This window comes from Protopterus annectens, chromosome 2.part2 (genome assembly GCF_019279795.1).
Source record: "Protopterus annectens isolate FY-2018-M chromosome 2.part2, PAN1.0, whole genome shotgun sequence".
Classification (NCBI taxonomy): Eukaryota; Metazoa; Chordata; order Ceratodontiformes; family Protopteridae; genus Protopterus; species Protopterus annectens.
In genome coordinates, this window is record NC_056730.1 from 1,140,453,973 (window position 1) to 1,140,742,330 (window position 288,358).

At 39.8% G+C, this 288,358-nt stretch overlaps 1 protein-coding gene across 1 annotated transcript; it reads left to right on the plus strand.

The window, feature by feature from the left end:
- The first annotated feature begins 9,840 nt into the window (after positions 1-9,840).
- Positions 9,841-190,610, plus strand: LOC122796056 (TBC1 domain family member 17-like). The gene is made up of 5 exons (XM_044064520.1): positions 9,841-9,975; positions 47,137-47,227; positions 105,082-105,230; positions 144,244-144,385; positions 189,336-190,610. Exons 1-5 carry the CDS (start codon positions 9,849-9,851, stop codon positions 189,511-189,513), a joined length of 687 nt encoding a protein of 228 aa, XP_043920455.1. The 5' UTR covers positions 9,841-9,848; the 3' UTR covers positions 189,514-190,610.
- The last annotated feature ends 97,748 nt before the right edge of the window (positions 190,611-288,358 follow it).

The following is a 288,358-nucleotide window of genomic DNA, read 5'->3' on the forward strand; positions in this document are numbered from 1 at the left end:
TGCCTGATTTTTATCTACTTCTGGTTTGATTTCCATTCCTGCTTGACACCAATATACTTCTGCTAAACTAAGCAGAGAAGACATCTTAGACTTATTCTCCTCATGTTTTAAAACTTTCACTACATTTGGGTCTTGTGAGGTCAGCAGATACATATGCAGATCTATACATGTAATCAATTTCAAGGAAGACCATACCTCCTTCAGAATGGGGAATATACAGTTTTGGTATACACTGATTTTTATAAATCAATTGATAAACATGAAGCATCCTTTTTGTTTTCCTCTCCAGCAGATCCAAAACCTTTTGGGGCCAGTCAGTCACTCCAAAAACTAGAAGTTAGGACAGGAAGAGCAAACTGGATTATAGACTGGGCTTTGTTCCTAGATGTTAGTGCTGTTTTCGGTATTAATTTTAGTCTTCTCAAATATTCCTAAGTTTTATTTACATTTGTTTATGTTTTATTGTTGATCCTTCATCAGTTCACAAATATATATACTCCCTTTTGCTCAAGTTCTTTTATACAACATTCCTGTCCAAGGCTGATGTTTTCTTGGTGCTGCAGCTTTCCTGCGTTAAAGGTTGCTTCTGCACATTTATCAAGAACAAATTACATTCTTATAACATCTAAAAACGTTTTGACCACTTGCAGTTGTGCTTTCAGTTCCTCATCTGATGAACTATACAGTTTTAAATCATCTACAAAACGAAAATGAGAAGCATTTATACTTTGTTGATTTCTGGGAGCCAAACTGTAGCCATGACCTAATCTGTTAAGTAGAAAGATTAGTGGGGTAAGGGCAAGACAAAAGAGCAGCGGTGGCAAAGAGTCACCCTGGAATATTCTCCTTTGAATTTTTATTCCTGGAATAATAATTTGTCTTTTATCATGGCTTAGCTGCAAAGTGGTTTACCACTGTTTCATGGTTACTGTAATGTAACTGATCACTGTAGGGTGTATCTTATACATTTTAAGCACTCTTTTATCTTTAAGGTGAGATACTGTCAAAAGCTTTTTTATAGTCTATCCATGCCATACTTAGATTCTTCCCCTTTTTACAGTTCTCCATTATAACTTTAACAACAAATTATCTTTTGTTCCATATGACTTTCTTTTGTTGCCCTTTTGTTCTATTACCATGATTGAGTTTTCTTTTAAATGACTATAAACTGTCAGCATCAATTCCAGTGTATAGCTAATATGTTATCGGGAGGCAAGTTATTGGTGTATAGTTTTTAGAATAGCTTGCTGGTTCACTCTTGAGTAGGAGTATTGTTTTTTGTGTTGTTAACCAGGTTGGTGTCTGTGGCGTATAAATAGTTCCTACTACAGCTAAATCTTTATATAAAGATGTTAATTCTTTTAGCCAGTCATTAGGTACTACATCTGGGCCTGGGGTTTTCCAGTTAGGAGCTTTTCTTAACTTTGTTTCAATCTCTCTCTGGCTGTTGCTTCATCCCATTTCATATCCTGTACATTTTAACTTCTTATTCTTACTTTCTTTTACTTATTCTGTGCATTAAGCATATTTATGCTCCACAGGATCTTCAAAGATATTTCCCCAAAATGCATTTATTTCTTCTTTTTTTTTTTTTTGGTAGTGTTCCAATTTCTTTTGCCTTGTCTCCCAGTTCTCTATAAAACTTTTTAGGATCATCAATAAATTGCTTATTTTGTACTTTTCCTTTATATGTATCTGCATATTGTCTAAGTTTTACTGACTGTGCTGATATTTTTAGTTTATTATTTACAATAATGCATGACAGATCCTGATCTGTTCTGATATTGCACATTGCTTTTATCACATCTATCCTTCTGAATGTTTTTCATAGGTTCATAAGTTCATAGGTAGGTACTAGGCTATCGGCCCTAGGGCCTATACAAGCCTAGCCAAAAAGGTACCCTGGCTTTCGCCACTCAAGAAAATTATTTTCCTGTGCCCCTGTTGATCAGAGCCACAGAGGTGATACTACACAGTTTATTGATGATTTGAATAAATATGGAGAGAATGCTGGTACAGTGGATATACTGATGGTGACCATGGATGTACAAAGTTTATTTACTTCCATACCGAATGAGTATGGCATGGAAGCCATAAGAGCACTTTTAAGTATGCATAGTATGTTTGACAGGAATGAGGTTATTTTGATATGTACTTTGCTTGAGCTGATTCTTTCGAATAATGTATTGATGTATGAAGAACAAATTTATTTGCAGCGATGGGGTGTCGCTATGGGCACCCCTTGCGCTAATTCCTATGCAAACTTGGTGGTACACTTTTGGGAGACACAGTGTTTGTTTACTAGTGATTTTTGTACCCACATAAAATTTTATAGAAGTTTCGTGGATGATATTTTTATGCTGTGGGATGGGGGGATACCCCTCCTTAATGAATTTATTACGTATTTGCAAAATACAACAGATTTTTTTAAGTTTGTAGCTACGTATTCATTTGAAACCCTGGATTTTTTGGATGTGAAATTGTATAAGGATAACCTGGGGAAAATAGCTACAGGCTTGTTCCGTAAGGAATGCTGGCATAATAGTTTGTTGGATCATAGCAGCATGCATCCTAAGCACATTTTCCCCTAACATTATGAAGGGTCAGTTGAATAGGGTGAAGAGGCTTTGTGGAGATAGATCTGTTCTGCAACAGGAAGTAAATACTTTGGAACAGTTATTTTTAGATAGAGGCTACAGAGGGTCTGATTTTTCTAGGTTAAGGGATTAGATTATCAGTGAGAGGGTGAGTTCCCATAACAGTGATATTTTACTACATAGAGGTACCACACGATGTGAAGGAAAATGTGGAACTCGTTTGGTAACTAGATATAATACAGATAATAAGAGGGTACATGAAATTATTAATAGAAACTGGCATTTTCTTATGGGGGATAGGGATACTATGAAATTGGTTGGAGAACAGCCTAAGTTTATATATAAGAACAACCGGAATATGAAACATATATAATGTGGTAATAGAACTTGCACTTTAACTCAAGAGGGAGAACTTGGTACTTTCCCCTGTAAGAAGTGTAAGATGTGTAGTAGTTAGACATGAGTTCAAAAGTTTAAGCATCCAACTCTATGTTATGAATTTGAACTGAGATTTCATGCCTCCTGCAATACTGCTAACCTCATTTACCTGGCTACATGTGATGGGTGCAGCTGTTTTTATGTTGGCAAAACCACGAGACGTCTTAGGGATAGAGTGTACCACCATTTATATGATATTAAGCATAGCAATTTATGCAATGCTTTAGTCAAGCACATAGTAGAATTTTCACTTTATAAATTTAGTTTTAGAGTTTTACAAACTGTTGCATTGAATAAGAGAGGTGGTGATAATAATAATTTTATTGAACGCATGGAACTGAAATGGATTTTTAAGCTACAAGCACACATCTATCCTGGTTTGAACAGTAGCATTTGTATTAAACCAGAGTTGGATGCACGGCGCCTTAAGTAAATGGTTTTAGCTTTTTATATGGAAGGTAATTAATGTCAGTTGTTCTGTTATTTAATTGTTTAATTATTTAATTGATACTTGGACTGTGATTTTGCTGCTATAAAATGTTTTGTATTGGGGTATTGTTTTAAGGATCTGAAAAAGCGTAGAGTGTCTACGTGAAAGTGCTTGTCTTATGCAATAAATTGGATTTTTTATCACACTGGAAGCTGTGGTGGTTTTGTTAAGTCTTTGTTCATTTACAATTTGTCTTTTTCAACAAGACCTTTGGGTGGTTGTGGTGTTATTTTTTGCATTTATTATTTACAATAGTGCATGACAGATCCTGATCTGTTCTGATATTGCGCATTGCTTTTATCACATCTATCTTTCTGAGTGTTTTTCATAGGTTCATAAGTTCATAGGTAGGTACTAGGCTATCAGCCCTATATACAAGCCTAGCCAAAAAGGTACCCTGGCTTTCGCCACCCAAGAAAATTATTTTCCTGTGCCCCTGTTGAGCAGAGCCACAGAGGTGATCCCAGGAGTGAATTTCCTATTTCCCATCCAATCATCAAGATTTTTCTTGAAGAGTGCTAATGAGGAGCTTTGGTTGATATAGATAGGTAGTTTGTTTCAGAGTATGGGAAGTCTCTGGGACAGGAATCTGTCCCTCCAGCATATTCTGTTTATTGTGGTGACAAGGTTTAGGTCCCTAGAGCATGTAACTCAGAGGGATTGGGATTTCTTTAAGTGGAGCATGTCCAACAGCTCTGGGTTTGACATAGCTTTGTATATAAGGCAGAGATTGCCTCTGAGTAGGCGATATGCAACAGAGTAAAGCTGGAGTTTTTTGGGATGGTCTGCATAGGGCATCTGTTTGAGGCCGGTAATCCTCTTTGTGAGGTATTTCTGTGGCCTTTCCAGTTGTTGTAGATCTCTTGTGAGGTACATACCAAAAGAAGTGTTATACTCTATAATGGGTCTAATGAGTGATGAGTAGAGGGGAACAATGACCTCTTTTTTCCTGGATGAGAAACCTTTTGTGATGACATGTGCCATGTAGAAGAATTTCCTGAATACTGTGCCAATGTGATTATCAAATGAGAGGCTACTGTCCACCTGTGTCCCAAGGTCTCTTATCACACTTTCAGTGTTAAGTAGACTACCACCTATGTGGTAGCTCATGGGTACAGAGTTTTTACCAAAGAGGATGACAATGCACTTTTTGGCATTGAGCTTGAGGCCATGACTTTGACACCAGGAATTTGTCTCCGTGAGGCCCTTTTGTAGGATGTCCACCATCGTTAGAAGTTTTGATTATGGCTCTGAGTTTGCAGTCATCTGCGAACTTCATTATCCAAAGACCTTTTGTGCTAGCCTGTATTTTAGAAAAGTAGATACCAAACAGGAGAGGACCCAGGAATAAACCCTGTGGTACTCCACTTGTCACTCGTCTGAAGTTGGATTTGGAGTCTGCTACTTTCACAGTGTGGGTTCTGTCAGTGAGCTAGTTGGCAGCCCATCTTGTGACATAGGGATTTATACCTAGTTTAGTGAGTGTATCTATAATTCCAGAGTTGGGGATGGTGTCAAAAGCCTTGGCAAGATCTAGATAGGCTGTGTGAACCACCTTACCCTCGTCTACAGCTTTGGTGACTGCTTCAAAGAAGTCAATCAGGTTTAGGAGACATGATCTGCCTTTTACAAACCTGAATTGCGTGGGGTCCAGAGTTTAGATATTACCAATGTCTTTGTTTATAAGTTCCATGATGATACGTTCCATGGCCTTGCAGACCAGGCTCATTAGGCTAATGGGGCGGTAGTTCCCGGGGTCCATGGTGGCTCCCCATTTGTGGAGTGGGATAACCATTGCTGTGCGCCATTCAGTGGGCACAAAGCCTGAGGTGAGGCTATGACTGAACATGGTGCTTAGGTGCAGTGCCAGTTCATTCTGTAGTTCATGTAGAATGCAGCCTTGGATGTTGTCAGGTCCCATGGATGCTGTGTTCTTGGCTTTGGAGAGTGTGGCTTTTACCTGTGCAGCCATGATTACAGGAACTTTGCATTCTTCCGGTATAGAGATGGGCCCTTTAGGAGGTGGGGGGGGGGGGGGGTAAAGTTAGCAGTGAACCTATCTGCTAGGATGTTGGCAATATCAGTTGGTTCTGTATATTTAGTGTCATTGTGCTATATCTCAGAGCAGATCTGAGTGTTGCCATTGAGATTCTTGACATGGCTATAGAATGCTTTGTGGTTGTCTTTTGAATCAGTGGCGATTTTGTTTTCATAACTAACTTTGGAGGATTTTATGAGGGATCTCAGCTTCTTACTGAGGCTGACCAGGGAGTTCTTCCAGTTATGGGATTTTACTCTTTTTTTTGCAACAGTTTCTTTCTTCTGTTGTAGAGTTTGTTTATGGCAGGGAACCACCAGATTGGCTTCCTTTTTTTGCATCTTGGTTCTGTTAGGGATAGAGCGATCCACGCACTCGTGTAAGTGCTTGTAAAGTGCATTTGTGTAGGATTCAGCAGTCGTACCTCTATTGTCCATCTGCATGGGTGTCATGAAGTTTGCCACTTCTGTCTTAAGAAGCATGAAGTTGGCTTTGGAGAAATCTTTTACGGTGATTTCCCTAATGGGGGTTGGGGGTGGGATGTGGATGTCTAAGCTGATTAGCTTGTGGTCAGATCTGACAAATGAAGAATTGACCTCTGGGTTGGAACACCAGTCGCCCATGTTGGTAATGACCAGGTCTAGGATATTGCTGCCCCTGGTGGGGGGGGGGGGTGTGGATAAGTTGATATAAGGTGTTGGAATTTATGAATTCCAGAAAACGTTGAGCAAAAGAGTAGGCACATGAGTAGTTTTCCCACTTAATGTTGGGGTAGTTGAAATCACCCATTATTAGGGTGTTGAGTTGTACCCTAATATTTTCCAGTGTATCAAGAAATGAGGAGTGGGAATCCTGGGGCATGGTGGGGGGATCTGTTGCAAGTTACAATTTGGATTGCGGTCTTGCCCAGAGTTAGTTGCACTTGGATAATTTCAGATTCATTATGCTGAGCAACAAGCCTGGAGGTGTGGATATCCTTAATGAATATGGACACACCTCCACCTTTAGTGTTTCGGTCCAGGTTAGGTGGCCGAATGGTGTGGTATGAATTATAGCCTGGCCTTGAACCAGGTCTCTGTCACTGCACAGATGTTAATGTTCTCCATTTTAAGGAGTACCTCGAGTAAATACATTTTGAGGTTTAGACTTCTAGCACTGAATAGCATTACCCTCAGATTTTGCTTGCTTGCACCTGTTACGGTGGTGAATTTGTCATTTTAACCTTGCCTAAAAAAGGCAATATAAGGGGTGGCAAGAGCCTTAGCCAGTATCCGGAATCCCAAGGGCGACATGTGCAGGCCATCTCTGACAAAGCATCGTGGTCTGTTGATCATGTCATTTCAGGCAGACAGATACTGGATCCCCTTAGAATGACACCAGAAGCTTAGCCAATTGTTGAAGTCAATCATTTTGTCCTTGTACTGTGGTATCATTCTGGGTGATGGCAGGATGCTACTCAGGGCTAGGGTCATACCTGCATGGGCTGTTACCTCTTCTATACTCTTCTAACAGTGACATGTCTTGTCTTAATTGTTTTATAGTTTCCTCTATTCAATATTTCCATGATGGCATTTGATTTCTCCCCTTCCTGTCCCTTACCGCCCAGTATTTTTGTGGTAAGACTTTATCTGTTATTAGTTTAGCTGCACAGTAATATATCCTATGTACTTCTATTATATTGCATTAATTTCTATGAAAAGTCCTAATTACTGTGTTCATTTGTTTTATCAGACTTCTAACTTTTTGGGTTTTATTGACTTTCTGTAGTCAATTTCTTTCATTGATCTTAATATGTCTGTCCATTTCTATTAAACCAAGCAACTCTTCTCGTAGATCATTCTATTCTAAACTGAAGGCACATTCTTCGATCTCCATTTCCTGCAGGCATTCTACAGAAAGTTCAAGAGCATCTTTCTGTGCCACAATCCCTTCAGTTTCATCCTGTGTCATCCATTGCTCTTTCATATGGGAACTCACTGGCCTATCACTCCACTACATTGATTGCATCAGAGTTGCCACAGTTTCCTGTTCCTTCCCTTGCTGTGCAACTCCAACTGAACTTTTGTACTGGTTTCCAAAGTATCTTCATATGACAACTGATCAGATCTTTCCCTCTCCACTGGTTTCTCCTTAATTTGGGGATCCATTGCTTTATCCTACTGTGATGTTGTTATCAGAGTTTAATTTTCTATACTAAATCATTCACTTCACAGGTAATCTATAACAACCTCTCCATTACTAATCCTCTCGTCTAATTTTCCTTTTTTTTTTGCATTGTAAACTTTTCCATGTCCAGATGCCTTGGCCTATATTTCACTTCAAATATCTTTGGTGCTGCTCTTTTTATATTGATTAGTTTTGCTTTCTCCTTTGTATAAATACTACACCATATTCAATCTCTTTTTCTTTCCCATGTCTATATTTCCTCTTCAGGTGTCTCCTGCTCCTCCCGTTTCTCCTTACTTGGGGAACTCATTGTTCCATCATGCTGTGATATAACCTATGTTAGACTTTCTACACTAAATCCTTCACTTTGCAGGTATACCATAACTTCAGCTTCTATTTTGTTAACTTCTACTTTATTAATCTTCTGTTGTATGTTCCCTCATTGTGAACTTATTTTTTGTATTGTGAAATTTTACATATCTGGATGCTTTTGCCTGTACTTCTCTTTGAATATCTTTGGGGCTGAGTTCAATTCCAGCAATACTACTCATCTTTGCTTGCTGATTTATGACATCTCCATTCAGACCCAATCATCTCTCCATTTGGACCCGATCATCTCCCATTCAGACCCCATCATCTCTCCATTCAGACCCCTTCATCTCTCCATTCGTACCTTGTCATCTCTCCATTCAGACCACCTGCTACTCTGTGCAGTTATTTCCATAATCCCAGAGATTTGCTCTTTGTTCTTCCCAAACATAGCATCAGATGAACACCTTGTCTCACTATCCCTCCTCTCCCAGTAATCTTCCCCAGTACAAATGGAATCCGCTAACAGAATCTCATTTCTTCTCTTATTGGTTATCATGCTATCTTCCTGTGGGGTTCTACTCTGCAAAATGCCAGCATTTCTTTAGTGTCATTTTTTTAAGGACAATACAAGAATTAGGGCAACACAGTTGCAGAGTGTTTAGCTTGACTGCCTCTCAGACCCTGATTCTCCAAATTGGTCTAATGTCTTCTCTAACCAAGATGTTACCTCTTCCATTGTCCATCCAGCCTTTTGTTGGCCAGTGTGATTCCACTTGCCATCATACCTCTCAACCTATTAGCACAAAAAATCTGGACAAAGACAAAAATAATGGGGAAACAAAGACCCTAAATTGGGACAGATTTTAAGTATTGCCCTAACTTACAAAGATACTAGAGTAAAAGGACTCATGTTACCATGCATTTTCTGAAGGATATGAAGTCTGAAACTCAAATGCTTGTCATTATTGTGAATTCAATCCTCACTGATTTCTTACAAAAATCTAGAAAATCAGAAATTTCACGAGGAACAAAAAATAAGAGGCAAAAATCAGGACAATTGAGAGTATGCTTCACATCCAGAATTAGTTTTTCTACCTTTAATCCAGTGAGTGCCAGAATAAGTTGAAGCAACCTCATAACCATGAAATGGATTAAGAGGGTAATTGGATAATTAAGTAATGAATGAAATGAGTGAAATATAAGGATTGCAGATAGAAACTTCTTTATTGATGCCTCTCAGGTTTAACTTACAGAAATTTGTAAAATCCTTTTTCATTGTTTTATATTCCCAGTTAGATTTGTATTACAAATCCATGGACCCAGATTTAATTGGTACTACTGACACTTTGAAACAGTAGAAAATCCAACAGCTGTCTTTATAGGCCATAGTTTGTGCCATAAAAATGTTACTCAAAAGCTAAAAATGTAATTAAAACAAAAAATAAATGTGTTTACCAATTGTCTATGGAAGCCATTGAAAAGGCTCGTCTGTGTTTCCATGTTCATTACTGCTCCAAAAATAATGAAAAACTAACCTCCATCTCTTGATACCAGTATATGGTATGCCATGCTGTTAGGGCACATTCTTTGTGTAAATATACTAATATGGCTTTGGATGTCCCTAGGAAGTGTAACGCTTGTTATAGTTAGATATAGTTTATAAGGAATGACTTGTGAAACTGTTCTGGTACGACTAGGAATATCTATAGGAGTATAAGCATAATGAATTAACAGACTTAAAAATAAAAATAACATACAATATTAAATATTTCTGTCTTTTCTTTTAGATGTGGGCTATACTCAGGGGATGAATGATATCGTAAGTCGATTTCTAGAGGTACTGGATTCAGAAGAGAATGCTTATTGGTCATTTTGTGCCTTTATGAGTAAGGTTTCTTTAACTTTCAGTGAAGAAGGACTTCGACAGAAAATTGGTAAGATATGCAAGCAAAGACTGTTAATGCCATAAGTTACTCATTTTTCTTTGTTATACAGCAGTTCATAAAGACAAATTCAGACTATACTGTAGTCTGCACATGTAAATTATAGATGTAGAGATCATATTAAAATAAGAAATGGTCTGTCTGTCATACCAGTCTCAGTATTATTTAAAGGATTAATGATCTGGTTTGTTTACTGTTGTTAATAACATCATATGTGATAGGATAATGAGCTAGACAGTTTTGGAATATACAGTGATGATCATTGTAATTTAAAAGCAATTCATGTTGGCCTGGACTTCAGAGAAGTAGATAACAAACAGGAGAGGACCCAGGACTGAACCCTGTGGGACTCCACTGATGTCATGACTGGTCTGCAGTCTGACTTGAGTCAGCTACTTTCACACTGTGGGTTCTATCTCTGAGCCATTTTGCAACCCACCTAGTGATATAGGGGTTGATGCCTAGCTTAGTGAGTTTTTCTAGGATTCCTGTGTGGGGAATGATATCAAAGGCCTTGGCCAGATCAAGATAGGCTGTATGAACCACCTTTGTTGAGGCTGATAAGGGAGTTTTTCCAGTCTTGGGACTTCACCTTATTCCACATCAGTTTCCTCCTTCTGTAGCAGAGTTTGTTTATGGCAGGGGACCACCAGATTGGCTTCCTTTTTTGCAGGAGAGTGTTTTGGTTCTATTGGGTATGGGGAGGTCCACACATTTGTGTATGCGTTCATACAGTGCATTGGTGTATGATTAGGCAGTCATGCAACTATTCTCCATTTGCATGAGTGCTGTGAAGTTAGCCACCTCTGTTTTTAGGAGCACAAAGTTAGCTTTGGAGAAGTTTTTCATGGTGGTTACCTTTGGGGAGGGGGGTGGATGTGGATTTCCAAGGTGATTAGTTTCTGGTCGGATCTAACCAGGAGGAGTTGACTAATGGTGTAGAGCAATGGTTGCCCATGTTAGTAACGACCAGGTCAAGGATGTTGCTACCTCTAGTGGGGGTAAGAATGAGCTGGTCCAGGGCATTGGAATTAATGAATTCCAGGAAATGTTGGGTAAGTGTATTGGTACATGAGTAGTTTTGAAAACACACCAGGGGCCAGCAAAGATAGTTCCAAATCGCTTTATTAGGGATACAATAACCAATGAAAAATGTGGTACCTTCCAGATAATGCATATAAGTGAGAACTTATGTTGTAACAGAGGCGCTGAAAAGCAGCATGTTGCTAAGTTTATCCTGTACATCATAAACAAATGGTGACCTGTAAAAAATGCTCATAAGCAATAGCTACATAATAAAGATAATGAATAACCCTTGTTTGACTCATCATTACCAATCCTAAACATGACCTGAACAAACACAGCCATCTATCACAATTGTGATAGATACGTAATATATAGTACAATAAATAAAGGACTGTATTAGACTGTGCAATGATGATACCTTGTATTGCATGTCAAAAAATGTACTATCCAGTATTTTGTTATGTCTGTTTCCCTGAATCTTATCAATAATCATGAACATGAATTTGGCTGATTTGTGTTTAGGAATGTGGAGTGTGAGTCTTGGGAGATGGTTGGGGACATATAGCAGGCTATGACCTGAATCACTGTCTTACCCAATGTTAGCTGCACCTGAAGCATCTCTGATGCATTATGTTGGGCTACCAGTCTGGAGGTGTGCACATCCTTTATGAATATGGAAACACCACCGCCTTTGGAGCTTCTGTCCAAGTTCTGGGGCCGAAAGGTGTGGAATGATTTATAGCCTGGTAGTGCAGGGGTGCTTTCTGCTGTCTTGGACCAGGTCTCTGTTACAGCACAAATGTTGATGTTCTCCATTTTAAGGAGTGCTTCAAGAGAGTGCATTTTGAGATTTAGACTTGTAGCATTGAGCAGCATGACCCTCAGCTTGCAATTGTTTATAGCTGTTATGGTGGTAATTTGGTCTTTGGAACACCACCTAAAAAAGGCACTATAGGGGTGGCAAGAGCCTTGACCAGTATCTTGAAGCCCAGGGTGACAGATGCAGGCCATATCTGTCAAATCATCGATGTGTGTCAATCATGTCATCCCAGGCAAACAGATACTGGATCCCCTTAGAATTACACCAGAAACTTAGTCAATTGTTGAAATAAATAATTTTCTGCTTGTATTGTGGTATCATTCTGGGTGATGGTAGGATGCTGCTCAGGGCTAGGGTCATACCCGCCTGGGCTACATAATCCAAGAGCTCCTCCATGTCTCTTTTCATGTAGTCCAGGGAGGTATGTCTCAGGTCATTTACACCCACATGTACAATGACAGAGTCATATTTGTACCTGTTGTTGAGGGACCTGAGTGCATGTGTTATGTGGACATCCAGCTGACTGTTACTTTCTCCTTATTAGTGGGACATCAATGTGCCTCACTATCGAGTCACCTATGACTAGTGTGTTGGGCATGCTGTTTTGCTTTAGGGGCTTTGGTTGAGTGGAACACTGTTTAGGAGAGTTATGTGCCTAGTGATTAGTCTTGTGTTGTGGTGGTCAAGTGCGTTTCTGCCATGGAGGTCTCTGCTATTTGGGTAGATTTTTATTGAGAGCCTCCACGAAGGTGGGTGTGTGGTTTGTGTTTTTATGTGAAGGCAGTGCTGGTGTGTGTTCTGGAGGACTATGTGTTCCATGTGGTGTGGTGCAAGTGTTGACCTTCTCCTCTTGACCAGCTATTCCGGTCTTGGCTGGAGTGGAGAGCGCGTGGCTTCCAATTTGGATATATAAATGCATCTCACGCAAGTCTAAGTGTTGTGAGGTAAGAGGAGAGGGTTGTTGGTGTACATGAGGCACTTGCTACATTGCCTCAGGATGCCTAAGTTTACCAGATTAATAGGACAAAGCACATGGAACTGACCTTTAGACATGCCTGGAGGGGTGGGCATTAATAATAAGTACTGGAGCTGTTTCCTTGTAGAATGTTTAGTGCTGGTAGCACTTTTATGTGTTACAATAATTGCTACAAGAAGTCTGGTAAAGTGCTAGACTAATAATCTAGCAAAGGTGCAGGAGAGGAGAGAACTAGCAGATCGAAGGGAAAAATTGAAGAGCAGACTTTGGCACCACTCAGAAGCTTACAAACAGTCCTGGATACAGCAAGTCTGTATCTGGACTAGACTAGTTACAGGAAAGGTGGGAAGCAAGCAGAAATGCGGGCTTTTAAACCAGAAAGTTGAAAGAGATGGAAAAGCTGCTCAAATGGCCAATAAACTACAATTTCTGGGCCAGAAACCACTCCTGTGTTATAGCCCTAAGCCAGTTTGCTATCCATCTAGCCAAGTATGAGTCAGTTAGCGTGTTTATTATGTTTGCATGTGGTATGATGTCAAATGCCTTGACGAGGTCTAGATACATTATATGGACTGCTTGCCACTGTCCATAGCTTGGGTCATTCTTTCAAAGACGTTTACCAGTTTCATCAGACAAGATCTACCTCTGACGGGGGGTCAAGTCTGATAAGATTTTTTTTTTTATATTATAGTATTTTTTTATATTATAGTATATTAGGTCAGTTATGACACATTCCATGGTTTTGCTTATACAACTCATTAGACTGATGGGTCTGTAATTTACAAGTCAGTGATGCAGCCACCCTTGTGAAGTAACATCAAAGCTGCTGTGTACCACAACTGTGACCTGTGACACAAAGCTCGTTTCCAGGCTCAGGCTGAAGAGATTAATGAATGGATCTCCCAGCACTTGCTTAGTGCCATTTATTAGGTCATGGGGTATGTTATCAGTCCTTATTTTCCAGACGTAACTGAAGAAGGACTTGCAGTTGTCTTTGGCTTCTGTTTCTAGACTGAATTCATGGGATATCTTTGCTTTCTATGGCCTTTTTTTTAGATTCTTAACTAACTGTTTGTTGTCATCCATCACATGAGAGCCTTATGTTTTACTGTATAGGTTAAGCAGTTTCAATTTATATTTATTTATAGTTTATTTATGCTAGTGGGCCACCTTGTTGGTTTGCTTTTAAACTTCCCCAATTGTTTGTATCTAGTTGGGGCTGCTACCTTAATAAACTTCTCCAGGTATGAGTAGAATTTGTTTGCATACTTCTTAGCTATACCAGCATTGGGGGGTAATACAGTTATATCGGATTTAGAGACCTCATCATAGTATTGTAAGAGATGCGTACATTTTACGTCATTGGATTCTGTGATATTTTCATATGTTGATTTTGAGATTTTGATATAAAAGTTTACTTGCTTGTGGTCAGACTTGGCCAGAGAGGCAATTGTGATATTACTGGAATAGGGCATGCAGATGTTAGATTTGTAAGGACTAGGTCAAGTATATTCTGTCATCTTGTAGATTCCTTAACTGTCTGGTCCAGTGAATTCTTGTTTAGATTATGTTTATTTATTTATTTAATGACCTTTTTTACAAGAAAACTTCAACTGGGCAAGAACCCATTTTCAGTGGTGGCCCAGGGAGAAAAACACCAGAGAATACAAATTAAAACAGTAGATCAATAACACTCACAATAAAGTATACAACGGTAAGAGAATAATATATTGATCAAATAAATGCATAGAAAATGTACAAGATAAATTTATTTCAGATAAGTATGAAAGAAAAAGAAAAAAGATATACTGGATAAATGCAAAATAGCTTAAAAAAGAAAAAGGAAAAACAAAATCAGTATTATTGGTGAAAGAAGGTAAATGGCTCCCTTTGCAGAGTCACACAAGAGAGGAAATCTTGAGTTGAGTGTGTTGAGCGGTAATATAAAGTAGCAGATAGTTGTAGGCCAATAAGGATACTGAAATATCAGTTTGAAACATATTAAATAAGGAAGTTAACAGAAAGAATATGAGGACATATTGAAAAAAGTGAAACTTTGGTATTAGATTGGTGTAGTACAGGAAAAGAGCCAAGAGGTGGAATCTCTGTCTAATGAAATTTTTTTTTCCTGTATATATAGTATAATAGTGAAATGTTTTATTATTGATATTAGATATCTAAAAGTCTCATAGGATTTCTGCATTTATGTGTTCATCAGTTATTCAGAAATGTTTATTTATCTTATATTGGGCAGGGGGTTTTCCCACGGGAAACTTTATTTTGAATCTATTTAGTTTGATTTGAATGTCATTACTTCTGCTTATACTGGATTTCTCTTTCCTCTAGAGGTAAGGTAATCTCATCATGTCTCCAGGGAGTTTTAGTCCAAGTAAAATGGGTGAAGACGTGGGAATGCAGGCTCTCTGAGGTCTCTGGGTCTCTGTGACCACACACACACACACACACACACACACACACACACACACACACACGCACGCACGCACACACACACGCACACACACACACACACACACACACACACACACACACACACACACAGATGTCCTTCAAATGTAAGAGGGCCTTAATGTCTGGCAGTGTGTTGCTTAGCCTTCTAGTATTAAGTAGAGCCACCTTGATGTGGTTCAGTTGTTGATTTGGTATGGAAGTTAGGTCAGGAGGTTCATTAGCTGGACCCTGCCTAACAATAGGCACAATGAGGCAAACAGAAGTTTTTGCCAGCCCACAGAAGCCTTGGAATGAGAGGTGCAAACTGTCCTTGGCGTAGCAACATCCCTTCTCATGCTGACACCAGATATTCAGCCAATTGTTAAAGACAATCATCATTTCTTTTTACTTGGGCATCTTTCTTGATGATGGAAGAATGCCACTCAATTCCAAGGTCTCCCCTGTATTTGTAAAATTCATGAAGACCTCTGTCAAGTCTCTCTTCATATCCCTCAGGGTTCTGGATGCCAGGTAATTTACTCTAGTATGGACCACCACCATGTCATAATTAGATTTGTCTGGTTTAATGGTCCTCATGGCCCTTGAGACATCTGTAATCTTGGCTCCTGACAGACAACTCGCTGTCACCTAGCTCTTGTCCAGTAACATGAGTGCTGAATCACTGTGTCTTATTATGGATTCACCGATCACCAGTACATTTCTATTTGTGTTTATAAGTTGCTTTGTTGAACTGGATTTGGGATATCCTGTTTCCTGGTGATTTCCTGCTTTATTTACACCAATTGGAGTAGCTGTGCTTGATTTATGCTGGGTCATGCTCTGAATAGACCATTAAGGTATGGGTAAGGTTATTTTGACTGCCACAGCATGGGATCATTTAGTATGGGTAATATGGGCATGTGTGGGTTGTGGTGGAATTGAGTGTGGCTCACAGGATGTGTTTGGTTAAGAGAATGATGTCTCCAGTTTGGCCAAGTACTTGTAACTGTCAAAAGTCGATAGTGCCGAGCTAAGTAAGAGATCATTGTCTGTGAGTACGAGCTAATTGCTACATTGTCTGAGTATGTCGAGTGTTATGAGGCTGGCCACAGGGGGAAGACTAACTGGATAAACTTAGTGGACTGAAGATCATAGGGTGATAAGGTAATGGATTAGTAAAAACTTTGATATGCTCGCAGGATTTGACAGGTCTGGTTTAGAGGGATTGCTTGACAAATAGTGCAATAAGTGCTGGGACCTAAGGAAGTATTGAGATGTAATAAAAATTAGAAGAATTTAAGTGGAGCCAGATGGTACTGTTAAGAACTAGTTAGTAACTTTTGTTGTCAAAGCAGTAACATTAACTTTCTATGGCATGTTTTTAAGAGTTAAGAAAGTTATGTAGACTGACAGAGGTGTGCACATCTGGGGGTATTTCATTCCAGTTTAACTCCGCTTGTTTAAGAAAAGATTTCTCTGCTAAGGCAAGTATATAGGATTGGCAGGTTAGTAAACTGGATTCAGAGTTTTTTTGGGTATACATAGTGTTCCTATAGTGGACTGGGGGCAGTAATGGTAATTTAAGAGTTAAGCATGTTAAGATACAGAGAAGGAAGGAAGCTGTTTCCTCCATTGGGAGCAAGTTACATTTCTTAATTGTCACACAGTGGTTCTGAGAATTTTGTTTTCAGCTTTTCATAGTATGCTTAGACTGTGTGAAGATTATAGTGTAGTCAGAGATGGGAAGTGAATATTGAAGTAAATGTAAAAGGACATTGATAGCAATCACCCACTTTGCATCCCTAGTAATATTGTGAGCTATCTGATATGCAACCCTAATCTGGGAAAGGATTTTTTTAGATTGTCAGTCATTATGAAATTTGAATGATAATGTTTGGTCAGGAATTAGTCCAAGGTATCTTTATTATGTGATAAAATAAACCAAACTGAAGATATTGGTGAGTAAAGGTCGATAAAATCCAAAAAAAAACATACATTATTAAAAACAAATTCTCAGCCACCACGACTGTATTAAAAACTATTTATTCAACCAAAGACATGGGTGCCAGAACCATAGAGCATGGGGGGAGGGGAGTCCCCCACTTTTGCAGATCATCCATACCTCTGTCCCTTTTATTTTCCGCACCTCCCAACTGCCGCAATGACATCAGCGCACATATTTCCAGCTATTTTTTGCGAGCAGGGTATTCAGAAGCTGCTGCAGTCCTGCAGAAACAGAAGGGTTTAGAAGCCTGTAATGGAGCAGATATACTGCGTCTGGACTGTAGGAGAGGAACGACAGGAGTTAATTCCAGAGCGGGGGAATGGAAAATGCTACCGGAGGAGCTATATATATATATATATATATATATATATATATATATATATATATATATATATATGTGTGTGTGTGTGTGTGTGTGTGTGTGTGACAATGCCCCCAGCAGGATACATCTGGTGGCTAAAGGTGCTCAGGCTCAAACCCTGTACCTTGGGTACAGATAAAAAGATCCTAAAGTCCCTAACCACCATCACTTGTGAATTTATGCCTTATATTTTTGTTCTGTTCTTTCTGGTTTGCAGGAGTGGTAAAACAAACCTTTTATTCTAGCAATTTTCTAAGGTTATAAAATCAGTATTTGAAATGTGTCCCTATTTTGGGGCTGTATTCCCCCATTACTGGCTTTGTTCTGTATTTTTGTGCTAAGAGGTTGAGAGCTATGGTGACAAGTGAGAAGTGAGAACTGAATTCACTAAATGATATGATAGCCATTTAAGTTTGTCTTCCTGTTTTTCAAGAAACTGCTGGTTTAGCTTAGTGGTATGTTGCTCTGACTGTAGTGCACAGTGTTCTGGATCCAAGACTTGGCAGTGAAATGCAGGGTGGTAACAACATTTTATGCAAGCAACTTTCCAAAATTATACACGCAATGTTTAAAATGTGTCCTTGTTTTTTGGCCTTTTGCCCCACCCCCTCCCAATTGAAAATAAGTTCAAGAAGCTGTGCAACATGCCTATGGTTTACAGTCTACTGTGCTTCTGTATTTATATATTGTGTGTAGAAGTAGACTGTTATCATGAAAATGTTCTGAATAGGGCAGTTTTGTCATTATTGGTGCATGCATTTTGCTTCATTGCCTACTGGAAAAATGTTCAAACAATAAATTTAAAATGCAGTTGTGTGTGGAAGTAGACTGTTATCATGGAAATGTTCTGAATAGGGCAGTTTTGTCATTACTGTTGCATGCATTTTGCTTCATTTCCTACTGGAAAAATGTTCAAACAATAAATTTAAAATGCAGTTGTGTGTGGAAGTAGACCTTTATGATGGAAGTGTTCTGTATAGGGCAGTTTTGTCATCATCGGTTAATGCATTTTTGTTTCATTGCCTACTGGAAAAATGTTTAACAATAAATATAAAATGAGCTCTAACTTAAGTCTAACAAGTGTGCTGTATTATACAAGGAATGTAATTTAATAAATCAGGAAGGTGAATCAAGGAATGCATACATGTATGCATGGCCCTAAAATGTGTTTGAAAACAGCCCAGAGGAAAGTGTGAAAGGCTCAAAATCATGGGCAAATTTTAAGCTTTACTCTTGTTACCAAAGCAATGGATGAAGGTAAAACAGTTCACACCACATTACCTTGACCTTGCCAAGCCTTTTGACACAATCCCGTACTCAGGTGTAATACAAAAGATGAATAATGTAGGAGCAAACACTTACATCACCAGCTGCATTGCCAACTTGGCTCACAGGATGCAGGAGATCAAAACAGGGGAAGAGACCAGTCACCAGTGGAGTCCCCCAGGGTTCGGTGCTGAGACTTTTTCTGCTTGGCATATACACCTCAAAAGTAAAAGGAAATGCCAAAGAGCTTTGGCCAGCTAATTTTGAGATGACTGCAAGCTAGGAGAAGTTATTGAATCCCCAAATGACTTAACCATCATGCAGGAAGGTTTGTCCCAAATAATAACTGGTGTCAAAATCATGACAATGCCCTCTGGGAACTGATCCGATTGTTTGGCATTTGGGAACTTGTGTGTACAGTGACCTAACTTTTGACCAACATATGCCCAGAGTAATAATAAAGCCTTTCTATATCACACAGCTTTTAAACAAATTGATTGTGACTAGATCTAGAGATGTTGCTGTTCCCCTTTACAAAGCTCTCATTATGTCAATCATTTTGTATAATGCCCACTTTGGCATGTATCTGTCCAGCCCCATGCAACAATTGGAATACCTTCAGAGATACCTTATTAAAAGGATACAACTCCTAAACAATAGGTCTTGCGTGGACCACCTCAAATATTTATTACTATACTCAGTATCCTACAGAGTGCTTAGAGGTGACATGTATGGCATACAAGGTATCCTCCGACATAATACAGATGGACCTACTGAACATCAGCAAGTCAAACAGCATCAAAAATACTCAGTCCAGGTATCTAAACTGAATGTTGTGGAGAGATGTATATATATCACAGAGGCTACCACTGTTCTAGTACAGACTATCCATAAAAATAAAGCAAAGCTCATCTATCCATATTCAAATGCAACTTGGATCTAAGGATGGGTAATAGAAAATGTACTCCAGGATTTCCCCTAATGCCACTAATGCTACATCCGTTCCATGTCCCCCTCAAATTATCTATGGTATGATCACAGTTGTCCTCACTAGAGCTAATATCCAATTAAAGCCATGGGGATAGCTAGGACCAATCAGAAAATGTTAATTCAAGCACCAAAAGGGAATTGGCAAAGCTTGAAATATCCTCCAAGTGAACCTATGTTGTGGTAGCAAAGAGTTATAAAAAAATTACCCTTTTTAGTTCACTAAGTGCCCCTGTCACCCCCCCCCCCCAGTCTTTAACAGCTTCCGGCGCCTATGACCAAAGAACACAAAGTAAGCACTTTCACGGCTTGAGCTGCTTCTTCAGATCAAAAGCAAACTACATTACTAACAAATAGTTTAAAAAACACTGAGAAACACAAACAGACAAATGGGATCAATAAAGCAAATCATGTGATCTGAGCACAGGTTTAAAGAACATATTCTCATTCAGCCCTGTGCTCTTATCAGCTTGTAAAGTTAAGATCCACCTTAATTCACTCTGCCCTGTTTAATTACTGATGTCACTTCATCTTTCATTCATAGAAATTGATTCTAAAAAAAGGAGTTGAAAGTTATGGAGAGGCGGTTCGAGTCGTGAAAGTGCTTACCTTTTGCTCTTTGGTTGAATAAATAGTTTTTAATACAGCTGTGGTGGTCATGAATTAATTTTTAATGCCTTTATTATGTGACCATTGGCAAAGGCTGGTGATCTAGCATTAGTATAGTAACTGATGTAAAGGAAGAAAGTCTCCAAAGACCATGATCATAGACTTCTTAGAGTTAAAGAATAGGTTGTTGTGGTGAAGACAGTTAAAGAGACATATGAAATCATTTTATAGTAAGGGGTTTCTTTGTAAGTATTAGCAGATGTGAAGATGACTATATCATCAACATAAAATATGCAATTAAGTGTGGGGATATCCCACAAGAGATCATTGATAAACAGACAGAATAAGAGGAGACCTAGTATTGAGCCTTGTGGTACAGCAGAGTTAGTAAAGGAGGGTAGTGGTTGCAGGTTGGTGGTTGATATGATAAAGATTCCGTAGAGAAGATCATTTTTGCACCATCCACAGACTTTGTCAGAGAATTTGCGTTTTAAGATTTGTCATCAAGATATTATGCTCAAAGCATTCAAAGACTCCTCCATGATCAATAAATATTGCACCTGTCATTTTCTCCTCTTCCATGTTAGCGTAAATCTCATTACTAAGAGAAAGGATGGCAATATTGGTATTATATTTTGGTCTGAACCCATGTTGCATGACTGAAAGGATGACATTTTGAGTAATTAAGTGCATGATTTTGTCATGTATAAGCGTCTCTAGTATTCTGAACAGAGGATTCAAGCTGGGAATGGGGCAGTGCTCTTCAGTTGATCTTGGGTTGGGTACCCTGAGGAAAGTTACTATAGTGACACACTTAAGTAAATATGGAATGTTTTGGTTGTAAGATGAAAAAGAGAGGTTATACATCTGTGTTAGTGGGCAGCTAAGAATTGTTAACCAGCTTTGAGAAGGAGACATTGAATAGTGTAGATAGTACTAACTTTGTTTTCATGAATGCCATTGAGCATGCACGGATAACCTAGATAGGAAATAGTAGTTCTGTTGGAGATTAACACTGGGCTGTGATTGATAAACATTTTATACAGTAGCCTCTGTACTGTACTGTATAACTGTATAGTGGGTAAGTGTTTTCAGTATTTGCTAGAATTGCATACTTTGCTATTTGCCAGAAAACTGATATGCCAATATTTGAGGGGGGGGGGGTGGCCTAATGCTGCTGTTTGTCTAGACCTAAAATAATCAGCCTTGGCTTTGTTTTTGTTTTTCCTGAGGTTTTTATAGTGATTTGTGTTGACTGTTTTTACTGGGTTCTTTTTTTCCATTCACCCAAGCTTGGTTCCATAGGTTTCAAGAGCTGGGCAGTTTAAGGTATTAGTTAAAATACGTTGTGTGCTTCAAGCCTTCTAGTTTTTGATAGGTATAGTTTATTTTGAATGGGATTTAGGATGTTCAGGAACAGTGCATAAACCTCATCAGGGCAAGGAGAATTAAAAAGTGGTAACAAGTCTACTGAACAAAGTTCTTCAGCTAGGGTACCTTGTGAACTTTCTACAATGGTCCTACTTGTTATATAAATTTATGTCATATATACCTACAAAACATTCCTTATGAACATTTGGCATCACCAATATTATGTCCTGCGGACAACAGAGCATAATCTTAATATGTTCTATATATAGCCACCAAGCATGTTGCAATTGCCAGTGTCTTATTACAGCTTTGTGTAACATACCCTCTGTTCATCCATAATGCATTCCCAGTGAATATGCGGTGCTATAGGTGCTGTAAACTTGTGACAGCAGTGCTTAATGTGTGCTACATGTAGCCACAGAAAATTCCAAAACACATTTGAGATGATTCAAATGACATATTAATCATACCTCTCAACTGTATAGATTTTTGCAGAATATCCAGATTTTTGCCTCATATTTTTGGTCTTTTTTTAAAAAAAATGTGGTTTCTAGCAAATTAGTGACAAATCATTAAAGACTGAAGTTAGAAATAATGATAGAGATCTGAGTTGCAGACTTTATACCCTTCAGAAAATCCATGCTAATGCAAAACCTGTTATTCTATCAACTTTCTAAGTTTGTAAGAGCGATATTTAAAGATTGTCCCTATTTTTGGGCCTTTGTCCCACTTTTATTTATGCCTTTGTCCAGATTTCTTCCTCTAAGAGCTTGAGAGGTATGCATATTCTTGATTAAAGGTGTATTTCCCCAATTTATCACTGTGTATTTGCTTGCTTGTTTTTTTTTTTTTTTTCTTTGTTAAATATTATAATCCAGTTGTGTAATGGTCTTTTTCAGTGAAGGCCTAACTGGAAAAACTCTACAACTGCAATTCAAATAAGGTGTTAAATTGCTAGATAAAGTAATTAATTTCTAATTATACAAATATAATCTTAGTATTATGTTGATAGCCATATATGTTTATATGCCTTTAGATATGTAATCAAGCTAAGGTTGTAAAAATTACTTATGGTTGTGAAAGGCAAACAGTCCTGTTTTTCCCATGCCAGTCTTTTTTTTTTTTTAGCAGGGGTACTAACACTGTACATAGCCATGTCCAAGTAATGTCCCACAGGGCTCGGTCTTTGGCCCCCTATTGTTCGGCATCTACTTCTCAGAAGTACAGGCCAACATGGGAGGACTTTGGCTGACAAAGTTTGCAGACGACTGCAAACTGGGCGCCATAGTGGAAAGTGCATCGGACACGGATATCCTTCAGAAAGGACTCACGGAAACAGATAGCTGGTGCCAGAGCCATGGCCTGAAGTTAAACGCCAAAAAATGTATAGTCATACCCTTCGGGAAAAACAAGGTAACCCCAAGCTACCATATAGGTGGCAATACACTAAGCACAGAAGAGGTTATCAGGGACCTGGGGACCCAGGTTGACAGTGGCCTTTCTTTTGACACTCACATTGCTAAAGTGGTTAGAAAGACCTTCTACATTGCCCACCTGATCATGAAGGGATTCACATCCAGATCTAGTGAGGTCATTGTTCCCCTGTACTCTTCACTTATCAGACCAATGATCGAGTACAATGCCCCATTCGGGATGTATCGCACCAGACATCTGCAGCAATTGGAGAGACCCCAAAAGTTCCTCACCAAAAGGATAAAGGGACTCCAAAATCTGTCATATGCTGCCAGATTGAAGAAACTCCAGCTCTATTCAGTTTCATACCATCTGCTCAGAGGTGACATGTGCCTGACATACAAGGCCATGTCCAACCCGGAATTAATGGACATGCTCCACCTCAAAAAATCCAAATCCACCAAAACCACTAGAGCAAGCGACTTAAACCTTAGCACGGATATAAATAGGACGTGCTGGAGGGATAGATTTATCACTCAGAGACTCACTATGCTGTGGAATAAAATCCCGGTCCATGTGAGGCAGAGCACCTCGCTGGCTCTGTTCAAGAGAAATCTTGACCTGTGGATGGGCGATCGTAGGTTTATCCCGGGAATCATCTCTGTGTCACTGCTGGACAGAGGCACAACAAACTAATGGGCACAGTATTTTTTCATATAAGGGGTGGCGTAAGCCACAAAAATTTGGGCTAGGCTTATAAATGCCTTAGGGCAGATAGCCTAGTATAAACCTATGAACCTATGAACCTATGAACCTATGAACCTATGATTCTAGGCATCATATGATGTAGCTATATCCACTGCAATATATATGGCAGCATTCATGTACAACCTGCCTCTAACAGATGCTGCCATATGCATGTGTTCATTTCTCTATGCCAAACACAAACACAAAACTGTTAAAATCCCAAAGGCAATCAGGAACACAATAAGAGAGAGCTCGTTTTATAAAAGATTTAATATTACCACATAATAGCCTGTGTGGATACTTTTGTATATTCATCATCTATATTTGCTAACACTTTTTTGAGCTGGTACCCTACTGATGTGTGCCTGTCTGTGATCACTGTTTCTCAGAATATTTTCCTTTCTCTAAGGTATGCCAGTCTTAACATTGGTATATATAAAATGCAGGGGTATGGCGTATTTTCTTTTTTATTTCTAGAACTTGGAATTACTGGTCTCGGGATTGCAATTAAGAGTGAGGACTTCCAAGATGTCTGCACACTCATCAATAGATTTATTAGAGCTCTTTCAGTCTGAAAAAATGAAGCAAAGAAAAAATCCAGTAAAACTTTTCAAGTTTGTTTTATATAGATGTATGATTGCCTATGTCATAAATGATAATTTAATAAAGATATTTCTTGTTTAAAAAGAATCAGTTGCTGGTAAGTAATTATGCTTCCTGAATTATCGCAAAGGAGATATTTGGAGAAAGTAATAGAAAATTGACCAGAAAAGGAAAAGAAAAAAATTCTGGCTATGAGAATCTCATAGCTATTCAGCAAGAAAAGCAATTCAAGTTTCATCTTTGGTTCAGGAGATGGCTTTCACTAATTTAGAGGAAAAAATAAATCAAATGCACTCAGCAATTTTTAAAATAAATAAAACACTGAAAGACTATATAAATTCAACTATCAAAAGGATGGAAAATAAGGAAGCCTTAACTGGCAATTCAGATGACTTGGCAAAACTGCAAATATCAGAAGATGAAATGAAAAAAAAAGAATGACTGAGAGTGAGACTTCCAAGTTGAATTGTTTCAAAAATAATGGAGTTAGAAGGCAGAACTCACAGGAAAAAAAATCTGCTCTCCCACAGAAACTGCATGGAACAAACAACATTAATTTTATGAAAATACAAATAAACAACTGGACTGGTGTTCCAAAGCAGGATTTGTTAATTGAGAGGACACATCATGCATATGCCTCAAGTCTGGCCATGAGGAAGCAGCCAAGACTTATATTAGCAAAGATACCATCATAACAGCAAGAGTGGTTCCTATCAAAATAGTGGCAGAAGGGAACGTTATTAAAAACTGGGGACATCAGGATGTTTGAGGAAAATGATTATTCAGTGTATAGCAGGCAGAGGAGAAGCAAGTTTATCCCAACAATCACTGAATGTCGAGAGACAGGTGCGAAATTCAAGCTGTCGTATCCAGCTTTCTTTAGAATATTTTTTCCCTCAAACTCAAAGACATTTTTGGATGCAGAACAGGCTAAGGAGGAAATAAAAATGTTTAGACAACAAAGGGTGAGCCAACAATTTCAAGGGGACTCTGCGTCCCATTCTTCTGAAAATAACAAAACCTACAGAGAGACTTTGCCAGTGAAATATTTTCTATTGTTGCAAAGGAAAATGCTTGAGGGACAGAAAAAAGCACAGAATTAGGATTTTAATGCATTTAATATAACAGTACACATTTGTACTTACTTATTTAATGATAACTAGTGCACTTGCACTTTTGTCTAAAAAATAATGTTTACTAAAAGCAAGCTGATTTTCACATCTGATGGGATAATAGATATACAAAAAACATAACAATTAGTGTAAGTGGAAACACAGCTGCAACATGCATTTAAATATGGCTAACCTCAATTTTAGATTAGATAATGCCTGATGGTGCAAATATTCCTATATGAAGGGTTAAACATCATTTGTTGAAAATGTATATGGCTTTGTATGTTTGTTCTAAGTTAAAATGGTATGGGAGTTCTGAAAATGTATTTATTTTGAAGGTTTTCATTGAAGAAAAAAGACTTAAACAATGTGCATAGGTTCAAATGGACATGAGAAGAAGCAACTACATAGGTTATCAGCCCACCAAACATTAATATGTACATGTAAGCTAAACAGTGAACATATATAGAACATATATATTCAAAAGAACTGTCATATACAATAGGTGGGGGAAATAGCTTTCTATCATAAAACCACACTGCCCATATTACCATGGAATGTAAATGGCTTTACTGGTACAGACAAAAAGCAATGAGTACTGACATATTAAGAAATGTAGTATACAAAAGCAGCATTAAAGAAACCTTTCTTTTGTTTATAAATGAACATGTGAATTTGACAAATAAAGGATTTCAGGGAGGATATTCAGCATAATGCAGGGGACATAGGAAAATGGGAATAATAATATGGACTGCTGGAGTGGCTCCAATAGTGACATAAGAGAAAAAAAGACATATGGTAGTAAGGAGTTATTGACAGTAAAGGAGGATTATGCTGGCATGAGTTTATATTCGATGTAAATCAGTTCCTATAGGACTAAAGAGAAAATCCTTTATTGCAGCTCAACAGAATTATTTACTTGGTTACAACCATTTACTCTCCCACTTCTGACAAAGTACTTTGTAGACATTTTTAAAATCATACAACTCATTACAATCTCAAAAAACACATTCCCAATCACCTATCTCTCTTTCAGTCCCAGCACACTTCCAGCATTTACTAACTACATTAGGAAAAAAATATCTGAAGTCTGCTTGGGGTATAAAGTATTTATGCAGCCACTTCCTAGCAAAAATTCTAAACATTATGGATGTGCTCCGTTTGTTTTTATCTACAGTATATTGTCTTTCCATTCTCTGTTCCCAATAGTTTCTGACCTCCTCTGAATGATTCTTTAACTATCATGCAATAAGTTATATAACTTGCTAATTATTTCTTTTTTAACAGCAACTTCTGCAATATACTCAATTAGAAACTCTACCAGAGCTGGTCTTTCCTTTAGCACTCCCCTACCTCTCATTGTTTTCCTATACTCTATCAGTCCCTAATAGGGAAGGTAGTTTCTAGCCTGCAGCACAAAGCTCTGTTTGGCCTTACCCCACTCTGTTACCTTTCCCAGTCTTTGACTGTCTTGAATTTGTGCAGACCAAAATGGAAGAGTTGAATGATTTCTCCAAATGAGCTTTGCTAATAGCGAAAGGTGTACAGTTAATTGTCAGAACAACTGTATGGACATCTGAATGGTATCACCGTTGACCTGGTGGGTAGCTACAAGTTTGGTCACAGTTGTTGAGACCAGGAAAGCAGATTATTGTGGAAGTTAGACTGGTAAAGGTGGATCACAAAGTCTCAAAGTCTACTCTACAGAAAAAGTCAGAGTTTCTTGCTCCAGTTTAAGAAATGCCATTGACATAAAATTAAGTGTAATGTTTCATATCCAGCAATCCAGAAGGTGTTTCCCCCATATAGATGCAAATGTTTGCATCAACCCAATTGGCAATAGATATGTTTCAGGAAGGCCTCTGATACTAGATTATGTGAGTGAGGAATCAATAATAGATGTCTCTGGCAAAAACAACAAATGTCTATAAACTGTTGAAGTAGAAGAAGAACGGGGACAAGAGGAAGACCATGATATGTATGGTACTGTGCCTATATACCTATGTGGGGAGCACACTGACAAGTGAAACTGTGTGGGCCACAAGTGGTCATATAGAATGATGGCTTGTAATATCTGTGAGGTTCCTCCAAAATTTGAAAAGTGAGTGATAATGAAAATGTTTGTGAAGCTTTTACCTGCTACAAGGTAATGACAGACGAGTGCTGCACTCGGCAATTTGTTTAAATGATCCTATTTAGAGACATGGTATTTTGTATTGATTGTGGACTAATTGAGTGAAATACTGCTAGGGCTACCTGTAAAGTATTTGACTATAATAAACATTATAAAAACATGTTCTAACATCATATGATGTTTAAGAGATTAATATGATTGTGCATGGTCATATGTGACTAGAGTTATGATGTACAAAAGCAGGCTGTTAATGTTATATAAATGATGTGAATATGTCTTGAAATGTTTGGATAATATACAAGCAAAAGAGCAGACTTATACTTATACATGTCTGTGATTTCAGGACATTTTATTTATTTTTGTAACTTGACATATGATTAATGTTATTGTAATTAGAAATGTTGTGGGATGAAGTGATATGATTTTAAAAACTTGGCCTGATACAGGTAATGAGATATCCTTTGTTGGCAGATAATAGCAGTGTTAGTATTACTCTGAAATAATTTGAAGTAAAAGTCCCTTAGTAATAAGAGGTGCTAATGAAGGCAAGTATGATGAGTAGGGGTGGAGTGAAGGTGGGTCATTATGTAGAATGGCCAGTGCCATTGCATTAAGGTAAATTGATCATATGACATTAAGTACGACATGCTATGGTGGGGAGTTGTGCAGTACTGGAATGGATAATAGGAAACAAGATAAAATATGCCACAAGGATAAGATGCAGTAATGTGCACTTAAAGTGGACATTCTGATACACACACACACACACACACACACACACACACATATATATATATATATATATATATATATATATATATACATAATGTAAGTGGAATTGTCACAATACTGTCTGAATAGATGGTTTACATGTATGTTAGACTCATTTTAAAGTTTATATTTAATTGTCTTGTCTTTTTGGCTTTTCCCGGTTAGGGGTCGCAACAGTGCAACTCCAGTCCGCTAATGATTGGCAGTCGATTTTTATGGTGCCGAGTTGCCAGCCTGACGCCCAACCTTCAGCGAAGGCATGCCCATTCACGCATGTCTTTCGGGGCCACTCGACTGCGGGGAGGACATGCAGACTCCACACAGAAGGCACTCCAGCCAAGAATCGAACAAGAGAACGTCTTGCTGTGAGGTAACAACGCTACCGCTGTACCACCGCGGATTAAAAAGTTCAATTTGCGTTTGTTCTGGTGAACAACAAACAGAAGCTTGTTTATAAAAAAGATTGTATTTACTCTTCAGCTTGTTATATCATTGCATTCTCATTGTTCTACATGTGCAATGAATAAAGAACAGATTAAACCCAACAGTCTAGTTATGAAAAGTCCTTTCAAGAGCCATAATACATAATTTTGAGTCAGAGCATACTATTCTCAATGTGTGCCATACAAATTATTACCAAAAGCATATTAAGACTCTGTCATCATCATTTTCCAAACTGTAAAATATTTTACAGCCCTTCTTCCCTGCCTGAGCACATGAGAGAGCAAGAAAAAATGCATGTCAGGGTGATATTGGCAGAGTGCATTGAAACAGCAGTCTGAGCATGGCGTCTCTTGTATATCTTAATTTTATTACATCTACTAGCTGTCTAGAATATATACTACCATTTAAATATGGATTTCTGCTTCACCTGAAATTTTGGAAGTAACCATGTCTGAACACTTTATTTAGGTGTTGATGCATGGTTTAGACACTGGGTCAAAATATGTGCTAAAGAGAGAGAGAGCTTAATACAATAGATAAGTGTAGTCCAACAGCATCTGTTGTATTATGACTAAAGAACAGTACAACCAGAATTCATCACATTAGTTTTTTTATTATAATGCTGTTCTTGGATGTTGGTTTGTAAACATAAAGGAAAGGTAAAGTGATACAGCACTTATGTTGTCATTGACCTGGTGAACCTAGGCAAAACTACATTGACTGCTCAGGTCTGTCTAAAAATAACTGATGAAAGAAAAAATAATAAATGGGCAAGTTAAAAAATTGTCTTGTTCTGGCAATCCATTATAAGTACCTATGCACAAACTTAGGATTTTCTTTTTGTTAGATGTGGTGGGCATGCATGCGTATATTAACACTGCATAGCCTTTTGATTTGACTTGATAAAATACATACTGCAATAAAAGCCGGGACAAGAACTAGAATCACCGGGTTTAGACCTCTTTTCTCTAACCATTTGCTATTATGCAGCATAATAGATGGGGTTTACAATATGGTGTTAAGGGGGAAGGGGGACTTGGTTAAAGGAATGAGTTTAATGCTTTTATTGTTTTTATTGCCCTTAACAGAACCACGCTCTGCAACCACTCCCTTGCTCCACATTACCTGATTATATATAAATAATGAATGTCTTTAATGCTTTTCATTACACTCAACTAGGATAGCTTGTTTGTGTGTTTCAATAAATATATTCCATTTTAACTCAACTGTGGACAACCTACTATTTTCTCTTTTATTATTTTGTAGTAGTGACTAGGTGCATAACATAATTCAAGGAGTGAACTTCACACTGTCCACACTGCAAAGTTTCTTCTTGGTTTCACTTGCACTACTCCCACACAGCATGCATATATTAGGAATAATGTGGTCCCGCCTCCTAACAAGACGAGTCTGTATTTGTCAAATCAAAAGAAAGAAAGGGCGTGTAACTAGAGCAGAATCTGGGCGTTGCTGTACTCTGCTGTTATAGATAAGGTTGAGATACGGAGTATAGCAACTGACTTCTTACTTAAGGTTCTTATCCATTTCCTTCACATTTGTTTTCAACACCTGCTAATGTACAATCCTTTATCACCAGAAACAAATAATTTCCCATTTGATTGTTGATTCTTTTTAAAAATGATTGGGGCACACTTTTGTATAGCCAGCTTTAACTCCATAAATCTGAGGAAATTCCATTATTTTTATTGCAATGACAAAATATAATCTTTGTGAGATTTGGCCATCTTTCACAGTGGTCACATTCATTAATAAAACATGAAGTTAAACATAGGTTTTAAGTAAAAAAAAATGTTGTTACACTTAAACTTTGACTTTAATAAGTTTGCAGAAGACATTGGTCACTGTTGTAAGAAGTGTTTAAATAATATTGTGTAAAAACAGGAGGATACAGCACTATTCCAGATTTTCATATTTTGACCTTTGTTATTTCACGCTCATTAGGATTATAAAGTTATTCAGTCTGTAAGGATATTTTTACTATGTACATGCCCTGCATTCTTTCCCTGCCCTGGGCCATAAGTTTATTGAGCCTTTGGGATTTCATAGCTCCTTAACTTTGCACTCTAAATGTAGTGAAAGCATTGAGTGTAATTTTGCTAATTACCTGATTTTTTTACAAGCTTGAAACTACAACACTCCAACTGACTAAAGGAAGGAAGGTTTAAAAAGGACAGGACCTGAGACTTACAAAATTCCACTTTTTAAAAATATTATTTCAGCAATTTTGCATTTTAGCAAGCACACTTTACAGACTGCGTGACATATAGGCAGCAAATATTAAGTGCCACTACAAACAAGTCACTAACACGTCTGCTAAGGATTATCCAGCTTGACATTTTTTCTCACTGTTTCCATTCGAAATTAAGGGAAATGTAATCTGACAGGAGAGGTTTGGATGAATTAAACAAATCACCTTTACTCTCATGCTACATTATGGGCAAAAAGTAACTTTTCAAGAAAAAAAACATTCCGTCACGATGTCTGCCCTGTGAGACAGCATTCAGGGTTAGAAAAATGAATTAATAATAAGTACATTTTGTGCTGTTGGCAGGTTCAGATTGAATATAACTTCATGAAAGATTAATATTTTTCAATTTCTACCCATAGTGGTCTTTTAACGAAAGAAGTATGAAAACAGAGGATACAGCACTGCTCCATGTTTTCTGATTTACAGTTTTCCTACCTTTGCTGAAAACAGATTACAGAGCTGTACTTAGATATGAATTATTAAATAATTTAACAAGTATGAAAGTCCACAGGACTTAAACATTCCTGGAGCCATGACTAAAAGCAAGTTATACTTAAAGAGATCACTCAGTATGTCTCTGCTTAAACTACAGTCAGATTCTAAATGTCAGTTTAACAATACGGAACTTGTTGAAATGATTTATAGGTTCATAGGTTCATAGGTTCATAGGTTTATACTAGGCTATCTGCCCTAAGGCATTTATAAGCCTAGCCCAAATTATTGTGGCTTACGCCACCCCTTATATGAAAAAATACTGTGCCCATTAGTTTGTTGTGCCTCTGTCCAGCAGTGACACAGAGATGATTCCTGGGGTAAACCTACGATCTCCCATCCACAGGTCTAGATTTCTCTTGAACAGAGTCAGCGAGGTGCTCTGCCTCACATGGACCGGGATTTTATTCCACAGCATAGGGAGTCTCTGAGTGATAAATCTATCCCTCCAGCACGTCCTATTTATATCCATGCTAAGGTTTAAGTCGCTTGCTCTAGTGGTTTTGGTGGATTTGGATTTTTGAGGTGGAGCATGTCCATTAATTCCGGGTTGGACATGGCCTTGTATGTCAGGCACATGTCACCTCTGAGCAGACGGTATGCGACTGAATAGAGCTGGAGTTTCTTCAATCTGGCAGCATATGACAGATTTTGGAGTCCTTTATCCTTTTGGTGAGGAACTTTTGGGGTCTCTCCAATTGCTGCAGATGTCGGGTGAGATACATCCCGAATGGGGCATTGTACTCGATCATTGGTCTGATAAGTGAAGAGTACAGGGGAACAATGACCTCACTAGATCTGGATGTGAATCCCTTCATGATCAGGTGGGCAATGTAGAAGGTCTTTCTAACCACTTTAGCAATGTGAGTGTCAAAGAAAGGCCACTGTCAACCTGGGTCCCCAGGTCCCTGATAACCTCTTCTGTGCTTAGTGGATTGCCACTTATATGGTAGCTTGGGGTTACCTTGTTTTTCCCGAAGGGTATGACTATACATTTTTGGCGTTTAACTTCAGGCCATGGCTCTGGCACCAGCTATCTGTTTCCGTGAGTCCCTTCTGAAGGATATCCGTGTCCGATGCACTTTCCACTATGGCCCAGTTTGCAGTCGTCTGCAAACTTTGTCAGCCAAAGTCCTCCCATGTTGGCCTGTACTTCTGAGAAGTAGATGCCAAACAATAGGGGCCAAGGACCGAGCCCTGTGGGACACCACTTGTGACCGGCTTGGAGTCTGACACAGCGCCAGCAACTCTAACCCTGTGGGTTCTGTCCTTAAGCCAGTTTGCAACCCATCTTGTGACATATGGGTTTACATTTAAGCTGGTAAGTTTTTCTACAATACCGAGTGGGGTATTGTGTCGAAAGCCTTTGCAAGGTCAAGGTAGGCTGTATGGACTGCCTTTCCCTCATCAATGGCCTTGGTGACTGTTTGAAGAAGTCAACCAAGTACAAAAGGCATGATCTTCCCTTGACAACGCCAAACTGGGTCGGGTCCAATGTCTGCAAGTCCCTAATATTTTTGTTTATGAGCTCCATTATGATCCTCTCCATAGCTTTGCAGACTAGACTTGTTAAGCTTATGGGCGGTAATTACCAGGGTCCGTGAGGCACCGCCTTTGTGGAGTGGGACCACAGTTGCCGTCGCCACTCATTGGGCACGTATCCTGTGGTAAGGCTGAGATTAAACAGCTGCCTTATGTGCGGGTTTAATTCCTCATTTAGCTCGTGTAGCACACAGCTGGGGACACCATCCGGTCCCATTGATGCTGTGTTTTTAGCTTTAGAGAGCAGCTTTCACCTGCGCATTTGAGATGTCCGGGAGGCTACACTCGGCTGGGATAGTTATCTCTCCTTTAGAGGGAGAGGGGTGAACTTTGCACTGAACCTGTCTGCCAGTATGTTGGCAATGTCTGTGGGTTCAGTGATTTTTGTATCATTTTGGACTAATTCTGAGCATATCTGGGAGTTTCCACCCAGGTTCCTAACATAGCTGAAAAGGCCTTATGATTGTCCTTTGAATCCATGGCAATTTTTCTCTCAAAATTGGCCTTAGTTGATTTTATGAGTGCTCGTATTTTTTACTAATAATGATCAGGGGTGACTTCCCTTTTATGGATTTTGTTCTATCATGTAATAGCTTTCTCCTCTTATTGTAAAGTTTGTTAATAGCTGGGGTCCACCAGACTGGACGTTTGCCCTTTGTGGAAAGAGTCTTGGTTTTATTTGGGATTGCCTGATCCATGCAGTCCTGGAGGTGTTCATAGAAGGCATTTGTAAGGGCTTCCAGCTTGGGTTGTGGTTTCCTCTGGCTCAGGGGCCTTGAAGGATACCACACCAGTCTTGAGTAGTGTGAAGTTTGCTTTAGAGAAGTTCTTCACTATGGTCTTTTTTGCTTGGGGTGGGGGCGGGATGTGGATTTCCAGTGAGATTAGTTTATGATCAGATCTCACCAATGAGGGATATACTTCTGGTGTGGAGCATTTTGTCCCCATGTTTGTGACAATGAGATCTAGTATATTTTCTCCTCTCGTGGGAAGAGTGACTAGCTGTTCCATGGCATTTGAATTTATGAACTCCAGGAACCATTGGGCTAGAAAGTTAGGGCTTGAGTAATGTTCCCAGTCTATATTCGGGTAGTTGAAGTCACCCAATATGATGGTGTTTGGAGATACATTTATACCCTCCAGTGTCTTCAGGAAGGCTGTGTGGGGTTCCTGAGTTTGAGAGGGTGGCCTGTAGCATGCTACAATTTGTAGAGCAGTTTTGCCTATGGTTAGTTGCACCTGGATGGTTTCCGAGCTTGATGCGTTGCCACCAACCTGGAGGTGTGAGTATCCTTTATGAATATGGATACACCCCTCCTTTTGTGGTGTGGTCCGGGTTTTGGGGCGGACGCATGATATGAGGTAAAACCTAATAGTGCCGGGTGCTCTCAGGAGCCTTGAACCAGGTTTCAGTTACAGCACAGACATCGATGTTCTCCATACTGAGAAGGGCCTCGAGTGCGTGCATTTTGAGATTTAGACTTCTGGCATTGAGCAGCATTACCCTCAGTTTCTTCCCATTTTGTTTTCTAGGGTGGTAGGTTTAGAATTTGAGCCTTGCCTAAAAAGGCACTATGGGGTGGCAAGAGCCTTAGCCAATATCCGGAATCAGGGGTGACAGGTGCAAGCCGTCCCTTAAGCAGCGTGGCTTGTCAAGCATGTCATCCCAGGCAGACAGACACTGGATCCCCTTTGAATGACACCAGACATTAAGCCAATTGTTAAAGCTGATCATCTTGTCTCTATATTGTGGCATCATTCTTGGTGAAGGAAGGATACTGCTCAGGGTTAGGGTCATACCTGCCTGGGCTACATAATCAGAGAGCTCCTCTATGTCTCTTTTCATGTAGTCCAGGGAGGTACGTCTCAGGTCGTTCACACCAGCATGGACAATGACTGTGTCATATTTGTACTTGCCATGGAGTGACCAGTGCTTGTGTTATGTGGCGGATTCTAGCGCCCGATAGGCAGCTTACTGTGACCCTCTCCTTGTTCAGCCTGGTGAGTGGGACGTCAGTGTGTCTGACTATGGAGTCACCTATGACAAGTATGTTTGGTGTTGTATTTGGCCTTAAGGGCTGTGACTGCTTTGCACACTGCTTTTGTGGTTTATGTGTTGCTTGTGGGGTGTCTTGAGGTAGCAGTTGTTTGGGTGTCTGCTTTGGAGGCCTCTGCTGTTTAGGTAAATTTTACTCAGAGCCTCAGTATGTCTTTGTGTGTTTATGTGTTTGATTCAGTGGAGTGGTAGCATTATGTGAGGCTGGTTTTGTGGTGTGTGTAGTTGCCTTCTCCTCCTGTCTGGTCTTGCCAGTCCTGAGTTGAGAGAGCTCAGCCTCCAGTTTGGCTAAATAGCTGCATCTCTCAAGTATTTGTGTTATGTGGGAGGAGGAGAGGGTTGTCTGTGTACATGAGGCAGTTATAACATTGCCTCAAGATTCCCAGATTCACCAGCTGGACCGGAGAGGAGATTGACAACTGACCTTTGGACATGCTAGAATAATATTGGGAAATCCTTAATTGAAAACAAGGGCCAGTGGGGAGTGAGGGTGTAGTGCTTTTAATTTTTAGTGCTGACTTATATAATTGCTTTAGTGAGCAAGTGCCAGGTAACTTGAGTGCAATGTGTTACAAGTAACTAAATGCAAAAACGACAACAGTAACTTTCTTTCAAGTGAAACAAGGAAATAAGTACAGTAAGCAATGCAGATATCACTAGTGATCCACAGAAGCGCTGAGAAGTTGCGTATTAGGTGGAATTAGCTTCCAGGGAAATAACAAGCAAACAAACAACAAGCATATAAACAAAGCTAGATTCAGTAGGCCTGGATCTAGTCTATGCTAGAGCAAACAAGGTGAACCAATTTCAGTAAGATACAGTTCAAATATTCAGGCACTATAAACCTTTAACCAGAAAATTCCCAGCTCAGAAGGGCAGAGTCCAGCCTCTTCTCCCACAAGAGTGCAGACCACGAACCTTCTTAATGTAAAATAACTGGCCTGAAGCCCAAGTGCCTAAACCAGAACTAATACACTTGGACACTGGGCTCTCAATCAGCAGTTCCCAACTTAGAAGGATGAAAGCTACCTGTCCTGCCACCACAGTGCTTGCCACAAACCTTCCTAATGTAAAACAACTGTTCTGAAGCCCAAGTGCTTAATCCAAAAGACTTGAATGATAGCTACACTTTAATCAAGTTACAACCAAGCAGTAATAAATACCATTGAATACTTTAGAGAATGTCTGGATTAGTGCTCAAGTTACACAAACAAAGCTAGATCCAGCAGGCCCGAATCCAGTCTATGCCACAGCAAACAAGGCACCAACTTCAGTAAGGAACAGTTCAGATATGCATGCACTATAAGCCTTTAACCAGAAATTCCCAGCTCAGAAGGGCAGAGTCCAGCCTCTCCTCCCACAAGAGTGCAGACCACGAACCCTCTTAATGTAAAATAACTGGCTTGAAAGCCCAAGTGCTTAAACCAGAATTAATACACTTTTAGAATAACAGACACTGAGCCCTCAATCAGCAGTTCTCAACCTAGAAGGATGTAAGCTACCTGTTCTGCCACAACAGTGCAGACTACAAACCCTCTCAGTGCAAAACAACTAACTGGTCCGAAGCCCAAGTGTTTAAACCAAAAGGCTTAGAATGAGTTACACCAAGCAGTAATAAATACAATTGAGTATTTTAAGATGATGCAAAAGTAAAAAGAAGTAGGTAAAAACACAAGTACAGTAAAAGCAGATGAAATTTTTTCTGAACAAGTGCTGAGATCAAAGAAACAGATTTGAGTGCTGAAACTAGAAAACTGGCTAGTTATAAGAAATAAACAAGCTAGAAGGCTTCCCTCAAACACATAAAAATATGTTTATTTCACATGTCATAAAAAGTAGCACAGTAAATTATGCCAGTAATATTTTCTGAATTAAGATTGAATTTATTGTAAATTCACAGCTCTGCATAGATTTTGATCCATCAGACAGTGTCCAGGATAGCACATGCATCTGTCCTGTAATCATACTCGATAACAGTTGCAACAAATTGCATCTACAGTTGCTGAGACTGCAGGCTTAGAACATGCTTAGAAGACCTCACCCACTTCTAAGCATTATTCCATACACAGTGCAACATATAGTAAGGCGATGCATTGCTGCACATGTGGGAATCAAGTCAAAAAGAAACCGACTGATCAAAAGGCAAAACATAGTCACAAGAGATCACAAAACATAGTACGTTAACTCAGAAAGCCCTTAGTTATGCTAATCCATGCCTATATCTCTTCACTTCTGAGTATAAATTCAGAGTCCATCAATTTCTAAAATAGAAAGTCTCCAGAGAGTGGTATATTTTGGAGACAAAGTCATCAGTAAAAACAAGGTGATAAAGAGAGGCAGTAATGATTATTTATTTTATTATTTATTTTATTTTACATTTGTTGACCGGGCTAGTCCAGCTGGATACATATCCATTTTCAGCAGAGGCCCGGGGAGAAAAGCTCCTCGAGAGTACAAAACAATGTTTGACGTTAATCAAATAAAAACAGTAAATAAATTCACAGTTTAAGGAATAGAAGTACTATATACAATTTAGCTATTTTATGCAAAAAAGAACATATTGAAATAAATAGTTGGGAAAAAATAAGTAAATAAGTACAGTACAGGAACATGCTAGAAAGAGGTGTGTTAACATAAGATACTAGAGTGACAAAGAGAGATATTAAGATATAAGAGATAGTCCAAATTAGTTGAAAGACAAGTTCAGCTTCTGGATTCCAGTATGCAGGTAGATTATACAGACATTAAGATTTAGAAATTTAGTGAGAAGACAAGAGTTGTTAGTCTGGGTTAAGACAGGTGCATAGCCAATGTGTTTTAAGGTAGGATTTAAGCCTGATTTTGAATTGTGTAAGTGATGGTAGTGAGGTTAGGTCGCTGGGAAGAGAGTTCCAGGTTTTTCCAATGGTGTTAGAAAAAAGAGAGTCCCCTGCCTTGTTGTTGGCTATGTGTGTTAGTACTAGCAGTTTAGTAGCTGAGCGCAGGGTATTAAGGTTACTGTAGGGAGTGATAAGGTTGGTAAGAATTGGTGTGTTACTAGGCTGATACAGGATTTTATAGGCAATTATTAATTGATTAAGTAGAAGTAGGTTGGGTAACTCTAGCCATCCAAGATTTTTATAATTAATACAGTGGTGGGTCCTAAATGTAGAGCCAGTTGCAAATCTTGCAATATTGTTGTAGGAGACTACTAGTTTGTTCATATTGGTTTTTGAGAGGTTAGTATAAATAGGGGAGGCATAGAGGAGGGTAGAGATGAAGTGGGTCTGGGCAATAGTAGATCTAGCTAGTGGGGTAAGAAAGGATTTGATTCTATATAGTGAGCCTAGTTTTTTGTTAACTGTTTTTATGGTATTGTTTATGTGGGCCTCAAAGTTAAGGTTATTGTCAATTAGTACTCCTAGGAGTTTTGTGTTAGAGTCAGGGGATATAATAGTTCCATTGTTAGAAGTGACAGTAAAGTTTAGAGGTGTGTGTCTATGGGTGGGAGTAAAAAGTAGAAGTTTGGTTTTTTTAGGATTTAGGATAAGACATTGATGTTGTAGCCAATCCTCAACTGTGTTAAACACTTTTTGGGTAAGAGATTGTAGGTCTGCTGGATTTGGGGCTGTGCAGATTAATGTGGAGTCATCAGCATATTTGGTGGAGGATTTGGTCATTAATTTAGTAGGCTATATATTGGATAGTACACATTGCAACTGGGGTCATGCAGAGTCAGACCATCAACTAGTAGTGAAACCTATTTAATCAGGGAAGAAAGCAGGAAGTAGTGAGTAAAACTGAACTTGTGGTCAGGGTATAATGATTAGATCAGATTGTGCACCCCAAATAGTCCATGGAAGGGTCACATATGATTTGCAGCAGTATGATTGCACTGAGTCATTTTATATGTTAAATAATATACATTTTGTATTTCTCATTGCTTATATATTTAAATGTATTCATGTTCCATGCAGTCTGACCTTTTCAGTCATTCTCATTCAGAAACTAAGACTTGTGTACTTTAGAATGCAATCTGTATAAGAACATGTGGCTCAGTCCTATGTGTATAGTTTGTTTGTTTTACTGCTGCATGAATGCTGCTTCAAACCCTTTATTTGTAATTGGTTTATTTTCTTTTAGTTTTATTTATTTATCCTTTGTTGACCAGGTTAGTCCCAGTAAGCTAGTAGCTTGATTTCAAGGGAGATCTGAGATGGTATTTATATTTCCTGTTGGGAATTTGGTCAGGCTATGAGGGATCTTTCCCTACTCTTTTTGATAAGTACCTTGGGATCTTTTACATCCATCTGTTCTGCCATGCAACTCAAGCAGATGGGAACTTTGACAATTCACCTAGAGGACTGCATGTAAGTAGGCTGTACCTTAGCACTGCTTCTATAGTTTTATACTGCCTTATTTTTTATAGGTTCATAGGTTTGTACTAGGCAAGCAGCCCTTCTGGGACATTTTAAGCTTAGCCAGTTTCCCTTTTTGTGCTTCAATTAATCTACCTCATTTGATTTTCGATTGGCCTTACCCATCCCATAATCAATGATTATATATTAACCCTAGTAAGTGTAACTGGGATCATACCATAGATAATGTGATGAGACCCATGTGTGGAATAAAACGTTTAGGTGCAGCCTCTGTTTATTAGGAATACATGTGGAAATCCTGGGGTAAATTTTCTGTTTCTAATCCATAATTCCAAGCTGTGCTTGAATATGGACAGGGATAAGCTTTGTTTTATATGGATGGGGAGTTTGTTCCATATCAGTAGTATCATCTGTGAGATAAACGTACCCCTCCAAACCATTCTGTTGATGTTGTAGAAGAAGTCGGTAAACTGCGAAAACTGCACTCTAAAACCACCAACAAAAGTCAAAAGAAGTTTACATCCCTAGACTGAGTATTTCTGATGCCATTTAACTTACTTCTTCTTCTGGCTTTTTCCCGGTTAGGGGTCACCACAATGGATCACCTGTCCCTCACGATTGGCAGTGGAGTTTTATGGTGTCGAGTTGCCAGCCCGGTGCCCAACATTCCACAGAAGGCACACACATGCATGCACTCATGCCTAGGGCCAATTTAGAGTGTCCAATCCACCTACAGCATGTCTTTGGGAATGTGGGAGGAAACCGGATCACCCAGCGGAAACCCACGAGACCACAGGGAGGACATGCAGACTCCACACAGAAGGCACCCCAACTGAGGATCAAACCAGAAAACCTCTTGCTGTGAGGCAGCAACCCTAACTGCTGCACCATCATGGCCTCCCATGCCATTTGACTTGTTGATGCACAGTAATTCCATCAGTTTGGGATTGGAGGATGCCTTGTATGCCAGACTCAGGTCATCTCTTAGCAATCTGTAGGATATCAAGTATAGTGATAGGGCTTTGAGTTAGCCCAATTTTTGCTATTGTTTAGGTCCTGCATCCTTTTAGAAAGGTATCTCCATGGGCATTCCAGTTGTTGCATGTGTCTGGACAGAAGCATGGCAAAGGGGGCATTATATTCAATGATTGGCTTAATGATAAAAGTAGTACAATGATATCCCTAAATCTAGACACAATCCCTTTGTTTATAAGCTGTGCCCTAAATAAGCACTTTCTTACAACAATGGACACATGTTGGTCAAAAGTTAAGTCACTATCCACATGTTTTAAAATCCCAAACAATTGGGTCCAAATGTTAGGGGTGCATTGTCATTTTGGTAGTTCCTGAGGTAGATAACTTCCAAAGGATATATATGTAATGCATTTTTGGACATTTAGTTTCAGTCTATTATATGGCACCAGTTATTTATTTGCACCAAACCTTCTTGCAGGATGAACAGCTGCCATATTAAATATTTACTGGAATTTGATCATTTCCCCATAACAGAACTTATTTACTGTTACTTGAGCATTTGTGAGGCAAACTAGTTAAAAGAAGATTTCATTGTAAAAATGCCCCTTTTGCTTGGTGTCTGCAGCAGACTATAGAGAGTATGCTCTTCTTAGATCAGGTACTGCACAACAAAATATCTGGTAGTGAAAATATGATAAACTGAGGCTACATATATTAGTGAACCATAAAATTATAGGTTCATTTATCAAACTTACAACCTACTGATCTTCATGAAGCTTGATTGCTACATCCCCATGCATACCTCTCACCTGTTCAGATTTTCCCAGAATGTCCAGATTTTTGGCTCATATTTTTGACCTCTTCCTTATAAAATTTGTGGTTTTCTGGCAAATCATTGGGATGATCTGAGGATTGAAGTAATTAAATAATGACATACATTTGAGTTTCAGACTTCAAATCCTTCAGAAAATGTATGTTAAAACAAACCATGCTACTCTAGCAACTTTCTAAGTTTATAAGAGCAGTATTTAAAATGTGTCCCTATTTTGAGGCTTTTGTCTCCCCATTTTGTTTGGCTTTTTCCAGCTTTCTTGACTAAGAAGTTGAGAGGTATGACCCCATGTAATGTTCTACAAAATATCAAAATTATTCTTAAAGATAGTCAGTGATGGACTTCGTGTGACTGTAAGTAGAAACGTATTCCATATTTGTGGATGGCACAATGTACTGTTTCTAATTTTGAATATTTTTTCTAGTATTAGGCTCCCAAATTTTTATATTTTTTTCTAGTATTAGGCTCCCACACTGCTGTGAGCTCCCCAGTGGTGTTCTCCAGGCTTAGACCTACTATGCTTTTCATACCAGTCAAAGGTCACTTCTATATAAGGTATAAGAAACACAACATAATGACAATTCCTAAAGCCTCTCTGAATTGTTTAGGTTCACTAACCCCTATAGCTTTTTAGCACAGATTGTTGAATCTTTTCAACTTGCTTCAGGTGGCTTGTTTGAAGGCTAAACACAACTCTTTATTCAATAATTGGTTAGATCCATGTAGTACAAATTAGTACAGTTACCTCCTTGGAGTGATGAAGCATACCATTTGAATTAGCTGGGCTGCAGAATATTTTCTAGCTTTGGTAGAAACACACTACCTGTAGTTTAAATTATGGTCTGTCACTGTCCCTAGAGCTTTAATGATGTGTCATTTTGTGGTATGTTATTAATTCAAAACTCAAGAATTCTAAATGCATGGCATACTAAAGTTGTCTAACATTTTGTAAAAATTAAACTCACAGAAATATGGCTCTGACATCCATACACAAATACAAAGTCCCCCTTTAGGCACTGAGAATTATAGAACTGAAAGGATAACATTAGCTGTCCTGTGGGATCGAATCCAAGACCTCCAACATGTCATGCTGGTGTCAGTGCTGCTGGATGAACAAATGCCTCTGATAATCTGGGTTTGAGTATTAACTTCAGAGCCTTATTCCTTTAGCTAGGTACCCCCCCAGCAGGGTGACCAGAGTCAAATTACAAACACCCATGCTCAAATACAGAGAAAGCCCTCTGCTCAGGTACTCTTATACTCATATAAGTGAAAGGATAATATTACCTCTTGTTTGAGCTCTTAACGGAAAATGCATGTTGGATCGGCAGCAGTGACACCAGCACAGTGTTTTGCAGGTCCTGGGTTTGAGTCCTAAATGACAGCTAATATTATCCTTTCACTTAAATGTTCCTACACTGGCACAGCCCCCTCAAGCTCCTTATGTAAGTACAGGTTCACCACTGCCATTGCAGAAAGGGCAAGGTGACAAAGTTAATCAGTCACCTGCAGAAATTCAAAATGTCAGACTCTACACAGCTGAGGAGGTGACACCCAAATTCAAACACATATAATTCAATAGAAAATGAAAACTAGTGCATATCACATTTTTCACATTGAAATGGTCATCACGAAGGTGACGATTTTAAGTAATAGCATTATCAAAAGTGTCAAAAGGATTTTCTTCCTTGGAGTTAAACTTACAAATGTGGTTCTTCTCTGGAAGGTCATTGATTTCATATGAGTAATTCCTTCAGGGCATCATGTTGCCTAAAACATAATTCAGTGTGTTATGCTTGTAAAAATTACCCTACCTCCTACTTTGTGAACCACATGCACTAGTTTTGGCATCAGGTTTTCCCTCAAAATGCATGTCACCAAACTAATGGGTACAGCTTCAACTGCTGATACAGACCAAGAGCCACCCCAGGTCTCAGAAAGGAAATAACAGCTTCACCTATGAGGGCTGTTTATGATTTTGTTTCTGCCTGCTGGTAGGTCACATTTTTCAAAGTAAATTGTTTGTATGCACTAATTCCAGCCTCACAAGCTGATGTCCTCTTCCAATATCCATCTGAGACAACAAGATTGCCTTGTAGATGACTTATGCCACCTCGAATAGACAACAAATTCAAGCGAGCAAGATCAATTTTAGGGCATCTGTGCTATATGTTATTGCACTCTGTCACAAGAAATTCAAATTATTTTTTTGCACCCGTTGACCCTCCTACCTGTCAGCTGAGAGGGACCATCATTTAGGCAGCCATCAGAGAAGGTTCAAGAGCTTTCCATTTTCCACTGTATCTTAAATACATACCCACTGATAGCCCAGTATGCAATGGGCATCAATATCAGTGTTGCACCACCTCTCAGTTAAGCAAGAGGCTGACATGAGCAGGCCTGACCTGCACACCCACAGGCAGCATCATATGGGTGTTTCCCTAGTTATCACAACACCCATCTGCATGTGCCCCAATTTTTTACACCCCCTCTGTTCCCTAGGATGGGTGCACTCATCCTTCCTGGCTGCACTGTTAAGCACCCAAGCTGTTATTCAAATTCAGGTCATTTGGGACATAGTGAAGCACCAAGGACCTTTATACTTCTACACCCCCAGTGCAAGCATAGGTAATAAGTTTGTTATGTAATCCATGGTCCTGTTTTAGTCCTTTTGATAATGTCAGCTGAATAGTGTCCAGTATGGTCCTCACTCTTCAGTGTTTATGTTGTTCAGTGAGTTATTTTGCAGAGCATGTTAGAAAAACATATTTATTCTATTTCATTCATTTGTTAACTGGGTGAATGCTGTAGGCATATGTCTGTTTTCAGGGGCAACCAAAGACCACTTTCTGGTTAAGTGATTTGCTCTGAGGGCATTTATAACACAGAGGTTTAATTCATAGGTAAGTAAGTCAGCTGAAGGGGTCAACCCTAACATTCCTTATTTTTAAATCAGGTGATGAAGAAAAGATTCTCAATTTAAATACACTTATAAAAGGAATACTTTTTCCCCACATTGATATTTAGTATTTTGAACTAGTGTTTGTGTTGAACGTCTTGATAAGACTGCCTTTGACCTTACTTCTGACCAACTTGTGACTGTACTAACCCACTGCTGGATTCACTGCCAAAGAGCTTCCAGTTTGGAACATTTTTTTCAGTCAGCCCTTGCCACAATGCAACCATTGATGTGTTTTTGCCACAGAGCACTAATTGCTAATACCGCAGAGTAAAGGAACATGTAATATTCCCTTTCTCCCAGTGTGTGCAACCAGTGTTAGCATATTTAATAATTGGGAATATTGGGATTATGCCCCCTCAAAGAAAAGTTATATTTATAAATGGCAGAATTTTGTTATATTGCTCAATAGTGGCTCAGGTATTGGAATATTGTGGTCAGCAAGTTAATTGGTTTTATGATCATTTCTGGGATCTCAAAGTCAGTCCTTAACTCCAACCATCTACCACCTTCAGCTACGTGCAAGCAATTCTAGCATAACGTATAGTAACTGCCACAACCTTGCAACTGAAGGGCATCCTAGTATAATGTGACATAATGTTTGGCGCATTCTGCTGTTGCAGTGTCTTCAGACCAGAGAATATCCTCAATATCTCTGCTCTGTCCTGTACCTGCAGCTAGATATCCATTATATTATGTAGTGTGTTATATATACTACTGTCCTGTACCAATAGTATTCTGCAGCTAGATATCCATTATATTATATAGGTGTTATATATACTACTGTCCTGTACCAATAGTATCCTGCAGCTAGATATCCATTATATTATATAATGTGTTATACATACTGCTTTCCTGTACCAATAGTATCCTGCAGCTAGATATTCATAATATTATATAGTGTGTTATATATACTACTGTCCTGTACCAATAGTATCCTGCAGCTAGATATCCATTATATTATATAGTGTGTTATATATACTGCTGTCCTCTACTAATAGTGTCCTGCAGCGAGATATCCATTAGGTTATATAATGTGTTATACATAATGCTGTCCTGTACCAATGGTATCTTACAGCTAGATATCCATTATATTATATAATGTGTTATACATACTGCTGTCCTGTACCAATAGTATCCTGCAGCTAGATATCCATTATATTATATAATGTGTTATATATACTGCTGTCCTCTACCAATAGTATCTTACAGCAAGATATCCATTATGTTATATAATGTGTTATACATACTGCTGTCCTGTACCAATGGTATCCTGCAGCTAGATATCCATAATATTATATAATGTGTTATATATACTACTGTCCTGTACCAATAGTATCCTGCAGCTAGATATCCATTATATTATATAATTTGTTATATATACTGCTGTCCTCTACCAATAGTATCTTGCAGCGAGATATCCATTATGTTATATAATATGTTATACATACTGCTGTCCTGTACCAATGGTATCCTGAAGCTAGATATCCATTATATTATATAATGTGTTGTATATACTACTGTCCTCTACCAATAGTATCCTGCAGCTAGATATCCATTATATTATATAGTGTGTTATATATACTACTGTCCTGTACCAATAGTATCCTGCAGCTAGATATCCATTATATTATATAATATGTTATATATACTACTGTCCTGTACCAACGGTATCCTGCAGCTAGATATCCATTATATTATATTATATAATGTGTTATACATACTGCTGTCCTGTACCAATGGTATCCTGCAGCTAGATATCCATTATATTATATAATGTGTTATACATACTACTGTCTTGTACCAATCGTATCCTGCAGCTAGATATCCATTATGTTATATAATGTGTTATACATACTGTTGTCCTGTACCAACGGTATCCTGCAGCTAGATATCCATTATATTATATAATGTGTTATACATACTACGGTCCTGCAGCTAGATATCCATTATATTATATAATGTGTTATACATACTACTGTCCTGCAGCTAGATATCCATTATATTATATAATGTATTATATATTCTACTTCTACAGCTCATCTGTTTATACTGAGTGCATTTTTTTTTTTACTCTTCTCAAGGTAATACCAGAAGACAGGAGAATATGAAGGCCTCCTTAAAACTGAATTATATCACAGTCTGGGAGTGCTGACAGCATAACACTAAACACTGTCTGATTGTTTTATATGTGAATATTCAGAGTATGGTTACATGCTTACTGACAGTTTAGGAATGTGTACTGTCTTTTTTGATGTGACCTTGTAAGATAAACAAACTGAAAATTTGGCGTAATAACTGTGAGCTGAAAACAAGAATATGGGATAAGTAAGTAAAGACTTTTAGCTTTGGAAATTTTCATTCTTATAATCCAGTACTTTAAGAGTATCACTTCTTCAAGTGAAACATAAATGTGACAGGAGTAGTTATATTGTTGATGATCAAACTGCACTAAAAATCATGACAGTTGACATCCATTAAACATATGCCATGCAATGAAATATTCATCTCTTGCAAAAAACTTGAATTTTATGAAACAGTACCAAAGACAATTCATCTGTTTTTATATTTACCAGATTTAGAGGAACAGTTGTTAAAGAAGTTGGATCCCGAACTACATGCTCACGTTACAAAGATCGATGTGGATCGCCTGACATTCTGCCATAGGTATGTTACTGTATGGGCTCAAGAAAATACTGTGCCATTTCTGCCTGTATGCTATATTACTGTGGCAATCAAATTTCAGACAAAAAGGATACCTATCTGGGCAACTCCTCTGTAAAATGGTGTGTACAATCACCTGTACTTGTAACTTTAAATTAGATTGCAGAAGCAGCCATACTCTCATACTGCCTCTATGCAGCCCAAAGAAAGGGAGTGGCTGCTCGTTAAAGAACAAGTAGAGTGTGCCTCAAGCTTTTCTGTTGTTATCGCTACACTCTGAACTCAACACCAACAAGGATATCTACATAGGAAATTCTAGACAAGATGATTCCAATTAGTTTAATATGAGAGGTTAATAAAGGTGGTTAAGTTCCACCTGTATTTTCTCAACCCAACAGGATGCAGGTTTCACTTGAAATCCTTAAATATAGATTTAGAGTATTACACAAACTGCATTGTGAACCTTGAATAAATGAATGAGTAATCCCCGAATCCCTTAATAACAACGAGTACCACCAAGAAGTTAATGTATTTTTTCCACCATCACTGCCTAGGGAAGCACACGAAGAAAAGCTCCAATGCATTTCTTTACCACATATATGTAGCTCTACTATACAAGTCCCTTTCATCCTTTGTGACTGTTTCTTCAGATCCCCTAATATTTTTTAAGCAATGAGTCTGGGTTATGTGTAGTTGCAGTAAGATTTTCTAATGAGGAGCATTGTTTGCCAAATTGGGTTTCACACTTAGAAGTAAATAATGGAGTCATCATCATCATCATCATCATCATCATCATGCCTTTTCCTGTTTTTTTAAGAGTTCATGGTGTTGTGTAAACTGTTGCCACATCTTTCATTTCAAAGTTGTTGTTCTACCTCCTCTGTCAGTTATGCCTGACTGTAACAGATCTTCTCTGACACAATCTATGCATCTCTTAGATTGAACGTCTTCATCTCCTCTTGCCTTCTGATTCTCCCAAACCTTCTTTACTAAATTATCTTCTGCTTTCCTGCTCATCTGACCAAACAACCACAATCTGTTGTCACTGGCTTTCTCTGTATCGCATATGGGCTATTTTGGTTTCTACTCTGATGTCCTCATTTCTTCAGCTGTCCCACAATTTGTGTCTTACTACTAATTCAGGAATTTCATCACTATCACCTCAAGTGTCCTCAATTGCTCTGTCGTCACTGACCAACCTGTTGTGCCATACAGTAACACCGACCTTACCCCTGCTTTGTACACCTTACTCTTCAGCTTCTTTGTCATTCTTCTGTTAAAAACTACCCCTGGCACTTTGTGCCTGTTGACTGCAGCATCCCTGATTCTAGCTTTGATGTCCTTATTCATACTTCCCTTTTCCTCATCCTCACCTTCGTAGATATTTGAAGCTGTCAACCTATTCCACTATTCCCCCTTCTATCTCAGGTTTCACTTAAGTAACAGTGGAGTTCCCACATGTAATCATTAGTGGACCGGAGTTCCGCTGTGGTGACTCCTAACTGGGAAAACCCAAAAACAGTTTACTGTATGGTGGATTTATTTTAAAACTAGTTTAAGTGACACGTCCATTTCAGAAAGTGACTTATAACAGGCACACACACACACACACACACACACACACACACACACACACACACACACACACACACACACACACACACACACACACATTAGTGAGTGCAGCATACAGTTAACTTTTTTGGGTGGCAGTTTGTATCATAGGATGAATTGTGACAAGGATGTTGTTCTAGACAGCGCCTGGTTGCTAAAGAAGGGGTATATGTAGTTTTTGCCTAGTTTTTCTGTGTATGTATTGTGAAAAGAGACATGCAGAGTGCAATGGTGGCAAGTTCAAACTGTATGCGACAGTCAGAACAATTTAGCCTTTCCTCATTCAGCCAGTTCTTAGGCATGCCTTCCTGTCAGATAGTGCAAAATACTGTTAAACAGATGTGTTGTAGAAATGGCTGATGTCTGCCATACCGTGAATATTCTGCAACAGCTTGCCCTTCCCTTCTAACCTAAGCATGTGCTCTATGTTACAACTTTCTACATGCAGCCTTCTTGTGAATATCATCTCATCTATATACCAAGCATGGTAGGTGATTATTATAATATTGTTATATAATCTATGCATGTATTTATGCATCTATAAACTCCTTATCTGTGCATACATGCAATGATGAAAGTAGAAATCACCAAGCATGATTCATGCAGGTTGATTCTGTAATGTTTCTCATAAACAGTGTAATGAAGAGTGAGAGGCTTGAGAGAGAATACTGCACAAAATGGTAAATGTATGAATCAATTTTCTCACATTATCATACATTAGGTGGCATAAAGTAATTTGTATATTGTGAAAAGAGATAATATTAGATGAGTCAAAGGACATTTCTACACATGAAAGCTGAAAATTTACCATAGTGTGGCCTTACTAAGGGCCTGTATAAGGAATGCCAAAAGACAGGATATATATCTTTATTCCTGAGACTTTCTGTTTAAAAACATCACTGCAGATATGCCAAAATGCAGTTTATATAAGCTGAGCATTTATTAAAAAAAAAAAATCATGGCGCATAAAGTGTCTGCCCAGCAGGAAATCAAAAGTAGTTACTTCTGCATTGCTGGGCCCTGACTTGGAGAAAGAGCATGATTGTTACCAAAGAAGCATGATGATTAGATTAGAACAAAATACCGGGCCCCATCATTTCTGGACTGAAGTGTTCACTAGAGAGCTAATTTGAGGTGATGTAAAGTTAGGACAGGAACCTCAGTGTGGGAAATAATGACTGCAGTGCTAAAATGGTCCTGCTGAGACAGAACTGCTTCAAAGGTAAAATGTATTGCAGTATTTCTCTGTTAAGAGTACAAGCACATACCAAATCTTGCTGGTACAAAAGTAGCTCAGAGGGCTGATTTCATATTGTAGGATTTTGTTTGTCCCTTGGCAGTGTTGTTTTGCTGAGTTTAACAACTTAAGCTGAATTGTTTGTGCTGTTGTTATTTGTGTGTACTGAATTTGAGCTTTCAGAACTTGGGTTGTATGTTTGTTATACGTGTGGATTTATTCAGAACTTAGGTTTTATTTCTATTATAATTATCAAATGTGTTTGTTTGTTTGTTTGTTTGTTTGTTTGTTTAACGAAGTACAAGATGATTCTGTGTGTCTCAGAATCAATGGTCTAGTTAATTTGTTTAAAGTGATACTAGTTATAAGTGAATGCTGCACGAATTGACATGGTCTGCAGGTCATAACGTATTTATAACTAATTATTCAACATGAATCACTGTACCAACAGCCCAAGTTGTTTGCTTTTATTCAGCTGTAGACATCGCCATATGTCTTTCAGCAGTAAATTTTTTTCCCAAGCTCACCCACTCACTATGTGAATAATGCAATTAACATGCTATGCCTTTTTCAGGGGAAGGGGATGTGTTTTTCAGCTAGGTATATACCTCACAGTACAATCCAGTGTCCCAGACTTTGCCATGCCTGCTGAATGCACCAGCAATTACTCTGTTGTGTAGGTATGTGTGGTCTTACACAGACACACACACACACAACACATGCATTGATACCACTGCATACTGGCCCTGGATGGAGGACTGTGAGTTAAGAAAAATAATACAAAAATGATGAACACCTGCAGAAGTCTGCTCACCTCTGCTCACCTGTTGGCCTAGTTAGCAATGTGGTTACAGCCAGACAATGGGGAATGAATTCAGTTAAAAGGGTGAAAAAGGAGCATGATTGTCTTGCTAGGGAGGACAAGAAATTGATGGTTTAGAGAACTCTGCATTCAAATGTGTTTCTTAAAGTAATCAGGCATCACACACACTGTTGTGTGAGTTCACTTCCTGGCAGTTGCTTATTTAATTGTACAAGTTCTTCTGCACTGGTAATTTTTCATCTCTGCAATTTCCCCTGCATTAGTAGTGCTGCTCCAGAATAAGGGCATGTGCATGGTTGTAGCAGTGACCCAAAGAAAACATTTATGGCATATATTGCCTTTTTAGAATTACTTGCAACAACAAAGAGAACCTTACCTCTTCTGCACACGGCCTACCATTAGTCCACATTTATCCTACTTCTGTTCTTCACACTTACATTCATCCTTTCATACTATGACTGGAAGTTTCATATTATAGAAATGCAAACTTTACCAACCAGGTGCTGTCTTGAATGTCTTACATCTTTAAGCAGCATAGCACCATAACTTATATTTATTTTTTATTTACATGTATTTAATGGGAAAGTCTGACTGGGTCATAAAAAAAAAAAAACATTTTCAGCAGAGGTCTGGGGAAAAGAGTTGTAACAGGTTAACATACATTCACAGCAGAAGCTGTCAAAGTACATAATAATGAGTGCAATTTTTAATAGTAGAGACCAAAGCAAAACATTGACTACTACAGCAGAAAATGAAGAACAGAAGGATGAAACGTTTATAATATTCTGAAAGACTGCAGCAGCATTGTTTTGAACTAAAATGTGAGCAATCCCAGGCTGCTTTGCTATTTTATTTATTTATTTATTTATTTATTTATATTTGTTGACCGGGAGTGTCCGACTGGACATAGGTCCATTTTCAGCGGAGGCCCGGAGAGAAAAGTTCCACAGTTAAAATAAACAGACAGTAGTTACATTGGATTACATAGCGATTAACAATTTACATAGCAATTACTTACAACATATTTACAGATGAAGAACATAGTACATCAGTAGACAACTAGAATCTTTATCTGTGAAGTATATAACAGACATTAACAAATGTTAAAATAAGAAGTTCCTGCTGTATAAGTACTAGGCTTATGAGCATCTGAGCTTGCTATAATCAAGGTAGTTAGTGGAGTGGAAAGAAAGGTAGTGGTTGGATGGGGTGGGTGATATTAGAGTGGGAGTTGCAAGGGCATAGCCAGCATGTTTTTAGGTGTGCTTTTAGTAAAGTTTTGAAGTGGGTGCATTATGGTACAGAGGTAATTGTGGGTGGGAGGGAGTTCCATAATTTGGCTATGGTGCAAGAGAATAGTGCTTCACCAGCAGAGTTATTGGCTTTAATGATCTGCAAGTGATTTTTGTTGCTGGATCTTAGTGGTCTGGTGGTGCGATAGGGTTAGAGTAGATTCTGGAGGGATGGGACATTTAGTGGGTGGTTTACTAGTTTGTGGGCGAGTGAGAGTTGATACCATTGAAGGAGGTGAGGGAGTTCAAGCCAGCCCAGTTCAGCAAGTGAGAGACAGTGGTGACTACGGTAGGATGGCCCTGTGGCGAATTTGACAATTTTGTTGTAGCAGGTCTCTAGCTTGTTTAGATCGGATTGCCTTAGGTTGGTATATATTGGAGAGGCATAAAGTAGGGTGGAGATAAGGTGGGAATTTGCTATTGAAATCTTTGCTGCTTTGGTGAGAAGATGCTTATTTCTGTATAACGCTCCTAGTTTTTTGTGGACTTTTTTATGGTCATGGATATGTGAATGTCAAATTTTAGTTTATTGTCTATTTCCACTCCTAGCAATTTGGTGTGTTCAGTTGGGTATATAGTGGTGTTGTCTTTTGCTGTGATGTTAAAGTGAGAGTTGTTTTGAGTATGTTTGGTGGGTTGGAAGATGAGTAGTTTAGTTTTGTTTGGGTTGAGCATTAATTGGGCATCGGATAACCAAGTTTCAACAGAGGAAAAGGCTTCCTGTGTGACTTTTACAGTTTCTGTAGGGACTGGGCTGAGCAGATGATGGTCGAGTCATCTGCGTATTGTATGAGTGTGCCATATGTGGTGGCAGAGGCTAGATTATTTGTGAAAACAGGGAAGAGTAGGGGTCCAAGGATGGATCCTTGGGGAACCCCTATGGAGACAGGCAGTTGGGGAGATATGTCATTTTGCCATACAACGGATTGTTGGCAGTCAGACAGGTAACTCTGAAACCAGTTGGTGACTGATTGTGAGAAGGATAGGTTACTGAGGACAGAGATAAGTTGTTTGTGTGGGACCATGTCAAATGCTTTAGATAGGTCTAGGAAAGTAGCAGAGGAGAGATAGCCATTGTTTTTATGCTGAAGGATAGTGTTAGTAAAGGAGAGTAAGGCAGTGGTGGTGCTATGGTTTGGTCGGAAACCATGCTGAGTATTGGAAAGGAGGTTGTTAGTAAGGAGGTAGTCTGAGACCTGAGAGTGTATGCATCTCTCTAGTATTTTGGAGAGTGGAGAGAGAATAGCTATGGGGTGGTAATTAGTTAGTTCTGTGGTGGGTCCGCCTTTGTGGAGGGGAATTATATGTGATACTTTCCACAGTGTGAGAACATAACTTTCTGACAGAGATCGGTTAATCAAGATGGATACTGGGCAGGCCAGAGCATCAGCTGCGATTTGTAGGTATTCACTTGGGAGGTTGTCTGCTGCTAATTTGGTGGGCTTAAGTTTAGTTAAGAGTTATTTTATGTTGGAGGTAGGTACAGGAGAAAAAGTGAAGGCAGTGGGGAGATTAGTAGTTGAAGGTGTGGGTTGGAGGGGAGGGGAGTTGTGTTGTTTAGCTAGTGATAGTATGGTTTGTGTGAAGTGTGTGTTGAATGAGGTAGCAATATTTTCTAAGGAGTGAGGGATGTTAGGAGGAGGGGTACTGCCTTTACCTGGGTGGAGGATGGAGTTTATGGAGGACCAGAATTGTTTGGGGCTGTGTTCGGAGGAGTTTAGGGCAGACTGGTAGTATTGGAATTTGTCCTGTTTTATTAGCTTTTTGACTCTATTGCGTAGTTCTAGGAATTTCTGTCTAGTTGAGGGGGTCTTGGTTTTGCGCCAGTGCTCCCAGGCTTTATCCCTGTTTTTCATTTCTGACTTAGTGGTTTTCTGTAGCCATGGGGAGGGTTGTGCTTTGATTCTTGAAAGTCTTATGGGGGCATGGTAATTAAGGATGCTCAGGAAGGTAGTATTAAAAAATTCAACTGCGTCATCAAGACTGAGGTACTTTAGGGGATGCCAGTTACATTCTTTGAGGGATGAGATGAATGTGAATGGGTTAAAGTTTATTTTTTTATGTATCTGACGGTAGACGACAGGTTTAGCTTGGTATAGGTATTTTTTCAGTAGAAATGTTGGGGAGTGATCACTGAGGCTATCTGATAAGCAGCCTGTTATATATGACTGGGGGCTCTTACTGACTAGTATCCAATCCAGGGTAGTGTTCTTGCTGGAGTTTTTATTTATCCTGGTTGGCGACTGGACTAGTTGGGTGAAGCCATGAAGTTTTACATGATGGGTTGGATGGTTGCCAGAACAGGATTGCCAGTCAATATTGAAATCACCTAAAATGATAGTTTCTTGGGGGAGATGGTGGGTAGACCAGCTAAGGAGGTTTTCTAGTGGAGGGATGTTTTGGCCAGGTGGGAAGTAGCATCCAATTATGTTGATGGTTTTGTTTTGGTTTATTTTGAGGTTGGTATATATTATTTCTAAATTGCCTATTTGTGGAGCTGATGATTTTAAGATCTGGATGTTTAGATGCTGTTTAAATATTATAGCTAAACCGCCTCCTTTCTTGTTTAGCCGGTCTAATCTTAGTATGCCATAACCTGTAGGGAGTATTTGCTCACTGGTAATGTGAGGTTTTAGCCTGGTTTCTGTCAGGATGACTATATCTGGGGAGTACAAGTCTATGATGGCATGGAGTTCATGGACTTTGTTGGATATACTTCTAATATTTAGGCTTAGTAGAAGGAAGTCATTTGGCTTTCTATTGTCTGTAATATGGGAGAAGTTGTGGTTTCTAGTCTGATTATGAGGATTGGGGTTGGAGACAGTAGGGCCAGGGTTGGGGTGGATATCTCCACTTAGGGCTAGTTTTGATATGCATGAGGTTATTAGTTTTCTCAGTTTTTGAATGTGTTTGTTTATAAGGGAAACTTTATGATTGTGCTCTTTGGGTAATAGGTATGGCGGGAGGGTTACTATGTTAAGTTGTAGGGATGCTTTATGTTTGAGTAATATAGTTGGTAGAATATGTGGGGGTGCATAGGGATGGTTGTTGAGTTGGTGGGAGGGGAGCTGAGTGAGGGTGAGATATGAGTGGTGGTGTGAGTAGTAGTACAGTGGTAGTGGTTGAGTGCAGGAATGATAGAGCTTTGGTAGGATGTAAGATATGCAAGGAGAGTGCATGCAGTGAGCATAGGTAAGGTATGCTTGTACATGTTAGTTGAGGATGTGTGATAGTAGTGGGAAGATGGAGGAGGTAGTGTTGGGTTAGTGCTGTGGTTGGCTACTGGAAAGATGGGAGGGGTTTGTGAGTGTAATAAAGGTGGGACCACTGGGGGCGGGAGGGAATAGGGGGCAGGGTGTGGAGCGAAGCGAGTAGAGACCCTGTTAGTTGCTCTTATGAGGGGGCTGGAAACAATCAGGTAACAGAGTTAATTGATGAATGAACATATGATAGTGACAAGGATGATTGTAGTTTTAAAAAATGATGCCTGCCACAGGTAATATTTATTAACTTTGGGATTGTCTTAAGGTAATAAACAGGGAAGGGGGAGTGGAGAACAAGGGTGTGAGCAGGCAGTTCTTTGTACTGCTGCTAATGAGCCAAAGTAAAGACAAGTTAGTGTTTGAGAAACAATCACAACTGACCAAGGACTGCTCTGAAACTGTAAGTCATTTCTTAACCATTTTCAGGTGGAAAAACAGGATAACCTTGTATCAGTAGGCCACTGTGGTCTCAGTTTAAATTAATAGACACACAGTATTGATCAGATTATGGATACTATCTGCTAACAGAAGGGAATAAGAGAGAAAGTGGAAGAAGAGTGTGTATGTGGGGGGGGGGAGGGGCTGCTTACATGCCAAAGCAGAGTGCTCTCCAGGTGAAAATGAATATTGGCTCAAACAGGTAGACACATACTCAAAGTTAACTTTAGTTGTTTGCAGACAGTTCAGACCCGGACTGCACTTTTCTTATAAGAATGATAAAGGTGGTACTGCAGTTGAATACTTAAGAGTGGTGTTAGGTTCAAAGTTAACTTTAGCTGTTTGCAGACAGTTCAGACCCGGACTGCACTTTTCTTATAAGAATGATAAAGGTGGCACCGCAGTTGAATACTTAAGAGTGGTGTTAGGTCTAGAAAAGAGAGTACAGAGAGGAGTAAGCACTTTGAGATGGTAAAGATATATTATAAAGATTACAAAAAACAAACTGAGCAAATAGCTACTGTATGCAGGAAAAATGTCTTTGTTTTTGTGAGAGTAGATCAAGGACAGCAATGTTTGGAATCCCATACTCCAGTCCTATATTGATTAGCTGTGATGCTCCTCAGGTTCCTTTCTGTAACCCTGTTACCTTTTAATGTGTAGGCCACTGCCACATGACTGTCACTGTTAAAGTGACAGCCCAACCCAGACCGTATATACAAATGAGAAAAAAGGGCTGTGGATGGATGGATGCATTATCATAAGGAATACCACTGTGAGATACAGGCTGAATTTTGATTTTTTTTATGCTTCTGGCACTCAGCTCTAATTCTTCTTTACCCCATCATTAGATGACCCTGGCTCTGAGGTGAATAAAATGCCTCACTCAAAAATTTGATTGGATAGCAGTCAAGAATTATGGCTCAGTCCTGAAAGACAGAGGTATTAGTAGGTTATCTTTTTTCTCAACTAGGATTAACAGTAAATACATGGCAAGTGAGCTATAAACAAATGTAGTGCAGATGATGTTGGATAAATCAGATACATGGCATATGTAGGTGTTATTTTCAGCAGAGGTCAAATACTATTTTCTGTTCTTGCTTAAACATTTTTTACATCCAATAATTCTCACCTGGATAAATGTCTTCTTCTGCCAGGAAATTTACCAGCACTTGTTGACTGTCATCCATTTTGATTAGTATAATACCATATGCCTTGGTCTTTCTCACTGATATGCACCACAACAAAACTGGAAGGCTTGTTGACTGGGACCATTGAAATTGGTCTCTATAATGTTTGTCTTGTTGAATCTACACTGATTACCATGATAAGTGGCATTGATCCTCAAGGTAGGTGCCCTAATATACAATGCCATACACATCCAAAGCCCTAAGATTCTAAAGCATAGACTAGAGCAGATGCTTATCCCTCATTTCGTAAGTGGTAATTATCTGTGTGAATTTTCTGCCTTACCAAGGCAGAAACTGTTGAAGTACCATACTTTTCAAAACAAAAGCTTTGAAAAATGTTTGTTTTGTTCAGATTTTGAATTTTGAATTTATATGCTTCTTTAAATAATTTAATTTATATTGCCAGTCTTAAAAACATTTATTTCCATGACCACTATTTGTTGTTTGGTTTGTTTGCTTGTTTTTTTCCCTTTACAGAAATTATGACTTGTGAAAGACACCTTGTAAAATAGTTTTCATTCATTAATTGCCTTGTACAAACAAAACACATATAGTGTGAAAGCAGTATAAGTGTGTGTGTGTGTGCGTGTGTGTGTGTGTGTGTGTGTGTGTGTGTGTGTGTGTGTGTGTGTGTGTGTGTGTGTGTGTATGTATATATATATATATATATATATATATATATATATATAAAATTCTTCTTTTTTAACTGGATAACCAACCAGACAAAATGTCTGTTCTGCTTTCAGGGGTGATACAGGAGTACTGTCTGGGTAAGTAATTTATCACACATTAAATAAACATGAATTCAGGGACTCAAACCTAGAATACCTGAATTATGCTCATTAACAGGTCAATTCTCCTTGCTGTTTTGTGCTAGAATGCCAAACTCAGCATAACCTGCAATGCAGTGCTGATTTGTACACAATTAGAAGACATCATTGTTACAAAGACATGCATCTGGAGCCTTTCTCCCCAGGCCTCTGCTGAAAATTGGCTTTGTTCCAAGTCGGACTTTCCCGGTTAACAAATGTTAAATAAATAAATAATCATTGAATACAATTTTTGGTCATTATAGAAGCTCAGTGAACACATCAGTGCTGAGGGAGCCTCAGTGTAGCTGCAGGACATATTAAGTTTCCCAGAGGTAGAAGGCATAAAAACATTATCAGCATGGCTTGCACATTGAAGAGGAGGCTTTCTGAACTCACCAGTGATTTACAACACACACAAAGTCCACAAGGCAACATGCACTTAATGCAGAGACTATGGGCACATCCTGCTTCCCTGCTGTGGCTGCAGGTAATAACAGGGAGATGTGGCAGGTGTACTGCAGCCATCAAACAACCAGCACCCCATTTATTTTACTGGTGTACTTTGAGACACATTAATGAGTATATGTAGTTCCTCAATACAGTAATATGAGTGAACCCAGGAACTTTGTAATATATAAGACATGCTAGATGTACTGAGAACAGTGCACATTATCATTAAATCATGCCCTGCCACTGAGAAGGATGCACACTGTAGAGAAACAGGAAGGTGATCACTCCTTAAAATGCTGCATTATACATAATGCAGTAACTTGTATCAACAATACCAGTGTCATGTCGTTAGCAATGTACACAACACATGCATCTTGTGACACCTTTACCTACACACACACACACACACACACACACACACACACACACACACACACACACACACACACACACACACACACACAATGAATGCTGACAAACATAAATAAACAATAGAACAAGAAATATTGATCACTATGCATGTCCATGTATGGTAATGCCTACTCATTATCTCAGTGGATGCTAACTGCACAAACTGTCACAAGACATCATACAGCATTCCACCAGTGCCCTAACTACACATCCCTGATGCATATAGCTAAATGCAGCTTTGTTATGAGACAAACAAAATCAACTGCAACCCTTCCTAATGGTTGCATAGCATTGCAATCATCTGATGAGGAAGTTAATAACTCAGTGGGAGCTGCTGAAGAGTATGTTGCATGCTAGTTGTGGTACATTAGTGTATGTAGGGTGGGGCAGGGTGACTTGCCTATGGTTATCTCTGGCACAGATGTGAGTGTTGGCTGCAACATGGCTGTAAAAGATACACTGCTTTATTGCTAAAGCCCATTGCAAAAGTTTGACTTGTTATTAAGGGCTGTTCTGGAACATCAGTAGTAGCACTTGAGAGTTGAAACTGGTTGGGTTAAGTGTCAGTTGTACTGGTTGTCACACTGTATCCCAGGCTTATGCAGGAAGTAGACCTCTCATAAGAGGATAAAACTTCCTTTGAAGAAGAATGAAAACTGAACAGATGTAAGACTGAGCATTTTGTGTAAAAGCTGCAGTAAACTGATTTCAGTGAAGCTGATGTTCAGACTATCATTTCTCTTTAGCCACTGCAACTGATTAGTACATTTGCAAATAATTCAGGTTTTTGGTTTGTGTGACAGATAAAAAGAGAGAGAGTAAAAATCTCCATAGACATAACAAGTGAGGAAGTAAAAATGTTGAGTAACTTAATTTAAATTTCAATAAACTGCTGTGCACCTTATTTTCATCATACAGCAATGTTAATGTGACTCTCCTAAATAATCATGTGGCTCTGTAAATGCATCTTGTGTAACATGAGGCAAACGTATTTACTGAATTGTATCAATGCTGACAAAATCAGGAGTGTGCTAAATTAAATGTATAATGGCATACCTTACATGCTCAGAGGGCCAGCTGCCTTTGATTCTTGAGAATATTGCCTTCAGGAATTATTTTATCATCTGCCACCTGTTTTTTTAATGTAACAACACTCATTAAGTTTTTTTATTTTTCCTGTGGATACAGTCACTAGAATCGAGAAAGTATTTGTTCAGAAATTAAATAATAACCAAGGGATGTAGTACATCTAATTTGTCACAAGAAAATGAATACTAACAAAAGAAACCCTAAAATGTCAGCATTTAAAAGGAACCTCAAATGTAGGGGAAAGTATCAAAAAGAGAAATTTAACTATAATCAGGGATACTTAAACTACAATTGCCTGTTTTGTTATAATACACAGTCAGGTCCAAAGAGAAAAAAAAAAGATTTGGTGTATGTGCGTACACATGTGTTTGTGTGTCTCTGCATCTGTTTAAGTGAATTGTCTGAGGGTTTCCCATTGTAAGTTCGATGACTAGAAGCACAATACTTTTAACTGTGAAAAATCTTAGCATAATTAGGAGAAAATGTATATTAAATCCAAAACTGATGTGTGTTGGATAATTGTCTTTTCCCCAGTAAACAGTGATCTCAGTGTTACTGTAAGTATTGAGAATGTGGTAGGTGCAGTCCCACCTTGTTTAATCCCTTGACCTTTTTCCCAGTCTTCTAACTCGTCCTTGACTAGTCCATAGCACAGCACAAGCCACTCTTATAAAATTCCACACCACTCTCTTAACTTTTTACTTTTATCTTTCCCTCCACTCTGAAATGCAGATGGGCATAATCGGTGTTGGCTGACATTGCCTTAACTTGATATCCTTGATACCTTCTACAATGGTTAACATCCAGAATTCTGTCTTGTTCAGTGCAGTCCTGCACCAGTTGGTAGATCCCCTCATAGTCCAAGACCCCAGTCAACTCCCTCCCTCTCTACCCTGAAGTTTAAAACTGCCAGTCTGTTTCTACAGATTTAGATGTTTCAAGAGTATCACTCTCTTCCTTCTGCTGTATGCCTTTATTCTCTCCTCCCACCTATTTCTCATTTATCTCTTTTGTTTTGTCGGATGGATGATGCACTATATCGGTTTTCCATCTCTACCCTCATTTACTTTAACTTAACTGTCAGGGCACTTAGCCGGCCTCTAACCATGGCTATACCCTTTGCCCATTCCTAGTCTGGTTTTCCTTCTCATCTCTCTCTCTCTTCTCTGTCATTCTTGAGCACCTATCATCATTTTCTCCCATATCCCCCCATTAGCCCATAATTCTATGATACCAGCAATGCCCGCCAGTATTATCATTTAATGCTACGTGCTGTTCTTATTTAACTCAACATGTAATGCAAGTGAAAATAGTACAGTTTTTACCAGATCATAAACAGTATTTGATAAATAAACCTGCTAATTCTGGGTCATTTGTTTGTTCATAGGTTCATAAGTGTGTACTAGGCCAATGGCCCTGGAGCCTTTACATGCCTAGCCTATAGAAGTGCCCTGGCATCATGCCGCCCAACATTAGTTCCCAATGCCTCTATCAAGTAGAGCCAATGGAGTAATCCTAGGGGTGAACTTTCTATTTCCCATCCACTCATCAAGATTTCTCTTGAAGAGGGCCAGTGAGGTGCTCTGCTTGACATGTATGGGAAGTCTGTTCCAGAGCATGGGCAGTCTCTGGTTTATGAACCTGTCCCTCCAGCATGTTCTGTTGATTGTGGTAATGAAGTTGAGATCTCTGTAGTGTGTGGTGCAGAGGGATTTGGAATTCTTTATATGTAGCATTTCTAACAGAGCTGGGTCAGACATGGCTGTGTAGGTCAAGCAGAGATCACCTCTTAGTAGCTGATATGAGACAGAGAATAGCTGGAGTTTTTTTTTTAGTCTGTCTATGTAGGACAAGTGTTTAAGGCCTAGGATCTTCTTTGTGAGATACTTTTGTGGCTTTTCCAGCTGTTGCATGTGTCTAGTGAGGTACATGCCAAATGGGGCATTATACTCGATGATTGGCCTAATGAGGGAAGAGTAGATAGAGGTGATGACCTCTTTCTTCCTGGATGCAAAACCCTTGGTAATGAGATGTCCACACAGAAGGACTTTCTGACCAAAGTGGTAATGTGGTGGTTGAAGAAGAGGTTGCTGTTAACCTGTGTCCCCAGATCTCTTATAATACCTTTAGTGCTCAGTGGGCTCCCATTGATGTGGTAATTAGTGGGAATTGAGTTTTTCCGAAAGGGGGTGATGACACATTTTTTGGCATTAAGCTTAAGGCTATGGTTTTTGACACCAATCATTGGTCTCAGTGAGGCCTTTCTGTAGGATGTCTACATCACTTGGGGAGTTAATAATGGCTCCCAGCTTGCAGTCATCTGTGAACATGGTCAGCCAGATTCCCTTCGTGTTGGCCTGGAATTCTGAGAAGTAGATGCCAAACAGGAGAGGACCCAAGACTGATCTCTGTGGGACTCCACTCGTGACTGGTTATGGGTCTGTAGTCACTCCCCCTTTATGGAGAGGGATGACTGTAGCAGTACACCATTCAGTAGAAGCAAAGCCTGATGTGAGGCTGTGATTGAACAGGGCACACAGATGTGGTGCCAGTTCACTTTGTAGTTCATGTAGAACACATCCAGGGATATTGTCAGGTCCCATGGAAGCTGTATTCTTGGCCTTGGACAATGCAGCTTTAACCTGTGCTGCAATAATGCTGGGTGGCTGGCATTCCTCCAGTATTGTGATTTGTCCCCTTGGGGGAGAGGTAAAGTTGGCACTGAATCTGTCGGCCAGTATGTTGGCAATATCTGTTGGCTCAGTATAGGAGGTACCATTGTGCAGAAACTCAGAGCAAACCTAGGTATTGCAGTGGAAATTCTTGATATAACTATAGAAGGCTTTGTGGTTGTTTTTAGTGTCTGTCACAATTCTGCCTTCATAACTGGCTTTAGAGGTTTTGCTGAGGGATCTCAACTTTTTGTTGAGGCTAATAAGAGAGTTTTTCCAGTTTTGGGACTTCACCTTTTCTGCAACAATTTCTTCCTTCTGTTGTAGAGTTTATTAATGGCAGGGGACCACCAGATTGGATTCCTTTTTTTGGAGGAGAGCATCTTGGCTCTGTTGAGTATGACTAGTTCCATGCTTTTATGTACGTGTTTGTGCAGTGCATTCGTGTATGATTTGGCAGTCATGCATCTATTTTCCATTGACATGGGTGCCATGAAGTTAGCCACCTCTGTTTTTAGGAGACAAAAGTCAGCTTTTGAGAAGTTTTTTATGGTGGTTCACTTTGCCGGGATGTGGATGAGATATGGATTTCCATAATGATTAATTTGTGGTCAGATCTAACCAGGGAGAAACTGACTATTGGTGTAGAGCAAAAGTTGCCCATGTTAGTAATAACCAGGTCAAGGATGTTGCTTCCTCTAATGGGGGTAAGAATGAGCTGGTCCAGGGCATTGTAATTGATGAATTCCAGGAAGAGTTGGGCCAGTGTATTGGTGCATGAGTAGTTTTCCCAGTTGATGGAGGGGTAGTTGAAGTCACCTAGTAAGAGAGTGTTCCGCTGGACCTTAATAGTTTCCAGGGTGTTTAGAAATGTGGAGTGAGAGTCTTGGGGTATGGTTGGGGACCTATAGAAGGCTACAACCTGAATTGCCATCTTACCCAATGTTAGTTGTACCTGAAGTATCTCAGATGCGTTATGCTGGTCTACTAGTCTGGAGGTGTGCACATCCTTTATGAATATGGAGACACCACCGCCTTTGGAGCTTCAGTCCACATTCTGGGTCCAAAAGGTGTGGAATAATTTATAGCCTGGTAGTGCAGAGGTGCTTTCTGCTGCTTTAAACCAGGTCTCCGTTACAGCACAAATGTCGATATTCTTCATTTAGAGGAGTGCTTCGAGCAAGTGCATCTTGAGGTTTAGACTTTTAGCATTGAGCAGCATGACCCTCAGATTGCATTTATTTATAGCTGTTATGGTGGTAATTTGGTCTTTGGAACATCACCTAAAAATGCACTATAGGGGTGGCAAGAGTCTTAGCCAGTATCTGGAAACCCAGGGCTGACAAATGCAGGCCATCTCTGGCAAAGCATCGAGGTCTGTCAGTCATGTCATCCCAAGCAGACAGATACTGGATCCCCTTATAATGGCACCAGAAACAGCCAATTGTTGAAGTCAATCATTTCTGCTTGTACTGCAATATCATTCTGGGCGATGGTAGGATGCTGCTCAGGGCTAGGGTCATACCTGCCTTCGCCACATAATCCAAGAGCTCCTCCATGTCTCTTTTCATGTAGTCCAGGGTGGTGCATCTCAAGTCATTCACACCCACATGGACAGTGACAGAGTCATACTTGTACTTGTTGTGGAGTGACCTGAGTGCATGTGTTATGTGTCGGATTCTGGCACCTGATCGACAGCTGACTGTTACCTTCTCCTTATTCAACCTAGTGAGTGGGACATCTGTGTGCCTCACTATTGAGTCACCTATGATTAGTGTATTGGGCAAGTTGTTTTGTTTTAGGGGCTTAGGTTGAGGGGCACACTGTGTAGGTGAGCTATGTGTCTTGTGGTTTGTGCTGTGTTGTGGTGGTCGAGTGCGTTTCTGCCTTGGAGGTCTCTGCTGTTTGGGTAGATTTCTGTTGAGAGTCTCCGCGAACGTGGGAATGTGGTTTGTGTTTCTGTGTGAGAGCTTATTTGGTGGGTATTCTGGAGGGCTATGTGATGTATGTGATCTGGTGCAGGTGTTGACCTTCTCCTCTTGACCAGCTATTCGGTCTTGGCTTGAGAGTGCATGGCTTCCAGTTTGGATATATAAGTGCATCTCTCACAAGTCTGAGTGTTGGGAGGTTAGAGGAGAGGGTTGTCTGTGTATGTGAGGCAGTTGCTACACTGCCTCAGAATTCCAGAGTTCACCAGGTTAATACAGAAAGCACAGGGAACTATCATTTAGACATGCCATGAGGGATGGTCATTATTACTACTAAGTACTGGAGTTGTTTCCTTATATATTCCTTTTACAGGAAAAATGTCACTCAAGGTGTCTGAGTCTGTACAGAGCACTGCCAAACACATGAGAGGAAACTAATACATAGACCCTGAAAATGTAGGCAGATACTCTGAAGTTAGGAAGAAATCAAGCAGTACTTACTGAAAACTAAAGAATTAGCTTGTCAAGAATAACGAAAAGAGGGGAGTCGCATGAATGGCTACTGCCTGGCTACTTCTAATACTGGGCTCAGCACAGCTTCTCTCTGTTGGGATACAATATTCCTTTGTGTTTTTTCACTCACCAGAAGCAAAATGTTAGCACCAATCCCAAGAAGGGAAGCAGGCCACGGCCTGTCTGGTGATCCACAGTATTGCATCCCAGATGATGCAAGGGTCTGCAGGTTTGTAGCCTTTTTCTGGTAGATGCCTCGAGAAGCAACCAGACCACTCAGGTACATTAAGCACAGTCACTAACTCTCCAGCCAGAAAGAGTCAGGAATCAATGCACTCTGCTTCTACTCGCACTATGATCAGAATATAAAGCACAGATTCCAAGCTGTCACCTATAAAGCAGTTATTCAGCTTTCTGGTGATCAGCAGTCTCCAGGAAATAATGTAACTGCACTCCTTCTCTCACCAGGAGAAAATTGAAGCACTAATCCCAAGATGACTACTGAGAGGCAGAATGTTGGCTCTCCAGTAGCTGGTGGTCTTGCAATGGATGCTTAAAGGTAAGATGAAAAAATGGTTTATCCTAAACACTGCAGTGTGCACTAGAGGAGTTAGATGTGAAAGTAGGTAACTTAAGTTTTACCTGTCTAAAAAGTTAAGTTTTAGTGGAGAGTCACTATTTTTAAAACAGCAAGATAGATTGAAAGGGGGTGGTCACTTTTGTATTCTGGTACTATGGAATACAGCAGGGTGGCCAATAAATTTAAATAGTTGAAGGGGAGTGATTTCACAAAATGATAATTTTGTGCTTACTCACACCAGCCAGTAAAAGCAGAGAGGAAATGAGATATGTGGTCAAATTAACATAAGGGGCAGGCAATTAGAGAGACAGTGGTGTTTAAGAACACAACAGTGACCAGGTGGGAGGGAGGGAAAAAAATCTGTCTGACTCACAAGAGACAGAGCTGTGGTCTCTTTTCAAGTTTTAATATGCAGTTAAAAGCAGAATACAAGTAAAACAGTGTAAAGAAAACAAACTACAGTATACAAAACAGAAAAAGTCAATAAAGTAATACAAAATATAACAAATAAAAAGCAAACTAACCTTTCCCTCACAGCAAACTGTAGCAGAGTCTGGGTGAGCCGTTCTTAGTTATTTTCCTAGGATTTGCATTTAGCTTTCACGGTCTGAAATTCTTCTCTTATTTTTAAATCACATCTGGCTTTGGTAATTGCAGTGATGAGTAATCTGTACTTAATATATGGTGCCAGTAGCAATGATAAAGGAATATGGTTGTTATACAAAATATTCCTTGAATATAGAATAAACTCTCCTTGCATGTAATTTTGCTTCCTGATCCACATGTTAACATATAGAGAAGGCAGGATACATGAACAAGTAATAATGGTTATTAAATATCTTGATGAACAGTGGTCCTACAACTGAATGCTAGAGTCAGAATTATGTTGTGAAATAAATAAGGCCATGCAGTGTTTTGTACTGCAAACAAATTTGTAGCAAATCAGAAATGACCAGCAAAACTGACTTTGTACAGGAATGCCTACAGACTAAACAGCTTCCTGGAAATGTAAGTGACTCAAATTACAATAAAAAACTCTTAGTTTAAAAAAATACCTCAAAAAGAAACCTTACAGCAGTAAGACGTTTATTTTCCTAAGGGCTGGCCCCCCTGCACCTCAAATCTCCCCATTACTTATCCATACTGACACTCAGTTGCACATTGATGAAGAAAGTCCCCATTAAACTTTATTGCACAGTGATCCCATTGTTCCTAACTAAATGCATCAGTCACACACACAAACACACACACACACACACACACACACACACACACACACACACACACACACACACACACACACACACACAAACACACGCACACTCACACATGCATATGTGCACAAACTCCAAATAAAATAACCTCACATAATTGCACAGTGAGTTTGCACAAACAGCTGTCCTACTAGCTGTAAAAAGTATACTATGATCCCACTTTACTTAACAAAATAATATTCTAAAAACACAAAATCCAATCACCAATCTAAATCTCAGAAAACCACATGCTGCAAAATAGAAAACAAAACACGCAATTCAGCCAGAAGTATCACTTGGTACCTTAGAATATGTTATTAACAAGACAAATGATCAATCTATATAAAAAAGATATTTTAAAATGCAACATAACCACAACAAAAGAGTGTGGGAAAAAAACAGCTATGCGAGTAGGTAATTATGTGGATGTTCATCATGAAAAAGAAGACTCAGTCATATATGGTACCCACATGATCGTACTGGATCAGAGATAGCTGTGGCAGCACAGATACAGGGAAAGTGTGCCAAATAATCTTAGATGCCTACCGGCATGACTGCATGGAAGGTTAGGCAGGCCAAATAAGCCTTCTTGATTTCTATGATTCAGCATCACTCAAGACTCTAGGCAGTGGCATTTCAGGAATCATAGTATAATTTAGACTTAGCAAATGCATTCAATGCGCTGTGTCATGTAGAAACTGCTAACAGATTAAAAGTGAGCAGAGATAGTTCTTACAATACAAAACAGATAGATAATTTGTAATGGGGAGCATACCTTACTGGTATTAGGTAAACAATTACACTGGGCCTTAGTGAATAAAGGTATTGCATAGCCTTGAGCCATTCTATGGAACAGGCTCCCCATTCATGTGGAGCACAGTTTCTCCCTGTCTCTATTAATCACAACTTGGACCAATAGATGGTAATCGGGAATTCACCCCTGGTCTGGTGCCTATATCTCTGCTGAATAGAGGAAGTGAGTAAATCACCCCACATATAAATCTGTGTGCCGCATTTCGGTTGCATTGCTATGTTTACAAGGGCCCTAGTGGTTGTTGGCCAATTGTACACCTATGAACCTTTGAACCTCTGCGTCCAGTTGTTATCAACTTTATATTTTCATCTGACCTGGCATCATCCAAATACTGGATTTCAAAGTACATTGATGATTGTAAACTGAGGGAGTGAGCTATCCTAAAAACTGTAGACCAATAACTTGCCTTCCAATGATGTACAAACTACATACTGGAATCGATGCTGACAAAGTTTATAGTCATTGAGAAGAAAACTCAATCATGGCAATAGAACAAAAAAGTAAAATAAAGTTATATGGAACAAAGGATTATTTGTTGTTGAAGTCATAATGAAGAATTGTAAAAAGGGTAAGAACTTAAGTATAGCATGGATAAATTACAAAAGAGCATTTAATTGTATCCTACATTCATGGGTAAATGAGTGCTTACAAATGTATAAGATACACCCTACATTAATCAACTACATAACAGCAACCATGAAAGAGTGGCAAACCACTTTGCAGCTAAGCCACAATAAATAACAAATTATTATCCCTGGGATAAAATGTCAAAGGGGAATACGTCAGGGTGATTTTGTCAATGATGCTGTTTTGTCTTGCCTTTAACTCATTAAGCTGTATACTTAACAGATTAGGTCATGGCTATAATTTGGCTCCCAGAAAACAACAAAGTGTAAAGGCTTTGCATCTTCTTTTTCTGTGTGATTTAAAACTGTATAATTCATCAGATGGGGAATTGAAAGGACAACTGCAAGTGGTCAAAACTTTCTCAGATGGTATAAGAAACTAATTTGATCTTGATAAATGTGCAAAGCAACATTTAAAGCAGGAAAGCTTCAGCACCAAGAAAATATCAGTCTGTGTCAGGAATGTGATATAAAGGAACTTTAGCAGGAGGGAGGAGCAAATTGGTAAAGAACTGGCAATAAAACATGAACAAATGTGAACAAAACTCAGTAAGGAATATTTTAGAAGACTAAAATAATACTGAAAACAGCCCTGACATCTAAGAACAAAGTCCAGGCTATAAACCAATTTGCTCTTCCTGTTCTAGCTTACAGTTTTGGGGTGATTGACTGGCCCCAAAAGGTATTAGGTCAGTTGGACAGGTAAACAAGAAAAATGCTCACACTTTTCAAGTGATATATAAAATCAATATATACCAAGATTATATTGGACAGTGCAGTGGTGCAGTAGTAGTGTTGTCACCTCACAGCAAGAGGTTCTCCAGTTCGATTCTCGGCTGGGGTGCCTTCTGTGTGGAGTCTGCATGTCCTCCCTGAGTTTGTGTGGGTTTACTCCGGGTGCTCCAGTTTCCTCCCACATTACAAAGACATGCATCTGGAGCATTTATCCCTGAGCCTCGGCTGAAAATTGGCTCATTCCAAGTCAGACATTTCCGGTTAACAAATGTAAAATAAATAAATAAATATTTCATATTCTGAAGGAAATATGGGCATCCTCAAAATTGATCACATGTACAGATCTGCAGTTGTAGGACTGCATACATATCTGTTGACCTCACAAGATCCAAACATGATGAAAGTTTGAAAACATGAAGAGAGCAGGTGTAAAATGACTTACCTGCTTAGTATAACAGAAGAATATGGGTGTCAAGCAGTAATGGAAATCAAAACAGAAGTAGATAAAAATCAGGCAACAAATGAATGCACCAAAAAAACAAAAGAAGTAATGTAAGGAGAAGGATCTGATGAGAAGGCAAGAAATGTGGAAAAGGCATAAGTATAGTTGCAAAGACAGAAAACTCCTGGAATGACCTTGTGTCAATCAGGATCTGATGCAGGAATGGTTAAGGAGAGGTGAATTTAAACCAAAAGATGAAAGGTGAATATTTTCAGGCCAGAATAGTAGACTACATACACATTGGTTTACAAAGTCCATTGAACATGTAAATGAATGAAGAAAAATGTGTTCTGAATACCACTGATGAATATTTAATGACAAACTCAAGATTCACACAAAAAAGCTTTTGCTGCAAGAACTTCCTCAAGTGTCACTTCCTGTTGCATATATCAGATCCTTAAATATCTGTACTAAACATAGTTAATAATCACATACATTTAAAACTATTTTAAAGTTAATTGTACATATATACCCTTATTTATGAATAAAAAAACAGAGCTAAAAAGACAATAAAATATATGTAAAAAATTGTCTGATAAACTTTTTATAAAATGATGTCACTTCCTGTTGCTTACTTCAGATTAATAAATATACAACTAACTAATCACATTTAATTATATATATTTATTTATTTAACATTTGTTAACCAGGAGAGTCCAACTTGGAACAAAGCCAATTTTCAGCTAGATGCCCAGGGAGAAACACTCCAGACACATGACTTTGTAACATGGGAGGAAACCCACACGAACACAGGGAGGACATGCAGACTCCACACAGAAGGCCCCCAGCTGAGAATCAAACCAGTGAATCTCTTGGTGTGAGATGACGCTACCACTGCACCACTGTTCCATCGTAGACATTTATATGCATAATGGCCAATAATAATATAATAATAATATAGGACATAATCCTAGAAATGTATATACATAAATAATGCTACTAAAATAAAGAAAATACATTAATTTAAAAAGGTTTTATCTAATAGGCTTTACTTTAATTACATACTTTAAAGAGACAGATGTGTTTAAGCCTGGATGGCTGTCTGCTTTTAATACTTGTATCCATTTGTATTCAGCTCTTTCAGTTTACCAATGTCCCCTCCTCTATAATGATTAATAGTAAGAACTTTCATAACCTTAAACCTAAAGTTATGACCTTCACCTTCCTTCTGAATATGCTCAGTGATGATATTGGATATTCCAATATTTGATGCAAATTCTGTCTGGGCCATAGACCCTTTAGATTTTTCCACCATTGCTATGAGATGTACCCCTGCTAATCTGGAAGGCACACAGCAAAAGCAGAGAACTAGGAGGAAATGTAGGAAGAAACGGGAGCAGGAGTTATTCAGGACCGCTAACAAAGAATCAAGCAAAGCCGATCTTCAAAACAAACTAATTATCAACATCTCTCTCGATATTTTGAGTTCAGTTGAGATGTCAGTTTTGAAAAAGGGGTTAACTTTCATATCTGCATGCAATGGCAATATTGCTGTTGCTGTAAATGTATTGAGAGTTTTTACACAAACTTTGAATTTAAAGGTTTTGTTTAATGACAACACTTTTTCTTTCGGCTTTTTCCAGTTAGGGGTCGCCACAGCAGATCACCTGTCTGCTCATGATTGGCAGTGAAGTTTTACAGTGTTGAGTTACCATCCCGGTGCCCAACCTTCCACAGAAGGCACACACACACACACATGCACTCACACCTAGGGCCAATTTAATGTGTCCAATCCACCTACAACATGTCTTTGAGATGAAACCGGAGCACCCGGAGCAAACCTACGTGACCACAGAGAGGACATGCAGACTCCACACAGAAGGCACCCCAGCCGAGGACTGAACCGGAGAACCTATTGCTGGGAGGTGAAAATGCTAACAGCTTCACCACTGCGGCCTCCTCACAAATGTTTATGTTTCTAAGTGCAGTTAATGATACCATGCACTGCAAAAAGTTGTGCAGCTTCCATGAGAAAGTCCAAACAATCAGGTTATACAATACAGCTTAGTAATGCTTTCAGGCAAACAGCTCCTTCATCATGAGCCAATGAGCCAAATTATTAGCTCTGCATAGAAGGATCATGCAGTCTGTTAGAACAATATCACCAGGGTGAAAAGTGTGCTTATGCAAACCATCAACCAACCGATTTAGCACTCTTATTAAACAGATCATCTTCTTTCGGCTGTTCCCGTTAGGGGTCGCCACAGCAGATCACCTGTTTCCATTTCTTCCTGCCCTCTGCATCTTGCTTTGTCACACCAACCACCTGCATGTCCTCTCTCACCACATCCATAAACCTTATCTTAGGCCTTCCTCTTTTCCTGTTACCTGGTAGCTTCATCCTTAGCATCTTTTTCCCAATATACTCAGCATCCCTCCTCAGCACATGTCCAAACCAACGTAATTGTGCCTCTCTGGCTTTGTCTCCAAACCTTCCAACCTGGGCTGACCCTCTAATATACTTATTCCTAATCCTGTCCACCCTCGTCGCACCCAGTGCAAATCTTAACATCTTTAATTCTGCCACATCCAGCTCAAACTCCTGCCTTTTGTCAATGCCACTGTCTCCAACCCATATAACATAGCTGGTCTCACTACCCTCTTGTAGACCTTCCCTTTCACTCTTACAGGTACTCTTCTGTCACAAATCACTCCTGACACTCTTCTCCACCCACTCCATCCTGCCTGTACTCTCTTCTTCACCTCTCTTCCACACTCACCGTTACTCTGAACTATTGACCCCAAGTATTTAAACTCATCCACCTTCGCCACCTCTACTCCTTGCATCCTCACCATTCCTCTATCCTCCCTCTCATTCGCACACATATATTCTGTCTTAGTCCTGCTGACCTTCATTCCTTTTCTCTCTGGAGCATATCTCCATCTCTCCAGGGTCTCCTCCACCTGTTCCTTACTCTCACTACAGATCACAATGTCATCTGCAAACATCATAGTCCACGGGGACTCCTGTCTGATCTCGTCTGTCAACCTGTCCATCACCATTGCAAATAAGAAAGGGCTCAGAGCTGATCCTTGATGTAACCCCACCTCCACCTTAAACGCATCCGTCACTCCCACCACAGACCTCACCGCTGTCATACTACCCTCGTACATATCCTGTACCACTCTTACATACTTTTCTGACACTCCTGACTTCCTCATACAATACCACAACTCCTCTCTAGGCACCCTGTCATATGCTTTCTCTAAGTCTACAAAACACAATGCAACTCCTTCCGACATTCTCTGTACTTCTCCATCAACACTCTCAGAGCAAAGATCACATCTGTAATGCTCTTTCCTGGCATGAAACCATACTCCTGATCACTAATCATCATGTCCCTTCTTAACCTTGCTTCCACTACTCTTTCCCATAACTTCATACTGTGACTGATCAATTTTATCCCTATGTAATTACTACAGCTCTGCACATCACCCTTAATCTTAAAAATTGGTACCAAAACACTTTTTCTCCATTCCTCAGGCATCCTCTCACTTTCCAAGATTTCATTAAACAATCTGGTTAAAAACTCCACTGCCATTTCACCTAAACACCTCCATGCTTCCACAGGTATGTCATCTGGGCCAACAGATGTCGCCATAAATCTCCCTACAGGTAAGATCTGTCTGAAAGGCCTAGCATTTGGTAATAGCATGTAAATTCTTCTGCTTCATCACCGCACTCATTAATATGGTATCACAACGCCATCTTGTTGCTATGTTCATTGCTAAAGATTTATATTTGGTTTTCAAATTTAACAGGTTAAATGTCAGTCCTCCTGCTCTTTTGAAGCAACAGCTGTCCTTCTGGAACTTAAAACTACCTCACAACACCTAAAACTACCTGCTAGTATGCGATAACATGTGGTTATCTGAAGTACTCAGCAGTAAACTGACTTAAGAATTGGTGATACTAGACAGCAAGGATGGCTATACTGCAACTCACTTTTACTACAATAATGCATTTCATCATGGACAACCAATTTTACTGCACTGCTAGGCTGTAGCCCTTCCAACATTAATGAAGCTAATAAATTAAGGACATTTTGTACTTTTGTGCCCGTAAATAACTTGACTATACAGGTATTTGAGTCAACCTGTGAAAATGAACTGTATGATGTCTTTCTAAGAGGTGAGTTGCCCTATTCATTTTAAAATCTTAACTAGAAGAGAAATATAGACACTTAAGATGTTAAAAATAATCCCTATATAATAATAAAACCAGCCAATAATGGAGATGCAGTAGATTACACACAGTATATATCATCTATCGAAATGTTTTTAATGGATAGTGCAACTTATGAATTAATTGAGCAGTAGTGTATTGAACATATAAAAGCTATACTTAGCACAAGTATTTGTTCTATGCATTTAAATAGCAGTTTGAATCTAGATTTGTTGAATTATTTTTATGTTTCTATGCCAGTTACACCAACGTTCTATGGCTTGGTGAAGGCACATAAAACATTATATAATCCTCAATGAGACCTACAGTTTCAGGAAGAGGATGGGCAATGGAACTGATATCTATATATTTAGAAAATGAATTAAATGGCACTTTAATTTATTCAAAAAGTGTCATAGCAGTTGTGATGATGTGAGGTAGTGACATTTGTGCCAGGGGGACTAGGGTAGTACATATATAACATGTCAGCATAGCTAGCTGGAGTTTTGTAAATAATTATATGTCATTTGAATATCAAATTGATTTGTACAGATGATTGTGTTAAAGTGTATTTGTAATGTTGCTTGTGTTAAAAATGTATCAACTGTGGGTCCTGCTGGACAGAAAAGAAATAAACATGTATGTCATACTGTATTGTTGTAACTGACGAAATGTATATGTTTTAACAGAGGATACTGGAAGGGAAGGGGTTAAGTTCAGCCCAGCTAACCTTACAAAAAATAACCTGAAATTAAATCACTTCATTTAGGCCATAAAGATTTTATGTCACAGGTTTGAATGCAGCCAGATATACAATGTATGTGAAAAGCCTGGGCTGGGATCCTGCTCTATTGCCCTTAGTGTTGAATTGTTACCTTGGGGTGCCAGAGAATGGCTTGTTAGTTTCTGCAGGAAGGGTGGAAGTGCTGGAACTGTTTTACAGTTTGCAGATGCTGTAATAAGCCTTAGTTAAAGTTCTATGCATGTATTGTGAAACATCAGTGGCAGACCCTGGCTCAGTTTCTAGTGAGACTGTAGCGTGGGAACCACGGGTCTATGTCATATATTTGAACGTCCAAAATGTCGAATACCATATGTTCAAGACCATATGGTCGACATTTGGAAGTTCGGATATAGAATAAAAAAAAAAAGAAAGAAAAACACACCTTAACAGTGCAAGAAGGGGGGCAAGCCCCCCTGCACCCCCCACACCCCCCTACTTAAATATACCAACTCCAGGACCACACTTCAGTGCAGAAAAGGGAAATTCTCTGATTTTGCACCATACGGCACTGTTAAAAGTCAGTCTTCAAACACTTGAAATGTCGATCATATGGTCTCGACTGTATGACATTCGACATTTCCAGCATTCGAAGATTTGACATAGACCCGGAACCACAGAGTCAGATGACCAGATGTGATGTCATTCTGTAGCCAGCACAGAAATTGTATTTGAATACTAGTGAGAGACGTGAAGAGTGCATTCTGTTTTTGGACTAGACAAGACATTCATCCACTTTCACCTTGCCTTGCTTTAGTAAGTAACTAGGGAACAATAATTCTTCAGTCAGTCAAAACATTATAGTGAGATTAGCTAAATGTTGTTTTTTTTTTTCTGTATCTGTCTGAGTCTTTCCATCTGTGTGTTTTTTTATATTTCCTGTGATTGAAACTATGGTTTTATTGTATATAGATATTCAGTATTTTTATGTTTTTTGTATTATTTAGTATTAAATATATTTAACCTTTCATTCTGGCTGGTCTTTTAAAAATATTTAACCTTTAAAAGTACTTACCTTTATTTAGTGGCACTGCAGCTCCACATTCCTGAAAGTCTTGCTGCTTATAGAGTCTTTATTCACAGTGATTCTCAGTGCCTGGGGAGTAGAGTTGGATATAGAATATTTAAGTGTTTAACTATGAATAGTGATTTCTTTGCACAGAAGATTAGTACTATCATTTATGGCTCTTCATCCAGAAAAAAAGGAGCTCATTGTCCCACTGTACTCATCCCTCATTAAACCCATTATAGAATACAACACCCCGTTTGGTATGTACCTCTCAAGACATCTGCAACAACTGGAAAGGCTGCAGAAATATCTCATTAAAAGAATCACAGGCCTAAAGCAGATGCCCTACGCTGACCGCCTTAAAAAACTCCAGCTATACTCTGACGCATATCGTCTACTCGGAGGCAATCTTTGCTTAACATACAAGGCCATGTCAAACCCAGAGCTGTTGGACATGCTACACTTAAAGAAATCCCAATCCCTCAGAGCCACACACTCCAGGGATCTAAACCTTGTCATTACAATAAACAAAACATGCTGGACGGATAGGTTCCTGATGCAGAGACTCCCCAGACTCTGGAACAGACTACCCATACATGTCAAGCAGAGCGCCTCTTTGGCCCTCTTCAAAAGGAACCTTGATTTAATGGGAGAAAGGAAATTCACCCCGGGGATTATGTCAGTCGCCCTGCTAGACAGGAGTCCAGAGAAGTAAATAGTGTGGGAAAAAATAGCCAGGGAATTATTATTGTATAGGTCCTAGGGCCAATAGCCTAGTACCAACATATGAACCTATCTGTGAGCTATTATTTCTAATTATAGAAAATAATGTATTCACCTTTAGCCATACATTTTATTTACAATTGAAAGGAATGGCGATGGGTATTCCTGTGACCAATACATATGCAAACATAGTCTTAGGACTATGGGAACAGGAATACATATTTAACAATGTGATCAACACCTTCCATAATAATGTCATTGTGATGATGTGAGGTATTGCCAGCTATGCCAAGAGAAGTAGGGCAGTAGATGTGTAACATATGCCAATATAACTAGCTGGAATTTTGTAAAAAATTATGTTATTTGAATATCAAACTGATTTGTACAGATGCTTGTGTTGAAAATGTATTTGTAAAGTTGCTTGTGTTAAAAATGTATCAACAGTTTGTCCTGCTGGACAGAGGAAGAAATATACACATAATATTGTAACTGTTGAAATGTATATATTGTAACAAAGGATACTGAAAGAAAATGGGTTAATCTCAGTACAGCTAGCTTTGAAAATAGTTTGAAATTAAATTACTTGGCTTAGGCCATAAATATTGTATCTTACAGTTCCAGTGCAGCCAGAAACAAAGAAGTCTGTACTAAGAACTTTCTGTATTGTCTTTGGGGTGTACTAATTGCTACTCTGGAAGGGTGGAGGTTTGAATTTGTTTTATGGCTTTCAGAAGCTGCAACAGATCTTAGCAAGCTCTATGTGTGTGTATTATAGGCAAATATGTGCTAAATCCTAGCAGCTTCTAGCCAAGGGGTACCATGGGAACCAGAAGTCGGATGACCAGATGTATATGATGTCATTCTGCAATGCATCACTAAAATGATGTTTAATACTAGATGAGAGAGAAGTCTCATAGTACTCTGTTTTTGGAACCTGACAAAGAAGGACCTCTCACCAATTCATATTGTCTTACTCTAGTAAGTGACAATGGAATACTACTTCTTTATATCAGTCAGGAAAATATAGTGAGATTAGTTAAGTACATTTTTCTGTATCTGTGTGAATCTATTCATCTGTGTTATTTTAATTTTTCCTGTGATTAAAACTCTGATGTTTATTGTAAATATATTTTTAGCATTTTCGTGTTCTTTTATTATTTATTATTAAATATATTTAAACTTTTCTTTGTGGCTGATTCTTTAGAGATATTTCAAACTTTGAGAGTACTTATATCTGTTTTGTGACTCTGTGGCCACTCCTGAAAATCTTACTGTATTGGTCAAACACTGTAATTTGTATTAATATTAATTTCACTCAGTATAATTGAGTATCCTTGTAAGAGCCTTAAAGTAGCTGGCTTTGGAGTGTCTGGTGGCAGTAACTACCTTACAGCCTTGGGAGAAGGGGCATTGTTAGTAAATCTGTGCCAGCCTTTCCCAGGTGTGTGAGTGTGTGTATGTGAAAATCAAATCTCATAGAATGTGTGTGTGTCTGCTTGGAGCAGGAACGTGAAGCACTGGTTTCACAGAGAGGGTTATGGAAGATTTGGCTTGGACACTTGGCTGAGGACTCAACTCTACAGCTGTGCCAGTGTTTCAGTCTCATTAGAGCCCTGGAGAGAGAGGGGGAAATCCAGACCTTGGACTGAGTGTGTTCCCTCTGTGCTCATAAGGGAAATTGTGCTTGAAGCAGAGATCTGCATCTGGAAATAATGTGTGTATCTATTTTTATTCCAAGTGAATGTCCCTCTCCAGTGTCAGTGGTGAGGATTCAGGCTCCATGATTACCAGCCCAGAGAGGGGACATCACATACTGGTGAGCAGTGGTGTGGGTATTAATTGAACTGTAGCCTGTAGGCAATTTCCACTGAAGGTGAGTGTACTCTCTAGCAGCCACATGGCAAACATACATAGTTCATTTTCACAACAGTTTTTATTTATTTTTTGTTAGTTTAGTTTAGTCAGGGAAAGCAGGTATAGATGTCAGCAGAGGATTACGGCAAGCTGACAAAGAACCAGATGGCCAAGGTGTGCGAATCCAAACAACTGCATGCCAACCTGACTAAAGAGGAAATGATTTCAGCATTAGTCACAGCTCATACCAGCAACCATGAGGATAACCAGACTGGTGATGGGAATTTTCAGCCCTCAGAAACAGGACAGTTCACCTGTTCCTCAAAGAACTTAAAAATTCATCTGGAGTTAAAGAGACTTGAACTGTAGACCAAACATTTGGAATTAGCATAAGCAGAGAGACTGCAGTGTTTGGAGGCAGAAGAAAAGGAAAAACAAATGGAATTAGAATCAGCAGACAGACTGTGGTGTTTGAAGGCTGAAGAAAATAAGAAGCAGCATCAGCATAAGAGGGAGATGCTGACTCTTTGCCAGGGTCATGGAGGTAATGGGGATGGGAATATCCAAACCCCAGAAGCAATACATTTCTTCCACAATTTACAGAGGGTGATAATTTTGATAGTTTTATTCATATATTTGAAAGAGTCCATAAACAGTATAATGCTGACCAAGGGCTCTGGGTACAGCTCCTGACCCCCCCCCCCATACTCCATGGTAAAGCTGTAACTGCTGTTTCTAAATTATCTGATATTGATTGTTTAAATTATGATAAAGTCAAACATTGTTTACTAGAATGTTTTAAGTTAACACTTGAAGATTACAAAAGAAAGTTCTATGAGCATAGACACAAGGCAGATGAAAGGGTGTGTGATATATTGCTGAGTTAAGCACTTATTTTCATAGGTGAGTGAGTGGGTGCCAGGTCAGCACTTTTGAAGGAATGGCAGACCTTTTGGAGAGGGAACAAGCCCTTAGCACTTTACCTGAGAACATGAGAATCTGGTTGGCAAACCAACAAAGTCATTCTGCGGATGAGCTGGGGAAAATGGGGATCTCTACTTAGCAAGCAGGGCATCACTGTACAGGAAGGGGATGTCCAGCGCTGCACATGAATATGAGGGAACCCATGGTGAGCAGCCTAAACCACCCCAACAGAGTCCACCAATAACAGGGGAAGCCACTAGTTCAGGTACACAGCCAGGATCAAGGGTTAAATGTTTTAAATGTAACCCGTGGGGCCATGTATCATATAGATGTCCATAGAAGCAAAGTGGTGAACAAAAGGTGGGGGAGCCAGCAAGAGTGAATAATAGTAAACCAGTGATAAGTTGTCTGGAGACAACATGGGTACCAAACTATCACCAGAGTTTATATCCGATCTTAGCGGATGGAAAACAGGCCACTGCTAAGAGAGACATGGCCTTTGACATAACCATTGTGAAGCCTGCAGTGGTTAAAGAGGAGTATTACTTGCTTGGGCATTCCACTACAGTCAGATTTAGGAGACACTTCATTCCAAATTGCATTGGCCAGAGTTTACCTTGACTATGAGGGTAGAAAAGGAAGAAAACAAGTAGATGTGTTTGAGGATATCCCTGCAGATGTCCTAATGATTTTGATAATGCAGTACCTTGTGTGCCTGTAGTTACATGCAGTCAGACTTGGAGACAAGCATGTGGGTGCGGTAGCCTAGGGGAGATCAAGACAGATCCCACACATGAACCCAAGGCTGTTGAGATGGCTATTTCAGGGAGGGGAGCTACCCTGTAGCAGTGAGCCTGAAGGTGAGCCACAGCGGCTAGTAGGTACTCAAATACCCTTGGACAGAGTGACTGCAAGGGCAGAAGTGAGTGGTAGTATCCAGGCCTTACAGTAAGACACCACTGTCAGAGGATACCAGACTACCTATGAAAGTGGAGATGGGAAGGGCTACAAAGATAGACTTGAGACAGGCTTACTTCTCGGACCCCATACTAAGAGACTTTAGTTAAGTAGCTGGGGAGGTGCCTGATTTTCAAAGAAAAGAAGAGGCTGTATAGTGGAACAAAGGGTTATTGTATAGAGAGTGGACCCCTGAGGGATGGCTCAAGGGTGAGGTAATGCAGCAGTTGGTAGTGTCTGCAGCCTACTGCCCATAGCAGGTCATACAGGCATAAAGCATACCAAGATATATTATGCAGAACTTTTATTGGCATGGGATAGCAAGGGGTGTAACAGGGTACTGCAGGACCTGTGAGCAGTGCCAAAAGGTAGGCAAGGCTCCTTTGATGCCTTTGCCTGTGAAGAAGACATTTTCAGAGGGTAGCAATGGATATTGTGGGGCATCTGAGTACCTCAATCTCCACAGGGAAGAAGAATATCCTGGTGGTAGTAGATTATGCTACTAGATACCCTGAGGCTGTGATGCTGTCCTCCATCAAGGCAGAGAAGGTGGCAAATGCTTTGTTAGAGATTTTCAGCAGGGTAGGTTTCCCAAGAGAAATAATGACTGACAGAGGTGCCAATTTCATGTCAGACCTGCTGGCTTGTCTGTCAAAGCACTGTGCACTGAAGCACCTAAAGACAACCCCCTACCAACACCAGACTAATGGTCTTGTGGAGAGGATAAACTCTACACTAAAGATGATGCTGTGGGTATTTGCAGACCAGTTTAAAAGAGAGTGGAAAAATATTTGCCCCATCTGTCATTCGCATACAGAGAAGTAACCTAGGAATCCACAAGGTTTTCATCCTTTGAGTTGCTGTATGGTCATAGGGTGAGGGGGCCTTTAGATTTGATTTGTGATGACTAGGAGGGTGAGTGTGAATCCCACAAGGAGTCTGCTGTGGCATATGTTCTGAACCTCAGGACAAGGCTTAAGGAGCTTATGGGCTTGGCCCAGGAAAACCTGGCAGGACCCCAGGAGCAGAAAAAGGTCTGACATGACAGGAATGCTCGAGCTCAAGAGTATGCTGTGGGACAGCAGTTTTGGTTCTCATTCGTGTCAGACACAATAAGCTGCAGGAAGCTTGTAAGGGACCCTTCCAAGTGGTAATGAAGGTCAGTGATGTTAACTACATGGTAGAAATGCTAGGCAGGAGGCAAGGGCACAAACTGTACCATGCTGACATGATGAAACCTTACCATGATAGGGAGGCCCTTGTACTAAGTATTTTAGTAGCAGGCAGGAGGAGTCTGAGGGGGGTTTATGGATACATCAAGCCAGCCAGAAAAATGCCAAGTTACTAAGGTGGATACTAGGGTTGTAGGCATATGACATGACAGTGCAGCACTGTAGTGGGGTCAGCAATGCCAATGCAGATGGGTTCTCATGACAGGGTTTAGGTTAATGTATTCCCAGACAGGCCCATTCCTCTTAAGCAATGTTTCTCCAGGGTCACTTGAGAAACTAGCTTGAGTCTTCAAAGGGTGGAGAGATGTGACAATGTGAGGTATTGCCAGCTATTCCAGGAGATGTAGGACAGGGGATGTGTAACATATGCCAACATAGCTGGCTGGAAGTTTGTAAAGAATGATATGTTATTTAAATATCAAACTGATTTGTACAAATGCTTTTGTTGAAAATGTATTTGTAACCTTGCTTATATTTAAAATGTATCAACGGTGTGTCCTGCTGGACAGAGGAAAAAATATACATGTAATATTGTAACTGTTGAAATGTATATATTGTAACTAAGGATACTGGAAAAGAAGAGATTAATCTCAGTCCAGCAAACTTTGAAAATAGTTTGAAATTAAATTACCTGGATTAGGCCATAAAGATTGTATCTTACAGTTCTCAATGCAGCCAGAGACAAAAATCTGTACTAGGAAGCTTTCTCTATTATCTTTATGGTAAACTAATTGTTACTCGGGAAGGGTGGAGGTTTGAAATTGTTTTTATGGCTTTCAGAAGCTGCAACAGATCGTAGCAAACTCTATGTGTGTGTGTGTATTATTGGCACATATGTGCTAAATCCTGGCAGCTTCTAGCCAAGGGGTAGCATGTGAACAAGAAGTCAGATGGCCAGATGTATGTGATGCCATTCTGTAATCCTTCACTAAAATGATGTTTAATACTAGATGAGAGAGAAGTCTCATGGCACTCTGTTTTTGGAACCTGACAAAGAAGGACCCCTCACCTACTTCATCTTGCCTTGCTCTAGCAAGTGACAAGGGAATAGTAATTAGTCAGTAAAATATAGTGAGATTAGTTAAGTACTGTTTTTTCTGTATCTGTGTGAATCTATTCATCTGTGTTATTTTAGTATTTCCTGTGACTTAAACTCTTGTGTTTATTGTAAATAGATATTTAGTATTTTCATGTTCTTTTATTATTTATTATTAAATATATTTAAACTTTTCATTGGGTTGGTCCTGTAGAGAATATTTAAACTTTGAGAGTACTTATATTTATTTGGTGACTCTGTGGCCACTCCTTAAAGCCTTAATGCATTGGTCAAACACTATCATTTATATTATTAATTTCACTCAGTATAATTGAGTTCTCTTGTAAGAGTCTTAGAGTAGCTGGCTTTGGAGTGTCTGTTGGCAGTAACTACCTTATAGTCTGGGCAGAAGGGGCCATAACTAATAAATCTGTGCCAGCCTTTCCCAGGTGTGTGTGTGTGTGTGTGTGTGTGTGTGTGTGTGTGTGTATTATTAAAGTTGCAGAACATCGAACCACACATAGGTGCAGAGACACAAAGCACTGGTTTCGCAGAGAGAGTGCTGGAAGACTTGGCTTGGATACTTGGCTGAGGACTCAACTCTACATCTGTGTCAGGGGGGAGTCTCACTGGGGTCCTAAAGAGAGAGAGAGAGAAAAATCAAGACCCCAGACTGAGTGTGTTCCCTGTGTGCTCTTAAGGCAAATTGTGCTTGATGCAGAGAGATGCATCTGGAAATACTGTGTTTGTCTATTTTTATTCCAAGTGAATGTCCCTCTCCAGTGTCAGTGATCAGGATTCAGCCTCCTTGATTACTGGTCCAGAGAGGAAACATCATAGTTGTATTCTATAACAGATTTTTTGATGATATCTTTGTTATACGGAAAGGGGATACAACATGTATATATTCCTTTGTAAGCTATCTTCCAAATATGATGGTTCATTTGAAGTTTAAAATGAAGAAGTCAAAGGAATCTATTCACTTCTTAGATGTTATTTTAAATAGGAATGCCTATGTCTTTTTGACACTAAAGTTTAGATGAAGGATCTGTGTAAGAATCCATACTTGCATAGGACTACTATGCATGCATCATTTGTTTTTAAAAGTATTCCTAAAGGACAAATGACTTGATTGGCTAGGCTAAATACACAACAAAAAACTTTTGAAATACAAATGAAAGAGTAACACAAAGCTTTTAGACTAGAGGCTACAGTGAAAGAGGCTACAGTGAAAGAGAAGTGAAAGACTGTAAGATATTTGTTACTGAAAACAGAACAGCTATTGGATGTTCATATGGTGAACTGTGTAGTATAAAACAGAAGTCTTTCGGAAAAGACATATGAATGACTATTACTAATAACTGACATACTAATGCATTAAACATATAATACCAAAATACTGGCATATCTTAAAGCAAGTTAAGAACTTAAGGCCATTCTACCAGTTATAAAAGAGTAAATAATCTTAAGTAAAAGATGTTTTATAAAGAGCAAAGAGAGATCCATCAAATAAAGCAATATGGTATATATCCTTGTGGAAGTTGCACGTACTGCAGTTTGATTAGTGGGATGTTAATTTTGTACATCCTAATTCGGATAAATTTAACTGTTATGCATACTGCAACACAACTATTGTGATATATTTAGCAAATTTTAATCTGTGCCAGAGTTATTATGTTGTTTAGACCAATTGTAGGTTAAAAGAAAGGATTTGTAACTATTTGTCAGACATAAAAAGAAAGGCTGAGACAAATGCCCTTTGCAAGCATATCCAGAAGGAAAGTGAAGGTCATAACTTTAGGTTTAAGGTTATAGAATTTGTTACTATTGATCATTATAGAGGAGGGGGCATTGTTAAAAAAACTGAAAGAGCTGCATAAAATGGATACAAGTATTAAGAGCAGACAGCCATCCAGGTTTAAGCACATCTGTCTCCTGAAAGTGTGGACTTAAGTCAAAGCCTATTAGATAAAACTTTTTAAACTGAATATATACTTAAGGATGTGATGTTTGCAACAGGAAGTGACACTTGAGGAAGCTCTTATAGCAAAAGCTTTTTTTGTGTGTGAAGCCTGTAATTAAAGATTTATCCGTAGTATCCGGAAAACATTTTTCTTTGTTCATTGACCTTTTTGGAGCTTGGTCTGGACTTTATCTGTTGAGCTCTCATAGACTTGCCCATTGAACACATGGGAGAAACACACAAATGTAGGTTCTGGAAAACAGAACTGGAAACAGTCACACATCTTGTTGCTGGCAGTGACACACTAAGGGTAGAGGGCCTGTATACTGAAAGGCATAATAATGTGGCAAGACTGTTACATTTGGAGATTGTGCAAACATTTCAATAGTGAAGTTGCGGAGAAGCATTGGAAACATGAGCCAAAAAAGCATTATAGAGAATGATAAAGTTTATATCACATGGAATCACCCATTACCAGCAGTTCAAAAAACAGATGTGAGAAAAACAGATATAGTAGTCCATGAAAAAAGACAAAAGTAGCATTGATTATTTAAATTGCTACACCTAGTGTCTACAGTGTCTTAACTACAGAGAGACACAAAATCATAACATACCAGGATTTGCAGGCACAAATGAGGGCAATGTGGATGAAGGATACCCACACAGTTCCAATAGTAGTAGGAGCAATGGGTGTCATAAAAAATAATTTACAGCCATGTTTAGATATGCTATATATGAATTATGAAAGGAGTCATTTCTGATGCAAATAACACTTTTAGCTAACATCAAAGGTTAAAACAATACCAATTTAATGAACATTAATCATACTTTTACTTAGGAATGGGGTCCATTTCCATCATGTTATAAGAAACCTAAAAGACTTGGAAAAACTAAACTGAGGGCATTTTCTTATATCACCTGAGGAACTATGGAAGGTTAACAGTTAGCTAAGTAAAATTAATATCTAGTCAACAAATCAACTTATTCTGATATTCAGTGTAAATAAATGTGAAGTAATTACCTTTTGGAAGTTTAAGGATAAACAACATACTTGAGCATATAGCTGAGGGTCTGACCCAGCTCTGTTAGAAATGCTACATCTAAAGAAATCCCAATCCCTCTGCACCACACACTCCAGAGACCTCAACCTCATTGCCACAATCAACAGAACATGCTGGAGTGACAGGTTCATAACCCAGAGACTGTCCATGCTATGGAATAGACTTCCCATACATGTCAAGCAGAGCACCTCACTGGCCCTCTTCAAGAGAAATCTTGACGAGTGTTGAATGGATTTTAAAAGGAGCTGAGAGCTTGGAAAGAAGTTTAGTGCTACTTATGTTGAATCTGCTTGCATTGTTAATAGCACAACAGGTACTATATTTGCTTTTGCTGCAGAAGGCTGTAGGTTTTACTCCCACAGTATATAGATGCATTGCTGATACTGTACTGTGTTGTACTTTTAAAGGAGGTAGATGCTGCAGTCCTGAGAATGTCCTCTTTGGCAGAAATATCAAGTAACAATGAACCTGTTATCAGTTTGCCATCCATTCCCTATTGCAATATTACTATCTTATCATTTTTAATGTAACATAGGCAATTTATTCCTCAAGGGCAACAGGCACTTTATTTGTAGATGAAACAATGAAATATCAAGTTATTTGCTAGCAGCAACCTCTTCATTAGTTACAGATCTGTTTAACATGAAATTATTTAGATGACTTTTATTTCTGCAGAGATTGTGCATATTTATTAATACTGGTGGATTGTTGAAGTTTGAGTAGACTTTTATGATGGAAATGTTCTGAATTGGGCAGTTTTGTTATTATTGGTGCATGCATTTTGTTTCATTGTTTACTGGAAAAATGTTCAAAACAATAAATTTAAAATGCCGTCTAACAACTGTACTGTATACAAGGAATATAATTTAATACAATCAGGAAGGTGTATCAAAGAACACATGTATGTTTCCTGTGCAAGGGGTCTATGATTTGAATACAACCCAAAGTTAATTTTTATCTTCCACTGGCCAGATGTATTTTCTTTGAATGTAGCTTTCAATGCTATTTCAATGAATGTGAGTTTCAAGGGCAGAGAAGTTTTAATGCTAAGTCTATTTTCATTGTAAGACTTCATTGCTTTGTTTAGCAGATGTTGATTAGTGTTTGTGCTGTAAAATGTAAAATAAAGATTTTAAATTAAATCCAAATCATCGTAGAAGTAAAGTAGTATGCACATTACTGTGTTCATGGTAAATGGGATGAAATAGCCAAGTAATGGGACATTGGAATAGCTGCAAGGGGAGGCCCCATTCAACCATGATTTTGTGGGGGGGGGCAATCTCAGACATTTCCGGCTGAACTATACCTCTCAACTGTCCAGATTTTTGCAGACTGAATAGATTTTTATTCTTATTTCTGGTTTGTTCCTGTATTGGTTTCCGCATATCTCATTTGGCAGATGTTTTACGCCGGATGCCCTTATAGGTTCATAGGTTCATAGGTTCATACTAGGCTATCTGCCCAAGGGCATTTATAAGCCTAGCCCATAGTTATGTGGCTTTCGCCACCCCTTTAGTTTGAATAAAAACTATGCCTATCATTTTTCTGTGCCTCTGTCAAGCAGTGACACTGAAGTAATCCCTGGGGTATATCTGCGATCTCCCATCCATTGGTCAAGATTCCTCTTGAACAAGGCCAGCGAGGTGCTCTGCCTCACATGTACCGGGATTTTGTTCCACAGCATAGGAGTCTCTGGGTGATGAATCTGTCCCTCCAGCACGTTTTATTTATAACCGTGTCAAGGTTTAAGTCTCCGCCCTTGTGGTTCTGAGGGATCTAGATTTTTGAGGTGAAGCATATTCATCAAATCTGGGTTTGACATGGCCTTATATGTCAGGCACAGGTCACCTCTGAGCAAGCGGTATGAGACTGAATAAAGCTGGAGTTCTTTCAGTCGGGCAGCATAAGACATATTTTTGAGACCCTTTATCCTTTTGGTGAGGAACTTTTGGGGCCTTTCAAGCTGCATCAGGTGTCTGGTCAGATACATTCCGAACGGGGCATTGTACTCAATCATAGGTCTAATGAGTGATGAGTACAGGGGGACGATGGCCTCCCTTGATCTAGATGTGAATCCCTTCATGATCAGGTGGGCGATATAGAAGGTTTTCCTAACTACTTTAGCAACATGAGTGTCAAACGAAAGACTACTGTCAACTTGGGTCCCCAGATCCCTGATGACTTTTTCTGTGCTCAGTGGATTGTCACCTATATGGTAGCTAGGGGTAACCTTGTTTTTCCCGAAGGGTATGACTATGCAGTTTGGCGTTTAACTTCAGGCCATGGCTCTGGCACCAGTTATCCGTTTCTGTGAGGCCCTTCTGGAGGATATCTGTGTCAGATGTGTTTTCGACTATGGCCAGTTTGCAGTCATCTGCAAACTTTGTCAGCCATAACCCTCCTGTGTTTGCTTGTACTTCAGAAAAGTAGATGCCGAACAAGAGTGGACCCAGGACTGAGCCCTGTGGGACACCACTTGTGACAGGCTTTGAGTCTGACATGGCTCCAGCAACTCTGACCCTGTGGGTTCTGTCGCTTAGCCAGTTTGCAACCCATCTTGTGATGTATGGGTTTACATTCAAGCTGATGAGTTTTTCGATGATACCTGAGTGGGGTATTGTGTCAAGGCCTTTGCCAGGTCGAGGTAGGCTGTATGGACTGCCTTTCCCTCATCAATGGCCTTGGTGACTGTCTCGAAAAAGTCAACCAAGTTTAAGAGGCAGGATCTGCCTTTGACAAAGCCAAACTGGGTTGAATCCAAAGTCTGCAAGTTCCCTATGTCTTTATTTATGAGTTCCATTATGATCCTCTCCATGGCTTTGCAGATAAGGCTTGTCAAGCTAATGGGGCGGTAATTTCCAGGGTCTGTGGAGGCACCGCCCTTATGAAGTGGGACCACAGTCGCCGTGCGCCACTCCTTGGGTACGTATCCTGAGGTGAGGCTAAGATTAAACAGCTGTCCTAACTACTAATCCTGTCTACCCTCGTCACACCCAGTGCAAATCTTAACATCTTTAACTCTGCCACATCCAGCTCTGACTCCTGCCTTCTTGTCAATGCCACTGTCTCCAACCCATATAACATAGCTGGTATCACTACCCATTTGTAGACCTTCCCTTTCACTCTTACTGGTACTTGTCCATCACAAATCACTCCTGAGACTCTTCTCCACCCACTCCATCCTGCCTGTAAAACCCTCCCCATTTATCTGGGCTTAGGACTGGCATGAAGAAATTGCACTGGTGATGGACAGGTTGACAGACGAGATCAGACAGGAGACCCTGTGGACTATGAAGTTTGCAAATGACATTGTGATATGTAGTGAGAGTAGGGAACAGGTTGAGGAGACCGTGGGGAGGTGGAGATATGCTCTAGAGAGGAGAGGAATGAAGGTCAGCCTGACTAAGACAGAATATATGTGTGTGAATGAAAGGGAGGATAGAGGAATGGTGAGGATGCAGAGAGTTGAGTTGGTGAAGATGGATGAGTTTAAATACTTGGGATTAATTGTTCAGAGTAATGGCGAGTATGGAAGAGAGCTGAAGAAGAGAGTACAGGCAGGATGGAGTGGGTGGAGAAGAGTCTCAGGAGTGATTTGTGATGGACAAGTACCAGTAAGAGTGAAAGGGAAGGTCTACAAATGGGTAGTGATACCAGCTATGTTATATGGGTTGGAGACAGTGGCATTGACAAGAAGGCAGGAGTCAGAGCTGGATGTGGCAGAGTTAAAGATGTTAAGATTTGCACTGGGTGTGACGAGGGTAGACAGGATTAGTAATAAGTATATTAGAGGGTCAGCCCAGGTTGGACAGTTTGGAGACAAAGCCAGAGAGGCGAGATTGTGTTGGTTTGGACATGTGCTGAGGAGGGATGCTGGGTATATTTGGAAAAGGATGCTAAGGATGAATCTGCCAGGTAAGAGGAAAAGAGGAAGGCCTAAGATAAGGTTTATGGATGTGGTTAGAGAGGACATGAAGGTGGTTGGTGTGACAGAGCAAGATGCAGAGGACAGGAAGAAATGGAAACAGGCTATCCGCTGTGGTGACCCCTAACTGGGAAAAGCTGAAAAAAGAAGAAAAAGATTTCTGGTTTGTTCCTCATAAAATTAGTTGTTTTCTGGCAAATCATTTAGGAATGAAGTCAACAAAATTAATGACAGACATTGAGTCTCAAACGTCATACCCTTCAGAAAAATCCATGCTAAAGCAAGACCTGCTATTCTGTCAACTGCCTTAAGTTTATACAAGAGCAATTTTTAGCACTGTTTGTATGTTCCCCCAATATTTTTGGCCTTGTTCAGATTTCCTGTGTTAAGAGGTTGAGAGGTACGTGCAATTGCTTTATAGAATTAGGTATATCCAAATCTCTCAACTGTCCCCAATTTTGGCTCAAAATGTTGCTCTCCCCCTAATAATCCCTCTACAAAATGGCAAATTTGGAAGGAAACACGGAGGATTTACAATTAATAAATAATTGTAATTGATCAGAGTTATAGATTACTTTTAATTTCAAAAATGCATGTAGATTCTCTTATTTTGTCAGCTGCTCAAATTAACAGTACTAATATTAAAAAAGTGTCTTTGACAGATTCCCAGCTATATTGTGTGGATAGTTTATATTTTGCATCACATTTTTGGTCCGTTTTTCATAAAATTGTGATGTTCTGGTAAATTGATGACAAATCATTAAAGACTTGAAGTTAGAAAATAATGACAACCACAAAGCATTCTATAGCTATGTCAAGAATCTCAATGGCAACACCCAGATCTGCTCTGAGTTACAGAACAATGGCATGAAAATTACAGAACCAACTGATATTGCCAACATCCTGGCAGATAGGTTCAGTGCTAATTTTACCCCCCTCTCACCCCCTAAAGAGCCCATATCTATATAGGAAGAATGCAGAGTCCATGTAATCACATCTATGCAGGTAAAAGCTGCACCCTCTTAAAACAAAAACACAGCATCCATGGGACTGGACAACATCCCAGGTTGTGTTTTACACAACTTCAGAACGAACTGGCTCCCCACATAAACACCATGTTCAGTCATAGTCTCACATCAGGCTTTGTGCCCACTGAATGGCTCACAGCAACAGTTATCCCACTCCACAAAGGGGGAGCCACCACTGATCCTGGGAACTATCACCCTATTAGCCTGACGAGCCTGGTCTTCAAGGCCATGGAACATATCATTGTGGAACTCATAAACAAAGACATTGATAGCCTCCAAACATTGGACCCCACCCTGTTCAGGTTTGTGAAAGGCAGATCATGCCTTCTGAGCCTGATCGACTTCTTTGAGGCAGTCACCAAAGCCGTAGATGAGGGTAAGGTGGTACACACAACCTATCTTGACCTCGCCAAGGCTTTCAACACCATCCCCCATTCTGGAATTATAGGTAAACTCACTAAACTAGGTATAAATCCCTACATTGCAAGATGGGTTGCCAACTGGCTCACTGACAGAACCCACACTGTAAATGTTGGAGACTTCAGATTTGACTTCAAACCAGAGACAAGTGGAGTACCACAGGGTTCAGTCCTGGGACCTCTCCTGTTTGGTATCTACTTCTCTGAAGTACAGGCTAACACAGAAGGCCTCTGGTTAACAAAGTTCACAGATGACTGCAAACTAGGAGCCATAGTTGAGTCCCCAAATGATGTGGACATCCTACATAAGGGCCTCACTGAGACAGATGCCTGGTGTCAGAGGGACGGCCTCAACCTCAACGCCTAAAAGTGCATTGTCATCCCCTTTGGAAAAAACTCTGCACCCATGAACTACCACATAAATGGCAGTCTACTTAATGCTGAATGTGATAAGAGACCTTGGGACTCAGGTGGACAGTAGTCTCTCCTTTGATAATCACATCGCCACAGTAGTCAGGAAATCCTTCTATGTGGCACACCTCATCACAAAAGGGTTCTCATCCAGGAAAAAAGAGGTCACTGTTCCCCTCGACTTGACACTCATTAGACCCATTATAGAGTACAACGCCCCTTTTGGAATGTACCTCACAAGACATCTGCAACAGATGGAAAGGCCACAAAAGTACCTCACAAAGAGGATTACTGGCCTCAAACAGATGCCCTACACTGACCGTCTTAAAAAACTCCAGCTTTATTCTGTAGCATATCACATACTCTGAGGAGATCTCTGCCTAACATATAAAGCTATGTTAAACCCGGAGCTGTTGGACATGCTACACCTAAAGAAATCCCAATCCTCCTGAGCTACATGCTCTAGGGACCTAAACCTTGCCACCACAATAATCAGGACATGCTGGAGGGATAGATTCCTGTCCCAGAGACTTCCTATACTTTGGAACAAGCTATCCATCTATGTCAAGCAAAGTTCCTCATTAGCACTCTTCAAGAAAAATCTTGATGAGTGGATGGGAAATAGGAAATACACTCTAGGGATCACTTCTGTGGCTCTGCTCAACAGGGGCACAGGAAATTAACTTTCTTGGGTGGCGTAAGCCAGGGAACCTTGTTGGCTAGGCTTACTTAGGCTCTTGGGCCAATAGTCTAGTACCTACCTATGAACCTATGGGTTTCAGATTTCATACCCTTCAGAAAATTCATATTAATGCAAGACCAACTATTCTATTATTTTTCTAAGTTTATAAGAGCAATATTTAAAAATTGTCCTTATTTTTGGGCCTTTGTCCCACTTCTGTTTATGGCTTGTCCAGATTTCTTGCTCTGCGGTTGAGAGAGGTATGACAAATTTGTCAGGCCCATCAGCGTCAGCCAGAAACATTTGAAATTGTAACATACTTGTTGCACCCCACTTCCCCGTGTAGTGACTCTGGATGTGTCCAAGCAAGGCAAGGAGCAGTTATGCAGTGCAAGTGTGCAGAGTATCCCACCCAAGGCAGATACAAGTACTACAGTGGCTTTTCACCTGTCCATGATTTTGCAGAATGTTCTGGTTTTCTGTCATATTTTTATACTGTTGATTTACACTTCTTATTATTCAGAAAATGCATATTGTTGTAGTGCATGTTGCTCTGTGTTTAAGTAGCAATGCTTTAATGACCATCAGGTAAGCTTGTCTGAGATTGTAAGATGTAAGTAATCTTTAATAAGCATACTGTTAAAGAATTACCAACAATGAAATCCTTTTTGTTGTTGCCATGCAGAGAATATTTACATAACTCGATAGTGTATAAGCCTTAAGTACTGAAATGCATATGACAGTATTTGTAATAAAGGACACGATTACAGTATTTTCAAAAGGTCATTACATTTGTTGGACACTTGCAGTCAACTTTGAGGGCTTTACCCGTAAACTAAACAGAATGCCAATCCATCATGTGTGGTCCATAACCTGTGCAGTAATGCTTTAAGCAATTTATCTTGAGCTTGTTTCTTGTTTGCTGCTCATTTTTTACTTTGATCATGTTTTCCCCATGAAACAAGTAGATAGTTGTTGTCAGGCAGCAGGTCTTTTTTGGATAAGAAACATTTTTACAAGTAGAGGTATCACAGAGATTGCTACTTTCAGCATGTTACCTGGTAATTTTATAAAGCTGAATATAAATTATAATTAGAACTGCAGTGCAAGGAGAAGTGGTTTGAGTTGAGTGTTGCTTGTTTTTTATACTTGATTTTAACTGGCATTCCAGTAATGTATTTAAAAAGTAATTTATTTTTTCATGCCTCACAACTTTTTTGTTTTCATCTAGATATTAAGTAATCTGTCATGTAGCCAATGCATTGAATTTTTTTTTCTTCTCCACTTCATTTTGTCTTGATTGGACTCTCATAATGATGGTTTGGCTCCCAAGGCAGTGGATTTAAAGTACCAGTTTTTGTGGTTTTGAGCATAGCTCCACCAATTTCTAGTTGGCCACACCCCTTCCCATTGGTCATACCCATTCAGCTGTCTCCTGCAGCCCCCCTTTGATTTGAAGTCACCAGCTGCCACTGAGTCAGCATATTTCTAAGCATAAGCCAATTCATGGGAGGTATTGACTATTGCATCAGAATTATGAAGTATATCTCTAGGTGACTGTGTTATTAGATAGCTATAGACTTGACGGTATCTAAAATGAACTTGTGAACATATGAAATTAGTTGTATTATTTAATACATTGTGATTAGGTTTGCGATACGAAGTAAAGCTATATCACATTAAACTAGTTCCTTCTAACTAAGCACCAGACTTTGGTGGCTACCTGATTGCTGTTATGATATGAAAATAATAATAAGAGACAGCCACTGAGTTTATAGTGGCATTCCCTTCTGCAGAGGTTTGGTGCACCTCAGAGCAAGGGTAAGTATATTTATTTATTTATTTATTTATTTTACATTTGTTGACCGGGCTAGTCCAACTGGATATATGTCCATTTTCAGTAGAGGCCCGGGGAGAAAAGCTCCAAGCATGAACAGTAACAAAGTTAACAATATATAAAAAGACATGTAAAATCACAATACAGAGGCAGCATTGGTCAAAAGAAGAATTATATTAATAAACTTAAAACTATAAAAATTATACTAAAAATTATGCTAAAAAATTATACTAAATATAATAGTAGGTATGAGTAAAACCAAATTAAGAGAGAAAAGCCCTTATGTTTTATCCTCTTACTATGAAGAAAAGAGTAGTAACTAGATCTGGAGGCATAGGTTAGAGGAGTAGGGAAAGGGGTAAGAGCAGGAAGGGGAAAAAGATATCAGTCTGGGTTAGCACATGGACAAAGCCAATGAGTTTTCAGATGTTCTTTAAGATGTTTTTTAAATAGAGAAGTAGAAGCAAGGGTTGATAATTCAGAAGGAAGCTGATTCCAGTTTTTACCTGCTGTATTCGAGAAAAGTGAGTCACCAGCTTTGTTGTTAGATTTAATCGAGGAAACTAGGAGCTTATTAGCCGAGCGTAGGTTAGCTAGATTTTTATATGGTGTAATCAGATTAGTGAGGATAGGGGTGTTGTTGGGGTGGTAAAGGATCTTTTGAGTGATAAGTAATTGTTGACAGAGTATATGGTTCTGCAGTTCTAGCCATTCAAGTTGTTTGAGGTTGAGACAGTGGTGAGTTTTAAAGGGGGAGCATGTGATGAATCTAGCTATGCTATTATACCAGGTGGAAAGTTTGGAGAAGTTGTTTTTGGATAGGTTAGTATATATAGCAGAGGCATAGAAAAGGGTAGAAATGAGGTGGGTCTGGGCAATAGTTTTCCTGGCAGAAGGGGTAAGGAAGGTTTTTATTCGATAGAGGGTACCAGGTTTTTTGTTAACAGACTTTATGGTGGAGTTGATATGGGCATCGTAGTTGAGACGATTAGCAATTGTTACACCTAGTAGGTGGGTTGTAGTATCTGGGGTTATGTTGGTAGCATTGTTGGAGGTTACAGAGAAGAATGGGTTAGGTGATTTATGAGTTAGAGTAAAAAGCAGTAGTTTTGTTTTTTTGGGATTTAGGAGGAGGCAGTGTTGCATAAACCAGTTTTTAACATTATGAAAAACAGTTTAGAAGAGGGACTGGAGAGAGGCTATATTTTTAGCTGTACAGATTAAGGTAGAGTTATCTGCATATTGAATGCAGGTGGCTTGAGGTATGTTCATGTGTAGATTGTTAATAAATAAGGAAAAAAGAAGGGGACCTAAGATAGAGCCTTGGGGTACTCCAATATTTACTGGAAGTAATGAAGACAGATTGTTATCCCAAAGTACTGCTTGCTGTCTATTTTCCAGATAAGATCTAAACCATCGTAATGCTTGTGGATCAAGAGAATGGGCCTTTAATTTGTTTAGAAGTAAGTTATGGTTAACCATATCAAAGGCTTTTGACAAGTCAATAAATAGTACAGAGGAAAAAGAGTTATTGTTACGATTTTTATTTATAGAGTCGGTGAAGGATAAGAGGGCAGTCATTGTGCTATGGAATGGTCTGAAGCCATGTTGACAGTTTAGTAGTAGGTTATTTTGTAGTAGGTGGTTAAGTAGTTCTTTGTGAATACACTTTTCCGTTATCTTAGCTAATGGGGAGAGTAGGGCAATAGGTCAAAAGTTAGAAAGCTCAATAGAAGAACCACCTTTATGTAGTGGGATGATGTGGGACACTTTCCATATGGTAGGGATTTTGCCTTCTGAGATAGTTCTGTTAATAAGGATAGAGATGGGATAGTCTATGGCTTTTGCGGCAATATGTAGGTATTCAGATGGGAAACAGTCAGCAGAAGGGGTGCAAGGTTTCAGTTTTTGAAGTAGCTTACAGATGAGAGTTGTTGGTACAGGTTGTATTTGAAAGATAGGAGATGAAGTCTTGGAGGTATTTAGTGGGGAAGCAGTAAAATGAGGTAAAGAAATGGCTAGGGTTTGAATGGCTTCTGTAAAGTAGTTATTAAAGGCATCAGGGATCTGGTTGGAGTTATTATGGTTGAAACCTGCTGTGGCAGTAGTAGTAGAGTGACCTGGCTGAAGAAGTTTGCTTATCCCTGACCAAAATGTTTGTGGAGTTTGTTGACTGGTTTGTTGGAGGTGAAAGTAGAAGTCTTTTTTGTCTCTAAGAATATCCTTCTTGGTGGCATTTTTTAACTGTTTAAAGCGGAGGTGATCTGATGGACATTTGGTAGCTCTCCATTTAGCCCAGATTTTATTTCTGAGGAGCATCTTTTGCCTAGTTTGTTTTGTGAGCCATGGGGCAGATCTGGTTCTTATTCTAGTAGAGCGATAAGGTGCATGGTAATCTAGGATATGAAGAAAGTTAGTGTTAAAGTAGGTCACAGCCTCATCAAGATCAAGATGGGTCAGTGGTGACCAGTCACATGCTTGCAGTTCGTTTAGGAAGCTGTCTGGATTAAAGAATTTTTTTGAGCAGGAGGTTTTGAGATTATGAGTAGTTGGGATATGGACTTTTTGTCTAATAATGTAGGTAAGCATATGGTCGCTGATGTCGTCGGGAAGGGTTCCTGGAGTATAGGTTTCAGGGTGGCTATTAATAAGGATCCAGTCAAGAGTCGTTTCCTTGCTGCTAGGTTTGTGGATTCTAGTAGGAGTGATTATTAATTGTGAGAATCCAAAGAGATTTATGTGGTTAGTAGGGTTAGGGGAATTGCAGGTGGACCAGTCGATGTTAAAGTCACTCAGTACAATGGTCTCCTGGGGTAGTTGGGTAGAGAGGTAACTAAGTAAGTTTTCAAGAGTATTGGTATTGTTTCCTGGGGGAGATACATGCAAATTAGATAGATAGATTTGGAGTTGTTGATTTGGAGTTTGGTAGTCAGGATTTTGGATTTGGTGTCTAATGATGGAAGTACATTAAAGGGGGAAATTTGGAGAGTAGATTTATAGAGAATGGCTATACCTCCACCTTTTTTTGGTTTTACGGTCACATCTAAGGATATTATAGCCAGGAGGGATAATTTCCTGGTCTAGAGTAGATGGTTTTAGCCAAGTCTCTGTAAGACATAGAATATCAAATGAGTGCACATCAAGGAGTGCATGCAGGTGGGAAATGCTATTGTTAATACTTCTAATGTTAAGGTGAGCTATCAGGAGGGAGTTAGGTGGTTTAGTTAATGTAGAAATTATAGGTAATGTTAAATTGTCAAGGTTATTGGTGTAGTCAGTATTGGGGCCAGGGTTTGGATGAATATCACCATCTAGGAGGGTGTGTTGCTGGGGATATGGTAGAAATTTAAGGATCTTGTAGAAATTGTTAAAATTCTTTTTGGTAGTGAAGTAAGTAACATGGGTTGCTTTGTGATATTTTGGAAATATATAATTTGAGGTACAGGTTATGTTACTGTGGTTAAGATGATAGAAGATGGTAACGTTTGTTGGAAGTTATGGTTTTGTTCAGCTAGAGAAAGATTTTCAAAGAAGGTGAGTGAGTAAGATATGGTAAGAGAGGCTATAGTGGTAGTTAAGAGTAGTATGTTTGTGCAAATAGTTTTGTGTGTTGGGGCCATAGTATTAAGTAGATATGAGTTGAGAGTAGTTTGTGTGAGTAGGTGAAGTAGAAAGCAGGAGAGAGTGTTTCAAGAGATTGAGCAGGGTTTAAATAATGTAAGTAAGAAATTAGTGGAGGTTGTCTAGGAGGTAGATTTGGGATGTAGTTAGTGCAGTGAATGGTTGGGAAAGGTGAGAGAGTAGTGCAAAAAGATTTAATTAGTACTAATAAGGATAGAAAGAGATAGGGGAGTGGCCTGGTGATGAGGAGGTTTGTGATAGGATGAGAAAAGGGGGGGTGATTGGTGAAGTATAAGTGTAGGACCACTGGGGGTGGGTGGGAATTGGAGGTAGGGTATGGGGAGCGGAGTGAGCCCACAGGGCGAATGGAGTGGGGCAGACCCAACCTTGTTCTCAAAAAACAATCTGAGAAACAGTATGCAGGTAAGGAAATTAAGGTACACTTATAGAGTACTTTTCTATGTTCTAGTCTGCTTTTTATTTTCTAGTCTACAAAAAAGCTAATTTGTTAAAAAAAAACAATGCTAGTCAAGAGGGTGGTAAGGGGGGAGGAACCTAATACCAGTTGTAATGATGATAGTGCAAAACAGCTGTCGTTCTACGTGCGTTTCCCATCCAGACTCTTATTAATACAACACACTGCTAAAGTCAGTACTTTTCCCTTCTAGACTCTTAATTATAAAACACTCTAACTAAAGCCAATACATTTCCCTTCTAGACTCTTAATTATAAAACACTCCAATACAGCCAATACATTTCCCTTTTATACTCTTAATATAATACAATTATTATATTGTCAGTTCTAAAAATACGTTGTACAATTCTATATGAATAGTGCATTTACTGTTCTGGAGTTCATTGCTTAATCACAATGGTTTGGCTGTGGAGTTACTTCAAAATGCTATGTGTTAATAATCTAGTAAATCAGTACATAACCATGCAAGTAGAAACACTCCTAAGCTGTGGGTAGCTTTAACAATAAATACAATGGCGGTTATAGGTTTAACTATTAAAGTGCCACAACTGAGCTATAGCAGTACATTAATTAAAAGTGCACACCATACACGTGGCAGAATCCACTAACACCGCAGTAATTTCCAACCTCCGACACTATGCTTTGAGGGGTGTAAGTGTACACGCACTTAGTTTTGTTACCCAAAATGATTAAATGTATCAGTTACATTAACTATTCAGCATTAGTCTCACGGAAATTGTTTTTAAAGTATATCTAGGTAGTTGATACTAGCCACAAGAGCTATACAATTCTAACAAGCCAATTAATCAACATTAGTTTCACGGACTTTGCTCTTGTAATGTTTGTAGGTTACTAACAAGAGTTGCAGAAACTTTACAAGTTTAACATAACATTCTGAGCAACATTAGTTTCACGGACTTTGCACTTGTAATGTTTGTAGGTTACTAACAAGAGTCGCAGAAACTTTACAAATTTAACATAGCCAATCCACTATTCTGAGCAACACCACGCTAACCTATGTTACAGTACAAGCATGTGTCGCAAGTATGTGCAGTTTGTCTTGCACAATAGTTCCTTGTATCAGCTATCGTAAATATTGAAAGTAAGACTCATAATTTTAACATATCGCTAGCATGTTCTAAATAAACAGTTCATACAGTCATAACTTGGTCATGGTAAGCTTTAGTCAAATGTGTGTTTGTTCAGTATAACTAAAGTATCACATTACTACTAAAAGCAGGTAAAAGCAAAGGTGTAACAAGTTTAGTAAATATGCTAGAAAAGCAAAAGGAAAAACAAAGCTCACCAATTATAAAGTTACAAGATTCTTACTTTATGGACACTCTCACCACAGTACGTGCAGTTGTTGTGGCAATTCAAAGATGGCGCGAGAGGTTTAAAAAAGCTCTGGTAGGCCACTACTGGATGTGGGAGGGGAGGAGAAGATTAATAGCCAATTAGGAGGGTTACCATGGGGAATGGCCAATTAGAGAGGTAGCAGTAAAAGCAGACCCAACCCTATTCTCAAAAAACAATCTGAGAAACAGTATGCAGGTAAGGAAATTAAGGTACACTTATAGAGTACTTTTCTATGTTCTAGACTGCTTTCTATTTTCTAGTCTACAAAAAAGCTAATTTGTTAAAAAAAAAACAATGCTAGTCAAGAGGGTGGTAAGGGGGGAGATACCTAATACCAGTTGTAACGATGATAGTGCAAAACAGCTGCGGTTCTGGGTGTAGCAAAAGGTAACAGAGTTACTTATTGCTAGCTCATATAAAAAGAACTTGATAAATAAATGTAGCAGAGCCACAGGTATAAATACAAAATCAAGAGCTTAGCACTAGAAGATGGGTGTTTAAACATACAGGGTTTTCCTGTGTTATCTCAGGTTGCTGCCTTATTTCTGTTCCATTCAGTTGTCTTTGTAAGGATAGCGATTTAGTGCTGATAGGACCTTGCGGGCACGGGCTGCTTTATGAATGTCTGGGATTGTATTACAAAGGAGAAAAGGTTAAAAACAGAGTAACTATGTAGAAAGGAGTGGGGTAGCAAACAAGCATTGAATAGGCAGAGAGTTTGAGTATTGTGTGATACAGTTAGCAAGCACATACTTTTAGGGATCATAACATATAGCTATCAATTGGTTCCCTATGCAGTTTTAATAAAGCTGAAATCTTCCCTTCTAGACTCTTAATCTGAAATACTCTAATAAAGCCAATACTTTTTCACTTCTAGAGTCTTAATTATAAAACACTCCAATACAGCCAATACATTTCCCTTTTATACTCTTAATATAATACAATTATGATATTGTCAGTTCTAAAAATACGTTGTACAATTCTATATGAATAGTGCATTTACTGTTCTGGAGTTCGTTGCTTAATCACAACGGTTTGGCTGTGGAGTTACTTCAAAATGCTATGTGTTAATAATCTAGTAAATCAGTACATAACCATGCAAGTAGAAACACTCCTAAGCTGTGGGTAGCTTTAACAATAAATACAATGGCGGTTATAGGTTTAACTATTAAAGTGCCACAACTGAGCTATAGCAGTACATTAATTAAAAGTGCGCAACATACACGTGGCAGAATCCACTAGCACTGCAGTAATTTCCAACCTCCGAGACTATGCTTTGAGGGGTGTAAGTGTACACGCACTTAGTTTTGTTACCCAAAATGATTAAATGTATCAGTTACATTAACTATTCAGCATTAGTCTCATGGAAATTGCTTTTAAAGTATATCTAGGTAGTTGATACTAGCCGCAAGAGCTATACAATTCTAACAAGCCAATTAATCAACATTAGTTTCACAGACTTTGCTCTTGTAATGTTTGTAGGTTACTAACAAGAGTCGCAGAAACCTTACAAGTTTAAAATAGCCAATCCACTATTCTGAGCAACATTAGTTTCACGGACTTTGCACTTGTAATGTTTGTAGGTTACTAACAAGAGTCGCGGAAACTTTACAAATTTAACATAGCCAATCCACTATTCTGAGCAACACCACACTAACCTATGTTACAGTACAAGAATGTGTCGCGAGTATGCACTGTTTGTCTTGCACAATAGTTCCTTGTATCAGCTATCGTAAATATTGAAAGTAAGACACGTAATTTTAACGTATCGCTAGCATGTTCTAAATAAACAGTTTATACAGTCATAACTTGGTCATGGTAAGCTTTAGTCAAATGTGTGTTTGTTCAGTATAACTAAAGTATCACATTACTACTAAAAGCAGGTAAAATTAAAGGTGTAACAAGTTTAGTAAATATGCTAGAAAAGCAAAAGGAAAAACAAAGCTCAGCAATTATAAAGTTACAAGATTCTTACTTTGAGGACGCTCTCACCACAGTACGTGCAGCTGTTGTGTCAAGTCAAAGATGGCGCGAGGGGTTTAAAAAAGCTCTGGTAGAACACTACTGGATGTGGGAGGGGAGAAGAAGATTAATAGCCAATTAGGAGGGTTACCATGGGGAGTGGCCAATTAGAGAGGTAGCAGTAAAAGCAGACCCAACCCTGTTCTCAAAAAACAATCTGAGAAACAGTATGCAGGTAAGGAAATTAAGGTACACTTATAGAGTACTTTTCTATGTTCTAGTATGCTTTTTATTTTCTAGTCTACAAAAAAGCTAATTTGTTAAAAAAAAAACAATGCTAGTCAAGAGGGTGGTAAGGGGGGAGATACCTAATACCAGTTGTAACGATGATAGTGCAAAACAGCTGCCATTCTGGATGTAGCAAAAGGTAACAGAGTTACTTATTGCTAGCTCGTATAAAAAGAACTTGTTAAATAAATGTAGCAAAGCCTCAGGTATAAATACAAAATCAAGAGCTCAGCAGCAGAAGATGGGTGTTTAAACATACAGGGTTTTCTTGTGTTATCTCAGGTTGCTGCCTTATTTCTGTTCCATTCAGTTGTCTTTGTAAGGATAGCGATTTAGCGCTGATAGACCTTGTGGGCACGGACTGTTTTATGAATGACTGGGACTGTATTAAGGGTTTTCCTGTGTTATCTCAGGTTGCTGCCTTATTTCTGTTCCATTCAGTTGTCTTTGTAAGGATAGTGATTTAGCGCTGATAGGACCTTGCAGGCATGGGCTGCTTTATGAATGTCTGGGACTGTATTAAGGGTTTTCCTGTGTTATCTCAGGTTGCTGCCTTATTTCTGTTCAATTCAGTTGTCTTTGTAAGGATAACGATTTAGCGCTGATAGGACCTTGCGGGCACGGGCTGCTTTATGAATGTCTGGGACTGTATTAAGGGTTTTCCTGTGTTATCTCAGGTTGCTGCCTTATTGCTGTTCCATTCAGTTGTCTTTGTAAGAATAATGATTTAGCGCTAATAGGACCTTGCGGGCACGGGCTGCTTTATGAATGTCTGGGACTGTATTATTTGAGGATGCTTTCACCACAGTACGTACAGAAAATGTTGGCACTTTAAATATCACTCAATGTGAAAGGTTCATTCAATTATAAGATATACTCACATGCAAAATAAAACAAAAATTATTATTCATGTTTTCTTTGTCTGCCTAGGCAAGCAAAACTGCAAAGCAGTAAAAGGGACACAGTCTGAATTTGTGATGAGCCTGTGTTTGATATTCAGATCGAAGAGGACTAGATTTAATATAATTTAGAAAACAGATGTCATAGAGTAATATTTATTTAATCCCTTATTTTTTCACCTAATCCTGTGTCATCAGGCCTCAAGGGATCAAATGTAATACCTTGAGTAAAGTGAAGAAAAGTTTCCACACCCCCACACACCTCTATGTCTAATGTAACTTACTCCCATTGTCAGGATAATTTACCAAATGTCTACAACTACTATGGATGCAGATAGTCAGGTTACATCAAACAGAAGCACTCACAAGAAGCCATCGCTAAGCTAGAGTTCCCAAATGTGTATAGATTCAGATTACACTTATGAGCAGGACAAATGTCCCACAAGTATAATATCTTACAAAATCCGAAGAATCAGTCCAAGGCTTACTCATGTAAACTCAGACTATAAATCAAAATGGTGTGTCCTTGGTAAAATGACTGTGTGAAAGGTTTGCTTAAGTTTCTGACTAAATAATGACAGTAACTGTCTGCTTTACACATTTTTACATCCTCCTTTCAACAATACAATAAAAGGTTGTCTACAGTGTCTAATGTCTATCTTAGTTTACTTATCTGTATAACACATCTTCATCAATGAAAACCACAGCCAGTGACAGAGTATCCCATTTAGAACTCATTGATTACAGTGTCTTAACTATAGAAAGACACAAAGTCATAAAATACCAGGATTTGCAGGCACAAATGAGGCTAATGTGGATGAAGGACGCCCACACAGTTCCAGTAGTAGTAGGAGCAATGGGTGTCATGAAAAATAATTTACAGTCATGTTTGGATATGCTATATATGAATTGTGAAAGGAGTCAATTCTGGGCATATTCAGGGTGCTGCAAAGAGCACTTTTTTGCTATTTGCAAAGGTCGAAACAATACCAATTTAACGAACATTAATCATATTTTTACTTAGGAGTGGGGTCCATTTCCATCATTGTATCAGAAACCCAAAATATCTGGGAAAATTAAACTAAGGGCATTTTCTTATATCACCCAGGGAATTATGGAAAACAGTTAGCTAAATAAAATTAATGTATAGTCAACTTAATCTGACATACAGTGTAAATAAATGTAAAGTAATAACCTTTTGGAAGTTTAAAGGTAAACAACATACTTGAGCTTATAGTTGAGGTTAATCATATGAAAGATCTTAAAGTGATAGATAATCAACTGTCACTTAGTGAACTGCATTGGCTATTAGGGTTAGAACCCTGCAACTGATGGGCTTATTAATCAGAATAAGAGACATTAGACGGTCAGTAATTTTATGCATTATGTGTAAGTTTATATTTGCCCACCATCAGAATACAGTTCACCATTCTGTGGATATACTATGTGTGAAGTAAATATCCTTAAGGTAGAACAGAGGAATTTCACAAAAGATGCACCATCTCTTTGAGGGTTTGTATACTCCATTAGAGCGCAGAAACATGGCCTCTTCAATGTACACTATGGATTAGTTAGAGGAAAATTATGCTTGAAATAAGGTCTTTAGAGATGGATTTCTGACATTACTTTTTACTGCACATCTGTGTGAGTAGGAGGATATGTAGGTACTATACGTTTGCAGTCATAGTTAATAAACCCAGAAAGAAAAACAACTTTGTGATACTTCCAAGGTTATGAAATAGATTCCAGGCTGAAGTCAGCATATTTATAAGCGTAAGCCAATTCATGGGAGGTATTGACTATTGCATCAGAATTATGAAGTATATGTGACTGTGTTTCTAGATAGCTAAAGACTTGACGCTATCTAAAATGAACTTGTGAACATATGAAATTAGTTGTAGTATTTAACACATTGTGATTAGGTTTGTGATGCGAAGTAAAGATCTATCACATTAAATTAGTTCCTTCTAACTATGCAGCAGACTTTAGTGGCTACCTGATGCTGTTATGATATGAAAATAATAATAAGAGACAGCCACTGAGTTTATAGTGGCATTCCCTTCTGCAGAGCTTTGGTACACCTCAGAGCAAGGGTAAGTATATGAACACAGCAAATGGCTAATCATTTTGGCACTTTAAATATCACTCAGTGTGAAAGGTTCATTCAATTATAAGATATAATCACATGTAAAATAAAACAAAACAATTATTATTCATGTTTTCTTGGTCTGCCTAGGCAAGCACAACTGCAAAGCAGTAAAAGAGACACAGTCCAAATTTGTGATGAGCCTGTGTTTGATATTCAGATCGAAGAGGACTAGATTTAATATAATTTAGAAAACAGATGCCATAGAGTAATATTTATTTAATCCCTTATTTGTTCACCGAATCCCATGTCATCAGGCCTCAAGGGATCAAATGTAATACCTTGAGTAAAGTGAAGAAAAGTTCCCACACCCCCATACACCTCTATGTCTAATGTAACTTACTCCCATTGTCAGGGTAATTTACCAAATGTCTACAACTACTATGGATGCAGGCAGTCATCAAGAAGCCATCACTAAGCTAAAGTTCACAAATGTGTGTAGATTCAGATTATACCTATGAGTAGGACAAATGTCCCACAAGTATAATATCTTACAAAATCCGAAGAATCAGTCCAAGGCTTACTCATGTAAAGTCAGACTATAAATCAAAATGGTGTGTCCTTGGTAAAACGACTGTGTGAAAGGTTTGCTTAAGTTTCTGACTAAATAATGACAGTAATTGTCTGCTCTACACATTTTTACATCCTCCTTTCAACAATACAATAAAAGGTTGTCTACAGTGTCTAATGTCTGTCTTAGTTTACATACCAGTATAACACATCTTTACAAATGAAAACCACAGACAGTGACAGAGTATCCCATTTAGAAGCTCACTAAGGAAATGGTACACGTCTTTACAAAGTTTACGTATGTTGTTTGAATGACATATTCAATTTTACATCTCTGTCTGGGGGGAGGTGGCTGCTTTTAGGTTTTCAGCGTGAATTCAGACATCAAGAAGCATTACGCCTTTTTGAGATTCTCAGCAGCAACCACCTAGAAATGAATTCATTTGAAGCAGAAAAGACCAGATGCTTGGAAAGACTTTCCTGTATCCAGCAGAAAGGTAATACATTAAACTTGATTCAGTCTTTTCTTTCCTTCTTTGTTTTATGCCAAAGAGAAACTCTGTTAAATGCATTTCACCATTATATTCATGAGGAAATCCTGTTGAATTGTCTGTTATCGCTGCCCCTTCTGTTTTTTTTTTAACTCAAGAGTATCTGTGCACCTCATTCATGTCAGAATCAAACAGCAGAACATCAGCATTTTTCTAATTCCTCAAAGTGCTATGGATAAAAACTAATAAATAAGATATAGTTTCCCTGACTAAAGCAAAAAAAACAATGAGATTCTTAAGCATGCTCTCTCTTTTCTTTCTATATGTATAACCATGTTGGCATGCCCACTCTGAAATAAAATATGGGTACTTACGTATTATCACAACCAGATTCCAAAACAACCCGAAAACAGGTAAGTAGTGATAGCTGTTGACAGTTCTCCAGTTTCTAAGAAACTTTCTCATTAATTTGGATTGAAACATAAACAACTGACTGTTTACTGTGATTTAAATAATAAAAGATGTCACTTTGCTTATGACCGAAACCAGGAGCCAAACTGTCAGACTTTCCAGACAAATGAGTCAACCCACGTTATGTTGACATGAAGAGTGTGGTTTTAAGTGTTCTGATCCATCTTCCTTGAAATATTGTGAAAAGAAATGTACATTTGCAGGCTGAACCTGCAGTGGATGTTGTATTGATTAGTGCTGTGCTCTACCTGGGTAAAGAAGTACAAGTAAAGAAACACAGCAAGAGAAATACTGCGTCAGCAGGCAAAGCACCATAACAACTGCAGTTACTTGAGCTCACAGCACAGTTGCTGGGTATCTCTTTGCATACCTGTCAAATTGTTACCAGATGAAATCGGGGCAAATTGTAAAATAATGGTGGGTCAAAGGCCCCCAAAATAGGGCCACATTTTAAACGTTAGAAACTTTCTTAGAAAACAGGCAACTGTCAAGAGCTATCACTGCTTACATATTACCAACTTGGTTGGAAGCGGTAAAATGTTTGCTCTTTCATTTAAGTCACTGTAATGATAAGCACTTCAGTGACACACACTTCCCAAGTAAGTTTGCCAACATATTTTGGCAGGAGATGGGCTTGTAAATGAGACGCTTCTCCTGCTTTGAATCCGGTAGCGATAATATGTAAGTACCAAAATATGCTTTATCATAGCAGACTCTCATACATTTTGACTACAATGAAACAATGTTTTATATACCTTCTTTTTTCCTTTAGGCTTTGTTATGTGCAGAATGTAGTCAGGAAATCACTATATACCATCTATCTCTCATTTGTAACTGCCAATTGCACAAGCTTTTCATAATATTTCACACTCTTCCAGAGCAGCCAGGCATGGCTACTGGTTTTCTACACATCCATCTGTGTCTGCAGTTTTGGAAAAGTTTAAAAAGAGACAAGATACACCAGCACTCAGGAAAACTATATTAGCAATGCAGGTTTGAGTTTGAATAAGTCTGAAGTCATGCAGATGGATTCCTTTTTAAATGGTCACTGATGCCAGACATCCCCAAAATGAGGTCTGTTCTGCAAATAGGCAACTTGCATAATTTACTGCTGTATTTCTCACATACATCTTTGTTTTTCAGCAACTGGACACATATATGTACCCCAGGAAGCACAGAAACAGAACTATTATATTATATTATATTATATTATATTATATTATATTATATTATATTATATTATATTATATTATATTGTATTATATTATGTTGTATCACAGATTATTCCAAGTCTACTACTAGGTAGACAGCATTGGTGAGAAGCATGGACAGAGGCAATCTTTTATATAACCTGGGAACACTCAGAACTACACAACAGACTGCTCAGCATGATGTCCTTCATGTTGCAGTCATTACATTTGGGTTATCTGCCTGCAGGTAGCCGTCAGCCGGCCTGATTATCAAAGTCTTGGGTCCTGCGTCAGATGCTGTCTCTTCTTCCATGACGTCAGGTAGTCAGGGGTATAAAGCATGCAGCCGATGCCATTACACCAGTCTTTCTTGCCATGTGGTGCCTGAAACAGAAGCAGTTTGCAAGTGCCAATCGGCCGACTCCTGAAATTTTCATTTTCGAGTTTCAGAACCGAAGTCTTCAAAAAAGCTAAGTACCCCGTTGGGGATCCTTTTTCTTGCTCTAAACCAATGTCAGTAAAAGTTAACAATTGTATTACCTGTGGAAAACAAATACCTCACAAAGATTTTCATTCGTACTGCATTCCTTGCCTAGGTCCAGACCGCGACGTTCCTCTCTGTCAGTTTTGTGCCTTATTCAATCCTCGAACTATTCGTCGTTGGTCCATTTTTGCAGCAAACTATTTCGGTACTCAGTTTAATTATCTAGAAATGGCTTCAGTAAGCCACCCAACTACTGACATTCTGAAAAAATATAAAGATAAAGACAGAGACAGACCGCATTGGTCCAAAGCTGCTGACGACACTTCAGTTAAGCTAGTCGCCAGTTCACCGGTACTCAGTGAGGCGCTTTTGCAGCCCTGATACCCGCTACTTCAGATTTGAGGCCTCTACTGAGACTCATTCAAAGTCCGGTATGCTGCGAGATGGTTCTTTGACTATGGAACCTGCGGATGTCTCTACCTTGGATGGGTCCGGAGCTGCTGTGCAGGCACCGGCTTCTGAGGGTGTATTCAGGCCTATGGACTTGCATTTCAAACCGATGCCATCTTCTTCTTCAAGGCCTAAAACTTGACCCACGCCTAGAAAACCGATATCCAAACTGCATGGTCAGGCCCATATGCCTAAAAAACAAATGATAAGAATGGCTGAAGACCTTATTACTCTAATTAGGGGAAGCCAGCCTTCTCCCTCTAAGAGACCTAGAACTGATTTTCCTTCTGATTCTTCTGATCAGGATTCTGATATTTCTATTTCTTCTGATGACCGGGATTTGCCCTTATCTACCTATGAGGATTCTGATGCAGAGGACTCCATAACCTCTGCTTCCCCTCCAGAAGACTTCTCTTTTGGTGAAACCTTGCACACTCTTAGGGAGCATTTCCACTGGGAAAGCGAGGATTACTCTGACTCCAAAAAAAGGCTTAGGGAATTCTTACTCCTACCTCAACACAGGCCTTTAGCTATCCCTCCTGTACTGGACATTGTAGATGATGCCTTCTTGGAATCTAGCCTGGCCCCAGACACTTTACCTCTGGCTCCCAGAAAACCTGACAGGTATTACAGAGTACCTGACACTCACAAGTTCCTCTTTAAGAATCCTATTGCAGACCCATAGACCATTTCACAGGGACACAAAGGCATTAAGGCTATTACTGTCAAAAAACCTAGTCCCTCTGATAGAGATTCCAGGGCCCTGGACAGATGGGGTAAGAAGGTATACACTTCTGCTACTTTGGCCATTAGAGCCTTAAACTGCCAGTTTCATATGTTAAAGTATCAGCAGCATATTATTGGACTACTTAAACAGAAAATGATGTTGATTCCTGACTGTGCTGAAAATAAAGAATTACAGGATTTAATGCATTCTGCTGAACAAGTTGGTAAACATACTTTGCAATGTGGTTTTGACTCATTAGAAGCATCTTGGAGGGCTGCTGTCACTGGGTCTATTCTTAGAAGGCATGCTTGGCTTAAGGAGCAAAATTTTCCAGATCATGTTAACGCTAAATTACTGGATACTCCCTTAAACCAGGACTGCTTGTTTAGCAACAAAGCAGAAGAAGTACTTAAAAGGATGGAGGAAAAAGCTAAATCTATGCAAACTGTTAAAGATTTCCTGCAAGTACAGCCTCCCGGATGTAGTAGACATTGGCCTTCTAAGAATTGGTCCTTTCCTGTCTCTACCAGGCCTTCTCAGTCCAAACCCAGGAACAGCAGACCATCACAGGGCTAAGCAGTGGGGGGGCTCCCACTTCCAAAGCTGGAAGTAGTAAGACACCCCCTATAGTAAACTGTCACAATGACTTAATCTTAAACCTTCCAAGCCCTGCTCAACTACCTGCTTCCTTAGGAGGAAAGATTGCTGTGCATGCAAAAAACTGGGAACTCATTACCTAGGACAAATGGGTTTTAAATATAGTTTCCCAAGGATAGAGATTCCACTTCCACTCCTTACTAACCCCAAACGGTTGGCCAGACCTACCCCCAAATCAGTGGGCAGAGGCTCAACAGCAGGTTCTCTCTCTTAAGTATCAGGGCTATTCAACCTGTCCCAGCAGAGGAATGGGGACAAGGTTTTTATTCAAGACTTTTTCCTGGTACCCAGAAAAGACAACTCCTGGTGTCCTATCCTGGACCTGTCTATTCTAAACACATTTTTGGTAATCCCAGAATTCAAAATGCTAACTCTTCATCAGCTGCTTCCCATGCTAGGCAAAAATGCCTGGTTGGCAACATTGGACTTAAAGGAAGCTTACCTGCATATCCCAATAAGGAAATCTTGCAGAAAATATCTACGCTTCAGAGCAGGCTACATGCACTGCCCTTTGGCTTATCTACTGCGCCCAGGGTATTCACAAAGTGCCTAGCTCCAGTCATTGCATTCTGCAGGCAAAGAAATATTCAAATATACCCATACCTGGATGATCGTCTAATTCAGGCAGAAAGCCAGGACATACTATTAAATCATGTGGCATTTGTAAAGAAACTGCTAACCTCACTGGGGTACACCATAAACAAAAAGAAATCTCACCTAGTACCCTGCCAACAAATTGTATTCCTGGGAGCAAGCTTGAACACAGCTTCCCAGATAGCCTACCTCATGCCAGAGAAACAAGTTTAACAGCCTACTTCAAACTACTGGCCACAAAGACCCAGCTATCTGCAAGGAAAATACTGCAAGCCCTGGGGTTCATGGTCTCTTGCATCCTACTAATTCCATATGCAAGACTGCATATGAGGAAACTACAATGGTATCTAAAAAGCTTATGGTGTCAACATTCTCAGGACCTGGAATCAATGATCCCTATCATGCCTTGTATAAAGACAGAGTTCTTTTGGTGGGCAGCGGCCTGCTACCACAACAAGGGACTGCCATTCACTCTACCCCCTGCTGCCTAAACCCTAACAACAGACACATCAGACTATGCATGGGGGGGCTCACTTGGCAAGGCAGTGCATTCAGGGCAAATGCCCCTGCATATCAATCAAAAAGAAATGTTAGCTGTACAGAATTCTCTGAAAGCCTTCAAGGACCATATTCTTCCAAGACAATTATTGGTAAAGACAGACAACACCACTGTTATGTGGTACATAAACAAGCAGGGGGGAACTCACTCGTACCATCTCTGCAGACTAGCCATGGCTCTGTGGAACCCAGCCTTGAGCTACCAAGTGCACCTACAAGCTCAATACCTGCCAGGCAAGCTAAATTTACTGGCAGATGACCTAAGCAGGAATCTCATTGAACCACACAAGTGGAAACTGGAACCAAAGATATTCAACACTTTGAGAAACAAATGCGGGAGCCCAGAGAAAGACCTATTTGCCTCCCCTCAGAACTACCAATTGGACAAATTCTGCACAAGGACTCCCCACAGACAAGCTTGGAAAGTGGATGCCCTATCTTTCACCTGGGAAAGCCTCTCAGTTTATGCCTTTCCTCCTCTGCCTCTCCTCTTGAAAGTTCTGCTAAAGATCAAACAGGACAAGCCAAGGACAATTCTCATTGCACCAGACAAGCCACAACAACACTGGTACCCCCACTTGTGCAGTATGTCACTGCTGTAACCATGGCACCTGCCTCATACCCCTTCCCTGCAGTCCTAGCAGGATGGCCAGATTCTGCACCCTCAGCTTCAAACCCTGAACCTTGCAGCCTGTCTAATTACCTGAGCTCTCCAATACCCTCCCTCAGTAAGTAAGTGCTGGATGTCATTCTAGAAGCAAGGAGGCCTAGTACTAGAAAGTCCTATGCTGAAAAGTGGAAAATATACTGTTCCTGGAGCCTGATTCAGGGGATGGGCACACCAGTGCCCAGCTTAATGCCTATTCTTCAGTACTTAACAGAGATGCTCTACAAGGGCCTTTCCTTCTCATCTATTAAAATTCATGCCTCAGCCATTTCAGCACATTACAATACTGAGCCACCCCTCTTCTCTCACCCCCTGCTGAAGCATTTCCTTAGAGGGGCCAAAAATTTAAGATCACCCAGGAGAGCTCCTACTCCAGCCTGGGACCTTAACTTTGTATTGGAAAAGCTCACTCTACCTCCTTTTGAGCCAGCGGCAACTGCAGAGTTGAAATTCATATCTTGGAAGATAGCCTTCCTTCTAGCCATCACTTCAGCAAGAAGAGTGTCTGAATTACAGGCCCTCATGGCAGTGGAGCCCTTCATCATCTTCCATGCAGATAGGGTGTCCCTCAGGACCAATCCTTCCTTTATGCCCAAGGTGGTATCCAGTGTGGCCCTTAATCAGTCCATTTATTTGCCAACCTTCTTTTCTAATCCACAGAACAAAGGGGAATGAATACTGCACTCCTTGGATGTGCACAGACAACTTTGATTTTATTTGGACAGGACTAAGCCTATCAGGAAAATTGAACAGCTGCTAGTTGCCTTTGAGGGGAAGGCCATTTCAAAGCAAACCATTTCTAAGTGGATAGGCCATTGCATTAATTTCTGCTATAAACACAATGGAAAACCTACCCCACATGGGATAGGATCACATTCCACCAGGGCTGCATCTACTTCAACAGCCTTTCTCAGAGGTGTTCCTACCAGGGACATCCTAGAAGCTGCTACCTGGAGCTCTGTATATACCTTCACCAAGAATTTACCACATGCCTATTTTTTTCTAAATCCAGAGCTGGTTTTGCCACTGCAGTCTTGCAGGGCTTAATAGCTGGTCTTAATGCTCTCTAACTGCGTCCTCCCTTCCTTAGCTTTGGAAATCTACCCAACTGTAATAACTGCAACAGTGAAACACAAAGAACATAGTGCAGTTGTGCACACTTACCATAAATGTAGATGTTTGAGTGTATTCACTGTTGCAGTCCTGGTTACCCTCCCTCCAGCCCCCTGACATCTATTGGCTATACCTTTCTTCTTGTTTAGTGTATTTAAGTTTTCTGGTGTATTTGCTTTTTGATAGAGGTGTACCATAATATATAATTGCTTCCTATTATGAGGGCACCTGACATCTGGGGCAAGAAAAACTGATGTAATGGCGTTGGCTGCATGTTTTATACCCCTGACAATCTGGCATCATGGAAGAAGAGACAGCATCTGACACAGGAATCCAAGACTCTGGTATTCAAGCCTGCTGAGGGCTACCTGCAAGCAAATAACCCAAATGTAATGACTGCAACAGTGAATACACTCTAACATCTACATTTATGGTAAGTGTACACTGCTGTACATTTCATATTCTACCAGATTAAGGGACCAGGCGCACGGTCTTCCTTCTTTATTTGGCTTTGATATTAATACAACAGGGTGATATTAACCCCAATTCTAGTCCTGGTTATTCATCTCCCCTTTCCTTTAGAATGTCCTTGTCCTGCTGTTATCCAAAACACCTAAATATTGCTATTTTAAATATGAATAGTTTTAACAACAAGCGGATACTGTTCAAAGCCTGGATATAGCAACACAAGCCCAAAACCATAGCTATTACTGAAAAAAGGTTTAAACATCAGGTATGCTTCTTAGCTATAGTAACAAAATTATTACACAGGCTTCTTTAATAATAAGCTAGGTCCTAGACCATGTTGGGGTGCAACGTTCATGGTTAAGGTACCTGATGTCAGATTAAATTGGTGGGCAGTGGTATTACTACCTCTGAGTTTATAATAGTCAAGTGGGTTTTTGTACAAGGCTGATTGGTGACGTATTTCAATCTGTTTATTTGTTTCTTTATATATATATATATATATATATATATATATATATATATATATATATATAGGGTAGTGAGACCAGCTGTGTTATATGGGTTGGAGACAGTGGCATTGACAAAAAGGCAGGAGTTTGAGCTTGATGTGGCAGAGTTAAAGATGCTAAGATTTGCACTGGGTGTGACGAGGATGGACAAGATTAGAAATAAGTATATTAGAGGTTCAGCCCAAGTTGGAAGGTTTGGAGACAAAGCCAGAGAGGCAAGATTACATTGGTTTGGACATGTGCTGAGGAGGGATGCTGAGTATATTGGGAAAAAGATGCTAAGGATGAAGCTACCAGGTAACAGGAAAAGAGGAAGGCCTAAGATAAGGTTTATGGATGTGGTGAGAGAGGACATGCAGGTGGTTGGTGTGACAGAGCAAGATGCAGAGGACAGGAAGAAATGGAAAGAGATGATCCGCTGTGGTGAGCCCTAACAGGAACAGCCGAAAGAAGATGATGATGATGATGATGATGATATATATATATATATATATATATATATATATATATATATATATATATATGTATGTATGTATATATATGTATGTATATATATATATATATATATATATATATATATATATATATATATATATATATATTCAGCCTCCAGCCTAGCTCTGATCAAGGAATGCATGAACACTATCTCCATGCACTGTAATAATAACATGTTACTCTTGCTTTTGGAATTTAACATGGGTTGAGGGGTTATCTGATTGGACTGGGGGAGTCTGTACTAACTCATTACTCTCTTATTATCCCGACACAAATGGTCTCTGTCCCTAACTGATTAATTCCTAGTGCTGGTACTATTTTAGGTTTAGTTATTACTGACATTCCCCAGAGGCTTTTGCAATTTCATGTCTTCCTAAACTCCTACAGTGACCATTGTTTTGTGACCCATTGGTCATTTAAAGCGCAGAGAATGTCCACTGTAATTGTTCTAGATCAGAAAAAATCTGAAAGAATGGAAATTACATTACATTACAACTAAATCTGAATGTCTTCGACTGGGACATGGTCCACAACCTGAGTAATTCTACAGAATCATTATGTTTAATAACCTCCTTCTGTCTGTGCAAGGACCAGAAGGAACAAAGGCAAGAAACACCCATAGTTTACTCTTCGCTATAGAAACTTTGTGAAGTGAGAGATTAAGTCTGAGGACTCTGGAAAAAGGATTTAATTTATCTTTCAAAGTATCAGAAATTATTAGACTTCAGAAGAAACATCAAGCGAACCACTGTTGTTGCTAAGATAATTTAACTTAAAACCAAAGAAAGTGTGCTATTTAATTAAACAAATATGTTCAGGAGAACACTCATTGAACTTGGTAGGGACTTGCCACAAAAACATACATATTGAATATGAATTTGCTGTTGATATTTAAGGATCTTTTAATACTTAACCCCCAAAACACACTAACAGGCTTTCTAGGGACAATTTTCCAAACACTGCTTTTTTATATTTCATCAAGTATGTAATAAAAGTATTTAATCTCCTGAAAAAAATCTTTCTAAATGCATTGCAGCAAATAAACTCTGTTATTTATTCTTGAATGTTGTTTTTTTAGCCAACCTCCTTTTTTGAGAATAAGATGTCTTGTTCTTGACAACTTTCTATTGCCACTTACAGTTTAAAATAAGCAAGGATTATTCTGCATCTGAGAAAAACTGATCCATCAGGCATTACTGCTTTTAGGTTAATAGGCAGTTTGTGCCCTCTAGTAAAAAATCCTTAAAGGAGAGTTTATACAGAACTGTTTAAATACGTAGATCAGTACAGTATGCTTTCTTCCAAAAGATCATGGGTTTCAAAATGCTTTTAACACAATAACTTTTCTATACTCTGTTACTGATCAGAAAAATGTCAATATGGAGAAAGGCGTTATTACTAGAACCCTGTTCTTTGACCATAAAACAGTGGATCATACCCTACTTTTAGGGTAATGATCTTAGTGAAGAAGTCATACAATGTTTTTTAACTTATCTTACTGACAGGACTTTTAGGATTCATTCAGGGTCTAATGTACCTCAAGACTGGAACTTTAAAACAGCTAAAAAGCTCCTAGTAATCCAGAGGTTATATTCAGAACTCCTAATAATCCAAAAAATGTCTGTAAAGAACGCCAATAAACGAAAATACCAAACAGGAATTTTATTAAGCTTAAAACCAAGCTTTTCATCGACGCTCTGCACCAACTTCTTCAGAAAGCAAACTAGAAACAAAGAACAATACATCTGTCCCATTATTTAAGCATCATAGCTCCACTCAAACACTCCCCCTTGTGGACACACCTGAAAATTGCACATCAATGCACTTAAATAACTTAACCACAGAAAAACTGTGCATCACCATTTGTATAAGATCAACATGACCAGCCCTGAATGTTTGTAATCAAACTAATACTCTAAATTTACACCACCAACATAGCATGTATACAATCTTAAATACCTGGTAGACACTATAAACACATAAGTGGTAAACCCAGGAAAAGTATATGTGTGTAGCGCCTGTTTTAAAAAAGCCATGTAAATAAATCAAAATGTCATTCAGATGGTAACACAACTCTATGGAAGACTACAAACCATGAGTTGATATAAAATATACAAAATACATCTATGAGTATACCTTGGAAATGTATGCTTAACATTGTTATGTTGTTATCATAACCATCTGATAATAATAGCAGTATTAGTAGCAAAAAAAAAAAAAAGTAAGTTATATATTATATATTGATTGTATATTGTGTGTAGCGGCCGGTACTAGGAGGCTGACGTCCCTTACATAAAAGACTATTCTGATGAACGATCAAACTACACATCCCCCGCTTAAAATAATGGATCACAATGTAACCATTGATAAAGACATTAAAAATAAAACTAATAATAAAATAACAAAGTAACACTAAACCATTTTAACAATCAAAAAACAAAGAAAGAAACAATCCCCATAAAATAGCTAAAAAGGTGGTCATTCCCAAGGGGATTAAATCAGTCTAAGAAGCTTCACCTAACTAGGCTTCTCAGTTTAAGAAAGCAACTAATAGAAAGCATGCTGTTTAGTCTGTTCAGTTTGTGGTTTTGTTTTTGAGTCATGCAGAAAGTCTTCATGTCTTCCACCACGCAGGAAGCTAGTGGCACCTCAGATCCAGGGGATTTAACAATACTTATAAACCTTCTCACGGAAAAGGTTGAACATCTTTCACAGTGAATGGATGGACTTTTGCAAAGTGATACTGTGAATCCTGTAGTGCGACCCCCCCCAGTGGACTGTCGACTGAATCCCCCTTTATGATACCGGCTAGTGGAGCAAGAGCAGAGCTGGGAGCCGTCATTTCCAACGGCTCTAATGATCTACACAATCAGGATGGCGGCGACAATCCTATGGGCTCCACGAGAGGACACAGGAGCCCATTAAATAACATAGGAGCTTCTGCATCTAGACTTGGCGAGGTGGGGACCCTGAGGAGGGACTATACAGACTTGAACTTACATAATTGGCTGAATTGACCCTTTTGATTTTATAATGGAGAGGATACCACCAACAAAGGCACTTTTACTGAAGATCTTCCTGACTTGTCCACTAAACTCAACCAATTTGATCAAAAATTATTGCGGCTCAGAAAACTACAACTAGAGGTCTCTTATTTTGGGGAATGCTGACGTGCGAAGATTGTCCTGAAGGGTCTTCGCTCGTGGCAATATCCCACAGGGTTGGAGGAAGGGTCGAAATTCCATCTCGACCTTTTGTCACTTTTTGATAGACATGGGAACGAATTAATCAATCTGATTTGCTCCCACTACCAGGAAGCTATCAATCAATTAACCATGGACCTTTCTAACCTGGATGAGGAAATAAAGTTGGATATCCATTTTTCCAGGTATCGCTACGAATACGAGAGAGTCTTCAACAGCATCGACCAACATATTTCTAAGATGACTACAACTAAAATTAAAAAATTAAAGAGGGACATAAAAGCTTACAAAGATGGGGCAGCTTACCCCAAACCCCCTAAATCCCAAGGGAACTTTTTAGGGAACAGCAGAGAAACTACGGGGATCGATTCAGTTTTGGTTGATACCAACCAACCTATGCACCACAGTGAAGCGGAGAATGGGCCTTCGGCAAGGCAAATAAACCATAGACCTTCAACTGAAGGAGAGGTTATTATTGGGTCTGGTCTTAACCAGGTCCAGCTAGCATCTGAAGCCCACGATGTAAATTTTCATGCCCAAGCCTCGTCTCCACAACAAACGTCGAACCGCACGATGAGGAACAAATACAAAATGAGGAGGAATTGATGGACGACTGTTTAGCCATTCCTTCTCCCCCTATTCAAGCATTGGAGATCCTTTACAATACAGGCAAAGATTTCAAAATTTACAATTTTTCTCAATTTGCTTTTTCCCAACCTTTGGTGGACATTTTGGCTAAAGGGTTATCTTTTGTACCCTCTAGTCGGGCTAGTGTTGGGAGGTCAATTTTGGACCTGAAATTATTTGTGAGAAAGTTGAATTTGACATTACTGTTGAGTAATTCACAAAGACCCAAGAACTTTTTTCACATACCTAGCACTTTCAACCCACCTCTTTTACCAACCGTTGGAGTTTTCGAACAACTGTGCGATCTTGATATCCGTCACCTCCTTAATTCAAGGCGACCAGCCCAATTTAATGTCACCAGAGAGGAGAAGGGCCTGTTGGAAGCTCTCAAGTCTGCACCGGTTAGACTGATGCAGCCTGATAAGGGAGGTGGATTGGTAGCTATGGACTTGGACGACTATAATGACAAGATGTTGGCCATCTTAGCCTCTAATACCTATCATGAAGTCTCTAGGAATGAGTTAAATGTAAATATGAGCCGTATCCGGTAATTTTTTGAGGAGATGTTCATCAATGGCTTAATTGATGTGGATATATACAATTATATCATTGTTGTATCACCTAAGATACCGGTTTTGTTTGGGAACCCCATGATACACAAGAATATATATGATCCACCTATGCGGCAACTAGTTAGCGCTAGAGGGAGTATAACCTATGCAGCCGCTAGGTGGTAATATTCTCAAGAAGTACGTGTATCTTGTTCCACATATTTCGAGAGATTCTTGGGCTTTTCTAGAAAAGGTGAGTTCCGTCTTGCTGATAGTTGTCTCTTGACGATCGATGTGGTTGATCTATATTCATCTATTCCCCACCTCGTGGCAGTTGAGTGGATTCAATTGGATTTGGGCTTCCATCATGCTCCGACAGAAGAGATCTCACTGGTTAGTGAGTTATTGGATATTATTCTCACTTGCAACTTTTTCTCATTCAACATCCGGTGGTTCCATCAATTGGTTGGTGTCCCATGGGATCACCTTGCGGAGCCAGTGTGGCGAATTTAGTATTGGCCCATTGGGATAGGGTGTTCGTTTTATGCAATTTCCTAGTCCAAGAGAAAGTGTCATTATACACTAGGTTCTTGGACGATATTTTTATCATCCTCAATGATTCACAAGATGATGCAAATACCTTGGTGACTTTTTTTAATGGTTCTACCGAATTCTTGAAATTTACATCTAATTTTGCAACTGATAAGATAGCTTATTTGGATGTAGAAATTGAGAAAGATAGGACCATGAATCGCTTCGTGGCTAATATACATCGGAAGCTGACATTTTCAAATTCATACCTACACTTCGATAGTGAACATCCAATCCACCAAAAGAGGGCTATTGTGAAGGGCCAATTTGTTTGAGCGGCCCGCATGATTTCAGAAGATAAAAAATTTTACGATGAGTGCAGGTTTATCGCTGACATGTTTGTTTGTAGAGGGTATCCTGCAGATTTTGTCACAGATTTAAGCTTGGAATTGCAAGGTAAGACAGCCAATGGTCATTTTAGCCCCATTTTGGGGAACTTGAACAGCGGGTCATCAGGCTTGCCTTGTCCTGCTCGTGAGTCCGATAACTTCAACTATAATTTTATAATTACTTACAACTTGGACGCAACTGACATTGTGTCCATCATAAGGAAGAATTGGTGTTTATTAACCACTGAGTCAACAGGAGTACCTGGGCTGGCATTGTACCCTAAGGTCACTTTCAGGAGTGGCCTTAACATCAAAAATATTTTGGAGTCTAAAATATCTGATACCTCCCCCAGATCTGGGATGTACAAGTGTAACATGTGCAGGTACTGTAGATATGTTAAAGCAAGCACAGCCTTTTCCATTAAGGACAAGAAGTTTCTTATTCAAGGAAGATTCAATTGTGTTAGCAATCGGGTGGTGTATTTGGCCCAGTGTTCTGTTTGCCCTGGCTTCTATGTTGGCAAGACCAACAGGAAGCTACAAGAACGCAAGAACGGTTATACGAACACTTATATGCCATCAAGAAAGGGAAAGTAGACAATGCGCTGGCTAAACACATTCTAGACAACCCAGGTCATGAATTTTCATTTTTGGTGATTGACCAACTTTGTGATGGAGGCACAGGGGGTCCTGATTCTCTGAGACTTGAATGCAAGGAGTTGATGTGGCAAATCACATTGGAAGCTTACCACCTACCTTGACTAAACAGCATGCTTTCTATTAGTTGCTTTCTTAAACTGAGAAGCCTAGTTAGGTGAAGCTTCTTAGACTGATTTAATCCCCTTGGGAATGACCACCTTTTTAGCTATTTTATGGGGATTGTTTCTTTCTTCGTTTTTTGATTGTTAAAATGGTTTAGTGCTACTTTGTTATTATTGGTTTTATTTTTTAATGTCTTTATCAATGGTTACATTGTGGTCCATTATTTTAAGCGGGGGATGTGTAGTTTGATCGTTCATCAGAATAGTCTTTTATGTAAGGGACGTCAGCCTCCTAGTACCAGCCGCTACACACAATATACAATCAATATATAATATATAACTTACTTTTTTTTTTTTTTGCTACTAATACTGCTATTATTATCAGATGGTTATGATAACAACATAACAATGTTAAGCATACATTTCCAAGGTATACTCATAAATGTATTTTGTATATTTTATATCAACTCATGGTTTGTAGTCTTCCATAGAGTTGTGTTACCATCTGAATGACATTTTGATTTATTTACATGGCTTTTTTAAAACAGGCGCTACACACATATACTTTTCCTGGGTTTACCACTTGTGTGTTTATAGTGTCTACCAGGTATTTAAGATTGTATACATGCTATGTTGATGGTGTAAATTTAGAGTATTAGTTTGATTACAAACATTCAGGGCTGGTCATGTTGATCTTATACAAATGGTGATGCACAGTTTTTCTGTGGTTAAGTTTTTTAAGTGCATTGATGTGCAATTTTCAGGTGTGTCCACAAGGGGGGAGTGTTTGAGTGGAGCTATGATGCTTAAATAATGGGACAGATGTATTGTTCTTTGTTTCTAGTTTGCTTTCTGAAGAAGTTGGTGCAGAGCGCCGACGAAAAGCTTGGTTTTAAGCTTAATAAAATTCCTGTTTGGTATTTTCGTTTATTGGCGTTCTTTACAGACATTTTTTGGATTATTAGGAGTCCTGAATATAACCTCTGGATTACTAGGAGCTTTTTAGAGGTGCAGCAACCTGCAACAGTGGTATTTATCAGTTTGTGGTTTTGTTTTTGAGTCGTGCAGAACTACAAAAAAGATTTTGCATATCTAGGACTTGCTGCTTGATAGCAAATTGACTGTTAACTCCAACAGATCTACAGTCATGGTTCTGTAATCCCAAAAAGTCTTTCTGATCTCTCTAGAACCATAGTTCGGGGTTCTCTGGGGATCAGACTTCGTCATACTATAAGTGAGAAACAGCTGCGTGTGTTTATGAACACGCAGACAACAGACTGAAAAAAAGTCTTGAAGTAATTGAAATGTGCTTACAAGCTGTACAATTTGTTAACCAAAAATGCATATCTTACTGCTGGAATAAATGTCCTAATGCCAAAGTTTGAGTAACACTGCCTATTGTGGCCTTGAACTCACTCAGTAATACTTGACTGCTATGCACTTACAAAAATAAAATCTCTCACTGTATTTCAATTTCTCATATCAAAGCACACCACTTCCTGTCTTTGTCTATAGCTAACTAGCTGCCAGTCTTGGCTAGGGCTGCATTACTTATAAATTCATTGGTTTTCAAGCTGATTAATACTCAGTAGATTTCATCCTCATAAAAGAAATTACATTCATAGAAACAGGTGTGAGATGAATTTGTATGTATTGTAGATTGTTACTGTTGCTTTAATTAATTGTATTCTGTGGATTGGTTCATTTGATTTGTGTGTCCTTTTAAATGTGATGCAGTTCATTGAAATTGTTAGTCTGATGAAGCGAGTGTATCCGTGAAAGTGCTTACTAGTTATATCTGTTTTATTAAAGTTATCTGCTGTGTGCAACCAACGTGTGTTTTTTCGCCTACATTTGGATCTTTTTACTAGTTGGTTGCTTTATCTGGTGGTGAGGAATCATTTTCACTTGTGTTTACATTTAGGAATACTGCCTACTCCGAGATATCAAGCAGCACTTTCCCTTCAAAGTCCAGCATTCTATGTCCCACTCGATGATAGTTTCTTTTCCAGGATAGTCCAGAAATGAAAATTATCAAAAAACTGTGTACTGCATAGAAAAAAATTTTCAAGAGCATCTTAACTAAGACTGTAAATATAATTGCTTTCATTAAGTGGGATAGCTTGTTTGATTCACAGCTGAAATATTGCTATATTCTATATGAAAGTGTTGTTTTTTTGTACTAGTTGTTTTATTTTTTCCCATGCTTCTACCCTGACACAGTTCTGGCTTCCAGCTGATTTCCATGACCCTTCCACTCTCTCCATGCATCCCCATCTCCTTTCCAGCAATCCCAAATGCATCCTTTGGCTAGGCAGGTCCCCCAACTACTTGTAAAGTTAGCCTTATGGTGCAATCATGACAGACAGACAGCAAGGACCTGATGAAAAGTAACAGATGAGTGACTGAAGCCATCAGAGAGGGATAGCCGATCAGTATCCCTGTCCCTCAGGAGGGACAAAGTGCAATGACATAAGCATGCCAAGTGCACACATCCACCAATCATGTCACTCATCCTAAGTGTTCACTAGAGCTCACTCAGGCTGTGCTCCCTTTCCCACTCTGCCTCCTGGGATAGGAGAGCAAACCATTAGTTGCTTCATATTTTTGTCAATTCTTGCTTCATTATGGGTTCAGGTCATGGATGAAAAGCTTCCTCAAACCATTCTATTGACCACTTAACAAATATAAATACATAAATTATATGATTTAGTACATTTTCCAAAGGCTTATTTGCAGGGAGAGACTCAGAGAGAAACTCTCCACAATAAAACCTAGTGAGAATGTATTTTATTACAGCAGCCAGTTCACCTGAGCAGCATGCCTTTGAAATGTATGAATAAACTGAGGTAAACAGAAAAAAAAAATCATGCAAGGATGAGATCAATAGGCAAACTTTGCCAAAGAGCATCCAAGGGTCAGATCTGAACCCCGGAGTTGAGAGGTAAGAGCATTAAACACTAAATAACCATGCTACCCACCTTTAAGGTGCTCTTGTAACACTCAAAGGATTACAGCAAGTAGAATGGGTCAGACATGCACATATACACAGCAGCCTAGAACATTTTCACCTATTTCTGAATCCTACTAAAGGTTTCAATGACATAGGAAATGGAAAACTCTGAACACCCCATTTTTATAATGTTGCTAATGTAGAGTTAAGCTCTTATTCTTAAAATGACACAGAATGATGACAGAATTTTTTAATACTGGCAGTTAATGTATACATTTTGATTACATATGCCTCTTTGTTTTTGCAACGTTTTTCTTCTGCTTCTGTATTAATGGCCATATGATGTCATTGGTAATATGGTAAACATGTATAAATCAATTAAAGGACATCTAAACTCAGTTGATATCATGCTAAGTTAAGATATGTGTACCAAAATATTTACAGTCTATAGATAGATAGATAGATGTTTAAGAAGTTGTTAGGCACTTACAATGGCATGAAGAAATGGGACAGACAGCAGGAGTCCTACCTAAGGCCCCATTTAGGTATAATCCAGCTCTAGGGACAGTGCCAGGTTCCCACTCACTTTCTTGCTTTATTAGGTCCTTTTTCCTCATTCTATTTAGGATACTGCTTCCACACTTGGGCTTGGTACTGTAAACAGAAGACACCACATGGTCACAGTGCACTCATTACCACCCTAAGACCCTGGTCAGTGATTGTGCTGTACAGGTCATGGAAGCATCATCATGCCGAGTACAAAAATACTTAATGCAGCTCTTTTACTTCCTAACCAGAAGTCAGATATGGGAACCATGCTACTTTAACAGTTCTTACTGTGCTCTAGAGTAACAATGTTGAAGGCAAAATAAGGTTTAACTTCCACCCCTGATATGAAATGTATTCACAGAGCCCCAACTCTTAGATGTTTGTCTTTCTGTTACAAGTCAAATTTTGAGTAATTCGGTCACATCAGGAGAATATTAAGTTCCAAGTGCTCTTCTGGCACCATGTAGAGAGGACTAGGAATTAGATATGATTGGAAATTGGATAATCTGTTTTATTGCAGCAGCTATTTATCTGATAGTTTAACAAAGATACTAAAACATATAGTTTTAAAATACTGAAAGTTTCATCCTGTAGACATGGGTCTGATTCCTCTCATTCCCCACATGTATTCTATGTGATTCTGAGCAAGTCATTTATCCAAACCAAAGCTATCAGTTCACCCCCTGCTAGTGGTGTATATGTCATGGTAGGTCATAAATAGTTAAAAAAGTAACTATGTATTACAAACCACTTTCTATAAATGGATTTTATTGTCTGCAATTGTCACTAGACTAGATATAGCATCCTTTCTAAATTATCACAAAATTAAATGCCTGACTCAGGCTCCTCTCTCCCACAGAAGAGGTTATATGACATATGTTTTCCATTTTACATATTAATTTGTGGATTTTTCTCTTGAGTTATTGATGCAGCCAAATACCAGACCACACTTTACTGCCCCCTTCCCCTCCCATTTGACAATCACAGAAAACACAAGAAATTTGACAAATTCAAAGTATTATTACAGAGGGGGTCCACAGATGATCCCTGATGTGTTGTGCCTTCACGTCCCTCATCTCTAAATATATTATCTCTGAGGTCATTCCATTAATGAGAAAAGAGACTAACTGTACTTCCCTTTTTTCTGTATTGGCTTTCCCTTAAAGACAAGATACATAGAAATTCAGGGTTTGGGGTATGAAGACCATTCATCAGTGTTACACTTGACACAGCCCACCAGCAAAAAAAGTCAGTGTGAGGGGTGGTGCAAGTTACTATTACAATGGGCAGAAGACTGCTTCCAGTCATTGACATGAAGGCAGGAAGCTTGAAAATGTTAAGAACAAGTACATTTTAACTTGTTAGTCAAGAAGGTGCACATATGTGAAATATCATTTTCAGTCCCGTGTTGTATAGAGCATTTCATGATTTTAGGCTGCATGTCAAAACTTACAATTGTGTAAATAAGCATACTGTAACCGCAGATGTTCTAATGGATCACCATTGCAGTAGCCTAAGCTATGTGGGTTTACCCCGCCTGCACCAGACAGCTTCCAAAAGCTTTGGACACCTTTCTGGCTCTCAAAAACCCATGAAGTGATCCCGTAAAAGGCAAGGGGAGTGCCAAAAGCTTCAGAGCATTTTTTTGCCAAGGAAAAAGACAAGAGCCCTGGATACATGTGCTAGGAAACAAAGGAAATAGTATTTATACCTATACACTAAAGGGTGAAAAAGAACCTCATTGTGGCAACAATCAGAAAGAACAACAGAGAAAAGGGGGATACAGTGAGGGAGGGATAAGTACTGCAATGCTGATCATTTAGAACATCAAAAGTCTTGGTAAGTTTGCTTATACAACTGTACTATGTTTAGAATGATCACCACTGCAGTAGCCTAAGCTATGTGAGCAGATTACCAAAGTTTAAACAGACGTATTAAAAGAGGGAGGAGGCCAATATCTAACACTCTAGGTGCCCCTCAAGAACAATCATACAAAGGCAGCTCTGGCCCTGGAAAATGAATCCAGTTTGTCATCATTGGTAAAGATATGTACTGTGGACCAAACCAAATTGCTCCCTCTAGAATGTTTCCAGTGACAACCCATTTCCAGAAAGTCACAGAAGAAGTCAGTGCCCTTGTTGAATGAACTGTAACTCTGCCTGGAAGTGGCTTATTATTGTGAACATAGTAAAACATAGTAGCATTAGACAGCCATGAAGAAATGGCGTTGACCCTGGTTGTCCTTTCCTCTTACCTTCATTAGAAGCAAACAGCTGGTCAGGTTTCTTGAAAAGTTGTTTTGTCTAGGTAGTAGCTGTACTGCCTGTGTACATCCAGAGAGGGAAGAATCCTTTCTCCCTTGTCCCTAGGTTCAAGAAAGAAAACCAGGAGACTAATGTTCTGGTTTAAAGTTAACTTTGAAACTACTTTAGGCATAATGGTAGGATTTGTTCTCAAAGAAACTTTGTGTTTGTGAAAAATTTGGTGGGATTGATTCACATAAGTGTTTGTAACCCAGATACCCTCCTAGCAGATGAGTAAAACAGTCTTCCATGTTAAGAACTGCAAATCAGCTTGAATCACTGGCTTGACTGGAGACGGAGTTAGCTTCTCAAGCACAAAATTAAGATCCCAAGTAAGAGCCACCTGTTTCCTAGGTTGGCAGATATGCAAGACCCCTTTCAAACATTGTTTTACTTGAGCATTATTGAAAAGGGGGGCTGTATTGGCAGACAAGCTGAAATGACCAGCAAATGTACCTTGACTGAAGAGTACAACAAACCATTGGACAGCAACTCACACAAGTAATTAAGACCCACAGGCATCTGTATCAGTCGAGGATCTTCGCTCACAGAATGGCATCAACTAGAAAAACTATTTCAGTTATCCATATATGATTTCCTAGTAGCAGATTTGTTTTTTGCCTTCTTAAGTACATACTGCACGTCCTCAGAAAAAAAAGGTACCTAAAGGTTATCAGAACTGTATCATCCAAATAGTTAGTTGAGGCATTCCTAGTTTGGGGTGCATCAAATTCTGCCTGTCTTGTATGAATAAATCTATTGTGTGGGGAAGCTTGTGGTAATTTCCTTGGCTAGATTGAAAATAAGGGCGCACCATGTTTGCCCTGACCAAAAAGGAGTCACTGCTACAATATTGGGAGAGTCCTTCTGGATTTTTAGAAGAACCTTGGTTATCAGTGAAAGCCGTGGAAAAGCATACAGCAATGTCTTCCATGCTTGGCTGCAAGGAATCCTGAAGCAGAATTTCTTTAGTTGTCTGTTCTGAAGGAAGGAAAGTAAATTTACTTGAGGTGTTCCCCACAGGTGGATCAATTCTTGAAAGACCCCAGGATGAAGTTTCCATGTATGGGATCTATCCTGGTCTTGCTGAGCTTGTCTGCAGTAAGGTTTTGGTCTGATGGAGGCCTGAAGAGTCAGACTGAGCTGAATTGCTGCCTCTTAGGCCATCATAGCTAGTCTACAACAAAGGTAGGATTCCTTAAACCCCTTGTTTGTTTATGTATGACATCACTGTGCTATTCTTTGTGTAAACTAGCAGAGGTCCTGGAAATGACAGATGATTCAAGACCTTCAGGACACTGACAACAGCTAAAATCTCCTTGACATTTGTGTGCATCTGTCTGTCTGTCTATCTACAGGATTCCACAGAGACTGCACTTTTACCCCTTTCAAAACAGCTCCCCTGAAGGATTGGTGATGACTGAATGGATGAGGAGGAATTAAAGGAGAAAGGAATACCTGGACTGTAAGCTATCTGGTCAACCTACCATCCATTCTCTGTTTTTACAAATTCCAGAGCTGGAGTCTAAAAAGTCAAAGACTTTTAGGTACTAAGTCTATACTGATCTGCGGCACCATTGCATTCTTCCCATGTGTTGCCTAGCAAATGCTGCATGTACATTATCGAGACCATGTACCCCAGAAACCTGAGAAACTCCCTTGCAGATGCTTGTTGTAAACAAGAGAAACTAAGAGGAAAATTGTTGGAGCATTTCTACTTTATCTGGAGGGACAACAGCTTTTGTCTCAATCGAGCTCAACAAACATTCCAGGAATCTCATTTTGTGTAAAGGGATGACTTCTGACAATTGGTTTAAAATCCCAGATTGAGAAGAAGCTATTGGACAATTGTTATGCACAGAGCTATATCAGTTCATCGATAGCTTAGGTTATTGAATCTGTAATGATCCACACCTAAGCGTCGAACTTGCAAAATCTCGAACTGTCATTTAAGCAAATTCTTTCCTCGGGAAAGAAGTTGCTTGGGCATTATCGGGGATTTGCCCTTTCGGCAATGTGGAGCGATCTCAGACTTGGTATATTTAGTTAGGCGGGTGGGGGGGTTAAATCACAAGGGATCTGTATAGCACGAGTCTCCCAGGACCAGACGGATTTCTTGACCAACATTCGAAAGCTACAAATGGACTTTTTAGCCCGAGGCTACTCAGAAGGGCTAATCAACAGGATCCTCGATCCCATCATCAGCCAGCGCCACCCCAGAAGCTAGATTCCAGTTCAACTGCATCCTGGACTTCTCTATGAATTACAAAGACATCATCCAGATCGTAATGGACAATTGGCCCATCATCACAAATAACAGATCTTTTGGCCACATTTTTCTGGAGAAACCTTCCTTCACAGCTAGAAAAGGGAGAAGCATTAGGGACTTTCTGGAACATCCCTGCCAAGTTAAACTTGACAACCCTGATACCTTTGTCTGCAGTGAGCCTCCCTGCCACTACTGTAGACACATGAGTGGTGCTGCAGGCTTTTACTGCCCCAGTGGCAGGAGACACTACACACCTAATGTCAGAGGTGACTGGAATGTCACAGGAGTGATTTACAGGGTAGCGTGCACCAAATGCAATGCTTTCTATGTGGGCAAGACGGTCAACTCCCTTAAAGCGAGGATAGCAAAACACCTGCATGACTTAAAATACTTGAAAGTGACAAACCAGCTGGCAGTGCATGCTCTAGGGAACTTAGTACACAATACATTCAAATTTCATGTTCTTGAACACATCCCTAAATCCCCAATAGGCGGGGACCACAACTCGCTGCTAGAGAAGAGGGAACTCAAGTGGCAAATACGATTGCAGGCAAGGAAAAGACCAGGCCTTAACTATGCAGAAAATTTGACCCCGGTCTTGTATCTCAGAAAGATACACCACCATATACCACAACCTCTGCACCTGGACCTCTAACAGATTTACTGACAAAAAGTTACCTTTCATGCGACAGCCAGTTTTGATCTCACCAGTCTACCTCCAGCCCAAGGTCTGAGACTTCCCCTGGCAAATTCAGACTTATTCGTTTTTGGTCAATGGTTCATTAATATATATTTTTTTGTCTTTCATGTCTTTCATGTTTTCTACAATGGTTCAGTATTACTGTTTTTTTCGTGTCTTTCTAGCTTTTCAGGTTACATATCAGTGACCTTTTAAGATTGTTTTTTTTTTAAATTAACAGCCCTCATTCAGTTCCACATCTTAATACATTAGTTTCTATTGATATCTGTTATTTAAGAATTTTTCACTATTGTGTTTCTCTTTTTAATTTCTGTATCATATTTTTTGGATATTTACCCTGGTTCTTTTTTTTTTTGGTTTTCTAGCCTGTTTCTTATTTTACATACATGTTATTTTACATACATGTTGTTGCTACTTCTCTAGTATGCTCGGCTTTGCTTATTATGCTCTTTTAGGTCATCCACCATCCTGACGAAGATTTTGAAAAGTGTAGCGTAACAATGTATTTTACCAACAAGGGTTGATTTTTTTCCAGCAAGACTATTTTTAGTTTAACTACATTTTTTTAGCTAATTTTAGCTAATCTCTGTACTTCACTATTGTAGGTTTCGAGTGATTCTACTAACCACGTATGAGCTGGCTCAGGGTATCTAACCTATCAGATTGTAAGGTGTGATGTCAAGTTGTCGTGCCCAATCACAATAAAGGTTTTTTCACCCACACTTGATTGGCCCCCAGGTATTCTTATAAAAGGATATCCTCAGGATCAATCCTTCCATTAAGGAACTACGCTTCAGTGGTGATTGTACTTCTGGTACTTTTTACTTCAATAAAGTACAACCTTCTAGAATCTGAACTTCGACTACGTTGATTTTTTGCCTCCACGGCAAGCAGAGCTCCTTAGCCGAGCCACATTTACGTTGTTTTGCCTGTTTTTTCTGTGTGTTTCATCTTTGGTTTCTAGCTGCCGCACTATCGGTTCCTCTCACCAGGTGACCTGACCAGCCGGAAATACGACCTGTATACGAAGCCTTTCTAAAGGCTTTACTCAGCCTTCAACCACAAGCACTTGGGTACACACAGCCTTTCTCAAGGCTTTACCGGTAGCCCAGCTTCTTCACCGACATTCCACCGTACCTTTATAAAGGCAGCCTACCTGGTCATCCATTTGTTCTTGGCTTCCCTAGGGTATTTTATTTGTGGACTTGTTTCAGTATTACAGACAAAAGCAGTAGCTTTTTAAATGTTACTTTATTTACAATATTCTAGATTTTCAATTTTTTTTTTTGTAGACTGGTATGTTTCTAATATTGTAGGAGTGGATTCATTTAGTAATATTGCAGCAAACCAAAATGTTTCACACCAAAGCAGGGCAAAATTTGTTTATTTTCCCTCTCCCGCCAACAGCACCTGTAAATGGTTTGCAAACTCGCCACTCACATAACAGCCTGTTCTGTAATATTTATTCTAATCAAAACCTTAGCATTCATATACTAAAGGTATTGGATTAAAAGACTGTCTGTAAAGCTATTATTAGATTTACTAGCATACCAGTGAGCATTTCGCACTGTATCTCCTGTCTTTGGCTAATCCACTAATCTTCTCTTTTTGGTGGGGATTCGGAATAAGGGCAGGATTGCCCATCGAAACGAGCACTGCCATAGTTTATTCTTAAGAAAATCTTTCTCTTGCAACAGCAGTGACTGCATCGCTGATTTTTCAAACATCATTAGAGGCTAAACCGATAAAGTCTTGCATAAGAAACATTCATTCACACGGACTAATTTCAGCATCATTCCCAAAGTACTGGCTATTAAAGTGACTAGTCAGGTTCACACAGCAAGTAACAAAGTTGGTGGGAATCTAATACATCATTACAGGGTACAGGTATATCAGCCATAGTCTTAAACCTCTGTGATAAACAACCAGACAAGAGAAGGAGAAACAAACTAATAGTGGTATGGCTTCCTTTTCCTGAAGGCCTAACAATCGTGATTCCTGAGTGCTCATGTTCATACTTCAGTAGGCCCTGCAGCTTAGCCAGTTTCTCCTATTCTACTGTGGGACATGAGAAACCAATAACTTGTAAAGCAAAAGGGTTATGGGTATCCTCTTCACAAAGTAGCACTCAAAGGAATACACTAGGGAATGTATAGCATGTATATACAAACACACACATACAATACAGGAAGGTCAAATGAGGACTTTAAAAAATGTTAAAACTGAAGTTTTGTACCTAAAGGAAGGCATTTTTAGGCTGAGTATATATGAAGCATTTATTTATTATTTAAATGTATACTTTTGATTGAAGCTTAGGTTTTATTAGGTATTTTTTCAGGGGAAATGTCCCTTGTTTAAGAGAGACTGTAATGACATTTTTCTTTTAAAAATTTACTTTTTAAAAATGTATAATTATTGTGAAGGATATGACATCATAAATGGGTCTGTATAAAAGTGATTTGGCGCTCTTTTATTATTGTCTGAAGAAGCTCTTGGTTTTGGTCAGGAGCGAAAATGCTTTTATTAAAATACGTTAACGCTTTCTTGCTTTTTGGAGTACTTGGACTTGCCTGCTTTGTTTTTTTTTTTGAAGCATTTATTTCTAGCAGTTTGACACATGGTTAGCAGACTAATTTATAGCATTTTAAGTTTTCATATTTTGCCACTTAATAGCTTTAGGATTTTACATTTTATTCAGGGGCTACCATCTGAAATAAAGAAAAAAAATTTGGTATCCAAGTGCTTTCTGAAACATTCAGTTATATGAGGAACACAAGTAATATGCTCCCTGCTGACAAGCAGGCACATCACTATTTCAGTGGGCCACAGTGCTACATTTACTAACAGTTAGGATGATCACATCAGGCTGGAATGGCCTCTGATTATTTGACTATATAAAGTTTTTTTCCCTGCTTGTTTTGATAAAGACAGCTATGGTAGCAAACTAAGCAGGATAGAGCAGACTTCCCTATCCCAGCAACAATTCCCAGCTCACCTAGCAGATTCTCCATACTTTCTTGGTAAGGCTGAGAGGTATCATCCATCTAGTGTATGCTACGTCTGGCACCTTCTAGATGTAGGTTCTGCTGGTGCACAGCCCATGGAAAATGCCTAGGAGACATTTCATTAAATGCCATTTCAGCTGGTTATTTTACATAGTCACCATCCCCACAAGAGGAGATAACATACTTGATCTCATCATCACGAACATGGGAGCACAATGTTCAACACCGGAAGTATACCCCTCACTGGTGAGATCAGATCACAAACTAATCTCGCTGGAGGTCCTCATCCCACCCCCACCTGAAATAAAAAAGACCACAGTAAAGAACTTCTCAAAAGCCGACTTCACACTTCTAAAGACTAGTGTGGTCTCCTTTAAGGCCCCCGAGCCGGCGGAAAACAGTACTCAAGCCGCTGAATCACTTACAAACACCTTCTACCAGCACCTGCAGGACTGCATGGATAAGGCAATCCCAAACAAAACAAAGACTCTTAGTACCAAAGGCAAGCGTCCAGTCTGGTGGACCCCAGCCATAAACAAACTCTACAATAAAAGGAGGAAGCTACTACAAGATAGAGCAAAATGCTTAAAAGGTAAGACACCCTTGATCACTATAAGTAAAAAACTAAGAGCTCTCATAAAATCATCCAAAGCAAATTTTGAGAGAAAAATAGCTAAAGACTCAAAAGACAATCATAAGGCCTTCTTTAGCTATGTTAGAAACCTAGGAGGAAACTCCCAGATATGCTCAGAACTAGTTCAAAATGATGTGAAGATTACTGATCCTACAGACATTGCCAACATACTGGCTGACAGGTTCAGTGCAAACTTCTCCCCTCCCCAAAGGAGAGATATCTATACCAAACGATTGCAGCCCCCCAGAGATCTCCAGCGCCGAAGTGAGAACTGCTCTCGCCAAAGCAAAAGACACAGCATCCATGGAACCTGATGGTGTCACCGGCTGTGTGCTCCACGAACTCAATGAGGAATTAAACCCACAGCTAGGACAGCTGTTTAATCAAAGTCTTACCTCTGGATGCGTACCCAGGGAGTGGCGCACTGCAACTGTGGTCCCACTTCACAAAGGCGGTGCCTCCACCGACCCTGGAAATTACCGCCCATTAGCTTGACAAGCCTTATCTGCAAAGCCATGGAGAGGATCATAATGGACCTCATAAATAAAGACATAGGGAATTTGCAGACTTTGGATCCAACCCAGTTTGGCTTTGTCAAAGGCAGATCATGCCTTTTAAACTTGGTTGACTTCTTCGAAACAGTCACCAAAGCCATTGACGAGGAAAGGCAGTCCATACAGCCTACCTCGATCTGGCTAAGGCCTTCGATACAATACCCCACTCGGGTATCATTGAAAAACTCATCAGCTTAAATGTTAACCTATACATCACAAGATGGGTTGCAAACTGGCTGAGTGACAGAACCCACAGGGTCAGAGTTGCTGGCGCCATGTCAGACTCAAAGCCTGTCACAAGTGGTATCCCACAGGGCTCAGTCCTGGGCCCACTCTTGTTTGGCATCTACTTTTCCGAAGTACAAGCAAACACAGGAGGGTTATGGCTGACAAAGTTCGCAGATGACTGCAAACTGGGCGCCATAGTAGAAAACACATCTGACACAGATATCCTTCAGAAGGGTCTCGCAGAAGCGGATAACTGGTGCCAGAGCCACGGCCTGAAGTTAAATGCCAAAAAATGCATAGTCATACCCTTTGGGAAAAACAAGGTTACCCCTAGCTACCAAATAGGTGGCAATCCACTGAGCACAGAAGAAGTTATCAGGGACCTGGGGACCCAGGTTGATAGTAGTCTGTCATTCGACACCCATGTAGCTAAAGTAGTTAGGAAGACCTTCTACATTGCCCACCTTATCACGAAGGGATTCTCATCTTGATCAAGGGAGGTCATAGTCTCCCTTTACTCATCACTCATCAGACCAATGATTGAGTACAATGCCCCATTCGGGATGTATCTGACCCGACACTTGCAGCAGCTGGAGAGGCCACAAAAGTTCCTCACCAAAAGGATAAAGGGTCTCAAAAATCTGTCCTATGCTGCCCGACTGAAAGAACTCCAGCTCTATTCAGTCGCTTACCGCTTGCTCAGAGGTGACCTTTGCCTAACATACAAGGCCATGTCAAACCCAGATTTGATGAATATGCTTCACCTCAAAAAAACTAGATCTATCAGAGCCAGACTTAAACCTCGACACGACTATTAATAGGACGTGCTGGAGGGATAGATTAATCACCCAAAGACTCCCTATGCTGTGGAACAAAATCCCGGTACATGTGAGGCAGAGCACCTCGCTGGCCTTGTTCAAGAGAAATCTTGACCAATGGATGGGAGATCGCAGATATACCCCAGGGATTACCTCAGTGTCACTGCTCGACAGAGGCACAGCAAAATAATGGGTATAGTTCCCCATACTAAAGGGGTGGCGTAAGCCACAAAACGATGGGCTAGGCTTGTAAATGCCCTCGGGCAGATAGCCTAGTATGAACCTATGAACCTATGAACCTATGAACCTATGAACATCTTGAGAGAGACAGGAAGAAGGCAAGAAGAAACAAGGGCATCCAGCAAAGGGGTGGATGGACTGTATGAGAGAAGACCTGTGACAATCAGGCATGAGTGTTGAAGAAGGTAGGAGACTGGAATTGAATAGAAAGAGATGGTGACAGTTGACACAACACCCCTGCCCCATGTAGAAAAATAGAAAAAATGGGGGTTGATGATGATGATGATGATACAGCTGTAGTTTACCCAATCGCCAGAGATGATTGATTTATTTTTTTTGTGTAGGAAGCATTTCATTTTAACTGCATTTCTGAGGACATCTGTGGGAGGGCACCAGGCTTCACCAGCACAATTCACTTATGACTCATCATTAAATGATGTTCAGAGCAGTTTATAGTATTTGGAAGCTTAAATTTTTGATGATATGATAATAGTTACAGAAATAATTATTTTAAGGTTTAAACTGCTCATAATTTTTTCTCTGTATTATAGTTATTATTTTAATTTTCAATTTCCAATCCTGACTCATACCATATATACAACCTGCAAAGTCCTTTGTTTGGGAAAGAATATATTCATCAACAAACATTTACATTTAGTATTAGCACTTCATAAATGTGTTTATTTAGATCTCTCTCTCTCGCTATGTATGTATATATATATATATATATATATATATATATATATATATATATATATATTAGCAAAGCAATGTAATATAAACCAACAGATAAATGTAATAAACTTAAAAAATAAAAACACCAACAGTTTTTGAACTAGAGACACTTTATGGTGAACTAAGTAAGCGCTTTCATCTTTTGAACAAAGACTTCATCAAACTACTTTACTGTACACTGAGCACTTCCTCATTGTACAATAAAGTATCTTTTTTTCAATAACCATTGTTGTTTTTATTCATGTGTATATTATATACAGGTATATATAGATTGAGATTCTACAGCATATGAAGAACTGAGAAAAGTCTGCAAAATGATGCTTTACAGAATAGTAATGAATAAAATAATTTCCCTTAAAACCTTTTCTTCAGCTGTAGCACCGTTGATGATCCACAGTTTCATCTATGCATTTTCCTGCCAGTGTTCACCTTCTCTAAGATGATTAGTATCCTGTGAGGTGGGGTTTCAGGTGTGGGTAGTCATAATTTAGTAAAGATCAAGTTCTTGCATCTATGGACTCTGCAGGGAAATCACACACACAACAAGGGATGCCACATGGAGGCATTTGTACTCTGAATAAAACTGGCACTTTCAGGGAGGATCAAGATGGCGGCCGACCTATAAGCACTATGCTGACTTAGCTCCATAATAGTTAACTCAGTTTATTACTGTTTCATATGCAACATGGCCTTTTGGTCAATAATATTTAAAAGAGTCAACCCTTACCTTTCATTTGGTGTTTTTTTTTCTTTTGGTAAATCCTAACAAACATCATCAAACTTACCTGAAAAAGGCAAATTGAGCCACATAAGTGCGAGCCAGGACTTCCCCTCTGTAAGGGAACAGTGGATCAAGGTTAGAATATTAAAACCTAAAGTATAACAAAAAACAAATCAACTATCCAAAAACACTCTGACATACAAAAATACTCTGCTATAGTCAATTATGTTGACTGAATCAGAACAGATGGATACTCAAATTTCTAAAACTGAGCTATCAGCAGTGTCAGTTATTATCTCCAAGCATGTCTGAACTACCAAACAGCAAGTGAACAAAGAAATCATTAAGTAAACCCAGAAGTGACCAACTTTTTGCTCTCAAACTCCTAAACATTACACTCCAACCGCTGAAGTCTACCATTCAACTTTCTGACCGGGTACAAGCATTTAGTACCACAATAAATCAAATTGGAACTGTCTAAAAGCAACAGAAGCAAAAAACATCAAAAATGAGATAAAATTTGAGCATCTTCAAAAAGATTGCCAGTCTAATGCCAAAAGCATACATGATATACAAAATAAACTTTTGAATTTGGAAGGAAGAAGCAGACACAATAACATACTTGTGCGCAGATTATCAGGTAAATATGAGCAACCCAAACTTTTGGAAACCTTACAGCAAATCTTTGGCTGTCTCCTAGAAAATCAATCCAAAGCCAACCAAATTGTTATAGAAAGCATGCACCTGGCAATCAAAATGGCATCATTCCTGATAGACTGCAGTAGATCTATGTTAAACTTTTAAACTACCAGGATGTGTCTAAAGTCATTGTCACTGCTAAAAAGAAAAGTTCTTGACTGGAATAACAACAAAATCATCTTCACTCAGAATCTTCCTATCAAATCAAGCAAGATCAGCAGAAGCTGGTACCATACTGTGCATATTTAATTTCTAACAAAATTAAATTCCAAATGAGATACCCCTTGACATTGATCTTCCAATACATAGGTTTTAAGTACACAATCGGATCATTTAAAGAAGCCAAACAGACTTTATTAATGTATTTAATTTCTTCCCTTTGTGAACATGGTGTGATATGAGCAGTGGTGTTGGTAATTTACTTTTTCTGTCTCCTTGCTTATATGAGAAGATGAGAGTGAGAGGTTTGGATGGCTGGATATATGAACCTAGAACTGGTTTGACATTACTTCATAATATTCAAGATTTATGTGTACCTAGACTTTCAAATAAGCATCACATTAGTTCCTCGTCCCTTTGATTTTCTTGGAACAGTTTAGAATTGGAGATAATGGACCAAAACACTTCTTGCTTCTCAGTTAGGAAGTATCTCCATGAGGGTTCACCAATCAGCCTTCTGACATTACTAGATGAAAGAAATTCATATTTTAAGTCTTTAATTTACATTTTAAGACCAACTGTATTACCATTTACCTGTTCTTTTATTTTTGACTGTCAACATTCACATACGCAACAGAATTCTCAAACAATGCTGCATTGTCAAGGCTTTTAATTTCTGTTATTAGACATTTCTTTATATTTTAGCCTACTCTGTAATATGGTAGGTGAATGTTAATAAGAGTAGTGTTTTAGGACAATTATATTTTACTTATCCCACTTGAAAAGAGTTTTTATCATGACCTTTAATGTAAATATGTTTGTGTGTAAAGGGTGCACAATGGTTCATTGATCCACTCCTACTTTTACTTTTTATTCTTAATACAACATTATCTTATTCTCTTCCTGGAGTTGGATGGTAGTGGTTAGGCATGGTTATTTTACAGAAGAGTTAAATGCCATTTGCCTTCATTATTAAACCTAGTTTTGCTTAATTATTTCAAGTTAAATGACAAATTTACTTCTACTACATCATCGACTATAGAGACAAATAATTTTAAATGTGGATAATCAACTCATGGATTGCAAATGGAATCCAAACAAGTAAAATAGGAATTTATTTTTTCATTTATTCTACAAATCAGAAGCAGAAATTATATTGGTGCAAGGGACAAACCTAACATCTGAACAATGTCCACAGTTCAGAGGGAAAAGAGTGGCTCAATGTTATTGTTGAATCAGGTAACAGATCAAACCGATCTGGTGTTGCCACATAATTAAAAAAATCCTTCAAAGCTACAATATTGCATCATAACTCAGACTTTGAAGGAAGAAAGCATTATCTAATTATTAAAAATATGTTTCTTGATAAACATGTACTACTATTAAATATGTATGTACCCTGTAGTAAACAACATCAATTTATTATAATAATATATAAAATATTAATAATTTTCCTAATTATTAGTACGTTGTTGGAGGGGATTGGAATACATTTGCTGAGCTTAGTGTAGGAAGAACTAGTAGGAGTAAATCTTGTAATTACCACAATTTCAGAATTAAAATCAGACTTTAATTTATTTGATTAATTTAATTGTCAAGTAACATCACCTCATTATTAAAATATACCTATTACTCTCATAGTTACAAATATTGGGATAGACTAGATTTTTTTTCTGATAGGTGAAGTTTTCTTAAAAATGAAATATAGCTTTCATATAGAACCCAGATACTTTTTGGACCACTCTAAAATCATTCTTACTATTGATTGGTCTAGTACTGGCAAAACAAAAAAAACAATATCTATAACTGGAATAACACCAAAGGAACACCACCAATGTATTCAGGTCCAGACTAACCTTTATTAATCAACGAATAAAGAATATTAAGCCCTTTCATCTTTAACAGTGAAGACTTCAGCAGAATAACAATCGTCTGAAGTCTGAAACATTTAAAAATCCATCAACCAATGAAAAGCAAAGGTCAATAATTAAATATTTACTTTATTAAAAAGTTCCTTATTGAAAAAGCATTCCTAAAAATAAAGCTAACCAACCAGGAGCATGTAAAAAAGTTATAACAAATAATACATTAGAAACTTGCTGAACTCTTGTCACTTGCAAAAGGAAGCAGCTTCTTAAACTAAAATTACATAGATAAATATAGGTGTAAAAATGTATGTATATGTGTGTGTGTATGTATATATATATATATATATATATATATATATATATATATATATATATATATATATGTATATATATATATATATATATATATATATATATATATATATATATATACACACACACATATACAACTTATATGTGTGTATATGTATATATATATATATATATATATATATATATATATATATATATATATATATATACCTGCCTTAATCCTTAAAATACTGGAAACAGAAACTGTGTCATTAATACCTGGACCAAGTGAGGCATTGAGCCTCAACTGCCAGGTTAGTTCTTTACATTCCAGTGAAGTGTCAACATTCCCACACAAAGGGGTCACCATGACCCTATCAGTAATGAAGAAAGAAAACTTCTTAAAAATGTGGGCACACCATAGAATGTTTATAAGGAGCATTAGTGTTCTTCTTATTGTCTTATAAATGCATTCTCGTATTCTATATCTCAATCTTCTGATGGTTTTCCCCACATAAAGTGCATCACAAGAGCTGCACAAAGCCAAGTATACAACATGGGATGTGTTTCAATTCACTTTCCCCAGGCAGAAAATAGCTCTCATAATTGGAAACTACAGCATAGGGATCTTCATGTATGTACCTGCATTGTTTGCAGAAACTGTATTTTTGCATGCAACTGTGGCTCAAAACAATTTTCCTAGAGTCTAATTCCAAAACACTCTTAATATTTTTCCCTTTAGAATAAATGATCATTGATAGTGTTCCAAACATTTCTTCACATCATCAGTGAAAATTATGTCCCAGAACCTCGTAACAGTATTAATGTACCGGTGTGAAGTGTTACTAAAGGGGACAATAAAAGAAGAGGTATCCTCTATACCAATTGTTGAAGTTTCAGTACAGGTAACATTTGTATCTGCTGATCTATTTAAAAAATGGTGCAAATCAGTCCTAGCAGTGTCCTTCCACTTCTGCTTTAATGTCCCTATGAAACTGAATAGGATACCCCCTGTCCAAGAACAAACAGATCAGATGGTGTAGTTCTATGTTAAAGATTGTATTATCAGATATAAGGCGTGAAAGTCTAACTGTCTGATCTTTAACAATTGATCTCTTTTGAAACAGGGAGTGACAACTTTTATAGTGGAGGAAGGTGATGGAAAAGGTCTCTTTTCTAAATATGGTGGATGTGTAGCATCCCTTAATCATGTCTTTACACAAAGAAATATCAAGATAATTGATATAGTCCATATTGAAAGAATATGTAAACTTTAAAAATGATGTCAAATTCTGCCATAAATTTAAAAAAATTTTCCCATTGCTCAGTGTTACCCTTCCATAAAATCAGTACATCATCCAGGTAGCTATAATATCCATGTGTCAATGAGAGAAACTTGGGTGTGAAGACATTAATCTTTTCCCACATTGCCAAAACAATGTTTGCATATCTTGGAGTGCATGCAGCACCTATGGCAACTTCTGAGATTTTCTCTCAAAATACAAATAATTGTTGTTGAAAATCAAATCAAATAGAGAACTAACCACTCCAATGTCCTGGGGGGATGTGGACATGTATTCTGAGAGACAGGAAGAGAACCACTGTAACCCAATGTCATGGGGAATGACAGTAAATAGGTCAACTACGTTGATAGGAATGAAGGTTAGTTCTCCATATAGTCCAATAAATTCAGGGTTTCTAACAAGTGCTATGAATTCTTCAAAATGTATGTTTCTGAATTAAACAAGGATTTATACTTGAAATCAACAAATCTAGCCAAGGTTTCCATTTTTCAGCCCTTGGTTGAGACAGTCAGTTGGAGCAGTGGGACATGGACATAGTTATGCATTTTGGGAATACAAAAGATGGATGCTACCGTAGGTTTTGCTACATTCAGTTGAAACTTTTTTGATGAGTTTTCAATGCTGTTCATAATTACCAGCCCACCCTTATCTGGTTTCATTACACAAATAGCTCTGTCATACACAATATTATGCAAAAGTTCCCTTTCCTCAGGGGTTAAATTGTTTGGGATTAACTTTCTCCTTTTGTCTTTATCATAAAAAAATGACCCTCACAAATTCTATTGTAGATTGAAACAAGTGTGTTGGGGGTGGCATAAGCATACTTTTTCTATGTAACCCCTCATGTCCTGTGTTGGGAGATGCAGTTCTGTCAACAAAAAAAAAACAGTTTTAAATTACAGTTTCTGGTGAATAACTTCAACTGTATTGTAGCTGGATTTATGTCAAAATTAAAATTAGGTATGAAAGTAAAACCTTTTCTAAAAATAGATAAACTTGACTCAACCCAAGTAACATTAGACAAACTGAAAACTTTAAAAGCATTCAAAATGTTACTGTCCATTAACAAATTGTAGCCACATTTGCACAAAGTTAACATCTGAATCTATCCCATCCCTTTCCCCTGCCACAGGGGTTTGAAAATGTCTCTCTGTGTTGGGATTTCAAAATGGTTCTTAAGCCATGATTGAAGTCCTGTAAATGATTGGCTAATCTCTTTGACCGTCTAACTTGTGGTTGATATAAAAAAAAATCTTCCTTATCAACGTTATTACTCATTTCATTAATAGAATCCAAATTGTCCCTGTAGGATACTACTCTATTACTCCATCATTGCTGCAGAGCTGGAAAAGCCTTCCCAAGCTCATAGTCAGTTATGTCTCTCTCTAACTTGTGAACTTGTACAACTGGACATTAAATCCTAATTTGCTTCAAAAAGAAGACATTAAAAATTAAATTAACTTCTTACAAAATATTTTTTTAAACAATGCATCTAATTCTCAAATTCCACTTGATATTCAATTGGCTGCTACTAAATCTCAAATTAGAGGTACCTTTATAAGTAAAGCTTCTTATTATAAAACATCTTATAAACTAATGGAATCTGTGTTAATAAGATAACTTTTCTAAGCTAGAACAAGAACTTTAAATGATAAAAATGATGCTGCAAAATGTCTAGCTGATTTTCAGAAATAATTTTACTATTAAACATACAACAGTCATTCTGGGAAATGAAAACTTTGGCTAGATATTCAGAATGGGTACAAACTCCTTCCAAATTTATAGCAAGGCTCATAAATATCAACAAGATGTTTCCTTTAATAACTGAAATTATATACCAGGATAAATCTTACAAGACCAGAGAGGAGACTATGTAAATTTTTGTTGAAATATATAGACAGTTAAACAGTGAACATAATCTCATCTCCTCACCACAAGAGTGTTACCAGTTTGTGAATAGTCAAACATTTCCAAAAATTAACTAAGACCAACAGAATACATTAAAAACACTGTTTAATCAAGAAGAAATTCTACAAAAAATTAAAAACCTTAAACCTGGTAAATTGCCTGGACCAGATGGTCTTGTAGTGGAATTCTGCAAAACCTTTGCCCAAATTATTTCCAAAATTGTATTGCATTTATTTAATTATATATGCAACAATGGTATCTCAGATATGTATCTTAACAACTCTAAAACTATTTTTATCCCTAAACCTAACTCTAGTCTTAAAAATTGGCTATCAAAAACTAATTTATCCAAAGAGTTATTGTGGATTGAGTCTTCCTGACTTCAGACTCTATTATGATATTATTAATTCCAAACAGATTAATTATAATATCAGAATATAACCCTAAAATGAATAAATGGTGTCCTATGTGGGTTAAAATATGCTACACCCATATATGTAAATCCCAATATAATCCTAAATCATTACCCTTCCTCAACAAAGAAAATCTTAAAACTCTCAAAATAGATATAATTTTAACACATAAGATAAGAATCCTTCAAAGCCTAGTTGACTCAATTGATTAAAAAAATATGTCATGTTGTTATAACTAATTCATTTAAACTTTAACTTAAAGTTGAGCAATTTAATTCTAAATATTTCTAATTACCCTCTTCTCAAAGACAAATATGTAATGGACTTTTATACATATAGAAGGTTCTCCCTTAGTGACTTCTACATTTTCCAAAAGGTTATACTGTTACATTAACACAACTAGCAGAGTTAATGTCAATGCTTCTAAATGAATCTAACATTAATGATTACAGCATGATTTTATGTAATCAGTTGTGCAAGGCTTTTAATTTGATACCTAATGCATATAAATTAATTACATCTCTCAAATACCAACATTCTATTATCTGTTCTAAATATTGGACCAATCTAAACACATCAATTACATACAATCAACAAATTCACTCTACTTCTCTAAATTCAGCTTATGATAGTAAATAACACATATCTGACTCCAGTCACTCTTAATAAATTCTGCCCTACAGCATCACTAAACTGTTCTTTCTGTGAATTTCAAAGAGCTGATTTGTTACATATTTTATGGAGCTGTAAATGTTCTTACAAATTATGGTGTTTTTTGAAAGTTAAACTAGAAAGAAATGGGTTATGAGAAATCTACCTTATCTTGGGAATTTGCATTATTACACACACCCCACCTGGTTTAACATAGCAAGACATCTATATTTTAATTACCCAAAACTGGCTTGATAGATCCAAAATCTCATGGGATTGATTTAAACATACTGCAATCAATTAAATATATAACTTTGATTGTATCTTATAACAAAACTTGTAATGCTATTACTTAGTTTTAATCACTTTTACACAGCATTTAAAAATGTAAAAAGCCACGGTGGTACAGCGGTAGCGTTGTTGCCTCACAGCAAGAAGTTCTGTTGGATTCACGGCTGGAGTACCTTCTGTGTGGAGTCTGCATGTCCTTCCCACGGTCGAGTGGTCTCCGAAAGACATGCGTGAATGGGCGTGCCTTCGCTGAAGGTTGGGCGTCGGGCTGGCAACTCATCACCATGTAAAAATCTACTGCCGATCATTAGCGGACCGGAGTTCTGCTGTTGTGACCCCTAACCGGGAAAAGCCGAAAAAACAAACAAAACATGGCATTTAAAAATTTACTCAGCACATTTACTTATTCTCTTTTTCCCCTTTTTATATATTATTTTATTTTCTAAAAAAATTTCCATACCCATGATTCATACCTGCATTTGGCATTTTCTGTGTATATAGTTTCTATATATATATATATATATATATATATATATATAGTTTGTGTTACTGTTTGTATATAACCCAGTTTTCTTTTTCCTTTGTAATTATAGTCTTTTTCTTGTAAGATTTATAATCATTAGATAGATTTGTAATTATTGTTATAAATGTTTGAAATGCAGATAAAGATATTTGAAAAAAAGAAACCAGCACTTTCCTTCTTTGTTCACTAAACGTATACACACACACACACACACACACACACACACACACACACACACACACATACACACACACACACACCTCTGCCAGTGATCCCTTGCATCCATGCGACATCTGGAAACAGATATCCGTTTTCAATAACAAAGGCTTTCCGGTGAGACATCCTACTGCTTTTGTACTAGCCTGCAACTTGTATCCATTTCTAAGCCATGCTACAAATCTATTCATGGCAATACACCATTTCCATTCTATTGTATCACTTCAGTTAATAAAACTAAAACTCAAAATGTAGTGCTGGAAATGCAGCAATGACAAAAAAACTGTAATACAGGGCAAATAGATTCAAATGAGAACTGTACATTATAACTAGTACTTTGTGTAAGGGGAAACTTGCTGCTTTGCTGGTGTGTGTCTGTGTGTATGTACATGTGTCTGTACATATGCATGTGCTCATTTGATGCCACATAAGACATTCATAGCAAAATTTACAAATTACATATGCCACTTTTATTTGTTTATGCCATATAAGACATTTTTAGCAAAATATACAAGTTAAATATGTCACTTTTATTTCTTTAGGAGGAGATGCCTGCATTCAACTGTCCCCTATAAAAACAAACTTCACATTTGAATTATTTGTTTGTGCTGCTATTCTTTTAGAACACAAAGACACTTTGCTCAAATGTTGCAATGAAATGGACCTCATTCTGTTTACAAGCAGGTAACTAAGCTCTTGGTCACAGTAACGTAATGTAAAATAAATGGAAACATGGCATTTATGGTTATTTCATTTTTACAGAATGCTACCTTTTCATATCAAACAATGGTATATAACTGATTTTCTTTTTTATTGATTTTGTTATTTTTGATGGCATTAGCACTGCAGTACTTAAAAAGGTGGCAGCATTTGTGGTGTCTCTCTATTGTTCATAATCATAATATAAATAATGTTAAGGAAGATAAAGCAGATTTACTAATTTTTTTCTTATTTCATCACTTCTGCTAGAGCTACAAGCTTTAATTTGCAAATAGTACTTGTGTTATAATTCATGGCAGTCTGCATGGCTTAAAGTGAGGTTATTTCCCACTTTGGTTTGTATTTCAGGACTGTAATGTGATCAATATTTTTTGCAGAATGTTGGAACCTTTTTTTCATTTCAGTAGTGAAAATCTCCTGTCTGCAATATCTGTAAGCTAAAGCTAACAGTAAAAAGGTTACCATATAAAAAATGTCATCTCTACAGATATAGCAAAACATTCTTCCAAAATTTCCCTCTGTTGCTTTTAGTATACATAGTACCTTGTGTGTGTGTGTGTGTGTGTGTGTGTGTGTGTGTGTATGCTAGGGCAGCCATGATGGTGCAGTGGTTAGCATTGTTGCCTCACAGCAAGAGGTTTGCCGGTTTGATCCTTGGCTGGGGTGCCTTCTGTGTGGAATCTGCATGCCCTTCGTGTGGGTTTGTTCTACTTTCTTCCCAAAGACATGCTGCAGGTGGTTTGGACACTCTAAATTGGTCCTAGGTGTGTGTGCCTTCTGTGGAAGGTTGGGTGCTGGGCTGGCAACTGGACACTGTGAAAGTCTACTGCCAATCATGAGTGGACAGGTGGTCTGCTGTGGTGACTCCTAACTGGGAAAAGAACCACTGTGTGTGTGTGTTTTAAGAATAAAGATAGAAACAAAATTATTATCACTGTGGTAAGAACTGTGAGTAAAGTCTAAAGAAATATCTCCTTTTGTCTTATAAAATCCAGTGAGGGGAAAAAGCGTGTGTGCATTTTTTGTTGTTTTTATTTTTCAACACTCTGAGTTATGAGTGCCAACATTTCAACAGAAATCCATTTAAAGTGCTTAATGAATATTTAGTTCTAACTGTGACAATGTTATCAACTGTGTCACTGTGTGTGTGTGTGTGTGTGTGTGTGTGTGTGTGTGTGTGTGTGTGTGTGTGTGTGTGTGTGTGTGTGTGTGTGTGTTTGTTTCAAGATTAAGAATAAAGATGGAAACAAAATTATTATCACTACGGTAGGAACTGTGAGTAAAGTCTAAAGAAATATCTCTGTTTGTCATGTAAAATCCAGTGGGGGAAAAAAGCTTGTGTATGTTTTTTGTTGTTTTTATTTTTCAGCATTCTGAGTTATATGAGTGCCAACATTTCAATAGAAATCCATTTAACGTGCTTAATGAATATTTAGTTCTAATTGTTCTTACTATGCTGACGATAGGGAAAAATGCTCAGATATTGCAGAGCAAACACTTTCTCTCGGATTTACTATTCCTCCGTGCAGGACTAGCTTAGTCTTGCACGGAGGCAGCTGTTTAGGAGCAGGACAGCAGCGCTCCATGCATAGTAATGAGGCATGCTGCCTGAGCTCCTAATCTTACACGGGGCATGTAAGAGTGCAGGGGGCTTGTCTGAGAGCAGAGCGCTCAGAATATACACGCCCCCGCAATGATGAACAGCAGAAAGGGGTAAGAAATGAGCCAGACTGCTCATAGGTGTCCACATATCCCCACCAATAGTCCCCCTTGTGTACAACAGCAAAAGTATAGAGAAATAAAATGAGCAAACACATTTTTTTATTTAAAAATCTGATTAAGGCTAACCGTAGGTGCACGGATGTGCCCATCACTTAGCTTCGGCTAATGCAGCTTAAATGGCTGAAGAGGATAACAGGGAAGATATATGCAAATCAAGCAGTATAGCAATAGTATAGTGGGTAGAGCATTCACATTATGAGCAGCCATTCCCAGTTCAAGTCCCACTACAGCACGTTCCATTTTCCATGGCAAAGCATGTTATGACTAATAATTTTGTTGCATAACCCACTAAATAACATATATTTATGAAATGGAGTACTGCAGTAAATGCACATGTGAGGTGTCAATGTCATAATGAATAAAGCACTAGTAAGCAGGTTTAAGTACCAGTAAGCAGTAGTAAGCATATGCAAGCACTAGTAAGCGAGCTTAAGCCTGTTTGTGCAGTGGTAAGCAATGGGCACACAGGTTAAGCAATTCTAAAGCTAACTCACTGTAAGCATATGTAACTGGAGGTTAGCATTGCTTACCCTCGCACTAACCCTCGCAAACCCGCTTACAACTGCTCAAAAGTGCCTTAATCACTCCATATCCAATGGCTCTTGTTCTGCCCATCAACAAAATAAACAGCCATGCAGGTCTCAAACCCAGGACCTTATACACCACAGTCATAGTAGTTAACTACCAAGCAATCACAGAAGTACAGAAGAATGAGGCATCAGCAAACAAGTCTTCACCATTGTAAAACCGAACTGAACCTGTGAAAGGAATCAGTATACAGACATATGTGCCTTAACCCGCTACATAACATAAATATTTGAACTGGAGTAAAGCAGTAAGCCCAGAAGTCAGGTGTAATTGCAGTAGAGTGTCAAAGTCCCCAATAAAACACAAGGACCCTATACAGTGTATGTATACATGAATCATGGATACCAGGCATACATGTAAAGTGTAATGAATAATAACTCAATGCCAAAAAGGAATTATAATGCAAACTGTAATGTAAGCCATGCTAAGCATTGCACAGGCCAGCTTAGGAGGTGCAAGCAATGTGTAGGCCAGCTAACTCAATGTGTCCAGTGTTATACTCCTTTAAACAGTGCCAACCCTAGATAAGCAGGTTTGCCCATAGCCTAGCCTTTTCAAAACTGGCCAATCATGGAAAAGTGCGGGAAATTGGCCCAACTTAAACCCAAGAGGCAGGAATACATCTCAAAACTGGTTGTAGCTTCCCCTTGCAGGCACAATGGCAGTAAGGGGAGAAGGTGTGTGCTTTCGAGCATAGTACTGGTGCATCCAGGAGTTCAGAGTCATGGCAGGACTCCTTGTCAAAGACCATGATCAGAGACTGCTGCAGGGCCAGTACCAAGGCTCCCAATATATGGTGGAGGCCTGGGACCATCTCACCCGTGACCTCACCAGTGCCACTGGCATACCCCGAACTGGTGAGCAGGTCAGGCATCTCTATGCCAACCTGAAGCGGTGTAAGGGGGACCACTTGGACCAGTGGATCCAAGAGGCTAGAGCGGTAGGGGATGTTCCAGTTGTGTGTCACCACACTATGTGTGTAATAATTGCCAGCTCAGGTATATCATGGATAGGTATGGCTAAATATTCCTCTTATGTCCCCCACAGCTGCAATGGAGCAGGCCGCAAACCAAGGGGCCCACTTCAGTCACCTGGTAAGGTTGAGACATGAGGAAGGTCAGTACTACTCATGCATTTACTGTCACAGGAAATAAAACTAAAAGTAGTAGTAAATCAATTGCCTGTATAAAACCTGTATTGTTCAAGGCAAGTACTGCATACACTGGAGAATATGGCAGGAAGAGTCTCATACAGTATGTATATAAATAAAAGTGTAACAGCCTGACAATAAAGGTATAACTGCTGGACTGCATGTGTATACTCTGGTATTATATGGTAATGTAGATTTGCAATCATGTAATATTACTGTTGTATTAAGCACTGTTACCCACACCGTGCACCATAAATTGAATGTGTAGGAATGCCTTTATATGACTGGTGTAATCCCCAGACACTATGTAGCATAACTGAGGGAGACATAGACAGAAAACAGGGAAAATGCGGACAACAAAACCGAAACAGCACATGCAAATGAGATGTAAACTGTTGTTTTGTTTAGCAAACACAGCCATGGTTCGAATCCTGGGAGTGGTAGTAGTCTGCATACAGAATCATACCCCACAACTGTACAGAAATGTCTAGAATGTCCAGTAAAGTGGCCCATATTTGTTGCCTATCAACCTGTCCCCCTGGGAAATCAGTGGGATGACCCCAGACGTATAGCCAGCAAACAGGAAATACAACTGATTGACACACATCTATGAGAACAAAGCTGGCACACTAGCAACTCCCCAAAACCTTATGAGACTAAGAAGTCATGTATGTCCCTTATACACCCCAACTTATGAAGCTGTGGCCAGAGTGTGTACAGTAACAGAGTGAGATGTACATGCATAATAGTAATGTGGAATCTGGTACTGTGTGTGGGAACATTCAGGTAGTGCTAACAAACAATTCCCCCACAGGTCTGCCAGATACTAACACTGTGCCCATAAATACAAGAATGATACCCTGTAGTGGTACTGTTTACATTGGCATTGTATGGCATTGCGACTGATGCAGCTGCTCTGAATAATGAGGTATTACACATCACTGTCGCCCACACTGTCCGACAGAATATTACTGTCTAGGAGATCTGTATAAGAGTGTTGTAATACAAGGTCAGAATGCAAAAGCACAGGGGATTAATAAGACAGAAAGCAGATAGGAGATATACAGCAATATCTATATAGCAGTCACAACTGTGATGGACAGTATTTAAGTTGTAGCAGACACAGCTATGGTCTGAATCCTGGGAGTGGATGTAGGCTGCATACAGAATCATACCCTACAACTGTACAGATGAGGCCAGAATGACCAGTATATGGGCCCATATCTGCTGCCTGTCCCCCTGTCCCCCTGGTAAGTCTGTGGGATAATCCCAGATGTTTAGCCAGCAAACAGGGAATACAAGGGATTGTCAGACATCTATGAGAACAAACCTGTCACTATAGCAACCCCTGAAACTGTTAGGAGAGTAATATTTCAAATATGTCCTATCTACACTCCCACGTTGTCAAGCAGTGACCAGAGTGTGTACAGTAACAGAATGAGATGTATTTGCAGAATACTAATGTGTAATCTGGAAGTTTGTGTGACAACAGTCAGTTAGTGCTAACAAACATTGCTCCTACAGGTACGTCAGATACGAACACTGTGCTGAGAAATAAAGACCATTATAACCTGTACTGGTACTGTTCACTCTGGTATTGTAGGGATTTGTGAGTGTTGCAGTTTCTCTGAATAATAAAGTATCACTGATCACTGTCACCCACACTGTGCTACATAATATAACTGGGTAGGAAAGCATGTATATGTGTGTTTCAGGTCACTAAGGGTGGAAGAGGGCAATATTCTAGATATGTCCTGACACACCAGCGTGTGGTCAACACATGGCCAGAGTCTGTGCAGAAAGAGATGGATAGCAATGTGCACAACATCAACCTGGAATCTGGGAGTATCTGTAGAAACAGTTAGTTAGTGTTAACAAACACAGGTATACCAGGTATATACTGCAGGTAAAACCAGTTCATGTGTAATGATGATGACAGCCATATCACTGTCCAAACTAAGGCTATAGGGTAGTGTAGTAAGACTTGTAAGGTACAGATAACAGCACTGACTAGGAAAGTAATGTGGACTACAGGAATATACTAGTTAATTGACATCTTTCTCCCCACCCACCACCATATCTCCAGTAATCAACATATCCACCCCAACTGGTATGTAATGACACCTATGTTCTGATAATGTCCAGTTGTTTGATAAATATTTTAATTGTTCCCATGCATGTGCCATATTGAATTATTCCAACATTGGTGGCATGGTGCCATCAATGTACCTGCATGCTGTTCTTATTACCACTGTGGTCCCATGTATGCATGTGTTCTGTTTGTTATCCAACTGTTCCGAATCTGGTGCCTGGGTTAATGGGAATATTTATGCATGCTGTTATACCTAACCCTGGAATGTATTGACTATTACTAACCCACATATGATGATGAAATCCAAACACTATAGCATGCTTGGGAGCGCTGGCACCAGTGGACCCACCTGTCCCACCTCAGCTGGCTGTGGCACTGGGCACCAGCATGTCTGGGACCCAACCCGGGACCTCCCTGTCCATTGGTATTGCACCACCTTTGGGTGGAACCGCCTCAGGTGATGGAGCTCGCCCCCAGGGAGCGGGTGCGGGCAGGCACCTGTCACCTGCAGCCAGGTCAGGGTCATGGTGCATAGAGAAATCAACCAGCAGCTTAGTGATCTTCTACACCAGCTCGAGGGCCGTGTGTCACAACTAGAGCATCAGTTTGGCTCTGCGACTCAGCCCCCAGCACAGCCACCATCGAGGCTGTGAAGGTGCAGTGGTGGCTGCCCATGGGTGGGGACCTCAGTCCCACTGTTTCCACTAGGGGGCTCATGGGCTTCCAATTTCCCAACACCCCTCCCCATCAAGGTGTTTACCCCCACATGTGTCATATACTGCCCCTGTATGCAACTTGTTTGTCTTGTCTGTTATCCTACCCAACCTACCTCCCCAAATATACCTACTACCCCTCCCCAACATCCCACTCTCACCTGAAAAAAAAGGGCAATCTGTTCCCACAAAAAATCTCACCCCATACATAGCTGTCCATTTCGCACACGTCTACTGAACACATGTAATCTGGTCTAATTGGCATCACAACTTATTATTGTTGTCCTCACCCCCTCCTCACCATATATACATGAAAATGCCTACATCTATAGATATATATGTCTACATCTATATGTCTAAATATATACAGCAAGTTACATATATATATATATATATATATATATATATATATATATATATATATATATATATATATATATATATATATATATATATAATATATATATATATATATATATATATATAGATATATATAAATATATATATATATATATAGAGATATATATGTAGGTATATACGGACATAGTAGTGAGAGTGGTAAGCACTAGGTAAGCTAGCTACCACATAAGGAGTGGTTCTGGCCCAGAAATTGTAGTTATTGGCCATTCAAGCAGTTTTTCCATCTCTCTCAACTTTCTGATTTAAAAGCCTGCATTTGCACTTGTTTCCCCCCTTTCCTGTAACTAGTTTAGTCCAGATACAGATTCTTAGTTTTAGCACTTGAATTTGCTTATTCGTGATCAGCACTTGTTCAGAACTTGTAAGCACTAAATAACCTACTAATTACTACAGCACTCAACCTTCCTCATTACCTAGAGGAAAACAGTTTTGGTACTTACTTTCCTCACTTGCTTAGAGAAAAACAGCTCTTATGCACTTATCTAGCCAAACTGGAGGTAAAGCTCTCTCCAATCAAGACTGAACTTGACAGTAAGAGGAGAAGGTAAACACTTGCACCACATCACACTCATCACATAGTCTCACTAAATCTACAACACCAAAATCCACACATAGAAACACAAAAACATTCACAGAGGCTCTCAATAATAATCTGCTCAAGCAACAGAGACCTCCAAAGCAGAAATGCAAGCAACCTCCACCCCCCCCCAACACAACCCAAATGACACATAGCCCACAGACTCAGTGTGCCCCTCAACCACAGTCAATAAGGCAAAACAACGTACCCAACACACTAGTCATAGGTAACTCTATAGTCAGGCACACTGATGTCCCACTCACTAGGCTAAACAAAGAGAAGGTTACTGTCAGCTGCCTGTCGGGTGCCAGGATCCGCCACATAACCCATGCACTCAGGTCACTCCACAACAAATACAAATATGACTCTGTCATTGTCCATGTTGGTGTGAACAACCTGAGATGTACCTCCCTGGACTACATGAAAAGAGACATGGAAGAGCTCTCCGATCTTGTAGCCCAGGCAGGTATGACCCAAGCCCTGAGTAGCATTCTGCCATCACCCAGAATGATGCTGCAGTACAAGGACACAATGATTGACTTCAACAATTGGCTAAGCTTCTGGTGCCATTCTAAAGGGATCCAGTATCTGTCTGCCTGGGATGACATGGTCGACAGACCACGATGCTTTGCCAGAGATGGCCTGCACCTGTCACCCCTGGGATTCCGGATACTGGCTAAGGTTCTTACCGCCCCTATAGTGCCTTTTTTAGGCAAGGATCAAATGACAAATTCACCACCGTAACAGGAACAGGCAAGCAAAAACTGAGGGTGATGCTACTCAATGCTAGAAGTCTAAATCTCAAAATGCACTCATTCTAGGCACTCCTTAAAATGGAGAACATCAATATCTGTGCAGTGACTGAGACCTGGTTCAAGGCTCCAGAGAGCACCCCTGCACTACCAGGCTATAACTCATACCACACTTTTCGGCCATGTAACCTGGAACTGAACACCAAAGGCAGAGGTGTTTCCATATTCATTAAGGATATCCACACCTCCAGGCTAGTTGCTCAGCATAATGCAGCCAAGGTTATCCAAGTGCAACTAACTCTGGGCAAAATTGCAATCCAAATTGTAGCTTGCTACAGATCACCCACCATGCCCCAGGATTCCCACTCCTCTTTTCTTGATGTACTGGAAAATATTAGGGTTCAACCAAACACCTTAATAATGGGCGATTTCAACTACCTCACCATTAACTGGGGAAACTACTCATGTACCAACTCTTTTGCTCAACACTTTCTGGAATTTATAAACTTCAATGCCCTGGATCAACTTTTCCACACCCCCACCAGGGGCAACAATATCCTAGATCTAGTCATTACCAACATGAGTGACTGGTGTTCCACACCTGAAGTCAATGCCTCATTGGTCCGATCCGACCATAAGCTAATTACCCTAGATATCCACATCCTGCCCCCACCCCCCATTAAGGAAACCATGGTAAAAAATTTCTCCAAAGCCAACTTCATGCTTCTTAAGACAGAAGTGGTGAACTTCACGACACCCATGCAGATGGACAATACAGTTACGACTACTGAATCCTACACAATTGCACTTTATAAGCACTTACATGAGTGCATGGATCGTGCTATCCCAAATCCTCAAAAAAATGGAAGCCAATCTGGTGGTCCCCTACCATATACAAACTGTACAACAGAAGGAAGAAACTGTTGCAAAAGAGAGTAAAATCCCATGAGTGGAGGAGCTCCCTGGTCAGCCTCAGTAAGAAGCTGCGATCCCTGATAAAATCCTCCAAATCTAGTTATGAAATCAAAATCACCACTGATTCTAAAGACACCCACAAAGCATTCTATAGCAATGTCAAGAATCTCAATGGCAACACTCAGAACTGCTCTCAGTTACAGCACAATGGCACTACATATACAGACCCAACTGATATTGCCAACATCCTGGCAGATGGGTTCAGTGCTAACTTTACCCCCCCCCTCACCCCCTAAAGAGCCCATCTCTATACCAGAAGAATGCAAAGTTCCTGTAATCACGACTGCACAGGTAAAAACCACACTCTCCAAAGCCAAGAACACAGCATCCATGGGACCAGACAACATCCCAGGCTGCTTTCTACATGAACTACAGAATGAACTGGCACCCCACCTAAGTACCATGTTCTATCATAGCCTCACCTCAGGCTTTGTGCCTGCTGAATGGCGAACAGTGATGGTTATCCCACTCTACAAGGGGGGAGCCACCACGGACCCTGGGAACTACCGCCCCATCAGCCTGACGAGCCTGGTCTGCAAGGCCATGGAATGTATCATCATGGAACTTATAAACAAAGACATTGGTAATCTCCAAACTCTGGACCCCACCCAGTTCGGGTTTGTAAAAGGCAGATCATGTCTCCTAAACCTGATAGACTTCTTTGAAGCAGTCACCAAAGCTGTAGACAAGGGTAAGGTGGTTCACACAGCCTATCTAGATCTTGCCAAGGCTTTCAACACCATCCCCCACTCTGGAATTATAGATAAACTCACTAAACTAGGTATAAATCCCTATGTCACAAGATGTGTTGCCAACCGGCTCACTGACAGAACCCACACTGTGAAAGTAGCAGACTCCAAATCCAACTTCAGACCAGTGACAAGTGGAGTACCACAGGGTTCAGTCCTGGGTCCTCTCCTGTTTGGTATATACTTCTCTGAAGTACAGGCTAACAAGAAGGTCTTTGGCTAATGAAGTTCACAGATGACTGCAAACTAGGAGCCATAACTGAAACTCCTAACGATGTGGACATCCTACAAAAGGGCCTCACTGAGACAGATGCCTGGTGTCAAAGCCAAGGCCTCAAGCTCATTGCCAAAAAGTGCACTTTCATCCCCTTTGGTAAAAACTCTGTACCCATGAACTACAACATAGGCGGTAGTATACTTAACACCAAAAGTGTGATAAGAGACCTTGGGACACAGGTGGACAATAGTCTCTCCTTTGATAATCGCATCGCCACAGTAGTCAGGAAATCCTTCTACGTGGCACACCTCATCACAAAAGGTTTCTCATCCAGAAAAAAAGAGGTCATTGCTCCCCTCTACTCATCACTCATTAGACCCATTATAGAGTACAACGTCTCTTTTGGCATGTACCTCACAAGACATCTACAACAACTGGAAAGGCCACAGAAATACCTCACAAAGAGGATTATCGGCCACAAACAGATGCCCTACGCAGACCATCTCAAAAAACTCCAGCTTTACTCCGTTGCATATCGCCTACTCAGAGGTGATCTCTGCCTAACATACAAAGCTATGTCAAACCCAGAGCTGTTGGACATGCTCCACTTAAAGAAATCCCAATCCCTCTGAGCTATATGCTCTAGGGACCTAAATCTTGTCACCGCAATAAACAGAACATGCCGGAGCGATAGATTCCTGTCGCAGAGACTTCCCATACTTTGGAATAAACTACCTATCTATATCAAACAAAGCTCCTCATTAGCACTCTTCAAGAAAAATCTTGATGACTGGATGGGAAATAGGAAATTCACCCCGGGGATCACTTCTGTGGCTCTGCTCAACAGTGGCACAGGAAAATAAATTTCTTGGGTGGCAAAAGCCAGGGTACCTTTTTGGCTGGGCTTGTATAGGACCCAGGGCTGATAGCCTAGTACCCACCTATGAACCTGTGAACCTATAGTTTTATTTATTATTTATTTAAGCAGATATATATATATATATATATATAGAGAGAGAGAGATATATATGGACATACATCTGTAGATAACAATGGGAAAATAACTACAACATATATGGCCACATGCTCCGTTAATGGGGTTCAGAGGCCCCAAACAATATATGTCTTGTACGAATACATATACCCCCCACACAGCCAAATACGTTCTCCCTGCAATACACTACCAAGTGTTGCAGATCCCATAACCAGGACCTGACACGACATGGGCACAAGATGTTAACTGTACTACAACCCACCTGTATGATTTCAGACTGGTATTGGTAACATATCATGCAGTACAGTCTGACTCCCATAGGTAATGTACATTGTGGAAGCTATCAACATCCGCAGGATACATATACACAGACACATATATGCAGATACAGATATACATATATATATATATATATATATATATATATATATATATATATATATATATTTATACATACATATATATGGATATATATGTGACTACACATACACACGCAGAGATATGTACAGTAAGATACATATATAGAAGGTGCACACAATATGGAACAGCCACTATGCCTACAGTTAACACCTTAACAACTGGACACTGTATGAGCCACCCATACAAATGACAATCATTGCTTGCAACATTTACCCACAGAGAGGTCATAGGATATAACACCACACACAAGTTTGCATAAATGGAAAACTTTATTTGTGTACTATTACAGTTTTGTATGCCATGTCATATAGCTGTTCAGACACTGACATCCATATAAACAGAGTAATGCAACTGTGAAGCAGTTATACTAATACAGTAGTCTGGAAAGGTTCACAAATGTTGCTGTCCAGGCCAAGCCCTTCAAATAGTACAATAGTAAAGACAGACTGGGCCACATGATACCAAACAATCAACAGTAAGTAAGGCAGGTGTATAGTTCAGCAGCCTCTATCTACAGTCTGTACACAATCACTAGCTGGTAAAGACTTCAGTTGACACAATGGGATGTAACTGTTACATAACAAGGCATAACTGATGCCATCACAAGGACACTGACAGAACAGTCTGTATGGCAGGAGGCAGTAGGCCTACATTAACCCAGTTTATGTAACTAATTTAAATATAGGTGAATTGTATGGTACTGTACATCCAGATACCTTAAGGCAGCTCACCCCTGATACTCCCACATTTTGTAACAGCCTAGGTTATTTATGGTGCACCCCCCCCCAGACTCAATAATACAGGGCCATATACCACTGTTACATACACTGGCCTCTGGAGTGCATAAGGGCACACATGTAGTGTGTAGGTGAAGCCCACACATATATGGCCCCAGCACCAATGCATGTGTGGGGGATACAACAGCAGTTGACTAATGGCAGCAATGGCAGCATGATATACTCACAGGCCATTACAGAACAACCCCTGACAGCATGTCATATGTGCAAAACTTGGTATGTCGGTGGAGAACAGAGGCTGGAACACAGGCCCATATGTGGAAAATTGTTCCCATACACTAAGCAAGTCACTGGTGTTACAGGATAGTCTGCAACATACCCTTAGTCAGGAATATGAAGTTAGAAACACAAATGGCTGTAGCCATGTACTGATAGCACTCAACGCACACACTGCCAGTGAAATATCTGACACAAGACCTGTGTGGGGGACAGACAAAACATAATAGGCACACCTCTGGCCATCAAGAGGATAGGCGCACAGTTGAGAGCCATGCAGACAGACTGCATTCCAAGGTAAACTAGTATATACACACAAACCCTGTAACACCAGTACTAGACAAAGCATAACACAACTCTACTCACACTCTGTCTGTATTTCTGGAACCTCCTACAAATATGTAGCTGGCCTGAATGTGCAGGTTCTCCTGTAAGAGGTATTGCTACCTGCTGTCTGTAACACTGATGCTCACACACAGGAAGGATGTCCATCACACAGGAAAGATAAAGGGACCATGCCCACATGATGTAGAGATTTATAGTAGGTGGTTGTCATGACAGTGGTAATTGGAAGTATTACACAGCAAGCTGCATGCAGTTAGCAAGTGGAGGACACTGATTGGTGCAGAGGCCATCACCTGATCATGTGCATCACCTACTAAAGCCATGCTGCAATCTATTCAAAGCAGCTCATTCCATTTCCTAGAGAGAGAGAGAGAGAGAAAGAAAGAAAATCACTTCAAAAAACAAAAGCCTAAGACAAAGGCATTTATTCAGCATTCATTCATCAAGACATCATTCCCAAAACAGGCATGTGAAGTATATATCCATGTAATAGAATGTAGTACCTGGCCAATAATAATGGGATAGATGATGTGGAATGATTTATATGCGCCATCAGGTGTTGTTGTGATGATGTTCAACTGAACAACTGCTATGGACAATAGTGTCAGTCCCTGTGGGTAGTGGGCCATTGCCGTCAACTGTACAGGTCAGCACTGACTGACAAGATGTAAGCCATCATAGTGTGTGTTGTGTAATGGGAGGTATGTATATTACATGGCCAATAGCTGATGGTGGAAGTAATGCCATTATGATGAACACATGGGAGTCAGGCCCACCACTGGCAGGATTCTCAGGTTAATCTGTAATGTTGCATGCCAGAATGCCATAGGTGTGTAATAGGGTTACCTACATATACCCCCTAATGTCAGGCTATATCCATATTTGGCACCTGTCTGTGTGGTAGCAAGGCAGAACAGTGCAGCTATGCAGGAAGGTGTTGTGAGATTGTGGAGCTGATGTCTGAATGCACCCAACATATAGGTATGCATATGTGTACATATGTCACATATATAATATATAAAGATATCTATGTATATCAGCATGTATGTCCACAAATATACAGAAACCCATGTGTAGACATATATATGTGCATATATATACATCACATATATAGATATATACCTATATGCACATGTCTACATATATACAAACACACACAAACTGTAAAGACATGTCCCCTGTATTACTACCACGGTGATGTGTGCTATGTGCGAGGCACCAGCACGCATAGCAATACACACAGATATCCACAGTTGGCAGTGTGTGCAACATGGATGGGTATCTCACATGTTAGTCCCTTGTTGGGACCACATTGCCCCTGTCTGTGAAGTATACAATGGGAATATGGGGAAGTATGGCAGGTACACTTGTGGAGGTGGTCAGGGTTGGTAGATATAGAGGACAGTCTACAGGGGTGGTATGTGACATGTGGTGGGTAAACACCCTGGATGGTGTGTGTGGTCTTAGATGTGGATGCCCCATGGGCCCCAATGTGGGCACAATAGGAACAAGCCTCCCACCCACTGCTACTCACAACAGCAGTCAACATCCTGAAGGTGCCTGGTCTGGAGGCTGAGCAGGAGGAGCATGTTGGCCCTGTGAATGTGTACTGGGTGCCCCAGACTGATGTAGCACATCCCACATGTGTCTGTGGAGCCCGGTATGGAACAGACCCTAGACCTGACCTCAGGGGATAGGAACATGTCTGTGTGTACCCTGAGGGGGGGGGGGTAACATCCCCTGGGTTGGTTCCACCTGATGGTATTGCTGGACCAGTACATGAGGAAGCCCCAGGTTGGGACACATGTGATGTGGCCAGGTATCTTGGGCAGATGGGTTTGGAGAAGTGGTTCTACTGGCCAATAGAACATATACATGTTATTCTGTCACTGTTATATAGCATATGTTGGTGGTAATAGTCTCCCGGTACATGTCCAACAGCATGCATAGATATCCCCAATAACACAGAATGTCAGATGTGCAGCAATCCCAAAGCAGCCATACCACTGGCATATATGGAACCATAGTGGTCCTGACAATGGCATACAGGTGAATAGTCTGTAACAGGCCAGCAATGATGGTGTCCACACAGGGGACATGGCTACAATCACATAGCAGAAAGTGTGATACAATACCATATCTGTCCCATTGGTAGGTAAGTTGCAGCCATACCTAATGAGTTGTGTGTACAGTTTATTGAAGCTGATATGGTAGGGGGTGACAGAGATGTGTATTATGAACTGTGGTAACCTTGCTGTATGAGTTGGTCAGACCTGTTTCCATCGTTATGTCTTTCAGCCAAGATGTCACATGCACAGTTGCCCACCTATTCACAAGCAGAGAATGATGTGGTGATATCAGGCTTGATCCAGCACTACCCAGTGCTGTTTGGCAGGGCTGCACATGAGCAGCAGGAGTGGACTGCCCTGTGGAATGACCTAGTCCATAGGGTCAATGATGTCAGACTGCACACCTACAGTTATGAGCAGGTCCGGCATCATTGTACTGACCTGCTTCGCAATGCCTGTTGGTGTGCTGCTGCAGTCTGGGGGGATCATCTCACCACAGGGGGGCCATGCCATCCATCCTCCCTGACACATGTGGAGGAGCTCCTGGCCAGCCTCGTGGCACCTGCCCATCCGGCCAGTCATCAACCGCTGGACATCTTCGTGAAGGTGGGTGGCACCCATACACCGGCCAAGGAGCATGCAGATAAGGACACAGGGCACATCAGTAGACCACTGTTGTGTATACATCCGCATTGGTACAGGTAGGTCATGCATATCTGACATGTTATAGATATATTGTGTTGCTACAGTGTAGTGATAAACAGATGACCAGATGTGGTAGTATTGTGGGAATGTACCATTGATGTATTGTAATACTACACCCACCCTGTAGTACTGCCACAGGTGTGGCCAATGACATTGCATCTCTCACCCACTTATGTAGGTCCCTCGGGAATACCACCAAGGCAGCAACCTGTAGCTGGTGAGAATGTTTTATGTAGATGCTTGCCAATACCCTGGGCATGTAATGTGATGGTATATTCCATGCACACATCTAACACACCTACCCTGAGTGCATGTTGTACATGTGCATGTATTGTTGCTGTGAAATGCACGGTCTCACAGGGGTGACCATGATGGGGTATTGGAAAGGTATGTCAGACATCTGCATGATAACTAACATCCTGTCATTACCGAATGTGTCCACAGGAAGTAACATACTGGTGGTAGACATGGCCTACAGTAGGGACATGTTCGGAACAACACCCATATACAGTGTGACACCAGTGTAGATACCTGTAGGACAATGGCAACTGCTGCAGAGATACACTATGGCATAAGGCATTACAGTAGTCTACATTATCAGCTGGGTGCAGGCTCCAACATGTGGTGTTCAGTGTATGGGACACTGAAAAGTGACACATGTGTAGGGCTTACTTGTCATGCATCTGCATAAAGGCTGAAGGAGGGAGGGGTTTCAGCATGACACACCAGTGCACTGCAGCAGGGATTGTAAGGATGCTAGGAATGGCTCTATCTGCAGATAGACAGGTTCAGGACCTGTGGCAGCTGTAACCCTACCCACACAGCAATAGTGATGGCAGTGTGTGAACACCATGGGATGTGCACATGAGTAGACCTTACAATCATGCAGAATAGGGGACATGTGTAGGGCAGACCGAACATACACTAGCAAATGCAGATGGTCCAAGCTGGTATACCCCTGCCAGGAGTAGTGACTGCTGTAGTGCACACAACAAGAGGTGAGATAAATCATCATGATAAGAGTGTGAGCACATATTCCCACACAGTATGAATGCATTGCAGTCAGCAGCCGCACACCTAACACAATCTGCAGACACTGCATGTGAAAGTACAGGACATATGTCACAGATCGGCCTCATGTACTGCTAAGATATGCAGTGATGTGGTCCCATGGCAGATCAAGGATGTGTGCGTCATATCAATAAAGGTGTCTACACCCCCCATAGCCATGGTATGCTCTGATGGTTGTCAGTGTAAGAGTATCGGAGTGGTCATACATGGTCTGTTGATGTTGACAGCTGTAAATCAGGCATTCACCAATGACAACTGTCCACATATCATCCCAGATATGTGTTTCTGAAAAACATAGGGGCTGTGAGAAATAAAGCTGACATAACTGACACAGTACTACACATTCCACAATGGGTTGTACACCTGTGAGTTGTGGTTCATAGTACATGGCAGGATGCAGAGCAGGTGCACAGCAGTACTGTGTACATGGGTGCAGTGGTATCCAGGGGAAGGATCATCACCTAGTGACACACCACATGCATCACACACATGTATACTGTTGCTAGCATGGATTGACTATAGCTGAACTGCATGCTGTTCTGTATCATATGTTCTGCATGTTGACAGATGGGTAATAGAAGGACTGTGTGTACTATCATTGTGCAACCTCACGTGTGTGTGTGTGTGTGTGTGTGTGTGTGTGTGTGTGTGTGTGTGTGTGTGTGTGTGTGTGTGTCCTGGTGGTTAGTTAGTTTGTCTGCAGGGTCACTCTGGTGAAGTGGAGGGAGGTAAATGCATGTAGGGTGCGTGTGTGTATGTGTGTGTTTGTGTGGATGGCCATGTATGCACATGTGTGATTGTGGGGTGTTCATATGGCTGTACCTCCCTTTGAGACCATGCAGTACATGGACATGGACTGCCACATTACACACCAGGAATACCTGTCATGTGTGTAATCACAGGACAGCAAATAGTATAATATGGTGTGCAGCATGGAACAGGCATCCAGAGGGAAGGTAGACACCCTTAATATCACAGTCAGCAGAAAGGTCACCTACAACTCATGTATGCAGCACTACAGATGCATTGGGAAAGCACTAGTCAACACCAGGGAGTGTATCCAAATATTACAGTTGTCACGTGATAGGCAGAAGGAGCAGCATATCTGGCATGTACTGAGCATTACATACACGACACACCAGTGTAAGATATTATGGATACAACATAGCAGCCCACACATATAGGGGCCATGCACATCATGTCTGGACATACAGAGGGTGCATACCGAATGACAGCAGTGAGGCCATGTAAAACCACTACACACAGGTCAGGCAGGTAAAGTAGCAACAGGCCTTGTGTTGTGGCCACTTGTGTGGCCATTTAGAGGACTGAGATGTTAGTGAGTGGTATCAATGTGTGTATGTTAACAAGTGTAATGCAGGATGGGGTAACACATTGACATATACATGAGACTGTCTGTAAAGCCATGGACAGGTAGGTATTACGGAGGTGTGTGTGTGTGTGTGTGTGTGTGTGTGTGTGTGTGTGTGTGTGTGTGTGTGTACTGTTAGGCAATGATGTACAGGTTTTAGAGTGCGTTTATTGTCCCCCCCAGGTGGCGAGGTGTCAGGGTCCCTCCTGCATGCAATCTGATGTTGGTGTCCATACAGACACCGAAGATGATGATAGTACTGTTGAGGCACAGGTGGGGTTGTCAGGGGCTGACACTGCACTAACATTTAACATCCCCCTTTTAGCCACCCCCAACCCCACACACAGTTTCAGTGCCTACACATACCCCATCACCAGTGGCCATAGCGGAGGAACAGCTGGCGTTTGGTGGCAGTGCACAGGGAAGTGTGGTAACCATGCCTACTGTGTCCGGTCACAGCAGGCATAGCCGGATGTCTAGCAGGGCACCACATAGGCGGATGTCCCAGAGTGCTTGTGGTAGGGCTGCTGGACATCATGACCCTGGCATAGGCAACATAGCTGGTACCAGCAGGTGCATGTTGCAGGCTATCATGGCGGTGCAGGCATGTATGGAGCATTACACCAGACAGGGCCTGAGGCTGCAGAGGGCTACTCTCGCATCTGTAAGCGACAACCTACATGAACGGTCGGGAGCCATCCATGCTTATAGCGTGCACACGGATAGATGGCATGATGAGATGATGGCTCTCATTGGCTGTGGCATGTCCGTGCTTCAACGTGTGGTGGGAATGCGGTGACGCCCGTGTGGACGTGGGCCAGCAACACCAACAGTTGGCAGTCAACGTGGATGTACTAGGACACCAAGGGGCTCCCGTAGTGGTAATAGCAGCCCCAGCAGTGCAAGGGGTGTGCTGTCCACACCACAGTGTATGACATCAGCAGCCTTGACAAAGTAGGGCATTTGAATTGTAGTGAGTGTGATTAGCCTAAAAAGCATTGCTCTCTACACAGACAGTGACTCACGTGCACACACACACACACACGCACACACGCACACTCACACTCACACACACACACACACACACACACACACACACACACACACACACACACACACACACACACACACACAGTAGCCATATCTGGGATTAGAACTCCTACCTAACTAGTTTATTACACTACAGCAGTACACAGGTATAGGTCGCACCCAGAGATTACTGGCTAGAGCTTTCCAAAAGGTGTATTTCACAGTATATGACATCTGCACCCTTGACAAAGTAGGGCATTTGAATTGTAGGGAGTTTGACTAGCCTAAAAAACATTGCTCTCTACACAGAAGGTGACACACACACACACACACACACACACACACACACACACACACACACACACACACACACACACACTTGCCATGTCTCGGATTAGAACTCCTACCTAACTAGTTTATCACACTACAGCAATACACAGTTATAGGAAGTGCCATAGAGGTTACTGGCCTACACCTTTCACAAGGGTGTATTTCAAAGTGGATGACCTTAACAGGCTTGTCATAGTATGGCTATGGGGAGGGCAGTGTGTATGCATGGGCCATAACCCATTCATCTAGAGGTTGACACACCACATGCAGGCACATGCAGGGTTACATTGCACAGGTACATATATACAGCTGCTAGATGACTACTTCCTTGTACAGTCATGTTGCACAGCTAGCACTTGCACCACATAGTCCGTCATGCTGACAGATACCAATGGCTAAGGTCTACAGTGAGTGACATCCAAACCTCATGTGGTTGTAGCCATTTGGCTGTGTGCTAGATGGAACAGGCCTCATAATGGATGGCCCCTTGTGACAGTCACTCTCTTCCACACATCTGTGTATGTCTATGTTTTGGCTTATTATAGTGTGTTGTCCTTGGATATATGCCTGTATTCCTGTCCAGTGTGTGTGTGCAAAGCATGAGTGATGCATACTGAGGAGTGTCTGCACTAACGTCTGCAAATGCCAGAAATGTCTGGTCCACTGTTGTTTGCAGACATGGCCTTCATTTGTTTAAGTGTGTGAGCATGCCCAGTATGACCTTTCGGTATGTTGTTGGCTGACATTGACTTCATTTCTCTAAGTATGTGAGCATGCCGAGTATGCCCTTCTGTATTGAATATGTGGATCGATTCCAGGTAGTTTGTACTGCAGTGCAGACTTTTGTGTTGTACACCTACAGGTAGCATACTGTTTCTGCAGGTTATCCGTCTATCATTTGGCAATATGGGGACAAACTGTGCAGGAGAAAGTGTGTACTGTAGGTGATTGTGTCTGTGCTGCTTCAGCTACATGGTACTGCTGTTAGCCGAGATATTCAGACATGTGTACTGTTATACACAGTGATGTTTTCTGTCCTCATGTACAGTCAGGTGGACATTCTTGCTCACAGTGATGACTTGGAGGACAAGGGTGACTGCAGCTGTGTCTGGTATTGTGGGCAGACACCTAAGTATTCATGATAAGTCATGGCATTCTGCAGGGGGCGCTGCAGACACTTGGTGCTGGGTTTGTGTATCCAGTTCAGCACCTTGGTACAGTACTGGCAGAGGATCCCATACTTGTCCGCCCATAAACATGGCAGTATGGCCTTATCTTGCTGTGGCAATGCCTCACAGCTGTACAGATTTGCCCATGTTAGCCAGAGGCAGGGGCCATGGCTCAGAAAGTTTACCCTATTGTGGTGCACGGGCAGGTGTGTAGCCACCCATTTATGGGTTTGCAACCAGGGATAGTATGCACACAGCTTGGTGACAGACCCTGCACATTCCATGCTGCCCATGCTCCCACACCCCCCTTTGTTATTCTAACCTCTTCCATACATTATGCATGCATTCTCTGATATTTTCCCTAAGGGTATCACCACATCACAGGTGTGTGTTAGTGTTGGTCCACAGTTCCTGCATTGGGACATGGTGGACATGTTACTGTGGTTTGTTCACATAGCCTTGCATATGGCTTAAATGGAGTGTGTTATGTTGTTATTTGGGTGTCCATGACATAACATGCATTGGCAGTACATGTGAGACTCGGGCCTTTGGCAGGCACCTGCGGGGCATTAGGTGTTGATGCAGCCCAGATGTGGCAGGTCATTGCATTCTGTCAATCCTACACTCCCAGACCACCATACAGTATATTCCCCTGGGGTGACAGGGTAGATGAGATAGTTGTTCATGCCAATACCTTCCATCAGTCTTGATCAGGTGGTGTGGATGCTGGCAGGGTGCTACCTACAGCTAGGGACACACCTGCATGGGACACCTGCACTGCATGCTGCAGTCTTCCGCTACTGCCATATACAGATGGGGTCATATTGTACCCATTCCCCACAGCAGGGATATTGCCAGAAAGGTGCCTGTGGGTGGTGTTTGCGTGGCTGGGTGCATGTGTGCTGTGGAGACTACTTGCATCTCACCCACAGATATGCATGAGGCATTACAGTTATGCTAGCATGTGCAGGTACATCAGCTGATTCCCAATACATCAGTCCTACCTCCTTTGTGATCTGCAGGTTTTCAGGCAGACATCACTGGTATCTCCTACTACAGGTCCTGTTACTGTGATGCATACCTATATGTAAAAATCTAAGGGTGTCACCATTTCACAGTTACACAATATATACTCTATGTCTAGGGTACTTTCCCCTGTGTACTGCTTTTATATCTAGCCCAACAGCCATGCCATGTCAGTCTTTCAAATGGTGACACATATTACCACCATACATTTACAATGGGTTACTGCTAGCATGCTTTATACTGGTGGGGATTGTCTTTGGCACTGCAATCGTGAGGGCTTGTCCCTGTTATCAGCAGTAGTGGGCAATGGCCACCAGGTCTTACATCAACATGCATACATACTGACCACTCTCACACATTATGAAACACACACCATCCTAACACACACAGACCTGCATATTGTGCAAATGCTACAACCTATCCTGCTACCTTGGCCACCTCTGGCCATCTGTGCTCCACTCGTATTTACCTACTCATACATGTTACTACAGTTCTACACAGGATTGGGGGGCACACCTGAGTGTCACTACATTTCTACACTGGATTGGGGGAAGAGGCAGACCTGTCTGTTTCCACATGTCCACATAGATGTGAGGGGACACACTTGACTGTTTCTACTTGTCTACATGGGAGTGGGGGGGCACATCTGTTACTACATTTCTACATAGGGCTGTGGGGGGACACACCTGACTGTTTTTACATTTCTACACAGGATTGGGGGGAGCACACCTGACTGTTTCTACATTTATACACATGATTGGGGGGCATACCTTACTGTTTCTACATATATACATAGGATGGGGGGGGCACACCTGGCACTTGCACACATTTGCTATGACTGTGCTGGTATGTCAGGTACTCCATTTCATTCTGTATTCTAACCTATTATACTGACTAGAGGAATATCAGTGTACTACAGGTCTTAGCTTTCGTTGCCCTACATATTAGTGTCTGACTTCCTACCCTTCAAAACTAACATCTCACTGCCTGACCTGCTGTAGTCTGCCTGTGTAAGCCTGGGGGGGAGGTTACTCATAGGCTTCATTCAGAGGCCATAGCACAGGCTCTGTTTGAGTTTGTCTATACCTGCCCTGCTGGCTGAGACTGTTGTTGGGTATGTGAACCTCCCTGACTGACATGTGTGAGTCATATGGACACACATGTCTCCCAGCACATTTCTTGCAGTGGGTTTTGCCACCCTGTGTAGCACTGGCTACTGTGGTGACTCCAGTATGTGTTATGGATGTCATGGTGCCACTACAGGTGTCTACTATCTGCTGCCATAACATTCAGCCACCCAATTCCCTTGCATGCTCACATCCATACCATAGATACAGGTAATGACACATTCTACTCCATTTGGCAATTAGTAGGTAGATTGACTTACCTTCTGGGTGTGCCAGGATTGAGGATGGTGCTGGAGGGCTGCCTATGTTGGATGCACATAGTACACTCCCTATACATGGTTAGGCACAAGTAGTGTCATGTTTGGCATCCCTTTTACTGTATGTGTGAGTCAGAGAGAGGTGCCATTCCCTGGGTCCCTACTGTGTCAATGTATGTGCTATGCATTGTCTCTTGGCCAGGGCTACTGGACATTCCTCCATCTGCTTACTGGAGCAGGCTCAGGTTGTTCTGCCTCTGAGTCGCTCTGTGCCTGTGCAGGCCTTGGCATTGGTGGGGGGGCTGTGTGGCCCTGCCCAGTGCTGTTCCTACTGCAGCTGTTTCCACAGGATCATATTGTGTAGCATGGCACATACCACAACAATCTGAGTACATGTAGCCAGTGAGTACTGCAAGGCTCCACCGCGAATGTGTCCAGACACCAGTACCATGACTTGAGCATCCCAAACACGTGCTCCATTATAAGTCTGGTCTGTGCGGGTGCCTCATTATGGCATTCTTGTTCAGGTGTGTGCGCATTTCTGATGAGTGTCATCAGCCACAGCTCCAGTGTGTAACCACCATCCCCCACTAGGTGACTGTAGGGGATGTCCCCATTGGCAAACCTCTGGTACAGCTGTGTCAGATGCCAGATGTGGGAATCATGGTAGCTTCCAGGGCAGCCAGCACACACATTCATTATAATGCCTGGGGCATCGCACACAACCTGGCAGTTGTTGGAGGGGAGGCCCTTATGGTTGATATAGGCCCTACCCTGATCACCGGGTGATGATTTGATGTGTATGTGCATGCAGTCTATAGCACCTACTACCTCAGGGTATTCTGCTATTTGGTGGAAGAGATGCATATTGCTGGCCAACACCTCACGGGTGTTGAGGAAATATATGTGGTCACTGGCATGTGCTGACATGGCATCCAGGAACTGGTGGAAAACTCTGGATGCTGATGCCTCGGAGATCCCCATGATATCCCCAGTTGAGTTTTGGGTTGTACCTGTGGCTAGTATTCCTAGGCCTACACATACCTTGGTATCCACTGGGATGGGTTCCCCTCGGTTAGTTCGGTGTGTCAGGCATGGCTGGCACAGCTCAACAATTTGCTGTAGGAGGACCCTGTCCACCCTATAGCGCTCCACTATCTCCAGCTCATGTAGCCCCTGGTAGGTTACCCTAGGTCTGTACATTCTTATCCGTCTCCTCACTGTGGGTTGATCGGTAGCATTTACATCCTCACCACCCTCAGCCTCCTGCACATACTGTTCTATGTTGCCTGCTGCAGCCCCTCTCATTTTGTAGTTTTGTTTGTTAAACTTTCCCCACTTGTATACACCAGTGGTGTAGAGTGTGGGAAAAAACAGAGGGGGAAGGTGTCTGCATAGTTTATAGTAGTGTTCTGGGCTGGGCTGGTCTGCTGCCTGTGTAATTGGCTGATTCTGATACATTTCACCTGCCAGCTATGCTAGTTCTCCTTGATTACCTTCCTACTGCTGTTTTCCCTTCCCATTGCCTTTCTGCTTAAGCCCAGGGGCACGCCACACAAACAGAGTGCCCCAACGTGCACAGTGCTGCTATTTCCTGGTTTCACTTTTTTTTTCATCCTTTAAAACCCGGTGACAGCACGCACACCCGCTTAGGCAATGTAAAGAGTGCTAGGCAGATTAAGACACACCCCCTAGCTTAGCTGTGCTAAGCTAAGAGCAAACCCCAGCCACAGGGCTCCAATCCGCTTACAGTATGCCTGTCATACACCCCCATGATGTCACCTAACTCCTAGGCTTGCACCAAGCTATTCCTACTCTTACACTTTTGGGACTTGACTCACATGCTGCGGAAAACTGGGATTCACTATCTTTCCCCTCATTTGCATAGGATTGCCTGCTACTGCATAGTTACATGTCTCACACTGAGCCTCCCCCCTTAGCAACCACTACTCACTGGCCATGTTGTCTTCTGCCTGCCCTTGACTTTCATGGCAGAATAGTGATTTTAGTAAGAATGCTTATTTTAGGTTTATTTTATTATCCCCCCTCCCCCGATCCCATTTGCGCGCTGCTGCCCTACAGCCGAGATCGGCAAAAAAAAAATAAAAGTTGATTTTTTTTATTTTTTAGGCTGTTTGCAATGCCAATGGCCTTATACTTGGCCATTGGCATGCTTCCTGACTGATATGCAGCCTTTATTTGGAGCTGTCACGGCTCCATTTTGGATTTTGCAGAAATGTACTCGGTTACTAACCATGTACATTTCTGCAGATTGCACTAGTCCTGCATGGCCAGTTTCAAACTTCCTGGATCGCAGATTCACCTTATTTGCATGGATTTCTCCTGCAAATAGGGTGATTTGCATACAGGGGCTTAGTCCATGCAGGACTAGTGCAGGAGCGCTCGTGCATGCCCCTGCAGGCTGTTCCTGGATTGCACGGCAGCCATATTGCCTGCTAAGAGCTCCTGCACTAATCCTGCATGCCGTGCAAGGCATGCAGAATCTGGGGGTTTGTTTTTAGAGATATATGAGGTGTAAATATGGAGAAAGTAAAGCCATTCTTGGTGGATATAAAACTAGAAAGAAGTCTGTCAGTATATCAGTTAATCTTCAGAATATTGTCATTATCATCACTATAATGAGTGAAATGAAATTCAAAGCCAACTTCACACTTCTTAAGACAGAAGTGGCAAACTTCAAGACACCCATGCAGACGGACAATAGAGGCATGACTGCTGAATCCTACACAAATGCACTTTATAAGCACTTACACGAGTGCATGGATCATGCTATCCCTAATAGAACCAAGATGTTATCCTCCAAAAAAAGGAAGCCAATCTGGTGGTCCTCTGCCATAAACAAACTACAAAAGAAGAAAGAAACTGTTGCAAAAAAGAGTAAAATCCCATGACTGGAGGATCTCCCTGGTCAACTTCAGTAAGAAGCTGAGATCCCTCATAAAATCCTCCAAAGCTAGTTATGAAAACAAAATTGCCACTGACTCTAAAGACAACCACAAAGCATTCTATAGCTATGTCAAGAATCTCAATGGGAACACTCAGACCTGCTCTGAGTTACAGCACAATGGCACTAAATACACAGAACCAACTGATATTGCCAACATCCTGGCAGATAGGTTCAGTGCTAACTTTACCCCCCTCTCACCACCTAGAGGGCCCATCTCTATACTGGAATAATGCAAAGTTCCTATAATCACGGCTGCAGAGGTAAAAAACACACTCTCCAAAATCAAGAACACAGCATCCATGGGACCTGACAATATCCCAGGCTGCGTTCTACATGAACTACAGAATGAACTGGCACCCTACCTAAGTACCATGTTCAATCATAGCCTCACCTCAGGCTTTGTACCCACTGAATGGCACACAGCGACGGTTATCCCACTCCACAAAGGGGGAGCCACGATGGACCCCGGGAACTACCGACCCATTAGCCTGATGAGCCTGGTCTGCAAGGCCATGGAATGTATCATCGTGGAACTCATAAACAAAGACATTGGTAATCTCCAAACTCTGGACCCTACCCAGTTCTGATTTGTAAAAAACACAAACTAAAAAACCAAAAAGTCCCGACAGGATTTGTAAAAGGCAGATCATGTCTCCTAAACCTGATTGACTTCTTTGAAGCAGTCACCAAAGCCATAGATGAGGGTAAAGTGGTTCACACAGCTTATCTAGATCTCGCCAAGGCTTTCAACACCATCCCTCAATCTGGAATTATAGATAAGCTCACTAAACTAGGTATGAATCCCTATGTCACAAGATGAGTTGCCAACTGGCTCATGGACAGAACCCACACTGCGAAAGTAGCGGATTCCAAATCCGACTTCAGACCAGTGACAAGTGGAGTACCACAGGGTTCAGTCCTGGGTCCTCCCCTGTTTGGTATCCAGGTATCTACTTCTCTGAAGTGCAGGCTAACACAGAAGGTCTTTGGCTAACAAAGTTTGCAGATGTCTGCAAACTAGGAGCCATAATCGAAACTCTTAACGGTGTGGACATACTACAAAAGGGCCTCACTGAAACAGATACCTGGTGTCAAAGCCATGGCCTGAAGCTCAATGTCAAAAAGTGTATTGTCATCCCCTTTGGTAAAAACTCTGTACCCATGAACTACCACATAGCTGGTAGTCTACTTAATGCCAAAAATGTGATAAGAGTCCTTGGGACACAGGTGAACAGTAGTCTCTCCTTTGATAATCACATCGCCACAGTGGTCAGGAAATCCTTCTACATGGCTCATCTCATCACAAAAGGATTCTCATCCAGAAAAAAAGAGGTCATTGTTCCCTTCTACTCATCACTCATTAGACCCATTATAGAGTACAATGCCTCTTTTGGTATGTACCTCACAAGACATCTACAACAACTGGAAAGACCACAGAAATACCTCACAAAGAGAATTACTGGCCTCAAACAGATGTCCTACGCAGACTGTCTCAAAAAACTATAGCTTTACTCCATCACATATCGCCTACTCAGGGGCGATCTCTGCCTAACATACAAAGCTATGTCAAACCCAGAGCTGTTGGACATGCTGCACTTAAAGAAATCCCAATCCCTCCAAGCTACACGCTTTAGGGACCTAAACCTTGTCACCACAATAAACAGAACATGCTGGAGGGATAGATTCCTGTCCCAGAGACTTCCCATACTCTGGAACAGACTACCTATCTATGTCAAACAGAGCTCCTCATTAGCACTCTTTAAGAAAAATCTTTATGATTGGATGGGAAATAGGAAATTCATCCCAGGGATCACTTCTGTGGCTCTGCTCGACAGGGGCACAGGAAAATAATTTTCTTGGGTGGCGAAAACCAGGGTACATTTTTTGGCTAGGCTTATATAGGCCCTAGGGCCAATAGCCTAGTACCTACCTATGAACCTATGAATTTATAAAGTTTTGCAAGTAACCACTGCTGTATTAAAATGTATAGAATAGAGCTTACCAAGCACTGGGAGTTGCTGGTGTTAATGTCACAGTTTAAGAACAGGAGGAAGCTTAACCTCTAATGTAAAAATAATAGATCAAATGTTATCTGAACAAAACTCTGTTATACTGAGGAGAAATAAAGCACATGAATTCTTAAAATGAGGCTTCAGAAAAATAGTGATTAACATGAGACTGCATTTAAAGAAAACGATTTGTTATGTTATTTGGGAACACAGCTACCAGTAACGTTGCAGAGGATGACAATACTATGTAATGACTGCTATGGCAGAAGCAAAAATCAACAGATGATTTTCAGGAAAAAAAAACTCATGAAATATTCAGAATAGGCTGCTGTAGTGGTACATATATTGGAAGCTGATGGAATTATTCGACTGTAGAGAAAGTGGTTTACTATCAAAATGTGGAAATGCAGTTCAACAAAAATGGGTTGGTCGAATGTGAGTTCCACCAATGCCCATAATGTCGAACTGAAAATATACAACTTCATATTAGCTAAAGTGAGTACATGTTCATTAATATGAAGCTGGCGTTTTGAACTGAGATCAAGGTACAGTGCAGATAGGGAAATATTCCCTTTTCCTCACTGTAGTGCGATCTCAGAGTTGCTATATATAATATGCAGGGATGTGGGGGGCACGGGTGGGGCTTGCACCCTTGAAAAACATTATCAGTAACATGGACTTTCGACATTGAAACTTTCAGTGTTCAAATGTTGATTCCATGGTTACCATTTCTGACATTTTGATAATTCAGTATTGCCAAATTTGGATACACAAGTCAATCATTTTCTGGAAAAATGTTTTGATTTTCCACATTTTCATAGTAAACCAGAGAAAATAACTACTACTAAGCAGCGTCTTTGAAGTAGCGTTCCATCCCTCAGGTAAAGCAACATTTTCTATTATTAGAGAGTGGGCGGCCTGTAGAATGTATCCTGACTGGGGAATGAAGGTTCTCCAGGAAGATGTTAATCCACAGGTAACACCCACTGAAAAAGGAGTCCGCTGCTTCACAGAAGCATATCAAGCCACTGTGGAGCTCGGACTGAAAAAACTAATAGATCAGATGCTATTATTTTACTCTCACTGAGTTGTGCTTTTGCTGTTTAGTGAGTATAAAATAAAAAAAAATGAAAATAAAAAAAGCATGTGTGTACATGTGTTTATGTATGTGTGTGAGAGTGTATGTATGTATGAGAGTGAGAGATTGATTGAGCTATTATTTTACAGTCGCTAAGCAGTGCTTTTGCTGTTTAGCCAGTGTAAAAAAATAAATGAAACAGAAAAATAGTGTGTGTGTGTGTGTGTGTATGTGTGTGTGTGTGTGTGTGTGTGTGTGTGTGTGTGTGTGTGTGTGTGTGTGTGTGAATGCATGTATAAAAGCAGAAGAGACTGTGTGTGTGTGTGTGTGTGTGTGTGTGTGTGTGTGTGTGTGTGTGTGTGTGTGTGTGTGTGTGTGTGTGTGTGTGTGTGTAAATGAGTGAGAGCGACCACTGGCAGCAGCAGTAAAGAGGTTATGTTTCAGTTGAACAAATCCAGATAAAACTTAAAATAAAGGGGGGACAAAGGCTCAAAAATAGAAACAGATATTTAATTATTGCTCTTATAAAATTACAAACTTGCTTAAATAATGGTGTTAGTAAGAATTTTCTGAAGGTAATAAAAGTCTGAAACACAAATGCATGTCATTATTTTGCAACTTCAGTCCCCAATGACTGGAAACAAACCAAATGTTTTAGGAGTAAGGGACCAAAAAATAAAGTAAATACCTGGATGTTTTTAAGTGTTATATTTTGGGTGTAAAATGCTTCCTACAACACCATTAACATATACTACAGCAAGTTTGAAATATTAGGCGGAGGAACTATTTTACATCAAAAATATAGTTAAAAAATAATATAGTAATAAAAATTAATAAGTAAAACACACTTTTACAGACAGCCCATTCTCTAAGCATAATAATGCCCTCTAAGGTGTGTATTATTTTGGAAACAATTCCCTTCCAGGGGAGTAGAGGCCCTCTGCCTGCAGCATCAGGCCTCAGAACACCCCTAGGTGGGCATTATTTCCACAATAACATGCACTTTGTTGGGCATTATTGCTTGCTTGTTATGGAGCCAAATATTTTAAAATAAGACATGATCCATGCTTATCAACATATGATTTTGTATGATCAGTCTGAAGAGTGATTACTATAAAGACTCATGAAGAAATGTTTATATACAGCTGTTTACTTTTTATACCATCCATTACTTGCTTCTGTTAGGCTGTGAAGTTTGTTACAAGGAGCAGTGTACATTGCATTTCATCCGAATAATATCCTAGTTACTGGGCCGCATCTTTCTTATAGTACGTAGGAAAAGTGTTCAGAAGACCAGAGGATACACATATGCATCTTTAGAAAAGCAGATGTATTTTCTTGAACAGAAGTACATATCTTCAGACATGTAATAGATGATGGCTGTGCATCCTACAAATGTTAGTGAGCTAAATCACATTTGGCTTTGTTATTACAACAAATGTTTATCAAATATGTCAGCAGTGTTAAACCCCATTTCTAGTGCCACAGTACACTATGAACATGAGGAAAGAAAAAGGAAATAATACTTCAGAAATCACAAACTTTGGGCATTTCATTAATGTACCTACTCTGTATTCTGCTTGAGGAAAAATGATTGTGTCCTGTGACATTTTAACTTGTTTTCACACAAGTATGCCTTAGGTAGTAAGACATTTCTTAATTATATGCTTTGCATGCTGTCATCTGTCTATGGAAATGCATTTAAGAGGGAATGAAAGGAGTAGAAATCAATCTCAGAATTCAAAATTGTCATAAATATTTGTGTGATCATGCTTTGTCATATACACATAATTAAATCTTTTAGTTTGTTTAGCAAAATGAAACATGATGGGCAAATCCACTAAGACCACATGAATATAAGATTGTCTACAGACCAGAAAAATATCATGCAAGTAATAAATGCAATGATTAAGTTACTCATTCTAGAAAATGTACAGCTCTGGACACCAGTTACCAGGTACTGATGTTAGAGGTTATAAATAATGCATCAATGTATACTGAATGGATTCCATACACTTGGTCGAATTACACTTGGTCGAAAATGATTCCAGGCAGTTCACTTCACTGAAAGCTCACTTGACTGAAAGCTTACTTGTTCAAAGTTGATTTGGTTGAAAATGGAATATAGCCCCTGCCCCACTGAAGTGCAACCCTGGAGTGAGAATATTGAATAAGGGGGGTGTGGGGGGGGGGCACATTGTGCCAATAGTTTTTACTAAATGTATATATATCATTGCATTTCTAATGGATATACCTTCTTATAACAGTGAATACATTAAAATTATGTGGGGGCCTATGCCCCCCACATCCCACATTGTGGGGGGCTGTGCCCCCCACACACCCCTTATTTAATCTTCTCACTCCAGGGTTGCACTGCAATGGGGCAGGGGCTATATTCCATTTTCGACCAAATGAACTTCGACCAAGTGAGCTTTCAGTCAAGTAAGCTTTCAGTGAAATGCAATGCCTGGAATCATTTTCGACTAAATGAAATTCGACCAAGTGTATGGAATCCATACTGAACACATTAACCACTGTCTGCTACTACTGAAGAAATAATTTTTACACTAATCTGTAATTATATAAAGAAAGTTTGAAGCCCCGCTTTGTGGCATAGAGAGATAAAGCTCGGACTATGACCCATATGACAACTGTTTGAATAACAGCTCAGGTAGTGAAATAGCCAAGCAGTGGGGTAGGAGTGAATAACTTACACCAGATCGGCAGTCCTTTGGGGAGACTGATGGTAGCTTCCAATCAATGAGTTGCTTTTGTGGAAGCTGAGGCTGACACCAGTGACCACGGAGGAAGTATACAGGCCTGGTAATTCCAAGCCAGTTATGAGGGCACTCCAATTTTTGTAGGAGTGTGCATATGTAGAGGGAGAGAATAGGATGCCAGCAGAGGTTGTGGGGATGCTCATGTTAGCCACTGGTGAGGAAGGGGGTTAGGACCATAACAAATACTATATTTGCTGGGATGCTAGCAAAGGTGCAAATCAGCTCCATAGCTATCTATAGCTATTTAGATATTGTCCCCCTAATAGGTTGTCATCTTCACTTGTAGATACCAGGGATGGAGAACAAATGGAAGGCAAACAGATTGATAGGGCAAGGCTTGGCAGTGGCAGAATGGAGGGAAAGGCATACAGGAAAAAAAAAACATATACAGAATGATTACCCTATATTTACCAAGGCAACATTTATGCAACACTATAACATAAAGCAAAATACAACCAGTTGTGTACTGTGGCAGCCTAGATTTGCTTCACAAAGCAATTCTAAATTACTGAAAATGTTGGATCATGTTCATCGTATGATACTAAAAATGGAGAAAATAACCATATCAAAGTAATTTAGCAAACATCAGGACATAGGAAGTGAAGAAAACAATGTATTCCAGGTGTTACTTAAATGGTAAATCACTACCCAATGCACCTTTATAGCCATAAGAATAGTCTAAAAGCCACAATCTGGACTGCATGCAGACTATGCAAACTCTTCCACAGAAAATATTTTTAGTTTTGATAGAAGTTCATTCAAAGTGGATGAATATACAGGCCATGAATTCCTCTACTTCTCAAGCAATCACTGAAAACCTCAAGTAAAATTTTGGTAGAAGCAGTGTTCTAGAAATGTTGCTTTCTGATTTATAAGTATGGTATTTGCAAACTTTATACAGAGAAATAGAATTTCTCACAGAACCTCTGCTCTGTCTCATAATTCAACAGCACAGAGGTTGTACAAACTCTGAATAAGAGGATGATTAAATCAAAATATGACATTACGAATTATATTTGGTCTAATACCCTGCATTTATTGTCAGTTGAATTTCTGTACCATACATTTGATCTATGGTATGTTTCTAATATTCAAAAATGAGTATACACGTGCTATGTTCAATATAATATTCTGTATTTTATCACCTGCATTTATATACCATCATGTTGTAGAGTGGCTCTTTATGCGTATGTGTCTTGCTGTACTGTTAATATTTTATCATGATTTTTGTCCTGTTTTGCCTTGTGGTCTAGGTAGTGTCTGAAAGTGGTCCTGTACCTAACAGCATCACCCAGTTATCAAACAAAAAATAAATAAATAAATTAATTAATTAATTAATTAATTAAATGGGAACTCCAGCAGTTCCGAGGTTCTTGTTTAATTGCAAAACAACATCTTAGCGGATGACAAGACTGTGCCATGCTGAACTTCAAATGTCAGAAAAGCTGAGGTAAAGCTTTGACATACCTTTATTAGACCTAGAAGTAAACATCTAAAAAGCAGGCCAAGAAGTAAACTTCTATAGACCTCTAAGGTGTTTTGCACTGGGAGATGAAGATAGTGCAGTGAAACACATGAACCACGAGTACGGTCATAAGTCAATCAAAACAGCAAGTGAAAGGTCTTTCGAACTATGCCTTATGCAAGTGGTTACAGGCAAAGGGTTGTCTATGAAGATGTGTAAAGAGCAAGTCAGAGTTAGACTGACAGAGAAGCAGAGGATTCATGCAGTACCAAGTAGGGTCCTCTATACTTGACATACCTGTTGATGGTACAAATAAGAAACCCATATTTATATCTGTTGCAAGGGAAGACCTTCTTTAAAATGATTGTTTGCTTGTTACTCAGAACCACCACAGCTAGATATTCTATGAGTGAAAAGCATGCCTCTCCTATCCTGAAAAACTATGTTAGACAGTAGACCTGGCAGTCTATCAAGACCTTCCTAGTAGAGGAAAATGACATTGAAGACTAAAAATGGTAATTGCTATCATATTACATATTAATGTTGTATAAGTGATACAGAAATGGTAATTGTTGTTAGCAGTTTGTGTAATAGTTAAGATTGCAAGCTGCAGTTCCTGTGGTACAGAGAATGATTCCCTCATTTACCTCCCATGTGACCTTGAGCAAGTGACTTAACCAGACATTTCTTCTGATTTGCCTCTGAAAAGAGACTGCATGTCTAGTGGGCCTACCTAATTAACAAATATGATTCCAATGGATGAGGGCAAAATGGTTCACACTGCCTACCTTGACCTGGCCACGGCATCTGACACAATTCCCCACTCGGACATTGTTGACAAACTTAAGATGTTAGGCACAAACCCTTATATCACTCAGCGGATAGCCAACTGGTTCACAGACAGGACCCAGGAAGTTATAATTCAGGAGTTCACCTCTACAAAGAGGCCAGCCACAAGCGGAGTGCCCTCAGGGATCAGTCCTGAGGCTGCTTCTTTTTGGCATTTACATCTCTAAAGTCAAAGGCAACTTCAATGGTCTCTAGCTGACTAAATATACAGACAATTGCAAATTAGGAGCTGTTATTGAATCACCCACTCACACAAATGTTCTCCAGGAAGGGCTGATACAAACAAACAACTGGTTCCAGAGCCATGGACTAAAACTAAATGCCGAGAAATTCATAACAGTATCCATTGGGAAGAAAAAAGTGAAACACTGTAACCAAAACCAAAACGAACTGGACACTGAATGGACAGAAACGGAGTACAAAAATTGTACAAAATAGCCAGATTTAATAAATCATAAATTTAAATGAATTAACCATTTTAGCGCTTTCATCTCCTAAGAGACTTCATCAGAAATGAAACCTAAACTTAATTCAATTAACATTTAAATAGTAAAAATCTTGTGACATCACATTTAATTACATTTAATTAACTTGTTAATTAAAAAAGATATTACACACACAAAAATATTTAAACTAACACAATACTTTAACATAAAACGATTGTATAAAACCACCCAAAAACAAATTAATAAGCTACTTTTAAATATAAATGAATATAAAAACCTTATGTGTTTAAAGGTTTTTGTTGTTGCAACTATATAAAGTTAGCCTTTTCATGCAACATTGGTGCCAGGGAAACGTAATCGTTAAGACCTGGCATAAACATAGCTGCCAGTCTAAGTTGCCACTGGCTCTCTTTTTTCTTTAAAATGTTTTTCCAATCCCCCCTTAAACCTTGGGGTACAATTTTTAACTCTATACACTGTTTGAAATATGCAATATCTATCTCGGTGGTTTTATATTTGAAAAGTCTTTTTTCTAAATAAAAAATAAAATCTTTTAAAGAAGTTCTGTTATAGCCCTGTTGGCGTGTTGAACGCGTGTTAGCGTCTTCTGACCGTTGACCTTCAGTATTAGCAAATGAATACTTTTTAAAAAAAACACTTGTTCAAACTTGTCATTAATGTCAAATTGCTCACAATCACCATTTGTCTCCGGAGCAACCTGTACACGCTCCTTATGAAAAACTATACTACGACCACTAACGTTATTAGAAACAGTACCTTGTTTAGGACGCACCACTTGACGGTTAATGTCAGAATTGTTAGAACTCTTCTCCACCAATAACTCCTCATTAACCGCAATGTGAAAATTACTTCCTTCATGAATTGAAGGAATGGGTATCGCATCCCCATTGCGTTGATTAGAAGGAATATGTATCACATCCCCAATACGCTGAGTAGAAGTAGTCACCATATTGCCCGCACAATTCACTTGATTCGCAGAACCGGAAATAACAGGAAGAGGCGGGTAATTAGAATCTGTCCCTGTACAAACTCTGTAACCAAGATATCCAGGAGGAATGAAGTTGACCCGTTCGCCCATAAAGGAATGCCTAGCGGTAGCACAACCCTCTTTAGGTGTAAACAATTCCAACAATCTTGTAAGTTCACCTTTTAAAGATAAAACCTCACCACGAAGTTGTCTAAGTTCCACTCCGGCATCCTCGGTAGCTACTGTCCCTGATAAATTCAATTCCTCCAGGGTGTCCATGTTAAGCGACCGGTATAATCCACAATGTACCAAAAAGAAAAAAGTGAAACACTGTAACCAAAACCAAAATGAACTGGACACTGAATGGACTGAAACGGAGTACAAAAATTGTACAAAATAGCCAGATTTAATAAATCATAAATTTAAATGAAAGAACCATTTTAGCGCTTTCATCTCCTAAGAGACTTCATCAGAAATGAAACCTAAACTTAATTCAATTAACATTTAAATAGTGAAAATCTTGTGACATCACATTTAATTACATTTAATTAACTTGTTAATTTAAGAAGATATTACACACACAAAAATATTTTTTGAAATAAACTAACACAATACTTTAACATAAAACAATTGTATAAAACCACCCAAAACCAAATTAATAAGCTACTTTTAAATATAAATGAATATAAAAACCTTATGTGTTTAAAGGTTTTTGTTGTTGCAACTATATAAAGTTAGCCTTTTCATGCAACATTGGTGCCAGGGAAACATAATCGTTAAGACCTGGCATAAACATAGCTGCCAGTCTAAGTTGCCACTGGCTCTCTTTTTTCTTTAAAATGTTTTTCCAATCCCCCCTTAAACCTTGGGGTATAATTTTTAACTCTATACACTGTTTGAAATATGCAATATCTATCTCGGTGGTTTTATATTTGAAAAGTCTTTTTTCTAAATAAAAAATAGCCAACTGGTTCACAGACAGGATCCAGGAAGTTATAATTCAGGAGTTCACCTCTACAAAGAGGCCAGCCACAAGTGGAGTGCCCTCAGGGATCAGTCCTGAGGCTGCTTCTTTTTGGCATTTACATCTCTAAAGTCAAAGGCAACTTCAATGGCCTCTAGCTGACTAAATATACAGACAATTGCAAATTAGGAGCTGTTATTGAATCACCCACTGACACAAATGTTCTCCAGGAAGGGCTGATACAAACAAACAACTGGTTCCAGAGCCATGGACTAAAACTAAATGCCGAGAAATTAATAACAGTATCCTTTGGGAAGTCATATTGACAGCAAACCTCTAAGAGTTAACCCAGTAGTCAGGGACTTGGGGACACACATAGACAGTAATCTAGCTTTCACCATCACATGTCTACAGTAGTGAGAAAATCATTCTATGCTGTGCAACTTATAAACAAAGGTATGGTATATAAGTCCAAGGAAGTCATTGTTCCACTCTATTTAGCATTCATCAGACCTATCATTGAGTGCATGCCCCCTTTGGTATGTATCTAACCAGGCATATCCAACAACTGAAACGTCCACAGAGGTTCCTCACTAAGAGAATACAGGGCATAAGTAACATGTCCTCTGCAGACTGCCTCATATTCCTATCCCTGTATTCTGTCTCCTACAGGCTGTTGAGGGGAGATCTATGCCTGGCATACAAGGCATTGTCAGACCCCACTTTGATAGACCTCCTGCATATCCACAAATCAAACAGCACCAGAATTACCCATTCTAAAGACCTTAGCCTTGCCTGTGATATAAATAGGACCTGCTGGAGAGACAAGTATGTATCCCAGAGACTACCCCTCCTCTGGAACAGGCCCCCATCCATGTGAAGCAGAGTTCCTCCCTAACTTAATTCAAGTGTAACCTGGAGAATTTGATGGGGAACAGGAAATTCATCCCTGGCTTGGCACCTATGTCTGTAATGGACACAGGCAGCCTGTAAATGGTTCATCTCCCAAGCCCCTGCTTACACTTATCAAGGGTAGAAGAACTTGTCAGAAATTCGGGATGCATGGCTAGACTTAGAAAGGCCCTTGTGGTCATTATCCTAGTAAACACCTGTGAACCTATATTACATGTTAATGTTGTATAAGTGATGCATGTGAAGTTCTCAATCTTCAAAATGTACACTATTGTAAACTAAATGTCCCTGTACTAGAATTGCAGTTATACTGCAAATTATTAGCATCATAGCTCTCAGCTTTCTGTCTCCAAAATTTAGAATATCACCTGTCAAATTGTAGAACAAATGAGCAAAATGTGCAACACTTACTAACACTTCAGACAGGAAGCTCACAGCATGATTAATAACTGTTTCTTCATACTTATAAAAAGTTGTTTTGATAAGTTAATATGATTCAGTATAAATTCTTAACAATGACCATATGACAGACTCTTTCAAAGTGAAACAGATTGGACTGCAGAATATTTAAAACTAAAATTTAGCTATGTTCCTCCTAGTGAGGTACAGTTGAGAAGTTTGTTTAGCACAACAAAATGGGTCTAGTGTATTGTATGTGGGTTTCTGTTTCATGTTGTGTCTTGTAGTACTTGAAGATTGCCACTAGACAGTGTATGTTTTTGGAATAAAAGATGTCATTATCAATTATCTGATACAAAAAATCCATATTATTGAATTAGTTTTGAGCAGCTTCAAAAGAGAAAATGATCAATTATACCCTGCTGTCTGAATGCAGACACATTGCATCAGTCCCTCACCCATGTTTACCACCTAACTGTAGGGTCTTCACCTTCTTAGTATTCACTTCCTGTTGTGTCAAAATATCAAATCCAAATAAAGTCCTACAAAAACAAGTTGCTTAGGTAATCATGAAGTTCCAATCGGATCAAAGTAATACAGCTTTTGAAAGGTAGTAACAGTCCAAAGAGCTCTAAGTTTGGCTAGTGTGTGTGTGTGTGTGTGTGTGTGTGTGTGTGTGTGTGTGTGTGTGTGTGTGTGTGTGTGTGTGTGTGTGTGTGTGTGTGTGTGTGTGCCTGTCTGTCGAGCTATCAATTTAACTAAGGTAATACAGCTTTTAACAGATAATAGTCTAAGGTGTTTTCAGGTCTGCTAGTGTTTATACAGACTTTGTACTGTTTTCTACATTTCACATCTGTGCTGCATCTTTACTGAAACAACAAGTACAACCTTTGTACAGCCTTTTTCACAGTATACATGAAAACAAATAGAAAATATGAAGTTAGCACACCAAATACTGTACATAAACCATGACTTTGCAGGGGTCATGCTCCCTGTACTACCGTTGTCTTACACAAAGATATTAACAAAGATGTATGACCACATTCCTTGTCTCTAGAGCTGCGGAGCCTTGGGTTTAGAATATATATATATATATATATATATATATATATATATATATATATATATATATATGTATATATATATGTGTGTATATATATATGTGTGTGTATATATATATATATATATATATATATATATATATATATATATATGTGGGGGATGGGGGGGCACAACTTCTGCATGGAGGTACGGATAACTTGACTCACACCCTACAAGATTCATTAAGTTACAATGATCTGTACATGCTGCATTACAAAACTCTAACGTAACTATTTTTCAGATAGCTTGACTCACACCCTACAAAACCATTGGCCAAGATTCATTAAGTTACAATGATCTGTACATACTGCATTACAAAACTCTAACGTAACTATTTTTCAGATAGCTTGACTCACACCCTACAAAACCATTGGCCAAGATTCATTAAGTTACAATGATCTGTACATACTGCATTACAAAACTCTAACGTAACTATTTTTCTCCTGCATATAACTTTGTAGAAGTTTGCTGCTTTCTCTGGAATCTTTTTTTCACTAATTAACTTTGTTACTGGAGCTGTTCACCCCAGCCTCCTCTGAAAAGGAAGCTTTTAGGCCCAGTTAGACTTTTAAATAAAAGCAAATAAATAAACCTTTCTATATACATTTTCTCTATGTTTTTATTAACTTTTAGTTCTCTGTTTTTGAATTATTCTCTGTATTCCATATACATTAGAACATAAATATTAATCTTACGTAGTTTCTCACAATAATAACCATGTATATATGCTTATGATAATACTCTAATGTTTGTTTGATATTTATGATTTGTTATATTTAGCTGTAAGCCACCTTTAATTGATATGTATAGTGACCTGTTTTTTTTTTTTTTAATTAACTGAATGTTATCTGGCTTTTCATCAGTTGCATCTTCATGCAAAAGTGTATGATTTTTATTATTTTAAATAAAACATTTGCTGAGTCAGCCTTTTCCTTTTTATTCCTGAGTTTGCAATAGTTTGTAATTTGACTGACTTTATGTCATACTTCTCAACTGTTCAGATTTTCACAGAATGTTGAAAGTTTTGCCTTACATTTGTGGTCTGCTCTTCAACAACAGTATGGTTTTCTGGAAAAATCATTGAGGATTAAAGTCACTAAATAATGACAGACATCAGAGTTTCAGACTTCATCTTTTTCTTCTTCTTTCGGCTGCTCCCGTTAGGGGTCGCCACAGCAGATCAACTGTTTCCATTTCATCCTGTCCCCTGCATCTTGCTCTGTCACACCAACCACCTGCATGTCCTCTCTCACCACATCCATAAACCTTATCTTAGGCCTTCCTCTTTTCCTGTTACCTGGCAGCTTCATTCTTAGCATATTTTTTCCCAATATATTCTGCATCCCTCCTCAGCACATGTCCAAACCAACGTAATCTTGCCTCTCTGGCTTTGTCTCCAAACCTTCCAACCTAAGCTGACCTTCTAATATACTTATTCCTAATCCTGTCCATCCTCGTCACACCCAGTGCAAATCTTAACATCTTCAGCTCTGCCACGTCAAGCTCTGACTCCTGCCTTTTTGTCAATGCCACTGTCTCCAACCAGTATAATATAGCTGGTCTCACTACCCTCTTGTAGACCTTCCCTTTCACTCTTACTGGTACTCGTCTGTCACAAATCACTCCTGACACTCTTCTCCACCCACTCCATCCTGCCTGTACTCTCTTCTTCACCTCTCTTCCACACTCACCATTACTCTGAACTGTTGATCCCAAGTACTTCATACCCATTACAAAAATGCATGCTAATGCAAAACCTGTTATGCTATCAATGTTCTAAGTTTGTAAGAGCAACATTTAAAAATTGTTCCTATTTTAGGGCCTTTGTCTGCACACCGTTTTTTGGCTTTTGTCCAGAAATCTTGGGCTAAGAGATTAAGAGGCATGCTTGTACTCTTCTCCCCTTGAACTCCTGTGTTATCAAAGGCCATATTGTCGTGTAAAGTTCATAAGTAGTCTGTCACTTACAGTGACTTTATTTTTTCCATCTTTCATTAATTTCTCCTCTGGTTTATCCTTTTTCAGAAGGTTTAATTAAATTTGTATCTAGTATTCTACAGCCACCCTATGGCCGAAGCACATTGCTTTGGAGCCTAATTCACCCATACCTAGACATTCAGTCACTTCTTTATTTCCTTCAATCATTCGGCACTTCCTTTTTTAACTTCAGCAGTCATGTTATTTATCTGTTGTGCCTCTTTACAAGCCTGAGCTGGTTATATGGCATACTTCTCTCTCTTTACAAATAATTTTTATTTTTAATGTTATATATAGCTTTTCTTTTCTGAGGTTTTCCAGCTCTTCCTTAGCTATTAATCTTCATTTCAGCATCAGCCATTGACATTTGCAGTGACCATTTATTTTATTATAGGCCTCATGTCTCTTATTACTAAGTACACAGACAACAGTATGTTTCCAAATTAATAAAAGGGTTTTATTTTCTTATTTGTTTCTACCAGTTTTCTCTGCAAGCAAGAATATACTGCTATTATACCACTTTCCTTTTTAAACTAATATTAAAAATATCCTCATCAACTGACCAGAGCAATAACTTATAGTAAAAATACCCTCATCTACTGACCAGAGCAATAACTTATAGTAAAAATACCCTCATCCACTGACCAGAGCAATAACTTATAGTAAAAATACCCTCATCTACTGACCAGAGCAATAATTTATAGTAAAAATACCCTCATCTACTGACCAGAGCAATAACTTATAGTAAAAATACCCTCATCTACTGACCAGAGCAATAACTTATAGTAAAAATACCCTCATCTACTGACCAGAGCAATAACTTATAGTAAAAATACCCTCATCTACTGACCAGAGCAATAATCTTATCTCCCTATTCTTCCATAACTAATCATTTTTTAACTAGCGAAATAAACTTCCAGTATACCTTAAAATTTTAGAATTAAAACACACACACACAAATAAAACTTAAACTAGTAACATGTTTCTCAAGTACAATGACTGAATATAGCAATAAAATCAAACAAGTTAAGATTAGGAGCAGTCTATGATAATTTGATCAAAACTTAGTGATGCTTTCCAGTAAGTGTTGCTTTTTTCTCTCTAAACTTAGGAGATAAGATTCTTTGTATTTAAATACTTAGTTATACAGGAAGAATATTGTGAAAGCCACTCTCTTGCAGAATAGTCAACCGAGTTATTAAGGTCACTAAAGCAGATAGTGTTTTAAACAATAATGCATTATCTTTACTTACAAAGCTCATCCCCAGATTTTAGATGCACTGTTGCCAGGACAAATTATGTGCTAGAATATTGAAATGATGAAGTGCCTCATTTATATAAGACCATAGTTTCTTCCTGGGGAACAGTGCCAAAATGTCTACATTTGAATTATTGCATATTGACAGAAACATAGCTGGCTTGATCAGCACCCTGTGCTAGTCCCACAAACCAGCACTCCAACCCCCCAACTCTTCGTGTGAAAAGCCAAATAAGGGACTTCAGACAATTCCCAATCCATAAAACCCCAGCCCTTCAAATGAACAAAAAAGAAATAAAAAAAAAGTTTGTTCCTTTACTAGCACACCAACCATGTTGCCAGATATAGGTTACACCCCCCTCTCTCTCCTACCCCAGCCATTCAGGTCCAGCTTCTATGCCATGCCCCCACCCTATTAGAGTAAAAAAAAATGTTTTTCTTTTAAAACATAGCAAACTGCTTTCTACAAATGTAGCAAGCAGTTGCTACAGTTTATATCCTGCATGAAGTGCTACAGTGCTCACTTTTTAGTTTAAAAAAATATTTATTTTCTTTTACATTAAAAGTATACCAAACCGATTGCTACAATGTAGCAAGCAGTCAGTACAGTTAGACCACACATGGAATACTACAGCGCTCAGGTTTGACCGCAAATACAATACTGGCTTTTAAATGCTGGTATTGTATCAAAAATGATCAGGATGATGGATGGCCAATCAGATTGCACCCTCTAACCCTTTATACGTGGGAAAGTTGACCCTTTCACCATGTCATAGCTATGCTACTGCAAACTGAACAGGTATGAATGAAACCTAGGTAAAAAGTTTTCTTACTAGAAGCAAAAATAAAATCATAAACTGTATATAAAAAAGCTTATTAAAGGGAATGAAAAACTGAATATTTTCTATAAACCAGACTTTGTCATTCTTCATTGATGAATTCTGAACAGGCCAATAAGATTGGAGTAAAACCTGAACCTGATTTTTAATTTTAAATACAATATAATTAAAGTCTGAGATATGAAAGTTTACCTTTCAAATATGTGGAACACCCAAAATGTGTCATTAAATCATTTTTAAATTGTAGGTCACAGCTAAGAAAATGCAGCAATGAACTGCTTATATGATTTTCTGCTTCTTTTTTTGTGCTTATCAAAAGCTGAAAAGCATGTTTTGTATGTGTGTGGAACATCATCTGCCTAGTGAACATCTGCCATGAATACCGCTGAGGCAAATAGTGGACACTTCACTGTCACTTATGAAAAGAATAGGTTGGGGGCAAGAAGAGAAACCAAAGTAAAATTAATATGCAGCAATTTCAGCAAAGTGACCTATTTAAAAAGAATTAATTTCCAATTTCTTTGCTAGCAGTTAGGTATCTGTGTTTTGCCTCGGCGACATCTATGATTAACGAATAAACATTAAGCAATGAACATTCTGAGCATAAGTGAAACATACTTTCCTTGCACTTTTGTTTACAGCAACTAGAAGAAACATAAAATAATATTTTCAGTTCATTGCAGCTTTTTCTTAGCTGTAACTTACCATTTAAACATAATTTAATTATACATTTTGGATGATCCAAATATTTAAAAATGTTTACCGTAAAACACCATTTTTAATATTAAAACATGTTTTACTGCAGGCTGAGATGAATAATATTCTTTTATAGCATTGTTCTGCTAGGAATGCTCTTGTAAATACTTTTTTTTTTTATTTTATCTTTGATATGTGTATTAGTTAGAGTTCCTCCAGTGCAAACTATAAGTTCTGGCTTGGCATTGTGCTTTTATTTATCCAACCTCTTTTTCACATTTTATTTAATTCGGTGGTGGTGCTGCGGTAGCATTGTCGCCTCACAGTAAGATGTTGTCCTGTTCAATTCTCAGCTAGACCATCTTCTATGTGGTAACATGTGTGAATGGGCATACCTTCGTTGAAGGTTGTGTGTCAGGGCCGGCAACTTGGCACGTAAAAATCTACTGCCAATCATTAGTGGACTGGAGTTCTGCTCTGGCGACCCCTAACCGGGAAAAGCCAAAAGACACAACAACATTTAATTCCAAAAATTGGGATGAAAAAGTTTTACAGAGAAGTTTGAAAGTTATGTGGTTGCACCAAAAGGAAGTGTGTGTGTGTGGGGGGGGAGGGGGCGGACACAGGTGTATCTGATTGCTGTATTTAAATTGAAGCTGCATCAGTGTTGGATGCCTTGCTTTCATGCACTTTTTACCTTTTCCTCAGTCCATTCATGAAGATCACAATATTTATTCATCTGAGTCAAAAGTCAAACGTTTAAGATAGCCACATAATTGTTTGGTTGCATCGGATATGAAAAATCAGACTGTCTGTGACAGATATTCTAACCAAGTCTTCAGATGTTATGTGTTGTAGTAAATGTATTAGCTGGTTTATGCTGCAGTTGAGTGATAAACTACAATGATGGGGCTGAGTTACAAGGCTTGTGATTTGAAAATGAACTCTGTTGCCTAGCACATGCATACTGTGTGACCCTAAACAAAGACTATAAATGAAATAGAAGGGATTTCGTAAGATAATCAGTACAAGTATCATTTGGAAGATCTTACATTCTCATTTAAATTACTTGCCTCTATGATCACATTAACATTCCCTAACTCAAAGATACTGTTTTTATTTTACTTAATATTTTGACATAAGATTTTTGTATGATCTAATTATAACACAGTAGGGATACAACTGAGGCTGCAATCATTTTGATGAAAATGTACTTAACATATTCTATTTTTCTTTGTTTTAGTTTACAGAACAAACTGAGCTTGAACCCTATCCTTGAAAAGGCAGAAGAACTTTTCTTTAACTATTGCACCGGGACAGTATTAGAGTGCTTCAGAAAATATTACCTGAAACCTCAGAAAAGAATGTCTGGAATGTTCTTACTGAAGAATGTGCTCCTTGAAAAAACGCTGACATTTTAACCAGATCTAAGATCTATTCATAAGTAGAATGAACACTGCCAAGAAAATTAAAAGGAGGATTTCCGTGATGACATTTTTCCTCTGACACTTGTGTAAAATTAACTCACTCTGCCCACAGACTTTTGTGTAAATATAATTTATTGCTAAAATTATGTGGCGAGCAAACAAGCAGGTTATCTGTTCTGTACCCTTATTCTAAAGGCAGTCATTACTCCAAAATCTGTTTGCCTGTGCTTCACTTTAGTCCTTTTTCATGGAAATACGCTAAGCAAGAGATCACTTCTTCAGTTATTCACTTTGCTTTTGAATGACTGTGGTAATTAAAATACAGAGAAGGTGTTTGTCATTTTTCACTTTATCTTATAGAAAAACTTACTTTAAAAGCATGGAAAATTATGGCACTTTGTTTCTGGATTATCTAACAGGTGCATAGATGTCTTAAGTTTATTTTGCATTTTATCAAATGGTCTATATGTGTAGAAAATGGATTTCTAAGTTTGACAACAACAACCCAGATGACATGTCACAAAAGAATTGATCAGAATACTGAAGGATCAGACAGTTTGGAATAGATATTATTTATTTGAAGGTGTACTGGGGGGGGGGGGGGGGTTGTGAAGTTCCAATTGAATTTTAAATGATTAGCAGATACTAGAGGTTGTCAGCCAGAAATGAAATCCACTTATGGATTTGAGGTAAGCCAACACTGTGTGAAATATTTCATATCCAGGAATAGGCAAAATGTGGGGATAAAGCCTCTCACTGAGTGACATCTCTGTCTCTGGCATCATGCCCTTCCTAACTACATCACATGTGCCTGCTCTTGCCAGCTAGTTGATGGTTGTGGATTGGGTATAATTTGGAATATAGAATATAAGGGAATTTAGGCAAACATGCTTGCATATGGGGGCTACCTTTCTTAAAAATACAGATGAGATGTAACAGTACCTTAACAAATTGTTTTAAATGTAAATAATACTGATTTCCATCCCAGGTTTGTTTTCTGTCATGGACCATCTACTGTCAGATGCATTTTGCTATCCGCGGTGGTGCAGCAGTAGCGTTGTTGCCTCACAGCAAGAGGTTCTCCCGTTCGATTCTCGGCTGGAGTACAGGGAATGCCTTCTGTGTGGAGTCTGCATGTCCTCCCTGCGGTTGGGTGGGCATTTGAAAGACATGCGTAAATGGGTGTGCCTTCATTGAAGGTTAAACATTGAGCTGGCACCTTGGCGTTTATCAAAATCTACTGCCAATCATTAGCGGACCGGAGTTCCACAGAGGCGACCCCTAACTGGGAAAAGCCGAAAGACAACAACTAGTAGTCAGAATTACTAAGATTAAAGAAACAGAAACATTTGCTGTAGAAGGTTCAGCACTTAACTCTTATAGCAGGCAGTAGCAATGAAACACATGCTAAAACTGTAAAGTCGTGCTGTCACTTCTCGGCTCTCCATTCAAGGATACGTCAACACAAAAGTGTTCTGCTTATCTTCAGTGTATAGCTCTTGATTTTCTCTCCTTTACCCCTTTCATGTTATTTCATTATTAGAAATAAAGTTGACTGCTTCAGCTGAAAATGTCTTAGCGTCTTATTCCATTCAAAATATATAATCCCAGAACAGGAAACCTGGAATACTAATGTATAAAAGAAATGGAAATATTTGCAGTGGAAGGACTCAGGGCCAAACACATCAGTAATGAAAAATACATATACCCTGAAATCTCAATGCCCCTTTTAAGGGTAAGTCTTCTCAAAAGTATTCTGTCTGCCTTTACCTTAAATCTTTTGATTTTCTCTCTTTCAGCTACCTCACCCATGTGTTTTTATTTTTTTTTAATTTTACAAATAAGTTTAGTCACTTCATTTTAGTCTTCCTTTGTGTTTCATTCAATTCAAAATGAAAATAACCCTAGAGCAGGAAAACATCTTGGAGAATTATGCGGTAAAGAAACTAATGTGCATATGAATAAAGGACTGTTCAGTGACTGGTTTCATATGGTGGGAAGTCTACAGTGAATCTTCATGCCTGCTATTAAAATGCTGTTGTTAACTTAACCTACTAGTGTTCTGCTTAGGGACAGTACCTTTAAAATCCTTTTGCTGCTGCCTAAACCAGTAGACCAATAGATATGTGTGTCTATGTATGTATATAGATGTGTGTGTATGTATGTATGTATGTGTATATATATATATATATATATATATATATATATATATATATATATATATATATATATACCAATAGATATGTGTGTCTATGTATGTATATAGATGTGTGTGTGTATGTATACGGGTCTACTTCAAATCACAGAAGTTGCAGAACATCGAAAAACATATGGTTGAAGACCAGATGACTGAAGTTCTGCAACATCAAACATTAAATAAAAAAAAATTTAAAAAGTAAACAAGTCTTCTTTTACATTTTTGCAGGGGGGCAAGCTGCCTGTACCCCCCCCCCCGCCCACTCACACACCCTGTTACTTAAAGATACCAAATCCAAGATCACACTACAACAAAGAAAGTGGTAAATTTCCCATTCTGTAATGTACAACAATCTCCATTCAGACTGTTCAATGTTGCAAAACTTCAATCATCTGGTCTTCGACCATGTATGGTTCGATGTTCTGCAACTTTAATAATTGGAAGTAGGCCTATACGCGCACACACACACACACACACACACACACAGACACACACACACACACACACACACACACACACACACACACACACACACACACACACACACACACATTTCTTTTTTGCATTTCCATCAGTATACCTGCTCACATTTAATTAATTTTAGTCAGCAATAACTGGTTAACAAACAGGTACATCAAATATGGTGAGTGTGTTAGTGGTGATAACATAACAGTGTAGATTTGGAGTTTTGTTACTTATCCACTATTTTGCAATCATATTTTATTTAAGTTAGCAGGGATGCGGGGGTATGGGGGAACTTGCCCCCTGCAAAAAGTAGCTTAAAAGATATTTTTGTTTTCTTACTTGTATTTTCAGACTGCACTGTAGCAATTTAATTAGTTTGTGTAATACCTTGCTATCCATTAGTAAATGACCAGCAAAAGCAGAAACTGAAACACACATATTCTTACCATACTGTGATATTGTGTACATTGCAAACCTACCTGCAGTATAAGTTTTACCTTTAAAAGCCCTAATAAAGTGCACATATTGATATGATTTATTTTATATTACCGGCCTCAAACAGATGCCCTTTGCAGATCGTCTCAAAAAACTCCAGCTTTACTCTGTCGCATATCGCTTACTCAGAGGTGATCTCTGCCTAACATACAAAGCTATGTCAAACCTAGAGCTGTTGGACATGCTCCACTTAAAGAAATCTCAATCCCTCTGAGCTACACGCTCTAGGGACATAAACCTTGTCACCACAATAAACAGAACATGCCGGAGGGATAGATTCCTGTCCCAGAGACTTCCCATACTCTGGAATAAACTACCTATCTATATCAAACAAAGCTCCTCATTAGCACTCCAAGAAAAATCTTGATGATTGGATGGGAAATAGGAAATTCACCCCGAGGATCACCTCTGTGGCTCTGCTCAACAGTGGCACAGGAAAATAATTTTCTTGGGTGACAAAAGCCAGGGTACCTTTTTGACTGGACTTGTATAGGCCCCAGGGCCGATAGCCTAGTACCTACCTATGAACCTATTTATTTTATATAGTTCTCAATGAAAGTTTTGTCAGTCATTTCACCTATATAGCTAGCTAGATAGCTAGATAGATATAGCTATAGATATAGGTATAGGTATAGATATAAATGTAGATATAGATATAGATATTCTGTTAAAGAGTACCTAAAGAAGTTCAGTAGCACATAGTCATATTTTGCATCCCTACTACATATCAGGTAGTTATTGTACACAACTATGGAATAAAAGCACCTACATTACTCTGCTAAATCAAGGCATCCTGTAAGTTGTGCAACTTTTACCAGAATTGAGATACATGACTGAACTCAAGCCAGCAACTAACACAATACATAGACTTTTAGATATTACTTAGCAAAATGAGAAATAATGCCAGGTAGAATCAGATATTACACTGTGCTAAGATTTCATCAGTGTGTATCTAACTCTGTCTTGAACCCAGAAATTGCCAAATTATATCATCATTGTAAAATGTCACAGGAAGTGATTCAAGGCATGTCTGTAAGCAGGAAACAGAACAGATCAGTTATTCCAAAACTATTCCAAAAGCAGGTAGCAAGAAAAATTTAGGCAAATTATTTACAAAGAAACAAATGGGTCTATGTTAAATCATTGAACGCTTAAAAAAGCGAATGTTGGTTTATCGAACCCATGTAAGCAAAAGCTTACAATCTCAAATGCTTAGAACAGCAAATTTATTCCAAGGGAAAAAAAATTGCTGTTCCACAAAACAAAAAATTAAATTGTAAAACATTACATAATGTGGGGGGCTTCACCCCCCACACCCCCCTACTTAAAATATACCAACTCCAAGATCGCACTACAGTCATGAAAAAGTACAGTTTTGTACCTACCATAAATGTAGATGTTCGAGGATTCCATTGCTGCAGTCCTTACTATTGGGTATAGTCCGCATCCAGTCGGCCCGAATACCAGAGTATAAGGCTGACGTCGGTCAGGGCGCATTAGACTGGCGTCAGTACGTCAGGGTACTAATGCGCATGACCGGCGTCATATCCTCAGTCTTTTCTTGCCCCAGATGTCAGAAGACCCTAAAAAGACAAGGCCCAAAATACCTGCACCAAAACATGAACAATATATACAAAAATATAAGCAGGTAAATCACCTACACAACCACCCCTAAACACAGAGGGGAAGGAGGGAGGGAAAATTGGACTGCAGCAATGGAATCCTCGAACATCTACATTTATGGTAGGTACAAAACTGTACTATGTTCTTCGTCTTCCATTGCTGCAGTCCTTACTATTGGGTAGAATCCCAAAGCAGAGGTAAGGGAGGCTGGCAAATCATAAAGAAGCAGGAGCTGACAACATGCCTTGCAAAACAGCTGTGGCAAAACCAGCCCTAGACTTAGAGAAGATAGGAAGGTGATAATGCTTAGAGAAAGTATGCACTGAACTCCAAGTAGCTGCTTCCAAAATATCCTTAGTTGCCACCCCCCGTAGAAATGCTGTTGAAGTGGCAGTAGCCCTAGTGGAATGAGGCCGAATCCCAGCTGGAACCTCCTTGCCATGATGGGAATAACAAAATGCAATGCAAAAGCCAATCCACCTAGAAATAGTTTGTTTTGACACAGGCTTGCCCTGAACTCAAAGCAAAAGAAACAAACAACTGCTGAGACTGCCTAAAATCCTTAGTCCTGCTTAAGTAATAACGCAATTGCCTGTGTACATCTAAAGTATGCAAAATCTTTTCCCCTTTATTTTGGGGGTCTGCATAAAAGGTAGGCAAATGAATAGTTTGGTTTAAAGCCACACTAGAAACCACCTTAGGCATAAAGGAAGGATTAGTACGTAATGATACCCTATCCTTATGGAAAATCAAAAAGGGCTCGACTGCCATAAGGGCCTGCAACTCAGACACCCTTCTTGCAGAAGTAATAGCCAACAAAAAAGCAGTCTTCCATGACAAATATTTCAATTCAGCAGTAGCCGCAGGCTCAAAAGGTTGTAGAGTAAGTTTTTCCAACACAAAATTGAGATCCCAAGCAGGAGTAGGAGCTCTACGTGGGGGTCTTATATTCTTAGCCCCTCTAAGAAACTGCTTGAACAAAGGATGCGAAAACAATGGTGGGTCACAGTCATAGTGAGCTGAGATTGCTGCAGCATGAATCTTGATGGAAGAGAAGGACAGACCCTTGTCCAGTAACTCAGTAAGACATTGAAGAGCCATACTCAAATTAGGCTCAGAAATCTCCAAATTCTTTGCTTTACTCCAAAATAAAAATCTCTTCCATTTTGCTGCGTACACTTTCCTTGTACTAGGTCTTCTAGCTTCCATAATCACATTTAAAACTTGTTGAGGAAGTTGAGACCTGCTGTGTTTCAACACAGAATATGCCAGGCTGTCAGAGGAAGAGAGTGAAGCTTGACATTGAGCAGAAGACCGTCCTGCTGGGATAACAGATGTGGAATCAAAGGTTAAGGCCATGGAGGCTTCTTTACCAGACTCCGTAGTAGAGGGTACCAGTGTTGCCGAGGCCAATCTGGAGCTATCAAAATCAACCTTGGCCTGTCCTGTCTGACCTTTAACAGTACCTTTGGAAGAAGAGGCAGAGGTGGAAAGGCATACAGATGAAGGTTTGTCCAACTGAAAGACAGAGCATCCACTTTCCAAGCTGTGTGATGAAACCCCTTTGTGCAAAACTGTGGCAGCTGGTGGTTTAGTGGAGAAGCGAACAGATCTATGTCTGGAGTTCCCCATGACACTGTCAATTTCTGAAATACATGAAGATCCAGTTTCCACTTGTGGGGATCCATGATTTGTCTGCTTAACACATCTGCTAAGGAGTTCTGTGCTCCTGGCAGAAACCTTGCCTGAAGAGTTAGGTGCAAGCGTAGCGCAGTCTCCCATAAAATCAATGCATGCCTGCATAGAGGATAAGAATGTGTTCCCCCTTGTTTGTTGAAGTACCACATGACAGTTGTGTTGTCTGTTAGAATCAACACCTGCCCTGGAAGAAGTAACTCCTTGAAAGCCAGCAATGCGAACTGGACTGCTAACATCTCCTTTATGTTGATATGTAGATGCTGTAGTCTGGCAGGCCACTTGTCTTGTATCCACTTTACATTTAGATGAGCTCCCCAAGCAATGTCTGAGGCATCTGTCGGTAAAATCTGACTCGCCTCTGGCCGGGTCACAGAGAGTCCCTCGTTTAGGTGACATTCCTGAGCCCACCACAAAAATACTCTTTGAAGGCAAGGTATTATTTGAATGACAGTGTCTAAATCCTGGCAGTGCTGTGTCCATACATTTTTGAGATACCATTGTAACTTCCTCATATGCAGTTTGGCATTGGGAAGCACCAGAATACAAGATGCCATGAACCCTAATGCTTGAAGGACTGTCTCTGCAGTCAGCACGGACTGATGAGATAGTTGATGGAAGTAAAGTGACAGACTCTTTTGTTTGTCCGGGGTTAAAAAGGCCATCTGGGCTGCTGTATTCAGTCTCACACCCAGAAAGCACATGTCTTGAGAGGGTACTAGACTGGACTTTATTTCGTTCACAGAATACCCTAGGCATCTTAGCACTGCTATAAGATATTCCAGATGCTGTAGAAGGTCTTCCTTTTCTTGAGCCAGAATCAGGCAGTCGTCTAAATAAGGATAGATTTGAAGTCCTTGTAGCCTGAAGTAAGCTATCACTAGAGCCAGAACCTTTGTGAATACTCTGGGCGCAGTAGATAAGCCAAAGGGCAATGCAGAGAACTGATAATGAGAATCTCCAGCTTGAAACCGCAGATACTTCTTGTAACTTAGCCTGATATGCACATGAAGGTAAGCTTCCTTGAGATCTAAAGTTACCATCCAGTGATCTTTGCCCAGCAGGGGTAAAAGCTGTTGTAACGTCAACATCTTGAACTTGGGAATGTCCAGATAAGTGTTGAGGAGAGATAAATCCAAAAGCAGTCTCCACGTGTTCCCCTTCTCTGGTACTAGGAACATGCGAGAATAAAATCCTAGGCCCCTTTTTGACACAGGGACTGGGAGAATGATGTCCAACACCCATCTGTCTTGAGTAATTAAATCCCAATTTCCTTTGAAAAGAGACAGTTGTCCTTCCAAAGGAGCTGCCAGACGAGAATCTACTGGCAGCCGAAAAGGCAGGTCATTGGGTCTGTTTACGAAAGGACTGACCCCTGCCCTCACCAGAAGTCTGAGCAGGTGAACTCCCTGTTCTAGGCCTAAAAGAACCTTGAGCCCTGCCCCTACCACGTCTAGACCTACCCCTAGACTGGGAATCATAAGCAGGATATGTCCACCCCTTAGCAGGCCAATTTCTACTAAACTTCGGTGGCTGTACCTGCAAAAAATCTTTAACAGTTTGCATAGACTTAGCTTTGTCCTCCATTTTCTTTAAAACTGCTTCCACAGGTGAACCAAACAACACATCAGACTGTAAAGGAGCATCCAAAATCCTTGTCTTAACATGCTCAGCCAAATTTTGATCCCTCAACCAGGCATGCCTGCGAAGAACAGAACTAGTGGCAGCCACCCTCGAGGAGGCCTGCACAGCATCAAAACCACATTGCAAAGAATGCTTGCCCACTTGTTCAGACACATAAACTAAATCCAGCAAGTCTTTACAATCAATACCTTCCGCCAAAGCATCCACCTTAGATTTCAATTGTGAAAGGAGATAATTTTGATATTTCAGCATGTGAAACTGACAATTCAACGCTCTCATGGCTAGAGTGGAAGAAGTATACACTTTCTTACCCCACCTATCTAACGCCCTTGCCTCTTTGTCAGTGGGAACAGGATTTTTAACCACAGAGGCCTTAACACCTTTAGGCTCCTGAGAAACAGTTTCCGGGTCCGCCCTAGGACTCTTAAACAAATACTTATGAGCTTCGGGCACCCTATAGTACCTATCAGGTTTAACAGGAGCAGGAGGCAAAGAATCAGGGTTCAGGGAAGCCTCTGCAAAAACATCTTCTACCACATTCAACACAGGAGGTATAGCTAAGGGCCTATGCTGGGGTAAAAACAAGAATTCCCTAAGCCTCTTCCTGGAATCAGAGTAATCCTGGCCTTCCCATTTAAAGTGCTCCCTCATGGAATGCAGAGTCTCTGAAAATGAAAAATCCTCAGGAGGAGAAGCCGAAGGAGTGGCATCATCCACATCAGAATCAGAATAATGAGGATACTCCTGCAAATCTTCCGCAGAAGATTCAGAAGCCCCTGAACCCTGTTCAAAACTGTCAAACCCTGGTTCCACTCTAGGCCTCTTATCAGGAGGGCCCATAGAACCTCTAATCATAGTAATCAAATCTTCTGCCATTGTAAGCATATGTTTCTTAGGTACAGAACCCGAAAGGCTAGGAGAAGCCCCTACTAAAGCTGAAGTTGGCCTACCTCTAAAAGAAGTTTTAGCAACAGAAGGAGAGGCTCTAACTACTTTGGGAAGAGAGGGAAGAATAGTTACCTGAGAAGCCCCCTCAGCCTGGCCTGCCTCCTGAGAGGGTACATCCTGTAACAGTAAAGTTTCTGCCTGAGACTCTATAGAAACTCCTGGCAAAACCTCTGGCTCCACTGAGCCATCTAAAGAACCGACGTCTGGGACTGCCGGTTCATCAACCCTAGGCTTCGCTGTTTAGTCCTTGCGCTTCTTGGATGAAGCGGGCGTCGGAGCATCCGATGGCATTTTATAATTGCAACGCTTCCCAAACACTAATCTGGCACAGTCTAACCTCCTCTTAATAGTGCGTTTGTTAAACTTAGCACAAGAGCGGCAACCAACAACGTCGTGCTCAGGCCCTAAACAAGGTATACATAATGTATGGTAATCCCTATGAGGTATTTGTTTCCCACAAGAAATACAGTTATTCACTTTTTCTGACATCCGGTTAAATACTGAGGCAAGAAAAAAACAAAATGTTCCCCAACGGGGTACTTAGCCAACTCTGATTCGGTCTGAAACTCCGGTTTCGGAAATATTTCAGAACGCCAACCTGCACTCGCAAAACTGCTTCTGCATCGGATCACGCGGCAAAAAAGACTGAGGATATGGCGCCGGTCATGCGCATTAGTACCCTGACGTACTGACGTCAGTCTAATGCGCCCTGACCGACGTCAGCCTTATACTCTGGTATTCGGGCCGACTGGATGCGGACTATACCCAATAGTAAGGACTGCAGCAATGGAAGACGAAGAACATTGGCAAAGTAACGGAAGTGAGCAAGCGATTTCTTTCCCAGGGATAGAATTCCCTTATATGCCTTTTCGCTATTTTGCCTTTTCGTGCTTTCAAGTTTGATCAAGATGCATTCGAAAGAATGCATCTTCAATTATTTAATAGGAACCCAAAACAAATACATGTGGTCATCTATGAAAAAAAAAGCAATATACCTCATAAATGTTAAGAAAAGCCAATAGAACAGGTTGTCTATAATGCTGACTAGTAAATATAAAAAAACATAAATCTTACAGTTCCCAGTAATATTTTTGTATATGTCTATCCTGTAAAACACAAGTAGAAAAGAATATTGTGTAGACCAATAATCAGCTTGCCACAGTCCCTCACCAATTTATGTAGTCGTCCTGAATTCCAGGTGAACGACATACAGCAAAATAAGAATGATGCTAATCACATCCATTTTCAAAGTTAATGGACAATTTAATTTTCAGCCTATTACTATTAGCTACAGAAGAAAACTGATAAAGCGTGGCAGTGAAGTTATTTACTTATGGTTAGCACAATCTGTTTGTCTTTCACATGAGGATTACTTACACGGTTTATTACTATTAGAACACAGGTCTGCAAAGAAAATGAAGTAATTTTGCTGGCTGCATACAGCACACTTTGCCATAAAAATTGTACCTAGAGCCATAAAATCTACCCATAATAATGAAACTCCTAACATCATAATAAAAGTTATTAACCTAATATGCCTAATTACACTACAAAGGACAAGCTTTTATGGGATTTCATGATGCAAAGTTTCACATTTACATTACAATGATTTGTGCATCAGTACGGAAATGTTGGCTTTGTTAAGTGGGAGTCAGAAAGCAGGTGATGGCCTTTAGGGGAAAATATTTCAGACAATGAAATGAGAAATCTAAGCAAAATACAGATGTATTTTTTCATGTCTTGTTGTCCATTAGTAAAAGACCAGAGCAAAATGCATGTATTTTCTGCCTTATCTTGATATTCTGCATAGCACAAACTTCCCTGAAGCATAAGGAGTTGTTATTAATTTTTAGCCTGCTCTATCTCTAAAAAACCTGATGATGTGGCTATATTGTTAGTATTTATTTATCAGGGTGTGGTTAAGCCTTCTCCTTTCCACAATACACTCCATATCCAAAGAAGATGAGCTTGCAGTGCTCAAGTTTTTATACGGTATTGTTTCTATTTGCTTGTAATACTCTCCTTACTTTCACAATTTGTATTCATTGTGTTACTAAATGTATTCAAGTGACTCTCAGAGATTTATGTTCTCAATCTTGTTTTATGGACCCTGAAATGAACTTTCTCCTTCAGTGCAGAAAGAGCTGAACATAAATTGTCTTTTATGAAGTAAAACTTTATTAGCTTCAGGTCTTCTTGCCATGGCCCAGCCTTCACTACCATAGTCAGGCAGATATTTCATGCTGTCCAGTCTCTCTACTCAGACATCTGTAACAAAAGCAATATGTTGCCTCTTTACAGAAGACCTATACATCTAGAGGCACAATATGTTTATGGTGCCTGTGGAAGGAAAATATGACAGGGCTGCAAACACTTTGGTATTGATATGGCTTTTCTTTAATCAAAAATCTTAAATGCAAACTCTTAAAGGGTAATAAACTGCCCATCTTGGAGGGAGACAAAATAGTCTTGCTGCATTAAAGCAGTGTTATGAGACTGGTGAGTTCTGTGCTGCATAAGTAGTTTACAGCTTAGTCATGAGGTTGCATATGTGTATGTGTGCATGCACCTCACAAAGGTAGTGATAGCAGAGCTCACAAGGTTACAGCAGGATGACAGGAGTTAGGGCACACTCCCTGACAGCAGTATGCTGTTGCACGAGCATCCTCAATCTCTTCTCTGAATCCATATTTGGTTTGGATTGAGTGCAGGGGAGACTAGGGTGGTCTGGTAAACCCAGTGAATGAGGAAAGGCTCTATAAGCACTAGCAGCTAATAGTTGTGTGTAGGAAAAAAATCTTAAAATAAACAATATGATGTGAGAGCCCGTTAGACAAATTCTTAAACACAGTATTTTGAAGTAAACCCAACATGGTGTGCACTGAGGAAGCTGGAAAGCAATGAAATGTCAAACAAGGTAATACACAGCTAAGTCTTGCTTTATTTGCATATGACAAAAAAATTGACAGGAAATCACCTACATCCATCTTCTTGTATCATATCTTGACAAAAGCTATCATGCTGTACTTACTTTTTTCCCTTTCTTTAACTAAATATTTGAATAAAAAGATCAAAAAGTGGCTACATCATGTTATACTTTCATGATCATGACCTAGCTGTGCAAAACCTTGAGGACCTCCTTCATCTGAAGCACATCCATGATTGTGTTCTTACAGATACGTAGTGTGGGTGCCCAGAGACTGCCCCCTCAATACATGTGCTTTGTGCTTACTGCCAGTTTAGACCTGATGAAAACTGTGGTGGCACACTCATATTTGTTACGGACCACATTACCTCAAGACAGATACCTAGAGAAGTTCAAGCAATGCTAATAGAGATTTAAGTAATGATAAATAAGATTAACTATCTGATTATTATGGGCTACAGGACTCCCTCTCGTCATCATCATTATCATCATCATCATAGGTTCATGGGTGTTTACTAGGCTAATGACCACAAGGGCCTTTTTAAGCCTAGCCATGCATCCCAAATCTCTGACAAGTTCTGATACCCTTAATAGGTATAAGCATGGGCCTGGGAGATTAACCATTTACAGGTTAACTGTCTCCATTGAGACATAAGGGGGCAAACCATGGATGAATTTTCAGTTTCCCATCAAATTGTCCAAGTTGCACTTGAATTGGGTTAGGGAGGAACTCTGCTTCACATGGATGAGGAGCCTGTTCCATAGACGGGGTAGTCTCTGGGATTCATACCTATCTCTCCAGCAGGTCCTATATATATATTACAGGCAAGGTTTAAGTCTTTAGAATGGGTAATTCTGGTGCTGTTTGTTTTATGGATATGCAGGAGGTCCATCAGAGTGGGGTTTTACAATGCCTGTATGCCAGGCATAGATCTCCCCTCAAAAGCCTGTAGGAGACAGAATACAGGGATAGGGCCTTGAGGCAGTCTGCATATGGCATATTACTTACACCCTGTATTCTTTCAGTGAGGAACCTCTGTGGATGTTCCAGTTGTTGGATATGCCTGGTTAGGTACATACCAAAGGGGACATTGTACTCAATGATAGATCTGATGAATGCCAAATACAGTGGAACAATGACTTCCTTGGACTCAGATGCCATACCTTTGTTTATAAGTTGCGCAACATAGAATGATTTCCTCACCACTGTAGACACATGATGATCAAAGGCTAGATTAGTATCTATGTGTGTCTCTAAGTCCCTGACTACTGGGTCAACTCTAAGGGGTGTGTTGCCGATATTATAGTTACCAGGGATGGATGACTTCCCAAAGGATACTATTATGCATTTCTTGGCATTTAGTTTTAGTCTATGGCTCTGACACTAGTTGTTTGTCTGTGTCACCCCTTCCTGGAGAACATTTGTATAAGTGTGAGATTCAATGACAGGTCCTAATTTGCAATCATCTGCAAATTTAGTCAGCCAGAGACCACTGACATTGGCCTTGACTTCTGAGAAGTAAATGCCAATAAAGATCATCATCAATCCCCTTTTTCCCATTTTATAAATGGTGTTGGGGTGTTGCGTCAATTGTCACCATCTTCCCCTATTCAATGCCACTCTCCTATCTTCTACGACAGTTATGCTTGACTGTTGCAGGCCTTCTCTCACACAATCATTCCACCTCTTTGCTGGATACTCTTATTTCCTCTTGCGTTTTTTCTGCCTGTACCACATCTTTTTCACCAGATTGTCTTTTGCTCTCCTGCACATGTGCCCAGACCTCCATAATCTGTGTTCTTTCACCTTATCTGCAATTGGAGTTATTTTGGCTTCTGCTTTTATGCATCCTACCACCCATCTCAGGCACTTCATCTCCATCACCTCTAACTTCCTCAACCGTTCTGCCTTTACTGACCAGGTATCTATACCATACAGTAGTACTGGTCACAGCACAGGTTTGTACACCTTACTTTTCCACTTCTTTGACTATCTTTTGTCATACAACACCCCTGACACCCTGTGCCAGTTGTCTGCAGCCCTTCTGATTCTAGCTTTCACCTCCTCATTCAGACTTCCTTTCTCCTAAACCACCCCTCCCAGATACTTGAAGCTGTTAACCTGTTCCACTATTTTCTCTCCTATCTCAGTTTTCAGCTTCTTCTAATTCCCTCCATTTATTGCCATTACAGCTGTTTTATCTATACTCAGTTTCATCCCATGTACCTTCAGTTTTACATTCCATTCCCCTATCCTTTGCTGTAGTTCTTGCTCAGAGTCTGCCTGTAATGCCACATCATCTGCATACAGCAGCTTTCTTGATCCACAACAGGACTGCCCAAATCATCTTTCTTGGGACCTTGTCATATGCTTTCTCCAAATGGAATGCCCAGTTGGACTCTTTCCTCATTTCTATCTTCTTCTCAAGTATTTGTCATATTGAAAACATCTGGTCGGTTGTGCTGCACCCTGATCTAAATCCAAACTGCTCAGTTCTCATCTTACTTTCTACTACTTTGTGTATTCATTTATCAATCACCCTCTCCGTAAATTTCATGCAGTGTGATAGGAGTTTGATACCTCTACACTGCCCTCAGCTGTGAATGTCTCCTTTGCTCTTGAACACTGGCACTAGTATACTTAATCTCTTGTCATCTGAGATACATCTTTCTCTCCATACTGCTATGAGTATTCTCAGGGCCATTTCTTCTCTAAGAGCATGAAGGTAACCAGTAGAATTCTACTGGTACCTTTTTTAGCACCTCTGCTATTCAATATTTACTTTACCAATCTCCACTTATCAAGTGAGAAACATTGGTTAACAAACTTTGCAGATGATTGTTCATAGGTTCGTAGGTTCATAACTAGGTACTAGGCTATTATACCTTGGGCCTATATACGCCTAGCCAAAAAGGTAACCTGGCTTTTGCCACCCAAGAAAATTATTTTCCTGTGCCTCTGTTGAGCTGAGTCACAGAAGTGATCCATGGGGTGAATTTTCTATTTCCCATCCAATCATCAAGATTTTTCTTGAAGGGTGCTAATGAGGAGCTTTGTTTGATATAGATAGGTAGTTTGTTCCAGAGTATGGGAAGTCTCTGGGACAGGTATCTATCCCTCCAGCATGTTCTGTTTATTGCGATGACAAGGTCTAGGTCCCTAGAGCGTGTAGCTTGGAGGGATTGGGATTTCTTTAAGTGGAGCATGTCTAACAGCTCTGGGTTTGACATAGTTTTGTATGTTAGGCAGAAATCGCCTCTGAGTAGGCGATATGCGACGGAGTAAAGCTGGAGTTTTTTGAGACGGTCTGTGTAGGGCATCTGTTGGAGACTGGTAATCCTCTTTGTGAGGTATTTCTGCAGCCTTTCCAGTTGTTGTAGATGTCTTGTGATTTACATACCAAAAGGGGCGCTGTACTCTATAATGGGTCTAATGAGTGATGAGTAGAGGGGAACAATTGCCTCTTTTTTCCTGGATGAGAAACCTTTTGTGGTGAGGTGTGCCACGTAGAAGGATTTCCTGACTATTGTGGGGATGTGATTATCAAAGGAGAGACTACTGTCCACCTGTGTCCCAAGGTCTCTTATCACACTTTTGGTGTTAAGTAGACTACCACCTGTGTGGTAGTTCATGGGTACAGAGTTTTTACCAAAAGGGATGACAATGCACTTTTTGGCATTCAGCTTGAGGCCATGGCTTTGACACCATGCATCTGTCTCAATGAGGCCCTTTTGTAGGATGTCCATATCATTAGGAGTTTCGATTATGGCTCCTAGTGTGCAGTCATCTGTGAACTTCATTAGCCAAAGACCTTCTGTGTTAGCCTGTACTTCAGAGAAGTAGATACCAAACAGGAGAGGACCCAGGACTGAACCTTGTGGTACTCCACTTGTCACAGGTCTGAAGTCGGATTTGGAGTCTCCTACTTTCACAGTGTGGGCTCTGTCAGTGAGCCAGTTGGCAACCCATCTTGTGACATAGGGATTTATACCTAGTTTAGTGAGTTTATCTATAATTTCAGAGTGTGGGATGGTGTTGAATGCCTTGGCGTGATCTAGATAGGCTGTGTGAACCACCTTACCCTCATCTATGGCTTTGGTGACTGCTTCAAAGAAGTCTATCAGGTTTAGGAGACATGATCTGCCTTTTACAAACCCAAACTGGGTGGGTTCCAAAGTTTGTAGATTACCAATGTCTTTGTTTGTAAGTTCCATGATGATACATTCCATGGTCTTGCAGACCAGGCTCGTCAGGCTAATGAAGCAGTAGTTCCCGGGTTCTGTGGTGGATCCCCCTTTGTGGAGTGGGATATCCATTGCTGTGCACCATTCAGTGGGCACAAAGCCAGAGGTGAGGCTATGATTGAACATGGCACTTAGGTGGGGTTCCAGTTCGTTCTATAGTTCATGTAGAATGCAGCCTGGGATGTTGTCCGGTCCCATGGATGCTGTGTTCTTGGCTTTGGATAGTGTGTTTTTTACCTGTGCAGCCGTGATTACAGGAACTTTGCATTCTTCCAGTATAGAGATGGGCCCTTTAGGGGGTGAGAGGGGGGTAAAGTTAGCACTGAACCTATCTGCCAGGATGTTGGCAATATCAGTTGGTTTTGTATATTTAATGTCATTGTGCTGTAACTCAGAGCAGATCTGAGTGTTGCCATTGAGATTCCTGACATAGCTATAGAATGCTTTGTGGTTGTCTTTAGAAACAGTGATGATTTTGTTTTCGTAACTAGCTTTGGAGGAATTTATGAGGGATCTCAGCTTTTTACTGAGGTTGTAAGTTAGAAGTCATCATCTTGCCCCCCCCCCCCCCCGACATACATGCACTCCAGCAGCACCTTGCACTTGTCAGTAGCTGGTGTACTATAAATGGGCTCAAGCTCGATGGTAAAAAAGTGCAACATTGTTGCATTTGGTAATCACACCCAGCTTCTACTTATAGCATACATAAACATGCCACTTCAAAATGAAAATGTTGTATGAGATCTGGGTACTTGAGTGGAGAGCTCCCTAACATTTGACCATCACTTTGCAACAATGGTTAGGAAACCCTTTGAGCTTGCACAGCTCTTAACTAAAAGTATTTTTTTCCAGATCAAAAGACATCCTCACATTCTTGTTCTCTACAGTGATTAGACTCAAGATTGAGTACAACACCCCCTTTGGGATTTGCCTTACTAAGCATATCAAATAATTGGAAAAAAACAAAAGTTTGTAACTAAAAAGATCAGGGGCTTAAAAGACTTGAACTACCAAGAAAGATTGTATTATTTTACCCTATACTCAGTTTCATATAGACTGCTTAGGGGTGATTTGTACCTTGCTTATAGGGCTATAAGGGATCCAGTAGTCCAAAATGTCTTATATCTCAGTAAATCAAATAATCCAGCTAACACCAAGTCCAAAGAGCTAAATCAATCCAGTGAATAAATAAGACATGGAAAGGGGAGATGTTCATCACCCAACACTTATCCCTTCCGTGGATCCAACTCACTCTCCAAGTTAAACAGTATGGCACACTGTCTACCCTTAAAAAGGAGCTGAACAACTGGATGGGCAGTCATAAATTCACTTTTGGTGTGACTTATTGGCTTACTTGGCTTTACCCTGAGCAGAGAGGCAAAATGCCGCTGTGGTACAGCGGTAGCATTGTTACCTCACAGCAAGAGGTTCTCCCGTTCGATTCTTGGCTTGGCTTGGGAGTGCCTTCTGTGTGGAGTCTGCATGTCCTCCCCGCGGTTGGGTAGCGTTCGAAAGGCATGTGTGTGTAAATGGGCATGCCTTCGTTGAAGGTTGGGCATCGAGCTAGCACCTCGGCGTTTCATAAAAATCTACTGCCAATCATTAGCGGACTGGAGTTCCACTCTGGCGACCTCTTACCGGGAAAAAGCCGAAAGACAAACAACAACAACCCTGAGCAGAGAGGCAGGACCTAAGGGTGGGCACTGGCAAGGTAGAAATGGTCTAACAGTTCAGTTGCCTTGTAGCTGCTATGCTACTGTGAGCCTAACAATTAGTTTAAGATGCAAGAACAGCAACTGACAAATAGTAAGCAGCCTGTGATTGGGCAAAACAATGGATAAGAGTGACAACACACATTTTATCCTGGATACAGAATTGTATGAGTCTTTTCTAACATGTTCTAACATGGTATTTTAAGTAAAAATAAGCTTAAGTATTGTTAATAATGATATTGTCATTTAAAAAGGGATGCAACAATATTCCCCCAACTATGCAATACATGTGAAAGATGTAAGCATGGAATATATCTTCCAATCATTTACCTTTGCTACCCCTCCCTGTAAGACCCTGTACTATATACATGATTATTATTATTATTATTTGATCTATGAGTAAAAAATATGGACATGAAAGTAGGAGGGAGCTATACTGTTTCCTGTTGGGTGTACACCAAGCCATGTACACCTAACAGGTAACTCCACAGCCCCCCTCTATGGGTGCATATGCTGTGAGCCACTTAAGCAAGTCTTATGTAGTGAACCATTTCCAGAGTAGTTGCAATTTTCTTGCCCTGCAATTTTAATGTGCAGGGTGATTGAGTTTAGGGTCTGTGCCCCTTAGGGGTACTAGTGGTTGAATTCTATTTTCCAGCATTTACTCTCATGCCTTCAGAATGTTCTCCATCAGCTCTTCCTTATATGTTTATTCTGTTAACAAGGTTTTGTTTGGGTTCTCTTATAATTAATTTGGTCAACTGTCTTGCAGTGTACTGTCTGTCTGCCATTCCAGCATACCACAATTACCTGTCTTAGCAGTCTAGGTACTATTTACACCTAAAAGCCTGTACTGTGGCTTATTTATTGAACTTGGCCCATATAATATGAACAGATATTTTACTTACAGTTTCCATCAGTCCTTTTTAATTTGTTTCTCCAAGATAGTTGGAGCAAAGTCCAACCATTCACAGAGAAATGCATTGCTGTCAGCCACCTTGTGACCTATTCCTGCTTTGCTCCCCTTCAGCCCAATCCCCCGGGTACTACCTTGAGTCCCTGTCTTGTCCCCCTGGTACTCCCTATGGTCCCTGTCTTGTAGTTACAAACCACAACCACTCCTTTGCCCTTCCCTGCCCACTCCATTTACTGCACTAAGGTTAATGTAGTATAATTCCCTTCTACTTCCATGTCCACAAATGCCAGCTCTTTTTCACCTCCCATACACCTAAAATATTCAAGCAAAAATACAATGTATACATTTTATTAAGGCTAATCACCTTATACTCCCCACACTACCAAAAGCCTCCTTTCCATCTCACCTTTCCTCCCTTTTTGCTGTCTTATCATTTCTCTCCATCTTCACTTGCTTCATACAGTATTCACTTCTCACTACTTCCCATATCACTGTTATTACTCATCTTGATACCCTTCCAATCAAAACTTTCACCACTACTCCACTTTTCAGGCTTCCCCATCCTATATTCCAGAATACACTCACCTATACCAACTCCCCCACACCCAGTTCAAACATAATAACTCTACTATCCAACTTTCCACAGATCTCCACCAATCTCACTCTCCTGTACCATCCGTAGTCTCCTTGTCATAGGATCATAGGAGGTTACTGGGCTATCAACCCGGAGGTCATTTTAAGCTTAGCCATTTCTTCCCAATGTAATATCATAGATACTCTAGTCAGTACCCAGGACTGTATTTATTAATGACTGCCCCATGTCCAGGGCGGTTGTGGGTGCTATCCCTGGTAAAAATGTATGGTGCCCCATCCACTCGACCAGGTTTCTTTTGAACATGTCATAGAGGTGCTCTGCTTCACATGATCTGGCAGTCTATTCCATGGATGCAACAGTCACTGGAAAACAAATCTGTCCCTCCAGCACATCCTGTTCAAGTCGCAGGCCTTATTTAGCTCCCTGGAATAGGTAGCGCTTGCCCTGTTTGATTTACAGATGTGCAGTAAATTCATTAGGTTTGGGTCAGAGACTGCTCTGTAAGCCAGGCATAAGCTTCTCCTAAAAAGTCTTTGTGATACTGAGTATAGTGCCAGGGACTTTAGTCAGTCTATGTAAGCCGCATGCTGGAGCCCCATGATCTTCTTAGTGAGAAAACTCTGAGGTCTCTCCAATTGCTGCAGGTGCTTTGTACGGTACATGCAGAAAGGAGCATTATACTCAATTATGGGCCTGATTAGTGACATGTTTAGAGGGGTTATAACTTTGCTCTAGATATGATTTCTTTGGTAATCAAGTGTGCTAGATAGAAAGTCTTTCTTACTATAGTAAACACATGGTGAAAATTAAGGTCGCAGTCTACTTGTGATCCCAGATCTCTTACCACTTCGTAGGTACATAGAATATTCTTGTTAATTTGATAGTGTGAAGGGACATTCTTTTTACTGAAGGGAATGATAATGCATATCTTTGCATTCAGTTTGAGACCGTGACTAAGTCATCAGTCGTTGGTCTGCGTAAGACCCTCATGAAGTATACATCATTTGGGGATTGAATAATTGCACCCAGTTTGCAGTCGTCCACAAACTGGGTCAGTCCCAGCCTCTTAGTTTTGGCCTGAATTTCTGAGAAATATAAACCAAACAGTAGGGGGCCATGACCCTTGTGGCACCCCACTGGCAACAGGTCTGCTGGTTGATGTGGAGTCACCCACTTTGATAGTGTGTGACCGGTTTGTGAGCCAGTTGACAACCCATCTTACAACAAAGGGTTTTACATTCAGTTTGCTAAGTTTATCTGTAATGCCTGAGTGTGGGATTGTGTCAAAGGCCTCTGCCAAGTCAAGGTATGCTGTGTGCACAGATTTGCCCTCGTCAATGGCCCTGGTCACATTTTCAAAGAAATCCACCAGGTTTAACAGGCAGCATCTGCACTTGACAAATCTGAATTGGGTCTGATCCAGGGCTTGTAGATTGCTTATGTCTTTATTTATGAGGTCCATGATACGTTCCATAGCTTTACAAATGAGGACGGCCAGACTTATAGGTCTATAATTCCCTGGGTCTGTTAATGAGCCACCTTTGTGAATAACTGTTGCTGTTCTCCATTAAGCAGGAAAAAGCCAGCAATTAGGTTGTGATTGAATAGGGTACTTAATGGTGATGCTAGTTCATGTTTTAGTTTGTTTAGAAAACAGCCTGGGATGCTGTGTGGTCCACAGAGGCTGTGTTTTTTGCCTTAGATAAGGCTTTAATGACCTCCTCTTTGGATATGTAGGATGATGGGGGGGGGGGGGTCGGAGCAAGTTTTATGATAAGTTTGGAGGGGATAAAAGAGTGAAATTTTCACCAAATCTGTCTGCTGGACGGTCTGCTATCTGTGCGGGATCAGTGTGTATGACACTGTTAGTCAATAGTTCAGCACATGCTTGGGTCCCACCCTTTAAGCTACGTATGTAGCTGCCAAAGGCCTTATGATTATCATTGGCTGTGATTGCTAAGATTTTCTCAAAGTTACTCTTAGAGGATTTGACATGTTGTCTTATTTGCCTGTTGAGGCTGAGGAGGGTGCTCGCCTTAGTTTTCTTAGACAGCAACTTTTTGCATTTGTTGCAAAGTTTGTTGATGTTGGATATCCACCAGGTTATTTACTTGGGGCTCTGGCTTTGGTTCTGTCTGGAACAGCTGAGTCTATACACTTATACAAGTGATTGTACAGGGCTTTAGCGTAAGCTTTGGTGTAGTTACCACTTCCATCTGGGGGTGGAACTTGGAATGTATTTATATCTTCCCCTAGGAGGGTATAGTTTGCTTTGGTGAAGTTTTTTAGTATGTCTTCACCATTTGTGAGTTCTGTTGTTAGTGCCAGTTTGAAGACAACTGATTTATGGTCAAATTTAACTAATGAGGGTCTGACTGATGCGGTGGTGCATCTGTTTGTCATGTTAGTGAGGACCAGATGTAGTATGTTTGTTCCTCTTGTTCATAGGTTCATAGGTTCATAGGTTCATACTAGGCTATCTGCCCAAGGGCATTTATAAGCCTAGCCCATAGTTATGTGGCTTTCGCCACCCCTTTAGTTTGAATAAAAACTATGCCTATCATTTTTCTGTGCCTCTGTCAAGCAGTGACACTGAAGTAATCCCTGGGGTATATCTGCGATCTCCCATCCATTGGTCAAGATTCCTCTTGAACAAGGCCAGCGAGGTGCTCTGCCTCACATGTACCGGGATTTTGTTCCACAGCATAGGGAGTCTCTGGGTGATGAATCTGTCCCTCCAGCACGTTCTATTTATAACCGTGTCAAGGTTTAAGTCTCCGCCCTTGTGGTTCTGAGGGATCTAGATTTTTTGAGGTGAAGCATATTCATCAAATCTGGGTTTGACATGGCCTTATATGTCAGGCACAGGTCACCTCTGAGCAAGCGGTATGAGACTAAATAAAGCTGGAGTTCTTTCAGTCGGGTAGCATAAGACATATTTTTGAGACCCTTTATCCTTTTGGTGAGGAACTTTTGGGGCCTTTCAAGCTGCATCAGGTGTCTGGTCAGATACATTCCGAATGGGGCATTGTACTCAATCATAGGTCTAATGAGTGATGAGTACAGGGGGACGATGACCTCCCTTGATCTAGATGTGAATCCCTTCATGATCAGGTGGGCGATATAGAAGGTTTTCCTAACTACTTTAGCAACATGAGTGTCAAGCGAAGACTACTGTCAACTTGGGTCCCCAGATCCCTGATGACTTTTTCTGTGCTCAGTGGATTGTCACCTATATGGTAGCTAGGGGTAACCTTGTTTTTCCCGAAGGGTATGACTATGCATTTTTTGGCGTTTAACTTCAGGCCATGGCTCTGGCACCAGTTATCCGTTTCTGTGAGGCCCTTCTGGAGGATATCTGTGTCAGATGTGTTTTCGACTATGGCGCCCAGTTTGCAGTCATCTGCAAACTTTGTCAGCCATAACCCTCCTGTGTTTGCTTGTACTTCAGAAAAGTAGATGCCGAACAAGAGTGGACCCAGGACTGAGCCCTGTGGGACACCACTTGTGACAGGCTTTGATTCTGAGATGGCTCCAGCAACTCTGACCCTGTGGGTTCTGTCGCTTAGCCAGTTGGCAACCCATCTTGTGATGTATGGGTTTACATTCAAGCTGATGAGTTTTTCGATGATACCTGAGTGGGGTATTGTGTCGAAGGCCTTTGCCAGGTCGAGGTAGGCTGTATGGACTGCCTTTCCCTCATCAATGGCCTTGGTGACTGTCTCGAAAAAGTCAACCAAGTTTAAGAGGCAGGATCTGCCTTTGACAAAGCCAAACTGGGTTGGATCCAAAGTCTGCAAGTTCCCTATGTCTTTATTTATGAGTTCCATTATGATCCTCTCCATGGCTTTGCAGATAAGGCTTGTCAAGCTAATGGGGCGGTAATTTCCAGGGTCTGTGGAGGCACCGCCCTTATGAAGTGGGACCACAGTCGCCGTGCACCACTCCTTGAGTGCGATCCTGAGGTGAGGCTAAGATTAAACAGCTGTCCTAACTGTGGGTTTAATTCCTCGTTGAGTTCATGAAGCACACAGCCGGGACACCATCCGGTCCCATGGATGCTGTGTTTTTGCCTTAGTGAGGGCAGTTCTCACCTGGGCGTTGGAGATGTTTGGGGGCTACAATCCTCTGGAATAGATATCTCTCCTTTTGGGGAGGGGGAGAAGTTTGCACTGAACCTGTCAGCCAGTATGTTAGCAATGTGTGTAGGTTCAGTAATTTTCACATCATTTTGAACTAATTCTGAGCATATCTGGGAGTTTCCTCCTAGGTTTCTAACATAGCTAAAGAAGGCCTTATGATTGTCTTTAGAGTCCTTGGCGATTTTTCTCTCAAAATTTGCCTTTGATGATTTTATGACAGCTCTTAGTTCTTACTTATAATGATCAAAGGTGTCTTACCTTTCAAGGATTTTGCTCTATCTTGTAGTAGCTTCCTCCTTTTGTTGTAGAGCTTGTTTATGGCTGGGGTCCACCAGACTGGACGCTTGCCTTTGGTACAGAGAGTCTTAGTTTTGTTTGGGATTGCCTGATCCATGCAGTCCTGTAGGTGCTGGTAGAAGGCATTTGTAAGTGATTCAGCGGTTTGAGTAATGTTTACCACTGGCTCAGGGGCCTTAAAGGAGACCACACTAGTTTTTAGAAGTGTGAAATCGGCTTTTGAGAAGTTTTTCACTGTGGTCTTTTTGTTTCAGGTGGGGCGGGATGAGGACCTCCAGCGAGATTAGTTTATGATCTGATCTCACCAGTGAGGGTATACTTCGGTGTTGAACATTTTGATCCCATGTTCATGATGATGAGATCAAGTATGTTTTCACCTCTTGTGGGGATGGTGACTAGTTGTTCCATGGCATTTGAGTTTATGAACTCCAGGAATCTTTGGGTTAGAGTGTTCGGGCTTGAGTAGTGTTCCCAGTCTATATTAGGGTAGTTGAAGTCACCTAGTATGATGGTGTTTGGAGATACATTTATCCCTCCAATGTTTTCAGGAAGGCCATGTGAGGTTCCTGAGTTTGAGAGGGTGGCCTGTAACATGCTACAAATTGCAGAGCAGTCTTGCCTATGGTTAATTGCACCTGGATGGTCTCCGATGCATCGTGCATTGCCACCAACCTTGAGGTGTGGGTGTCCTTTATGAATATGGACACCCCTCCTTTCTTGGTGTTGTCCAGATTTTGTGGCGGAGCGTATGATATGAGGTGAAACCTGTTAGTGCTGGGGTGCTCTCAGGAGCCTTGAACCAGGTTTCTGTCACAGCACAGACATCGATGTTCTCCATATTGAGAAGGGCCTCAGTCGTGCATCTTGAGATTGAGACTTCTGGCATTGAGCAGCATTACCCTTAGTTTTTTCCTTTTGGTGTTCTAGGGTGGTAGGTTTAGAATTTGAGCCTTGCCTAAAAAGGCACTATGGGGTGGCAAGAGCCTTTGCCAATATCCGGAAGCCCAGGGTGACAGGTGCAAGCCATCCCTTGAAGCAGTGTGGCTTGTCCAGCATGTCATCCCAGGCAGACAGACATTGGATCCCCTTTGAATGACACCAGAATTTAAGCCAATTATTAAAGCTGATCATCTTATCACTGTATTGTGGCATCATTCTAGGTGAAGGTAGGATACTGCTCAAGGTCAGGGTCATACCTGCCTGGGCTACATAATCAGAGAGCTCCTCGGCGTCCCTTTTCATGTAGTCCAAGGAGGTGCGTCTCAGGTCGTTGACACCAGCGTGGACAATGACTGAGTCGTACTTGTACCTGCTGTTGAGAGACCTGAGTGCTTGCGTTATGTGGCGGATTCTAGCGCCCGACAGGCAGCTTACTGTGACCTTCTCCTTACTCAGTCTGGTAGCGGGACGTCAGTGTGTCTGACTATGGAATCACCAATGACAAGTGTGTCTGGCATTTTGTTTGGCCTTAAGGGCTGTGACTGTTTGACACTCTGACTGTGTGGTCTATGTGTTGCATGTGTTGGGTCGTGAGGTGGTAGTTGTTTGGGTGTCTGCTTTGGTGGCCTCTGCTGTTTTGGTAAATTTTTGATCAGAGCCTCCGAGTATGTCTTTGTGTGAGTATGTGTATGATTTGAAGTTGTGATGGTACCATGTGTGACTGGGTATGTATTGTGTGTGGTTGCCTTCTCCTCCTGTCTGGTCTTGCCAGTCCTATGTTGAGAGAGCTCAGCCTCCAGTTTGGCCGTATAGTTGCATCTCTCGCATGTATTTGTGTTTTGTGGGAGAAGGAGAGAATTGTCTGTGTACATGAGGCAATTGTAACATTGCCTCAATATTCCCAGGTTCACCAGTTGAGCTGGAGAGGACACTAGCAACTGATCCCTCGACATACTAGAAGTAGTAGATAAAGAACTTTCAAAGGACTCCGGGGGAAGTGGGTTTTAGGCTGGTGGGGTACTATCTATAATAAGAGTGCAAGTACTGTAGGAGTAAGTGCTAGGCTTTATAGATAGAGAATAGTCTACTTGGGAATCAAGTAGAGATGAACTTTTCAGTTATAGGATATGCTGGTTAGATCAGCAGTACAGTTTAGCGTGTTTTATAGCAGGGGGCTGAAGGGAGCTAGGAATTGGCCCAAAACGACCAATGGACTACCAGTTTCTGGCTGAAACTTCACCAAATCGGACAAAAAGGCCGCTCAGTGCTTCCCACTCCCACTGGTAAGCAAAGAAACTTCCCTCCTTCCTAATAAGGCAATGGATCAGTAACAGGAACTAAAAACAAAGCCCAGGGATCAGCAACTCTGAAACTGGACTACTCTAGTTCAGTAAAGTGGGAAAACAAGAGATTTTTGTTTTATTACAGAGATAAGGAAAAAACAGACAGTAAATGCTATAAATGCTGTAAATCGGCTAGCGCACTTTAGTGTGTAGCCTACAGAAACAATTTGCAACAATTAGTAACTTAAAGTGCAATAAACAGTGTAAAATGCAGAAGTCACTTAAAGTAGCAGTAAAACAGGCGAAATGCAGTCGCTAGCTTAATAACAGTGGGAAAGCCACAAAAAATACTTATATCTGGTAGAAAGTCACTCTTTTAGCTCTCTGCTGCTTGGATCACTCTGCAGGCCACCACGAGGATCTGTGCAGAGTTGGTACAAGCTGGAAAACACGTGTTTAGCGTGTTTTATAGCAGGGGGCTGAAAGGACAAAAAGGCCGCTCAGTGCTTCCCACTCCCACTGGTAAGCAAAGAAACTTCCCTCCTTCCTAATAAGGCAATGGATCAGTAACAGGAACTAAAAACAAAGCCCAGGGATCAGCAACTCTGGACTGGACTACTCTAGTTCAGTAAGGTGGGAAAACAAGAGATTTTTTGTTTTTTATTACAGAGACAAGGAAAAAAAACAGACAGTAAAGGCTATAAATGCTTTTAAGTGGCTAGCACACTTGAGTGTGTTAGCCTACAGGTAAAATTAAGCAACAAATAACTTTTTAAGAGTGCAAAACAGTTAATCAACACAAAAACAGTTTAAATAGAATGCAGAGCTGTATAAACAGGCTAAGATGCAGTCGCTAAGCAGTAAATATTCAAAAAGCCAGAAAAAAATACTTAAATCAGTTATATCAGTTATAGCAAATACAGTTATAACAAATGCTCTGAAATATACTGTATATTTCCAATATGTTTGAGAAGGACAGTCAGAACACAAGAAGGTTCAGGCGAAAAAGAAAAAAAAAGTTTTGTTTTACTTTTTGAAAAGGTAAAAAGGAGGAACAGAAGACCTTATCAAATGTTCTCTCTGTATTAAGAAGAATGAGCTAATGACACTAGACTGGGAGGTGTGCCACAGTAGGGGCGGGCAACTGCAAAGCCACCAAGTATAAGAGCAAGACACCAACAGGGAGGGAGGGTGGGTAGCCTAAGACAACAAGCTATGAAAGTTTTTAAACAGATAAAGATTTCTGAAGATTCTGAATAGACAAAGTGCTTTATATATATTAAATTATAAAAACAGTAATCTGTTAAAATAATCAAAAGATACTTATATTTTGTAGCTCAGTTGCGGTCAAACAACTTCTCCAGCCTGCACCAAAGACCAGAACAACAACTTTTTTTTTTTTTTTTTACAAGAACACAAAAGAACCAGCCCCACTAGCCAAGAGATAATTACACAGAGTAAATGTTTCAGTTTATACAATAGCCTAAGACAACAAGCTATGAAAGTTTTTAAACAGATAAAGATTTCTGAAGATTCTGAATAGACAAAGTGCTTTATATATATTAAATTATAAAAACAGTAATCTGTTAAAATAATCAAAAGATACTTATATTTTGTAGCTCAGTTGCGGTCAAACAACTTCTCCAGCCTGCACCAAAGGGCATTTGAGTTAACAAAATCAAGGAACTTTTGCACTAGTGAGTTAGGACTAGAGTAGGTTTCGCAATTAATGGTGGGATAGTTGAAATCCCTCATGACCAGAGTGTTTGGCAATATTTGGGTTGACTCCAGTTTGGTTAAGTAGGAACATGTGCATCATGATCCATAGAGGGGAGATCTATTACTAGCAATAACTTGAATGGGGGTCTTACCCACAGTAATCTGAACATGGAGTCCAGCCTAACTAGTCGGGAGGTGAACTTATCTCTAATATAGATAGAAACACTGCCTCCTTTGGTTCTCACACATTCGTTTTGCAGTCTGAAGGTGTGGAAGGCATTGTAGCCTTGCAAGACAGGAGTACTCTGTGAGGCTTTGAACCAGGTTTCTGTGACTGCACAAATATCTATATCCTCCAGTGATAGAAGTGCTTCCAGACTGTGCAGTTTTAGGTTTAAGCTCCTAGAGTTAAGCAACATAACCCTTATTTTGTTATGGCTGGCAGTTTTCAAGTCAGCAATTTTGTTTTTGAGACCTTACCTAAAAAAGGCACTATGGGGGGAGGGAAGAGCTTTTGCCAGCAACTGAAAGTCTAGTGGTGCTAGGTGCAAACCATCTCTGGCAAAGCAGCAAGGTTTATTGACCATGTTATTCAAGGATGAAAGAAACTGGATCCCCTTTGAATGATACCAACAACTAAGCCAATTATTGAACTCAATCATTTTTTGTTTATACTGTGGCATCATTCTAGGTGAGGGTGGTATGCTGCTCAAGGCTAGGGACATACCTGCCTTAGAGCTAAGAAAAATATCTTGCTCACCAAAACCTGAAGGTCTTGCCTCAGCTGAAAGATGAAGTATATTATCCCTGGAAACATCATCAATTCCCTAATTGTAGACACAGGTTCATTACACTTTTTAACTTTATAATTCAACCCATTTGTAACACAAAGAATGCCATCTCATATCACAACAGCAATCTTTATTGCACAAACTCAAGCATTTTTAGAATGAAGTTAATTGCCTAACTAGTCATAAAACAGCCACAATCAAAACACACTTCAGTTCCATACCTCACTCCTTAAATAAACGTTTCACCTCATACTTACTCAATAAATTCAGCAACCTACCCCTGTGTCAGAATTAACTCCCCAACAGGAACATCCCACCCCCTCCACACACACACACACACACACACACACACACACTCACACACTCACACACGCACGCACACACACACACACACACACACACACACACACACACACACCCACACACACACACACACTTCATACACTTCCTTCCATTTCAAATTAAATCATTCCAAAAAAACATCAAACCTTTCCTCCACCAAATTCCTCTTACTTCCCTACAGGCTGTGGTAACTTACTCCCCTGTTCATCTACTACTGTAAAGATTACATCACTACTCCCCTTTGCAACATCTGTAGGCTCTGCCTCACAAAAAGCATTATGCTCTCTTTGTGGAAAACAGCCTTAGTCAAATCACGACAGAACAGCCGATCTCACCAGTACCACCCATTACCATCCTATCTCTATCCTATTCCTTCTAAGGATGATTTTTCATATGTAATCAGTTAAATACAAACTTCTGTACAGCACAAAGACTGCACCTTCATCTTTAATTGATAAAATCTAATATGTATAAAGGTAATCTCACCGGAGCTTCTCCACTAACCTTGCCAAAACCTTTGGCTTGTTTGACTCCTCCTTTCCTCTAAACCATATAACTCACATTGGTGGAAGCCCTAGTTTCATGACATCCTGCAAATCACCATTTCAGAATCAAGATCAGATCTGCCACTTCCACTGAAGAACCCTTAATTAAAGGAGTCTCTCAAGGACATATCGCCTCTTCTCTTTTCAACTTTTATAAATAATCTCCCGTACAACCAGCTTCACCTGTGTCATTTTTGTACTGATGCCATGGCCCTTTTCAAATCAGACCCCTCTCCCTCAGCCATTCAAATTCATCTTCAAGAAGATTTTCACGCCCACACTAAATGGATACTCAGTCATACACTACTCTTAAACACTACCAAAAAAAAGCCATATTCTTTGGTACCTGACAAAAACTTTCAAACACCACAAGCCCCTGAAGAGCTGTGGGCCTTACCAATGAAGTTATTGAGACAACCACCTCTTTCAAGTGCCTTGGCTTCTTGCTAAGTATGTCTCCCAACTTCCAACTTTATATAATAAGAACGCAGACAAAAATGAATGAGCTACTATTCTGGACTGGAAAATGTCAGTCTTCTCTCCTCACCAAAATAGTCTGCTATAGGGAAGGTAATTTGACTTGCTCAAGCAGAGTTGCTTCTGTGCCAAATTATTACAGACCTATCAGTCTTACAAATTTCATCTGCAAAGCTATATAAAAATATTAAAACTGATCACACAAACTGCAGTATCATTATTCTTACTAGACTTGACCCCCAGCAGTTTGGGGGGGGGGGGGCAAGGATAGATCCTGTCTACTAAATGTAGTGAACTTCTAAAAAAAGGGTTAGAGAGGATGTAGGTGGTGACCATGCGGTGTACCCAAAGTATATTGACCTGGTCAAGGCCTTCATCACCACTCCTCATGCTGGAATCATACAATAGCTAAATGCTTTAAAAACCAACCCATACATGGTTAGATGGATACTAAACTGACTGAAAGCCAGAACTCACACAGTGTGAGCTGCATATGCTTCATCAAAAAGTATGAAAATGGCCAGCGATGTCCCTCAGGTTCAGTGCTGGGACCCCTCCTTTTTGGTATTTACTTCTCAGATTTCTAAAGGGAGAGAGACAAGACATCTGGGTAACAAAGTGTGTAGATGGCTGTAAACTGGAAAGTGTGTTAATTCACCCTTTGACACCAAAATCATCCAAAATGAACTCTTCCTAGTAATCTTTTGGTGTATTGAAAATGGGCTCAAACTAAATGCTAAAAAGTGTCTTATCATCACTTTTGGAAGATGAACCCTCCTCTTATCATATTGTACACCACTACAAAATGAAAATGTAGTCAGAACACAGATGCTTGGCTTGATAGCTCTCTGTCTCTTTTGACCATCATGTGACAACAGTTGTCAGGAAACCCTTTTATTGAGCCTATTTAATTGCTAAAGGAATGTCATCAAGGTCTAAAGAAATAAACAGTCCCTTACACTCAGCATTGACCAGGCCAGTTACAGAGTAAAATGTCCTTTTGGGATGTATCTCACTAAACATATCAAATGATTAGAAAGATCCCAAAGGTTCCTAACCAAAAGGATCAAAGGCCTAAAGTCCCTAAGCTAACGAGAGAGGCTGGAAGATGTATTCTTTTATTCAGTGCAGTATAGACTTCTGATGTGAGATCTGTCTGTCTCTCCCTCTTTCTCTCACTTACTATGCTAATAAAAACCCAATTGTTTTGGACCTCCTATTTCCTGCAAGTTCAGTACCTCCTCCAGTACTAGAACTAGGGACCCACATCTTTGCCAGCAGATAAATACAGCATGTTGAAGGGACAGATTTATATCACAGCACCCCTTAAAGCTCTGGAATAACCCCCCCCCCCCTACAAGTTAAGCAATGTAGCTCATTATCTTCCACATTCACTCCAATGGAGCTCAGGAAGTTTGCACTGTAACTTCCAATGGGCGGAGCCTAACCGTTTTGACAGAATCAAATTATGTCCTCACATTTCAAACAAATGTTCATATTTCTGGCACCACAGGGGTTATGAAAGAAGTATAAATGGCAAACTCTTCAGCACAAACTATTTTATAGTGGTAGAATTCTTCAGGTTCTAGGTCTTAAACCAAATTTTATAAGTCACAGTAAAGACAGTAATTCTTACATTTGTAATATTTTGTAAACAACTTACAATATCTCAGCAACCACTCAAGTTACACACATACTGTCAGCAGCATTTTATTCATCTAGCTGAGAGCTTTCATATGAGTCTAAGGGGTTCTGTCTGTATTATTTGTTTTTTGAGATATTTTGAAAAATGTGGCAATTGTATCTATATAAATTAATATCATAAAAACAACAGTTAACATCTATTTACCTGCACTAGACAGAGATCAAATATTAATTCAGTTGTTTGCCATTGTGTAAGCTTTAAGATGAAAGCTTTTACAACCTTGCACACAGCATGGTTTTGGAATTAATGATGCAAATATGAACAAGCAATATTTGACCCCTAAAGATGTCCGTAGGAGTTAACTGCAGATGCACCTGGAGGCATCACTCGCATGTAATGAGTTAAAGATAATCCAGCTGACTGGATCGGTATCCACAAATTTTCTCCAAGACTAATATAGCCCTCCTAGAGAAAGAAGGTATGACCCGAGGATGGGTACTGGCAAATCGTGACTGATCATGGGATTCAGTGGCCTTGGAATAGGCGTGACCTGAGGATGGGTACTGGCTAATCATGACTGGTCATGGGAATTCAGTGGTCTTGGAGTAGGTGTGACCTGAGGATGAGTAGTGGCTAATGATGACTGGTTACGGCAATTCAGTGGCCTTGGAATATCTGTGAATCTATGAATCTGTGACTGAATCTAATTGCAACTGCCTGTAATAAAATCAATAAAGTACTACAGACACCAAGTACAAAATATTCCATTTTGTAACCCTCTCCTTACAACATGAGCATCTCTGCCTTACACTCCAAAATGCAAAAGGGGCACATATTAAAGCGACAGAGCTTCTACATCTGGAAACCCCCATCCAGACATCAAAACTTGCACATGGGATCCCCTCTGAAACTCTGAGAAATCAATCTCATCAAGGTCTAGTACTGTATACTCCCAGAAATAACCTGTACAGTACACAACACATCTTCTCCATCTTAGGCCATACACTGTGGGAATCCCTCCCTACCAGCCTCAAATATCTGACCTCTTATTCAAAATGTAGAGTCCATCTTAGAGCTCACCTTCAAATATAAGCCCATTGCAACTGCTTCAATCACATTGCTTAATTACTTATAACCAGGGCAGCATCTCTGCACAATTCATGACACCTCTCTCACTATATCCTTATGTCATATTTATCTAAGCATCACCCCTCTGCATCACTCTTACTCTCCCCTCTCCTTACCCATTTATGTATTTATTTATTTATTGCATTTGTTAACCGGGAAAGTCCACTGGGCCTAGAATGAGCCCTTTTTCAGTGGAAGCCCAGGGAGAAAAGCTCCACAATAATTACATACAAAGAAAATATTAATACACATAGCAAAGAAGGTCGAGCTGTAGTATTACATTGGATGAAACTAATAACAACAATGAAAATAATTACAGTCATGGTAGGATAGAAGTAATAAATGGCATACATTAAATGACACAACTGTAAATATGTCTGCAAGGTTCCTAGCAGAGGGGAGCTAAGTTCGAGGTAAGAATAGGAGGAGATAGAAGGGCTAAGGAGGTAAAAGTCAGGCTAAAGTGAAAGCAGTAAAAGATAGTAATCAAAATAGTTAAAGGTGCAACACGAAAGAGAGAAGTCAGGTAATGTAGTTATTTGTTGGGGAACAGGAGCATAACCAGTGAGAGGAGAGATGCAGTTTGAGGGATTTTTTAAAGGAGGCATGATCGCTGATAGTCCTGAGTGAAGGAGGGAGATTATTCCATGACTTAGAGACGGTATAGGAATACAACATTTGGCCGGCTGAGTGCTTAGGTTTCTCGATAGACAGTTACATTTTGTTTTCGGAACTGAGGTGTTGATTAGGAGGATACATGGTCAATATGGAGAAGAGAGAAGGGCAGGTTTCGGGATGGTAGATGAGCTTGTGGGCTGTAGTTAATTGTAGATAAGTGAGATAGTGAGGGGATTCCAGCCAATTAATTGATGCAGAGAGGAGCAGTGGTGGGTAGAAAATGTTGCATTAGTACCAAATTTAGTGACTTTGTTGTAGCAGGAGTCTAGTTTGGTTTTCAGGGAGGACTGTAAATTAGCGAGGATGGGAGTGCCATATAGGAAAGTTGAAAACAGGAAGGATGAGGCCAGGGGATTTTTAGAAGAGAAGCTAAGAAAATAGTTGTGCCTATAAAGGGCACCTAGTTATGATGTTTTTTTTTTTTTGTTTTTTTTTTTATGTTGCTGTAGATGTGAAGGTCAAAGGTTAATTTGTCATCAATAATGACATAGTAATTTAGTAGTAGGGACAACTTCAATGATAGTGTTGTTTTATGAGTGAATGGGGAATAGTGGGTTGTCAACAGGGCTGAATTTTTTTGGGGGTAAATATTAAGAGTTTTGTTTTATTCAGGTTGAGGGCGAGATGGTTCTGGGCCATCCAGGTTTCGGTAGAAGTAAATGCTTCTTGGGTGAGATGTTGTAGTGCAGTGGCAGATTTAGAAGAGCAGATGATAGTCGAGTCATCTGTATATTGGATAACAATGCTATTGGTAAGAGTGGTATGAAAGTTGTTGACAAATATGCTGAATAAGAGGGGACCCAGTATTGAATCTTGGGGGACACCTGTAATTGTACTAATAATGTAGACTGCTGCCTATTGCTGAGATAATTAGTAAACCATTGAAGGGTAGGGGGAGATAGGCCAAGGTTAGAGAGTTGAGTAAGCAGAAGGGAGTGGGAAATGGTGTTGAATGCCTTTGATAAATCAAGAAAGAGTGCTGGGACTAAACAGCCAGCATCTCAAGCTCTATTTACTGTATATAAGAAGGATATGAGGGATGTGTTAGTGCTATGTCTGGGCCTAAAGCCATGTTGAGTGGGGGAGAGGATCTGGTGTTTTACCAGATGACTAAGGAGCTGATTGTGAATACATTTCTCTAGTATTTTGGATATGGGGGAGAGAATGGCAATAGGATAAAAGTTTGAGATAGCAGAGTTGTTGCTGCCTTTATGAAGTGGAAGGACAAATGCTTTTTTACAGATATCATGTATGCATGATTCCTGAATAGACCTGTTGAGGAGGGTGCTGATAGGATATGCAATGGAGGAGGCTGAGAGTTGTAAGTATTCTGCAGGCAAGTAGTCTGGGGCATTGGTACAGGGTTTAAATTTATGACGTTTTTTGATGGTGGAGGGAGGTATGGGCGACAGTGTGAAAGTAAGTAGGTCATTTAAAGGGGAATGCACTAATGTTGTTTCTGGTGGGTCTGTGTTGGTGGGTGGGAAGGTGGTAGTGAGTTTAGCAATGGTGTCAATAAAGTATGTGTTAAAGAGGGAGGCTAACTCGGAGGGTTTTTTTCTGGATTTGGACATGGATTATTATTATTAGTTCCTGGGTGGAGAAGGCAGTTGATTGCTCCCCAGAATTTTGGGGGGTTTAGTCTATGTTGGCTTTGAATAGTTTGGAAGTATTATTTTTTTGTTTTTGATAACTAAGCATTTAGCTTGGTTGCGAAGTTGTTTATATTGAGTGAAGTTAGAAAGTGTTTTGTTTTTTGCCAGACTTTCCAGGCTTTGTCCCTAGAGGACATAACTTGGTTTGTGGACTTTGTAAGTTAGCTAGCGTGTTTTGCCTTAATCTTTTTTAACCAGAGTGGGGCAAGACTGTTTAGGGTCCTAAGAAATGTAGAATTAAAGTATTCTGCAGCTATACTGAGTAGGAGAAATTTTAGTGAGCTCCAGTTAAGTGTTATGCAGGATGTCATTGAAGGTATTTAGGGAGAAATGGGATAGGTCTTTGGTGTATCGATATTGGTGTTGGTTTGGTATGGAGGTGGGCTTGCATATTATGAAAGCTGGAGAGTGATCACTAATGCTATTTGAGAGTGCGCCAGAGGAGGATATTTTTTCTGGGTCATATACTTTTACTACTCTACCCCTCCTTCTCCCCTCCATGTATATCCCTCTACATTCTTTCCTGCCTCTGCACTTCTTACAGATTGACTGATATGGCCCTTCTAGAGAAAGAAGGTGTGACCTCCTCTCTGGTCAAGTGTACTTATATATCTTTCCTTTTTAATAATTGTTTACATTGTTGTATTTGATTGTTGCAACATCATATATTCCCTTTTTGAATACATATTTCTGTACAAATGTATGTTGTTTTCTCTGTACACATAGGGCTGTTTAGTTTGGTATAATTGTTCTTTACTGTTACATGTTATACTCTTATAAGCTCTGTACTCATCTGTTTGTTCGTCACTGTTTATAAGTTTATATGGTGTCAGCACTAGTCACTCGGTAGTGTAAAAATGTCCTCTGTGTGACATGGCCACATCAACTAATGTCACCAAGAAGTGGTGTGAACATTTGCTAGTACTTTGCTAGTGCTGTTACCTGTGTTAGCTCTGCTGAGCAAAAATAGATGTAAAACCAACAAACCAGCCAAAAATGAAGTAAAGATTGACCACATTTTTGGGAGTGGATACTGTGATGTTAAAGAGAAGAAAGGATTTTCTTTCCATCGAGGAGACAAGGTGAAATGGCACTGCAGCAAACTCTCTTAGCCTGGCATCTAGAGTCTACTACTCTTCTTCTGGACATGATCTGAATCAATGACAGACTAATGGCAATCCCAATCCAGTGTAAAGATAGGGGAGTCTCCATAATCTCAGCAGACTGTAATGGAGAGGGAAAGAGGACATTCAGACATCAGTTGTAGGATCTCCTCAATAAATTCAGACAGAATGAGTTGGTCTTGATAATGCAGCACCTGAAAGCTCATATTGGGACAGGCTGAATAGGATTTGAGGATTACCTTATTTCACATGGATGAGACAATGAGATTAATAAAGCAGAAGCCAAATGGCTTAATAGTGACCAACATATGGTTCATCAAGACAGACAGCCACAAAATTGCCTACAAGAGTGGTCAACATGTAACTCAGGTCGACTTACTTCTATTGAGGAAAGACCACTATAGTGAATTCAAAGATTGCAAAGTCATTCCTAGTGAAGTTATTGGCCCCTAGCATAAACTGCTGGTGACCACAATCTGCTGCATACAGTGATCACAGAAGGCTATAATCTCAAAAGAGACTAGACTGAAGACCTGAAAGCTGACTAGAGCAAAAGCACGTGAGTTCAAGGAAATATTCAGTGCTTTAGCACCTCAGGAAGAAAAAAGAAATAAGTGGAGGTAAAGAAGAAAGGCAGTGCTTCAAATCAGCATATTTGAAGACAGAAGAACAGATATGCAGTCAATCCAGGTATGGAAATAAGGTAAATAAAAAAAAGCTGGTGATGGAATGTAAAAGTCCAAGAAATTATCAAAGGAAAGAGTGCAAGAACTGGGAAAAAATAAAAGACAGAGCAGGCAAGGAGGAAATACTGGTTGGTTAACAAAGAGGCTAAGAGAGCAGCCACAATAGCAAAGAAAAATGCATGGAAGAAACTCTACTAGCTTCTGGAAAGTGACTCAGCAGGTGGCACAAAGAAGCTCTATCAAGCTAAAGGGTAACAGCAGAAAGACAAAGTTACTAGCCAACAGATGCCATTTAAAAGCAATGCCTGCAACAATTTGCTTAGAGGTCCAGAAAATAACAACGGCAAATTGAAGGAGTACTTCAAGAAGCTTCTGAATGAAGAAAACCATACATAAGCTGTATTGCTGCATGCACAGCCTACAGTGAAAGAAGAAGGAGAACTCACCCTAGAGAAAAGTACAAAGAGCACTAAGGAAGGTGAAGGCATTGCATGTATGAATAATATGCTGGGTGCTGTAGGGTAGCAATGACTCCTGAGGAAACTCATTGCCATATGAAGAGAGAGGTATATACCAGATAACTGCAGAATAAGCATTCTAATGACCGTGTACAAGAACAAAGGGGACATTCATAACTGTGAGCAGTACAGAGGTATCAAACTCCTGTCACCCTGTATTAAAAGTGCTGAAGATGGTGACTGATAAATGACTACAAAGAGCAGTAGAATGTAAGATGGGAGCTAAGCAGTTAAGATTTGGATCAAGATGCAATACAGCTGACCTATTGTTTACAGTGACACAGATAGTACAACGGAAGCTAGAGATAAGGAAAGGATCCAACTGGCTTTTCCTATACTTAGAGAAGGTGTTTGAAGAGCCCTCAAAAAAGATGATTTTGGCAGTTCCATGATGGGTCAAAGTCCCAGAAACATTGGTAGAATTAGTGAAGGCTATGTACAAGGACTTAATGGCAAAAGTATGAACAGTGCTGAAACTCACAAAGGGGTTCCTGGTGAGAGTGGGTGTACATCAGAGCTCAACTCTGAGCCCACTGCTGTTCTTATTGGTGGTAGACTACATCTGCAAACAGGTCAGAGAGTACAGATCAAAACAACTGCTGTATGAAGATGGCATGGCACTAAAGTCAGACTGAACAGAAACTCAAATAAATAAGGTACTGGAATGCAAAACTGACAGGACATGGTATGAAACCAACTACAAACAAGACAGTGGTTGTGGCAGTAAAATGTGGGAAATCAGAAGAAGCATAAAAGAGAGACAGAAAGAACAATGTAATCTAGCTTCTAGTATGTGACAGATGTGACTGAGGTGAAGGGCAGTCTGAAGAAAGAGGTCAGAGTTAGACTCAGAGGTGCTGCAGCCAACTGGTGCAGTGTCAAGGATACTGCGTGGCAGACGAGTGCAGAAGAAGCTGAAGAGAAATGTGTATAAATTATTGGTGTGACCAATACTTCTGTATGGCACAGAAACCAGGGCAGTGAAGGCAGAGCAGTTGAGAAAGCTTGATGTGATGGAGATGAAGTGCTTGAGATGGGTAGTAGGATGCATAATGCAGAACAGATGAAGAAATGAGAAAATCAGACAAGAAGCCAAAGTACCCATAACTACACAAAGGGAGAAGAGATTACTGTGGTTCAGCAACATGTGCAGAAAGTAGAAAACAGTTTGGTAAAGCAAAGTTGGGAGAGACAGGAAGAAAGCAAGAGGAAGGGAGGACATACATCCAAGAGACTGATGGATTGCGTGCGGGAAGAGAAGACTTAAGGCAGGTGGGCATAACTGTTAAAAAAGCAGGAGGGCGGGTCTAACTAGAGATAGAAGTGATGATAGTTGATGCAACACCCTTACCCCATGTAAAAATGGGTTTGAGGATGATGATGGTGACGATAACTGCTTATTTATTTTGTTTGTCCCACTGAGCAGAGTCTGAAATAGGTCTATATGGATTAGTGATCTACACTGCTAAACAAATTATAGATAGATATATAGATACATAGATAGATAGATAGATAGATAGATAGATAGATAGGTTCATAGGCTGGTACTAGGCTATCGGCCCTAAGGCCTATACAAGCCTAACCATAACAATTCCCTGGCTATTTCTTCCCACAGTATTTACTTCCCTGGACCCCTGTCTAGCAGGGCAACTGACATGATCCCCGGGGAGAATTTCCTATCTCCCATCCAGTCATCAAGGTTCCCTTTGAAGAGGGCCAAAGAGGCACTCTGCTTGACATGTATGGGCAGTCTATTCCAGAGTCTGGGGAGTCTGTGGGTCAGGAACCTATCCCTCCAGCATGTTTTGTTCATTGTGATGACAAGGTTTAGATCCCTGGAGCGTGTTTCTCTGAGGGATTGGGATTTCTTTAAGTGCAGCATGTCCAACAGCTCTGGGTTTGACATGGCTTTGTATGTTTAGCAGAGATCGTGTCTGAGTAGACGATATGTGACAGAGTATAGGTGGAGTTTTCTTAGATGGTCAGCATAGGGCATCTGCTTTAGCCCTGTGATTCTTTTAGTGAGGTATTTCTGCGGCCTTTCCAGTTGTTGCAGATGTCTTGAGAGGTGCATACCAAATGGGACGTTGTATTCTATAATAGGTCTAATGAGGGATGAGTACAGTGGGACAATGACCTCCTTTATTCAGGATGAAAATCCCTTAGTGATGAGGTGTGCCACATAGAAGGATTTCCTGACTGTTGTGGTGATGTGGTTATCAAAGGTGAGACCACTGTCCGCCTGTGTCCCTAAGACTCTTATCACACTTTCTGTGTTTAGCGTACTGCCACCTATGTGGTAATTCACGGGTATATGTTTTTTCCCCAAAAGGGATAACTATACATTTCTTGGCATTGAGCTTGAGCCTATGGCTCTGGCACCAAGCATCTGTTTCTCTAAGGGCCTTAGAGAAACAGATGCTTGAGCCTATGGCTCTGGCACCAAGCATCTGTTTCTCTAAGGCCCTTTTAAAGAATATCCACATCATTTGGAGATTCAATAATGGCTCCCAGTTTGCAGTCATCTGCAAACTTTGTTAGCCAGAGTCCCTTAGTGTTGGCCTGTACTTCAGAGAAGTAGATGCCAAACAAGAGCGGCCCCAGGACTGAACCCTGAGGTACTCCACTTGTCACTTGTCTGGAGCTGGATTTGGAGTCGGCTACTTTTACAGTGTGGGCTCTGTCAGTAAGCCAGTTGGCAACCCATCAAGTGATGTAGGGATTAATGCCCAGCTTAGTAAGTTTACTATGATTCCAGAGTGGGGGATGGTGTCGAAGGCCTTGGTGAGGTCCAGATAGGCTGTGTAGACCACCCTATCCTTGTCCACGGCTCTGGAGACTGATTCAAAGAAGTCAATCAGGTTTAGGAGACAAGATTGGCCCTTCACAAACCCAAACTGCGTGGGGTCCAGTGTTTGAAGGTTGCCAATGTCTTTGTTTATAAGTTACATGATAATACGTTCCATGGCCTTGCAGATCAGTTTCCTCAGACTGATGGGGTGGTAGTTCCCAGGATCCAAGGAGGATCCCCCCTTGTGGAGTGGGATAACTGTAGCTGTGCGCCACTCCGTAGTCACGAAGCCTGAGGTGAGGCTATGATTAAAACATGACACTTAGGTGAGGTACCAGTTCATTTTGTAGTTCATGTAGTACACAGCCTGGGATGTCATCTGGTCCCATGGATGCTGTATTCTTAGCTTTGGAGAGTGCGTTTTTTACCTGTGTGGCCATTATTACCGGAATTTGGCAATCTTTCGATATTGAGATGGGCCCTTTAGGGGGTGAGAGGGGGATGAAGTTTGCACTGAATCGATCTGCCAGGATTTTGGTAATATCCTTGGGATCAGTATATTTAATGCCATTCTGTTGTAGCTCAGAGCAGATCTGAGCATTGCCATTTAGACTCTTGACATAGCTATAGAATGCCTTGTGGTTGTCTTTGGAATCTTTGGAAATTTTATTTTCATAACTAGCTTTGGAAAACATTATGAGGGATCTCAGCTTTTCACTGAGGCTGGTAAGGGAGTTTTTTGCATCCTGGGATTTTCCTCTTTTCTGCAAGAGTTTCTGCCCTTTGTTGTAAAGTTTGTTTATGGCAAGAGACCACTAGATTGGCTTCCTTTTTTTGGTTCTATTGGGGATAGCACGATTCATGCACAAGTGGATGTGCTCGTACAGTGCCTTAGTGTAGGATTCAGCAGTCAAACTTTCAGTTCCCTTAGCACGAAGTTGGCTTTGGAGAAGTTTTTTACGGAGGTTTCCTTACTGCGGGGGGGGGGGGTGTGGATGTCAAGGGTGATTAGTTTATGGTGAGACCTGACCAACGAGGGGGTGACCATAGCTGTGGAGCATCAATTTCCCATGTTGGTAATGACCAGGTCTAGGATACTGGAGCCCCTGGTGAGACTAAGGATTAGTTGATAAAGGGCACTGGAATTTATAAATTCCAAGAACCGTTGGGCAAAGGTGTTGGTACATGAGTAGTTTTCCCAGTTAATGGCAGGGTAGTTGAAATCACCCAGTATCCCAGGTTGTATCTTAATATTTTCCAGTATGTTTAGAAATGTGTAGTGAGAATCTTGGGGCATGGTGGGGGATCTGTAGCAAGCTACAATTTGGACTGCAGTCTTACCTAGTGTTAGTTGCACCTGGAGAATTTCAGATGCATTGTGTTGGGCAACTAGCCTGGTGTTGTGAATATCCCTGGTGAATATGGACACTCCTCCACCTTTAGTGGATAGATAGATAGATAGATAGATAGATAGATAGATAGATAGATAGATAGATAGATAGATAGACAGATAGATAGAAAGACAGATTGTTGGTATATAAAAGCGTATATTTTGGTAATGTATAGAGCTGAATCATTTAAGTATGATCCACAGCAATTGATGAGGGCTCTTTTCTGAAGAAAGATGGAGTTGACTAGAGGACTGTGCCTTCTGAGTCCTCAGATAATCAAAGCTTTTAAATAGACATGAGAAGTCTCATTTTTTTAAATTATAGCAAAGGATGCAATAAGGCAAAGGTGGAAATCCTGTGTATCTTAGTCACAGGAGACTCTATAATGAGACACCCAGACATCCCGCTCACCAGGCTGAACAAGGAGAAAGTCACGGTCAGCTGTTTTACTGGTGCCAGAATTCGTCAGATAATGCAGACACTCAAGTCTCTCAACAACAAGTACCATTATGATTCAGTCATAGTACATGTGGGTGTGAACAACATGAGACATACTTCCCTGGACTACATGAAGAAAGACATTCTTGAGCTCTCTGATCATGTGTCACAGGCAGGTATGTCCCTAGCCTTGAGCCACATATTATACTCACCTACGATGATACCACAATATAAATAGAAAGTCATTGACTTCAATAATTGGCTTAGTTTCTGGCGTCATTCTAAGGGGATCCAGTTTCTATCAGCCTGGGGTGACATGATCGATAGACCTCAATGCTTTGCCAGAGATGGTCTTCATCTGTCACCACAGGGATTTTGGCTACTGGCAAAGGCTCTTGCCACCCCCATAGTGCATTTTTTACGCAAAGTCACAAGGACAAAACTCCCAATGTAAACATTTAATCAAAAAACAACCTCAAGGTTATGCTGCTAAATGCTAGGAGTCTTAGCATGAAACTGCACTCACTGGAAGCAGCCCTCACCTTGGAAAATGCAGACATGTGGGCAGTCAAGGAGACCTGGTTCAAGGCTGTGGAGAGTACTCTAGCCATACCGGGTTACACCTCTTTCCACATGTTCAGACCACAGATTGTAGGCATGAAAACTAAAAGAGGCAGTGTATCAATATACATTAAAGACAAATACACCTCCAGATTGGTTGAACAGTATGAATCTCTGGAGATACTTCAGGTGTAATCAACTGTTGATAGGACACATATTCAAGTCATTGCCAGCTATAGGACCCCCTTCATGAATCAGGACACCCACTCTGCCTATTTGGATCTACTTGAGTTTATCACAATACATCCGAACAGCATGGTTTTGGGTGACTTTAACTACCCATCCATTGACTGGGTAAATTACATATTTTCAAACTCAATTGCCCAACGGTTCCTCAACTTCATTATCTCCAATGCCCTGCACCAGCTGGTTGACATCCCCACAAGGGGCACCAGTGTTCTGGATCTGGTGCTTACCAATATGGGGGACCACTGTATCACCACCACTGTGAGGTCTTCCCTGATGAGATCTGACCACAAATCAGTCTCATTCAAAGTAACTATTACACCTGAACCCCCCCCCCCCCCCCCCCAGCGACAACTAGACAAAAAAACTTCTCCAAAGCAGATTATAACCTCTTACAGGATGGCATAAATAGCTTTACTGTACCTCCTCCTCAGAGGGAACTGGCAACTATGCCAAGTTCTACACCAATGCTTTATACAAACACCTGTATAACTGCATTAACTTGGCTGTACAGGATAGGACCAAAGCAAGCTCTTCAAGGAAGAGAAAACCTGCCTGGTAGACAACTGCCATTAACAGGCTTTACAATAAGAGGAAGAAATTGCTGTCTAAGAGTAAGAGGGAGCGAGTTCTAAACTTGAAACTCTCCCTCCTCAGCTTAAACAAGCAAATAAGACTTCTTGTGAAGTCCTCCAAAGAAAATTATGAAGCCAAATTAGCTTCCTCAACTAAGAACAATCATAAGGCTTTCTTTAATTACATCTGAAACCTAGAATGAAAGGCCCAAATTTGCAACAAACTGTTAGTTAATGATACCATATATACAGAGCCTGTGGACATACCTAACCTGTTAGCTGACAGGTTATATGAAAACTTCACTCCTGTGTCCACCCCACACGTACCCCATGACATCCCTACCACCTCCTTGTATCTCTAAAGAGCATGTCATAAATGCCCTCTCCAAGGCTAAAAACACAGCATCTATGGGTCCTGATAATATCCCTGGCTGTGTTCTGCATGGGCTCCAACAAGAATTAGCATTCTAAGGGGATCCAGTATCTGTCTGCTTGGGATGACATAGTCGACAGACCACGATGCTTTGCCACAGATGGCCTGCACCTGTCGCCCCTGGGATTCCAGATACTAGCTAAGGCTCTTGCTGCCCCTATAGTGCCTTTTTTAGGCATGATTCAAGTAACAAATTCACCACCATAACAGGAACAGGCAAGCAAAAACTAATGGTAATGCTACTCAATGCTAGAAGTCCAAATTTCAAAATGCACTCACTCGAGGCACTCCTTAAAATGGAGAACATTGATATCTGTGCAGTGACTGAGACCTGGTTCAAGGATCCAGAGAGCACCCCTGCACTACCAGGCTATAACTCATACCACACTTTTCGGCCATGTAACCTGGACCGAAACACCAAAGGTGGGGGTGTGTCCATATTCATTAAGGATATCCACACCTCCAGGTTAGTTGCTCAGCATAATGCATCCGAGGTTATCCAAGTGCAACTAACTCTTGGCAAAACTGCAATCCAAATTGTAGCTTGCTACAGATCCCCCACCATGCCCCAGGATTCCCACTCCTCTTTTCTTGATGTACTGGAAAATATTAGGGTTCAACCAAACACCCTAATAATGGGCGACTTCAACTACCCTACCATTAACTGGGAAAACTACTCATGTACCAGCTCCTTAGCGCAACGCTTTCTGGAATTCATAAACTCCAATGCCCTAGATCAACTTATCCACACCCCCACCAGGGGAAACAATATCCTAGACCTAGTCATTACCAATATAAGTGACCGGTGTTCCACACCTGAAGTCAACTCCTTGTTGGTCCAATCTGACCATAAGCTAATCACCCTTGATATCCACATCCCACCCCACCCCCCATTAAGGAAACCACAGTAAAAAATTTCTCCAAAGCCAACTTCATGCTTCTTAAGACAGAAGTAGTGAACTTCACGACACCCATGCAGATGGACAATACAGTTACAACTGCTGAATCCTACACAAATGCATTTTATAAGCACTTACATGAGTGCATGGATCGTGCTATCCCAAACAGAACCAAGATGCTATCCTCCAAAAAAAGGAAGCCAGTCTGGTGGTCCCCTGCCATAAACAAACTGTACAACAGAAGGAAGAAACTGTTGCAAAAGAGAGTAAAATCCCATGAGTGGAGGAGCTCCCTGGTCAGCCTCAGTAAGAAGCTGAGATCCCTTATAAGATCCTCCATAGCTAGCTACAAAAATAAAATTGCCACTAATTCCAAGGACACCACAAAGCATTCTATAGCTATGTCAAGAATCTCAATGGCAACACCCAGATCTGCTCTGAGTTACAGCACAAAGGCACAAAAATTACAGATCCAACTGATATTGCCAACATCCTGGCAGATAGATTCAGTGCTAACTTTACCCCCCCCCCTCACCCTCTAAAGGGCCCATATCTATACAGGAAGAAGGCAGAGTCCCTGTAATCACAACTACGCAGGTGAAAGCTGCACCCTCTAAAGCCAAAAACACAGCATCCATGGGATCGGACAACATCCCAGGCTGCGTTTTACATGAACTTCAGAATGAACTGGCTCCCCACTTAAGCACCATGTTCAATAATAGCCTTGCATCAGGCTTTGTGCCCACTGAATGGCACACAGCAACAGTTATCCCACTCCACAAAGGGGGAGCCACCACTTATCCCGGGAACTATAAACCTATTAGCTTGACGAGCCTGGTCTGCAAAGCCATGGAATGTATCATCATGGAACTCATAAGCAAAGACATTGGTAACCTCCAAACTCTGGATCCCACCCAGTTCGGGTTTATGAAAGGCAGATCATGTCTCCTGAACCTGATCAACTTCTTTGAGGCAGTCACCAAAGCCATAGATGAGGGTAAGGTGGTTCACACAGCCTATCTTGACCTCGCCAAGGCTTTCGACACCATCCCCCATTCTGGAATTATAGCTAAACTCAATAAACTAGGCAAAAATCCCTACGTCACAAGATGTGTTGCCAATTGGCTCACTGACAGAACCCACACTGTAAAAGTTGCAGACTCCAAATCTAACCTCAAACCAGTGACAAGTGGAGTACCACAGCGTTCCATCCTGCGACTGCTCCTGTTTGGTATCTACTTCTCTGAAGTACAGACTAACACAGAAGGCCTCTGGCTAATGAAGTTCGCAGATGACTCCAAACTAGGAGCCATAGTCAAGTCCCCAAATGATGTGAACATCCTACAGAAGGGCCTCTCTGAGACAGATGCCTGGTGTCAGAGCCATGGCATCAAGCTCAATGCCAAAAAGTGCAGTGTCATCCCCTTTGGTAAAAACTCTGTACCCATGAACTACCACATAGGCAGCAATCTACTTAACACTGAATGCGTGATAAGAGACCTTGGGACCCAGGTGGACAGTAATCTCTCCTTTGATAGTCACATCGCCACAGTAGTCAGGAAGTCCTTCTACATGGCACACCTCATCATAAAAGGGTTCTCATCCAGGAAAAAAGAGGTCATTGTTCCCCTCTACTCAACACTCATTAGACCCACTATAGAGTACAACGCCCCTTTTGGAATGTACCTCACAAGACATCTGCAGCAGCTGGAAAGGCCACAGAAGCACCTCACAAAGAGGATTACTGGACTCAAACAAATGCCCTACACTGACCACCTCAAAAAACTCCAGCTTTACTCCGTAGCATATCGCCTACTCAGAGGTGATCTCTGCCTAACATATAAAGCTATGTCAAACCCAGAGCTGTTGGACATGCTGCACCTAAAGAAATCCCAATCCCTCTGAGCTACACGCTCTAGGGACCTAAACCTTGTCACCACAATAAACAGGATATGCTGGAGGGATAGATTCCTATCCCAGAGACTTCCCATACTCTGGAACAGGCTACCCATCTATGTCAAGCAAAGTTCTTCATTAGCACTCTTCAAGAAAAATCTTGATGAGTGGATGGGAAATAAGAAATACACCCCGGGGATCACTTCTGTGTCTCTGCTCGACAGTGGCACAGGAAAATAACTTTCTTGGGTGGCGTAAGCCAGGTAACCTTGTTGGCTGGGCTTACGTAGGCCCTTGGGCCAATAGCCTAGTACCTACCTATGAACCTATAAACACCATTGGGTACTCTTTCAGTCATAGTCTAAGCACTGGCTTCCTCCCAGCTAAATGGAAAATCACCATTATCCCCTTGCACAAAGGTGGTGCCTCCACTGACCATGGGAACTACAGACCTATTAGCCTGACTAGCCTTATCTACAAGGACATGGAGTGAATCATCTTGGACCTTAACCAACAAAGATATAGGAAATCTCCAAACACTTAACCCTACTCCGTTTGAATTTGTCAAAGGAAGCTCATGTCTGTTAAACTTGGTGGACTTCTTTGAGACAGTCACCAAGGCCCTGGATGAGGGGAAATCTGTGCACGCAGACTACCTAGACTTAGTCAAGGCTTTTGACACTATCCCCCATGCAGGCATCATTGACAAACTCACCCAGCTAGGTATCAACCCTTATATCATTAGGTGGGTCGCCAACTGGCTCACTGATAAAAGCCATACATTCAAAATAGGGGAATCCATCTCCAACAGCAGACCCATAACCAGTGGTGTTCCACAGGGATCAGTCCTGGGACCGCTACTGTTTGAAATATATTTCTCCAAAGTACAAGCAAAAACTAAAGCCTGTGACTGACAAGGTTTGCTGATGACTACAAACTGGGAGCAGTCATAGAATCTCCAAACGATGTCAACATCCTAAAAGAGGGTCTAACACAAACGAATGACTGGTACCAAAGTCACAGCCTTAAACTCAATGTAAAAAAAATGTATTATCATCCCTTTTGGTAAGGGCGATGTTCCTGCTAACTACCACATCAATAGCAACACCCTAAGTACACACTCAGTGGTGAGAGACCTGGGCACACAGGTTGACAGCAACCTTACTTTTGATCCCCATGTCTCCACAGTGCTAAGAAGGGCATTCTATATTGCTTATATCATAAGTAAGGGCATTGTCTCCAGAAAAAAAGAAGTTATAACTTCCCTGTACTCTTCCCTCATCAGGCCAATAACTGAGTACAACCCTCCTTTTGGTATGTACCTTTCCAAGCAGCTGCAGTAATTGCAGAAACCACAAAGGTTTCTCACAAGGAAAATTCAAGATCTTCAGCATCTTTCCTATGTGGATCAGCTGAAATCACTGTCACTTTATTCTGTTTTATACAGACTACTCAGAGGTGATCTCTGTCTTGCATACAGGGAAATCTCTGACCCTACTTTATTGGAAATGCTACATATCTACAAGTCAAATGGCACATGGGTTACTCGCTCTAAAGACCTTAACCTGGTATGTGAGATTAATAGAACCTGTTGGAGGGACATATTTGTCTATGTCAAACAGAGCACCTCAGTGGCCCTCTTCAAATGCAATCTGGACAGTTTAATGGGTAACCATAAATTCACCCTGAAAAAAATATTTCATTATCTTTGACATTTTATAAGTATCAGTATAATTTGTTTTGTGATTATCTAGTCTTATTTTGCTCAAAATGACTTCTAAAGGTGTCTTTCATGATCAGCGGCAGATTATAATAGGAGCAAAACTGATGGCCACCCAAGGCCCCCAGCTTAAGTGGGCCTCTGGCCAGCCAACAAAACTATTAATTTTAAATAATTCCTAATAAAAAAGTCTCTCTCTCTTGACAGATGCATTGAAGCACAGGTTCCTCCTGCACAGGAAAATGTACTTAACATTGTACTGGAATGGGCAGTATGTTTTTTTTCTTAATGGAGATACAGTTAATGTAACACAATCACAATAACTGATCATGAAGGCAGAATCTCTCTGCAACAACTTTCCGTGGGCAATATGCAAATCCCTGCAGATGCTTTTGCGGAAGCTATTTCCAGTACACGTGTGTGTTTCTGAAAAAGTTGATAATGCCTACCCCAGTCATAAAACAGATTTATTTTGCCATCATACAAGCACTGTTTGGTCAAGTGACTTCCTCTGAGTCACACAGTAGGCAAAAGGAGGTAGAAAGAATCAAACTAAACATCCTTAACCACAGGTAGCAGCTCATTAAGAGCCTAGAGCCTTAATCCTCTGCATTAATTCTCAGACACTGACATACATCTTCATCTTTTGATAAATTACTGAATGTTAAAAGTCACTGGAGTTTTACAGTCTATCAATAATGCCAGTCATTAGACTTCTAAGCAATATTAATGCACTGCTTCTTGTAGTCAGAATAAACATTTCCATGTTCATTTGCCTACTGTGTGACTTTGAGCAAGCTGTAAATGATGGTCACATGTCTGTTAAGTACTTGGTTCCTGCACCCCTCTATTCTGTTTTTAACTTATGAATTAGCATAGTAGATTAATGTTGTTTTCCTGGTTTCCTGGTCAAGATGAATTCTTGCCTTCCCTTTTTACTTTTGTTTGGCAGTTAGTACAGAGGGTTAAGGGTTTGACATATATTTCCTGGGACAAGGATTTGATCCCTCTGACCAATTGTATAACCTTGTCAAGTCATTTAACCAGACAGTGCTTTCTGGAAAATGAAAATTTGAACTAGAGTCTTCAATAGTCCTTTGGACTGCAAGGTACTAACTACCTATGAATCACAGTAGAGTCTCTTTTAACCAGGATTCAAGCAACTGACACCCCCAAGCAACCGGCAATTATGATCAGTTCATATGCCAGTATACGAGCCAATCAAAAATCGCAAAGTGGAGCCACTTCGATCAATGCGGAACAGCCTGCTGTTCTGCATTGAACATACTCTTTGGGTATGATAATTTTTTTCTTGAATGTTGGCTGTGTATTTATTATTTAGCTGTGATTCAAATGGGCAACATAAAGTTAATAGAATTTAAAGTTAATATTCTAACTGACAACTAATTTAGCTTGTTTCTGCAGACATGCAGGTGTAAAATGTGTAATAATCAAGGAGCCTGAATCCTTACCACTGACACCTATGGGAATGTTCACTTTCAGAGAAATAGATACACACAGTATTTCCAGATGCAGACCTCTCTGAATCAAGCACGATTTCCCTTAAGAGCATACAGGGCACCCACTCAGCCTGGGGTCTGGATCAGCTGTAGGGTTAGGTCCTCCGCCTATTTGGGTCGTATTCACGTCACACACACACACACACAGACACACAGACACACACAGACACACACACACACACACACACACACACACACACACACACACACACACACACACCATGAGATTTGAACATTCACATACATGCACCTGGGAAAGGCTAGTACAGATTTACCTGCTGTGCCCCCCTTCTGCCCACAGTATAAGGTAGTTATCACCACCCCAAGACACTCCACAATCAGCTATTCTAAGGCCCTTAACAAAGGGCATCAAATTATACTGTGTAATATTAATACTAATACAAATGGCAGTAGTTGACCAAGACAGCTAGGCTTCGGGAGTGGACCACACAGTGTCACCAAATAAATATAAGCATTCTCAAAGGTTAAATTCTTTCTAAAAGAATCAGCCACAATACAAGTTTTAAATATATTTAATAACAACTAATAAAAAAACATGAAAATGCTGAATATATATTTACAGTAAACCACAGAGTTCAATTCACAGGAAATATTGAAAATAACACTGATGGACAGGCTCAGACAAATAAAAACAATATCTAAACTAAGCTTCACCTGACTGAATCTAGGAGAATTACTTTTCTCTATTTACTTAATAGAGCAAGGCAGATGCTGAGGTGAATGGTCCTTCTTGTTGTCAAGCCCAAGACAGAATACTCAATACTGAGAGATTTCTCTTTGTAAATCTAACATTTCCAAGATGGCTGGCTGAATGACCTCATCTGGTCATCTGACTCTAGGTTCTCACACTATTCCCCTTTGAAGGTTGAGACAGGATGTTAGCATAGATGCAATAAGATGCATACCTAAAGTATTGCTAATGTTTATGCCAGTGCCTGGGGCTTTCTCTTTTTTTACTGAGCTAATGAACAAAAGCTCCTTCCAGACATGCCATCACCTGTACTATTCAGAACTGTGAAATAAGCACTTCCATGGCCCAATAGGTGGTCCAATTAACAGTATCTTTTCTTAAAGTAAGAAGTAATCTAGCTATTTAACCCATTCCCTTCTAGTTTTCTTTGCTAACATATATACATGTAGTCTCACATGTATAGTCCTTCTCTATCCAGCAGGACCCACTGTTGATACATTTTTAACACTAGCAACTTCACAAACACATTTTGATTTTCAAATACCATACAATTCTAATACATTTGTAACAGAAGCATCTCTGCAAATCAGTTTGATATTCAAATGCCATACAGTTCTAATACATTTGTAACACAAGCATCTTGTATAAATCAATTTGATTTGATGATTGTCTAATGGTACCTACTACTAAAAATACTAGCTGCTAAATTATAGTTTTAATATAAATTGAACTCTTTTTTAATGTTTTAGTCTATATATAAATCACAGTTATGTAAGTTGGTTGTAATATAGTTTTTTCTTCTGAACATTTCACATTTTAGCCACAAGATGAAGCTCCTATACCAGATTTTAGCATTTTCTTATTTTCACAGTTCATTCACTTTTATTCATTTTAAACTCATTTAGATTTTTTATATTTGCATACATAAACATTATTATGGATGAGAAATGCATTTATTTTAACATATTTAAGGTTTTGTCTATTTAATTCAATGGTTTTAATTGTTTTTTTAAGATGAAAAGTTATATGTAAAGTTTATTCACTGTCTTTTTAAAACAATGTCTAGAAAAGTTTAACAGGAAATGAGCTTGTATATAAATGGAGTGTTGGTTTTCAGTCCTGCATCTGATGAAGTCTTTGGAATACTGACGAAAATGCTTTGTACTACAGTGTATGTATTAATGTGTGTTACGGTGTGTTTCTGGTTCATTTGGCTTTATTAAAACATCGGACTTTTCTAGTGTTGGCTGTTCTTTTCCTGGGTACTTCAGTTTGGTTATTTTTCATTAACTTTCTCAAGATGCAGCAACCCATATGTCAGAACTGCTATGAAAATATCGAAAGATGTGGCAACCCTTACACTATCAGCATTTTTAAATCTTTAGGTGCTCAAATTACAAAACAGAAGGTTTTACTATAAAAAGCTGATTTCCACAACAATGCTGAAACATACAAGGGTAAAAAAAAATATCTTTAAGGTTTTTTTTTTTCAGGTAGGCAAGCCCCCCCCCACCCTCGAACTTTTATATAACAACTCCAAGATCACACCAACTTGAAGAGAGAAATCACTCAAAATAATATTGCTGATACATGCTTAGAAATCACACCAGCAATGATTCCCTATGGAAAATAGCAATCAGAGTTATATTCTTGTGGGGTTTTTTTTGTTTTTTTTTTTGGGGGGGGGGCTACTGATGCGCAAGGAATTTCACCCCAATCACCTATATTGGAGGTATAAAAGAGTAATGAGACTTTACATAAATTTTTAAAACAATATTTTATCAATTATAACTTCTGGTGTGTTCTAACAGATTAAGTGAGATTGTACATGGATTCTCTTTTAGCCAGTATTTGATACAGTGATAATTTATTTATTAATAGCAGCAATACATAGTAAAATACTTCTGTAAAATGTCCTCTAATTTATTTGTTACTACCATCAGTTCCAAACAGATGTGAATCTTCAGTGTGAAACATATCCATTGCCCACTGAGAGACTTTTTTCAAACAAAAATGAAAACTCATTAACTTACTATCAAGAAAAACATTTTCAAAGTGAGTACAGAATAGCAAAATATATTTTGTTCAGAATTAGGCCCCCAAAATTTGCAGGATTGTTTTATTGTCAAAATTCAGATATTGTTAGCATTCCCAACACAATCATACAAAGTCTCTCTTGTATTCTTAAGTGCATGATCTGATTTTAATAGTTTAGTCCTTTTATTTTAAAATTTCAACTATGATCACCCTCTTCTTAAGTATACTTGTAGATGGGTTAACTAATACCTATAAATACATATTTATTGTTCACATGCACACATACACATACATACAAACATTTGTGCATACTGGCAGGGATGTAAATAGCTCTTAATTTTTGAATGGATTTTTTTTAAAATTTACATCTACACATTCATACTTTCACTAAGGATGGGTTGCATCAGAAATTTAGCTCTAGGCTTTATAGAAAACCAACATATTCAAACAATTGTTTGCACTTCACTAGCCACCAACTGATATTCCAAAAGAAAAGTCTAGTAAAGTGACAGATGATACGAGCTTCAAGGTTAGCATCAGATGATAATCAATTTATAAGGGAGCTAGATGAACTATGTAAGATGTTTTTAGATAGGGCTTATCCCCCCATATTAAACAATATTAAAAATGATGCGATAGAGAAGGCTAATATATATATATATATATATATATATATATATATATATATATATATATATATATAGCTCCTTGCTCAGAGATGTTCCCCTTTGCAAAGAAAATAATTGAGATGTTAATAGAGTTACAAGTAGGGATGATGGGGACAACTATGAGAATACTAATTACTTAAATAATGAGCTGGGATCAAACAAATTAAATGTGCAATAATAAACAATTGGAAATGTATAGGATATGATGAGAACATTAGTGAGATATTGGGAAATCAACCACACTATGTATATGAGGCATTTGAACATCAAAGAAAAGCTTGAAAAAGGGAGCACTATGTCAGGGGATGTAAGAAACAACACAGGCATGAAAAAGTGTGGGGCATGTTGACAATCTAGGTATATACATGAGGGGCAGAGTCTAAATTTAAGAACATGGGAATGAGAATTGAAGCTGAATTGTAACTGTGACTGCAATACAGCAGGGGTTGTGTATACTGTGTACTGTGATCAGTGTCATTCGTACTATGTGGGTAAAACAGAACATATGCTGAAAAGAGGATCTACAAGCATTACTATGATGTACAATATTTAATATAAATTATGCATTATACAAACATAAGCTGAAATGCAATGAGAACAAGAATTTTTTTTTTAATTTTAGAAAAAGCTCCCATTAATCCAAGGGGTGGTCCTTGGGAACTTAGGCTCAAATATAGAAAACTCTTATGGTAATTACATTTAAATGCAAGTACACAATCCCGTATGAATGACATGGTCTCTTTATGGAGTATTTTAAAAATGAACACTACTAAGCTATAACATGTTCACTAAAGATTGGTATTAAAACATAATATATTTATGGGGGGTTGTCTGATATAAAGGCTGCTTTCTTATTTTGCATATTAATTTTAATTTAAATTCATCTTTTTTTAAGTGTGATTTTTAATATGCTTTGTGTGTGTGGTAATTAGTCACAGATTTAGATGTATTAAGGGTATGGATTGAAGTTGGGCATTTTTGTTCTAATTTAGCCCGTGTATAATTTTTTTCTGCATGAAAGCACTTAACAAGTCTTTCATTAAACTTGTCTGTATTAAAATACCTCAGATTTCTGGGTATTTTTGAAGACTGGAAGTTGGACTTGCTTGAATACTAGCATTGGCCCTGTTGTTTCTTTTTGCTGATATAGGTATGTTAGCACTAAATATGAATAGCATAAGATATGACATAAGAAGTCTGCTAGTGTTTGAGTGTAAAACTTAGATATGGAAATAATATGCTTAGCAGATTTGTAATTTGCAAAACAAGAAAAAATGAAAACAGTTGAAGAACGTTTGAAAGAAAAGTCATTTGTAAAAAGGTTCACTAGCTCAAAGGTACCACAAAAAGTAAAAGTTACTGCATACACTTCCACAAGTTTTAGCACCAACTTGCTTTGTCAAGTGATTAACATATATAGAGAGAGCAAAAAATGGAGGCTATATACACATAATCTTACCTAACTAATTAACATTTATTATCCAGTGAGCAACTTAGGGTGGCCATGGTGGTGTAGTGGTTAGCATTGTCACCTCACAGCAAGAGGTTCTCCGGTTCGATTCTCAGCTGGGGTGCCTTCTGTGCGGAGTCTGCATGTCCTCCCTGTGGTCGCGTGGGTTTTCTCCGAGTGCTCCAGTTTCCTCCCACATCCCAAAGACATGCAGTAGGTGGATTGGACACTCTAAATTGGCCCTAGGTGTGAGTGTGTGCATGTGTGTGCCTTCTGTGGAAGGTTGGGCACCGGGCTGGCAACTCGACACTGTAAAACTCCACTGCCAATCATGAGCGGACAGGTGATCCGCTGTGGCGACCCCTAACCGTGAAAAGCTGAAAGAAGAAGAAGATCCAGTGAACAACTTACTCTCATTATACATTCACATATCTAAAAAAATCGTAAACTAATAAATCATTCAATTCATATTCTTAACATCCTGGATTTCAACAAAGGTTTCAAATTACATATATCATTTTAAGTACTTCCATAGGTACCTGGTTTAAATGAGATATGTAACTTGAAACCTTTGTTGAAATCCTGGATGTTGAGAATATGAATTGAATGATGTTACTTTCAGATCTTTTAGATAGCTGAATGTGATGTGTGCAATAAATTATACTTTTTCTGTTACCTTTGAGCTAGTGAACATTTTTATGTTTGGAACTTTTCTTACACTACACCCAGGTTTTACCCATTTTAGGGCTGCCCTTTTAATTTATTTCAGAAGATTCATTTGGTCAGTAGGGAAGAAGATATGTTCAAGAATATTTATTCTGATAAAAGAGATGAAATAAAGATATCAGATGTGTCTGTAATAATTAGCAGAATGTAGTGATATGTGATATTAAAAGGAAAAAATGTGTAAGATTAATGGTATGTGTTTATACAAATATGACAGGAAGGAAAAAATATTTGCAGAATTAAAAAGAAAATGCTTTGGTAAACATGTCAGTAATAAACACAGGAGACTTTAATGTAATCTAAAGAAGAAGAGAGGAAAAATAACACAGTATGTTAAAATGCCGAAAAAAGTGATAAATGTAGGGATTACTGGAGGAAAATACATAAGAAAAATAAAATTTAAATTTTAGAGATTATAAAACAAGAAAAGGCAATAAAATTGATTACAACAAAATGTATGAATACATATGAAAAAGTAACACAAAGCAACGGAAGGATAAAGGAAGGAGAACTGTATGAAAAACAGAGAAAAGGTAAAGAATATGTTACACAGAAAAAGTTATTTCCTAAAGGGAAAAGAGAAGTAGCACCTTTTCTAGGAAAATCAGTAAAAGACAGGAGAAGGGAAGAGCAGGCTATTGATAAAATCTCATCTGAATTTTTGCAGAGAGGTTATTGTAAGCAAGAGATTGAATGCTTTTCATCAGAGATTAGGTCTGAGATCATTAGATGGTGAACCTTACCAAAGAAGGTATATGAGTATTATGCATAGACACAAAGTTTATTGTGCTAACTGTAGAGTACCTCTCACATATAGTAGTGATGTTAGTATAGCATGTGATATTGTTGCTAGAAATTGGCTGATCCTTATTTCTGATAGTAGGGTTAGGCAACTGGTGGGAGATAAACCCAGTTTTCAAAAACAATCTCTCTAGTAAGAGACAACTGTGTTATGGTTCTCAAGAGAAAATGATTCTTAAATCGAACAGGATGGGGACATCTCCTTGCAGGGCTTGCAAGGCTTGTTATTTGATGTCATGTAATGTTTTTGTACACCATATAACCCATAAAAGTTTTAAAACTAATTTCTATGCAGATTGTAAAACTAGTAATTTGATACATTTAGACAACTGTAGATTATGTGAAGCATTCTACATTGTAAAACTAATGGACTATTAAAAGATCGTGTTTTGCAGCATCTTAGAGACACCAGGAACAAGAATGATTTTAATGCTTTATATAAGAACATTAAGATCCATACTTGCCATTCTTTTGGATTTACTGTGTTTGAAACTGTTCCTGTTAATAAGAAGAGTGGTGACCTTTTGAATAAAACTGAAGTGTTTGAATTAAAATGGATAGCTTGTTTGCAAGCTGATAAGATTCCTGGCTTGAATAGCTATGCACTTTTAAAACTGGTCCTGAGAGCCAGGCCATTACATCATTAATTCTTTGATGCATTATATGTTTTGAATGGTGGTTTTAAGTTTAAATACTACAAGCTGTTCATTTTATTGTTAGATCTGAAGAAGCACCAATGTGAGAAAGCACTTATCTTTTGTCTATTTTGTACCTAGTTTTATTAAAGTATATCAAAGTTTTATGATAACTGCCGTGCTGATCAGATCATATTTTTTCTGTTTTTGATACTTCTTGTGATACCAGACTGACATTAGGCTGCTTGCTTTTCTTTTTTATTATCTATAATTTGTTTTCTGGTTATGTGGCAACACATGGCAGAAGGTTTTAACTTGGAGTTGGATTATCATCCAACTGATTACTCACACTGTCATGGATGCTTCAGCAGAGCTGTTAATGTTAATAAGAATCCTCTTTTGGATATCCACCTTACTGGTATGATGGCTGAACAAGAGGAAGCTAGTGGTATGAATATTTTTGCACTTTTATTAAAGGACTATGAAAATTCATAGTACAAACTAAAAAGGCTGTAATGGCATTGTATGCACCTGGAGGCTTGTTTACATCACAAAGTTATCCCAAGAGGCCTCTATGTGCTCCGTATACCTACATATCAAGATGCCTTCCTGGAATTGTTACAGAAATGGCAGGCACTTAATATTGAACTGAGCTTCAGTTATATTAGTCTGTTGATTTACTTATTTCTACCTGTTGAGAAGGAACTGTTGACTAAAATCGAAGGCATGTAGAATTCATTTTTGATAAAATTCAACACAGAACCCTTTCTTGCTAAAATAGATGATATTTTGTTGAACATAACAGCTTACGGTGATCAGCTACAACAGCAGAAGAAAAAGACGCTCAAGGGAGATTTTATGGGTTTTAAACAGGGGCACATTTTTGTGTGGCCATGTACCACTAAAGGCACTACCTCAGCTAATGAAATGGTTAGGGGACCAACTACTTTGCATTCCACTACTAAATTAGAAGGTGCCTCTTGCTCTATTGGTACTACTATGATTGAGAGATCTGCCATTAGCACTAATTCACTGATTGCATCCAATCATAATACAGAGAGAGGGGCCAAACCAAAAATCTCTCGGAACTTTATTAATAATTCCCTTTCACCTGAGTAATCTCATTCGTAGATTGAGGATGATACTAAAGTGAAGGCTCTACAAGCAATTCTGCTGTCTCTTCTGAAACCTTTTCTGATTTGCCTTTTTCCATTTAAACTGCTACAGACTGTGATAAGAGGGCAGACTACAAGCCAAGGTCAAAAAAGGTGAAAAATGTCACATGGACATCACCTGCAGAACACAGACTATCTGTAAGTGATATGGGGTATTTAGTACATAATATATCATCTGTTATTTTAAATGAAGCCCAGATATCACTATTAAATAAAATGTTGTTGTTTGTTCTGGTGCAACCTTCAAAGGTTAGTGATGTTATTATTGACCTTAGGTTGTTTGTGAGGGGAGTAGCTTTAAAGCTACTTTTTCCCTCAGTTGTGGACAAGAATACATCCTGTTTTAAGAAACCTAGTTTAACCCCCAACTCAGCCCTTTACTTGAAGCCTTTGTGAAAGTATGTGAGACAGATGTATTTTAAAGCACTTAATGAACATCGTATTTCATTTTATAATTTAACACAGCAGGAGAGGTTGGCTTTGGAACAATTACAGAACAGTAAGGATATTTTTATCTGTCCAGCAGTCAATGGAGGCTCAGTTGTTATTCTGGATACCACTTACTACATAGATAATTATGTGCACTATGCTTAGTGATAATTCTAGTTATAAGATCATTGCAAAGAGAGAAGTTGATATGTTGATTAAGGAAGTCAATGACAATCTTTATGATCTTTTTATGGCTGGGATGGTATCTAAAGAGTTGTTTGAATATTTTTCTGTAACTCATCCATTGGTCCCTTCCATCCATGGTTTACCGGAAATACATAAAGATCCTTAAATCCTCCAATGCGACCTAGTGTTTCTGGCCCTGGATGGATTATGGAACCATTGTCCATCTTTGTTGAACATCAGTTGAAGATGTGGTTAGATAAGGCACCAACCTTCCTGAAAGACACTGAATAATTTTTATGGGCGTTAGGGAATTGTGTTACCTGCAATGATCTTATTAATGATGAGTTGCTATTTGTGACTCTTGATATTTGCACTTTCTTCACAGTCATACCTCATAACTTTGGTGTGGAATTATTAAGAGTTGTTTAAGTAGGAACAATGATTTTAGCAATAGTCATTAATTTAGTTTGTGTTTTGTGAGAACTTATTTTAGGCTATAATATTTTCATGTTTGACAAATATTTTTATTGGCAGAAACCAGGTGTTGTCATGGGAACTCCTTGTGCAAACAGTTACGCAAATCTAGTTCTAGCCAACTGGGAACATGAAATTGTGTTTGCCAATAATGTTTTTAATCCTCATTTACTTTTTATAAGCACTTTGGTGATGATATTTTTATTTTATGGAAAGGATCAGCTGACCTCTTACATAGGTTTGTTAATTATTTAGAAAACAGTAGTCAGTGTTTTAGATTTACTGTGCAATTTTCTAACAAGAAAATTGATTTCTTGGATGTCTCCTTAAGATTTAATGAAAGGGGTACTATTGAAACTTAACTGTATAGAAAGAATTGTTGGAAAAATAGTATATTTCAATACTCCAGCATGCATCCACCTTATATTTTTAAGAACATTTTGAAAAGCCAGTTTCTTAGAACCTCAAGACTCCATACAGATGGTATTGAAAACTTGCAGGCTATTCATATGCTGTCATCTGAATTTTTGCAGATAAGTTATTGTAAGCAAGAAATGTAATGCTTTTCATCAGAGATTAGGTCTATGAGATCATTATATTGTGAACCTTATTTAAGAAGGTATATGAGTATTACACAGACACAACGTTTATTGTGCTAAATGTAGAGTACCTCTCACATACAGTAGTGATGTTAGTATAGCATGTGAAATTGTTGACAGAAATTGGCTGATCCTTATTTCTAATAGTAGGGTTAGGAAACTGATGGAAGATAAACCTAGTTTTACTTTCAAAAACAATCTCTTTATTAAGAGACTACTGTGTTATGGTTCTCAAAAAAATGGTTAGTAAATCAAACAGGATGGGAACATTTTCTTGCAGGGCTTGCAAAACTTATTTGATATCATGTAATAATGTTTTTGTACACCCTATAACTCAAAGTTTTTAAAACTAATTTCTATGCAGATTGTAAAACTAGTAATTTGATACATGTAGACAACTGTAGATTATGTGAAGCATTCTACATTGGCAAAGCTAATGGACTATTGAAAGATTGTGTTTTACAACATCTTAGAGACATCAGGAACAATAATTATTTGAATGCTTTATATAAGCACATTAAGATCCATATTGGCTATTATTTTGTATTTAATGTGTTGGAAACTGTTCCTGTTAATAAGAGGGGTGGTGATCTTTTGAATAAAACTGAACTGGTTGAATTAAAATGGATAGCTTGTTTGCAAGCTGATAAAAATCCTGGCTTGAATGGCCATGTACCTTTAAAACTGGTCCTGAAAGCCAGGCCATTACATCATTAATTATTTGATGTGTTATATATTTTATTGGTTGTTTTAAGTTTAAATATTACAAGCTGTTCATTTGATTGTTAGATCTGAAGAAGCACCAATGTGCAAAAGTGCTTATCTTTTATCTATTTTGTACCTAATTTTATTAAAGTGTATCAAAGTTTTGTGATAACTGCCTTGTTGGTCAGATTGCATGTCTTCTGTTTTTTTATTTTGATAAAAGAGAGGAAATAAATATATTAGATATGCCTGTAATAATACCTATAATGTAGTGATATGTGATATTAAAAGAATGGAAAATGTGTAAGATTAATGGTGATATGTGTTTATACAAATATGGCTGGAAGGAAAAAACATATTTGTAGAATTAAAAATAAAATGCTTTGGTAAATATGTCAGTAATAAACAGAGAAGACTTTAATAACATCTAAAGAAGGAGATAGGAAAAACAAGATTTTAAAATGCCGAAAAAAGTGATAAATGTAGGGATCACTGGAGGAAAATATATAAGAAAAATAAAATTTAAATTTTAGAGATTATAAAAAAGGAATAAGATTGATTGCAACAGAAGGTATGAATACATATGAAAAAGTAATACAAAGCAACAGAAGGATAAGGGAAGGAGAACTGTATGAAAAATAGAGAAAAGATAAAAAATATGTTCCACAAAAAAAGTTATTTCCTAAAGGGAAAAGAGAAGTAGCACCTTTTCTAAGAAAATCAGTAAAAGACAGAAGGGAAGATGAATGAAATAATATATGAAAAATGTAAGATAAGATATAAACAAATATAAATGCTGGATGTGGTGAAACATTTGTTGGTAAAATGTATGAGAAGTTATTAGTTGAAAAATGGAATGTAAAACAGAAATGTTAAAAAGGATTTAGAAAGTGAATTAAAACTGAAGAACTACCAGAGGTAATAATTGAAGGAAGGGAGGGAGGAATCTACACCAGGATTGGACAGATTCATTTATGATATTATAAATTGATGGATGATAAAGAAAAATGTTTTTACTGAAATATTAAACAAGTGGCTGGAGACAGAAATGGGAGAAATATGTTAGATTACATTTATATGGGAAAAAAAGATAACAGAAAGGACATTAAAAATTGGAGACTGATGTTTAGGTTCATAGGTTAGTACTAGGCTAACTCCCTTTTAGGCTATCTTAAGTCTAGCCTACCCTATGAGTATTTGGTCATTGAATCATAATAACTGACTAGGAATATAGTTGTGTAGAATGTAATTCGGTGCTGGACAAGCAGATGGATTCTGGATAATTTTATAGGTGGTAAGCAGTTATGTATATGTTAGTTTATGGGGTAGTTCTAACCAATTGAGGATTTTAGTACTATACAGTGGTGTGTTTTGAAAGGGTCATTTGCTGCAAATTTATTATAGCACTGTTCATCATTAAGTAGTGTGGGGAGGAGATATGTAGTGGCAAGTGTAGCTTTAGTTGCTTTGGTGAAAACATTTTTGGTTCTATAAAGCATCCCTAGTTTTTGATAAGTTTTTTTTTTGTGTAGTTTTTTATATGCAGGGTGAATTTAAGATTGTCATCCACTATCATCCCTAAAAAATTGCTATGAAAAATGACTTCAATGGTTATGTTATTAAGAGAAAGGACTTTACAATTTGCATTTTTCATGGAGAAGGATTTGGGGGAAAAAGTAGTAGTTTTTTTTTTTTTTTAGGGTTGAGCATGACTTGTGAGTTACAAGCTGTTAAAGCTTCCAGAATAACTTGCTGCAGGTGTGCTATATTGTTAGATGTGCAAATGTGTGCGGATTTATGTACTGTATTAGGGAGGCCTGTTATGTGAATATGTGGAGGGTATTGGTGACAATGTTAAAGATGAGAGGACCAAGGACAGAGCCTTGTGGCACACTGGTGGTGACTGGGAGGTATGGAGAGATGGTGGAGTGCTATTTTACTGACTTATATGCCTATTGGATTGGTAGCTTTTAAACTACAGAAGGGTGGGCTGAGAAAGACCTAATGAGGAAATTTGAAGTAGAAGTTTGCTGTGAATAAACTATGTTGAAGGCTTTAGACAAGTCTAGAAATAAAGAGAAAGACTAGTTTAGTTTGCCATTACCTCTAGCTTTATTGACAGTATTTAGGATAGAAGTGCAGTATGGAAGGATGGGGAGCCATGATGTGTGGGGGATAGGAGTTCTTCATACAGAAGATAGCTTAGCAATTGATTTTGAATACATTTTAAGTACTTTGGCAAGGCCTAAAGCTAGTTACGTCAGTTGCTTCCTTCCTTTGTGCAGAGGGATAATGTATAACTTTTTCCTGAGACAGGGAATGTGGGAATCCTTGATTAACCTAGTCATAATGACTGAAACAGAGCAGGCAATGCTACTGGCTGCTATTTTAAGTTATTTGCTTGGAAGGTCATCAACTAAAGTAAAGCATGGAAGTTTTATATAGGATGTGGGCATAGGTTTGAAGGTAAAAGGGATATGGTAAAGTGGCTGCTGGGCAGGGTTAAGATTAAATGTTGGGGAATCCTTGTTTAGAGATGCTATACTATCTATGAAATAAGAGTTTAACTGTATTACATTTTTTAGTGATGAGCTATTGGGAGAGAAGTTATGGTTGAATTTATAGCGGAGATGCAGGATTTATTTAATGGCTGTCCAGAATGTTTTAGGGTTGTGTTTGCTATTATTCTGAACGTTTAATAGTTATGTTTTTTGTCTTCATTAATTTGCTTTTAATATGATTGCAAAGCATTCTGAAGCTTTCAAAATACTGCAGAGTTTTATACATGCTTTTTCTCTACCCTGCATTTAGCATTCTACTCTTTTTGGATAACCAAATTGCATTATTTCTTTCTAGTCTCTTCTTTCTAGGAGGTGCAAGACTATTTAAGATATTCAGGAAAGTTGTACTGAATTCATCCACTGCATCATCTAAGGGGAGGATTTTTAGGAAGTTCCAGTTAATAGATGATGGGTTAGGGATTAACATTTCTAGGATAAACTTGGAAAGGTTGCATGTTGTCTTATAAACATGCTGTTTAAGTGTATGTGTGAGATGTCTGGTTGTATAGATTTGAGATGATCACTGTGACAGTCAGACATTGTACATGAGATAATGTATTTGCTAGGGTCTGATACTAGGATCCAGTATAATAGGGAATTTGAGGTCTTGCTATAATCTGTGGAGCTATTAATTAGTTGTGTGAAACCAAATAAATTCAGGGTAGATGTAGGAGAGTTAGAGTTTATGCCTAACCAACTGACATCACCTAGTAGTATTATTTTCTGTGAAATCGTTATGGATATCCAGTGTAAGATATCTTCCAGTATAGCTGCATTGTCACCAGTAGGGGATATAAAGAATAGTAATATACGTCTGTTTACAACTGTTTAATTTCAGGAATGTTATAAGAAACTCTGCTGAATTGAATTTTGGTATTGTTTTTTTATAAGGGGAAATATGGTAGTTGTTAGGAGATATTAAAGTAATGTTACCACCTTTCCTCTTTATACAGTCATTACAGATGAAATTATAGCTGGGAGGTGTAATTTTGGAGCCATTTATGCTGCTTTTAAGCCAAGTTTCAATTACAGTGAGAATATTTGGCTTATGCTGGGTAATCCAAGCATGTAGCTCAGCAATTTTATTTCTTATACCATTTATGGCAGCAAATTTTAGATTACTGGGGTTGGGGGTTGGCTGTTGTAGGGCTAGAGAAATGTGTGGAAGAGAATTGTCTTGATGTTCATTGTGATAGGTGGGGCTAGGATTACAGTGAATGTTTCCCCCTAGAAGGATTTTAATATATTGGGGAATTAACACTTGTTTTTTGGAGAGTATTTTTCCACCTTATTTTGTTTTAGTTTGAGATGAAATGGAGTTAATCAGTCTATATTTGGAGTAAAGGTGAGGGGCATCATTAAATAGGTTTGGTGCGATAAAGAATGAAAAGGGGGCTGGGACAGAGTTGGAGATATGTTGAGAACTATTATGGAGTCATAGTAGGATGAGAGATGGCCCGGCAGGAGGAGAAGAGTAGAGGATAAGTGGAGTAGTAGCATGATTAAGTAAAGGGATCTGTATGTTATAGTTGGCAGGTAGCAAGTGGGGAAGTAGGAATCAAGAAGGAAAAAAAAGTTACAGGGTAGAAGGATATTAAGATGATAGAGGGTATTAAGGTTGTCCTAGTATCTTCTCTGAAATGTATGTAATAGTTTTTTTTAAAAAGCTAGAGTTTAAGAAGTGAGGTTTTATTTGGGAAAAGCAGAAGATATAATGTAGAACAGACAGGTGTTGCTAGGGAGCTGTATGACTGATGTGCATGCATTTAGTCAGCCAGTGGATGGCCAACCGGAAAATGGTCGAACGTATGTCTGCAAGTTTGCATAAATGCAAACACAAAGTAAGCGAAACGCAAAATGTCCCCCCTTTGTGATCCATGGTAGTGCTTGATAAGGTGGTAGAGTGGTCGGAATTGTTGAATTCAGATTTTTTTGTGACATTCCGACCATTAGACACCTGGAGATTTGACATTAAAGGTCGGTAAAACAGACGTTTTGGTTGCGTGACCAAATGCATGTATTCCATGTGACTATGAATGCATACAAAGCAAAGCAGTATGGGAGAGAAAGATAGTTGGAAATGGTACTAAAAGATTAAATAGAAGTTGGGAACTAGATAAAAAAGATGAGTGTGCGTATGATAGTAGTAAGGTTGTTTTGGAGGATATGGAATAGTTGTCACAAGTGTAACGTGTGTGTGTGTGTGTGTGTTTGTAGGAAGTATAATTGTAGAGTAAGAAGTGGGTGGTAATTGGGAGTAGTGTAGGGGAGCGAAGCTAAGTATGGAGTAGCGAGGATGAGCATAGTGGACTTCCACCCTCAGGTCAAATTATTACAGACAGTAATCAATTTATAGTCGATACAAATTCATTAACAGAGAGGTACCAAGTAGAACAGGTTTGCATTCATTTCCTGAATGCAGAAACCTGTTAGCCAGGAAAACTAAGTAACTGGTATATACAGTGTAATCTATTGGTCAAGAGAAAGGACAGTGTCCTACTTAATAAGTGGTCCTTAGAGTGTAAGGGCATTTCTGTCAGAGAGGGGGATATTAAAAGTAATTTCCAGCACAGGCAGGCATGTTTTGACTAGATGAAGTTAATACACCGCAATGGCCTTCAAGTTAAATTTGCTTAAATTGTATAAAGACAAAATTCTCAGTGAAAATGCTTGGGAGATGGCCTTTATGGCAGTGCTTTAGCAGTGTCTGTGTCAAATATAGTGACCCCCTGGGCTCTGAAAGGAAAGAAAAGAGAAAAACGCTACTAAACTGTCATATTCTATTGAGGCAGTAAAGTTAATACTTGTTATAGAAAGAGATGGAGGAAGGACCACAGTAAGTCAGAGCAAGAGAATATGGGGAAAGTATAAGAATACAGAGATGGCAAAAAAGTTTATGAATATAAGCTGAAATGGGTTAGCAAGAGATATATTTATAGAGAACTACAGTAGTACAGTATATATAGAGAGCAAGTTATCATAGCATAACACTAAACTGAAAAACAATATAAAACCATCACTTAGTAACATTCCTGGGATTAACCAGTGTATCAAGAGTGTCGAGTGTTTTTATATATGTATATTATATATATATATATATATATATATATATATATATATATATATATATATACACACGCACACATACATACACACACCAGAAACATTACATAGTTAATGGGCACAGGCTCAACATACTTATACGATTTGAATGAAATTGATACAAATACAATATACTACCAAAGTCTAGTCTTAGACAGAAATGTAATAACATAACAGAGAGTAAGTGTACTAGGAGTAAAGCTTGGGAAGCATGACAGTGTAGTACAGTATGGAAGGTAATAACTGAAGATATAAAATGATTGTGTTATAGAAATGTTTTTATTTATTATATGAGGAAAGAATATATGTTAAATACTTATGTTTTAGGGAAAATTGTGTATTTTGGGGGTATGCATGCACTTCCAGTAAGAATGGAAAGAGTTTAGACATCTTTTCATGGGGGAAGTCAAGACTGAATCCAGTAAGAAGGCAGGTGGGTATTATATAATAAAGGAAAAGGAGGGAGCTTGAATAAAAAAAATCCTATTGTATCCTATTATATTCCTGGGTATTAAAGAATATTAAAGAAAGACAAACTAAACTGACAGGAAAGCTTTTGTATGCAAAATATGAAGAAATATGGCAGTATGAAAGAGGAAGTAAGCAAGGATAATTATAGAGGAAAGAGTATATAAATTATATAAGAAATCTATTACGTATATATATATATACTTAAAAGATTAAGTCTTGGAATTTCAAAGGTAATGACATTAAGGTGGATAGGAAAGAATGGTATGATACAATTCTGGAAAAGCATTACATGGTGTATCCATGGAAAAAGTTTAAGGAAGAGGTTAAACATGCAGTAAATGATATAAGAAAAAAAATTTGAGGTGTTTTATGAAGCGGGGATTTTTAACGTAGAATTTTGATACATAAATTACCTGTTAAAGGTAATATGAAATGTAAAATAATGGAAGAAAGTGTAATGAATGTACAGAGGAAAGACTACAACGCATTGTGTGTTGGAATGTAAAAATGAAATGTTATGAAAGATTTAAAGATGAATACAGATAGGAGGGTTTGAAGAAATAAATATGGAATTGATTTTTATGGGAGCTATGAAGAATAAAAGAAATAAGAAAGCAAACAATGGGATAAAATATTTGTGACTATGTGAGTTTTGTGGGAAAACAAGATGTGGTGAATTATGTTATACCAATATTAAAAGATGATTAAGTTGTTTTGGCTGAAATAAAAACAAATTGTTGTGAAAGGAAGAACAAGGAGGATGGAAAGATGGATGAAAGAAATAATTATCGACATCTCTGACAGGTTGCAGAGCTGAAAGGTGTGAATATTAGTAAAATGATAATCAGAAAACATAAATATAACTAACACAGAAGAGTAAATGGTAAAAATGTGAATGTAAAGAATGTGCATATACTAACAAAGCACCCTCTATGTGTTTTGATAAAGGCCTGTGATGTTACATTCACTTGAGCTATCACCAACTCAAGTAGACAGAATCTTGGTTTAGCATTTCATATGAATGAAGCCAGGTGAAGCTGATATCCATAATCTAAATTAACTATTTGATTCATGTTGTCTGTCAGGATATAGCAATTTCTCTCCAGATGAAAGGCAATTACATGAATTTTTTGGATGGCATTTGATCTGATAAGCCACATAATCAGTCTGCAAAGGTGACAATAGTCTTCTTACATTCGAGTTTTTCTTAGGCCATGTGTCTGTGGTGTTTAGTGACCTCCTGAATACTGCTTGGTGAACAAAATTTACAGATACTTTGCTAAAATCACCACCACATCATCTTTATGTGCACTGCCATTTGCAAGCAGGAACCATATTTCCTGAAATGACCAGGACTTCAGAATGCTAAAATCCTTTCATTTTAAAAGGGATTAGCAAAATGGACTGAAGTGTATGCACATTATATATTAAAACAGGAAAAGGGGTCAATATAATTAGGGCATGGAGCACAGGGTTTCTTACCACACCCCAAAGATGTGCCATAAGTGAACTGTTATAATCTGCATGTCTTGTATGTGAGAGTGTGCATCTTGTAACAGATAAGTTTCTCTGCCTTGCATCCACCGAGTGCTGGGATAGGCTGCAGCCTCATTGCATCACCAAAATGGATAAATCAGGTTTCCCTTGTTGAAAGCTGGATAGGCTGCCTTGCAGATAAAGAAAATAAAATCAGAAAGGTTTATGTGATATCTGGAATAGGAACAGTATGCAGCACACCAAAGTAAAATATTTCTCAGAGAAAGAAACAGAGACCAAAAACATGTAACTGAAGGCAGTTGATCACATTTTGTGATGAGATTTTTGAAACTTGTGCTAAAAGATAAACATGTAGCAATAATAAAGACATGTAGCACAACTAAATTCTCATTATGTGCAAATTTGTTTGTTTGTGTCTTTTGGCTTTTCCCAGAGTTAGGGGTCGTCACAGCGGAACTCCGGTCCGCTAATGATTGGTAGTGGATTTTTATGTACCGGGTTACCAGCCCTGACGCACAACCTTCAACGAAGGCATGCCCCATTCACGTATGCCTCCACACAGAAGACGGTCTAGCTGAGAATCGAACAGGACGTCTTGCTATGAGGCGACAACACTACCGCAGCACCACCACCACAGTGCTCTCATTATGTGCAAATATTGTATAAAAATGAAGTTACTGTCTGAAGTCACATGGTGTCTCCATAATGATGTTACTTTATTGTGATAAAACATGTTTTGTGTCAGCAAATTATCAAGTACAAACCAAAGCATATGTCTTGACGGTCTCTAATTTTCAAGAATATCCCTTATTTTGGCTCAAAACTTTGCTCCGTTCCTCCTAACATTAGTAACTTTTTTTTTTTAAAGAAAAGATGGTGTAGCACAGGTATAGCACAACAAAATGCAGTAAAACTGAACATCAGCTACAGACTAATTTCAGAAAATGCAGGTTTTACTACTAACACATTTATTTTTGGCTATATCCCTGATTGCAGAGGTAATACATTGAATGGTATGAGCCAAAGAGGAAGGGATATTGCCCATGATATATTAAAGTTCAAAGAGAAAGGCATATTTTCTCTCATGATATAATAGAGTTCACTAAAAGCCAGTAGTCATAAACAAATACTCATTGAATAGACAGGGTGTTCCACAAGCACTCAAGTAGCAAGTGCTCAAAATCCACTGTCTCAAAGCCAGTGACTTGAGCATCTTGTAACGAGTGTTGGCTGCTGCCAAATATGATATTTCAGAATATGAGTTCAGGAAAGCAGCTGTGAGGAAGGACCAGGAGGGAGGTTTTATGTCCAAGGAGCAGGAGAGAGGAGGATTTTAGGAATATGGAGCAGTATGGGAATTTTAGGGTTAGGGAGTAGGAACAGAGTTTTAGGTTTAGGTAGTAGAAGGGCAATTTTGGGGTTAGAAATGACTGGGGAATTTGGGATTAAAGAGATGTGTAGGAGTTTGAGGTTTAGGGAGCAATCTGGGACTTCAGGAGAAAGTGGAGCTTTTGGGTAAGGATATTCAGGAGTCAGGTTGGGAACTGGATACGAGTTTTAGGGTTAGGGTTTAGGTTCTGGTACAGCTATGTACTTTACAAGATCAGGTGTGGAAGGGGGCATGTAGAAATGGGAAATAGGGCTACTGGGAGTTTCAGCACTTGCTTTTTCGAGCAAATGGCAATGAACAAGTACAACACAAGCTGCTAGCACATGAGCACCTGTAGTAGACCCAACTAAAATATAGATTTTGTTTTGTAAAAAAAATGAAAGTACTCTACAGCAAAAGATAAAAAAAAAAAAAACAGTTATAGCTATGTACCAACTTTTAAGCAAAGCTGAACGGGTAGAAGGCCATGTAGCAAACAAGGCCTGACATCTATAATCATAGTCCATACAACAGCGCTTAGGAAAGGTATGAACCAATGATCAAGTGGTCAAGTTGCAATCAAAGAACCATTCCACTGACAGCTTTGGAGGACAAATAAAACTGACTTCAAGAATGGCAGATTCACCTTTCTTGGTAAAGTGGTCAAACATTTAGAGAGACGACACTGTCAAACACTTGGACACCTAATTTTTCTACAATGGAACTTATTCCAGCGAAACTGATCATGCCTAAAAAAACATTTGGGCCTTTCTTTACCAAACATACCCTTCACACTGACTAAAGATTAATTTCTCTAAGACATCCTCCATTAAGTCCAGGGATGCCAGAAAAAAGTACTTTGTACTGCAAGGAAATATACAGGAACAGTGTCAAAGAAAAATACTGACCACAACATTCTGTAAAAGCACTTACCCATTCAGACCTATTCAGTTTCTATATTTATAATGCTAAAACAATCAAAATAACAGTACACCATGTGGAATCACAATACAGAAACTGTGATGAAGGTCTTGATCCTGAAATCAGCTTTAATGTTTTTCCAATGCCTGATTCTCTAGGTAGGACTGGAACCTGGACAGGTAAGCAACTGACTGGCAATGGAAATTATCCAATCTAGTGTATTATGCTTCATAGATGGTAGGACAGAAAAGAGATGCAGTCTCTAGGGCTTGTGCTGGACCAGAGAGATTGCAAAAAATCAGCCCCAGAATGCCTGATAAGTATCTCATGACATTCATCTGGTAGCTTGCAAACAGCACTCCCCTTTGTAGGAATACATACTGTATGATCTGGATACTTCGTCAGCAAACTATGAAATGATCCATGGACCCTTCTCTTCCTTCCTCCCTGAATACTCAATGAGGCATCCCTAGGGGCTAAGTAAAAGGGCTACACAAGTTGTTCAATAAAGGATTTCTTTAGACTTGATGTCACCAAAAGGAGAGGTAATCTGGGGAATTGTAGGAAAGAGAGGATTCATTGTCCTTTGTTCGCTTTGAAATTGGCATCTTTTGGTCCTCTGAGTATCATCCCCCAAAAATAGGGTGAAGGATACCCTCTCCTAAACCAATTTTTTGGAGGTTGGGGATTGGTCCCCACACACTGATTACACATAGGGGCAATCAATAGGTGACTACAGGAGGTCATAAGACAGGACACCAGTATTTGAGGACACAACTGCTGAAGTTAGCACTAGGGCTAGAGAGAAAGTACAGTTTTGTACCTACCATAAATGTAGATGTTCGAGTGCACATACTGCTGCAGTTATCACACTTGGGTTATCCTGCCGTCAGGCGGGTCCACGGTCGGCCAAATTCCAAAGTCTTGGTCCGGCATCGGTTGTCGTCGCTTCTTCCCTGACGTCAGAGTGGCAGGGGTATAAAAGAGGCAGCCGACGCCATTTTCTTCAGTTTTTCTTGCCCCAGATTTCAGGTGCCCCCAAATAGGCAGGCAATACATGATGTTATACAATCTTACATAAGTAGTTAAAACCAATCAGTAGTTGCAAGCAAATACACCATACAGGAATACCCCAAGTTGGATGTATGCTAGACGTGTTTGTCATAAGCCCTGTCCTGAGAGGGGATGGAGGGAGGGTAACCTGGACTGCAGCAGTATGTGCACTCGAACATCTACATTTATGGTAGGTACAAAACTGTACTATGTACATCGTGCCATACTGCTGCAGTCATCACACTTGGGTGAATCCCAAAGCTATGGAAGGGTGGCTGGTATTAAGCTGAATTAGGAGGGGCTAGAATGCCCTGCAGGACTGGGGTGGCAAAGCCCACTCTAGATTTAGAGTATAGTGGCAGGTGGTAGTGCTTGGTAAAAGTGTGCACTGAACTCCAAGTAGCTGCTAACAAAATGTCCTTGGTTGGGACCCCCCTGAGATATGCTGCCGAGGTAGCTGTTGCCCTGGTGGAGTGTGATCTGATGTATCCTGGCACTGTTTTCCCATGAAATGAATAACAAAAGTGGATGCAGTGGGCTATCCATTTTGAAATAGTCTGTTTGGAAATTGCCTTTCCTTGAACACCAGCAGCATAAGACACAAAAAGTTGTTCAGATTTTCTGAATGACTTTGTCCTATCCAAATAGTATTGAAGTTGTCTGTGAATGTCCAAGGAGTGTAGTAGTCTCTCCCCTTTATTCTGGGGGTTTGGATAAAAGGTAGGTAAATGGATAGCCTGATTCAAAGCCACACTGGATACTACCTTTGGCATGAAGGTAGGGTTGGTAAGTAAAGAGACTGTCCTGATGGAAAATGAGGAAAGGTTGCACTGCCATAAGGGCCTGTAGCTCCGAAACCCTGCATGCTGAGGTAATAGCCAAAAGCAGAGCTGTTTTCCATGACAAGTATTGTAGTTCTGCTGAGGAGGCAGTGTCAATTTTTCCAGTACGAAGTTAAGGTCCCAAGCTGGAGCTGGTGGTTTTCTTGGGGGCCTTATATTTTTTGCCCCTCTGAGGAACTGTCTTAGTAAAGGATGTGAGAATAAGGGAGGATCCGTATTGTATTGGGCTGAAATAGCTGAGGCGTGGATTTTGATGGATGAGAAGGAAAGGTCACTGTTTAACATTTCAGCTAGGTACTGTAGAATCTGAGGTATATTTAATATCCAAGGATTTTGGCCTTTTGCTTGGTTCCATGCACAAAAATTGCTTCCATTTGTCTGAGTAAGCTTTTCTGATACTGGGTCTCTTGGCCTCCAAGATGACATTCTGGACCTCCTTTGAAAGGAGTGTAGATTGATAAGTTAAGGTATTTTCCATGCAGCTAGATTTAGTGTCCTGAGCTGACTGTGGAGGATCTTGTAATTTTGCTGAGACAACAGAAGTGGGAATTGAGGTAGGGTCCAAGGTGGTGAATGAGACAGGTTCTTTAGGAGCGGGTACCAGTACTGACGAGGCCAGTCCGGAGAAATGAGAATCATTTGTGGCCTCTCTGCTCTGACTTTTAGTAATACTTTTGTCAGTAGAGGTAGAGGTGGGAAGGCATAGGTTGTCAATGTTGTCCAACTGAAAGATAGAGCGTCCACTTTCCAGGCCTATGGATGATAAGTCCTTGTGCAGAATTTTTTCAGCTGGTAATTGCTGTGGGAGGCAAATAGATCTATGTCTGGCTGTCCCCATTTTCGTGTTATCATTGAGAATACTTGAGGGTGTAACTCCCACTCCTGAGGATCTGTCATATTTCTGCTTAATTTGTCTGCCAGTATGTTTTCCTTTCCTGGCAGGAATTGCGCTTGTAGTTGTACTTGTAAGGCCAATGCTGTGTTCCACAGGGTCATTGCCTGTCTGCACAGGGGGTAGGAATGTGTGCCTCCCTGCTTGTTTATGTACCATATAACTATGGTGTTGTCTGTTCTTAATAGTTGGCCTGGATGCAATGGGTCCTTGAGGGCTGTAAGAGCATTTTGCACTGCTAGCATCTCCTTTTGGTTGATGTGAAGGTGCATCTGTTTTTGAGACCATCTTCCTTGAATGCACTGACCTGCCATGTGTGCTCCCCAGGCGTAGTCTGAAGCATCTGTTGTGATGGTTTGATTTGCTTGAGGTATGCAGAAAGGGAGACCCGTGTTTCTTTGGCATGCTTGAGCCCACCACAAAAATTCCTTTTGAAGGCATGGAATGAGTGGTATAATTGTTTCCAGGTTGTGTTTGTGTTGAGACCATAAGTTTTTCAGGTACCATTGTAGTTTCCTGATATGCAGCTTTGCAAATGGTATTAGTAGAATGCAGGATGCCATGAACCCCAAAGCCTGCAGGATTTTCCTTGCAGTTAGCTGGGTTAAAGTTGCCATTTTTCTGAAGTAGTGAGACAGTTGCCCTTGCTTGTCTGGCATGAGATAAACCATCTGGGCCGTTGTATTTAAGCTGGCACCCAGGAATATTATCTGTTGTGAGGGTATTAGTTTTGATTTCTTTTTGTTTACTGTGCACCCTAGGCAGTTTAACATTTTTATTACAAATGCTAGATGCTGTAGTAGAATGTCCTTGCTGTCCGCTTGGATCAGGCAGTTGTCCAGATATGGGTAGATTTGTATTCCTCGTTGTTTGCAAAATGCAATTACTGATGCCAGGCATTTCGTAAATACTCTGGGCACAGTAGATAAGCCAAAGGGCAATACAGAGAATTGATAATGTGTTGTACCTGCAAGAAATCTGAGGCATCTTCTGCAATCTTGTCTGATAGGGACATGCAGGTATGCCTCCTTGAGGTCCAACGTTACCAGCCAAGACTCCTTGCCCAGCATGGGAAGAAGCTGCTGTAATGTGAGCATCTTGAATTTTGGTACCTCTAAGTACGTGTTCAGGATAGATAGATCTAAGATGGGTCTCCAGTCTTTGTCCTTCCTTGGTACCAGAAATAGTCTTGAATAAAAACCTTAACCTTGTTCTTTTGTAGGTAGCTTTTGAATTGCTTTCATATCCATTAGAGCAGAAATTTGCTTTTGTGCCTCTGCACATTGATTTTGTGGCAGGTTTGGCATTCCTTTCATTTTTGGAAGGGTATGAAAGTGGAATATGTAGCCTCTGTTTATGATGTCCAGAATCCATTGGTCCTGTGTAATTATGTGCCAATTGTCTGAAAATAAGGCCAGTTTTCCGCCCAAAGGTGCTGTCATTGAATGTTTGTTTGGCAGGTGTAGGGGGAAGTCGTTGAGCTTGTTTCCTGAATGGTTGAGGCCTTTCTTCTCCACCTCTTGGAGTTGTTGTTTGCCATTGTCTAGGCTTGAAAGAACCTTGTGGTTGTCCTCTGCCCCTGGGGCATCTGTACCTACCCCTTTGGGGTCTGTCAGTGGCTGGAAAGGACCAGTTTTTTGATGGCCAGTTTCTGCTGAAGCGAGGAGGTTGTACCTGCAAGAAATCTTTAACTGTTTGCATAGATTTTGCCTTTTCTTCCATTTTCTTTAAAACCTCCTCTGCTTTGACACCAAATAATACATCCTTTTGCAGTGGTGCATCCAATAACTTTGCTTTTACATGATCTGGTAAGGTTTGCTCTTTTAGCCAAGCATGTCTATGTATCACAGAGCCGGTGACAGCTGCTCTACATGAGGCCTCCAATGAATCAAAACCACACTGTAAAGTATGTTTTCCCACTTGTTCTGCTCCATGCAACAAATCCTGCATCTCTTTTAAATCTGGTTGATCTGTTTGTGACATCTTAAGTTTCGATTGGGAGATCAAAAACTGCTGGTATTTTAGCATGTGAAATTGGCAGTTTAATACCCTCATGGCTAAAGTGGCAGAAGCATACACCTTCTTCCATCTTTCTAATGCTCTGGAATCTCTTTCTGAAGGTAAAGGATTTTTAGCAGTAGAGGCCTTAATCCCCTTTGGACCCTGTGAAATGGTTTCTGGGTCAGCAGCAGAGCTTTTATATAAAAACTGGTTGGAATCAGGGACCCGGTATTATCTGTCTGGTTTAACTGGGGCAGGAGGCAAGGAGTCTGGATTCAGATTGGCTTCTGCAAAAACATCATCCAAAATATCTAAAACAGGAGGAATAGCAAGGGGCCTATGCTGAGGAAGAAGAAGAAACTCCCAGAGCCTTTTCTTAGAATCTGAGTAATCCTGTCCTTCCCAGTGGAAGTGTTCCCTCAAGGTATGCAAGGTTTCCCCATAGGAATAGTCCTCTGGGGGGGAAACCGAGGGAATGGATTCCTCTGCATCAGAGTCTTCATAGGGAGAATAGGAGTAATCCTGGTCCTCAGAAAATACCTGAGGCAATGGAAGCTTGATCTGAGGAAGGGTAGTCTTCCTCCAACCTGGGTCTTTTTTCTAAGGGGGGCTGAGAACCCCTGATAAGAGTAATTAAATCCTCAGCCATCCTGAGCATCTGCTTTTTAGGCATGGGTTGCTGAGAGGGGGTCTGAGGACCCCGTTTCCTAATTTTCATAGGGGCTTTAGATTTTGAGTAGGATTTAATGGTAATGGAAGTAGACTTGAAAACGCCTTCAGAAACTGAAGGCCTAGCTAAATTTTCTGGTTCCCCGCCAAGAGTGGCGTCAGTGTCTAGAGAGGTAATCCGCTCCGGAGGGCCTACAACTTCAGATTGTGAGGTCGCCGGTAAAATAGATTCAGCGGTAGTCAGGGGCTGCAAAGGCACCTCACTGAGAAACGGAGATCCGGCGGCAGGCCTAAGCGTGGTCTCGGCATCCGTTTTGGGCCTCGGATGCCTATCTTTATCTTTGCGTTTTTTCATTAAGCCTGGTGTCAGAATATCCAACGACATGCTGTAGTTACATTTTTTTTGCCAAAATAATGAAGGGCGAACTCTGCCCGGTGTTTTATAGTGCGTTTATTGAACCTAGCACAAAAACAGCAGCCCGAGACGACGTGGTCTGGACCTAGGCAAGGAATACAGTAAGAGTGTAAATCCTTATGCGGTATTTGCTTCCCACAAGAAAGGCAATTATTAACTTTGTCTGACATCGGTCTGAGGCAAGAAAAGTTTCCCCAACGGGGTACTTAGCTTTAGAAAAGACTTCGGCTGAAATCCTTTTCAGAAATCTCAGGAGCTGGCCGACCGGCACTTGCGAACTGCTTCTGCTTCGGGCACTGCGCGGCAAGAAAGACTGGGGAAAATGGAGTCGGCTGCCTCTTTTATATCCCTGCTGCTCTGACGTCAGGCAAGAAGTGACGACAACCGACGTCGGACCAAGACTTTGGAATTTGGCCGACCGAGGACCCGCCTGATGGCAGGATAACCCAAGTGTGATGACTGCAGCAGCATGGCACGATGAACATCAGCAAAGTGTCTGAGGCTGGCATTATCTCATATTTTTATGGGTTCTGCAAATCCTACTAGTTATTGCTTCTATCCCATGAGCACTCCTGAACATAGTGGACCCACTTCAACCTAAGCCTTCAAGCCATGCTGAGTCTAGAAAGAAGAGTCATCAAAACAAGTATTCACAGGAGACTTAAGGGACCTCTCTATAACCTGCAGGCAGGTGATGACTAACTTCTGTCTACACAAATGCACATACACCGTGTGATCACTGGAGATGCAAATCTCATGGGTCTCTCATCATCCACCAGAGCAGAGGATAGTTATGAGCTTGAACCATCATTACTCAAGGGGGAGCTCACAAGACCACTCTCATGGAAGGATTTACCACAAATGAGATATCCACATCTTTCTCCTGGTGCTGAGCACTAGCTTAAGATTAAGTGAAGGTTCTTCTTGCATTTTCCAGTGCCAGACACTCTTGACAGATACAATCTTGTTAAATATTAAGCAGGCCTCTAACTTCTCCGGTACACTATTTTGAATGACCAGATTCAAAGCATGCAACATTAAACACAGCTTAATGTCATCCTGTTCCACTGGTAACATTGGTATTGCTTATAAGAGTCTTGCCTTGGGATGTGGTAGACAAGATCACTTCAAAGGCTTGAATTTTCTAGGCATCACATGTAGGAAGTTTTTTCAGAGGCATCATGCTCAAGGTGACTCGTGTTTGCATCAGAAAATAACTGGATGGTGAAGATTCTGTGTATGCTTTCCTAGCCTGTCATATGATGCCTTGGCATTCACCAATAAATGGTGCACATGTACCTGAGTGCAGGAATGAAGTATTAATTTTGTGAGAGTAGATTATGCTAATGAATGAACAGTTGTGAATTAATGAATTTTTCAACACTTATAAGACACTGGACACAGGACAGAAATGGTCAACAGATGTTGGCTTATGAGGGCCTTTCCCTTGTGTAGAGAGTTACGGATAACAAATTTCAACAATTTTGTAATTTGGTGCTCCACAATAAAATGACGGATCAGAAACATGGCTTGAGTTTGTGCAAGACTTTTCTTTTACAAAGTTGGAGTAAATATTTTGCAGAGTGGCAGGTACCCTGGCTAGGAATAGCACAACTGACCAGTGCTGAGGAGGCACAAATGTCAAAAAAAAAAAAACTGTGCCACACGCATCTCTCAACCCCCCATGTGGGCCCAATTGGCTGCTATGTTTTGGACTGCAACAGCTTCGGCTCAAATGTAGCACTAGTGGGAGAGGCTTCCTGGAAAATGAATAAGTAGCAGTCAAGTATCCACTAGCATGGTGCTTTTGGAAAAGCTAGTATGACACTAAAGACAATGCTGCGCTTAGTAAGGCTCTAGTAAGTAATTATGTGGTGCATGCGCGCGTGTGTGTGTGCGCATGAGCAGTTTTATAGAATGTACGTGATTTCAGTTCATATTTTAGCCTTCATTTACCTAAAATGTTTTATTTTTCTGGTAACCTAAATCACGGAGGATTACGGTCAGTCAATAATACCAGTCATTATAATGTCATAGTTCTTATTGTTCAGAAAATACATGTTTATACAAACCTGCTGCTCTGTTTTTTTTAAGTTAGAGTTGCCCATCTCATACCGGTTTCTGATTTTGTAGAATATCTCTGATCTTGTTTCATATGTATGCGCTTTTGCTCTCTAATTTCATTTTCTTGGAAATCACAGAGGACTGCGGTCATTCAATAATGCCAGTCTTTAAATTTTCATAGTTCTTTCTGTTCAGAAAATGAATGTTCCATTCAACAATTGCTCTGTTAACTTTTTAAGTGAACTAAAGATGTCCAACACTTAAGTCTCTGAGTTGTTAATGCACTAGTTTCCTCAGACACACAAGGTTTGATGCCTTCTACCTTCTTTTGTGTAGTGTAACCTTGAGCAAGTCGCTCAGACAGTGCTCCAATGTCATCCCTGAAAAGGGATACTTTTCTTAGTGAGTTTATTCAATTAACAAATACAATAAACAAACAAAATATGTAAAATTTGTCCCCTTTCGGGCCTTTGCCCTCTCTCCCCATTATTTCTTCTTTTTCTAATAATTCTTATGAAAAATTGTGGATTTCTACTACATTCTTGTGCATTACTGTCATGTAATTATGAGACCATCTGAGTTTCAAAATTGTCATTCTTCAGAAAATCCCTGTTAATGCAAACCTATTATTCTTGCAACTTTCTAAGTATATAAGAGCAATATATAAAATCTGTTTCTGATTTTGGGTCTTTGGCTCTGATTCTTAACCTGAGGTTGAGAGGATGTGGTGGGAGGCAATGAGTTGCACTCCAGGGTTCTCCGATATCTAGGTAATCATTTATGCAATTTTTTTTTTGCCCACAAGCAAACATATGAGGTATACAGAGTCATAACGAGGGTTGTAACTGATGGTTGTGTGTGTGTAAATACTTCTTTATTTCTTGCATCCAACAGTAGGTTTGGTGTAAAGGAAGAAATCAACTGTGGTAAACCAGGAGCATCATCATATGAGCCATGTTCTTTGGGTACAATCCATGATTTCCTTGTTTTGATGACTGTTGATAGTATGTTTATTATTTGACTGTGAACAAACTTGCCAGCATTGAGTCTACAAGTGTAATATGAACATTTTAACCATAAATACATCTTTGCTTGGTTTCTGCATGTACACTGGTGTGAAATGCACTGTGATGGGTTACAACAGTTTGCATGCCACTTAGTACAGAAGAGTAAAGCTAAGAGCTGCTAATGAGCTGCTTCCTGAAGTGCAGGGTTTGAGACCCACAGCCTTCATTTCTCTGTTGTGTGACTAAGTCACTTCACCAGACAGTAATCCTGATGCTGCCTCTGAATAGGGACACTTGCATCCAGTTGGTTGTCCCATACTGTTAGTAAGAGTTGCACAGCCTTTCGAATTCCTGTACCTTTCACATAGCAGCTAATTAGTGTTTCACTATATGCTATTTGTGAATTGTAGCATGTCTCTTCTAATTCAATAGCTTGCCAGATGCGCTTTAATTACATGTGAATTTCAAGGGAAGTGAAGTTTACTGGTGTTCATGTTAGTGCTTTTGCTGTAAAATCTGATATAAAAGTTTTAAATTAAATTCAACCCTCTATAATCATTGTAAAAGTGAAGAAAATAATAAGCACACTGAGAAGTTTGAAGAGTGCTTTATGATATTTTGGGAAAGACAGACAAGTAATGGGATATTGGTATATGATGGGGGATGGCTTGTCCTTTACCCTGCCTGGGGCCCCATTTGACCATGATCTGGTTCTGAAATTGCTGTTTTAAACACTTATAACCAACAAAAGCAAAATATACATATTTATAATGGAGGTACACCAGAAGCAATATCACTGCCTCAAGATAAACAAAGCTGAATCACTACCTACACATCCTACACAGAAGCCTTTGTATAATGCTCTACAAACTAATACATCTAGACCCATGTAGCATGTTGGAGCAACTGATTTAACAGAAACAATATACAAAAATTGCTGAGATCAACTAATCCTCTGGTTGGCTCAAAGTTCCTCACCACTCTCTAACACATACTATGTTCGTTGAAATAAGGTTTTGGTGCTGTCATCTCAGCATACACACACACACATACACATAGATATATATATATATATATATATATATATATATATATATATATATATATATACACACACACACACACACACACACACACACACACACACACACACACACACACACACGACTGTTGCTATGGTTTCTCTTCAGTTTTTCAAGCATGGATACCCTGCAGGATTATGTGCTTGTGGTAGACAATCAAGGACATAAAAGATTATAAAAAAATAGAAAACATCTGAGAAACATTTAATCCAAGCAATGAAGTCATTGACAGCAACTATATACAAAAATATGAGAGACTGGACAGGGTAGCTTTACTATTCTAGAGATCTACTGCTAAAGTAAGCTTTCTGCATTAAGTGCATGGGATAGAAAATTTGATATTAGAGACTAAGGCTGTTTTTGTTGGAAATGTCAGGGGTGCTGTCGTGATGTAGGTAGTGGCTGGTTCATTGCAGCAGGATAATACAGAATCTGAAGGAAATGATCAATTCTGCAATATTGATATAGGGATGGGATGCTGGAACTACGAGAAAGTAGAATCTGGAGTTATGTATATCTGTGGTTGAGTTAGGAAAAGAGAGAGGGGGAAGCTAAGTGAGGCTTGCATTGACTAGTACAACTTATGCCAAAATACAGCAATGGTAAAGTGAGCTACTAAATGTCTCAGTAATAGGGTAGCTGAAAATAGAGACTGAAGAAAATAAAGGAATACATTTAACCTGATGTAACAGAGGGTGTTGAGTTGTTTTGGAAATTGGGTATTGTTATATTGGTAGTGTTTGGTGAACACTGGAGGGGACCATTGCAATGCCAAAACCTGCCCTACTTCTAGATCATGCTTCAAACTGTTACGTAAAAGAGTGGAATGCATTACACACAGCAGCTAACAAGTTGTGCAATTGCTATTTCTCTAATGGAATGCCCTATAATAGTGTATGGTAAATGCTTATACTTAGAGCAAAAGGCAATACAATGGGACAGCCACTTTGGTAAGATTTGCTTAATTACAAGTATGCTTTTTTCCCCTTTCTTAAAGAAGATTAAAACTTAATCTTTCAGAAAATGTTTATTTTCCTGCTGTAAACTCTTAGCTGTCCAAGCACATTCATCATGTGCTTGACATGTAACCTGAATAGAAGCATGGAGCTGAATGGACTGGGTCGAGAGACACTGCTGAAAATACCAAGGACAAGTAAGACAGATTGGTCTTTAGAGGCATCTTTTCTTTATGAAAGACAATAAAGTGGCTTGCATTCCATGGTCCACAATTCTGAAATAATTTATGCTGGATTTACAACGATGTCAAAGATAAATTACATAATGTTCACTCTGACAACTGGTTCAAATTGTGATGACGTTAGCTTTTCCAACATAAATTTCAAATCCCCTACAGGAGAGGTATGTCTTCTTCCTGAAGGTCTAAAATTAAGTGTATCTATTAGGAAAGCTTTTGTAGGTACAGCTGCAGTTGTCTCTGGAAAGACTACTGGACAATCAAATACTGAACAAAATCAAAGGTAGCATAGTCTGAACAAAAGCAAAATATGTTTCGTGTTTTCAGCATACAATATGAGCATGAAGAAAATATCTGAAATTTCTGAAATAGGTGAAAATCATCCAAAATGGCACACAAGGCTATATTCCCCTCACAGTATGCTATATCAGGTCATATTAACTTGTTTTATAATAAAAAGACATGCAACTCTGAACACAGAAGAGCTGTTAGTGTGTGTACTTCTGTTTGGGGAGAGAGGGACGCATCTCCTGCTGAATAAATATCTTTGGGACAGGTTTTGCATGCTTGGCCTCAACTATAAACTGCCCGAAAACGCAGCATCCCATGAATTAACTTTTTCCAGTCTTCAGTACAAATTCAATATCAATGACTGTGACAAACAATTATTGACAATGAAGGCTTACTGTGTATATTCAATGTGCAGTTCTGACACACAAAATTTTAATTTATGCATGTCTGGTCTCTGTGCTGCAGAGGGATGGAGCCCTGACTGTGACCTAGGTGACCCCATGGTTTGATTAGTAGCCACAGCAATGGAGAAGCCAGACAGGGAGAAGAGGATGAAGTGCATGCCCTGCTGGTCATTGCTGGGGTGGGGGAGGCAGGGATTCTGTGAGCACTCAGGGTGGTGCGATTTCTCTGGTGAAGAACAAGGAAACAATCATCCATGCTCAAGAATGGCAGGACAGGGATGCTTGTTGGCAACACACTGCTCTTTGCAAAAGTGAGGGGCAACTAGTGCAGTGAGCCTACTGTTGCCTCCTTCCCCCACAAACTAAGAAGCCTTAATGGAGTAGTGCATAATGGAAAACATTGAAACATCCCACATGGCTGTCCAAATAATGGTGTCTTCCAGAAAAACATACAACTGTAATGTGATAAGAGTGGGCTACTTGGTCAGAAAAGGCTAATGATCATCAGGTAGTGGAGGAAAAAGCCTTTAAAGAAATGTACTTTACATAAGCCATTCACAGAGCAGCAGGGCAAAATCATGATAGCAACTAAATGGTACTGTGGAAAAATACAGAATGCAATGTACAATGTGTGTCAGGTTAAATGTACTTCAGTGATGCATCCTTTGCTAGATACAATAGGAATGCTTAAAAGAAAAACAACCCTCTCACTTCATTAGAAAACAATTTTTATTTCATCTTCCATCATTCCAGTTTGCGCTATATTAAAACCCGTTTATAAAAAATAAGAATGTTCACTGCCACACTTGAAAATCTAGTTAAAATCTCAAGACTCATTATTTTGGCATTGCACAGCAATCAGACCAAGCAACCACTGCACTTAACTGCAGCAAATCAGAGGATAAGGCACAATTCTTTACATCAACCTCCACAAAAATTTCTTTGATTATAACAGATTGACTGAAGTCCAGTACTTGTGAAGTTCATATAAGTAACCCTGATGTAATAAAGCTATGACCTGAGACAGGACGGTGAACCAACATTTTACCATCAAGCCCCAAGGTTTTTCCCACATAATATAAAATATTGCTCTCAAGTTAAAAAATACAATTTCTGAAGTGGTACACTGAATATACAAAAGCATACTAGTATGACAAGCACTTAAAACAGATTCTGGCAAATACACTTTTAAACACACTGCTTACAAAATGTGGAGACAGTTATTTTCACCAATAACAGAGAAACAGCCTTTTGGAAAGGACAATAAAGCACACAGAGAAATCATAAATAAAATAATTTAGTTCACATTAATTTGGTGCTTCATTCACATTTTTGTTACTGTGCTCTTTGGAGTTTCTTCAGGATTTCTAGATCCTTCCTTTGAATTTTGACTACTTTGGTGCAGCCATATTCTTCCAGCTGTATAGGAATGTATTTCTCTACAATGCCCAATCCCTGTCCAGCTGGACTAGTGAACAACTCAACCCATGATGGCTTAAAGTGACCTTTGAATCCATATAATGCTAAACTACCTGTAAAAAGAAACAGAAAAGGCATGATGATTACTATGACCAAATAATACCAAATGTTAACTGTGATTACATAGCTACTTGGAAATGTACTAGGACATGGAAAGTACAGTTGTGTCAGAACTTACCATGCCAGTGAATGCCTGGCTGATCACTGCTGCAGTATTACTAACACAGTCTGGGATATCCAGCCAGGGACAGCCACATGTCTGTCCAGTATACCAAAAAACAGGTGTCTTCCTCTCACATTGCACAAACATCTTACCCCAGACCCAAAATTCAGGAAGACAATGACAAGAGGTTATTAAAAAAAAAACATGTCAACCAAAAGATGGGAGAAGGACAGGATACTACCTTGACCCAAAGAGACAACAGGACAAAGACAGGGAAGGAGTGAAGGATGGATGCTGCAACACTGATCAATCAAACATCCACTATTTTGGTACACTCTTATACAATGGTATGACGCCCTTCCTATGATCACTGTTGCTGTATTAATAACAGTGTTCTAAAGCTTCCTAAAAGTCCAGGGAGGAGGAAGGAGGCAAAGATTCCTTCCAAGATGGACTTAGCAAATCCAACCATAGCTCTGTAGAAGACATCAGTCTTGTAATGTTTTGTAAAGGTATGTACAGAAGACCAAGCAGCAGCTTCCAAGACGGATCTGGAATCAAAACCTTTGAAAAAAGCACCAGAAGAAGCAACAGCTCTGGTACAATGGACTTTGACCAAACCTGTAAGGTCTTTGCCATAAAAATGAGTAAGTAAATGAAATAGTGGAGAAGGCAACTGGAAACTGGTTGCTTGGAAACAGGAAGTCCCAACTTTTTTATCCTGAAAGTAAATGAAAAGGTTGACAAATTTTTTGATTTGATTTTGTCAAGGCAATGACTCAGTTGCCTATGGACATCTAAAGAGTGCAGAATACTTACTCTCTCTTTTTTTTTTTTTGTTTTGAGAGGAGTTAGAAAAGGTAGGGAGATTAATAAGCTAGTTCAAAGACAATTCACAGACTACTTTAAGCATAAAAGAAGGGTAAGTCCTGAGCAGCCCATCTTTATGAAAAAACAAACGAGTAGAGGCCATGACAGCTTAATGCTCAGAAACGATTTAGCAGTATTAAGGGTCACAAAAGCAGGACTATCTTCCATGTAGAAAACTTCAAGAATCTAATGAAGACAGGCTCAAAAGGTAGAAGAGTAAACTTTTCCAAGACATAATTAAAGCCCCAAAGAGGAGGAATGGATTTTCTAGACAACCTGAGGTGGAGGATGGGTTTTAAAAATTGGTTGATCTCAATAAGTAAAGCCAAAGGTAGGTCTAAAGGGGGGCAGACAGAAATGGCTGACAAATGTACTTTGATATAGGAATATGCCAACCCTGAATTGAACAACTTACACAAATAAAAACAGATTAGGAGGGATATCCACTAGATAAGGGTTCTGATTATTCTTGAGGCAGCAAATGGAAAATATTTTTCATTAAGAAACAATATTTTCTTGTAGCAGGTTTCCTAGCTTCCTCTAATACCTGCAGCACATTCTCCGAAAATTGGTGCCTGAAGGGTATTAGAACTCTCCATCATCCAGAGGGGGTTATATTCAGAGGTTGGAGATTCAGATATGCTAACGAGCCCTTCTGCTGTGTGATTAAATCTATCATGTGAGGTAACTTGTGGTGATTGCCCTAGGCTAGATGAAAGAGAAGGGGGAACCAGTGCTGCTTGAGCAGAGGGGAGGCACCAGCAACATTTTTGGATTGTCTATTTTGATTTTCAGAAGAATCCCAGGAATCAGAGAAAGGGGGGGGGGGCAAAAAGGAATCTCCCCTTCCAGGAAAGAGACTAGGCATCCATTTTTCAAGTTTCTGGATATGAAAATCTTGAACAAAACAGCCTGAGCTCTCTGTTCTGATTGGATGCAAAGGGATCTACCTGTGGAGTAGCCCACTTATGAACAATCTGAAGGAAGATCTCTTTATTCAGCATTTATTTGTTAGGGTTTCACTAGAACCTAGTAAAAAAAAACTGCCACTGAACTGTCCTCCTAATGAATGCAAACTGCCTGAAGAAACAGATTGTGTTGTACATCTAAATTCAAAGCAGTTTTTGCCAGCCTACAAGGGTGGTAAGATCTTGTGCTTCCTTGCTTATGTACCACATAGCCATGGTGTTATCTGTGAATATGCAAAAAGTGCCTGGGGACAAAAGGTAATGTAGTGACTGCAAAGCTAGAATCACTGCTTCATTTCCCTGATATTTATGTGATTCTTCCCGACCTTCCTGGAAAGCTCCCTAGGCTGGGTCCGAAACATATATAAAAAGGTCCTGATTGGGGGGGGGGCAGACTAGAAACCGCACCCCTGGATTCAGAGATTTCTAAGTGATCCACTAATGACGTTCCCTTTTTGATGAATGTTAAGAGAGGAATTGGAAAGTTCAGGGAGTGACAGTGCTGCAGCCAGACTGATTTTAGATAGCACGGAATCTGCCTCATGTGGAGTTTGCCTCAAGGAATCATGAGAATGGTGGAGCCCATAAACAAAAGCGTTCTCAAGATTTTTCTTGCTGAGGTAACTTCGAACAGAAGGAGAGAATGAAAAAGATACTTTAGGAAATTTTTTTTTTCCTGACGAAGGAAGGCCATTATTGTAAGTGAACTGAGCCCTCAACCCAGAAATATTACATCCTGTGAGAAAGTCATATTGAATATTTTGATGTTTAGGGTGAATTTTTTGACAAACAAGAAAATTCACTGTACAGTAGAGATCCAGAAGGAGCTTATCTCTTGTTGGAGCCTGAAGGAGCATACTGTCCAGATAACAGGAGATATAAATTCCTTGAAGTCTGCAGAAAGCAACAACTGGAGCTAGGTACTTTTTGAAAACTCTTTGTGCTGCAAAGAGCCCGAAGTTGAAAATACAACTCTGAAAAAGAACCCTTAAAACCTCCTGTAATCCATATGGAATGGAATATACAGATATGCAAAGATCACCAAAAAGGCTTTGGGCAAAATCATAGGAAACAAAGACTGCAATTGGGGAATTTGAATTTTGGAAAACAAATTGAGAACTGACAAGTGCAGAATAGGACTCAATTTCTCTCTTTTTTGAGAACTAGGAATAATCTTGGATAAAATCATTAACTCTTCTGATGAGGAGAGACCAGTTTTACTGTGCCCTGGAGAAGAACTTCAAAATTTGAGAAATTAAATTGAGCTGCCTTGAAGGGACAGGAGGAATGCCTGTTCAGGGAAGCAGTGAAAGCCATTAAATTCTGTAACCACTTTGAATTACAGAAAGAACACAGCAGTCTGTGGTGACAGATTCCCAAGCTGAGAGGAGTTAAGGGTAAGTCAAGGTGCTAGGGTGGGAGGCATTGACAGATGGTTACAAGGAGGCTGGTTTGTCAAGAAATGGGAATTCAGACTTCTTAGGTTTTATCTGAGATCTTTTTTTTTTGAGTATATTTACCTTCCTGGGGGTCTATTGTTCTTTATGAAACAAAGGGACAGCTTTGGCAGGTAGTTCCCTTGAAATCTAGGAACAGGAGAGTGAAAATCTTTAAACTACATTGTTTTATTTCTCTTTTAAAGGTTCTTAAAAATGCTGCTGAACCAAGATAAAGAATCCTTACCCAGGGGAGCATTCAGGAATTTAGCTTTAACATCCTCAGGTAGCAAGAATGAAAGCTAAGCTAAGCAAACCCTGCCAGAATAAGACCAGTAACAGCTGTTCTAGTGGAAGCATCAGCTGCCTCATAACTGCTTTAATAGAATGCTCTTACACTTTTAAAGCAGTCCTGACCACAGAAACAGCAGAAGACTCAGGCATATCAAACAGCAGCTTGACCTAATCCACCAAGAACAACAACAGATATCTGGAATGCAGAAGGCCAGAGTGAAAAAGTTGTGAATCTTATATCTATCTTTATAATTCGGAAGGCATTTGAAGAGGGTAGGAGCTTAGTAGGTTTATCAGACTCCAGTGAAATGACTTCAGGGTCAGATGATGGGTACATATACAAAAATTCATGGCTGTCTGGCACATTTTAGAACATATCAGGCTACTTAGGGGCTGGAGGTTAGGGCTCAGGAATGGAAGCCGTGATGAAAAGCGTCCAGAACCAGAGGAACAGTTGAGGGTTTAGACACCCCCATGAACATCAAGTCATTGCATCTCTTCTGCATATCCAACACTGCTTACCCTCCCAGTGAAAATGTTGTATCATCTTATGTAATGCATCTCCAAATGAAAACATCTCCAGAGGGGAATCAGGTGACATAGTGTCCTCTTTTTCAGACTCATACCCAGCAGCTGAATGAATCTAGGAACCACCATCAGAGTGTCTCTGCTGAGGGAAAACAGAAGAGGGGGAGCATAAGAAAAGACCTGCGGAGACTTCAAAGATACCAAAGCTCAGCATAGACCTTGGAGAATTCATACCACTCCTTCTGAGGGTTTCTAACAACTGGGGCAGGAGGAGAGATATGCTTCATCTTTTGCATTTTTTTAGCTACTTGGATGTAATGAAGAGCCTCTGATGACTGATGTATTTCCTTTCAAACAAGAATCTGAGGAATGTTGTCTAGTTTCTCAGAAATAATCAGCCCTGTTTCCTTCTTCTCAGCCGAGGCAGCTGTTCGATCAAGGTGGACATAAGGAGCTGCACCATGTTGGTTTCTGGCAAGATCTCAATACAGGGAGCGGCTGAAGCATCCAGAAGGTCTGGGTACTCATCAGGCGACACAGTGTAGGTGTATAGGTCTGTACAGACATCTAAAGCATCTGATTTATATATTTTTAGGTTTTTTTTGCAGCTAAACGAGCAAGGTCAGTCTCCATTTCCACATGCACAAGCTCCTCAAGTCTTTGTTTTTTTAAGTATATCTTGAGAGCGGACAAACAGTTCCTAAGGGTATTGGGTACAAAAGATTAGTCAATAGAGGAATTTGTATAGTTATGACAGGCTACTAGGCAAAAGAATGATTAACTGTAAATATTTAAAGATACATTTGATCATTTCATACCAGTGCAAATAAGACTAAAAAGGCTTTAATCAGCAAGAAATATATGCTAGCAAAATGGATGATGAGGTAGCTGTTAAATTGTTTCCTGTAGTCCAACGGTGCAAGGTTTGACAACCTCAGTTTCCACTGCCTAACTGTTACTCTGAGCAAGTCACTTAACCAGACTCTTATCCTGGGCTGAGTCTGAAAAAGGGTCTATGGAGATCAGTGGTGGTCTAACTCAGAAAACAAATACAAATAAAATAAATAAAAGTAACTTCTAATTATATTAAGGCACGCTAAACAATAATATAGAGCTTTTCTGCAACAACTCATAGCTAAATCAGGGATGTGAAAATCCAGTTTTCCTTAAAAGTAGGGGGTCAAGAATTGTATGAATAGTGAAATGAGCCTTCACACACACACAAAGCTAGGCATCATCACTGTTAGCTGTGCTGGTCCGTTTTTTGTCTTTTCGTATGGTTGGTTTGGACCCTGCACTTTGTCCTACGTGCGTGCTTCTTGGTTTGTTCCAATCATCACTGTTAAACCTATAGGAATAACTAAGCACTGCTAAATATATAAAAAGGCAACACTAAAATGTAATCAGCATATCATGGCTGTACTGGCACTATGCAAATGAAGATAAGCATAGAAATGAAAAAAAGTGGGATGAACACAGGAAATTCCCAGTGCAGTTATCTGTCTATGATTAAAAGTAACCACAATGATCTGAAAACACACACATAAAGCTACATCCTTGCAGTGTGTTAATTTCATATCAGAGCCATTAATGTATGATAACTGCCCCTCAAGACTTGCATTCTTGTACCTTAATGTGGCAGTTCATATTTGCCATTATAATTTCTGTATTTTCAGAAAGGCAATGAAGACACACATCCTTAAAATTCACTAAAGGGAAAGTGTAAACAATCATGTAAAGAACTGAGTAGGATGAAAATCACAGCATATGTTAAGGTACACTGAAAATGTAATAGGACAGTGCAGTTTAAAGATCCTTCAAGACAGCAGTGTACAATGATCTGCTGAGCTGAAAATAATCAATTCACTGTCTCAAGTTCTGTTCAGATTAAGGTGGTACAATACACTATTTTATCTCAGCTTTCATTAGTCTGTTGCAATGGTAGGTGCACAAATGCTTCTAGGCAACCCAAGACAAATGCCTGGTTAAGTGCCTTGCACAGAATCATACAGTATTGCATGCAAAGAGAACTGAGATCAAACCTAATACTATACTGAAGTTCTGCAGCAGCTAACAGCTTTAATCCTTTGGGTCACACTCACATACTTTAGTGTTATGTTTACCACAAATGTGACACTGTCTGCTTGCCAGTGGAACAACAGATATGTTAGGGCATCTGTTGATTTGCAAAGGGATCCTCCGTAATGGTCCTATGATTGGATTCATCCTCTTAAGAAATTATATTTTAACATTTTCTCAGAAGTACATGGGGTTGGGTTGCACATGACCAACGCAGGCACGTGTAGTGACATCACCTGTCAGCTACACAAGTATTAAACCTAAGCTTGCCATTCCACTCCCAATGACTAGCAAATCCATTTCCAACCAATCAAGATGGGAGAATGAAGATTACAATACATGGGGTATATAGCTTTAAGCCGTATGTCATATTCATCATCAAGAGAATACAGTCTGATTAAAGATTTCAGTGAGGGTGGAAGCCTACCCTCAGTGTCTCTGCTATCTACTTACTATCCTGACACAGATCTATGTTAGAATGTCAAATGTTCATAACATCCACATTCATAGCATCAATCCTAAAACATCAAAATGGTAAACTACTGAAATGCAGTAACGCCAACATTTTTGCAGAGAAGCAAGCCCCCTGCACCCTCAAATCCCCTGGTAATTATATATACCAACTCTGAGATCGACCTACAGCTGGGAATGGACAAATCTCAAACCCAGCTATAACACAATCTATACAATCACCCACTTGCACTATGCAAGCTTTTGATCTTTGAGGTTATGGCACAGAGATATTGCGATGTTTCAGTCTTCTGGGCTTGATGTTTTAAATGCCAATGACATGGACATTTGGCATTCTATCCTAGCACACACCTATATGTCACACTGTGCAGATGGACAAATATATTTGCAGATGTGAAGAAGAAATATATTTTGCAGAAGTGAAGATATATGTTTTTCAAACAGCGTGACTGGAAGTACAGAAGGACAACTTAAGTGGAAAAGTGTTCCAAATGCAATCAGCAGGGAGTTGTGTGTTGTACTCTAACTTAAGTGAAAGCTAAAGGACCTGAAGTTCAATTTGTTCTTCAGTGTGACAGGAATAGCCTAAACTCAGATCACCTGAAACGACACTGGAGGTTGAGATTGGGAAGGAGGCAAACAATGCAAATCAAAGATGTAACTCTTTAGAAACGTACTAAGAAACTAGGAATTCTAGCCGATGCCCTTACAGGTTGGGATAAACTAGCTTCCTACTGGATCTCCTGTCACTGTTAGAATTCATTAGAACAACTGCACATCTGCATTCATGTCCGGAGCAATTTTGGAGAATTTACAAGACTGCAAAAAACAACTAAAGGGGGATTTTGCACTTAAAGAGCTTCCCTTGTCATGTATGGCCATTATCTCTCTTGCAAGGCAGGGACAAGTACAGAAACATAGGAATATAATATGTGACCTCTCTCACTGACAGTCAAAGAAAGAAATTATGAAATAGGAACTCATCTTCAAAGGGATTGCCAAAAGTTCTGTCTCAGCTACTCATACACAGAGAAAAGGCATAAGCAGGCAGTCAATATTCACTGAACCTGTTTTAGCTATTACATCAATGGCATCAAAACTGCACCACACTTCAAAAAACACAATTTCTCTTCTGGATCTTACCACCTGAGCTAGACTTTACAACATTACAAGGGCCGTTTAATTCTTATTCCTGTGTAGCTCTTGCACCATCCTGTGGAGGGTTTTCTGGGGGAGGAGGGTGATGATACCCTTTAATGTCTTCATCTTAGGTCCAGGCAAGCTAAAATCAAGTGGCAGCTGACCATCTATAGCTAGTAAGGATTTTATTTCTTTTTGTTTAATGCCCTAGCAATGCTCTGGCTCGTCTGCATGCAAATAATGCAATAAATGTTAACATCAGCCTTGTTGCAATGTTACTAATTTTGCTGTCTAGAAGTTCTGTCCTCCATTTCTTCAGCCACAAAATTTTAATTCCATGGGCCTAGCATTCTGGTCACTTCCTAAGGAGACTCCCCCGCAGTGTGAAATCCCTCCCCTTCCTCTTGTGACAGAGTATCTAACTTCCATTTATAAACCAGGGAACTCTGCTATTTAAACCTGGGTCTTCTGAATCAAACTCAGGGCTCCAACCTCTAATGCTAAGAGAAACAGCTATGTGAAACAATTTCAGAGCAATATGTAACAGTTTTTCCACTGCTGGCCATTCTGAGGACTCAGACATGGAAGAAATGTTACCCAAGACCTGATCAAAGAAATTTGGAAACCTAAACAAATCTGAGATTGAAGTTGAAAGCAGGTGTTTTATCAACAAAACAAGGAATAATATAATAAGTAAATCAAAATTACATGAAACACAAACAAAACAGTAACAATTATAAACACAGATCATCTTAACTCATCCCATCCCTTCAAAAGCAGATTCAAAAAGGGAAGTTTTTAGTGACATGCACCAGCCAGACAGTACTAGAATGACTGAAGTAGTTAAGTTCCACAAGTGCAGAGTCTGAAAAGCTAAAAGAACAAACACCAACAAAGTCTCAATATGCACCCATGGAACTACTAGCACCCCTGAGTGGCACAGCACAGTGCCTAAGTCAGGGTATATGGCACCATCAACTTCAAGTCATGAATGGAAAAATATGCCAACAGCAGAATCTGACAGAGAATTCTAAATAAGACTGGCAGCAAATGAAGGCTTGCGCAGAAAAGGTAATGGCTTGTACCTGTTAATCTAGCAGCACAGTTCTGTACCATCTGTAAACGGTCCAGTTCCATGCTGTGAAGTCTTGGGGAAAATGCATGGCAATAATCCAACCGGGAAGAGATTACAGCATGAACTACTACCAATAAATTAGCTTCAGATAGAAGGTACTTGATCTTGGAGATGTTTCATAGAAGGAAACAGGATACTGACCTATGTTTCATAGAAGGAAACAGGATATTGACCTATCAACCTACTATCCAAAATAACACCTAGATTATGCACTTTCTCAACAAATTCAAGCTTTTTTCCATCACATAAGATGCCAAGTGACAAAACAGTTAAGAGTGCAGTGTGTGCCAGAGATGCAACAGAGTAGATTTGCTTATCATGCCTGTCCAGTAATTTCACTTTTATCAGGCTCTGGGATCAATTTAAAACTGGAAAAATAAAGTAATCCACCTTAATGTGCTATGCAAGTGCATCCACAATTCTGAAGGAGGAAGGCAAAAGAAGACAACAGAGTGATCCAAGACCAAGTTTATAAAACGGCATCTCTAAAGATAGGCTCAAAAAGTGAGAATGACCCGTCTTTGAGTCAGTCTGCCCTTAGCAGGCATTAAGAAGTATCTTGGATGAGAAGAGCACTCCAGGGTAGCCTCTATTATCCTTTAATGGTAGCTATCACTTTTCATTCTGATATACACCCAAATTCCTCTAGGTGTCAGTACAAACAGCAGGACTGGCTTCCTCATTCTCTCACAGGATGGGCAACCTGGCCCTAGCTGCTCACTTGCATCCTCCCTACTCAGCTCCTCAAACACCAAGACCACTATTTGAACTTGGGTTCTCCGGGTTGTAATCAGGGCTTTATCCTTCTGTACCACGGAGCATCTCGGTTTTACTGAAAACATTACATTTGTACAGTTGTGTTAAATTCACAGAACTTATTCAGCTTAGTCGAGCCATTTGCCAGAACGGAAGCACATCACAACAATGTCCTGCCAGTTGTCATAGGGATCAGGGAGGCAGGTGCAGCCAAAACTTAATGGTTGTTTGGATGATGAATTCCTATTACAGGCCAATCAGCCTTCTCCCAGAATGGAGGTGAACAAAAAGTGCCAATGCGTCACCGGAGGGTTGATGGTTAAGCAGACAGTTGGGGCCATAAAAAACAAAAAAAATATTAATGCAAAAATAAACCATTACTTTTTTATCTGCATTTAACCTGAACACCTCTAAACTGTTACTAAATACTGCAAATTTAGTGGCACAATTAGGTTTAAAATTACTGAAAAGTTATTTATAAAAATGAATGTCATGTGCTTACCATATACTAGAGCCAAATTGTCTTCTTCAGTCTGTCTCAACTATTGGTACATCGGGTCTATATTACAAGCTCGACCACTTAGGTTGTCGAATGACTAAACGTCAACACCTAAACAGCGAAAGCTTAAAATAGCGAACAGTCACATACGTGAATTCTTTCCTCAGGAAAGAATTCGCTAGGCCGATGCAAACCAAAATAAACTTCCAAATCCTAACATAGTGGGGGGCTTTACCCCCCCCCCACTACCCCTAACTAAATATACCAACTCCGAGATCGCTCTACATTGGGGAAAAGACAAATCCCTGATAATGGCCAAGTGAATTCTTTCCCGAGGAAGGTGCAAGTGGCCGTTCGCGATTTTAAGCTTACGCCATTTAGTTGTAGACGTTTTGGCGTTTGACAACCTAAGCGGTCGAGCTTTTAATAGGAACCCAGTAAATCAGATCTGACCAAACACGATGTCAACAACTCTCAGACTTTTAGATGTAAGGCTCAGACTCCTTCCCTACCCACAATTCCCTCTCATTGCTCACACTTCCACAGACAGAGTTTGCTTGCCTATACAGACTGGTCCTCCTATACTAAACAAGCAAAAAGGCCTGAAGTAACAACAAAACAGTCAAAGAATGCAAGCAAGACAAGGCTCTAGTCAAGTCCAGTATGGTCAGTTGACAGCCTAAGACAGTGAAAATTTGGCAAGGGGGGCAGAGGGAGGGAAAGTTGAGATGGACGGAAAAGGCAACACAAATCTAGTGTTATTAGTAAGTACGTAACTTTCATATTCAATGCTGGCTTTTCCATCCATCTTAACTATTGGACAGAGTCCACAGTTACCACAAACCTTGGAAAGACTCAAGGAAGGATGTTCATAAGGATGATAGAGCCATACAAGGCCCTAGACCTACACTGCAGGTACAACCTGTAATGAGAGATAAATGTGCCATGGCACACACATCATTAATAGGGACTCAAAAGAAGAAAGCTGTACAAGTTACCATAGTCCTAAATGAATGAGCTTTAGGTATGTGAGGCACTGGCAGTCCCTTGGCTTTATAAACAAACATAAGGCAAATGGGCGGCCACCTAGACAGGGTGACACTGGTGACAATGGTTCCCAATTTAGCTTTAGAAAAGGCGAGAAAAAGTTGATCAAAATTTTTGAAGTCCTTGGTACAGTGTAAAGAGAAGTGTAACTGACAATGAACAGCCAAGAAATGTAAGAGATATTCACCCTTTTTGAGAAAAAGGAGATGAAAAGCATGAGATTAATCACCTGATTCAATGCCATTTTAGAAGCAACTTAGGAAAATAAGTTAGGATTGGTTTGGAGTGACAGTCTATCTTTATGACTAACCAAATTGGGTGGTTTACATGACAAAAGCCTGTAGCTCTGAGATTCTCCATGCTGAGGTATCTGCCACCACCAAGAGTTTTCCAAAAAAAGAATTTCGATTCCGCAATAGTTGCAGATTCAAAAGGTGTCTTTGTCAAGGCCAGAAGTAGAACAGTAATATCCCAAGGTGGAACAGGATCTTTTGGAGAAGGCCACAGGAGAAATGCATCCCTCAAAAAAGTTTAGACAGTTTTAAGGAAGTAGATATCTGGCCTTCACTAATATGAAAATCCGAGACAGCTGCCAGTTGGACTTTGATAGTTCAGTAGTTAGCTCCTGCATGAAAAATGTCCATCAGAAAATGAAGAATTGATGGCAAAGTGGCTGAAAAAGGATCTAGACCCTTGGCAGAGGCCCAGATGGAGAATCTCTTCCACTTGCTTCTACAGAGGTACCTGCCAGAAGACCTTTAAGATGATAAAATGTAAATCTAACTGGATGAAAGCATGGAACTTCTGGCCATCACACTGGAAGTGGAGAAACCAAGCAATCAATTTCAGGGATTTGATGCCCAGGTGAGGCTTAGCTAGACAGGTGAGAAATTAAATCTGGAAGAGTATCCAGGGTGCATCAATGCGGCCACAGAAACGGGAACCATATCTGTTAAGACCAAAAGAGCAAAAAGAATGACCTTCACCTTTCACCATGCCACTTTCTGTAGAAGTTTGATTAGAAGAAAAAGTTGGAGAGTACACAAAGGAGACCCAGAGGCCAAATATGGACCAAAGTATTCTTCAAGAACTGCTCCTCCTGGTGAATAGGGGCAAAGTAGCTGCTGCATTTGGTGTTGGTTTGAGATGCGAAGAGATCACAGCAAGAATAACCTCAGTGGCTGAAAATCAAGGAGGACACTCAGATTGCAGGACCGCTCATGCGATAGAAGGATGAACTTGCTCAGCTTGTCTGTTAATACACTGGATTTTCTCAGGCTATGCACTGTAATCAGAAGGCACTGGGGAAGCCATTGCCCACTGCCAAACCCCTCATGGATATGAATAGGTTCTTCTTTGCTTGCTGATGTACCAGAGCACATACATGATGGCTGTCTGGACAGTGATCACTCCCCCATGAATGGAGTCCTGAAAGGGCTGCAAAACTAGGAGTGCACTCATCTCCAGAACACTGATGTGAAGGTTGGCCTCTGTTGATGACCACTTGTCTTGGACAGTCTCCCCCCAAAAGGGATGTGCCCATAGTCACCATGGCTTTCAGGAGAGGGAGAACAAAAGGACGGCCTAAACAGACTAGAGAAGAACTTAACACCATTGAATATGTTTGCCTGCAGACCCTCATGAGTCTGGCTGGGAAGTACAGAGGGTGAAGGAAAAAGACCTAGAATACATCTCACTGTGGGATTTTGGTGAGGCAGGGCCAGGGAAGGCTGTTGGAGCTTTGTGGCTAATCTTAATTCTGGAAGTTTAGCTATATACATGGTGGTGTCCAGCTGGCATCGTACGAACTCTGTAATTTGAATTGGCATCAGTTTGGAATTCTCTGGGATGATCATGATTCCTAGGTGATAACTGGAGCAAGGGGTCCCTGGCTTGAATTAGCAAATCCCTCACAGAGGTGGTTATAAGCCAGTCATCTAGATATGGGAACAGCCAGAAAATCTGTAGCCTGAGATGTACTGCTATGCATTTGGTGAACACCCAGGGGTCCGTTGAAACAGAAGGGCATGTCTCTGAAATGAAAATTACTTGCTCCCAGCTGAAAGTGAAGGAATCCCTTGGACTGCCTCTTGATTTTTATGTGGTAGTAGATATTCTGAAGGTCCACTGAGCACATCGTCATTCTTTTGCAGAAGAGGTAAAATGGCCTGAACCATGGCCATCCAGAAAGTTGTCTGTTTCACAAACTGGTTCAAGTGATGATGGTCCAGAATGGGCCTGAGGTCCCTGTTTTTCTTTTGAAACAAAAAAAAATCTTGAGTAGATTCCAGACCCTTGCTGGTCTGGTGGGACCTCCTGGTTGACTCGCTTGTGTAGCAGCTTTGCAAATTGTTGTGCTGCTGTCTTTTTCTGTGGGGGTGGAACATCAGGAAGATTTCTTAAAAACTTTTTGGTGAGTACAGAATAGGGTTGTTATAGCCCCCGATTACTACTCTCCGCACTCACAAATTGAGAGTAATGGTCGACCAAGAGTGAAGGTGTAAACACAAGCCCTCCCCCTCCCCGACTGCCTCTAGAGTGCAGCAGCTGGGTAATCATTCAAGAGCAATGGAAGGGTTTTTGTCAACAAAACGGGCCTCAAAATCCATGGTTCTGCAGACAACCTATGCCTCTATGGCAACGTCTATCCCTCTGCACCTGTGAGGTATGTTTCCAGGACTGTCCTGAGAAAAACCCTGAGAGTTGCATACTATAATCTCTTTCCACCCTTTTGGTTCCAGGTAAAGTCCTTTGAGGGGTGAAGGAGCAGATGCCAACTGCAAAAATATTTTTGCCATCCTCTGCACTGTTGGTGTGTCTAACTCTGGGCCCAAACAGGGTGGATCTGTCAAAGGAGGCATTCAAAAAGGACATTTTGAAGGACTACTAAAGACCCTTTTGCTCCAGTGAGGTCTGCCCTGGATTGAAATCAAACCGTTGTCAGGTTGTGATGCACTTCCTCTACCACGTCAGACTCCTTCCATGCCCACTGGGACACAAGGTCAATCCACTTGTCTGCCCTGAGGACCATCCAACAAGTAGATAGGCCAGTTCCAAAGACCACGATTCCTCCTGGAAAAGGGCAGAGGACCAGCCTCCCCATGCCAAAGTAATTTTAGGACATCCTCAAAGAAGACTTCTTCCAGGGGGACATTGAGGACACCTCCACTCCATCAAAATCAGTGACATCCATAAGAAACTCCTGATGGAGTTTAAATTGCTCTTTTTGCTTGCATGCTTTCTTTGCTCTTTCACTGTGGGGCGATCCAGGGAAGAATCGGAAGCTGAATGAGACCTCATCTCACATGAAAGCCCATTGTAACTGGCTGTCCTAAAGGGATAGGATGATGTGGAGAAGAAACCACAGGTGCCAGAGGAGATTCAGGATGGACCTGAATGGGAGCAGAATACCTCATCTCCAGATAATGACATAGCTCTCTCAATTGTCAGGCCCAAATGAGTCCTCTTAGAATATGAGTATATAGACAAGACATCCGTCTCAGAACACTGTCCATCTCTTCTTCTAAGAGGACATTGAGGACGAGCCATCTAGCTCTAATGTGCCTAGGGGAAGGAGTAGATTTGAAAGTTTCAGTAAGTCCTGTGCCCCATATGTCAGCAGTGCTCTCTCAGCTCTGGGA

What these genes read in the sequence shown, in the direction of transcription:
- LOC122796056 (XM_044064520.1), top strand. Translation starts at nt 9,849, where the DNA reads ATGAATGATATCGTAAGTCGATTTCTAGAGGTACTGGATTCAGAAGAG. An exon ending in AGGACTTCGACAGAAAATTG is followed by an intron (nt 9,976 to 47,136) that starts GTAAGATATGCA and finishes TATATTTACCAG; the next exon opens with ATTTAGAGGAACAGTTGTTA. An exon ending in TTCCTGTATCCAGCAGAAAG is followed by an intron (nt 105,231 to 144,243) that starts GTAATACATTAA and finishes TTATTTCTTTAG; the next exon opens with GAGGAGATGCCTGCATTCAA.